This window comes from Cetorhinus maximus, chromosome 29 (assembly GCF_964194155.1).
Source record: "Cetorhinus maximus chromosome 29, sCetMax3.hap1.1, whole genome shotgun sequence".
NCBI lineage: Eukaryota > Metazoa > Chordata > Chondrichthyes > Lamniformes > Cetorhinidae > Cetorhinus > Cetorhinus maximus.
In genome coordinates this window covers 2,353,696-2,605,789 of record NC_135907.1, presented here as the reverse complement: position 1 = coordinate 2,605,789, position 252,094 = coordinate 2,353,696, and the positions used below count along the sequence as shown (strand labels likewise).

The following is a 252,094-nucleotide window of genomic DNA, read 5'->3' as shown; positions in this document are numbered from 1 at the left end:
CATGCTCATTACAGACAGTCAGACAGTGCAATGGTATTTAAGTTATCTACATAGATCATGTTGCACTCAGAGGTGCTTCAATACAATTGTGATACATGTAATATTCACTGCATACATTCAATGTGAGTCGTACAGCCCGAGGGGTCTATACAATTCCCAGCCCCTCGGTGCACTATGGCTGAAAGGTCTCAAACAGTGACCTTTCCCCATTGCGCATTTGTGGCGGCTGCCCCAAGCTTTAGTGCGTCCCTCACCCCTCGCTCTCGGGCAATGCATTCCAGATCTTAACCACTTGCTGCATAAAAAAGATTTTCCTCAAGTCGCCATTGGATTTCTTGCCATTCACCCTATAATCAATGTCCTCTGGTTCTCAATCTTCTGCCAATGGCAAGTGTCTGTCTACTCTGTCTAGATCTCTCATGATTTTGAACACCTCTATCAAATCTCTACTTTAACCTTCTCTTCTCTAAAGAGAACAGTCCAGCCTTTCCAATCTATTCTTGTATCTGAAGTCTCCCATCCCTAGAACCATTCCCATAAATCTTTTCTGTACTGTCTCTAATACCTTCACATCACTAGCTGCCTGACAGTTCACAATACATGCAAGTTTTAGGTCATCTGACAATTTTGAAATTGTGTCCTGCACACCCAAGTCAATATCATTAATATAAATCAGGAAAAGCTGTAAGCCTGGTGCAGACACCTGGGAAATCTGACTGCTTTTAAAAAAATTGTTCACAGGATGTGGGCTTCGCTGGCTAGTCCAGCATTTATTGCCCATCCCTAATTGCCCTTGAGAAAGTGGGGATGAGCTGCCTTCCTGAACCACTGCAGTCCACGTGATGTAGGTACACCCACAGTGCTGTTAGGGAGGGAGTTCCAGGATTTTGACCCAGCGACAGTGAAGGAACGGTGATATATTTCCAAGTCAGGATGGTGAGTGACTTGAAGGGGAACTTCCAGGTGATGGTGTTCGCATCTATCAGCTGCCCTTGTCCTTCTAGGTGGTAGTGGTTGTGGGTTTGGAAGATGCTGTTAAAGAGGCCTTGGTGAGTTTCTGCAGTGCATCTTGTAGACGGTACACACTGCTGCTACTGTGCTCGTGGTGGGTGTGAATGTTGAAGGTGGTGGATGGGGTGCCAATCAAACAAGCTGCTTTGTCCTGGATGGTGTCAAGCCTCTTGAGTGTTGTTGGGGCCGCACTCATTCAGGCAAGTGGACAGTATTCCATCACACTCCTGACTTGTGCCTTGCAGATGGTGGACAGGCTTTGGGGAGTCAGGAGGTGAGCTACTCACTGCAGAATTCCCAGCCTCTGACCTACTCTTGTAGCCACAGTATTTATATGGCTAGTCTAGTCCAGTTTCTGGTCAATGGTAACCCCCAGGATGTTGATAGCGGGGGATTCAGCAATGATAATGCCATTGAATGTCAAGGGGAGATGGTTAGATTCTCTCTTGTTGGAGATGGTCATTGCCTGTCACTTGTGTGGTGTGAATGTTACTTGCCACTTATCAGCCCAAGCCTGGATATTGTCCAAGTCTTGCTGCATTTGGACATGGACTGTTTCTGTTTGAGGAGTTGTGAATGGTGCTGAACATTGTGCAATCATCAGCGAATGTCCCCACTTCTGATCTTATGATGGAAGGAAGGTCATTCATGAAGCAGCTGAAGATGCTTGAGCCTAGAACACTATCCTGAGGAACTCCTGCAGTGAAAATTATTTGCCAATCTGATTTGTCCAATCCATATGAAGACTAAAATCACCCACAATTATTGCAGTGCCTTTGCGTTAAGCCCCCATTATTCTACCTGTGTACTTTGTCCTACAGTGTGGCCACTGTTAGGAAGCCTATAAACTACTCCCACAGATGACTTTTTACAAGTGCTATTTCTTATATCTACCCAGACTGATTCTACATCTGGATCTTCTAATGTCATCTATCTATTGAGCTAATGTTATCCTTAATTAACAGAGCTACCCCAACACCTTTACCTAGCTTCTTGTCCTTCCAAAATGTCAAATACCCTTGAATACTTATTTCCCGGTCTTAGTCACCTTGCAACTATGTCCCTGAAATGGCTAACAGGTCACACATATTTATTTCTATTTATGCAATGAATTCATCCATTTTGTTACGAATGCTACACATAGTCAGATACAGAGCCTTAAATTCTGTCTTTTTACCATTCTTGCAAACTCTGGCCTTACCTGCTGGTGCACTCCTAGGCCAGGGTTTTACAGACTCTCCCGCCTGGCAGGATATTGCAATCTCGCTGAACTGAATGGGGATTTAAATCGCTCACTGCATCTGCCAAGGGGAGAGACGCCGCGGTGGGTCTGTAAAATCCTGGCCCTACGTGTGCATGCTCTGTCCCTTCCTGCCACACTCTGGTTGTCATTACCCATATTGTTACCCCTGCTCTGTTTCCGTGTCCTTTTTTTTTCATTTACCACCCCCACCCCACAGACACACACGCTCTCACACCCCACCCCCCACAACACACACACACACATGCACACACAATGTTCGTTTGAGGTTCTACCCCATCCTCCTCACAGTTCACAGCATTTCCAAGTTTTGTATCACCCACAAATTTTGAAATTGTGCCCTGTACACCAAGGCCTAGGACATTCATATCCATCAGGAAAAGCAGGGGTCCTACCACTGACCCCTGGGGAACTCCACTACAAACATTCCTCCAGTCTGAAAAACAACCATTAACCACGACTCTCTGCTTCCTGTCACCCAGCCAATTTTGTATCCTTGTTGCTACTGCCCCTTTTATTCCAGGAGCTCCACCTTTGCAGAAAAGTCTGTTGTGTGGCACTTTACCAAATGCTCCCTGGAAGTCCACGCACCCCACATCAACAGCATTAACATCAACCCTCTCAAAAAACTCAAACAAGTTCGTTAAATATGATTTGCCCTTAACAAATCCATGCTGGCTTTCCTTAATTAACCCTCCATTTGTCCAAGTGACTGTTAACTTTCTCCCAAATTATCGTTTCTACACGTCTCCCCACCACCTTCTTAAGGGCAGTTAGGGATGTTCGCAAATGCTGGACTTTTAAGCGTTGCCCGGTTCACAGGAAGAAATTTTAAAAGCTCTCAGTTCCACGTGACATTGAGCAGAGGAATTGTAGGATTAAACATGTTAATGAATGGGGAATTGGTGTGGGAGGGAGGAATTCAGATTCCTGGGGTAACGGAACCTGTTCTGGGGCAGAAATGACCTGTTCAAGTTGGGCAGCCGGTGCCTCAATAGAGCTGGGACCAATAACCTCGCAGGAAGGTTCACTGGTGACGTGGGGAAGGTTTAAACTAATTTGACCGGGGGGGGGTTGGTCTCCAGGATGAAACTTTAGAGAGGAGAAGCTAACCACAGCGGATGCTGGAATTAACCTGAAATGGAAACAGAGAATGCTGGAAATACTCAGCAGTCTAGCAGCATCTGTGGAGGGAGAGAAACAGAGTTAATGGGCTGAATTTTATGTGTCTCCGACGGGTGCGTTTTCTGCAGGAGGGGGTCATATCCATCAATTTCCCTCCCACCCCCGAGCTCACCCCACAATACAAGGGTGGTGGGTGGGCGTCGAAATCCGCAGTCCGCCCACCATATTTAAACGAACAAATAAGGGTCAATTTGACTTGTTATTAAGCCCATTGACCCTGATGATATGTTGCCTGTTTGATGTGGGCAGCAGGGTGGGAGCGGGAAGGCCGATTTTTAAACTGGGCAGGGAGGCGGGTGTCGCACTTCAGGGCCTGACCTTTGCCGACCGCGGTAGACCCCATTAGACTGAACCCCCACCCCGCTTCCTTCCCTCCCTTACACCCACCACCTCTCCCACCACTGCCCCTCTCCCTAACCTTCCCAAACGCTCCCAGTCCAAGACCCCAGACTTACCTGCTCCGGGGAGGTCTTGTCTTCACCAGCAGTCTTGGCGGCTGCCGGGACTGATGGAGCTACTGGCCAATCGGATTGGCCGGCGGCTCCAGAGGGCGGGACCTCCTCCCCAACGAGAGGCCGAAGTCCCACTCGGCCCTTGTTCCTGATGCCTACAGTGCTTTATGGCTGCAGGTCGGACCGTGTTGAGCTGGTGGCCTCCACGTCCATGTAGTTTCTGGGGGCGTGATATTGCCCCCCCCACCCCCCATATCATTCTGCCCAATGTTTCAGGTCTGTGACCTTCCTGTACTGAAGGATAGTTCAGAAATAGGAGGGATCGAACTGGGTATAAATGCAGAGCAGTCAAAGTTGGGTTTGGAGCGTCTGTGTGTAAGTGCACGTCACATGGTAAATAAAGTTAATGAACAATAAGCACAAGTCACCACATGGGGCTATGATATTACAGCAATAACAGGAACCTGGCTCAAAGGAGAGGTGGATTGGTAACTTAATATTCCAAGCTACAGATATTCAGAACATAAGAAATAAGAAAAAGGAGCAGTACACCATTTGGCCCCTCGAGACTGCTCCATCATTCAATATGATCATGGCTGATCTTCTGCATTGACTCCACTTTCCCGCCTGCTCCCCATATCCTTGTTTCCCTAAGAGGTCAAGAATCATTCTATCCCAGCCTTGAATTCAATGACGGAGCCCCCAAAGCCCTCTGGGGTAGAGAATTCCAAAGATTCACATCCGTCTGGGGTGAAGACATTTCTCCTCATCTCAGTCCTAAATGGCTGATCCCTTATCCTGAGACTGAGGCCCCGTGTTCTCGTGTTCCCACCAAGAGGAAGCCAGCTCGGAGTGTCTAGCCTGTCAAACCTCTTCAGAATTTTGTATGTTTCAATGAGATCACCTCTCATCCTTTTGAATTCCAGAGAGTATAGGCCATTTTGCTCAGAGATAACATGTTTACAAAGTAACACATATTTTCATATTTATATGTTGACCTATAGTGCACAAACTTTAATGATTATATACTGAATGTTACTGCTTCATTGCTGTTTTGTCTCAGCAACTGGGGTCACATAAATTTTTGAGTGTTAAAACGGGGTCATGTTGGGAAGCACTGGTCTAAGTCATGAATCTCGATTATAAATAGTTGGGGCCCCAGCACTGACCTTGTGGCACTCGACTAGTTACATCCTGACAATATACAAACATACATACGTCCAACATATGAATTAGGAGCAGGAGTAGGCTATTCGGCCCCTCAAGCCTGCTCTGCCATTTGATAAAGTCATAGCTGATCTGATTGTGGCCTCACCTCTACGCTCCTGTCTACCCCCTACACCCTTTGACTCCCTTGTCAATCAAGAGTCTGTCCAAATCAGACTTAAAAATATTCAATGACCCAGTCTCCACTGCTCTTCTGAAATCTTGTTATTCTTTAATAAACAACTCCTCATTTAGTTTACCAATCATTATGTTCGTTAAGGGCCAATAACACAACATGGTGGCAGCGAAGCAGATGTGCATAATGTGTTCAACATAGTGGCAGTGATCTCAAGCATGGCATCATGGGAGAAGCCAAAAAAGCCTGGGACTGATAATGACTGGAAGAAAGAGTGGCAGCAAGATTCAGGACCCTATTCAAAAGTCACCCTCAGAGAGAGTGAGTAATTCAAAGGGGAATTTGATCAGAATGGTAGTCGACCAGAAAAACAGTGGTCAGTGGTGCAGGGGCTGAAAGCCGGTTCTGTAGCTATACAGAGCTCAAGGCGTGGCTGAGATCCAGTGCTGGTAGTGGCCTCTACTTTCCTGTCTACCCTCTATATTCTTTAATTCCCTTGTTGGTCAAGAACCTATCTAACCCAGCCTTTAAAATATTCAATGACTTTGCCTGCACTGCTTTCTAGGGAAGAGAAATCCATAGGCTAATGACTCTCAGAGATTTTCAGGTATCCGGGCCTTAGGTGTTATGACCATAGCCAGTGTTAATTGCTGCGCAAACCAAATCCCAGAGGGAAACTTAGCTTACAGACCATACCCCTTTTTTTTGTATTCTGAAAATGAGGAGGGGATATACTGACCTCAGCAGTAAGAAGTCCAGTAGCACTTTTGGGATTTTAAAAATTAGAAGTAAAAGTTTTATTATCAAGAATAAAAGAAAACTTAAGCACAAAAGATTACAATTACACAGTTAAACTTAGTCTTCCAAGTCTCTCTACTTGGTCAGACCCACGAGTAAACACCTTCCATTCAACACTCCCTCATAGATGTTTAACTATAAGAAATCCAGTAATATTACCCAAGGCAAACTGCTGTAGCTTCAATAAAGGCATACCACATGACCTGTAACTCTCTACCACTCTGCTGTGGAAAACCAAACTTCAGGATAAAACTGCTTTTTGCAGCCCAAGACTTTTCAGGCTTGACTGGATGGTTGACTCAAACTGCATCCTCTCTCAACCACAGCTCCAGCTATAGTTCTAGCTGCTGCATCTCACAGGAAGGTGGGGATGAGGTTACATTCAGATCAGCCATGGGTCTTATTAAATGGCGGAGCAAGCTCAAGGGGCCTAGTGGCCTACTCTTAGATAAAAGCAAAAAACTGCGGACGCTGGAAATCCAAAACAACAACAAAAATACCTGGAAAAACTCAGCAGGTCTGGCAGCATCGGTGGAGAGGAACACAGTTAACGTTTCGAGTCCGAATGACCCTTCAACAGAACTAAGTAAAAATAGAAAAGAGGTGAATATAAGCTGGTTTAAGGGGGGGGGGGAGGTAGGACAGGTAGAGCTTTTTTTTTATTTTTACTTAGTTCTGTTGAAGGGTCACGAGGACTCGAAACGTTAACTGTGTTCCTCTCTGCAGATGCTGCCAGACCTGCTGAGTTTTTCCAGGTATTTTTGTTCTTGTTTTGGCCTACTCTTGCTCCTTGTTCATTTGTTCACATGCTCGTATAAGGCCTCAGGGACACTGACATTCCACATGACACTGCCGAGTTCTCAGGAGGAGAGCAGCCTAGTCTACACGGCTGCCTTCTGGTCTCTATCCTCGAATGGAGGCAGGGGGTCGCATGGTGAGTGCTCCAGGATTTGAGCTCATATTTCTTACTGATTGGTTTGAATTTTGGCAGCGTTGCAAGATGAGGACATCTGTTGGAAGAAGGCAGTATTGCAGCTTATGGAAGGCCGATGGTCACCTCAGCTCTCCATCACTGGGGGCTTTGCTTACCTCATGTCTGGGTCTGTTGGAGACAAATTGATACGGGTTTGATGGCTTTGATTAGTCAACAATTCCATTAACATTGTATCATGCAACCTCCACAGAACGTGAACTGGATGGACCTTAAATCTTTTTTCCATTGTTGGGTTCCTATGACATGAAAAGAAAATTCAACACTGTATGATCAAACTTAACCCTTATTGATATTTCTTTAAAAATGGATTTCCTGGTCGACCAAAAGATGGCTGCTACAAATCACCTGACTACATGGTTGACCTTTTGAGAACCACCACCAGGAGTTTCAAGAACAAATAAATTATTTTCTCAGCTTCTGGAATCCCACACCTCATTGTACAGATCCCTTGTAATCACAGAAGACTAGGAGGCTTGCACATCCAACGTCGTTATGACTAGGGAGGTGCTAACAGACACATATCACACCTGGGACAGTCCAGACCCATTTCAAAGGGAACCAAAGGGCTGTGATTTGCATCTGATAATCTCACCTTGCTAATAGAGACAGTGGGTCTGCCTAAACAATGGCTTCCCAAACATCGGACCCTCAACATAGGTGGTAACTCACTCAACCACTAGTGAGGTTTACCTGGAGATTGATACCTGGAATGAGCAAGTTTTCTTATGAGGAAAGGTTGGATAGACTTGGCTTGTTTCCACTGTGTTTCTCACGTGTCGGTGCAGACTCGATGGGCCGAAGGGCCTCTTCTGCACTCTGTGATTCTGTGAGTTTAGAAGAGTGTGGGGTGATTTAATTGGACTGAATAGACTTGACAAGGTGGACGTGGAAAGGATGTTTCATTTTGCAGGTAAGTCCAGAACTAGGTGGCACTGGTTTAAAATTAGGGGTCGCCCTTTTAGGACAGAGATGAGGAGAAATTTGTTCTCTCAGAGGGTTGTGTGACTTTGGAACTCTCTGCTTCAGAGGGTGGTGGAAACGAGGACGTTGAATATTTTTAGGCAGAGATAGATTCTTATTAGGCCAAGGGAAGCAAAGGTTATTGGGGGTAGATGGGAATGTGGATTTGAAACGCAAACAGATCAGCCATGATCTTATTGAATGACGGAGCAGGCTCGAGGGGCCGAATGGTCTACTCTTGTTCCTATTTTGAATGTTTATATGATTGGGACATTATCAATCCTGAAATCAAAGCCAACGCCAGATGCTGGATAAACATCCCTTTGAAAGTAATTGTGGAGAAGGCCACACAGCCCAAGTGATCATTTCGAAATCCCTGTATGCCTTTGAGTACTGAGAACTTGTCGGTCCTGCTGTTTTAACATCCGACTAATGAGCCACCAAGAAGCAGGCCCCGTCAGGCAGAACAACTGCCTGCTCATCAAGCCTGACTCTGCTGGATGGTTTTGTACCATCGCCCTCAGAACTGACTCAGTCTCTGCGTACCTACTTCCTCTAGTGGTGTAAGCACCAACTGAAAAGCAAATACTACAACCCTGGTCTTCAGTCAACTGAACCCAAACGCCTACGTTAAAGAATTCCTCATTGGATTCTGATTTTGTACCCCGGAACTCACGTGAACTAATATTCATTTCGGTGGTTCTTGTACTGTTCTCTATCCTCCGCCGCTTTATTGACTGTGTGTGTGTGCGTGTATATGCGTGTGTATGTGTGTGCATGTATGTGTGTGTGTGTATGTGTGTGTGCATATGTCTGTGTGTATGTGTGTTTATGTGTGTATATGTATACGTGTGTGTATATATGTGTGTGTGTGTGTCTGTGTGTGTATATGTGTGTATGTATGTGTATATATGTGTGTGTCTGTATGTGCGTGTGTGTGTGTATATGTGTGTGCGTGCATGTCTGTGTATGTGTGTTTATGTCTGTGTGTGTGCATGTGTGTATGTATATATATATATATATGTGTGTGTGTCTGTGTATCTGTGTGTATGTATGTGTCTGTGTGTGTGTATGTATGTATATATGTGTGTGTGTCTGTGCGCGCGCGTGTGTATGTATGTGTGTGTATGTGCACGTGTGTGCATGTATGTATGTATGTGTGTGTATGTATGTGCACGTGTGTATGTATGTGTGTGTATGTATGTATGTGTGTGTATGTATGTGCGCGTGTATGTATGTATGTACGTGTGTGTATATGTATGTGCGCGTGTATGTATGTATGTACGTGTGTGTGTATGTATGTGTGTGTGTGTGTGTATGTGTGGAGTGGGACGTTGTGAATGCTCCTTTTCCAGGTTTTTTCTGAATGTAAAATTAACTAACCCTCTAAGTTAATCCTAACATGAGTTTGTTGCAGAATTTTAGTAAACTAGATCCCAAAAACCGAGGGACTGGCCTCCTGACGCCACCACATATTTTTAAAAATAATTCAAAACACCTTCTGCTTATGGACAGGTGGTAGGAGGAAGCCAGTGCAGTTTGCCTGTTTCTCTCCTGTCCGTAACACCATCCAGTAATTCCAATGTTCCTTTATCACCAGTGATTTGAAAGTTCACTGTGATTCCTTTTGGAAAAAAGCAAATATTTCATTTACTTTCAAAGTCTTTTATTGACCACCAATGGGAACAGACCTTGGCCTCTTGTTAACTTTAACTGGTAAGAGGTTGAATATTAAAGGTATTGAATGGTCCAATAGTTTGTCTAACAGGAACTCCAGAGTCAACCCCAAACAATATCCACCCGCCACCTTCTGTTGCTGGGCAGCGTGATGTAACCCCCCTTCACCCACTGTCCTTATCACTTTAACATGGCACGTCCTGTCCCAGTCGGACACCAGATCATGAATTGATTTGGAGAGTGTTCCCTGAGCCCTGTACACATGGGTCTGGTGTCAGGGAATTTTCAGGGAGCTTTGTTCCAAAGAAATGGTTAAAAAAAATCTCGGCGAAAGCGTGGAGCAGGCAACAGTGAATTGACTGCCCAATTCACACCTGCCCGTTTAACACCTACCCGGTTATGTTCTCCATTGACTTAAATGGCTGGGGTTTGATGTATTCAAACGGCAGAATATACCAATATGGCAAGGTGTGCCCATAGGACAGGGTGTGCCCATGAACAGGATGCACCCACGAACAGGGTGTGCCCATGGGGCAGGGTGTACCCACGAACAGGGTGTGCCCATGGGGCAGGGTGTACCCTTGGGGCAGGGTGTTCCCATGAACAGGGTGTACCCATGGGGCAGGGTGTACCCATGAACAGGGTGTACCCATGGGGCAGGGTGTAACCATGGGGCAGGGTGTACCTATGAACAGGGTGTTCCCATGAACAGGGTGTACCCATGGGGCAGGGTGTACCCATGCACAGGGTGTACACATGGGGCAGGGTGTACACATGGGGCAGGGTGTACCCATGAACAGGGTGTACCCATGAACAGGGTGTACACATGGGGCAGGGTGTACCCATGAACAGGGTGTACCCATGGGGCAGGGTGTACTCATGAAGCAGGGTGTACTCACAGGGCAGGGTGTACTCATGAAGCAGGGTGTACCCATGCACTGGGTGCACCCATGAACAGTATGTACACATGGGGCAGGGTGTATCCAAGGGGCAGGGTGTACCCAAGGGGCAGGATGTACTCATGAACTGGTTGTACCCATGGAGCAGTGTCTAAAATGAGAAGCTTATTCTCTTTTCCTATTTTGCCCTATTGCCCAACACCAGTTGCACTGCTCCCCACCCTGTCACTGCCCCTGGTAGCAACATCCACCAGCCCCAAGAGCGGGAATGGATGAGATAGGGATATGGATGGGTGGGTGGGTGGGTGCTCACAGACGTTTCTGCTCCGTTTTTGTGATTGTAGGTGTGTGACTCAGCATCTTCCTCCATGCCAATTGCTTCATTGTTATCCCAAAATTATCCCTAAAATGTAAAAAGCACATTATGTGACCATCCAAACTTGTCATTACACAAGGTGCAAAACCAAATGAGTTTCGCCCAATGCTGTACGTTATTACGTTTACTCATAGTTAATATTTACAATATACATTCCACGTCAAAATACAACCCAAGGGGTCCTACATAGTTTCCAGCCCCTCGGTGCACTATAGCTGAAAGGCCTTAGACAGCGACCTTCCCCCATTGTGCCTTTGCAGTGGCTGCCCCAAGCTTTAGTGCATCCCTCAGCACGTAGTCCTGGACCTTGGAATGTGCCAGTCTGCAACACTCGGTTGGGGACAACTCTTTGCATTGGAATAAAAACAGAAAATGCTGGGAAAACTCAGCAGGTCTGGCAGCATCTGTGGAGAGAGAAACAGAGTTAACGTTTCGAGTCCAATATGGCTCTTGTTTGTAACACTTCTTTGCACTGGAAGGCCAACAAGTTTCGGGTAGACCAAAGAGCGTCTTTCACCGAGTTGGTGATCCTCCAGCTGCAGTTGATGTTTGTCTCAGTGTGTGTCCCTGGGAACAGCCCGTAGAGCACAGAGTCCTGTGTCACAGAACTGCTTGGGATGAACCTCGACAGAAACCACTGCATCTCTCTCCAGACCTTCTTTGCAAAGGCACAATCCACCAGGGGGTGAACAACGGTCTCTTCCCCACCACAGCCACCTCGAGGGCAACGTGCAGAGGGGGTGAGACTCCTGGCGTGTAGGAAGGATCTGATGGGGAGGGACTTTCTCACCACCAGCCAAGCCATGTCTTGGTGCTTGTTGGAAAGTTCTGGCGACGGGGCATTCTGCCAAATGACTTTGACAGTCTGCTCGGGAAACCATCCCACAGGATCCACCCTCTCCTTTTCCCTCAGGGCCTCTAGGATGTTACATGCGGACCACTGCCTGATGGACTTGTGGTCAAAGGTGTTTCTCTGCATAAATTTTTCCACGAGGGACAGGTGGTCCAACTACTTGGAGCGTTCCGCGGCAGAGTGGCCAGACCCATCCTTCGCAACACCGGGGACAGGTAGAACCTCAGCACTTAGTGACACTTGGTGTTTGTGTACTGAGGGTCTACACACCGCTTGATACAGCCGCACACAAAGTTGGCCATCAGTATGAGGGCAATAATAGGTACATTTTCCTCCCTTTATTAAGAGCATTGTGTCCCTGTGAACACGGTCCATTTTTGACCTCCAGCTAAAGCAGAAGATGATGATCGTCACGGTGCAGGATTGGGGTCTGGGTCTAGGCAGCAGTGCCACAAGAAATCTAATGATCCATCGTGGGTGGTGAAGGTCAGCGAATGCATCTCCACATGGCACCCCACCCTCATCACTCACACAGCAGCACCCCCTGGAACTCAGGACTAACGGCCAGATTCTTCCTCAAACAGCTCCACCCACCTGTCCCTGTCTCCATGTAGCTTCAACTATTCAACCATGGCAGGCACATCGCCCAAACACAGTGCAACACAGTCACTGACCTTCTGCCCCCTCTCTTGCAGGACAGGGCAGAGCTGGTGAGAGACAAGGACCTCATCTCCTGAGTCCTACATAGGAGCTGGTTCCCTACATCATGGGGCCCTTCTTAACTCCCAGCTCCCCCTCACCCAGCTACCTGACACCATGAGTAAACAGCTGATGGTGTCACCATGGACCTCCTGCTTTACCCTCCCCTTCCCCCTCACCTTTCCCCTTTCTCATTTCCGGCTTTCTGACACGCCCATCAGTGGGAGGCTGCAGGAAATCGGCAGACACGCCCCCAGAACAATTCACCAATCACACGTCAGCAACGGGATTGAGTGGCACTAGGGACAACCAATCAGCAAGGTGAAAAGGCGGGGTTCATTGTGATTGCCATTTACTAAGCCAATCAGCGGCTTGATATCACGCCGAGACGTAATCGCTATCCAATTGGCTAACGGGTGCGGGTATGCAAATAAGGTAACAAATGACTGGGAAGTCTTAAACTGACGGGAGGAAAATATGCTCATTTATTTTGAGCACAGATTACAAATCACTTCAAGCGCTTAGCATCAGAAAACATTTCATATAAAAAGCTTGGGTCGAGGTACACGGCCAATGCGTAGTCACTATGATGTAAAAGAGGTTAGCCCTGGCAGACACAAGACGCAGGCAACCATTTTAACTTAATGCACTCACAGTCATTGGATCCGTAAGTGTCCAATGTAATTTTTGGAACGGGGAGGTGGAGGAGGCTCCCTCTTAGGTAGGGGGAGGGCTACCGACAATTGCCATCCTGTTCCATCTCCCTTTTCAAATATTACTTCAAATGTAAAATGCAGATTGAGACCAGTGTTTTAATTATTGCTTTTTTTTTTCCATAGTAGTGTTGACCTGCTGATTTATTGTGTCCCTGGGCAGACTGGGCTCAGGAAGGTGGCTGATGTCAAGTGGTAATTTTCCAAGTTGCGAATCTTCCAACTGTTTTCAGTGGATCTTGCTGCTGGATTCAGAGTGATGAGGACAGTGCCAAAGAAGACGAGGAAAGGCAACAGTTGTGCTCTGCTGCTTATTGGTGGATCTCCATGCTGGTCTAAACCAGCCACGCTGGATTGGACCTGACGCCGATACAGCAAAGACTCAGCTTTCCAGCTATGGCTGCTGCACACGCCCGAGCTCCAGGCCGGGGAGTTTGGGAATGCTGCCGGAGTGACGTTGAAGTCGTCGGACGAAGGCGTGTCCGTGGACAGGGCCTGTTTCATTAAGTAGGTCCTTTTCGATTGCTGTGGATTTGAAGACACAGATATCACTACGTGCTGAGGTTCTACCTTGCCCCGGTGTTGTGAAGGATGGGTCTGGCCATGTAGCCGTGGAATGCTCCAAGTAGTTGGACCATCTGTTGCTCCTGGAAAAAATTAATGCAAAGAAACACCTTTGACCACAAGTATCATTCTAGAGGCCCTGTGGGAAAGGGAGATGATGAGTCCTGTTGGATGGTTCCCTGGGCAGACAATCAAAGTCATTTGACAGAATGCCTCATCGCCAGAAATTTCCAACAAGCACCAATTGGTGGTGAGAAAGGCCCTCCCCATCAGATCCTTCCTACACACCAAGAGTCTCACCCCCTCCACACGTTGCCCTCGAGGTGGCTGTGGCGGGGAAGAGACAGTCGTTCACCTCCTTGTGGAATTTGCCTTTGCAAAGAAGGACTGGAGAGAGATGTAGTGGTTTCTGTTGAGGTTCATCCCGAGCAGTTCTGTGCCACGGGACTCTGTGCTCTACGGGCTGTTCCCAGGGACACACACCGAGACAAACATCAACTGCAGCTGGAGGATCATCAACTCGGTGAAAGATGCTCTTTGGCCTGCCCGAAACTTGTTGGTCTTCCAGTGAAAAAGAGCTGTCCCTGACCGGGTGCTGCAGACTTGGCACATTCCGAGGTCCAGGAGTACATGCTGAGGGACGCACTAAAGCTTGGGGCAGCCGCCACAAAAGCGCAATGGGGAAAGGTCGCTGTCTAAGACCTTTCTGCCATAGTACACCGAGGGTGGGAGCTGTATAGACCCACTCGGGTTATATGAGGGGGTATTCACATTGAATGTATGCAGTGAAAACTACGTGTATCACAATTGTATTGAAGCACCTCAGAGTGCAACATGATCTATGTAGAAAACGTGAAATATTATTGCACTGTGATGGCCAACTGGGAGCAGCAATGCAACCAATGCATCCCAACTCCAGAGAACTGGGAGCAACAATGCAGCCAATGCACCCCAACTCCGGGAAACTGGGAGCAACAATGCAGCCAATGCACCCCAACTCCAGGAAACTGGGAGCAACAATGCAGCCAATGCACCCCAACTCCAGGAAACTGGGAGCAACAATGCAGCCAATGCACCTCAACTCCGGGAAACTGGGAACAGCAATGCACCCCAACTCCGGGAAATGGAGCAGCAATGCACCAAAGCACCCCAACTCTGGGAAACTGGGAGCAGCAATGCAACCAATGCACCCCATTGCAGGTCGGGAAGAAAAATTGCCACTTCTTTGGTCTAGTTATTCTGCTGCGGGGAGGCAACTTCGCCATCACCCGAAGTTAAGGGCGTAGTGGGCGGTCGCCTCCTTGTAGCAGACGTAATGTACAAAAACACTCCCCGAGACAGATTAATGTGTATTCCCCGGCTCAAAACAGCGAGCGGCTGGTGGTCATTCAGCAGCTCCCACTGCTGCTGGCGACTTCCAGGCTGGTCATTCTGGGCGGTGACTTCAATTCATCATCGATGGAGCTGGACAATCCGGCAGGGCCAACAGCAGACACGTCCAGACTCCCGATGGAAACAGTAAAGGATGGCAAGCTGCACAACATCTTCAGCAACCCTGTAGATGGAGTGCAGCAGTGATACACCTGGCCGCAGCCAGACGGGTCCATTCGTTCCAGGATAGACTTCCTGCTTATGTCCCAAACATTCATGGTCAGATCCACCAACGTCAAGCTAGACAGTTCTCTGTCTACTGGCTGACTGTCACTTACAGGAAGACCAGAGGGTTGGCAGGGGGACATGGAAGTTGAACGTGCAGCTGTGGACCCCAGAGAACACTGGTCTTAGATGAGAGTACACGAGACAGTCTGGACCAACTGCTCCCTCTGGATGAACTAAGGCTCTTGAGTCCTTCAAGAAGAGTAAAACTCCCGGAAGCAACGGCTTGCCGGCTGAGTTGTATTCGGCTCTGTGGGACTGGATGGGCCCAGACCTGCTAGAAGTGTACGAGAGTATGCTTCTGGCCGGCAGCATGTCAGAATCCATGAGGAAAGGCATCATCACCCTCATCCACAAGCACAAGGGGGAAAGGGAGGAAATTAGAAATTGGCGACCCATTTCACTGTTGAATGTGGACTATAAGATTCTGTCCAAGGTCATTGCCAATCAGGTCAAATCTGCTCTGGAGTTGGTGATCCACCCTGACCAGACCTGCACTGTGCCGGGCAGGAAGATCTCTGACAGCCTCGCACTGCTCAGGGAGACGATTGCCGACGTACGGGACAGGGGTGTGGACACCTGCCGCATCAGCCTGGACCAGGAGAAGGCCTTTGACAGAATATCACACACCTACATGGTGGATGTGCTCTCCAAAATGGGGTTTGGGGAGTGAATTCACAATTGGATCCAACTGCCCTACACAAACATCAGTAGCGCAGTCTCAATCAATGGGTGGGAATCAGAAAGCTTTCCAATTAAATCTGGAGTCAGGCAGGGCTGCCCTCTCTCCCCTGTCCTTTCGGGTGTTACATAGAACCCTTTGCTGAGTCCATCAGGAAGGATCCAGGCATAAGAGGAGTGACAATCCCAGGCAGTGGAGGCACTCAGGTCAAAGCCTCCCTGTACATGGACGATGTCGCCATCTTCTGCTCGGATCCGCTGTCGGTGCGCCGACTGATCCACATCTGCGACCAGTTCGAACTGGCCTCTGGTGCTAAGATAAATTGTGGCAAGAGCGAGACCATGTTCTTTGGGAACTGGGCTGACCGATCCTTTGTCCCCTTCACCGTCAGGCCAGATGGCCTGAAGGTGCTGGGGATATGGTCCGGAGATGCGGCATGTGCCAAGAACTGGGAGGAGTGTACAACCAAGGCGAGACAGAAACTGGGCATCTGGGAGTGATGCTCCCTCTCCATTGCGGGTAAGAACCTAGTCACCAGGTGTGAAGCTTTCTCAGTGTTTCTGTACATGGCGCAGGTGTGGCCCATACCCCGATCCTGCACTACAGCGGTCCCTTGAGCCATCTTCTACTTCACCTGGAGGTCAAAGATGAATTGTGTCCACAGAGACACCATATACAAAGCTCTGGATAGAGGGAAAAACGTGCCCAAAATCACCCTCATCCTGATAGCCACCTTTGTGTGCGGCTGTATCAAGCTGTGCGTAGACCCTCGGTACGCAAACACCAAGTGTTACTAGATGCTGAGGTTCTACCTGTCCGCGGTGTTGTGAAGGATGGGTCTGGCCACGCTGCCGCGGAACGCTCCAAGTAGTTGGACCGTGCCGTACCACCTGTCCCTCGTGGAAAAATTTATGCAGAGAAACACCTTTGACCACAAGTCCATCAGGCAGTGGTCAGCACGTAATGTCTTAGAGGCCCTGAGGGAAAAGGAGAGGGTGGATCCTGTCAGCAGGTTCCCCGAGCAGACTTCAAACAAGCACAAAGGCCTAGCCTGGCTGGTGGTGAGGAGGGCACTCCCCATCAGATCCTTCATGCACACTCAAATTCTCTGCGCCACTGCACGCTGCCCTCCAATCAGCTGCAGTGAGGAGAGATAATCACACACCTTCTTCTAGAGTATGCCTTTATAAAGAAGGTCTGGAGAGAGATGCAGTGGTTTCTGTTGAGGTTCATCCCGAGCAGTTCTGTGACACAGGACTCTGTGCTCTATGGGCTGTTCCCAGGGACACACACCGAGACAAACATCAACTGCAGCTGGAGGATCATCAACTCGGTGAAAGACGCTCTTTGGTCTGCCCGAAATTTGCTGGTCTTCCAGCGCAAAGAGTTGTCCCCGACCGAGTGTTGCAGACTGGCACTTTCCAAGGTCCAGGACTATGTGCTGAGGGACGCACTAAAGCTTGGGGCAGCCGCTGCAGAGAAGCAATGGGGAAAGACCAGTGTCTAAAGCCTTTCAGGCATAGTGCACTGAGGGACTGTAACAGTGTCGGGCCCTTTGGGATGTAAACTTGTTCTTGAATGTATATAGTTAATACAACTGTTTTGAGGCACCTCAAAGTGCAACGCGCTCTGTGGAAAAAGTTGCTTGTATATTGCATTTCCTGTATGACAATTTGAAATATATTTTGTAATATTCTTTTAGATATTTATTTTTGAATAAAGCATATTTTTGCAAAAGAAAAAAAATTGGGAAGTGGGAGATTTTATTATATCCCTGTGTATTTGCCTTTTACAGATATCAAAACTCTTCTGAATGCTCTCTTTTCAACTTTCCTCCTGTGCACTTCAGACCCGAACCACTCACTGTGTGAAAAACAATTTCCTCATGTCACCATTGGCCCTCTTGTCAATTACCTAAAATCCATGCCCTCTGATGTGGCACCTTATCAAATGCCCTTCAGAAATCCAAGTACACCACATCTACAGCTTCCCATTGATCCACCTTGTTTGTTACGTCCTCAAAAAACTCTAATAAATTAGACAAACACGATTTCTCTTTCACAAAACCACGTTGACTCTGCCTGATAAAACTATGATTTTCTAGATGAACTATTACTCCTTAATATTAGATTCTAGCATTTTCCCTATGACAGATGTTAGACTAACTACCATGTGATAGCTGCAGCACAAGATCCTCCCCATGTTAAAATACTCCATGCAGGGTTTTTGCCACGTGCTGTACTCTTTGGCGAGCGTCCTCCTCCTCCAGAAGAAGTTAGGCTAACTGTCCCAGAGTTTCCTGCTTTCTCTCTCCCTCCTTTCTTGAGTGTCGTAGTTGCGATCTCCCAGTCTGCTGGGACCTTTGCAGAGTCTAGAGAATTTTGGAAAATCACAACTAATGCAGCTACTTTTTTAAGGCCCTAGGACACAGGCCATCAGGTCCAAGGGACTTATCAGACTTTAGTTCTGAAGCAGCTCTGGAGAAGAGACATACAGACTAGAAACGTTAACTCTGTTTCTCTCTCTACCAATGCTGCCAGACCTGAGTTTTTTCAGCATTTTCTGTTTTTATTTCCGCTGTTGGTTCCAATAATTTTCCCAGTACCTTTTCCCTAGTGATTGTTTTAAGTTCCTGCCTCTCTTTTACCTCTTGATTTTCAAGTACTCTTGGGATGTTTTTCGTGCCTTGTACAGTGAAGTCAGACACCAAATATCTGTTCAGTGCTTCTGCTATTTCCTTGTTTCCCATTATTAATACACCAGTCTCACCCTCTAATGGCCACTTTAGCTACACTTTTCATTTTTAAATACTTGTAGAAACTCTTACTACCTATTTTTATATTTCTAGCTATCTTTCTCTTAAACTCTAATTTCTAATTGCTGAGAATTCTGAAATATCTTCTTAAATGTCGGCCTCTGCTCTTCTACTGTCTTATATTTTAACCTATTTTCTCAGTTCACTTTAGCCAACTCTGTCTTCATAACCTTGTAATTGCCTTCATTGAAGTTTAAGACACTAGTCTTAGACCCATACTTTTTACCCTCGAACTCAATTTGAAATTCTATCATGTTATGATCACTGTTGCCTAAAGATTCCTTTAGTTTTTTAAATTCATTTATGGGATGTGGGCATCATTGGTTAAACTACTATTTATTGCCCATCCCTAATTGCCCTTGAGAAGGTGGTGGTGAGTTGCCATCCTGAACCGCTGCAGTACATGTGGTGTTGGTACATCCACAGTGTTGTTAGGGAGTGAGTTCCGGGATTTTGACCCTGAAGGAAATGGCGATATATTTCCAAGTCAGGACAGTAGGTGGCTTGGAGGAGAGCTTCCAGGTGTTTGCATATGTCTGCTGCCCTGACCCTTCTAGATGGTAGTGGCTGTGTTTGGAAGGTGCTGTCTAAGGAGCCTTGGTGAGTTTCTGCAGTGCATCTTGTATATGGTATATCCTGCTGCTATTGTGCGTTGATGGCGGAGGGAGTGAATGTTTGTAGGTGGGGTGCCAATCAAGCGGGCTGCTTTGTCCTGGATGGTGTCAAGCTTCTTGAGTGGTGTTGGAGCTGTACTCATCCAGGCAAGTGGACAGTATTCCATCGCACTCCTGACTTGTGCTTTGTAGATGGTGGACAGGCTTTGGGGAGTCAGGAGGTGAGTTATTCGCTGCAGGATTCCCAGCCTCTGGCCTGCTCTTGTAGCCACAGTATTTATATGGCTAGCCCAATTCAGTTTCTGGTCAATGGTAACCCCCAGGATGTTGATAATGGGGGATTCAGCCTCGGTAATGCCATTGAATATCAAGGGGGCGATCGTTAGAATCTCTCTTGTTGGAGATGGTCATTGCCTGACACTTGTCTGGTGCGAATGTTATTTCCCACTTGTCAGCCCAAGCCTGGATATTGTCCAGGTCTTGCTGCATTTGGACATGGACTGCTTCAGTATCTGAGGAGTTGTGAATGGTGCTGAACATTGCGCAATCATCGGTGAACATCCCCACTTCTGACCTTATGTTGGAAGGAAGATCATTGATGAAGCAGTTGAAGATGGTTGGGCCTAGGACACTACCCTGAGGAACTCCTGCAGTGATATCCTGCAGCTGAGATGACTGACCTGCAACAACCACAACCACCTTCTAGGTATGACTCCAACCAGCAGAGAGTTTTCCCCGATTCCCATTGACTTCAGTTTTACAAGGACTCCTTCATGCCACACTCAGTAAAATGCTGCCTGATGTTAAGGGCAGTCATTCTCACCTCGCCGCTTGAGTTCAGCTCTTTTGTCCATGTTTGAACCATGGCTGTAATGAGGTCAGAAGTTAAGTGACCCTGGCGGAACCCAAACTAAGTGTCAGTGAGCAGGTTATTGCTAAGCAAGTGCTGCTCAATAGCACTGTTGATGACACCTTCCATCACTTTACTGATGATTGAGTAGAATGATGAAGCAGGGTTGGGTTTATCCTGCTTTTTGTATACAGGATATGCCTGGGCAATTTTCCACATAGCCGGGTAGATGCCAGTGTTGTAGCTGTACTGGAACAGCTTGGCTAGGGGCGGAGCAAGTTCTGGAGCACAAGTCTTCAGTGCTATTGCCAGTGCATTGTCAGGGCCCATAGCCTTTGTGCTATCCAGTGCCTTCAGCCGTTTCTTGATATCACATGGACTGAATTGAATTGGCTGATGCTGGGGACCTCCGGAGGGGGCTGAGATGGATCATCCACTCGGCACTTCTGGCTGAAGATTGTTGCTAATGCTTCAGCCTTATCTTTAGCACTGCAGTGCTGGGCTCCCCCATCATTGAGGATGGGGATATTTGTGGAGCCTCCTCCTCCAGTGAGTTGTTTAATTGTCCACCACCATTCACGACTGGATGTGGCAGGACTGCAGAGCTTGGATCTGATCAGTTGTGGAATCATTTAGTTCTGTCTATTGCTTGCTGCTTATGCTGTTTGGCATGAAAGTAATCCTGTGTTGTAGTTTCACCAGGTTGACACCTCATTTTTAAGTATGGCTGGTGCTGCTCCTCCTGCACTCTTCATTGAACCAGAGTTGATCCCCTGGTTTGGTGGTAATGGTAGAGTGGGGGATATGCCGGGCCATGAGGTTAGAGTTTGTGGTTGAGTACAATTCTGCTGCTGCTGATGGCCCACAGCACCTCATGGATGCCAGTCTTGAGTTGCTGCATCTGTTTGAAATCTGTCCCATTTAGCACGGTGTAGTGACACACAACTTGATGCAGGGTGTCCTTAATGTGAAGAAGGGACTTTGTCCCCACACAGACTGCATGGTGGTCACTCCTACCGATACTGTCATGGACAGATGCATCTGCAGCAGGCAGGTTGGCGAGGATGAGGTCAAGTAGGTTTTTCCCTCTTGTTGGTTCCCTCACCACCTGCCGCAGACCCAGTCTAGCAGCTATGTCATTTAGGACTCGGCCAGCTCGGTCAGTGGTGACGCTACCAAGCCACTCTTGGCGATGGACATTGAAGCCCCCACCCAGAGTACATTCTATGCCTTTGCCACCCTCAGTGCTTCCTCCAAGTGGTGGTCAGCTGAGGCAGGGCAGTACGTGGTAGGAGGTTTCCTTGCCTATGTTTGACCTGGTGCCATGAGACTTCATGGGGTCCGGAGTCGATCTTGAGGATTCTCAGAGCAACTCCCCCCACCGACTGTATACACTGTACCACCATCTCTGCTGGATTTGTCCTGCCCCTGGGACAGGACATACCCAGGGTCGGTGATGATGGTGTCTGGGACATGATCTGTAAGATACGATTCTGTGAGGATGACTATGTCAGGCTGTTGCTTGACTAGTCTGTGAGACAGCTCTCCCAATTTTGGCACTAGCCCCCAGTTGTTAGTAAGCAGGACTTTGCAGGGTCGACAGGGCTGGGTTTGCCATTGTCATTTCCAGTGCCTAGGTCGATGCCAGGTGGTCGGTCCAGTTTCATTTCTTTTTATTGACTTTTTAGTGGTTTGATACAACTGAGTGGCTTGCTAGGGCATTTCAGAGGGCATTTAAGAGTCAACTACATGGTTGACTCTTAACTGTCCTCTGAAATGGCCCAGCAAGCCATTCAGTTTTCAAGGGCAATTAGGGATGGGCAATAAATGCTGGCCTAGCCAGTGACGTCCACATCCCGTGAACGAAAAAAAAAGTCAACATTATTGCAGATCTGGAGTCATGTGTAGGCCAGACCGGGTGAGGATAGAAAATTTCCTTCCCAAAGGACATTAGTGAACCAGATGGGTTTCTACAACAATGGTTTCACAGTCATCATTAGACTTTTAATTCCAGATTATTTATTGAATACAAATTCCACCATCTGCTGTGGTGGGGCTTGAACCAGGATCCCCAGCGCATTACTGGCTCTCTGAATTACCAGTCCAGTGACAATACCACTATGCCACCACCTTCCCTAAGCCATTAGTTAATCCTGTTTCATTACATATTACCAGGTCTAAAAAAGCCCACTCCCTGGCCAGCACTAGAACGCAGTGCACCAAGAAATTGTCCTGAATGGACTCTGTGAACTCATTTGCCTACCTGATTTGTCCAATCCATGTGAAGATTACTATGAAAGTCAATTTAACTCCTTGGCCGAGAGCAGAGGACAGGGACTTCAAGAATCGACAGACCTTGGAGTTTCCGCACAGGCGCAGGCAGGAGCAGGTTTCGCGTGTGCAGTTCAGCATTGTAAGTTCTTTGGGCTGAGGATGGGCACAGCGCACCTGCACATAAAGGAAAACGGTGTGAAAACTGGGTCATGTGTGGCGTGCCATTGCAGACAAACGTCCCAGGCAGGGGGCAGAGACAGGTCCAAGGTAAGTTAAGGAAAAAGTAAGAGAGGAGCAGAGAAACAAGCTCCAAGCAGGAAAAGCGCTGCAGTTAGCAGACCTTAAGTGGAGGGGACTCAGGAAAAGCCCTGAATATCCAAGAAGGCAGCAGTAGGTTGGCGACTCCGTGCTGTAGGCCACTGGGGAAAGGTACCCCTTTGGAGCAGTAATATTCTGCACAAAGCAGCCAAAGAGCTGAAGTTGTGCTTGTGAGTTTGTGCTTGAGTGCATACTCTGGAATCCAGGGGAACGGAATCTCAGGAGATGAGATTCAAACCGTGTAAGATGGGTCGTCACAGATGCCGTTTGAGTTGGAGTGCCTTTGGAGAGAATTCCCATGTTAGATCTTTTGAGGTAAAGACAGAGGTCCCTCATTAAGGAGAGAGAATTTCAGTGAGATTGGTTTACTTACTGTGTTTTCTAACGTTCAGATGCGTTGTTGAGAAATCCATGGACTCTGTCTTGGTCGCATCTGCCATTTATTGGTGTGGTGTGTGTTCAACCATGGCTTGCATGCTAATTCACACGTACCTCATATTAACCCTGAATGTTAGAGTATAATATAGGTACTGTAAATTGTTTTATCTTTTTTAACTTGTAAAGTAAAGTTTGTTTTTGTTTGTTCAAAAAAGTGGAATCTTGTGCTTTGTTCTATTAGCAAATGTCTTGAATCTCAAACTTTGTCTACTTTAAACAAAACATTGTTGGCCCCCCAACCAGATCTTACCAAAAACTTGGAAGTCTGTCCCAGGAGCATAAGAAGATTAAAATAACCCATGATTATTGCAGTACCTTTGCTGCAAACCCCCATTATTTTTGCCTGTGTACTCTGCCCTACAGTGTAGCTATATCAAGGGGCCTATAAACTACTCCCACAAGCAATCTTTTACAGGTGTAGAACTTCAAAAGAACATTGTGGGGATGGTAGAGTGGAAGGATCACATGAGATAAATGGCAGCTGCGACCAAGACAGAGTCCATGGATTTCTCAACAACCCACCCAGACACCAGAAAACACTGAGTAAACCAATCTCACTGAAATTCTCTCTTTCATGAGGGATTCCTGTCTTTACCTTCAAAGATCTGAAAATAAACATTAACCACGACTCTCTGCTTCCTGTCACTCAGCCAATTTTGTATCCATGTTGCTACTGCCCCTTTTATTCCAGGAGCTCCACCTTTGCAGAAAAGTCTGTTGTGCGGCATCTTATCAACTGCCTCCTGGAAGTCCATGCACCCCACATCAACAGCATTAACATCAACCATACAAAGATACGAACAAGGAGTAGGACTAGGCCATTCAGCCCTTCGAGCCTGCTCCGCCATTTAATAAGATCATGGCTCATCTGATAGTAAACTCAAATCTGCATACCACCTAGCCCCGATAACCTATCACCCCCTTGCTTACGAAGAATCTATCCACCTCTGCCTTAAAAATATTCAAAGACCCTGCTTCCACCACCTTTTCAGGAAGAGAGTTCCAAAGACTCACGACCCTCAGAGAGAAAAAAATTTCCCCTCATCTCTGTTTTAAATGGGCGACCTCTTATTTTTGAAGTGACCCCTAGTTTTAGATTCTGCCACAAGAGGAAACATCCTCTCCACATCCACCCTGTCAAGACTCCTCAGGATATTACATGTTTCAATCAAGTCGCCTCTTACTCTTCTAAATTCCAGCGGATACAAGCCTAGCCTGTCCAACCTTTCCCAATAAGGCAACCCACCCATTCCAGGTATTAGTCTGGTAACCCTTCTCTCAACTGCTTCCAATGCGTTTACATCCTTCCTTAAATAAGGAGACCCAATACTGTACACAGTACTCCAGATGTGGTCTCACCAATGCCCTGTACAACTGAAGCATAACCTCCCTACTTTTGTATTCAATTCCCCTCACAATAAATGATAACATTCTTTTAGCTTTCCTAATTACTTGCTGTACTGGCAGACTAGCCTTTTGTGATTCATGCACTAAGACACCCAGGTCCCATTGCATTTCAGAGCTCTGCAATCTCTCGCCATTTAGATAATATGCTTCTCTTTTTTTCTTCCTGCCAAAATGACATTTTCACATTTTCCCACAATATACTCCATTTGTGGGATCTTTGCTCACTCACTTAAACTATCTATATCTTTCTGTAGCCTCCTTTTGTCCTCTTCACAACTTACTTTCCTACCTACCTTTGTGTCATCAGCAAATTTGGCAACCATTCCATCCATCCCTTCATCCAAGTAATTTATATAAATTGTAAACAGCTGAGGTCCCAGCACTGATCCCTCTGGCACACCACTTGTTACATCTTGCCAACCAGAAAAAGACCCATTTATGCCTACTCTCTGCTTCCTGTCAGCCAGCCAATCTTCTACCCATGCCAATGAGCTTTCATTTTCCACAACAAACTCAAACAATTTAGTTAAATATGACTTGCCCTTAACAAATCCATGCTGGCTTTCCTCATTTGTCCAAGTGAGTATTAATTTTGTCCCAAATTATTGTTTCTATACGTTTCCCCACCACCTTCTTAAGGGCAGTTAGGGATGTTCTCAAATGCTGGACTTGCCAGCGATGCCCAGATCCCATGAGGAAATAAAAAAGACTCCCAGGTCCATGTGACATTGAGCATAGGAACTGTAGGATTAAACATGTAATGAACGGCGAATTGGTGTGGGAGGGATGAATTCAGATTCCTGGGGTAATGGATCCTGTACTGGGGCAGAAAGGACCTGTTCAGGTTGGGCAGGCGGTGCCTCAATAGAACTGGGACCAATAACCTCGCAGGAAGGTTCACTGGTAACACGAGGAAGGTTTAAATTAATTTGGTCGGCGGCTGGTCACCAGGATGAAACTTTGGAGAGGAGAAGCTAAACACTGTAGATGCTGGAATTAACCTGAAATATAAACAGAAAATACTGGAAATACTCAACAGGTCTGGCAGCATCTGTGGAGAGAGAAACAGAGTTCTGTTCTGAAGGATAGTTCAGAAATAGGAGGGATCAGCCTGGGTATAGATGCAGAGCAGTCTAAGATGGGTTTGGAGCACCTGTGTGTAAGTACACGTTACATGGTAAATAAAGTTAATGAACAATAAGCACAAGTCACCACATAGGACTATGATATTACGGCAATAACAGTTTGAGAAGCACTAAGTCATAAATCTAGATTATAAATAGTTGAGGCCCTAGCACCAATCTTTTGCCAATCGACTAGTTGCATCCTGACAACATACAAACATATGAATTAGGAGCAGGAGTAGACCATTTGGTCTGTCACGCCTGCTCCATGGTTGATCTCTATGCTCCTGTTTAACCCCTATACTCTTTGACTCCCCTGTCAATCAAGAATCTAAATAACTCAGACTTAAAAATATCCAGTGCTCCACTGCACTCCTGAATCTTGCTATTCTTTAGTAAAGAATTATTCATGTAGTTTATCAATTATCGTTACAATGTTTGGTACGCTTACATTCCTCTAAGACAAAAACCCAACAGGAAAGGTGAATCAACCGTGGCTCACAAAAGAAGTTAAAGATTGCATTAGATCAAAGGAAGAGGCTTATAAGGTTGCCAGAAAAAGTGGTAAGCCTGAGGATTGGGAGCAATTTAGAATCCAGCAAAGGAGGATCATGAAACTGATAAAGAAAGGGAAAAGAGAATATGAATGCAAACTAGCGAGAAACATAAAAGCTATAAAAGCTTCTTTGGGTATGTGGAAAGGACAAGATTTCTAGGACAAATGTGGGTCCATTACAGGTGGAGACAGGAAAGTTTATAATGGAGAATAGGGAAATTGTGGTAAAACTGAACAATTACTTTGTGTCTGTCTTCATGGAGGAATATACAGGAAATCTACCAGAAATACTAAGGAACCAAGGGGGCTTGTGAAAATAAGGAACTGAAAGAAATTAGTATTAATAAATAAATTAGTATTATTAAAGAGAATTAATAAATTAGTGTTAATAAATAATTAAGAAGAATTGAAGGTTGATAAATCCTCTGGACCTGATGAGCTCCATCCTAGAGTGTTGAAGGAGGTGGTTATAGAGATAGTAGTAGATGCATTGATGGCTATCTTTCAAAACTCTACAGATTCTGGAAAGGTTCCTGCAGAGTGGAAAGGAGCAAACATACCGCCACTATTTAAGAAGGGAGGAAGAGAGAAAACTGAGAACTATAAGGCCTGTTAGTTTCATTTCAGTAGTGGGGAAAATGTCAGAATCTATTATAAAGAATGTGATAACTGGACACTTAGAAAATAATAATTTGATTGGGCAGAGTCAACATGGCTTGATGAAAGGGACATCATGTATGACAAACCTGTTGGAGATTTTGAGGATTTTACCTGCAGCATAGATAAAGGAGAAGCAGTGGATGTGGTGTATTTGGATTTTCAGAAGGCTTTTAATAAGGTCCCACACTGGAGGTTAGTAAACAAAATTAGAGCACATGGGATTGGGGGTAATATACTGCTATGGATTGGGAATTGCTTAACAGGCAGAAAACAGAGAGTAGGAATAAACAGGTCATTCTCAGGATAGTAGGCAGTTACTAGTGGGGTACCACAGGGATCGGTGCTGGGGCCTGGGTATTCTTGTTCATGTCACTAAAAGCTAGCATGCAGCTGCAGCAAGCAATTAGAAAGGCAGATGGTATGTTGGCCTTCATCGCAAGGGATTTGAGTACAGGAGTAAAGATGTCTTGCTGCAATTGTATAGAGCCTTGGTGAGACTGTATCTACAGTATTGTGTACAGTTTTGGTCTCCTTATCTAAGGAAGGATATACTTGCCATGGAGGGAGTGCCGCAGAGGTTCACTAGACTAATCTTTGGGATTGCGGGATTGTTTTATGTGGAGAGATGGAGGAAACTGGACCTGTATTCTCTAGAGTTTAGAAGAATGAGAGGCGATCGAATTGAAACTTACAAAATTCTTACAGGGCATGATAGGGTAGATGGAGATAGAACGTTTCCCCTAGCTGGTGAATCTAGAACCCAGAGGCACACACTCAGAATAAGGGGCAGGCCATTTAGGACTGAGATGAGGAGGAATTTCTTCAGAGAGTGGTGAATCTTTGGAATTCTCTACAATAGAGGGCTGTGGAAGCTCATTCATTGAGTATGTTCAAGACAGAAATAGATAGGATTCTGGATATTAATGACATCAGGGGAGGTGGTAGCATAGTGGTGTTGTCACTGGACTAGTAATCCAGAGATCCAGGGCATTGCTCTGGGGTCCTGGGTTTGAATCCCACCATGATAAATTTGAAATTAAATCTGGAATTAAAAGTCTAATGATGACCATGAATCAATTGTCGTAAAAACCTTTTAGAGAAGGAAATCTGCCGTCCTCACCTGGTCTGGCCTACATGTGACTCCAGACTCACAAGTGGTTGACTATTAAATGCCCTCTGAAATGGCTTAGTAAGCCACTCAGATGTAACAAACTGCTAAAAAGTCAAAAAGGAATGAAACCAGGCGGACCATCCAGCATCGACCTAGGCACCGGAAACAAAACCGGGAAACTCAGCCCTGTCAACCCTGCAAAGTCCTCCTTACTAAAATCTGGTTGGGGTGCGGGGGGCAGTGCCTATGAAGTCCCATCCTCACATTGAGGAAACGCTCCATTGTGTTGCGTGGCACTACCACTGTGATTTCGAACAGATTTAGCAACTCAAGACCGGGCAACCAGGAGATGCTGTGGGTCATCTGCAGAATTGTACTCAACCACAATCTGTAACCTCATGGCCCAGCATATCCCCCACTCTACCATTACCGCCAAGCCAGGGGATCAATCCGGGTTCAATGAAGAGTGCAGGAGGGCATGCCAGGAGCAGCACCAGGCAAACCTAAAAATGAGGTGTCAACCTGATGAAGATACAACACAGGATGACTTAAGCGCCAAACATAAGCAGCAAGTGATAGACAGAACTAAGCGATTCCACAACCAATGGATCAAATTTAAGCTCTGCAGTCCTGCCACATCTGGTTATGAATGGTGGTGGGCAATTAAACAACTCACTGGCGGAGGAGGCTCCACAAATACCCCATCCTGAATGATGGGGGAGCCCAGCACATCAGTGTAAATGATAAGGCCGAAGCATTTGCAGCCATCTTCAGCCAGAAGTACTGAGTGGATGATCCATTTTGGCCTCCTCCAGAGGTCCCCAGCATCACAGATGCCAGTCTTCAGCTAATTTGATTCACTCCACATGATATCAAGAAACTGCTGAAGGCACTGGATACTGCAAAGTCAATGTACTGGCAATAGTACTGAAGACTTGTGCTCCTGAACTTGACGCACCCCTAGCTAAGCTGTTCCAGTACAGCGACAACACTGGCATCTACCCGGCAACGTGGAAAATTTCCCCAGGTATGCCCTGTGCACAAAAAGCAGGATAAATCCAACCCGACCAATTACTGCCCCATTAGTCTACCCTCGATCATCAGTAAAGGCTGGAAGGGGTCATCAACAGTGCTATCAAGCGGCACTTGCTTAGCAATAATCTACTCACCGACGCTCAGTTTGGCTTCCGCCAGGGTCACTCAGCTCCTGGCCTCATTCCAGCCTTGATTCAAACATGGACAAAAGAGCTGAACTCCAGAAGTGAGGTGAGAGTGACTGCCCTTGACATCAAGACAGCAGTTGGCCAAGTGTGGCATCAAGGAGCCTTAGCAAAACTGGAGTTAATGGGCATCAGGGGGAAATCTCTCCGCTGGTTGGAGTCATATCTAGCACAAAGGAAGATGGTTGTGGTTGTTGGAGGCCAATCATCTCAGTTCCAAGACATCACTGCAGGTTTTCCTCAGGGTAGTGTCCTCAGCCCAGCCATCTTCAGCTGCTTCATCAATGACCTTCATTCCATCATAAGGTCAGAAGTGCAATGTTCACTGATGATTGCACAATGTTCAGCACCATTTGCAACTCCTCAGATACTGAAGCAGTCCATGTCCAAATGCAGCAAGACCTGGACAATATCCAGGCTTGGGCTGACAAGTGGCAAGTAACATTCATGTCACACAGGTGCCAGGCAATGACCATCTCCAACAAGAGAGAATCTAACCATCACCCCATGACATTCAATGGCATTACCATCACTGAATCCCACACGATTAACATCCTGGGGGTTACCATTAACAAGAATCTGAACTGGACTAGCCATATAATTACTGTGGCTACAAGAGCAAGTCAGAGGCTGGGAATCCTGCGGCAAGTAATTCACCTCCTGACTCCCAAACCCTGTCCACCATCGACAAGGCAAAAGTCAGGAGTGTGATGGAATATTCTCCACTTGCCTGGATGGGTGTAGCTCCAAAAACCCTCAAGAAGCTTGACACCATCCAGGACAAAGCAGCCCACTTGATTGGCATCCCATCCACAAACATTCACTTCCTCCACCACCGACGCACAGTAGCAGCAGTGTGTACCATCTACAAGGAGCACTGCAGGAACTCACCAAAGGTTCCTTAGACAACACCTTCCAAACTCACAACCACTACCATCTAAAGGGCAAGGGCAGCAAACACATAGAAACATCTGGAGATTCTCCTCCAAGCCACTCACCATCCTGACTTGGAAATATATCGCCGTTCCTTTACTGTCACTGGTTCAAAATCCTGGAGCTCCCTTCCTAACAGCGCTGTGGGTATACCTACACCACATGGACTGCAGCGGTTCAAGAAGGCGGCTCACCACCACCTTCTCAAGCCCAATTAGGACCTAGCCAGCGACATCTACATCCCATGAATTAATATTAAAAAATGGGGATACTGCAGGAATATGGCGTTGAGGTAGATGATCAGCTATGAACTAATTGAATGACGGAGCAGGCTTGAAAGGCCAAATGGCCTACTCCTGTTCCTAGGTTTCTGTTAAGAGCCAGTAACACAATATGGTGGCAGGGAAGTAGATGTGCGTAATGTGTTAGTAACAGTGCTTGACATAGTGGCAGTGATCTCAAGTGTGGCATCATGGGAGAAGCCAAAAAAGCCTGGGGCTGAAAATGGCTGGAAGCAAGATTCAGGACCCTATTCAAAATTCACCCTCGGAGAGAGTGAGTAATTCAAAGGGGACTTTGATTGGAATGGTAGTCGATCAGAAAAACAGTGATCTGGTGGAATTGGGCTCTAGAAAGTTGATCTGAATCGGAGCTGTGAAGCAGCGATGTCATTAAGTGTTGTATCTTTTCCTGCTGTAAAGAGCTCCGTGGGCAGTGGTGCAGAGGCTGAAAGCCGGTTCTGCAGCTACAGAGCTCAGGGCGTGGCTGAGGTCCAGTGCTGATTGTGGCCATCTACTTTCCTGTCTACCCCCTACACTCTTTCATTCCCTTGTTAGTCAAGAATCTATCTAACTCAGCCTTTAAAATATTCAATGACCCTGCCTGCCCTGCTTTCTCATAGAGTCATAGAGGTCTACAGCACAGAAAAAGGCCCTTCAGCCCATCGGGTCTGTGCCAGTCAAACAAGTACCTAACTATTCTAATCCCATTTTCCAGCCCATAGTCTTGTATGCCATGGCATCGCAAGTGCACATCCAAATACTTCTTAAATGTTATGAGGTAATCTGCCTCTACCTTTCAAGCAGTGAGTTCCAGATTCCCACCACCCTCTGGGTGAAAAATTCTTCCTCACATCCCCTCTAAACCTCCTGCCCCTTACCTTAAATCTATGCCTCTGGTTATTGATCGCTCCACCAAGGGAAAAAGTTCCTTCCTGTCTACCCTATCTATGCCCCGCATAATTATGTGCACCTCAATCATGTACCCCCTCAGTCTCCTCTGCTCCAGAGAAAATAACCCCAGTCTATCCAATCTCTTCTCATAACTAAAACTCTCCAGCCCAGGCAACATCCTGGTAAATCTCCTCTGCACTCTTTCTAGTGCAATCATATCCCTCCTATAATGCAGATTCCAGAACTGCACGCAATACTCTAGCTGTGGCCTAACCAGCGTTTTATACAGTTACAGCATAACCTCCCTGCTCTTATATTCTTTGCCTCGGCTAATAAAGGCAAGTATCCCACACACCTTCTTAACCACCTTTCCCGCTACCTTAAGGGACTGGTGGACATGCACACCAAGATCCCTCTGATCCTCGGTACTTCCCAGGGTCCTACCATTCATCGTGTATTCCCGTGCCTTGTTTGTCCTGCCCAAGTGCATCACCTCACACTTATCCGGATTAAATTCCATTTGCCATTGATCAGCCCACCTGACCAGCCCGTCTATATCCTCCTGTAATCTAAGGCTATCCTCCTCACTATGTACCACTCTACCAATTTTCGTGTCATCCATGAACTTACTGATCAAACCTCCTACATTCAAGTCTAAATCGTTTATATATACAACAAACAGCAAGGGGCTCAACACCAATCCCTGTGGAACCCCATTGGACACAGGCATCCAGTCACAAAAACACCCCTCAACCATCACCCTCTGCTTCCTACCACTCAGCCAATTCTGGATCCAATTTGCCAAATTGCCTTGGATCCCATGGGCTCTTACCTTCATTATCAGTCTCCCATGCGGGATCTTATCAAAAGCCTTGCTGAAGTCCAAGTAGACTACATCAAATGTATTGCCCTCATCTGCACACCTGGTCACCTCTTCGAAAAATTCAATCAAATTGGTCAGACATGACCTTCCCTTAACAAAACCATGCTGACTGTCCTTGATTAATCCCTGCCTCTCCAAGTGTAGATTAATTCTTTCTCTCAGAATTGCTTCCGATAGTTTTCCCACCACTGAGGTTAGACTGACTGGCCTGTAGTTCCCTGGTTTATCCCTTCTTGAATAACGGTACCACATTGGCTGTCCTCCAGTCCTCTGGCACCTCTCTTGTGGCCAGAGAGGTATTGAAAATTATTGCCAGCGCCCCTGCTATCTCCTCCCTTGCCTCACTCAACAACCTGGGATACATTTCATCTGGGCCTGGAGATTTATCTACTTTTAAGCCTGCCAGACCACTTGAAACTTCTTCCCTTTCTATGCTAATTTCTTTAATTATATCACAGTCCTTCTGCCGATTTCCATACCCATGTCGTCCCTCTCGCTTGTGAACACAGACACAAAGTATTCATTTAAAACCCTACCTACATCTTCCGGCTCCACACACAAATTACCATTATTGTCCTTAATGGGCCCTACTCTTTCCCTCGTTATCCTATTACTCTTAATGTACTTGTAAATTAACTTTGGATTTTCCTTTATTTTACCTGCCAATGTTTTTCATGCCCCCTTTTTGCTCTCCTAATTTCCTTTTTAAGTTACCCCCTGCACATTCTATACTCCTCTAGGGCTTCTGCTGTTTTGAGCTCTCGGTATCCGCCATAAGCCTCCCTTCTTTTCTTTATCCAATTCCGTATATCCCTCGGCATCCAGGGTTCCCTGGATTTGTTGGTCCCACCCTATGACTTTACTGGAATATGTTGGCCCTTTACTCTCCCTATTTCCTCCTTGAATGAGTCCCACTGCTCTGATGCAGATTTACCTAAAAGTAGCTGCTCCCAGTCCACTCTGGCCAAATCATTTATGATCTTATTAAAATTGGCCTTCCCACGATTTAGAACTCTGACTTCTGGCCCATCCTTGTCCTTTTCCATAACAACCTTGAATCTAACGGAGTTATGATCACTATCTGCAAAATGCTCCCCCACTGGTACCTCTTGCCCGGCTTCATTCCCTAAAATTAAGTCCAGGACCATCCCCTCTCTTGTAGGACCTTCTACATACTGGCTTAAAAAGCTCTCCTGGATATATTTTAAGAATTCCGCTCCCTCTAAACTTATCACACTATGACTAACCCAGTTAATGTTGGGGAAGTTGAAATCCCCTACTATTACTACCCTGCTATTTTTACACTTCTCTGAAATTTGCCTACATATCTGCTCTTCTGTTTCTCTCTGACTGTTTGGTGGCCTATAGTACACTCCCAGCAATGTGATTGCTCCTTTTTTGTTTTTCAGTTCTACCCATATGGCTTCATTTGAGGAGCCTTCTAAGATGTCATCCCTCCTTACTGCTGTAATTGATTCCTTGAGCAATATTGCGATACCCCCTCCTCTTTACCTCCTTCTGTCTTGCCTGAAGACCCTATATCCTGGAATATTGAGCTGCCAACCCTGCCTCTCTTTCAACCATGTCTCTGTGACAGCAATGACATCACACTTCCATATGTTAATTTGAGCGCTCAACTCATCTGCCTTATTTGTCAGACTCCTTGCATTAAAATAAATACCATCCAACCTTGCCAAACTTCCTTGTGCCTTAACTGGCCTATAATTTCTATGCCTTCCAGACTCACTTGCTCTCTCTTCTAATTTTGGCTGTGCATCTCCCCCTGCTGAACCTCCTCTCAGGATCCCATCCCCTGGCCAAGTTAGTTTAAACCCTCCCGGATAGCACTAGCAAACCTTCCCGCAAGGATGTTGGTCCCATTTTGGTTCAGGTGCAACCTGTCCGCCTTGTACAGGTCCCACCGCCCCCAGAAATGGTCCCAATGTCCCAGAAATCTAGAGCCCCCTCTCCTGTACCATCTCTCCAGCCACGCATTCATCTGGACTAGCCTCCTATTTCTATACTCACTAGCGCATGGCACTGGAAGTAATCCAGTGATTATTACCTTTGAGGTCCTGTTTTTTAATCTGTTTCCTAGCTCCCTAAATTTTGCTTGCAGAACCTCATCCCTCTTTCTACCTATGTCGTTGGTACCAATATGTACCACGATCTCTTTCGAATGCCCTGCAGCCGTTCAGTGGCATCCTTGACCCTGGCACCAGGGAGGCAACATACCATCCTGGAGTCATGTCTACCGCCGCAGAAACACCTGTCTGTTCCCCTTACTATCGAGTCTTCTACCACTATTGCTCTTCTCCTCTTTTTCCTACCCCTCTGTGCAGCTGAGCCACTCACAGTGCCATAAGCGTGGCTGCACTCCCCAGAGGAACCGTCACTCTCACCGTTTTCCAACACAGAAAAACGTTTCTCGAGCGAGATGCACCCTGGGGATTTCCTGACTATCTGCCTGACACCTTTCTTGAATGATGGTCACCCATTGCCTCTCTGTCTGCACTTCCGTAAGCTGTGGGGTGACCATGTCTAAAAACGTGATATCCATGAAACACTCAGCCTCGCAAATGCACCTCAGTGCCTCCAGCTACCGCTCAAGCTCCGAAACTCAGAGCTCAAGTAGCTGTAGCTGCTGGCACTTCCTGCACACGTGGTTGGTCAGAATGCAAGGAGCGTCTAGGACTTCCCACATGTTGCAGGAGGCACATAACACTGGACTGAGCTGCCCTGCCATGCCTTTAGTTGAAATAAAAACCCTTACTTTAAGTTAAATACAGTAAAAAAAATTAAATTATTTATGTACTTTAAATAAAAACTAGAACCCTTACCTTTCCTTAGTTTAATCTATTTTAAACTGGAGAAAAACACTTATCCACTACTCACCAATCAGCTCTCACCTTTGTAATGACGTCACTTTTTGAAGCTTCCTCACACTTGCGCTGGTTCTGATCTCTCCACTGCTCTCTCGCGCTGTCTTGTGATGTCACTCTTGTTATTTTCAACAAGAACTGACTGCAGGACACTCTTCCCAGACTGCTTCACCGTGATGCTGACTGCAGGATACTCTTCCCAGACTGCTTCACCGCGATGCTGACTGCAGGACACTCTTCCCAGACTGTTTCACCGCGATGCTGACTGCAGGACACTCTTCCCAGACTGCTTCACCGCAATGCTGACTGTAGGACACTCTTCTCAGACTGCTTCACCGCGATGCTTACTGCAGGACACTCTTCCCGGACTCTAGGGAAGAGAATTCCATAGACTAATGACTCTCAGAGATTTTCAGGTATCCGGGCCCTCGGTGTTATGACCATAGCCGGTGTTAATTGCTGCGCAAACCAAATCCCAGAGGGAAACTTAACTTACGGGCCATACCCCTTTTTTTGTATTCTGAAAATGAGGAGGGGATATACTGACCTCAGCAGTAAGAAGTCCAGTAGCACTTTTGGGATTTTAAAAATTAGCAGTAAAAGTTTTGTTAACAAGAATAAAAGAAAACTTAAGCACAAAAGATTACAATTACATAGTTAAACCTAGTCTTTCAAAACATTCCCCCCAAAAGACTCTCTACTTGGCCAGACCCACAAGTAAACATCGTCCAGGCAACACTCCCTCATAGATGTTTAACTATAAAAAAATTCAATAATATTACCCAAGGCAAACTGTTGTAGCTTTAATAAAGGCATACCACATGATCTGTAACTCTTTTCACTTTGCTGTGGAAAACCAAACTTCAGAATGAAACTGCTTTTTGTAGTCCAAGACTTTTCAGGCTTGACTGGATGGTTGACTCAAACTACATCCTCTCTCAGCCACAGCTCCAGCTATAGTTCTAGCTGCTGCATCTCACAGCTCCAGCTTAACCGCCCCACAGCTCAAACAGCTCCATCTCCACAGGTACTGCTCAAAAGAGCTAGCCTAAGCTCTCCACAGTAGCTCTTAAAATACATTTTTTTCCGCTTCCATCTCAGGTTCTATTGTTTTCACACCTCTTTGAAACTCAAATCCTTCCAAATATAAGATCTTCCATATTTCCATCTTGTCTTTGGTTTTGGGTCAATAAAATATATTTGCCTTTCTATTTACCTATGGAACACCTGCAGGGTGCAAACAAGTTTCTGAGGCACCTCTGACTCCCCTTTGATATTCAAACAAACTCTCCACTTATCTAAAAATGCAAGTGTCAGCTTTAACCTATTCACTTGTACCTCAAACCTAACACCTCTATCCTTTTCATGTTTCAAAGCCCCCCCAGACAACCCGTCTTCTATTAATCTCTGCCCAGCTTAATTAAATCATGTACATACACACACGCACACACAGAATAACACAATATTCCCCAAAAATATAAAAAATAACATCCATTTCTCACATCTGGAATTCCCTCTCTATCTCTCTACCTCTCTCTCATCATGTGAGATCTTTAAGCTTTTGCTGCACAATGTACAGGTCCTTGGGGCAATGACCTTGTCTTTGTGGCCATCTGTTTCCATTGCCTCCTGAATACATCCCTCCTGAGGGTATAGGCGACCTCTCCTCTGTTCCACATCCTCAAACACAGGCTTCTGTGCAGCCTCTGACTGCACTGTCAGTGCTCAGTGAGGTCAGCACCTATTTCTATTCCAGTCACGTCCCCTTTAAGAGAAGCAGACTAGTTTTAAGTGGAGCTGGGCACTCACGACACTGGGTTCCCTGCTGTTGTCAGAAGCCAATGAACAAGTGGGGGAGCTCTGGCTGAACACAAAAATCATAATAATGAGCAGGAAGCAAAGTCTCCAGGAACTGAACATTAATTTCCAGAGCACTGCTGTGAGCATCCCTGGAGGAAGGGTACACGGGCATCAATAAAAAATATTTTCTTTTTATTTTCTTGAAGGTTTTTCAGTTATTAGTTATCAATATGGGGAATTGGGGGAAACAGAGACTGTTTGACAGACAGAGGCATCATTCGAATAATGAAGAGGCTGTTAATTTTCCAATTGGTGGGGAAAGCAGTGTGGCACAAGGATGGGGTTTTAGCCAATTAATGGGGGTGTGGGGGCAGAGGGTGTCAGAGGCTGAATGTCACCTGCTAAAACCTCTGCTCTACACAGGGCTTTGGGCCTTGCTGGGTGCAACCTTCAATGCTGTGGCTCTGAGGAGCTTTTTTAGTGTTGAAGCTGCTGTAGACCACGGTAGTGGATCCATGGGTCTGATGACAGCCCCTTGCTTGGCCTTGTTTTAAGTGTTTTGGAGTAGTGGTAACGCCCAGGGTGACTTTGGGTTGGTGAGGGATGGGCCGAGTATCCTGTCATTAAGATTCAGAAGGAATGTTCAGCGTTGTGGCTTTTTTTCCCCACCAGGCCTTTAGTTTGATGACAATCAAAAACAACACTGCCAGGTCCTCAGGAGGACCGTTCAAGTGGGGGGAGTAAACAAGAACATAGTAGTAGGAAGGGCAGTACAGTGAGGGGGATTGACACTGTTCTCTGCAGCCAAGAGTGAGAGTCCAGAAGGCTGTGCTGCCTGGATATTTGCTCAGGGCTGGAGAGGAACTTGCAGTGGCAGGAGGAGGGTCCAGTCATCATGGTCCATGTAGGTACCAATGACATAGTCAGGGCAAGGAAGGAGGTTCTGCATAGTCAGTTTGAGAAGCTAGGTACCAAATTAAGAAGCAGAACCTCAAAGGTAATAATCTCTGGCTTATTACCTGAGTCACGTGCAAATTGGCACAGGGCAAATAGGATTACAGAGATGAATGTGTGGCTCAAAGACTGGTGCGGGAGAAGTGGGTTCCGGTTTGTGGGGCACTGGCATCAGTGCTGGGGAAAGTGGGATCTGCACCTTTGGGATGGTCTACACCTCAACTGTGCTGGGACTTGTGTTCTTGCAAATCATGTTCCTAGGGAAGTACAAAGGGCTTTAAACTAAATAGGGGAGGACGAGGGTTCAAGCTTGGGTAGATGTGGCAAATCAAGGGGTAGATTCAAGGCAGGAGGTCATAATAGTAATATGGGAAATGAGGGTCATAGAATAACAGGAAGGGACAGAGAGATCAAACACAAGAATACACCAATAGTCAAGACTAGGTGTTACAAAGATAACAAAAAGACAAAACTAAAGGCTCTGTGTCTGAATGCGCGTAGCATTCATAAAAAAGTAAATGATAGTGCACATTGAAGTAAATAAATATGATCTGATAGGCATTACGGAGACGTGGCTGCAGGATGACAAGGTTTGGGCCCTGAATATGGAGGGCTATATGATATTCGAGAAGAATAGGAAGCTAGCTAAAGGTAGAGGGGTAGCACTGTTGATCAAGGATGGCATTGGTGCAATAGTTAGAGATGACCTTGGTTCAGGAGATCAGAATGTAGAATCGGTTTAGGCGGAGATGAAGAATACTAGGGGAAAGAAGTCACTAGTGGGAGTGGTGTACAGGCCCCCTAACAGCAACCACAATGTAGGACAAGTATACAAGAAGAAATATTGGATGCTTGTGATAAAGGGACAGTAATAATCATGGGTGATTTTAATCTACATATAAAATGGAAAAAATTAGATTGGCAGTAGTAGCCTAGATGAGGAGTTCATGGAATGCTTTTGAGATACTTTCTTAAAGCATCACGTTCTGGAACCAACCAGAGAGCTGGTTATATTAGATTTGGCATTCTGTAATGTGACAGGATTAATTAATGACCTCAGTGTAAAGGCACCCCTAGGTAGCAGGGACCACAATATGACTGAATTTTGCATCCAGTTTGAAAGGGAGAAGAGTGGGCCCAAGGCTAGTATTTTAATCTCAAATAAAGGCAACTATGTAGACATGAAAGCTGAGCTAGCTGAAGTGAACTGGGATACTAGGCTAGAGGATGGATCAATAGAGAGCAGCGGTAGACACTTAAGGGGATATTTCAGAATACTCAGAATAAGTATATTCCTACTATAAAGAAAAATTCTAAGGGGGCGACCCACCATCTGTGGTTAACTAAAGAAGTTAAGGAAAGCAGCAAATTTAAGGAAAAAGCATATAACTGCACAAAAATGAGTGGCAGGTCAGATGATTGGTCAGAATATTAAGATTAGCAGAGAATGACTAAAAGGTTAATTAGCAGAAATAAATTAGAGTATGAGAGGAAGCTAGCTAGAAATGTAAAAACAGCAGGAGTTTCTACAGGTATTTAAAAATGGCCACCTTTGTGTATGGAGCATCACAGCATCAAGCTGTGCGTAGACCCTCGGTACGCAAACACCAAGTGTCACTACGTGCTGAGGTTCTACCTGTCCCCGGTGTTACGAAGGATGGGCCTGGCCACACTGCCGCGGAACGCTCCAAGTAGTTGGACTGTGCCGTACTACCTGTCCCTCGTGGTAACATTTATGCAGAGAAACACCTTTGACCACAAGTCCATCAGGCAGTGGTCGGCATGTAATGTCCTAGAGGCCCTGAGGGAAGAGGGTGGATCCTGTGGGACGGTTCCCCGAGCAGACTGTCAAAGTCATTTGGCAGAATGCCTCATCGCCAGAACTTTCTAACAAGCACCAAGATGTAGCTTGGCTGGTGGTGAGAAAGGCCCTCCCCGTCAGATCCTTACAACACACCAGGAGTCTCACCCCCTCCACACGTTACCCTCGAGGTGGCTGTGATGGGGACGAGACCGTTGTTCACCTCCTTGTGGATTGTGCATTTGCAAAGAAGGTCTGGAGAGAGATGCAGTGGTTTCTGTCGAGGTTCATCCCAAGCAGTTCTGTGACACAGGACTCTGTGCTCTACGGGCTGTTCCCAGGGACACACACCGAGACAAATATCAATTTCAGCTGGAGGATCATCAACTTGGTGAAAGATGCTCTTTGGTCTGCCCAAAATTTGTTGGTCTTCCAGTGCAAAGAGTTGTCCCCAACCGAGTGTTGCAGACTGGCATATTCCAAGGTCCAGGACTACGTGCTGAGGGATGCATTGAAGCTTGGGGCAGCCACCGCAAAAGCACAATGGGGAAAGGTCGCTGTCTAAGACCTTTCTGCCACAGTGCACCGAGGGACTGGGAACTGTTGAGAGCCCCTCAGGCTGTACAGTTCACAATGAATGTCTGCATTGAATACTAATTGTATTATAATTGTATTGAAGCACCTCAGAGGGCAACATGATGTATGTTGATCACTCCTAAGCATAGCACTGTCTGACTGTCTGTAATGAACATATTGAAATATCTGTAATATTCATTGATTGTATTGAAGCACCTCATGATCCATGTGTAAAAGTTGAATCTGATTGTACTTTTTGTGATGGCCATTTAGAAATGTTTTGTAATGTTCTTCCAGATATTTTATGAATAAAGTATATTTTTCCAAAAAAGAGCTTGAATGCACCCAACAGGATGATCTCTGACAGCCTCACGGTACTCAGGGAGACGATTGCTAATGTAAGGGACAGGGGTGTGGACACCTGCCTCATCAACCTGGATCAGGAGAAGGCCTTTGACAGAATATCGCACACCTGCATGGTGGATGTGCTCTCCAAAATGGAGTTTGGGGAGGGAATCTGCAACTGGATCCAACTGCTCTACACAAACATCAGCAGTGCATTTTCAATTAATGGGTGGGAATCAGATAGCTTTCCAATTAAATCTGGAGTCAGTCAGGACTGCCCTCTCTCCCCTGTCCTGTTTGTGTGTCGCATAGAACCCTTTGCTGAGTCCATCAGGAAGGATCCGGGCATAAGAGGAGTGACGATCCCAGGCAGTGGAGGCACTCGGGTCAAAGCCTCCCTGTACATGGACGATGTCGCCGTCTTCTGCTCGGATCCGCTGTCGATGCGCAGACTGATCCACATCTGCGACCAGTTCGAACTGGCCTCAGGAGCCAAAGTAAATCGTGGGAAGAGCGAGGCCATGTTCTTTGGGAACTGGGCGGACCGATCCTTTGTCCCCTTCACCGTCAGGTCAGGCTGCCTGAAGGCGCTGGGGATATGGTTCGGAAGGACCAGGGCATGTGTTAGAAACTGGAAGGAGCGAGTGTTTATGTTGAAAAGTAAACTGGGCATGTGGGAGCGACGCTCCCTCTCCATTGCGGGTAAGAACCTGGTCATCAGGTGTGAGGCACTCTCGCTGTTGCTGTACGTGGCGCAGGTCTGGCCCATTCCACACTCCTGCGCGATGGCGATCATCCGAGCCATCTTCCGCTTTATCCGGAGGTCAAAAATGGATCCTGTTCGCAGGGACACGATGTACAAACCTCTAGATAAGGGGGGGAAAACGTGCCCAACATCGCCCTCATACTGATAGCCACCTGTGTGTGTGGCTGCATCAAGCTATGCGTAGACCCTCGGTACGCAAACACCAAGTGTCACTACGTGCTGAGGTTCTACCTGTCCCCGGTGTTGCGAAGGATGGGTCTGGCCATGCTGCCGCGGAACGTTCAGGTAGTTGGACTGTGCCGTACCACCTGTCCCTCGTGGAAAACTTTATGCAGAGAAACACCTTTGACCACAAGTCCATCAGGCAGTGGTCGGCATGTATCGTCTTAGAGGCCCTGAAGGAAAAGGAGAGGGTGGATCCTGTGGGATGGTTCCCCGAGCAGACTGTCAAAGTCATTTGGCAGAATGCCTCATCGCCAGAACTTTCCAACAAGCACCAAGACGTAGCTTGGCTGGTGGTGAGAAAGGCCCTCCTCGTCAGATCCTTCCTGGAGTCTCACCCTCTCCCCACGTTGCCCTCGAGGTGGCTGTGATGGGGAAGAGATCGTTGTTCACCTCCTTGTGGAATGTGCCTTTGCAAAGAAGGTCTGGAGAGAGATGCAGTGGTTTCTGTCGAGGTTCATCCCGAGCAGTTCTTTGACACAGGACTCTGTGCTCTATGGGCTGTTCCCAGGGGTACACACCAAGACCAATATCAACTGCAGCTGGAGAACCATCAACTCGGTGAAAGACGCGTTTTGGTCTGCCTGAAACTTGTTGGTCTTCCAGTGCAAAGAGTTGTCCCTGACCGAGTGTTGCAGACTGGCACATTCCAAGGCCCAGGACTATGTGCTGAGGGAGGTACTAAAGCTTGGGGCAGCCGCCTCAAAAGCACAATAGGGAAAGGTTGCTGACTGTGACCTTTCAGCTATAGTGCACTGAGGGGCTGTGAATTGTATAGACTCCTCGGGCTGTATGACTCACATTGAATACTACATGTATCACAATTGTATTGAAGCACCTGAGTGCAACATGATCTATGTAGATGACTTAAATACCATTGCACTATCTGACTGCCTGTAATGACCATGTTGAAGTGTCTGTAATGTTCATTGATTGTATTGAAGCACCTCATGGTCTATGTGGAAATCTTGAATATATTGGACTTTGTGATGTCCATTTTGAAATGTTTTGTAATGTTCTTTCAGATATTTATCAAAAAAGAATATTTTTCCAAAAAAAAGGTAGGAAATTCTGAAGTTGTTCACTTTGGCAGCAAGAATGAAAAAGCAGAGTGTTATTTAAATGGAGAATAACTGCAGAATTCCAAGATGCAGAGGGATCTAGATGTTCTAGGGCATGGGTCACAAAAAGTTAGTATGCAGGTACAACATGTAATTAAGAAGGCTAATCGAATGATATCTTTTATTACGAGAGGAGTTGAACATAAAAGTAAGGATATTATGCTTCAGTTATACAGGGCATCGGTGGGACCACATCTCGAATATTGTGTGCAGTTTTGGTCTCCTTATTTAAGGAAGGATGTAAATGTGTTAGAGGCAGTTCAGAAGAGCGGGTTGTCTCATGACGAAAGGTTAGACAGACTGGGCTTGTTTCTACTGGAGCTTAAAAGAGTGGGGGATTACCTTATTTAAGTATATAAGATCCTGAATGGTCTTGACATGGTGGACATGGAAAGGATGTTGCCTCTTGTGGGTGAGTCCAGAATTAGGGGACACTGTTTTAAAATTAGGGGTTTCCCTTTTAAGTTGGAGATGAGAATTTTTTTCCCTCAGGGACTTGTGCGATTTTGGAACACTGCCTCAGAAGGCGGTGGAGGAGGGGTCATTGAATATTTCTAAGGCAGAGGTAGATAGATTCTTGTTAGACAAGGGAATCAAAGGTTATTGGGGGCAGATGGGAATGTGGAATTCGAAACACAAACAGATCAGCCATGATCTTATTGGATGGTGGAGCAGGCTTGAGGGGCTAAATGGCCTACTTCTGTTCCTATTTCATATGCAGGAGAGCAGTCTAGTCTACACAGCTGCCTCCTGGTCTCTATCCTTGAGGCAGGATACTTGGATTCTCAATTCTGCTCAGCTTCTGACCTCTGGACAGAGGGCTATCAAGGGTCAATTGCCAAACCTCACACCCGAGCTATTTGAGCTCACCCTGCAATGCCTAGACAGTTTTAGGGAGAACAATGGTAGAGATGTTGAGGTGGGTGTAGGTAGAAGGAATGTGAGGAATCCTCCAGGGTTTGAAATCAGATTTCTTACTCATTGGTTTGAATTTTGGCAGCATTGCAAGGCGAGGACATCTGTTGGAAGAAGGCAGAATTGCAGCTTATCAGAGTGAGCTCTCCATCACTCAGGGCTTGGCTCACCTCATGTCTGGGTCTGTTGGAGACAAATTGATAAGAGATTGAGCGCTGTGAGTAGTCAGCAATTCCACTAACATTGCATTGTGCAACCACAGGTGAAATGATCTTATGGCCCAGAATTTCCAAGGAGTGGCAATCACGGTCCGATTGCTACACTGCTCCTTTTTCTGGGTGGGCAATGTGCAGCTCCTAGCAATCTGCTGGTTCCAGTCCGGTGAGAAACGTGCAGTGCAGCAGCTCTGGAGCCCTTCCAGTGCAGGGCAACAGTGTCAGGGGGAAGTGAAGCCATGGGTGGTTGGCTTGGGCGGGATGGGTTACCCAACAGTTACAAATGGTTTTAATTATTCTAACTTTTCCTGGGTAATTAATCTGGTAAGAGACTCAGACACATCTGAAGTTTGCGATTTAAATTGGAGTATCAGATAGTTCCCAGTGCAGGATAATTGCCCACCAGAAGATTGAACTTCCCAGGCAATTCCCATGCAGTCCTTGCGTGGGGAATTCCAGGAGGTCCCCCAGTGCATCTTCTGGGGTACCTCCAAAGTGCAACCCCACCCCCACCCCCGGTGATCAAAGTTAATTCTTTTTTCCATCCTGTAATTCCAATGTTCCTTTAACAGCAGTCATTTAAAAGTTCATTGTGATTCTTTTTGGTCAAAAGCAAACATTTCGTATACTTTTTTGTCTCGGAATGTCTGTGGGAATAGATTTTGGCCTCTTGGTAACTTTCACTAACGTGTAGTATGTTGGTTGTGACTGGCCATGAACAGTTGCTGAGATATAGGCATGTCAGAACTATAACTGGTTTGTTGGATAAACATAACTATATACAGATGCATTTGACTATGCACTACTCAGTCTAAACTATGAGCATTCTCTCAACTCCTGGTCATGTGTCGCTTACATTATCAGTTCTCCAGTCCCACATATTAACCCTTTCAACCCTGAACACCTTAAAACTACATCTCCCTCTAAGTCTTTGTCCAAATATTTTTTAAACTTATACTTACATATGGCCCCATCTCCCCCAAGTCTCTGACTTCATAGATTCAGTTAGTCTGGAGGTTTCACCACTCGCCCCGATCATGTTCTTGCCAGGCTTGGAAGATCTGTAATTTCCCTTTAAGCTTCTTTGCTTTGACTTGGTTGGTCTTCAGTATCTGTTACATTGTCAATTTGTGAATCAACATCTGGTTCTTCCAAATGTATCACGGGTTGTTTCTCTTTGAAGAATGAGGATAAGATTTCTCCTGTTCTTTCTTATTGTGCTTTTTGGGGTGTGTATTAAATAAGATCATTGTTGATTCATCATCTCTTTGGACAATGACGCCTTCTCTGCCTTGATCTCTTATCCATACTTTGCCTCCTCTCTTCAACCTTGGCAGGTTCTGATACGGTACCTCCAGTTATAATTGGAAGCCTGTGTCTTCTGTAGGACTGCTCTCAGTCCTGAACTCTGATCATTCCAGACTTCTAGTCCTAGGATTAATTTCTTGGGTAGGGTGGGAAGCTGTATTCAAAGCTTTCTGCCCATCAGGCTTTCAAGTGGCGTCAATCTACATTGCAGTGGAGTAGGCCTACATGTTAAAAGTGCCATTGGAAATTCCTCATTCTTCTTTAAGAGAGTTTTAATAGTGCAGACGCCCCTTTCTGCCTTGCCATTTGACTGGGGATACCTTGGGGAACTGGTGAGGTATAGGAATCCATAGTTCTTGGTGAATTGGTCGAAGTAGTCATTGGCAAATTGCAGGCCTTTATTGCGCACCACCTGGTCCAGAATGCCATGTGTTGCAAAGGTATCTTTCAACGTCCTAATAACAGACTCAGTGGCCTTAGTGTGTAAAGGTTTCACCTTGATCCACCTGGACAAGTAGATGATAAAGGAAGGATTTTCCATTGTACATACATAGATTCATTCCCAGACGTTCCCACGGTCTAGCAGGGAATTGATTGGGGCTAAGGGGCTCCCTCTGGTCTGGTCTGATCACTGTGCACGCCTGGTATTGAGAAATAATTTCCTCTATTGATCTCGATATTCCAGGCCACAACAGAGACTGGACTCATGCTCTGCATTTTGTGATGTCCATGTGGCCCTAGGAATTCTTTCCAGAATATCCAATTGGAATGAGACCAGAAACCTCAACCTCTCATCGTACACCAGATCATCAACTATGGTAAGGTGCTTCCTTCCAAAGTATATTTTCATTACTGTTCCACTGGGGTGCTGCTGTGGCCAACTTTGAATGCAGTATTGACAAATGTGAATGGAGTCCTCATCCTGCATCTGCTCCTGATGTATTGTAGCTTTTTTGAACTCGCTGGCAATTGTGCTGTCACGAACTCAGAATAGGACTCGATCCCATTGACTAAGTTGATATCCTGCGATGCAGGGTGGTTGATTGTGGCCCTGGATAATGCGTCCGCTGTCGTTTGTAGCTTGCCCTGGACAAACACTGTCTCATAAGCAAAGACTAGTAAATAGTTTTGGCAAGTCCTTTTTGAAGTCAGACCCAGATCTTTGCTGATTGATTTCCTCAATCTTTTGAATGAAATTGAGTTAGACACAGGCTTTCTGAGTCAGGCGACAGAATTCCTGATTGTGAATGACATATAATGTTTCCAGTATCTGTTTGTTCGTGTATTGGACCGTTGCTTGCAACATACATATGACTTGCAGTTTGATCCTTGCTGGACCATATAACTGGGTTTCAGTTGTCCTCAGCCATTGTGTTACTAGCCAGTCAGACAGGACTGTCACACCTTGTGCAGTATCCAATCTGAAATTAGTAATATGTCCATTGACACAAATATCTCCATTGCAAAATGTGTATCTGGGGTCTTTGATCTCACCCAGGAAACATTTTTGTTCCTCTTTGTGTTGCAATTCCTCAATTTCATTGATGGGCTTTCATTAGTGAGACAATTCTCTCATTATCCTCAGTTGTTTTAGTTCCGCACATCTTTCCAAAGTGTCCAAACCTTTTACAATGCTTGCAGGACACTGTTCACATCTGTGGGGCTTTTTGGTGCCACAGTGCTGACATTGATGGTGTCTTGAACTTCTGTTCCATAAGGTGCCTTCTTCCATGGAGTGTCTTTGACATTCTTTTATTTAATAAGTTGTACCGTCGTTGGGATTTCTGAGCCACAGTTTTTCTTCCGTGAGTGTGGCTCTATTTTGTTGTCACACCAATTGTATTGCCTTCTGCAAAGTTAAGACTTCTTTGTATTACTGTAGGTCAGAGGGTGTTACCAGTAACCCTGACTACAATGCAGTCTCCTATCAGCTCAGTCTTTTAAAAAATTCTTTAATGGGACGTGGGTGTTATTGGCTAGGCCGGCATTTTTATTGCCCATCCCTAATAGGCTTCAAGAAGGTGGTGGTAAACAGCTACAGTTCACGTGGCATAGATACACCCACAGTGCTGCTAGGGAGGGTGTTTCAGGATTTTGACCCAGTGACAGTGAAAAGACAGTGCGTGACTTGGAGAGGAATTTGCAGGTGGTGGTATTCCCATGCATCTGCTGCCCTTGTCCTTCTACATGGTGGAGGTCACGTGTTTGGAAAGAGCCTTGGTGAGTTACTGCAGTGCGTCTTGTAGATGGTACACACTGCTGCCACTGAGTTGGTGGTGGAGGGACAGTAGATGAGGTGCCAATCGAGTGGGCTGCTTTGTCCTGAATAGTGTTGAGTTTTTTGAGTGTTGCTGGAACTGCACTAGTTCCAGCATGGAGAGTTTTGCATCGCACTCCTGACTTGTGCCTTTTATATGGTGGACAGGCTGGGAGATCAGGTGGTGAGTTTCTCTCTGCAGAATTGCCAGCCTCTAACCTGTTCTTGTAGCCACAGTATTTATATGGTTGGTCCAGTTCAGTTTCCCAGGATATTGATTGTGCCTGAAAAAGAGTAATACGGGCTCGAAACGTTAACTCTGTTTCTCCCTCCACAGATGCGGCCAGACCTGCTGAGCTTTTCAGCATTGTCTGTTTTTTTTTTACAGATTTACAGCATCTACCATATTTTGCTTTTATATTATATTGACAGTGGAAGATCCAGTGATGGTAATGTCATTGAACATCAAAGGGAGATGGTTCGATTGCTGGAGTTGGCCATTGCCTGGCACTTGAGTGGCACGAATGTTACTTGCCACTTATCAGCCTAAGCCTGAATATTGATCTGGTCTCGCTGCATATGGACACGAATGCTTCAGTATCCGAGGAGTCGTGAATGGCGCTGAACGGTGTGCAATCATCCTCATTTCTGATCTTATGATTGGGGGGGGGGGGGGGGGGGCGGAAAAAGGTCATCAATGAAATAGCCGAAGGCGATTGAGCCTAGGGACTACCCTGAGGAACGCCTGCAGTCATATCTTTGTGTTAGGTATGACTCCAACGAGTGGTGTTTCCCCCCCAACCCCAATTGACTCCAGTTTTGCCAAGGCTCCTTGATGTCACACTGTCAAATTTTGCCTTGATGTCAAGAGCAGTCACGCTCACCTCGCCTCCCTTCAGGAGTTCAGCTCTTTTGTCCATGTTTGAACCAGGGCGGTAATGAAGTCTAGAACCCAAACTGAGTGTTAGCGAGCAGGTTATTGCTAAGTGCTGCTTGAAAGCACCCCTTCCATCACTTTACCGATGACTGAGGGTAGACTGATGGGGCAGTAATCGGCCAGATTATATTTGTCCCGCTTTTTGTTAGATCTGTTCAAAATCTATCCCATTCAGCACGGTGGTATTGCCACACAACCCGATGGAGGGTATCCTCAGTGTGAAGACAGGACTTCATCTCCACAAGGATTGTGCAGTAGTCATTCCTACCAATGTTGTCACAGGCAGATGCATCTGCAGCAGGTAGATTGGCAAGGAGGAGGTCAAGTAGTCTTCTTCCCTCTTGTTGGTTCCCTCACCACCTGCTGCAGACCCAGTCCAGCAGCTATGTCCTTTAGGACTCAGCCAGTCGTGGTGCTACCAAGCCACTCTGTGTTGGATACTGATGTCTCCCATACAGAGTATATCTTGTGCCCTAGTCACCCTCTGTGCTTACTTCAAGTGGTGTCCAACATGGCGGAGTACTGATTCATCATCTGGGGAGGGGCAGGGGGGGGAAGATGGCCAATGGTGATCAGGAGGTTTCCTTGCCCATGTTTGACCTGATGCCATGAGAGTTCACAAGGTCCAGAATTGATGTCGAGAAACCCCAGGACAACTACCTCCCAACTGCACATCACTGGTCCAGTGGTCTGTCCTGCGGGTGGGACAAGACATACCCAGGGATGGTGACGGTGGTGTCTGGAACATTATCTGTAAGGAATGATCCCATGAATATGACTATGTTAGGCTGTTGCTTGACTAGCCTATGAGACAGCTGTCCAATTTTGGCACAAGCCCCTAGATGTGAGTCAGGGGGGCTTAGCAGGGTCGACAGAGCTGGGTTTGCCGTTGTCATTTCTGGTGCCTAAGTTGATGCCTGGTGGTCTGCATGGTTTCATTCAATTTTATAGACTTTGTAGCGGTTTGATGCAACTGAGTGGCATTTAAGAGTCAACCACATTGCTGTGGATCTGGAGTCACATGTAGGCCAGACCAGGTAAGGATGGCAGATTTCCTTCCCTAAAGGGGATTTTTATGACAAGCGACAATTTCATTGTCACTCTTACCAATTCTCACCTTTTAATTCCAGATTTTATTGACTAAATGTAAATTCCACCAGCTGCCGTGCTGGGATTCAAACCCGTGTCCTCAGAGCATTAGCCTGGGCTTCTGGATTACTAGTCCAATGACATTACCACCACCTCCCCCTCTTTTAAAATCACCATAATCACAATCTTTAGCCAGTCGATTGTTTGTTGATAATGACATCTACTGGTTCACCTGGTTTCTGAACCAACATTCTGTTACTCTAAATTAAAATAATTATCAAAGGCTTTTAAGACTTCTTCAAATTTTCTTGATGTTTTATCTGCAATTGCTCTAGTAGTGTACAATAATGTTTTGACCTGTTCAGCCTCAGGATTATTGTCCAATATGGAGTCTTAAAAATCCCTTCCTCCATAGTGCCCTATTCTGTTTGATTTGGCCCTTCCATTTGCCCAATGTGAATTTGGAATCCATAGCTGCTTTAAGCTTTTAGGTTTGTCTTGATTTTTTTTTAAAGCTTCCGTTTCAGCCTTTCACTAATACTGATGCGGTCGCTGATCCTTTTTGGTAATCAACCCTAAGCTTTGCAGAGTTTTAAAGTTAATTTCTGAAAGTTACTAATAAGCTCCGTTCACTTTCTTCTCACTAGGAAATTCTTTTTGAGGTTTGTTATTTTTTTCTTTTGTTGCTGTCTCATGGTCACCATATGTAATGGCGTTGATCTTGGACCCAGGCTGCAGAGCATATCGAAACCCATGCTCGCTAAAAATGGAATTTGCCAGGTGCTGCCTGCTTACTGGCTGTTAAATCGAAAATTTTTGAACATTTTAAAGATTTGCTCATCCTTCCTAGGTTCTTTGACTCTGCTGCTGGATCGGAATTTTTCACGGACCACCACATGCTATAGTACAGCCCTTAGTAAGCTGAACAGTTGGCTTTTTCTCTGCATCTCTGCCTCCACGTTATCTATGGAGCTCTTTAGGAGGCTCTCAACTGTCTTACTGAGGCCTTCAGCTTTGGCACCTATTTTTCAGATTAGACTTGCAAACCTCCTAGAAGTTGATTTTTGGAGATTTCGGGGTCCTGCCACCATTTTGTAAGATCCCACCTATCTTAGACCATGCTGCATGTTGGCTGTGACTGGCTAAGGAGCAGTTGCTGAGACATTGGTATGTCTGAAATACAACTGGTTTACTGGATAAACATAACTATGTACTGATATACAAGACTAGGTGTTACTTACTCTAAGTCATGAGCATTCTCTCCCTCAACTCTTGGTCATGTGTCTCTTACATCATGTTTCTCCAGTCCCACATATTAATCCTTTCAACCCATAACACCCTAATACTACAATATGAGTTTGAATATTAAAGATAGATTGGTTTAATCAAGTTTCAGTTTAACAGGAATCCCAGGGTCAAATCTGAGCAATACCCACCCCCCACCTCCTGTTGCTGAGCAGCGTGATATAACTGCCATCCTCCCCCCGCCCTCATCACTTTGTCACATCCAGCCCTAGTTGGGCACCAGATTATAAATTGATTTAGAGAGGATTTTCCTAGCCATGTACACACGGGCCTGGTGTCAGAGACTCTGCAAGTTACAAAGCATCTTGGTTCCAAGGAATAACAGTTTAAAACGAATTAATCTTCAGCAAAAGTGTGGAGCAGGCAACGGTGAATTGATTATGTTCTCCATTGACTTAAATGGCTGGGGTTTGGTGTACCCATACAGCAGGATGTACCGATGTGGCAAAGTGTATCCAATGGCCAGTGTGTACTCATGGCGAGGGTGTACTCTTGGGGCAGTGCTGTGAATTAATGCTGCTATAAATATGAAAGCATAAGAGAATCCAGCTATAAATAAGGAGTTACAAGATTAAAAGAATGATTTCCTATAAAGTAGGGATTAAAAATTAAAAGCAGAATTCAAATTAAAAGCTGGACAAAGGAAGAGAGTTAAAAGCCTTGGCATAATTGTGTGCTCAAGGACAACAACATCCTGTGGCATATCCTCTAATACATGGCAGTTCTTACAAAATACAGGAAAACTAGACTTTACATCACCTGAACAAGGCATTGATAAACTGTAAGATATTAAATCGAGCAATGGATAACCCTAAATAATTTGTCAAACTGAATCCTGAAAACTGAGTGACCACTATTTGCACCTCTCAGTATCCTGTTTGCTTGAAGGATTTTGATGAAAAACAAAGAATGCTGTCCAGCATGAGTGTTCAACATGCTTCCTACTGGTTTAGCTCTTTCAGGGTATAAATAAACTACACAGTAGGATTTTTAGATTAGTTGGATTCGCTCCAGCATGTCTCAAGGTAATGGTAGCTGCTGCAGTGTATTGATGATAGTTCTCCCCTTAATTGGGACAGAGATATCTTGCTAGACTCGGTAGCTTTCTGCTTGGGGATTTATAGTAAATACTACTTTAAATATTGATGGATATCTTAAATACCTCTAACATTATCAAGATCTGGATTCTCTAATAGAAACAAGGTTATATTTACCTTTCCTAGAACCGTCAATGTTGCGACTGAAGTACCGTCAAAAGTGAATATGTTCGGTCCTTTAATAAACTCATAAGTTAAGAAGTGCATTGTTTCATATAGTCCTTCTGCATCCAAATTCAAAAACTCATCTCTGTAAACTCTTTGGTGGAAGTACATTGTTGAGGAGAGATACCCAGGTCCTTATAATATACCGGTTATTGTAATCTAGCCAACATTTGTTTCAAAGGCTATCTGAACAACGGTAATATTCTATGCTGGTTCCTTTCCTTCAGGATGATCTGGTTCAGTTCTTCAGACCCGTTAAAGCGCCTGTGAGGCCTGTCTTTCTCAATCTTAAGTCAGAGTGATCATCCAGAATAGTCCCAAAAAGGGGCTACGATTATAATGTACTTCAGCATGTACCTGTGCAGTGATGGGGCTTTAAATACCCATGGGGCAGGGTGTATCCATGGACGAGATTTAAAATTATTCTCTATTTTGTCCTACTGCCCGGCACCAGTTTCACTGCTCCCTACCCCGTCTCTGCCCCTGGCAGCAACACCCACCATCCCCAGAGGTGGGAATGTATGAGCCGGGGATACATCTGCCCTATTTTTGTGCATGGGAATCAAAATTCATGACCTACCCATTCCAATTCCATTGGAATTGGACAGCTCACATATGTGGTGCGCCCAGCTCACTAACAACATGCAGCTTGTTGCTTCATTTTTTCCCCAAAAATGCACTTCATTCCTAAAATTTGAAAAAGTACATTACGTGACCAAAGTTGACATTATATAAGGATGTGATAACTGGACACGGAGAAAACGATGATCTGATTGGGTAGAATCAACATGGACCTATGAAAGAGAACTCATGTTTGACAAAGCTGTTGGGAGTTTTTCTGAGGGTGTAACTCGCAGAATGGATAAGGGGGAATCAGCGGGTGCAGTATATTTGGATTTTCAGAAGGATTTCGATTAGGTCCCACACAGGAAGTTAGCAAACAAAATTAAAGCGCATGGCTTAGGGGCCAATATTCTGGCATGAATTGAGGATTGGTTAACGGACATAAAACAGAGGGTAGGGATAAACGGGTCGTTCTTAGGTTGGCAGGCTGTGACTAATGGGATACTACAAGGAACAGTACTTGGGCCCCAACTGTTCACAATCTGTATCAATGATTTAGATGTGGGGACCAAATGTAATATGCCCAAGTTTGCAGATGACACAAAACTAAGTGGAAATGAGTTGTGAGGAGGATGCAAAGAGGCATAAAGGGGATTTGGACACGTTTAGTGAATGGGCAAGAACGTGACAGATGGAATATAATTTGGATAAGTGTGAGGTTATACACTTTGGTTGGAGGAATGGAGATGTAGAGTGTTTCTTAAATGGTGAGAGATTGGGAAATGTTGAAGTTCAAAGGGACCTGGGTGTCCTTGATTATGAGACACTGAAAGCTAACATGCAGGTGCAGCAAGCAATTAGGAAGGCAAATTGCATGTTGCCCTTTATCATAAGAGGATTAAAGTACAGAAGTAAAGAATACTTGCTTCAATGGTATAGAACCACACTTGGGGTATTGCGTACAATTTTGGTCCCTTTACCTGCCATTGAGGGAGTGTAGCAGAGGTTCACCAGACAAATTCCAGGGATGGCAGGACTGGCCTACAAGGAGAGATTGAGGCCTGTATTCTCTGGAGTCTAGAAGAATGAGAGGTGGCCTAATTGAAGCTCTCAATTCTTAAAGGGCTAGGTGTTGTAGGTACAGAAAGAATGCCTCCCTTGGTTAGGAGTTCTAGAACCAGAAATCACAGGCTCACAATAAGGGGCAAGCTCCTTAAGGGCTGAGATGAGGAGGAATTTATTCACTCAGGGGGTAGTGAATCTTTGGAATTCTCTACCCCAGAAGGCTGTGGAAGGTCAATCAATGAGTATGTTCAAGACAGAGATTGATAGATTTCTAGATACTAATGACATCAACGGATATGGGAATAGTGCAGGAAAGTGGTGCTGAGGTAGATGATCAGCCAGGATCCAGTTCATGCTTGTCCAACCCATGGCCCATAGGCCACATCCAGCCCGCAAAGCCCCTCTATCAGGGCCCCCGGAGCCACAGTTCAATATGCCAGTAAGACGAGGAAGTGTAATGGAAGATTCTGTAAGGGGATGCTTCTCCAATCACAGGCTATTCCTCTCCCATATTTGCCACGGACAGGCTCGCTAGTCGCGAACAGTGGTGGACAATTAAAACAACTAACTGGAGGAGGTTGCTCCACAAATATCTCCATCCTCATTGATGGGGGAAGCCCAACACATCAGTGCAAAAGATAAGGCCGAAGCATTTGCAGCCACCTTCAGCCAGAAGTGTCAAGTGGATGATCCATCTTGGCCTCCTCCTGAGGTCCCCTGCATCACAGATGGCAGTCTTCAGCCAATTCGATTCACTCCACGTGATATCACAAAACAGCTGAAAGCACTGGATGTTGCAAGGCTATAGGACCTGACAACATGCCGATAATAGCATTGAAGAACTGTGCTCTAGAACTAGCCACGCTCCTAGCCAAGCTGTTCCAGTACAGTTACAACGCTGGCACTTGCCCAGCAATGTGGAAGATTGCCCAGGGATGTCCTGTATACAAAAAGGACAAATCCAACCGGGCCAATTACCCATCAGTCTACACCGGATCATCAGCAAAGTGATGGAAAGTGTCATCGACAGTGCTATCAAGTGGCACTTGCTCAGCAATAACCTGCTCACTGATGCTCAGTTTGGGTTCCGCCAGGGCCACTCAGCTCCTGACCTCATTACAGCCTTGGTTCAAACATGGAAAAACAAACTGAATTGAAAAGGTGAGGTGAGTGTGACTGCCCTTGACATCATTTGGTCAAATGCAGCATCAAGGAGCCCTAGCAAAACTGAAGTCAACAGGAATCAGAGGGGAAAACGTAGAAACATACGAATGAGGAGGAATGGACTATTTGGCTCTTTGAGCCTGCTCTGCCATTCAATAAGATCTGATTGATCTGGCTGATCTGATTGCAACCTCAACTCCACATTCCCACCTACCCCAATTACCTTTCACCCCCTTGTTGGTCACAAATCTAAACACTCCACTGCTTTTAAAGAAAAGAGCCGCAGACTGTTAAGTCATTCAGAAGTTATAATCTCAGCTCAATGTTTTTTACCCTTTCTCCAGTGCTTCTATATCCTTGATATAATATGCAGACATTTTGTAAAATCGCTGGATGAAATGTTTACACAGGAATATTACAACCAAGTATTTTACAGTGGACTGCCATTGGACTTTCTCTAACCTAGCAAATTATACAAAAAACTCAGCAGCTGGATCAGTATAATCAGAAAACGATGAAGAAATAATTGCATTAACTTAGCATCTTTATCACCATCAAAACATCTTAAAGTAGTTCACATACAAAATTTTTTGAAGCAGTGACATGGCAGCCATTCTATACCAGTTACATTCCTTAAAATGTCAGACAAATAGCCAGTTAATCTGCTTTTGATGGTATCAGTTAAGGGAATAATGTTGGTCAAAACACTAGGATAATTCCCTGTTCTTCTTCAATTAGAACCATGGGATCATTAACATTCGTCTAAATAGATTGGCAAGCCCTCAGCTTAATGCAACATGTGAATAACTGCACCTGATAACACAGCACTCCTTCAGTATTGCACGCAATAAGCGACCTAGATTATGAACTCAATTGGGGATCAACTCAATGCTCTACCCAGAGCAGCCATAAACTATGGTTTAGGAATAGCACTGGAGCTAGCGTGGGAGTTGGCTGCCCATCTTTGAAGCTGCAGATAGTGCATGACGCAAGCAGGCCACGGGGAAAAGGAAATGGAATAAAATACTCACACTAAATGCAAGCATCTCCCCCTCTACCAACCCCAAAACTATGCTTGTAGCAGACCTGAGTTTCTGCATTCTAAAATAAATCTAATAGGTAGAAGACTAAACAGGCCCACAAATGACCTGCTGCCCTCTGACAGCTCCACTGCAGTTCAACATTCTCATCTTTTAGTTCCATTCATACTGATAACATGCCTACATGCACACAGTGCAAACCATAATGCAAAGGAGATGAAAACCTTATCTATGCAGCTGACTGAGATGAACATGTGCGCCACATTACTGTTCAAGTCAAGTTAAAGTGGTGAGAGGTGTTAAGTGTCAATGAGAATGCTGCTCTCCTAATACAATACCCATATAAAAGCCCCTGATCTTCCCAAGCTGCTGTTATGACTCCTAATTGGAGTCTTTGGAAATTTCCAAACACCATCCAACTTTGCATCAATAAGGTCTACATTACAAAAGAGCTCAACTGCAATAGTTCTTCTGGAAACAATGGATATTTGGATCTCAATCTTTACTAGCATGTGTCTGTATGCAGGAAGAGAACACAAATTGGTAGCTTCATTACCCAGTAGTTTTACTATTTGCACAACCCAAATGTATCGCATGAAGCAGTATTCATACATTTCTTCGAAATCTGGGTAAGATTCAATCCCCATCTTCCTCTACGTTACTGGCAGTGAGCTTTATCATAGCTGCTCTCAAATCGTCTCTGATCACTAGGCATGATGACCTTCAGTTCATAAGTCTATTTTTTCCTTTGCATTTTGAAGGCTTAAAGCATATCCTCTTGCAAAAAATGTGCTAGAATATGTTAGACTAGAATAAGAAGCCTGTGGCTCTTGCTTTTCTCTTACCTTAATTGTATCTCTATTCTTCCCTGCTCTCCAGAAGGCAGCTATTCTTGGGAGAATATGGTTCCACAAGAGTCCACAGATTCTCATACCTCACCTAAGTGGGCATTCTTGGGTAAAGTTAGACAGCCAACGCTGTTATTCAATGACAGACAACATTATAAATGATCTTGATTCTGCTCTGATTGGATCTTCAAGTACATATTCCATCAGGATCCACAGGAGAAATCAAGAATGGGAAACCCAACTGATTTCCTTCATCCAATTCTGGTGTGCTGTGACGAAACGTAACAAGCTCTCCAAGTCCCACACTTATCTGTCTCCTCACATATGCAGGGGGGTGGGGGTGGGAATGATGATATTTTGATCTGTACTGCTCAGAGTGATGTGGGTGACCAACTAGCCCATTAGGGGGGACTATTGGTATTGAATTCTTCTCCCCATTTTTTTGTTTTGCGGGGAGGGGTTGGGGTGTTGGAAGAAAGCAAACAAACCAAGATGGAAATAGCAGTAACAACACAGGCCAAAGGCTGCATAATTCTCCACACAAGGAATCCTTTGTTGGGCAGCAAGGTGGAGAAGGATAGGTGACCCTGCAGTAGCCAACAAGCCCTTTCCAGTAGCCATCTGTTTGGGGTAGGAATAAGTAAATAAACTGTTTTGCACTATAAACTGTATTGGCATGAACAGCTATACAAATTTGGAAGAACTTTATAAACCCATTTACTTTGAGATCTGTACACAAGTTAGATGACACCATCAATATATTTCAGAAATTTGAGGTATCAGCCTGTAGATTTTCCAATATATTTGTCTCTCTCTCTTTCCAGATCAGTTGGCTCAGACACAGGGAAGATACATAATGTGAAAATGCCCACTTAATTTTAGAAAGCACTATGAGTCTGAATAAAAGGGCTGCAATTTAAGCTAAAGCACACGTCACTCAGTTGTTCACAGCCATGGAAATTTGGCTATTCTCCACTCTCTCCCTCCCACCACCAGAATAGGCTAAGACTACACAAGATGAGTCATCAACAGCCCGTAAATCCTTTTTTTTTTTAAAAATTGCAGTCATCAAAATCCAATTTTGCTTTCACTTGTAAGCAGTTGAGAAGAATCTGGAGGTACCTCTGGCCAGAGCTGACTGCAAACTGTCAAGAGGCCAGGAGTGTGAATTGACCTGAAGCAAAGGATCCAGTCTGTAGCATGAAGAAAGTGAAGCGTTCGGCACTGTGCAGCCCGAAAGGCAATTCTGCAGCGGCTTCTCATTAATGCATGGACAATCCCTACAGCCCCGTGTCCTTTTCTTGTTGCACCAGCTCCCACATCACAGGGATGGTATTAAAGATTGTTCATAGTCTCCAACAAAGTGAATTTGGCATTTTGGCAGGAGTCAAAAGCACGATTCTGCCTATGTTTTAAAAAAGATAAGTGAGATTAGAGCAAGATTGCAATAAAGAAGAAAAATAAGACTCAATCATATAGCGCAGGAGGTAATCCAACCTATTGCACCAATGCTGGTTATTTGGAAGAGCTGTCCAATTAATCCCACTCCCCTGCTATTGCCCAAAAGCCCTGAAAATTGGCCCCTTTAAAGTATTTAACCAATTCCCTTTGTAAGTTAATATTGAACCTTGTTCCTATGCTTTTTCAGGTGGTGCATTCCAGATCACAACTCATTGCATAATTTTGCTTCCCTCAGGCCACCTCAGATTCTATTGCCAATCCCTTAAATCTGCATCCTCGGCTTACTGATCCTTCTACCACTGGAAACAATTTCTCATTATTTATTCTATCAAAACCCTTCATTTTGAACATCTCTATCAAATTGTCCTGTGAATTTCTCTTCTCTTAGGACAACCATCCTAAGCTTATTTAGGTAATTGAAGCCTCTCATGCCTGGCACCCTTCTAACGAATTTCCTCCAGAACCTCTCCAGTCTTCACACCCTTCCTAAAGTGTGCTGCTCAGTATTGGCCACAATACTCTGGCTGAGGCCTAAGCAGTATTTAATAAACATTGTACCCTATATCTCTATTTATAAAGAAAGGATCCCGTACGTTGCTTTAACAGCCTTCTCAACTTGATCCTTCGACTTTCAAAGACTTCTGTATGTAGATTCTCAGGTGCCTCTGTTCCTGTATCCCATTTAAAATGTTACCATTTAGTGTGTTGCCTCTCCTTTTTCTTCCTACCAAGATGAATAATTTCACACTGGTCTTCATACAACTCTGCATTGAATTCCATCTGCCATGTATCTGTCCATTTCACAAGTCTGTTTCTGTCCTGAAGTTTAATATCTTCTTCACTGTTTCTAAACTTTGCATCATTTGCCAACTTTGAACCTATGCCCTGTATACCTAAGTCCAGATCATGAATATATACCAAAAAGAGCAGCGGTCCTAGTATTGACCATGGGAGACACCATTGTATACTTCTCTAGCCTAAAATGCAATTGTTCATTAATACTACCTGCTTTCTGTCACTTAACCAATTCTTTATCCATACATCTTATTCCCTTTAATACTTTTTAATTTGCAAATAAGCTATCATGTCAGATGCCTTTTGAAATCCATATACACATCAATTGCACCACCCTCATCAACTCTCTCTACTCAAAGAACTCAATTAAGCTAGTCAATCACGATTTGCCTTAACAAATGTGCTGGCTGTCATTTTTAAAACTTGCATTTTTCCACGTGCCAATTAATTGTTGTCCCAGATTGATGTCTGAAAGACCCCCCCACCACTGATGTTAAGCTGACTGGCCTGTAGTTGCATGATTCATCCCCCTCCCCATTTTTGAACAGGGGTGCAAATATTTGCAACATATAGCACAAAATAATAGAAATAATTAAAGATACAAAATTTGATTTGCTGGATATCTTGCATCTAATGCTAGTCTAATGCTGGGTACAGTTGCACAGCAGTTGTTAGTGACCCAGAGGCCTCCATTAATCTTTCAGAGCTACAAGTTCAAATCCCACTATGGCAGCTGAGGAATTTAAGTTCAATTAAGTAAATCTGGAATCAAAAGCTCCTCTTAGTACTGGTGGCTATGAAATTATCAGATTATCATAAAAACCCATCTGATTTTTTAATGCCTATCCTTATCCAATCTGGTTTATGAGACTTCAAACCCACGGCAACATAGTTGGCTCCAAATTGCAATAAATGGCAAAATTAAACCACTAGAAAAAAGTCAAAGAAAAATCCTACATTACATGGGCTGCAGCAGTTCAAGGTGGCAGCTCACCACCACCATCTGAAGGGTAATTAGGGATGGGCAATAAATACTGGCCATGCCATCAGTGCCTACATCCCATGAATAAATAAAAAATATTAGAGATCAGAGCAATCTCGCAAATCATTAAAATAAAAATTATTTGTTTTCCTGACCGTGGAGAGCAATCAAGGACTTAAACAGATGCTAAACAAGGAATATTACCATCTTATTGATCCATAGAGGCTTTATTTACTGCAAGCACCCTTGTGCCATTTTATTGGGAAAATGCATTGTGCATTTCATGGCATGATGCTCCTCAATTTGTAACAGTGCATCTTCCAGCTTAGAAGTAAAGGTCTCCCAATTTGCAAACTTGTGGAATTAACGGAAATCATGAAATATAGGACTATTTGCAAAACTAACCTTTAAAGTATTATCCTAAATATAATGGAATTACCAATAAAATGTATTGTTTTAAAACATCCGCATGGTCACTGTGATGCAAATACACTTTATCATACTTGCTGTTTTGTGATCAAGTGATAATTAAATCCAAGCATTGGCTTGTTGAATGTATATGTGCATACTTTGTACGACGCTCGGTACAAGCGGCAGGAGTTTGGCTAAAAACATTACCTGACATTGATTTAGGCATTAGTTAAAATAAACTGAAGACGACGGACAAATCAAAGAAAACAAAGCATATTTCAGCTCAGGAATATGTGAATCACATCCCAGTAAGCCTAAATGTGCATTTCTAAGCTTTGGGAGGTAATATATTAAAATATACTTTGTTGTCAATATTGTATGAGTACAGCCGTGAAATACAGTGTCCCCAAATTTTGCTGCATATACTGTGATAGGCACGTTAAAAAGTATTTAATTTCTCTGTGATTTAAATAGACCCCTAATCTTGACCAATATTATAAGATCAGCTGGTACGAAGTAAAAGCCATAGATTCTGGAAATTTACACCCCTGATGTACTGAGCCATGCAGACCTGTAGGATCCATTACCAGTGGTGATGGTTGTTGCTCTGTCAGGGGAGCAGTTGGAAGCACTATATTTGGCTACATTGCAATTGGACTAGCAAGAGGATAGGTAAGGGGAATAGGGAAATCAAGTCAGGGCTCCTTCTTCCCAGAGTGTGCATGTGGATGATGGGTACAGCCAGGATCAGCTAGGTGTAATACCCTCCATTGCATTTTGGTCTAGCACTCACTATCCAGGCTCTCTCGCTAAGACTGGCCACTTTTTGAAACACTGAGGGAGACCAAAGTTCTTGGAACCATATTCCTGCAATGACCACTTTCTGGCTGCGCTTCAGCAAACAAGACTGTTGATATTACGAGGAACTGACAAGTTCACTATACCGCAAATATCACTGAAAGTAAATAAATACTGATGAGGTGAAAAGGGACAGTCTTAGCTTACTTAGTAAGGAACGCATTGAGGATGGGAATCACAGAGCGTGGAAAGTAGCTCTTCTGAATCACTTGTTCGAGAACTTTCAATGGCCCAATTAGGTTACTGACCACTTTAATCTTCTCTTCACTCTGGAAAATACAAAACATAAAATGGTTACAAAAACATAGCATTTAAAGAGACAATATCATAATATGACACAGCACAGGAAGCCATTTGGCACATCCTGCTCCCTCCTACTTATGAGTATTCATATTAGATTTAAATAGATTTATTCTATCCAGTTTGCTCCTCACTTATTGCTATGTTAGCAATATCTTCTCACTGCAAAATCAATATGATATTTAGACCTCAGTAGTGCCTTCTGCCTCCATAAGATCTCCTTTTTTTGTCCTTAAATGGCCCCACCCTTCCTTTGACTATTGTTTTACTACTTATGTTTACAAAAGTCTTTTATGTTAGCCACAAATCTATTCTCATTTTGCCCGTTATTCCCTTTTTAGGTCATCTCTGTAGTCTCTGTATTTAGCTTGGTTCTCTACTGCATTATGAAGTGGGAGGAGATGCAGTCCAGAACAAATATATTTTCAGGAAGAAAAAGGTGGGGCTCCCAAATCTAGACCTAGACCCACCTAAGATGTCAAGCAACATGCAGATTATGATCAGGTGAAAAAAAAAGGGAAGCTTATGTCAGACATCAAGAGTTCAATACTGCAGAAATGCTAGTGGGGTATGGAAACTGCAGGTTTGAAATTAAAAAGGAAATTAGGTAAGTGAAGAAAGGGCATGAAAAATTATCGGCAAGCAAAATCAAGAAAAACCTAAAAAAAAAGCTTTTTATAAGTACATAAAGAGCAAGAGGAAAAAAAGGAAAGGGTAGGGCTGATTAGAGGCCAAAAATAAATGCTTTGTCTTATTCTTCCACGGGATGTGGACATCACTGGCAAGGCCAGCATTGGCTGCCCATCCCCAATTGCCCTTGAACTGAGTGGTTTGCTCAGCCTTTTCAGAGCGCAGTTAAGAGTCAACTACATTGCTGTGGGTCTGGAGTCACACGTAGGCCAGACCAGGTAAGGATAGCGGATTTCCCTCCCTAAAAGAAATTAGAGAACCAGATGTGGTTTTTACAACAACAGCTGATAGTTTCATGGTCACCATTACTGAGACTAGCTTTCAATTCTAGATTTAATTGAATTTAAATGCCACCAACTGCCTTTGTGGGATTTGAACCCCTGTCCCCAGAGCATTAGCCTGACCTCTGCATTACTAGTCCAGGGACATAACGTACTATGTCACCATCTCCCCTGTGGATGTGCAAGATGTGGGCCTGGTTCTTAATGAATAATTTGCACCTGTTTTCACAAAGGGGAGGGGGAAGAGATGCAGCAGATATTGTATTTAAGGAGGAGGAGTGTGAAATATTAGATGGAATAAACAATAAGAGGGGTAATATTAAGGGGCTAAACATCTTTGAAATTGGTACATCACCAGTCCTGGATGAAATGTATTCCAGGCTGCTAAAAAAGGCAAGGGAGGAAATAGTGAAGCTTCTGGCCATCATATGCCAAGCTTCCCTGGCCACATGCGTGGTGGCAGAAGACTCCTAACCTCATACTGTTGATTAAAAGTAGTGGAAAGGGTAATTACAGGCCAGTCAGTCTGACCTCAGTGGTGGGCAAATTATTGGAAAATGATCATTCATAATTTAGAAAGGCATGGAATAACCAAGGAAAGTCAGCATGGATTTGTTAAGGGGCGATCATGTCTGACTAACTTGATTCAATTTTTTTCAGGAGGTAACAAGGAGTGATGAGGGTAGCACATATGATGTGGTCTTCCTGGATTTTAGCAAGACTTTTGACAAAGTCCCACATGGCAGACTGGTCAGGAAAATAAAGGTACATGGGAGGTCCACAGGAAGGTGGCAAGTTAGATCTAAAACTGGCTCAGTGGCAGGAAGCAAGGGGTAATGGTCGATGAGTGCTTTTGTGACGAGAAGGCTTTTTCCAGTGGGGATCCACAGGGCTCTGTACCAGGTCCTGTGCTTCTCGTGGTAAATATCAAAGATTAAGACTCAAGCTGTAGGAGGCATAATTAAGAAGTTTGGTAGTGATACAAAGATTGATTGTGTGGTTTATAGAGGAAAATAGATGTAGGAAGCTATGTAGAAAATGAAATTTAATCCTGAGAAATGAGAGATAACGTACTAAGGGAGAACAAACAAGGCGAGGGAACACACAATGAATGGTAGGGTGCTGAGACGTGTAGAGGGAGAGGGGGACCTTGGGAGTGCATGTGTACACATTCCTGAAGATAGCAGGTAGATGAGTTAGTTAACAAGGCATACGAGATACTTATACTTATGAGATACTTCCCTTTGTTGGTTGAGGCATAGAAAAGCAGTTGGTTTTGCTAGAATTGGATAAAACATTAGTTAGGCCATAGCTAGAGGACTGTGTATAGTTCTAGTCATCGCATTACATGAAAGATGTGAACGCACAAGAGAGGCTTAGAAGATGAAGGTGTTATGAAGATGTTGAAGAATTTTAGCGATGAAGAAAGGTTGGATAGGCTGGGAATGTGTTCTTTGGAACAGAGCAGGTTGAGGGGAGATTCAATTGAGATGATTCTGCCTTCTCAGGTGGATGGAGTAAAACATCCCCTGACATTATTTTGAAAAGAGGGAGAGTTATCCTCAGTGCTCTGGTAATACTTATTCCTTAAATTAAAATCTCAAAACAGATTATCTGGTCATTTTCATTGCTGTTTGTGGGAGTTTGCTTGTGCAAATTGGCTGCTGGGTTTTCTACATTACAAGAGTGATTACGCTTCAATAATACTTCATTAGCTGCAAAGCACTCATGGTATTTGGTGGTCATGAAAAGTCCTATATAATTGCAAATCTTTATAGGGTTACGGACTAAGAGCTGCAAAGTGGGATTAGGCGAAATAATTCTTTCTGGTGTCACAGACACGATGGGCTGAATGGCCTCCTTCTGTGCCATAAATTTTCGGTTTCTATGTAGCCATACAACTATCATAAGCCTTCTTCCTCTGTTTAATTTTAAACTCTATTCTAGTCTTCCGGGAAGCTCTGACTTTGGATGCCCTCCCTTTCTTCTCCTTGGGAATGTATCTATTCTATACCTGTCCATCTCCTTCTTGAAGGCCTGCCCATTGTTCAGTTTATTTTAAAATGTATTCATTCACTCACATGATTGGTTGTTTAATTTGTCCCATTAGCAGTCATGGCTGGTAGGATTGCAGAGTTTTGACCTGATCTGTTGGTTTTGGGACAGAAAGCTGTCTATAACGTGATGCTGCCACTGCTATAGACACACGTGTATATAGTCACATGCTGTGGTTTCACCAAGTTGTCACCTTATGAAGCTACAACACAGGACTACGTGCACGCTAAAGGCAGATATAAACGATCCTGCAATCAATTACTGTGCTGCCGACCAATTTTGATTCCAATCCACCTTTGCAAGATCCCTTTTTAATTCGATGATTGAAGTCTCCCTTATCGCTACTCTATATTTCTTATATCTTTGTAATTTGCCTGCAAATTTGCTCCTCTATTTCTTTGCCACTATTTGATAGACTATAGTACACACCACGCCATACCTCCTCTATTGCTCCTTAATTCTAGCTAAATAAATGGTGTCTTTGACCCTTTAGCTACATCATTCCATTCCAGTGGTATAATAGTTTATTTGATCAACAGTACCATTCTCTTTCCTTCCACTACTCAAAACTGCCATCCTTCACTATCTTTCTTGAATATATTGCAGCCAGAAATATTAAGGGTCTATTTTTCTGCTCATTTAAATAAGGTTCTGGGCTTAAGTTCCACTCCAGGGCCTGAGCACAAAATCAAGGCTGACACTCCAGTGCGGTACTGAGAGTGTACTCCACTGCTGGAGGTGCCACCTTTTGGGATGTGACTTTAAACAGAGGCTCCATCTGTCTTCTCAGATCGCATGGCACTATTTTGAAGAACAGGGGAGTTATTCCCAGTGTCCTGACCAATATTTATTCCCCAATCAACATCACAAGACGATTATCTGCTCATCGTGCATGCATCTTGCATTTAGTCAACTCCCCCCTGTTCGTGGAGGCTCCACTCCCACGAGATCTCGCAAAGGGCAAAATCAAGAAAGGCGAACACCGTTTACAATGGGACTGAATTAAATATGTTCCAGCCATCCCCAGATTTGCAGTGCGCGCTTTCTTTGAGGAAAAGAGGACAAACAGTGTGTTATTTTGTGATTTCTGAAGAATTTTATTAAGTTATTTATTAACCTTTCAAGACCATGTGCAGAAACTTGAAATGTTCACTTCTGTAAGCGTTTAGTTTGTGTTACAGTATTTTAACGATTGGAGGGCAGGGGAGCAGCGACTCAGAGTTTTAAAGTTTCTAAGTGTGCAGTGACACCAGTGCTTTAGGACAGTTCGAAAATGTGGGATTTGCCACTCGTTACCCAGGTGTGTGCTGTTTAAATGTCATTGTGAACTTATGGGCTTTCTACTGGTTTGACAGGCTGCATGAGCTTGAAGCACAGAAGCAGCAAGTTTGTCAACAGCTTGAAGATCTGAAAAAATAGGTAAGTTTGCCTCTCTCAAGTGCCTGTAATAGTTGCATGTGTCTCTTTGTTTTTTGGTTTGACTTTTTAAACTGGCAGCACCTGGATTGTTACACTTTTAATTGCAGATGAGTGAAGTTTCGGGGGCGCGAGCTGCAATTGGATACACAAACGGATTCACTCAGGTAAACAAAATCGTGATAAAGGCGGGCACAAATGGCAGGAGTTGGCTATTTTTATTTATTTGTTCACGGGATGTGGGCGTCACTGGCAAGGCCAACATTTATCGCCCATCTCTAATTGCCCTCGAGGTGGTGGTGGGGGTGAGCTGCCTTCTTGAACCGCTGCAGTCCATGTGGTGTAGGTACACCCAGTGGTTAGGGAGTTAGGAACATACAAATTAGAAGCAGTAGGCCACTCGGCCCATCGCGCCTGCTCTGCCATTCAATAAGATCATGGCCGATCTGATTGTAACCTCAGCTCCACATTCCTGCCTACCCCCAATAACCTTTCGCCCCCTTGCTTATCAAGAATTTATCTACCTCTGCCTTAAAAATATTCAAAGGCTCTTCCTCAAAAGGCAGTAGAAGCAGAGCTCCAAAGACACACGACCCTCAGAGAAAAAAATTTCTCATCTGTCTTAAATGGGCAACCCCTTATTTTGAAACTGTGACCCTTAGTACTAGATTCTCCCATAAGAGGAAACATCTTCTCCAGATCCACCCTGTCAAGACCCCTCAGGATCTTATATGTTTCAATAAAGTCGTCTCTTACTCTTCTAAACTCCAGCAAATACAAGCCTAACCTGTCCAACCTTTCCTCATAAGACGTGCATTCCTGGTATTAGTCTAGTAAACCTTCTCTGAACTGCTTCCAATGCATTTACATCCTTCCTTAAATAAAGGAGACCAATACTTTACACAGTACTCCATATGTGGTCTCAACAATGCCCTGTATAACTGAAGCATAACCTCCCTAATTTTGTATTCAATCCACTCGCAATAAAGAGTAACATTCTATTAGCTTTCCTAATTACTTCCTGCACCTGCATACTAGCCTTTTGCAATCATGCACTAGGACACCCAGATTCCTCTGCATCCTCTCACCATTTAAATAATATGCTATTTTTTATTCTTCTTGCCAAAATGGACAATTTCACATTTTCCCACATTTATCAGATCCACTCATTAACCTATCTATATCCCTTTGTAGCCTCATGTCCTCTTAACAACTTACTTTCCTACCTATCTTTGTGTCATGAGCAAATTTAGCAACTATACATTCGGTCCTTTCATCCAAGTCCCTGTGGCAGACCATTCGTTACATCTTGCCAACCAAAAAATGACCAATTTTCACCTGCTCTGTTTCCTGTTAGCTAGCCAATCTTCTCTTCACACCAATATGTTACCACCTACACAATTAGCTTTTATTTTCCGCAATAACCTTTGATGTGGCACCTTATCAAATGCTTTCTGGAAATTTAAGTACAGTACATCCACTGGTTCCTCTTTATCCACAACATGTGACCCCTTCAAAGAACTTCAATACATTATTTAAACATGATTTCCTTTCACAAAACCATGTTGATTCTGCCTGATTACCTTGATTTTTTTCCCTAGTGTCCTGCTATAAAGTCTTTAACAATAGTTTCTAACATTTTCCCTATGACAGATGTTAAGCTAACTGACCTTCTGATCATCTTCCCTTTTTGAATAAAGGAGTTACATTTGCTATTTTCCAAACTAATGGAACCTTCCCCAAATCTAGGGAATTTTGGAAAATCAAAGCCAACACATCAACTATCTCCCTAGCCACTTCCTTTAAGGCCCTAGGATGAAGTCCATCAGGACCTAGCCACTTGTTAGCCCGCAGCTGCAGCAACAATTTGCTCAGTACCACTTTCCTGGTGATTGTAATTTTCTTGAGTTCCTCCCTCCCTTCCATTTCCTGGTTTACAGATATTTCTGGGATGTTACTTGTATCCTCTATAGTGAAGACCAATGCAAAATACCAGTTCAATTCATCTGCTATCCCCTTCTTTTCCATTATTAATTCCCCAGACTCACTTTCTACAGGACCAATGCTCACTTTGTTAACTCTCTTCCTTCTTATTCATTGAAACTCTATGTTTTTATATTCCTAGCTAGCTTTCTCTCGTAATCTAATGTTTTACTCATTAATCTTTTCGTCATTGTATTTTTTTAATATTCTGTGCAATCTTCTGACCCGCCACCCATCTGTGCGCAATTACACCTTTTCCACTTTTGCGCTTTTTCCTTAAGTTTGATACCATCTTTAACTTTTTTTACTTAACGATAGATGGTAGCTCCTCCCCTTGGAATTTTTCATTTTCATTGGAATGTATCTATCCTGTGTATTCTGAAATATCCCCTTAAATGTCTGCCACAGCATCTCTATTGACCTCTCAGTTCTAGGATTTTGAACCAGTGACATTGAAGGAACGGCAACATAGTTCTAAGTCAGGGTGATGTGTTTCTCGGAGGGGAACTTGCAGGTGGTGGTGGAGGCCTCATGCATCAGTTGTTCTTGTCCTTCTAGGTGGTAGAGATCGGGGGTTTGGAAGGTGCTGTCAAAGGAGCCTCGAGTTGCTGCAGTGCATCTTGTAGATAGTACAAACTGCTGGCACTGTGCGCCAGTGGTGGAGGAAGTGAATGTTAAAGGTAGCAGATGGGATACCATTTAAGCAGGTTGCTTTGTCCTAGACAGTGTCAAGCTTCTTGAGTGTTGTTGGAGCAAGTGGAGAGTATTCCATCACAGTCCTGACTTGTGGCTGGGAGATGGTGGACAGGCTTCAGGGAGTCAGGTGGTGAGTTACTCGCCACAGAATTCCCAGCCTCTGACCCACTCTTGCAACCACAGTATTTATATATGCTGTTTGTGGGAGTTTGTTGTATGCAAATTGGTTGGCGTTTCCTACATTACAACAATGGCTACACTTCAAAAAGCCACTTCATTAGCTGTAAAGCACTTGGGGATGTCCAGTGATCATGAAAAGCACTATATAAATGCAAGTCTTTTTTTTATTTGAGACTGCTCTCTGTTATTGTCATATCATTTACCTATGCTGTGATTTGTGCCTGAAAACTCACCAACCTTATTTACCGCTCAAAAGGCATTCAAAATTCATTTTAAACTGCCTCACATTTCACTACCCCCCTCCACCAACATCTGAACCCTGCAGATTTTGAAGTATTCTTTCCTCTTCTTCTGTTTGTCTCACTCTGACAGTGTTGTGTACTTTGTTTCTCCTTTCTGATGTTTCATTCTGGTGCCCATACCCTGCCAAATTAGTTTAAACCCTTCCCCATTGCACTAGTCAACCTTCACCCAGGACGTAGGTCACAGCTCTGTTGAGACCGCCATCTTGAGAGTACCACATTTTACACCAATTACTGCTTTAACAATCCTTCTGTACCAAGGGTGTCCAAGCTACTTTTCTGAGTGAAAAACATGGAAATTCAGGACCACATATAAAGTTTAAATTGGTGTTCCATTAATTTCTGTATACTTCAAATTGCTGATCGAAACACATGGATAGCGCTATTCCAATTTGTAATTTATCTACCATGAGGCAACTGCACGAAAGCCAACCTTTTCCATACCTCCAGACCCGCACAATTTAAACAGAGCAACCAAGTGAATAATAAGTGCAAATCGACTGACGTTTCTGGGCTACAAGAGCCTAACTGCCACTTGGCAGCTTCAAGACCACAAGTTGGACATTTCTGCTCCACACACCAGATCAGTTCCTACCTTCAGAAGTCCCATATAGACCAAGAGGGTAGTAATGAACACATCTAACTGAAATCCAGAAGTCTTGAATGCTTTCTGCAACAATTCATCTATAGTTGGAGCAAGGGTCAGGGAGGAGGGAAAATAAAAAAAAGATACTTGTATGTAAAGAAAAACTGTTTCAATATTCTTGATTTCTTTTTATATATGGTATTTTATTCAAGAAACTCATTCGCAGTCTGAAGGCTGAATGGCAATGTGGCTTGCATTAAAAAATTAATATGTCTGCATAGGATAAGAATTCAGGTTAAAAATGTGCAAACATGTAACAATCATGTGGTAACAAAAGTAGACAAACAAATGCTGCAGTTAACAGAGAAGTGGTGGATGGGATATTAAAGGAAGAGGAAACCAATACACTCATCCTACATTACAGCATTACAAGCACTGAAGTACGTATAAACTTCATCCTGCTTAGTCTGCTCTTAATACTCATTTTTCATCTTGGAGATGGACAGATGGATCAACAGACTTCACTAGTGCTCAGCTGATAACTCTGCACTAGCCTGTGTGCAACAAACCGTTTCATGTCTCCTCACTGGAAATGGGATCCGAATCAGAGATGCCAAACTCAACATCTTTTTATTTTTGCAGATATAGGATACGGCAAATCTTAATTAATTTAAGAAGTCATTGTTTGTTGTGTTGGCTCAGTTTCCTATATGCATGAAGGCAAAACATAAATACAACAGTGGAACCGCACATAGAGGAACCAAGACTACATCTGCGTTTCAGGCTGTGAACGGGTCAGGATTCAACTAAAATCAACTGTACACAGTGATCATGCTAAGCTTCATTGACTGGCATCAGTTGGATTAAGTTTCTCAGTGCCGGTGCTCTTATTCATCTCAAAACTCGCTGAAATCAAACTCCAAGCCCATTTGGGGCCCATATTTAATATGCCACAAGTCCAAAAGAATGGACACAAGTTCCAGCAGAACTAGGACAGAAGTAGGTTATTTTTCTGCAGGGCAGTTGTACGATGATCTATACACAATCCTAATTCAAATCACCCAATATGCTAAATCAATTCAGGTTAAACAAACAAGATAAAAACAAAAAGCTAAAAGCTACTGCGGATGCTGGAAATCCAAGAAAAAACAACAAACAAGATGTCTACATCACCTGCAGTCTCTATTACTGCTGCTTTAGTTTCCTGGTCTTCCTTGTAGACTGCAGCCACCTTCAGAAATGTCTGGACAACTTTTTCCGAGTTTGATAGATCGGTCTGTGGGGACAACGCCCAAAGGAAATTTATTTAGGACAGTCAATCTTATCCTCTCGGTATGTACTTTCCACCCTCTCCTGAAGAGACAGCTTCATGCTAGGGTCATTTAATTTAGCAGCCGTGCTGGTCATTCCTTTTGAAGGGGACTAGAAAGTGAGCATCAACAGGCTATGTCATCACACTTGACTCTAGTTAAGCCCTCATGGGGCGTCCAGGTGGGCTTTGCAGCTGTGATTAAAATAACAATTAAACTGGATCTTTTCCCTTTTTCTCCTGCAAGGATAACAAGTACAATTGTCCCACTCTTAACGCTAGCCTGGATAGAATCAGCTAACTCAGGACAGACAGGGGGTTGCAAATCAGTGAGAAAATTGCAAAGAAAATGCAAGCTATTCTCTCAGTACCTGCTGCTGAATCAGATGTGACCGTTTAGATCCTAGCTTAAGGAGTTTGTCTGGAGAAGGAGAAGACAAGAATGTGGCAGCTTCTGATGCCGGACCAGTTGGGATTGTTTTCTAGAAAAATAAAAAACAATTAATGAAAAGCATGGAACAGCACCAGAGGACAGACTGTGTTTCATGAAAAGCTGAGTTTCTTTTCCAGCAATGTTAAAAACAGATGGTTAAAACCAAATCACTACAGACCAATAAAGGAGCTCCTCCTGTCCAGTCTCCTAACTTCTATAAACTGTAAAATATCCATAATTCTCATCTCTCTATCCTGTTCAACACCAACTTCGATTGGAACTTCACTCATCATTCCAGTGCTCGCTGACCTCATGGGCTCCTGGTCCCCCACTGCCTCAACTTTAAAATTCTCATCCTTGCATTTATATCTTTTGGTGCCCCACTCTCCCTACAATTCAGTAGAGGGCCGCATTGCTCCTAGTCTGGTCTCACGCCCATTACTGCAGCATTGGGCGCTGTGCCTTCAGCCAAGAAAATTCCCCCTCTATACCTTTCTGCCTCTGTCTCCATCTTAAACATGCTCTTAAAAACTCAGCTCCTTGACCGAACTTTTGGTTAATCCCCATTTATTTTTGGCTCACTTGTACTTCTGCAGGATGCCTTGTAGATTAAAGGGGCTAACCGAGTGCAAGTTGTTGCTGTTGATGGAAGAGAATTTACTGAGACAGCAACCCAGGGTGGTGTTGGAGATACAAAGTGAGTGAATGAACAGAGATAATTACAAGTAAACCTCATTGTACCATTAGTTCCTTAACTGACTTAATAATTCAGGACTGTTGCATTGTGCCTTTCTGATTAGCTAGTGATGCAGAATAGACCATTTTTCATTTCTGACATGTCAGCATCAAGCATTTTCAGGCCAGATATTGATGCATACTAAGACTGAGTCCACTCTATAGCTTGTGCCAAAAGAACACTCGCTAATGTGGCAGCATTTCTGTTCCCCAAACCAGCCTCTCAAAGCAAGACTGCTAATTAGTGTTGAAATAGGAGGCAGCTCTTAGCTGTAGGTCCTAAAACTTGCTCAAAACAAGAATGAGTGAAATAAAAAGACATTTGATGGGCTCTGTCCATTGTTTTTATTATAGTTTTATGGCCTTTGGTCTTCACGTCTGTTCCTTGCCTTCAGGGTGACGCATAATTAAGTGGGTTAAAGACGGCCCAAGGCAGCAGCCACCACCCTGAGCAGAGGCCAGAAAAGGGGTTTTCTACAAAATGATAGAATCGAATGCCAGCTGGCAGAAGGTGTAGCGAGGAGCAGGTCACTGTATCAAACCATTATGCCATGTAATCATAAGAATGGTTTGTCACATAATTATCCACACCATTATTTCACTATCACAGCCAGCCTATTGAGGGGAGAGCCTGAACAGTTAGAGGCTCATGAGTGATTGGACGGGAAGAAAACACAAGACGAGTTAAAAATGACAGCATTGATCCACACAGGGGTCTACCCTCCTTCATTTTTGGATGCACACTGGCAAGTGGCCTGTAATGTCTGGGGCAACTCTGAAGAAACAGAACCCAAAAGTAGGAGGCATTACAAAAATTAATATATACAGATTTTTAAAAAAAGTTAGAATTTTTCAAACTTAACTAAACGAATGCCAATAATTTAACACAAAATCCACCATCTGCCTTTTGTTCATTAGTGTTCAACCTCTTGGGTCATTGTTCTTCTTGTGTCAGTGTATTATCTCCATAACCATGGTCAGCATTTCTCTACTCTTTATCTTAAAGGAACAAGATAGTAAAGATATTGCCCTAGACACAACTTTCTTGTCCCTGCAGCCTCACTGTTAAAATCAAGACTCATTATACAATGTTCTAATGCAATATATATTTTTTGGACTCCCTTTGGAAAACCCCATCCCTCCCAGTCTTCCTTCAGAATCCCCACTCCCCTCCCCACCCTCGGCCTCCCTTTGAAACAACCCTCTCCTGGCCTCCCTTCAGAAACATAGAAACTAGGAGCAGGAGTAGACCATTTGGCCCTTTGAGGCTGCTCCATCATTCAATACAATCATGACTGATCTTCTATCTCAACGCCATATTCCCACTTTCTCCCCATACCCCTTGATGCCCCTAATATCCAAAATATTATCAATTTCTTTCTTGAATATACTCAGTGACCCAGCCTCCACAGCCTGCTGTGGTAGATAATTCCAAAGGTTGACCACTCAATGAAGAAATCTTTCCTCATCTCAGTCCTAAATGGCCTGCCCCATATCCTGAGACTGTGGCCCCTGGTTCTAGAATCCCCAACCAGGGGAAACATCCTCCCTGCACCTAGTCTATCTATCCCTGTTAGAATTTTACATGTTTCAATCAGATCCCCTCTCATTCTTCTAAACTCTAGTGAATACAGGCCCAGTCGAACCAAACTCTCCTCATATGAGAGCCCTGCCATCCCTAGTGTCAGCCTAGTGAACCTTCGCTGTACTCCCTCTATGGCAAGTATATCCTCTCTTAGGTAGGGAGACCAAAACTGCATGCCAACTGGTCTCACCAAGGCCCTGTATAACTGCAGTAAGACATCCCTACTTCTGAACTCAAATCCTCTTGCAATGAAGGCCAATATACCATTTGCCTTCCTAATTGCTTGCTGCACCTGCCTGTTTATTTTCATTGACTGGTGCATCCACATTTCCCAATATATCACCATTTAAATCATACTCTGCCTTTCTGTTTTTCACACCGAAGCGTATAACTTCACATTATACAGCATCTGCCATGTGTTTGCCCACACACATAACTTGTCTAAATCACCCTGAAGTCTCCTTGCATCCTCCTTACAACCCTGCCCAGTTTTGTGTCGTCAGCAAACTTGGAAATATTGCAATTGGTTACCTCATCCAAGTCATTTATATATATCATGAACAGCTAGGGCCCAAGCACTGATCCCTGCGGTACACCACTAGACACTGCCTGCCACCTGGAAAAAGACCCATTTATTCCCACTCTGTTTCCAGCCTGTCAAACAATTCTCAATCCATGCCACTATATTACCCCCAAACCCATGTGCTTTAATTTTGCTCACTAGCCTCTTATGTGGCACCTTATCAAAAGTCTTCTTGAAATCCAAATACACCACATCCACTGGTTCTCCCTTATCCATTCTACTAGTTACATCCTCAAAAAACTCTAGTAGATTAGTTAAGCATGATTTCCCTTTCATAAACTCATGCTGACTTTGTCTAATCCTGTTAATGCTTTACAAGTGTTCTGTCACCACATCTTTTATAATAGACTCTAGCATTTTCCCCACTACTGATGTTAGGCTAACTGGTCTGTAATTCTCTGTTTTTTCGCTCCCTCCTTTTTAAATAGTGGGGTTACTTTTGCTACCCTCCAATCTGTAGGAACTACTCCAGGGTCTATAGAATTTTGGAAGATGACCACCAATGCATCCAATATTTCCATATAATCCCATTGGTACTCTGGGATGTAGATTATCAGGCCCTGGGGATTTTTAAGCCTTTAACCCCATTAATTTCTCCAGCACCATTTTTTTTTTTTAACTAGTACTGATTTTCTTCAATTCCTCCCACTCACTAGGCTCTTGGTTCCTTAACATTTCTGGGGAATTGTGTACTCTTTTATGAAGACAGAACCAAAATATGTGTTTAATTCTCCTGCCATTTCTTTGTTCCCCATTATAACTTCCCCCCTTTCTGATTGTACGGGACCTACATTTGTCTTTGCTAATCTTCTTCTCTTCACATAGTGAGAGAAGCTTTTACAGTCAGTTTTTATGTTCCTTGCAAGTTTACTCTCATACTCCATTTCCCCTTCTTGATCAATCTTTTTGTCCACTTTTGCTGAATTCTAAACTGCTCCCAATCCTCAGGCTTGCTGCTTTTTCTGGCAATTTTGTCTCTCCTCTCTTTGGATCTAATACTATCCCTAATTTCTTTTGTAATCCATGTTTGAGCCACCTTTCCTGTTTTTGCACCAGACAGGAATGAATAATTATAGTAATTCATGCATACATTCCTTAAATATTAGTCTCTGCCTATCCACCGTCAACCCTTTTAGTAAGGTTCCCCAATCCATCATTGCCAACTCGTGCCTCATACCCTCATAGTTCCCTTTATTTAGATTCAGGGCTCTAGTTTTGGATTCAGCTTCTTCACTCTCCATCTTAAATGAACAATCCTATCATTTTATGGTCCCTCTTCCCCAAGGCACCCCGTACAACAAGGCTGTTAATTAATTCTTTCTCATTGCACAATACCCAGTCTAGGATAGCCTGCTCTCTAGTTGGTTCCTCAACATATTGATCTAAAAAGTTATTCAGTACACACTCTAGGAAATTCTCCTCCACAGTATTATTGCTAGTTTGGTTTGTCCAATCTATATGTAGATTAAAGTCACCCATGATTACAGTTGTACCCTTATTTAATGCTTTAATTTCCTATTTAATGCCTTCCCTTACATCTCCGCTACTGTTTGGGAGCCTATAGGCAACGCCCACCAACATTTTCTGCCCCTTAGTGTTTCTTATCTCCACCCAAACAGGTTCCACATCATAATTTTGCAAGCCAATATCCTTCTTCACTATTGCATCGATTTCCTCCTTTACCAACGGTGCTACCGCACCTCCTTTCCCTCCTTGTCTGTCCTTCCTAAATATTGAATACCCATGGATGTTCATTTCCCATCCTTGGTCACCCTGCAGCCATTCTCTGTAATTGCAACTATATCATAACCATTCAAATCTGTTTGCGCTGTTAATTCATCTACCTTATTGCGACTGCTACGCGCATTAAGATACAATGCCTTTAGACTTGTCTTTTTAACCTTGTTAGTCATCTTAGCTTTATTTTGCACTATGACACCATTTGTTTCTCGCCCTTGTTTTTTCTGCCTTCCACTTTTGCTTCTTTCTTTCGTTTCTATCCTTGTTTCCCCTTCCTCTGTCTCCTTGCTCCCGTTCCCATCCCCCTGCCATTCTAGTTTAAACCCTCCCCGACAGCACTAGTAAACATCACCCCCCCCACCCCCACCTCCCAAGGACATTGGTCCCAGTCCTGCCCATATGCAACCCGTCCTGTTTGTACTGGTCCCACCTTCCCCAGAACCAGTCCCAATGTCCCAGGAATCTGAATCCCTCCCCTCTACAACATTTCTTCAGCCATGTATTCACTCGATATATCCTGTTATTTCTACTCTCGCTAGCACATAGCCCTGGTAGTAATCCTGAGATTACTGCCTTTGAGGTCCTACTTTTTAATTTACGTCCTAACTCCCTATATTCAGCTTGTAGGACCTCATTCCTTTTTTCAACTATGTCGTAGGTACCAATATGTACCATGACCACTGGCTGTTCGCCCTCCCCCTTCAGAATGCCTTGAAGCCTCTCTCAGACATCCTTGACCTTTGCACCAGGGAGGCAAGATACAATCCTGGAGTCTCTTTTGTGGCCACAGAAATGCTTGTCTATTCCCCTTACTATTGAATCCCCTATAACTATATCCCTGCCACTTTTCTTCCTCCCCTCTTGTGCAACAGAGCCACACCTGGTGCCATGGACCTGGCTCCTGCTGCTTTCCCCTGAGAAGTCATCTCCCCCAACAGTATCCAAAACGGTATATCTGTTAAAGAGGGGGATGGCCACAGGGGGCTCCTGCACAACCTGCCTTCCTCTACTCCGCCTGATGGTCACCCATCCCCTTTCTGCCTGTTCAGTCTACCCGCAGTATGATCACCTCGTTGAAAGTGCTGTCCATGACAATCTCAGCAAACCACCCAACCTCCACCACCACCACACCCCCAGCCTCCTACATCTTCACAATTTTTAAAACCCAAACTTGACATCACTTAGTAATTCCTTCTAATTTACCAACATCTCATGAAGCTTGTTGGGATGGATTATGGGGTAGCGTGTCTACATCTTGGTTTCCTCAAGACTTACTATAGACGGTTCAACTATCAATTGATCATCTGGTAATGCTTTCTCTTGCTCCCGCTCTTCTTCTCCTCCTCCTCCTTTTCCTCCTTCTGCTTCTTCATCTTCATCTTCCTCTTCATCCTCTAGGTCCTCATCATCATCATCATCATCCTCCTCATCATCTTCATCATCATCCCCATCACTTTCATCATCACTTAATATCAAAGAAAATTATATTAACGTTGCTCAGCATAAACATGTTCTGCCTGAATAACACAAGGGAAAAAAGTCAAACATCCAGAAGTCTATTCTGGGGAATAGCGGCATAGTGGTTATGTTACTGGACTAGTAACTCAGAGGCCTGAATTAACAATCTGGAGACATGAATTCGAATCCTACCATGGCAACTGGGGAATTTAAAGTCAGCTAAATAATTAAATCCAAAATAAAAAGCTAATATCAGTAATATTGACCATGTAAATACCAGGTTGTTGTAAGAACCAATTTGGTTAACTAATGATCTTTAGAGAAGGAAATCTGCCTTCTTTATCTGGTCTGGCCTACATGTGATTCCAGACCCACAGCAGTGTAGTTGATTCCTGACTGACGATCAAGCTACTCAGCTGTATTGATGAAGGTAGCTCACAACCACCTTGAAAGTAATGAGGGATAGGCAATAAATGCTGACCTTGACAGTGACACATCCCATGACTGAATTTTTAAAAAATTTGACTAAGGTGAAATTATTTTAAAATACCTATTCCAGTATCCAAATTGTCCTGCTCCCCCACCAACCCCCTCCCCATCCCACCCTCAGCCAATGTTTTTGATTCTTCTACCCCATTGGGTAGAAGGAACAACGAATATCAAATTAGAAAACTATGAAAAATAAAGGTCAACATTCCAAAACACTGGAGTCAGGACTGAACTGTACATGTGAATGCAAAAGTTATTCTAGACAAAACTGAGGGATTAAAAGTGGAGGGGGTTGATTCATTAGAATGAAGACGTGAGCTTAGGTTAGGACAGGACTTGTGGTTTTACCTGGGGTATTTGATGTAAACACCGGGTGCATGAAATGGGTAAAGTTCAATTTGCTAATACCAATAATCTTCATCTTGTATTTAACAAAAATCAGGAATTTCGGAGATAAGCGAGCATTTAAAGAATATTTTGGCATCCGCCCACTGCTTTATGGATTATGTCCACTGTGGTGTGGTCCTTGCTGAATTAGTATAGTTTAGCCAGTAATCAGGATGCTATAATTGGCCAAAGCCCCGAGCCAGATTAGGAAAAAGGGATGAGCCAGACAAAAAAAGTCACGATTCCTGTTTTTGATCACAACGCAGTGGTTCATTTTGTACCTTTCTAGAGGGCTTTCTGAGGGCTGGGAAAGAATGAGGTGTAGTTGCAATACCCTCCAGTCAAACAATTTGACCACATTCACAGTCAAGGTTTATGCATGGCCACATGTGGAGTAGAAATTACTACGACCAGTAAAAACCTGTGCCTCAGCATAATTAAGTGACTTTAAGATGGAAGGGAAAAATTGGGAGTTAAGACTCTTTGGCAGGGCTGTAAGAACTTGTATGAGATATTGCCACATGCCCATTTAAGATTTATACTCGGCAGGCAGGCTGCTCTAACCGTTAGTCCAATAGCCTGCATTACATTCTTCCTAGGGCACGATTTGGGATTGAATAGGTATTTATCTCACCTTACTTATGATCTCAAATACGCTGTTGACAACATAACTTGCACAACCTGATGTCTTAACAAGCTACAAAAAACTGAAGGGTTCACATTTGACCAATGGTTTAACTTGAGTCGGCTTTCTGCCTGCCAACAGCTGGAGTGTTACAATTTTTTTTCTTTCTCCTTCTGGTCTGTTAATTATTAACTGTCAATAAATTATTATTTAATTAAATAAAATTTAATGATTTTGACATTGAACGAGTACATGCAAAACAAAATATTATGGGCTCCTTTCTCAAATGGAAGGTTAGCAGGTCTACAAGATTAGAGGGGCTGCTATATCTGGTGTGAGTAATGAAATAGATCAGGTAGATAAACTGATTGCGGGTGAGCACTTGCAAATTGCGACCACAATATGATAAAAATGCAATGGAAAGGAAAAATGCCAATACAAAAACTAGAACACTAAGACTGGGTCAGGGTAGAAAAGCTGAGGTGAGGTGGAAGCAGAAACCGACATAGGACTGGCGAGGAACAGTGGAATGTTTTGAAAAAGAGATTGCCAAGGTGAAGTATTAAATACATTCTGTTAAGAAAGAAAACTAATTGAGAGAAGTTAGGAACCAGCTAAAAATCGAGGAGGAGATCCTATAAGCATAGGATTAGTGAAAAGAGAGAGAATGTGAGAAAGCAAAAAGCTAGGAAAAAGGGCAAGGAAAGCCAAGAGATGCCTGACAATAAAAAACTTCTTTCAAGTACACATCAGGTGTTTTATAAAGTCCTTGGCAAAATTTAAACTGTAATAACTTTGGATATGCACATGATAGAAGCAAAACGTAAATGGCATATGAAAGCATAATTCATGAATTTTTTTTAAAGAAACAAAATAGGTCAAATTTCTAGGTTCTAACCACCACCTCCTCTGATGTATTGTTTTACTCGCTATCCAAATCATTGAAAACATGCTTCAGAGTTGCTGCACAGTGATTTCATTAATTGCATTTGTGATCCTGGCCCCAAGTTCATCCAAAGAATGTGTTTTTGATGAATAAACAACAGCTTTATCATGGCCCCATGAAAACTAGCCCACTGGGACAGGTCAGACAAACGAGCTTCACAAGGACATTAAAATTGCCCTATATCTCAGCATAAAGGACATTGTTAAATGCAGTGTGTGATCTTGAGGGGAGGGGATTGGTGATTTGTAGATGATCTGCGGATAATGGCACAGCTATTAAGTACTTTGCATCGATGTTTACTGAAGTGAAGGAAATGGAAGAGGCAGCGAATCTGAATTGGCAAAGGTTGAGATGCGTGATTATTATGGCTAAAGGAAGATAAAGGATCAAGACTCTGACAGGATACATTTAAAATCTTGAGGGACATGGGGGAGAAAATTGTCAAGGCTCTCAAAATTATATTATCAGGCGTGCCAGAAGACAAGAATGGCCAAAGTAGTGCCCATTTTTAAAATGGATGATGGAGCTAATGTGCGTAATTACAGGCCAGTTAGTTTAACATCCGTAGTAAGGAAAAATTTCACAAGGAAATTATTTCATATCTAATGAAAGAAAATCACCATTAGTAGCAAGTATGGATTTTAAAAGAGACACCCATGTTTGATAAACCTCTTAAAAAAAAATCTTTGAAGTGGTAGCAGACATGTGAAGCTGGGGGAAATTCAATGGACAGACATCAGGAAAGCCTTTTGACAAGTGACACAGGAGATTACTGGAGCAATTTAAGGGATATCTGTTGGGCAGTGGGTTGGGGGGGTGGTGGGGAAGGATAGTAAACTGGATTAAATATTATTCGAAGGGGAAAAACAGAACCAACTTTTTGCTTTTAAAGCGGGTGTTCCATGGTTTAGTTCTGGAGCTGCTTCTGCTCATTGCGTACATCAATGGTTTGGACATAGGCTTAGAAAACGCTATGTTCAGATGTGGTGATAATACCAAAAATAGGAGTTGTTTTGTTTATTCTTTGGATGCGCAAAGGAAGCTACAAATGGGGTTGATAAGATATGGAACAAGCTACAAAGTAGCAGAGGCAATTCAATGTCACAAAGTGAGAGGTGAAACATTTTCGCTAAAAACAGTAACAGTAGTGATTCTTTCAGAATAGAAGATGACTCGATGTTTGGAAGAGTACAGGGGCTTGGTACAAGTTCATAGGAGAAGTTATCACAAGGCATAGAATTTAAAAAGATAAGTAATGATGAGCCTATATAATACACTGATAAGACTTCAATAAAGTATTGTGTGCTGTAATGGACTTCAAAGGATATTGGAAAGGATTTTGAAGTTTTAAAGAGGGTACAACGAGAATTCACCAGATTGCTGCCTGGTCTGGGGAAACACAAAGCTGAGGATTTCCATTAGAAAAATTCAGGTTTGGGGAAAAATACTCAAAATTTAATAATTATGGAATGATTGGACAGCGTAAATAGCAGTGATTGTGGGTCTAAAATGAGGGGTTATAGATAAAAATTTAAATAATGGAGACTTAGAACCATGGAACTCGTTGACAGTTGTGAAAACGTGGAATTCATTTTCAGGGTTGGTGGTTGAGGCAGAAACTATGAATGTTGAAGAGTAGAATGGATAGGTGAATGTAGGAAAAGGGAATGGAGGGATATGGAACAGGCTGGGTAAATTAGGACTATTTCTCATGGGGAGGGCAAATGCCAACATGGACTAGTTAGGCTGAATAGCTTGTTTGTGTTGTACATAAGGACATAAGTAGGCCATTCAGGCTCTCGAGTCTATTGTCATTCAGATCATGGCTGATCGGTATCTCAACTTCAAATCCCTTGATATCCTTACCTAACAGGATATTAACTTCAGTCTCGAAAACAAAAATTGACCCAGCATCCAGAGACTTCTCGGCAAAGGACTCTAGATTGCTACCTTGTGAAAACATGCTTCCCTCCTAAGTGACCTAGCTCTAGTTTTATGATTATGTCCTGTGCTTTCGATACTCCCAGAGGAAATCATTTCTCTGCATCTACTCTACCAAAACCTTTTGATATTTCATACACATTGATCAGGTCATCTCTCTCAATCTTCTAAACTCAAAAGAATAGAAGTCAGGTTTATACCACCCAATCCTTGTAGTTTAATGTTCTCAACCCCAGTACCATTCTGGTGAAACTGTGCTGGGCTCTCTCTAAACTCAATACAGGTAACGGACCCCTTATCCAGCTCCCAAAATCCAGAAGGATCTGAAAACTGGGTCCTGCCCTGGAAACTACAATCCCCATCGGGCACTGCCTCCGTCATATCTGGATCGTGGCAATCTGATCCCCTGCTCTTTGGGTCCAGGGTTAAGAAGCTGGCCTGGTCTGCCCCTCATCCCTTGCTTTCCCGTCCCAGCTGCAATCAGCTTGGCAGAGAAATCACCTCTGGGATTGACAAAGCTTCGATAGCATGTCTATTTTTCAGCAACACTCAAGCTCTGTACTGCTAAACTATTTAGAAAATACTCAAATCTAACTTATAGGTCCAAGTACATGAATTCACACTTGCCCACACATTAGTCCATCTGCCATCGCTTCACACAATCCATTTCCTCTCGCAACTTCCTGCTCCCCTCTGAGTACTATCTGTCCCTTGTAATTTGATGTCACCCGCAAATTTGGATATACAACTTTCCATTCCTTCATCCAGGTTATTAAAAACATAAATATAAATAAAAGTTGGGGAACCAGAGCAGATCCCTGGGGAGCACTATTTTCCACATTCTGCCAATTTGAGTTCATACCCTTTAGCCCTACTTTGTCTCCTACCTCCTAACTAATTTGTAACCCAAATCATAAGGCTACCTGTTTCGGTGCAGACTCGATGGGCCGAAGGGCCTGTTCTGTACTGTGAGATTCTGTCATACCTCCTGTTCCATGCATTCATATTTTTGCAATATTCATTTGGGTGGAATCTTATGGAATGCTTTCTGAATATAGATAACATCCATAGACACTTGCTTACTTACATCCATAGTTACTTCTTCAAATAATTCAACTGGATGAGTGAAACATGACTTATCCTTAAAGTCATGCTGGCTCTATCTGGTTTCATATTCGCTGAAGTGGCAGTCACTAACCATAACAACATATTCTAGTAGCCTTGCCACAACTGAAACAAAACTGAAAGGTCTATAGTTAACAAGTTTTTCTCTCCCATCCAACTTAAAAAAGGATATTAGCAATTTTCCAGATTAATGGCACAATTCTTGAATAAAGGGTGCTTTGAAAATTTGTAACTAGCGCTTCTGCAATTTCCTCATCTATCAGGTTCTGGAGGGTTTTTTTTCCTCATCGCCTTTTTTTTAAACTATCACTGAATACAAGTTTCCCCCCCTTAATTTCTTTTTAGTTTTCCTTCTGCTTTTCTATGGAACTCCCATCTGCTATATAGTACTCATTTAAGAGCATCATGTACATCAATACGAGACAAGAATAGGATCAGGCTTTGGTGTGACAGACCTCATGGCAGCACTTGTCAAGTAGGCTCATGCATAAAAAAAAACGTTGTACTGGCATCAGTATCTTGACAGGGGAAAGATATGTTGCTGCTGTACGTGTTACTAGTAGAGGGTCCCTGGATAGGGCTCACTTAGTAAGGAAATAAGAGGTACAGAAGAAAAGCTCTTCAATGGACAGAGCTTGGTCCCCAACCTACCTGAGAGAGCCCAGCACATCCTGTTTGTTGAAGCTCTCCACAACCTCCTTCAATTGTTCACAGCCTTCCTCTCCGAGATAGTTCCCTAGACAGACAAAATATTTTCTTTTAACAGGTTTAAATATTAAATACCTGTACAAGCTTCAATATAGTCAGCTCCAGGTTAGCACACAGCCTCTAACAGTGAAGCTCTATTATTCCCTCTCTGTCCTGAAGGTAGTCTTTTTGGGGGAAACAGTTCCACAGCCACCCTCCTGTACCTTAAAAACAAAATACTGTGCATGTTGGAAACCGGAAATAAAAACAAAGTGTTGGAAATACTCAGCAGGCATCCATGGGAGAGAAACAGAACTGAAAAAAGTCAAATTCAACTCAAAATGTTAACTCTGTATCTCTCTCCACAGATGCTGGCATACCTGTGGAGTATTTCCAACACTTGGTTTCTATGCAGTCCTATACCTTGTTCATTTGGCCACTCTTATTGTATGAGCCTATGCAGTGAGCACTGACGGGTGATTCACAGAATTGTACAACACAGAAGGAAGTCCACGGTACTTCCCATTCCACAGGATATCTAAAAGAGGTAAGTGAGGAAATTGCAGAAGCACTAGTTAAACTTTCAAAGCACCCTTTAGTCAAGAATTGTACCATTAGCCTGAGAAATTGCTAATATTCTCACTTCCACATATCTTTTTTAAAAATGCCTCCTTTTTCAAGTATTTCTCCCCTTTTATTTTAAACACCATTATGGATTTCGGTCCCACATTTTTTGCTGGTAAGGCATTGGATGCTTCAACAATCTTCTACAATAAAAAAAAATTCTCCTAATCTTTACCTTCATTCTTTTGAAATTCTTAAATTCGTACGCCCTAATTACCGACTCTCGAGCCCCCATAAAACCTGCCAAAGTCCCTGTTTCCCTTAGAAAAACCTTTCAAATTTTGAGTGCCTCTGTCAGACAGCCTCTTATTTTCACGTTGTAATGGAAGTCATGGACCTGAAATAACCCCATGTTTGCCCTTCATGGATTTTGCCTGACCCGCTGAATGTTTTCAGCATTTTGTTTTTATTTCAGATTCCCTGCATTTACAGAATTTTGCCTTTTCTCAATCTTGACTGCTCTAATGTGAAGAGCCCCAGTTTCTCTAGTCTCCCGCACAGCCAAAGCACCTCATTGCTGGTATCATCTTACTGAATCTCTTCTGCGCCTTTCCATTGCCTTCATACAAAGTTTGTACAATATTCTAACTGCAGGCACAACAGCCGAGCCTGATACAATGCTCAACTGATACACATACAAACACACGCGGGGAGTCTTTCCAGGTGGGGTCTGGGGTAATGATCAAGTGTTTTCTCTTTAGCTCGGTTAAATCAAGGTCAGTTGCAACCCTCAAACAGGACCCTATGCAAGATCAGCTCACAGCCAGACTCTCTAACCTTGTGCAAGCCATCTAAAATTTCTTAAAACATTCACAAAATTCACTCTCAATAAACATACAATCTTCAGAACTTTAGTGTTGTACTACATCAACCTTTCACACAGTGAGCCAAAAATCATCATTCTACCAGTTGTCCAAGAAAACTGGGTGAATAGTCAATAACAACACAATACTGTCACCTCTGTACACAAACCCAGCCATGATAGATGACATTAAAGTCTCATCCAAGAGGTGGAATATGGCTGGGAGTGGGCATGCTACTTCAATGAGCTTGAGCAATGAACAGCTGAATTTGGTCAAGTTAAGGTTTACTGAAGGTACAACTATTATTTTAAAATTTAATGATTCATTTTCTTTCCTATCCCCTCTGCTATTTGCTTAACTGGAAGCACTCTCTTTCCTACCATTTTCAGGAATTGCTTTGTGTACAAGAGACACATTATCATTCACAGGCCTCAACCCAGGCTTATGTGCTTTTTACTAGGTTCTAGGTTCCAAGGATTGACAGCCACAAACATGAAACAATACAAATGCTGGAAGAACATAGATCAATCAGCAGCTCCTTAAGGAAGTTTAATACTGCAGACAAGATCCTTCATCTGATTTGAAGGGGTGTAGATACAAAGTTAATCTATTTTGCTCCTTCACATGCTGACCAACCAAAGGTGTTCCGCAAAGCGGTCACTCAATCTGCGTTTGGGTTCCCCAGTGTAGAGGTGACCGCATTGTGAGCAGCACATACAGTAGGCTAAATTGAAAGAAGTAAATCACTGCTTCACCTGAAAGTGAGGAGAGTGTAGAGAAGGGGGCAGGTGCTACAATTCCTGCAATTACATGGAAAGGTGTAACACCTTCTGAAGAGGAGTCATCTTGGACATGAAACATTAATTGTTTTTCTCTTCACAAACGCTGCCAGATCTGCTAAGTTTTTCCACATTTTGTATTCATTTCAGATCTATAGCATCCACAGTATTTTGCTTTTACTGAAAACTGTCAACTAGTTTTTGGATTCATCCTCAAATTGTGGTTCTCATAAAGTGGAAAAGAACCTTATGTGAATTTGAGGAACACAGAACCACAAACCAGACAAGTAGAATCACACACACACTCGTACCGTTTAGATCCAGTTTCTCCAGCATGGATTTATCTTCCACGGCTTCAGCCACTGTGATTGCAGCATCCTTCCGGATCTCTCCAAACGAAAGGTTTAGTTCCTATGAACACAGACAGTTAAACAGTGACAATGAGGAGGAAAAGTACTAGAAGGATATTTTTATGGGGTGAAATGAAGTAAGTTGAGGCGAGGTTCGTGTGAATCATAAACAACCACCCAGACCTGTTGGGCCAATGGTCTATTTCTGAGCTTTAAATTGTATGTAACTGAGCTCTCCAAAGCAGAGGAAAAAGCTAATTCAAAAGCATTGCCCTCAATATTGCAATAATGCCTTTAAAAATACTGTTGGGATTCTCCTGATGTAAATAATTCCACTGGGGTTTTGTGTGATTTGGTGCTAAGTCATATAGATCCGGAAGGACCCAAGTCGGTTTCTGGTCTGTAAGGTGTTAGCCAACAAACCACTAATTGGCATCAGTGCCCCTAAACTTTGGGAAGAGGCATGGAACATTGCTGGAAACATATTTGGGTGGGCAGGATGAAACTGGACTATAGAAGCTCAGTCTGAACTTACAGATTGGCAACTTGAGTGAGTTATAAATAGGCTGCAGACTGAAGAATCACAATACAAGCATGCGATAACATTAAAATTTGGCCATGCCCCATTCCTAGACAAATAGGGCAGATGGACAAGTTGGCCTGAAGAATTTTCCCCAGATTACTCTTGATCCAGTTATCACAAAGAAAACAGAAATTTCTCTGAATGTCTTGTTCTAATTTCTACATCTGTGCCAATAGCGTCACATATGAGCCACCGAAGTAGGCAACAGGAGCCCCAGTTTAAAGTTTCACCTAGCATACATGCCTCATAAGAATGTAAGAAATAGGGGCAGGAGTCGGCCATTTGGTCAAGCCTGCTCCGCCATTCAATAAGATCACGGCTAATCTGACTGTGTCCTTAACTCCACCCCCCCGGCTCCCTTGTCAGTCAAAAATCTGAGTAACTCAGCCTTGAATATATTCAATGACCCAACCTCCACTACTCTCTGGGGAAGAGAATTACAAAGACTGACAACTCTCAGAGAAGAAACAACCCTTTGAGACAATGTAACACTCTTTCAATATTGCACTGGAGTCTGTCTAGATGACACACTCCTGTTGAAATGTGAACACACAACCTTCTAACTCAGGGGCATGAGTGCTAGCACGCAGGTAGCAGCTTATGAGGGAATGAAACAAGCATTTGGTCTCCTCTTCCCTTCAATATATTTGGAGTGGTTTGATAAAGTATTTTTATTTTTTCACCCACTCTTTTCTGTTCATGCTTGCATTATTTCCCAGCTGAGGGATGCAACTCCTGGTTTGGCAAATGCTTTTCAAAGAATGATTAACAATGCTGGTGGTGATGAGAAGGGGTGGAGGTCGGGGTGCTATTTTCATTCATTCTGGCAAGGGCCTGCCTTGCTACTAAGTGCCTGCACCAGCATGCTGACTCTAGATTGGCAAATCACTATGTTGAAGATCGTTGAGACAACCCAGTCCTATCACAGTTAATGGCGTAAATCCCATTAACCGGTTTTATTCACTTAACTCAGGGTAACTAGTTCTGCATAAGATAGTGATCTCAGCCTCATGAGCACACTATGTGCTAGAATCAGAAGACATTTCAATGTGAACAAGCTTCACTCAGTCTGTACAACAAGCACAACATTAATTTTTATTCTACAGTTTTCACTTGTAGCAGTTCATAATTTCCCACCAGCAATATGTGCCAAATTCTCTACAACTACCATCTAAATTTATGTACCACAATTAATGTAGTAAACCGTTCCAAGATACATTTCAGGAGTATTGTCAGACAAATGTTGACATTGAGACAAAGGAGACATTAGGACAGAGGACCAAACATTTAATCATAGAGGTAAGCAGCACTTGAGGAGAATGGCGAGAGGTGAAGAGGTACAGGTAAGGAATTTCAGCAATGAGCCACTAAAGCAATTGGCATTGATACATGTACCTGGGGATTGGGGGGAGTGAGTAGTAGGATAGTCAGTAAAAGAACCCAAAAAGTTTTAACAAACCTTGAGATTCTGCAACCCAGATTTTACTGCTTTAGCAATAGCTCGAGCTCCTTCTGATCGTACCAGACAATCTCCAAAATTTATGATTTCAATTTCATGAAGCGTCTTGAGCGTCTAAAAACACAAAGAAAAATACCAGATAATACCAAACGCTGAAGTATGCAGAATGGCTGTCAGTGTTGAGAGGCTCATGCTTCAGCATCGGTCAAAAAGGAAAAATGCAAAACATTGCAGGAAGAAAAAAAACAGCACCTGTCTCAGCCTCTTACCTCAGCCATAGCAATGGCTCCTTTCTCAGTGAAGGTGTTATCATTAAGGTTTATTACCCTCAGGTGCGGGTTTTCTGTGAATGCCCTCGCCAAAGCTGTAATGCCTGGATGGTTTATTCCATTCTGTGTCATATGTACCTCCTCCAGGGTTCCTATGGACTGAACAAAATGTTTTATTTGAATTTTTGACTTCCGTCAATTTACTTCTTCCCCGTTCTTGCCCACAAACTTTCGGGAACGTGAAATCTGATTAATCTTATATTTTGTCACATAAAAAGCAAACAGAAACCTCGCCCTTCAAAACAAAACAAGCTATTTGCAGATGCACGGGAACAATACAACTTGCATAAGAATGAAAAACTGAAAAGGTGTTCTAGATTATTGAGCTTTCTTCTCCCAGAGTGTTCAGTCTGCCCTAGCATGGACTTGACCTGACCTTTAGCCTCAAACGAAGCTTCTGCATAAGCATTCCATGATCTGCAACAGAAATGAAACCATTGCCTTTTTGTGGCTGAAAGGTTAGGTCATCCATGTAGCCTAAACACAAAGGTAAGAGTTTACAAGATTTGAATCTAAAGGTTGACCAAAGGAAGGAAATCTATAGATCCGTGGTTTAATTCCTGGTTTGTGTTGAATAAGCCTATCTCAGTCAGTGCAGCAAAGGGGATATCACAAATAGTCTCCAGCTTGGGAAGTTCCTCCTAGAAAAAGCATGAATTAATGAATTGGAGAAAGAAAGGAGCAAGGGAAAGGAAATAAAATGGGGCAACTTGGTTATAATCCCCAACAGTTGAAAAGACTGAAGGTCACACTAGGGGCTCATACATCACAAAGCAATCATTTGTGGAAACTACTGGGCAGCAGTAGTGTGAAAGTGTATCCTAGTATTACTCAATGTCTCTACTTGAAAAGATGATAAGACTGCCAGAGGAAAAGAAAACATTCTGGTCAACTTTAGGAAAAACTGTATTGAGGCATTGAAAACATTTGGCAGCACTCATGAGGAAAAGTTTAGGTTGCTGAGGGAAGTAAGGGAGGATTCAGCCACAATCTTTCAATCCTCCTTGGATATGCAAGTGGTTCCTGAGGACTGAAGGATTGAAAATGCTACACTTCCGTTAAAAACAGTGAGCAAGGTGAACCAGATAACCAAGGTTAGTCAGCCTAACATTGGTGGGTTGGGAAACTTCTAGAGGGGAAAATCCGAGTTAAAGTTAATTTTGAAGAATGTGTGTTAATAAATGAAAGCCAGCATAGACTTGTTAAAGGCAAATCAGGTCTGACAAACTTTATTCTATGAGCTTTTCAAAAAAATAATGTTGATGAAGGTAGTGCAGTTGATGTATATGCCAAAATTGTGAAGGTGTTTGTTCAAGTGCCACCTAAACAGCTTTGCGAGCAAAGTTGAAGCCCGATGAACTAAATGGTGCAATGGCTATATGGATACAAAACTGGGTAAGTGACAGGAAGCAGAGAGCAGTGCTAAATGGTTTTCAGACTGCAGGGAAGTATACAATGGTATTCCACAGGACTTTGTATTAGGACCAGGAATTGGATTTCGCTTTCAGAGAGCAAGCAGTGATAATAGGCTGAATGGTCTCCTTTTGTACTGCTTATGTTCATCAGTGCTATGGCCCTTTCATTCTCTAGATAACACCTTACAAGAAGGATCAATTGTTTTCCAAGGGCACTTGATTAACTGTAGTACTCATTGATCATCACAGCAAGGCGGCCAGTTGTAATCTATGGAAAGGCCAGTTGTAATCTATGTTGTTCCCCCTCCTCCCCTCAACCCCCACCCAAACCTCCTTGTGGTGAGTTGCCTTGACAGCAGTTGGTGAATTCCTACAACATGAATGAGAAATCAGTGGCTTGAACCCAATGTTGCGAGACAGTCTCAATACACCAACATCCTGTCCCATTTTCACTTACCTCAAGGCAGTAGCAGGAAACCCACAAACACACCTCAATTCCACTCTTATGCAATCCTGTACCTTAAAAGCATCAGCCAGTGCAATGGCACCTTCATTCTCCAGACGATTCCTTCCAGCAATGAAAACTTTCAGTGCCATTGGCTTTCCCAGCACACTTGATACTCTGTGGCATTCACTAAGCGCTGCAGCAAGAATCTGCAACAGAACCAGAAAACACAGCAAACAGATGAGCCAACTTTCAAAAAAAAAATATCAGCACACATTTAATTAATTGAAACAAAAATTGAAAGGGTCTGCTCTTACAGTCTAGTGTGACAAAGGGACCATTCATGAGCAGGACAGGTACAAGGCACTAATAGCAAACTGCTTCATACAGTCTTGCTTTGCCTGGTTTACTCAACTGTCTGTTGTAATTGGGTCACTTAGTACTTAAATTCCCAACTGCCAAGCATCATTGAGGAAGTTAATTTATAGAGGGACGCAGCTATTGATATGGGCAACCTTTGCAAATGGAATTGTGAATGTCAATGGCCTGGTGTTATATTCTACCAATTATGGAGCAGGCACAAGAAAACATTTTATGTCCCCCATTATTCCTTGAGAGACTTTGTCTCAACTGATCCGCATTTCATATCAGTTTGTATTTCAGTTTGAGTTAGTGCTTTTAAAAATAAAACTAGCCACACTCGAATGCTGAGGAAGCGTTACCCTAGAAGCTGTGTCACCACATTAACAACCCTAGTTAAACAAAAGTATGAAAAAAAGCCTTATGCATAATATTCTATGTCACATAAATGAGAAACACCTAAACTCAAAGTCTGGCTATGCTGATTACAACTGCAGTATCAGCATGGGCCATACAATTGTTATTAACACCTCTATACTAGGGATCAGGGATTAAAAAAACAACATAATTACTGTTTATTGCTGTTGATTATTATCCACTGACTCCTGTTACAAAGTTGGAATTTGGTTATGACGGCACTCAGTTTACAACAATCATTGTCTCGGTTCACAAATAAATAGGCACGAGTGAAATCTTGGAGAACTGCTGGGCAAACAGGGAGTGAGATTACAGGGCATTTAAAACAAATAAATACCTGGCCACCACCGATTCCCATGCCACAGTTATTCAGTCGCAGCTCCTGCAATGTGTAACACACTTCACTCTTCAATAAGGTTTCAATGCTCCGAACTCCATCTGGTCCAAATGCATTGTCGCTTAGATCCAAATGTGTCAGCTGAGCTCCTGCACTCATCAGTGCATCACCCAAAGATATCTTGTTAGAATTAAAAGAAATAAAAAGGATAATTTTTAGGTTAGAAACTTCCAAGCACAGACATCATGATAAGCTCAGAAGAATGCTGCAACTGAAGTTTCAGGAGGGTAGGGGGAGGTGGGAGCAGCAAGGGTGTCTTTCTCGCTAGGGTGGCACAGCCAGCAACAGAAGATCAAAGCTGACATTACCCCCACCCCCCACCCCCTTGGCAGAATCGGCAATGTGATATTTGAATTGGGCAGCTCCACAGTACTCCTGGGCATGGTTGACGATTGACCAGTCGGCCCAGTTGATTAATGGGACCTGTTGGAGTAGACCCATTGCGGAGGGGAAGGGGTGCAGGAATCCTCGTCAGTCTGCAGCAGATATCTCTGCAAACCAATGATCCAATCAGTAGGGTTGGCATGTCTGAACAGGAAGATTCCCACTGCTCTCTGCCAGAAAATGACACAGATTCAACATTCAGCAGTTCCACCAGTCTTGGTGGCTCCCTAACTTTGGATCTTGCCAATCTTTTTTTTTAAAAAGGGATGTGGCCCTATAGGACTGGTGCAATCACTATATTGGACAAGAAAGAACGCTACCTGTGTGTATTAATTAGCTTGCACTGGGCAATCATGCACATGGTCATATGGGACACTTGCCTTTATCAATCGAGGCATAGATTATAAAAGTAGGGAGGTCATGTTGGAGTTGTATAGAACCTTGGTGAGGCCACACGGGAGTACTGTGTGCAGTTCTGGTCACCACATTATAGGAAGGATGTGATTGCGCTGGAGGGGGTGCAGAGGAGATTCACCAGGATGTTGCCTGGGATGAAACATTTAAATTATGAAGAGATGTTGGACAGACTTTGGGTTGTTCTCGTTGGAGCAGAGAAGACTGAGGGGCGACCTGATCGAGGTGTACAAGATTATGAGGGGCATGGACAGGGTGGATAGGGAGCAGCTGTTCCCCTTAGTTGAAGGGTCAATCACAAGGGGGCATAAGTTCAAGGTGAGGGGCAGGAGGTTTAGGGGGGGATGTGAGGAAAAACTTTTTTACCCAGAGGGTGGAGATGGACTGGAATGCACTGCCTGGGAGGGTGGTGGAGGCGGGTTGCCTCATATCCTTTAAAAGACACCTTTTGATGAGCACTTGGCACGTCATAACATTCAAGGCTATGGGCCAAGTGCAGGTAAATGGGATTAGGTAGGTAGGTCAGGTGTTTCTCACGTGTCGGTGCAGACCCGATGGGCCAAAGGGCCTCTTCTGCACTGTGAGATTCTGTGAACCCTGCTGAAAGTATGCATTGTTTGCGCTGGGTGAGCATACTATTCACTGTACAAAAATATGAAGAGGGTGAAATTGGGAGTGTGAGAGAAAACTAGCAAGGAATATAAAAACAGGCAGTAAAAGTTTCTACAAGTATGTGAAAAGGGAACAAGTAGCTAGTGAGTATTGATCCCTTAGGCACCAAGACTGAAAATTTAATAAATGGGAAACAAGGAAATGGCAGAGGCTTTTAACAAGTATTTTGTATCTGTCTTCACAATAGGAGATACAAAAAGCATCCATAAATAGTAGAAAATCAGGAGGCAAAAAGGAGGAACTTAAAACAATCGCAATCACTAGAGGAAAAGCACTAGAAAACTAACGGGACTGAAGGCTGACAAGTCTCCTGGACCTGATGGCCTGCATCCTTGGGTTTGAAAGGGATGCATCTGCAGAGATAGTTCCGCATCAGTTATAATCTTCTGAAGTTTTTGGATTCTGGAAATATCTCAGTGGATTCAAAAACCACAAATGCAACACTTCTATTCAAGGAAGGAGGGAGACAGAAAGCAGAAAACTATAGGCAGGCCAGTTAGCCTAACATCTGTGATCGGGAAAACACCAGAATCCATTATTAAGGAGGCAGTAGCAGGACGTTTAGAAAATCATAATAAAGTCAAGCAGAGTCAACATGGTTTTGTTAAAGGGAAAGAGTGTTTGATCTGCCAGTCGTTGGGACATATCAAACAGCACGTCCCTTCTGCTATTTGCAACAGGGAAAATACTGACCGTACCAAACCAGCCCTTGCTTGCAAACTCAAAACTTAGTGCCCAACATTAGGTGCGATTCCGCAATTGGGCAACATTTGCTAGACAGTCCTGTGTGCACTGATAATTACACTGACAACTAATTTATCATCAGACGGGCTCACAGTGTGGCTCACTTATGTGTGCTAGAGCTACATTTATTCACACACAGGGCCCTGTCCTTTGCAGACAGAAGGAACATGCAGGCACATTGTGCTTTTTTCAACTAAACAAAATAGGGCACAGCCATTCCCTGATACAATCCCCAGCTTAATGCATTGACCAATCAGAATCAACCTGCCTGGCTTAAATTTAAACAAAGCTTGGCAGTTAACTGTTAGTTATCAGTTAACTGGTGCAGTCGCCATGGCAACACCTCTACCAGAGTCCACAGGTCAACCAATCAGCACTCTCTTCCCATGCAGTATAAATTGTTGTTCCTTTTAGATTTGGTATTCTTGTGGATTGTCCTAATGTGTGCAAGGCGAAAAGCATGTCTCTTTTTTCAGTAATATTCGAGTCGTCTTATCAAGAAAGGTTGAACAGGTCAGGCTGTCATCCCATCAGAACTCATTCATTGGGTAAGGAGAGCAGATCTTCTTTACTAAAGGATATTATTGAACCAGGTTGGGGGAGGGGAGAATAAAGACCTGAGTCACCCACCCTAAGCTACTTTCACTCAGTTGTACAATGGTACTGAAAGATGCCTTGCATCATTTCTTGTTGGGCAAGAACAATAGGGTTTTAAAAAGGCAACAAGGAGGTACGAGGCTTGTTCCTGGACTGCACCAAGTTAGGTGATCTCAGAATAACATCGGAGAAAGTAAAATAGGCCTGTGTTAGGAAGGAGAAACAAAAAGAAAATGTCAGGGTGCCTACTGCTGATCACAATAGTGACTCCCTACTGAAACTGGTGTGGACGTGAAGCTAAACTGCAATGACCTCTATAGTTGTATAGCCAACCAGCATTCATTATCAAGGTTACTCATGAACAATGCAAATTTGAGTATGTTAATAGAGAGCAATTGTGAGCAAGAGAACCATACCTCATAAAGAAACCAGCAAATTCAGGGAAGGTGTGTAGAAAAAATTGCTCCCAAAGCTCTGGGCCTTTCTCCTGCATTAAATTGTCACTCCTAGTTTCTTTATTCATTCATGGGATGTGGGCATCGCTGGCAAGGCATATATTGCCCATCCCTAATTTCCCTTGAGATGGCAGTGGTGAGCTGTCTGCTGCAGCCCATGTGGGGAAGGTTGTGCTGTTAGGGAGGGAGTTCCAGGATTATGCCCCAGCGATAACGAAGGAAGAGCAACATATTTCCAAGTAATGATGGTGTGTATGACTTGGAGGTGATGGTGTTCCTAGGCCCTTGTCCTTCTAGGTGGTGGATGTCACAGGTTTCAGAGGTGCTGGCAAGGGAGCCTTGACAAGTTACTGCACCGTATCTTGTAGATGATACACACTGCAGCCATGGTGCAGAATACTGAATAGTTTAAACTTATATATATGCAAGCTTTTTCCACGGTTATGACAGCAATGGAAAGTTTGGCCTATTTTACACCCCAATGTCTCAAACACAACACTCTCACCATCTGTCCCCATAATTTATCACTGATTTTAATAACATGGAGTGATAGTTGTTCTTACCAGAGCAAGAGGAATCTCTGACCGCAATCGGCCAGTGAACATGTCGCTCCAGTAGCATTTCTGTGAGGGAAATGGAGAGGGAGGAAAAAGACAATTTAATAAATGGTCAATTTATAAAAATTACATTTACTAAAGGCAAAATTCAATCTGCTTTACGTAAGGCAATTAGTGTCTGAACAATAGCCAGCATTTTTACTAGCTCTATATTTTTTTAAAGCAAAATTTCAGGCTACATGCCAAGGACAGAAACTCATGGGATTTGTTGTACCACCACCTGATCCAATCATGGAGAATACTACAAATGTTCACAGCCCAAGAATTCTCTCAGCACATTACTTCCGTGCTGGCTTTTATAAAATTATTCAAGACTAAGCACTCTGCCCCACTCTCCCTATACCTTCCTTGGTTCTAAATATCTATCTAGCTTTCCCTTAAAAGGTACCTCAAATACTGCCTGTGGAAAAGCGCTCCAAGGCCTGACAAATGCCTCCGATTCTCTCTTCTCACTCTTGGCGACCATTTTAAATTGATGATTCCTCATCACTGACTCCCTAATCAAAGGAAGTATCTTTCCTTTTTCACAACATCAAAGCCTCCCCAAAAAATAAGAAATCAAAAGGAAGAGTTATCCAGAAATGTTTAACAACATGAGAAATAGGAGCAAGAATAAGCCATATAGGCCCTCGTGTCTGCTCCGCTATTCCATAAGATGATTGAACATGTATATCAACTCTACTTTTCCGTCCTATCTCTATATCCCTCAATTCCCTTTTCTTGACCAATGTCTACAATTGGCCTCAACACCCCAGTACTGAGGTGATGTTGCTGGTGGAGAGAGGAGAATTTGGCTATGGACCAAACTCTAAGCTGAAGCTTACTGAAAAGTGCAGATGCACAGGTGCCAGATTACACTAAGATCAAGTTCAGTCCTAATGTTCTCATTAAAAACGTAGACTGAAAGGTTATTAGTTCAGAGGAGCTGCACTGCATTGTGGTAGGGGAAACAAGGCAAAAGAAATGAGGAGAATAGCCCATCAAGGGTAAAAAAAGTTAGGCGCTATGCTTAAAAGTTTATTTTGGCTACTTGTGTGTGTGCATATCTGCCCTAATGTTTCAAATCGATGATCTTTCATGAAACTTTAACTGTTTCTCTGTTTTTCATTATTGCTGAAATTAGACTTCAATGTACTATTAATGGATCATAACCTCAATAAAAATACAGCACATTTTGGACAGTTTAAAAATGAAATGGAAAACAATTGCGAGATTATGCTTTAAAACAAGCAGATAATTGGCAATCTCACTTGGAGAAAGAACTCGGGTCAGAAGAGGACTTCATCACATCCTCAGGAGATTCCAAAGTGCTTCACAACCACTTTTGATGCACAGTTATTCTTGCAGGTGAAAATAAGCAGTTTTTAAGGAACAGCTCCACAAATGAGATGGTGAACCGGATAATCTTTTGCTGCTAGTTGAAGGAAGGCTATGACACTACAAGAACTCCTGGTTTTCCTTTGAATCGTGACAAGTCCGCTGATATCTATTAGAGTTGGTTTAACATATCATCCAAAAGGATCTCTGAATTAATACTCCCTCAGAAAATCTAACCCTACTTTATCTAACCCTGGGGGCTTGTGTGAACCATAAACATCAGCGTGGACCTGTTGGGCTGAATGGTTTGTTTCTGTGCTCTAAATACCATATACACTACGTAAAATCAAAAGTTCTGTAATCCAGCTAAATCTGACAAAACTAATTTTCTGCCACTGTTTAATTTTTACTTGCAATAAACTGAATGTGTAGCCCAAGTCGCACTTGTCTCAGAATGTTTACCTTTGGTATCCAAAAGTTAGAGCACAGGACGTCTGTCAATTTGTGCAAGCTAATTTGGTTCATAAAAAGCAATGGCTTATTTGCTGGAGTGATCATTGCTGCTGAGAAGATCCCCTGAAACCTAAAAATCTCAAGTCCATACCTGCAAATCCTTTTTATTAGACAAACTCCTGGCGATGGCTTTAGCTGCTTCCACACCGATTGTGTTGCCTTCCAGGCGTAGTGCCTGCAGGTGTTCAAAGCCCTCAATCTCTTCAATAATCTCAGCAGCTGGACAGAGAGAATAAATGACATGAAAAAAACCCAACACCAAAAGAAATGACAGTGAATTTCAGAAAGGAAAAAATATTAGACTAAACAATATTTGATTCCCTGTAGATTAATGATCCTAATACACTTGTCATGAACGTTGAACATTACAAGACAGTTGTTTTAAAAAGTCCCCTTTAACTTAAGGTGAAACAGAACGTTACGAAAAGGGGGAACGGGTGAAGTCATGATAAATACCTCAGCTCAGAGACATGTCCACATGATCTTATTGCTATGGAAAGAGAAGTTCAAACAGAAACCCATTGAGAATGGGGTGCCAGTTTTAACATCTTTTCGCAGTCTCTCTCAGAAATTTGACAGCTACTGTTTGAGACATATAGGAAGATACTGCTATGGGGAAGCAGGTGAGCTGTTTTCTGTTAACAAACAAGCAGAATATTTGAGAGAGCTTGGTTTCTGTTTAAAAGGAGGGGAACAGGCAGGACTCTTGTAGATTTAAGGAACGGGGAGTTGATGAGGTGTGCCTTGTTGGTGATAATCGGATCTGGAAAACTTGAACAGGGAGCTGAATGATTGTCAAAGGACATGAAGTTTTTACCTGGTGTGGCAGGGAGAAGTGAACCTACTGGGGAGCTGTAAGTGACTGTGAGATGGTTCTTGTAATGCTACAGAATCATGGTGCACAGTGAAAGGGTTTTGTACAATATATTTTGGTTGCATTAGTTAATGCGTAAGCCCCTTTTTAGTTTGGTGTATTAGTTGTCGGTTAAGTAATGTTTGATCTATGTTGATTTTTTTTTTGTTTGTTTATTACAATAAAAGTCTGAAAAGTGAATTCCTGTCCTTCAGTTCTTCCCGTCAATGGCTGGGAAATTCATCTATTTTTAAAGTTCCCCTTCAAGCCACACACCATCCTGACTTGGAACCATAGTCAACACTTCAATGTGGCAGGGTCAAAATCTTGGAACACTTTTCCTAACGGCAATGTGGGTGCACCTACACAAGGTGAACTGCAGCAGTTCAAGAAGGCAGCTCACCATCACCTTCTCAAGGTGAGGGATGGACAATGAATGCTGGCCTAGCTAGCAATGCCCACATCTGTGAAAGAATGAGTAAAAAAGTTATTGGCCTCTACAGGAATCGCAACACACTAAGTATAGGTTTTCTGTCAGCATCTTCTGTAGATTCGAGAGAGTTGGTAGATTGGAGTTATTATATAATATAACAGAATACGTCCCCAATTGTGATTTGATCAAGTCACTGCAGATGAAATGATTGTATGGGGAAAACATATCAAATAAAGTTAGTTTTTGCTTTGATGGATTAAAAGTGTAAAATTATCAGTTTTTGAAACTAATTTCCCATTAATGCATTGGAAACAGGTCAACTGCACATTAGTTTGTGCACCAAATGGTCTGGGTTAACTTCTCCCTTCCCTCAACAATTTCCCCCTCTCAGTAGCCAAGATGAATGCTGAGGTACAGTTCCAAGAGTGCTGCTAACCCACACAGAATGTCCTCCAATGAGTGACTTATACGAGTCAAATGCTGTAGCACTATAATGGAGCCAATTCTTCCTCGCACATCCTCCCCCAAAATGCCTGGATGATCCAGCAAAGGTGACTGGATGGTAATGAAGAGTGGACACCCTGTCACAGAACAGGAAATTAAATGTGGGGCCTTCTTGGTCTATATGGCTCCATACTACACCACATGATGAATTTATAGCTAAACTACCAGGGAAATGCTTTTACTTTTTAACCATAAAGCATAGCGTTCTTCAGAAAGGAACTGGAAGTTTCCTCTGCTTACCCATTGTAAGCACTCCACTGCCATGAAGTTCATAAGAAATAGCAGCCCTGAGCCAGCTCTGCCATCCAATAAGATCATGGCTGATCTGAATGTGGCCTTAACTCCACTTTCCTTGCCTGCCCTCCATAACCCTCAACTCCCTTGTAGATCAGCCTTGAATATATTCATTGACCCAGCCTCCACTGCTCTGTGGAAGAGAATTTCAAAGAGTAACGGCCCTCAGAGAAAAAAACCTTCCTCATCTCCGCCTTAAAATGGGAGACCCCTTATTTTGAAACTGCGCTCCCAAGTTTTAGATAACACGATGAGGGGAAACATCCTCTCAGCATCTAACCTGTCAAGCCCTTTCAGGAGCTTACATGTTTCAATAAGATCATCTCTCATTCTTCTAAACTCCAATGCGTATAGGCCCAACCTGCTCAACCTTTCCTCATAAAGCAACCCATTCGTCCCAGGAATCAGCCTAGTGAACCTTCTCTGAACTGCTTCCAATGCAAAGTCACTTCTGGCAAAACTTACCTTTCTGAACAATGGGAGATTTCAGTCTCTAAGCGTCTACCAATTAACTTGCTTTCTTTACCTTCTCAAAATGCAACTGACAGTCAACACACTTCAGCCTGTAATATTTCTAAATCTCACCACAGTTCCGTGACAGGTTGTCAGTCACCCTTTCCAGTAGACCACACTCAACTTGGAATAAAACGGCCACACTCCAGTTAACCTCATGAAAAAGTGAAAAAACTAACACCGAGAGGAAGAGTAACTTGTATTCAAATGTAATCAAGTCAAAAAATTAAATATCTTTATAATAATGTATTCAAAACCTTACATCTGCATTCACTTCCTGGTGTCATGTTTGTTACACTTCAATTTTTTCTCAATTACAAATTATGCCTACATCTCTAATGGAAATTGAGTATTGCAAACTTGTCAGGCATTAATACACCCTCCGCGGTGGTGTGTAGCATGTCAGTTGTGCAACTTTCAGCACTAACTTCTACACTACGAAGAAACTATGCTTGAAACCAACTCCTTTGCTTGACACCCTGTCAATGTAACATTTACGTCTTTCAAATGCTGACTGACCTGCAATATTTACAAAGGAACATAAGTAGAACATTTAAGCTCAAGTCTGTTCTGCTATTCAATAAGATCATGGCGGGTCTGCGACCAAAATTCCATATAATTACATTTTCCCCATATTACTTAATAGCTTTCGTTAACAAAATCTATCAACCCCTGATTCAAAATTAATAATTGATCCAATATTAATTGGTGTTTGCGGAACAGAGTTCTAAACTTCCACCATCAGCCTGTGTATATAGAAGTGTTTCCTGGCTCAAATCATTGGACAATGCCTCCAAGTCCTAGCTGCCCTAACTATTGGAAATAGTTTCTTTCTATCCACCCACTGTTCTCCCTAATATTCTAAATTCAAAGGAATATAAACTAAACTTGCTTAATTTCTATTCATAGCTTGATCCCTTGAGTCTGGGTATCATTCTGGTAAATCTATACTGCATGTCCTCCGAGGTCAATATACCTACCTAAGGTCTCATGCCCAGAGCTGCTCACAGTTCCCCAGCATTCCATTTGGCTTGCCTATTATTCTCTGTACCTGTTCTTGACATTTTAACGATCTACGTATCTGGACCCCCAACATCTGTTGATTTTATTTCAAATTTCCAGTATTTTCCTTCTTTCTTTCCTTTAGCGCATCCAAAAACGCCTCCTGAAATTAAGCCTATCCAGTCCACTTCACATTCTTACTCACGTACCAGCCTCAGCGGTGTCGAGCTTCAGGGCGCGGCCTTTGAAACTTAGCTCTTCCCCACCCACTTGAGTCTTTGAAAGGGCATCCACCAGCTGAGAGATATCCTCAGAAGCCATCTCCTGACACCTGGTGAGAAACAGAATTTATGTTGAACAGACCATCATAGATTTCAAAGAACTAAATAAATCACATGATGAAAACCTATCAGTTGAATCAGTTTAAGTGGAGGGGTGCACGATTTGCAGGAAACATTCCCAGCTACACTACAAAATAAAGAAGGACGGTTGGAGGTTAGTGTTGCAAAGGAGAGATTTTCTCTGCTCTCCCACAGCTGGATTGAACCATCCATAATTATGAAGTGCTCTACCTGGGAAACAGAAATCAGTTTTGAATGATGAAAACCTCAGTTCAACACTTCCACAAGGAGTTCCTCAACTAAATCCAAGGACAAGAAGTTTTAGTTTGCAGTAGTCCTCAACCCATTTGTGCTGAACAACAGTAAGTGATTTTCTTTTAAATAGAGTAAGCAATACACATTTCAAAAGTGGAGTGATGAGCTTTCAGGAAGATTACAAATTAAACAAAAGCATGGGGAACAATAGCTCCCTGGTGCATTCACCATGGCAACGCCTCAACCAATCATAGCTGACTTGCCAACCAACCAACAGCCTTTTTTATGCAGTATAAATTGTTGCTCCCTTTGAAATTTGGTATTCTTGCATCTGCCCTGAAGAGTACAAGACAAAAAGCTTCAACAGCTCTTTTTTCCAGCAATACTCAAGTTCTGTATTACCTAGTAACTGTTGTTCCAAGTGTTTCATCCAGGAATCATGGTTTAGAATGACAAATAGACTGGGACTCAAACCTACACCCATCAGGTCATGAGGCATATACTCGGCTGCATTCCTCTCAATGAATTGCTCTGGGGTTTTATTGGTTTTGGCTTCTCTTCCTGTGCTCAAAACATTACTCCCAGAGTCCAAGAGATCTACCTTTGGCCACTGCCTCTTCTGCCACATGCATGCTGATGACATTCAGCTTTACCTCTCTACCACCTCTCAATCCCTCCACTACATTTCTACTGTCAGACTCAATGTCCGACATTCAATGGAGAAGACAGGAGCCATTCACCTAGTCATCCCTGGGTTACGCTTCCAACTGTATACCTTCCATCACAGAGACTCCCTACTTTCAATGATATATTACCCATCTCCTCACACTGCATCATGCCTGTCTGCTGCTAAATGCCATATCCATGCTTTGTGACCTTCAGATTCAACAACCTTCTGTCTGGCCTCCTATCATCCACACTACTCAGCTCATCCAAAAATCTTATGCCTACAATCTATCCCACACTAAGTTTCTGTTCATCAGCCCAGTCTTTGTTGACCAAGCTTGATTTACAGCTCCCTAACATCTCCAAACTAGAATGCTCATCGCCATTTTTAAATACCTTCATAACCTCAACGCTCTGATCTCTCCCATCCGTACATCTCATTCCAAACTCTACACCACTTGACTACAGCCCCTTGTGTACTCACTTCTCCCTCTGTCCTCCATTGAGTCATGCCTTCCATTGTACAAGCCCAATGCTCTGAAATTCCCTTTACCTCCCTCTTCTACATTAATGCCGCCCTTAAAAGCCACCCTTTGACCAGACTAAATCTCATTCTTTGGCTCTGCAATAATTTGTTCTTTTGATTATGCCTCTATGAAATGCTTGGGATCATGTTTCCACACTAAAGGTGCTACAGCATTACATGTACAGTACTTATTTGGAGACAGGTTAATTCAATTATTTCACTAGTGGAGTGACTCTATCCACTGAAAACACTTCAATTTCTTTGTAATTCTGCACTTAAGTGACCCAGAATTAAGACAGGGAACAGAAACAAGAAACCAACACTTCCCCCACCCCCCTTTACTATGCTGTCTGTCTGTACACTGACCTGATCTTCCTTCCAAATATAATAGGGTCTTTTAGACATTTGCGTTTTAATTATGGAGATCAGAACATGCTTTACCTTGCAATAGTGCTTCCTCTTCCTCTAATTCCATTCTATAACTGGCAAGAAATTAGGTTGAACAGTATAAAGCAGCTCTCAATTTTCAATACAAAAAAAATTCATCTAAATAGTCATTTCAGGAATATGGTGCAGGTTCTGGTATCTAACCCAAGTGACCCAATGGCCTTCACAAGGACAGATAGTAAGAACTAATTAGCTAATTGAACATGTAGGATACCACGTCCAATCCCAATCTTACCCTCCAACTAATGTCCACGCAGGCTTTTTCCTGCAGGAATTACTGGGGAATAATCAGGAGTAAACACCGACTTCCTTTCTGTTCCATAGCCCAGTGGAACAGGAACAATTGTTGCACACCCACACCCCCCCACCATTTCCCCCAATGAGATAACTACACACAAGCTGGGAAGCTGGGAGATGGAATTTGAACCTTCATCATCGGTATGGAGCACTACAATATCACGTGGTACACTTAGCCACTGAGCTGTCATGGGAGTGATTTAAAAAGGATTCCGGTCAGTTCAACCATTGGTTGCCTCTGCCAAATAAAGGTGAGAAATTTATAAGGTAATGCAGGACTTAGGTCACAGATCAGCCACGATCTCATTGAATGACAAAACAGACTGGAGGAGCTAAACGGCCTACCCTTGATTCAAGAGGGAAAAAAATTACAGGTCTCAAAATTACTGCTGCACTGTTAAAAAGACAATCAGATTTAATGATTGCATAACAGTGAGTGTGTGATCACTCCGTACACCACACCAAGGATTCCACTGATGGCACTCATGCGAGAAGCCTATCTTGTCATTACTTTAGAAATTGGAAACAAAAGAACACGAGTGTGTACGAGGCTCCGATAAACATCAATCGCACACTTTTGCAGTTATAACTTTTGTAACAATCCCGCAAGTTGTACCTGTTTGAGTTTTCTTTCAAAGAACAAAGTTGCATCTTAATTTAACTTGAGCTTCTGAAGTAGTGTCACGGTTAATGCAATGAGATGTGCTTTCAATTTACACAAAACCAGCTACGTTTTTTTTTAAGACTAGTGCATGCTGGGGAGAAATATTAGCCAGGACACCAGGAGAACTGAGCTCTTCCTTGAATAGTGCCCCGGGAATTTCTATCCAGCAGACTAAGCAGATAGGTCCTCGGTGTGGCACTCAGCTGAAAGTGAGTGCATAAAACAATTCAAAGCACTTACTGGAGTGCAAGGAAGGTGGAAAGATTTACCGAGAGAATCACCAGAGCATAGGGCCTAGACAGTCAAGAGTATAAATAGGCACAGGATTTTTTTTTTGTATGAACTGAAGCTTAGAGAAGATGCAGCTTAGGAGGCTGACCAAGAGAATATACAATTACAAGTACAGTGTGTCAAAGCTGATCTTGCCGGATTTCGGGTCAAGCTGGGGTCAATGGTCACTCGGAGTGTAGGACTAGACCAGCGTGAAAGGGGCAAAGGGGATAACTAGTCAGGCACCACACCGCGCCAATGCAGCGCCTAGCTGAATTATCCAGTCTTTGTTCTATATTACTCAACTAAACTTGATGCATGACATATTCTAAAAATGTCAACTTTTCAAACAACTCCAGTTTTTGCACAGCTGAGTTTGAGACACTACTGTAGTCCAGTCTGAAGGTGACAAAGGCACAGATAATGGTTTCAGCATCATGTAGATGGACAAATTTACAATAATAAAATGTTCACAATCCCATACCAACCATGACATGGCTACTGTGTGCACACACAAAATAGTGTGAAATATGTGAATCACATATCAATTCACCATTAGTATAATATTCATTGTATCCAACTGCTCCCACCAGTACTACCAGACCCTCAATCACCTATACTTTACCCTAATTTTATAGTTTCTACCATGGTAAAAATAACCCTCAAAATGGAAAGGGGCAGCTGCAGAATAGGAGGCCATTTAGCTCCTCAAACCTGTTCCACTATTCAGTGAGATCAGATTAGTTTGCGACCTAACCCCCTGCACCTTCCTTTATCCCATATCCCTTAATACCTTGGTAACAAAATCTACCAACCTCAGATTTTAAACTAACAATATATTTAGCATCAACTGCCATTTGCAGGAAAGTTCCAAACTTCTAACATTCTTTACATAGAGAAGTGTTTCCTCATTTCACTCCTGTAGGTTCTGGCTCTAATTTTTAGACAATGCCTCCTAGTTCTAGACTCCCAAGCCAGTGGAGATGGTTTCTATCTTCCTATCTGTTGCTCTTAAGATCTTAAACTTTAAACAAACATCCCTTAATCTTCTAAATTCCAGGAAATACAGCCCTGGTTTGTGTAATGTCTCCTGGTAATTTAATCCTTGGGGTTCAGGTATCATTCTATTAAAACACCTCCAAGGCCAATATTATCCTTCCTAAGGTATGATGCCCAGAGCTGAAGTGTTCCAGGTGTGGTAGAACTAAGGCTTTATATAGCTGTAGCACCACTTTTAGGACTGAAACCATTGTTACTGGCCCCCACCACAAGCTTCACTCCCTCGCCACCAACTCCAACTCTCTGAAGCTATTCACAATTTTGATGTTATATCTGACGCTGAGATGAGCTTTTAACCAACGTCTCCATGCCATCACTAAGACCGCCCATTGGCACCTCCATAACATCACCCAACTCTGCTTGTCTCAGCTCTTCTACTGCTGAAAGGCTCATACGTATCTTTGTTACCTCAACAATTGACTATTCTAATGCACTACTGGCCAGTCTCCCATATTCTACCCTCCACAAACTTGAAGTGATCCTAAATTCGGCAGTCCATGCCCTTACTCTCAGCAGATCCTGTTCATCTATCAATCCTGTGCTCATGATCAACACTAGCTCACAGTTAAACAACACCTCAATTTTAAAATGGTCATTCTTGCTTTCAAACCTCCCCACGGCTTTGCCCCTCCTTATATTTGTAATCTCCTCCAGCCCTACAACTCTCCGAGATATCTGTGGGCCTTACCTTCTGCTGCATAGACCTTAAGCTCTGGAATTCCCTTCCTAAACCCCTCAGTCTCTCTTGTTTTTAACCTTTAAGGCACTCCTTAAAAACCTACTCTTTGACCAAGCTTTTGGTCATTTGGCCTAATATCCCATGTAGCTCAGTGTCAGACTTTGTTTTATAATGGTTCTATGAAGTGCCTTAGGATATTTTATCACAGTAAATGTGCTACATGAACACAAGCTGATGTAAACACAAGCCTTTTGTATTCTAGTCCTTTAGATATAAAGGCCAGCATTCTTTTGGATTATTTGCTGTACCTGTTCATGATGTTTTAATGATCTATGTACCTGTACCCTCAAGTCTCTTTGGACCTCCACTGATTCTAGCTTTTTAACCTGTTATACCCTTTTTGGAGCCATAGTGGATAACCTCACAGCTGCCTACATTGAATTAAATTTGTCACCCATTCACTAAAACCATCAATGTCTTTGTAACTTTACTTTTCCATCTACACTGCTCACAATGCTGCCCATTTTTGTGTCATCGGCAACCTTGGATATGTGGCCCTCCATCCCATCATCTAAGTCATTAATAAACATGGTGAGTAGTTGAGGATGCAACACGAGATCACTGTGGGACACCATCCTGCCAACCCAAACACCTGCCCATTGTCCCGACTCTCTCTCTTGCTACTCAGCCAACTTCCCAACCAAGCCAATGAACTGCCCTCAATTCTATGAGCTTCAACTTCCAATAGATCATAAGAAGTAGGAGCAGAAGTAGGCCATTTGGCCCAGTGAGCCTGCTCCGCCATTCAATGAGATCATGGCTGATCTGATAATTCTCAACTCCTGCCTTCTCCCCATAGCCCTTGATTCCCTTATTGATTAAAAATTTGTCTATCTCCACCTTGAACATACTTAACAACCCAGCTTCTACAGCCCTCTGCGGTAAAGAATTCCACAGATTAACTACCCTCTTGAAAGAAGAAATTCCTCCTCATCTCTGTCTTAAACGGGCGACCCCTTACTCTGAGATTATGCCCTCTGGTCCGAGACTCTCCCACAAGGGGAAACAACCTCTCAGCATCTACCCTGTCAAGCCCCCTAAGAATCTTATATGGTTCAATAATTCAATAATCATTCTTCTAAACTCCAATGAGTACAGGCCCAACCTACTCAACCTCTCCTCATAAGAAAATCCCTCCATACCTGGGATCAATCTAGTGAACCTTCTTTGGACTGCCTCCAATGCCAGAATATCGTTCCTTAGATAAGGGGACCACAACTATTCATAGTATTCTAGGTATGGTCTAACTGGTGCCTTGTATAGTTTCAGCAAGGCTTCTCTATTTTTATACTCCATTCCCTTTGAAATAAAGGCCAACATTACATTTGCCTTCCTTATTACCTGTTGAGCTTTTTATGCTAGCTTTTTATGATTCATGCACAAGGACTCCCAAATCCCTCTGTGCTGCAGCCTTCTGCAGTCTTTCTCCATTTAAATAATATTCAGCTCCTCTATTCTTCCTGCCAAAGTGCATAACCTCACATTTTCCCAATTCTATTCCATCTGCCAATTTTTTGCCCACTCACTTTACCTGTCTCTGTCCCCCGACTCTTTGTGTCATTCTCGCCACTTGCCTTCCCATCTATTTTTGTATCATCCGCAAATTTGGTGATAGTACATTAACTTCCCTCATCTAAGTCATTTATACATTGTAAATAATTGAGGCCCCAGCACTGATCCTTGTGGCACTCCACTAGTTACAGATTGCCATCCTGAACATGTCTCCCTTATCCCAACTCTCTGTCTTCTATTAGTTAGCCAATCCGCTATCCATGCTAATACACTACCCCCAAGGCCATGGGCTCTTATTAAGTAGCCTTACGTGCAGTACCTTATCGAATGCCTTTTGGAAATCCAAATATATTACATCTATTGGCTCCCCTTTATCTATCCTGCTTCTTACCTCCTCAAAGAATTCTAATAAATTTGTCAGGCATGATTTCCCCTTCATGAAGCCATGCTGACTCTGCATGATTAAATTATGTATTTCTAAAAGCTCTGCTATAACGTCCTTTATAATAGACTCTAATATTTTCCCAATGACAGATGTTAAGCTAACTAGCCTATAGTTACCTGCTTTTTTGTCTCCGTCCCTTTTTGAATAAGGGTGTTACATTGGCAGTTTTCCAATCCTCTGGGACTTTACCAGAATCTAAGAATTCTTGGAAGATTACTACCAGTGCATCCACTATCTCTGCAGCTACTTCCTTTAATATCCTAGGATGCAGCCCATTAAGTCCAGGGGACTTATCAGTCTTTAGCCCCATTAGTTTCCCTAGTACTTTCTTTAGTGATAGTTATTGTATTTATTTCCTCCCCCTCTTTTGCCCCTTGATTATTTAGTATTGGAATGCTATTAGTGTCTTCTACCGTGAAGACTGAAGCAAAGTATCTATTCAACTCTTCTGCCATTTCCTGGTTCCCCATTATTATTTCCCCAGCCTCGTTCTGTAAAGGGCCTATGTTCGCTTTGGTCTCTCTCTTCCTTTTCATATATTTAAAGAAGCTCTTACTGTCTGTTTTTATATTACTTGCTAGTTTACCCTCAAAGTTTATTTTCTCCCTCTTTTTTGGTTATCTTTTGTTGGGTTTTAAAAACTTTTCCAATCCTCTGGCTTACCACTAATCTTTGCCACATTGTATGTTTTTTCTTTTAATTTGATACTATCCTTAATTTCTTTGGTTAACCATGGTTGGTTTATCCCTTCACTTGAATTCTTCTTCCTCACTGAGGTATATCTTTGGGATATATATAATAGAACCTTACTGGGAACTTTCTGGAAATCCATGTAAATAACATCTATAGGCATTTCCTGGGCTTCTGGCCATCTCCTGACTACTTTAGTTACTTCTGCAAAAAAAAACCCAATCTTGTCCTACTCTCATCCCTGCTGCTCTCTCTCTGACTAGCCGAAAATTTTCAAGGTGTTCAGTCACCATATCCTTAATTCTAGATTTGTATAAATTTCTGACAAATGTTAGGCTAACTGATTTTTTAATTCCCTGGTTTCCCTCTCTCGTCTTTCTTAAATAGTAGAGTGACATGTGCAATTTCCAATCTACAGGAACAGCTTCTGAGTAATAGGTCACCTGCAATGTTCTCACATACTTCTTTTAAAACTATGGGCTGGAAAGCATCTCGTCTCGGGGAGGTCACTCCTTAGTGCCATTATTTTCTTCATTACTTTTAATTTACTTATGTTAATTACGGGGAGGCCCCAATCCCCAATTCAAAGTTAGTTTCCTAGGAATGTCTAGCATGCTATCTTTTCCCTCGGCTGTAAACACTTATGTTTAAGTAAATATTTTAGACATCCGCCATATTTTCATTGAAAACTGGTAACAGTGATATTGTTGAAGCTCCTTAGTAGCTCTCTTTTCCTAAAAGAATTTTAAAAACTTGGTTTTGACTTTGATATTTCTTGCAAGTTGTTTTTATACACCCTTTTCATAGCTCTGTTTTGTCACCCTTCACTGTTCCTCATACCCTCCCATTCACTAGGATCTGTGCTATTTTTCCATTTTTGTATGACTTACCTTTTAGCTTTCGGCTATGCCTTACCACTTTGGTCAAGCATATTATTTTGGGTTCTTGCTCTCTAGGGTCCTGTATCACACCAAATTATTTTTTGGGCACCTTCCACTGACTTGTCATTTTACCCATGAACATATTTGCCCTGAGCCAGCAGCTCTAGGTTCAAGTCCCACCCCAGGACTTGATGGCTATGGAAGGCACGTTCATAACGCAGCCAAACAGGTTGCGCATCAATTAAAGCCTTCACACACATGCCAAAAGCAGGCGGTAAGAGCAGGAGAGATTCCTGGTCAGCTGTATGATGGAAAGAATGTTGGAGCCTCTACCATCACTATCCATACTCCAGGCCACAACATGCATGTATAAAGTGTGTGTTGCCACAGCAACCCAGACTCCTTGGTGCGGGCCGGTTGGCTCAGTTGGCTGGACGGCCGATGTGGATCAGACTGGTGCCAACAGCACAGGGTGCAATCCCTGGGATGGATTCGGGGCCTGTCTCCATGCCCTACCTGGGGTGGAGGTCATGGCATGGTGGGTCGGACCTGCCTTCAGGCAGAGAACTGTGAACAATTGAAGTCGGCCTTACCTAAATCTTACCCAAATCATTTTGGCTTTCTCCCTATCTAACATAACGCTGACTCAATCATATTCCTTTTACTATCAGATATTACCATTACTCGTTATTAAATCTATTATGGTCTGCATCCTTGTTCATTCTAGGGCATATTGTTAGAAAGCAAGATCATAAGAAATAGGAGGAGTAGGCCATTTGTCCCCTCAAGCCTGCTCTACCATTCAATAAGATCACGTTGATCTGATTGTGGCCTTAACTTCATTTTCCTGCCTATCCATCATAACCCTCGATTCCCTTGTCAATCCAAAATCCATCTAACTCAGCCTTGAATATATTCAATGATCCACCCTCCACTGATCCCTGGAGTACAGAATTCCAAAGTCTAGTGATCCTCATAAAAAATTCCTCCTCATCGCGGTCTTAAATTTTGAAACTGCACCCCCCCCTCGTTCTTCCCCACTGCCCACCGGAGGGGAAACATCCTCTCAGCGTTTAGCCCGTCAAGTCCGCTCACAATCACGTACGTTTCAATAAGATCACCTCTCATTTTTCTAAACTCCCATATAACAAAAAACCTGAAGACATTTGCTACCTTTCCGACATCTTGCTTACCGCAATCAGCAATAAGAAACAACATCGCCCAGTGAAACCACTTTTTTCCCCCCCACACATGCTCATCTAATCTAACCGGGGAACCTGGCAGATGAACAGCTTCCAGGGTTCAGCCAGCACCAGCTCCTTACCAGCTACCCAGGGAGAGGGAAGGGACACAATAACATGGGCATCCAACTAACAATGACCCAGTGAGACAGAGGACTCACCCTGTGGGCAATACAAAGGTGCAGGATCCACCCCACTCTGACTCAGAGACTCACAACATGTGGCCCAGACAGTGTTGGTGGAGGAAGAAGAAAAAAAAAGTGCTGTAAATATAAATAAATTATTATAATCAGATTTATTATTCTGATAACATTAAAAGAGAGGGAACATGCTTGAACCTGGATCCCTTCTAAAATTAGGGACCAAAACCTCCCCCAGCAACTCAGAATTACCACTACCCAAAAAAATTAGTACTGGTTAATTACCACTGACTAAACCTGTTACTACGATTATTAGTTAACCGGTTTGTTGCCGCCAAAAAAATTTAGCTAACAGGCATTGATTCGCCTAATTTTTCGCTCAAATGAAAAAAGTCAGAAATTAGACGTAAAATAAAATTAAAGATTACCAGAAGTAGGTCGAATTTAAGTAAGCCGGCTCCACACGCCTATTCTTTTTTGCGCTAATGGCGGTCAAACGCTTTTCAAACCGGCCTCTAGTAAGTTCCGCCGTTTTCTACTTGGGCGTTATGGGAGTTGTAGTTTTCCCTGGTCATTGTCTCTATCGGCTTTGACGGAACTGACGTATTAAAAGAACTACATTTCCTGGCGGACTTTGCGCGTGTAGGCTCCCCGCCCTTTCCATTGCAGACTAACGAGAGGAGCGTCTGAGAAGGCAAGAGCGGCCTACACGGCATATTGCCCCCACAGCACCCTCTACAGGCCCAATGACATATAGCAGGCAGCTTCCTGTGGACGCCTTCATATTTGGGCTTTGATGAAACTCACTGAAACTGAGCTAACTGAATTGAACAGCACCTCATTTCCGACTAGGCACTTTACAGCCTTCCGGACTGAATATTGAGTTCAACAACTTCAGATCATGAACTCTCTCCTCCATCCCCACTCCCTTTCTCCAATAATTTGTATAGATTTTCCTTTTCCCACCTATTTCCATTATTTTTAAATGTATTTCCATCCATTGTTTTATCTTTGCCTTTTAGCCTATTTCGATCCCTTCCCCCCACCCCACCAGGGCTATCTGTACCTTGCTCGTCCTGCTTTCTACCCTTAATGTCACCATTAGCACATTCCTTAGATAATATCACCACCATCAACACCTCTTTGTCCTTTTGTCTATGACATCTTTTGGTTATCTCCACCTATCACTGGCCCTCTATCCAGCTCTACTTGTCCCACCCCCCCTTAAACCAGCTTATATTTCACCTCTTTTCTATTTTTCCTTAGTTCTGTTGAAGGGTCATACGGACTGGAAACGTTAACTGTCTTCCTCTCCACAGATGCTGCCAGACATGCTGAGTTTTTCCAGGTATTTTTGTTTTTGCTTTGAATTGTGGCAGCAGTTGTTTTTTTGTTATCTTTCCATCTGCAAGAGAAGATGGGAATGCGTCGATGCAAACATGGTTAGAAGACTTGAACTCAAGAGACTGACTGTCCCTGTCATTCAGGCAGTGTGTGACTGAGTGTGGCTTCAAGGAGCCATAACACAACTGAAGTCAGTGGGAATCAGGGGACAATATCTTCACTGGCTGGAGTCATAACTAACACAAAGGAAGATGATTGTGGTTTTTTGGAGGTCAATCATCTCAGTCCTAGGACATCACTGCAAGAGTTCCTCAGGCCCAACCATCTTCAGCTGCTTCATCAATGATCTTCCCTCCTCCATAAGGTCAGACGTGGGGATGTTCGCTGATGATTGCACAATGTTCAGCACCTTTCGCGACTCCTCAGATACTGAAGCAGTCCATGTCCAAATGCAGCAAGACCTGGACAACATCCAGCCATGGGCTGACAAGTGTCAGGCGCCATTCTCACCACACAAGTGTCAGACAATGACCATCTCCAACAAGGTCAGCCAAGATCAGTAGTAGGTAAAATGCTAGATTCTATAATAAGGGATGTGATAACAGGACACTTAAGAAAATAATGGTAGGTTTGGGCAGAGTCAACATGGATTTATGAAAGGGGAATCATGTTTAACAAACCTATTAGTGTTTTTTGAGAATGTAACTAGCAGAATAGATAAGGGGGAAATCGGTGGATATTTAGGTTTTCAAAAATTTTTGATAAAGTCCCACACAACAGGGACCTAAACAAAATTAGAGCATATGAGATTGGGGTAATATATTGGCATGGATTGAGAACTGGTTAACAGACAGAAAACAGAGAGTAGGAATAAATGGAGTCATTTTCAGGTTGGCAGGCTGTGACTGGCGGGGTAACACAAAGATCAGTGCTTGGGCCCCAGCTATTCACAACCTCTATCAATGATTTGGGTGTGGGGATTAAATGTAATATTTCCAAGTTTGCAGATGACGCAGGAGTAGGTGGATGTGTGAGTAGGATGCAAAGACACTTCAAGGGGATTTGGAGAGGCTAAGCAAGTGAGCAAAAATTTGGCAGGTGGAATACAATGTGGAGAAATGTGAGGTATCCACTTTGGTAGGAAACTTAGAAATAGAGGGTATTTCGTAAACTGATTTCTTATCACTGATAAGTGTTGAACTTCTAAGGGATTTGGGTGCCCTTGTTCATGAGTCATTGAAAGCTAACATACAAACAATTAAGAAAGTATGTTAAGAAATTATGGAACAATATGTTGGCCTTTATTACAAGAGGATTTGAGTATAGGAATAAAGATGTCTTACTGCAATTATACAGAGCCTTGGTGAGACCGCACCTGGTGTATTGTGTGCAGTTTTGGTCTCCTTACTTAAGGAAAGATAGACTTGCTATTGAGGGAGATGCAACGAAGGTTCACCAGATTAATCCCTGGGTTGGTGGGATTGTTTTACGAACATATGAACAAGGAGCCTGCTCCGCCATTTAATAAGATCATGACTGATCTGACAGTAACCTGAAATCTGCATTCAACCTTCCGCCAATAACTTGTCACCCCCTTGCTTACCAAGAGTCTATCCACCTCTACCTTAAAAATATGAGGAGACAGGGCTGATGAAGAGTCATACGGACTCGAAACGTTAACTGTGTTCCTCTCCGCAGATGCTGTCAGACCTGCTGAGTTTTTCCAGCTATTTTTGTTCTTGTTTCAGATTTCCAGCATCCGCAGTATTTTGCTTTTATATTATTGAGGAGACAGGGTCTCTATTCCCTAGAGCTTCGAAGAATGAGGGGTGACCTCATAGAAACGTACAAAATTCTTACAGGGTGTGACAGGCTGGATGTAGATAAGATGTTTCCCTTGGCTGGTGATTCTAAAACCAGGGGACAGAATCTCAGGATAAGGGGCAGGCCATTCACTCAGAGGGTGGTGAATCTTTGGAATTCTCTACCCCAGGGGGCTATGGAAGCTCAATTATTGAGTGTGTTCAAGACAGAATTCAATAGATTTATGGAGACCAATGGCACCAAGGGACATGGAGATAGTGTGGGAAAGTGGCATTGAGGTAGATGATCAGCCATAATCTAATTGAATGGAGAAGCAGGCTCGATGGGCCAGATGGCTTACTCCTGTTTCTATGGAGGGATTGTCCTATGATAAAAGATTAAATAAACTGGGCCTTTATTCTCTGGAGTTTTAGGTGATTTCATTCAAACATTCAAAATTCTTACAGAGCTCGACAAGGTAGATGCAGGAAGGATATTTCCCTGGGCTGGTGAGTCTAGAACCAGGGGACACAGTCTCAGAATAGGGGGCAGGTCATTTAAGACTGAGGTAAGAAGGAATTTCTTCACTTATTGGGTGGCGAATCTTTGGAATTCTCTCCCCCAGAGGGCTGTGGAGGCTTAGTCATTGAGTATGTTTAAGACTGAGATCGATAGATTTCTATATATTAAAGACATCAAAGGATATGGGGACAGTACAGGAATACAGTTGAAGGAGAAGATCAGTCATGATCTCATTGAATGGCAGAGTGGGCTTGAAGGGCTGAATATCCTACTCCTGATCCTATTTATTATGTTCATTTAAGAGAGAGTCTAACCATTGCCCCTTGACATTCAATAGCATTACCTTCACTGAATTCGTCCACTCTCAACATCCTGGGGGTTACCATTGACCAGAAACTGAACTGGATCAGCCAAATAATTACTGTGGCTACAAGAGCAGGTCAGAGGCTGGGAATTCTGCAGTGAGTAACTCATCTTCTGACTCCCCACAGCCTGTCCACCATCTACAAGGCAGACGTCAGGAATGTGATGGCATACTCTCCGCTTGTGTAGATGAATTCAACTCCAACAACATCAGGAAGTTAGGGAAGGAAACCTGCCGTCCTTACCTGGTCTGGCCTACATGTGATTCCAGGCTCACAGCAATGTGGTTGACTCTTAACTAACCTTTAAAGTGGCCTAGCAAGCCACTCAGTTGTACCAAGCTGTTATGGCCGATGCAGTTGGTAAAGTGGAGTTATTTAAAAATCCCAGAGGGAAACTTTAAACAACTGTCATAACCAATAATTTAAAGTGTTATGTTTGAGATGCGACTCTAAACTCAGGAATCAGACACTAGTTCTCAAGGTTTTACACTAAACTAAATGAAACATTTTATTAATTTACACAGTTTAAAATATAGGCACACATGGCTACAAATGACTACTATCATAACTTTCAACAAATTTCCAAACTAATCTCCATGAAGGCAATAACAACCCATAGACTTAACCAAACACCAGGCAAAGCATTTTCACCTTACGAATTCAAAATTAGATTCTTTCCACTGTGGAACCAGTTGGAGGCTTGCAGCTGCCTTTTGACTTTACATTGCCTCTGCCTGCACACCCAAAAACTACTGAAGTTATACCTACCAGCCTCATTGAATGTTAATTCTCAATGTATCTCCAGTCTCTTTGAACTTTACCTTCTAACAATTCATTCTACCAATTTTATTAGTAATATAAACATATTGCTTGGTAGCTGTCAGAAAGGTGTCAAGTTTTCACCCCACTTCTTGAATGCTCTATTCGAAAAATGCAAATACACTCTACCTCTCTGTTTACATCTCAAACTACCACATATCAAAGCACCCAGACTAGCTGGTTTTAATCCAATTAAGACATCCCCGCAGACCAAACCTCTATTTTAAAAGAAAAATATTTTCCAAAATATTATATACGTTAATAGCTTCATGATACAGGCCACTATAGAAAAATCGTACCAGATGGACTACAACAGTTCAAGAAGGTGGGGCAATTAGGGATGGGCAACTAACACTGGCCATATCCCATGAAAGAATTTTAGGGAAAGCTGACTCTTACTTCTCTGTAAAAGGAAGAACACAAAGTGAAATTGCAATGACGTTCCCAGTTTAGGGAGGTCTTATGAAGCCAAAGCTGGGCACAACCTGCAGCCAAATTGCTGGGATTTGTAGTTGCTCACTCCCTAGATTTGGCTTAGCACTAATTCTGTTTGATACAAAGTTTATCAGTATATTAAAGAGTGAGATATGAGCTGTTAGTGTCAGCTGTGACACGATGGGGTGCACTCTAGCACCTGAGATAGAAGGTTGTGTCTCCAAGTCCCCACTCCAGGACTTGAGCACAATCTGGACTGACAATCCAGCGCAGTACTGAGGGAATGCTACAGTGTTGGAGCTGCTGTCTGCCCTCTCAGTTGGATGCAAAAGATCTGGAGAAGAACTCAAAACATTAACTCTGTTTTTCTCCCCACGGATGCTGTTAGACCTGCTGAGTCTTTCCAGCATTTTTCTGTTTTTGTATCCCATTTTGAAGAAAAGCAGCTAGGCGAGCTCTTCTTGGTGCCAGTGTTTGTCTCTCGATCGACATCACAAAACTGGGTGCGCTGGCCATCATGCCATTGCTGTTTTGTAGGAGCTTGCTGTCCGCCAATGAACCGACTTGCCCGATTTTCCTTGCCTTGGGGGAACATCCTGAAGTGGGTTACGCGAATGCAACGGTCTTCCCTGTTGAAAATCTGGAGATACAAAAGGGCTGGAAATAAGCAAGCCTTTCTGAAGTAGCTGAAAATATTCAGATATTAAGATGAGCTGGAAAGAAGTGGATGAGCACAGAAGCCAAGCCAGCAAGTGAAAGTCAAGAGCTTAGAGAGAGGCTTAGAGGACCTCAGGAGGCATTGCTCCCTCCTGACTCAGTAGGGGAAGGAAGCAGGTTGGTGATGCTGGTGGAGGCAATGAATAAGCTATATAGAAAAAAAGAATTATGACAGTGGAAATATCATGAATTGACCCCACGCTTGCGGTTTTAATTCAGAAAAACTCTGGAGGAGGAATTCATTTTAAAAAGGGGGTGAGTTGAAAGGAGAAGGCGTTGAAAAGAAGATTGTGAGTGGGGAGGGTCATTTTGAGTTGAGCTGCCGCGGGGAAGGCTCGCGAGGATCTCTCAGCTTTTACCTGCCCGGCCGAGCTCGAGAGCCGCCGGTTGATGCCCTCGCGCCCTCCCTCCCCCCCCCCCCCCACCAACCGCCGCGCGCCTCGGGTTTTTCTCCCGCTCTTCGTTCGGCATCACGTGGGTCCCCGAGGCTCGCCTGGAGCGCAGCCGCAGGGAGGCGTCGGAAGAGCGGCGAGGGGTAGGGGGAGCCATCTACGCGACGCCGAGGCTCCGACGTGCGCAGCAGGCCTCGGCTGGAGAGTTTGCGTGTGGGCGAAAGCTGATCTCCACCCCCCCCCAAACAACTCCGACATCCCAAAGCTCCAGGTAAAAAATGAAGCTCGGCGTGAAATCCTGTTAGCGCCTGAGACAAAAGTTGCTTGGCTTTAAACGGATCCACTTAAATATTCTTCCCAAGTCTCATTCGCCTGTTTTATTTTTTTTGTTGCGGTTGAAAAGAGGCGTGAGTTGTTCTGTTGCGTTGACTCTTCAATTCCATGTGTTCCTATGGCTTTTTGTGAGCTGGATTTCTCCTCGTGAGCTTCTCACTCCAAACATTTTTGACCGTTCATTTCGAGCTTGAGGAAAGGTAAGAGGTCCCTGCATTTGTATAGCGCCTTTCATGCCTCCAGGCCGCCACATAACCTCGGGGTGGGGTGGGGGGGTAAGGCAAGAATGTGAAGCTGGGGTTACACTCAGATCAGCCATGATCTTATTGGAATAGCAGAGCAGGATCGAGGGGCAGAGTGGCCTATACTCCTGCTCCCAGTTTGTATGTTCACACGTATGTGTCATTAAAAAAAAAACATGCTCATTGCGGGAGCACATACGATGTGCTCATGATCACACCGCTGTTTGCGGGAGCTTGCTGTGCCCCACTTTTCCCACGTGACAACAGTTTGGATTTCCAGCATCCGCACTGGTTTTTTGTTTTTATCGCCACATAACCTCTACAGCCAATGGGGTACTTTTGAAGTGTAGTCACTGTTGTCATGTGGGAAAAGTGGCGCACAGCAAGCTCCCACAAACAGCGGTGCGATCATGAGCACATTGTATGTGCTCCCGCAATGAGCATGTGTTTTTTATGATGCATATGCGTGAACATACGAATTGGGAGCAGGAGTATAGGCCACTCTGCCCCTTGATCCTGCTTTGCTATTCCAATAAGATCATGGCTGATCTGATTGTAACCCCAGCTTCACATTCCCACCTACCCCCCGATAACCTTTAACTCCCTTGCTTATCAAGAATCTTATCTAGCTCTGCCTCAAAAATATTCAAAGATCCTGCTTCCACCGCCTTTTGAGGAAGAGAGTTCCAAAGATTCACGACCCCTGAGATAAAACATTTCTCCTCATCTCTCTTCAATGAGCAACCACTTATTTTTAAACAGTGGCCCCTCGTTCTAGATTTTATTTTTAAACAGTGGCCCCACGTTCTAGATTCTCCCACAAGAGGAAACGTCCTCTCTACATCCACCCTGTCCAGACCCCTCAGGATCCTATATGTTTCAATCAAGTCGCCTCTTAATCTTCTAAACTCCAGTGGATAGAAGCATAGCCTGTGATGTTGATTGAGGGATAAATATTTGACCAGGACATTGGGGATAACTCCCCTGCTCACCTTCAAAATAGTGCCATGGGATCTTTTATGGGCACCTAAAAGGGCAGACGTGACCTCATTTAATGTCTCATCTGAAAAGCGGCATCTCTAACAAATACAGCTGTTATATTATTCATAAAGAGCTAGGAGCTATTTGTTATGTGAATATATATCCTAGGGTGCCACAATAACTGTCGCACTGCAGTTAAGAGCCGAGTAATAATGTATCAGTCCACGAGCCAGTGGAGAGCTGAAAGGAATACACTTGATGAAACTCCAGCATTTTGAGTCTAAAGTGTGATTATTTCTAACTTATGGCAACTAGAAGATGTAACAACAGCACTTCCTTGGAACTGCACCAGGAGTTTCAGTCTGGATTATGCATTTAAGTTTCTGGAGTTGGACTTGAACCCACAACGTTCAGGCTCAGAGGCAAGAGTACTACCCCTGACTGTGGATTGGATCTGAATGTACAGTTCTACCCTTTGTTTTATACTTCTTTTGAAAATACCTATGTTCATCTGTATAAAGGAAAATTCCTATGTAAACATGTCATACTGCAATTACTTAATCCCGCCAAGTGAGGCACTGTGGTGCTTATATGGGATGGGGGGTAACGGTATAATTATAACCTTGATGAGTTTCACAGAGGCAGCATCCATTATAAATATGGACATTCGAATTTATAATGGAAAAAGTTGAGTGAAAGTATGTGCAAACATAACTTTAAATGTATTAGTAGATAGTATGTCTTGAACTTATCCTGTTAGACACTTTTAATAGTGTTTGTAAATCAAGGGCATTTAAAGGTAGTTTTTATCAGCAATTTAAAAATTTAGGAAATTTTGAATACTATTTTTAGTCTCAAAAGGGGGAAAATAAGTGGAGAATACATCAAATTAGCTAGGTGAATTTAAAAGAGTTTTTGAATATTGCTGAAAAGAGAGACATGTTGCCGAAGCTTTTCGTCTTGCACTCACCAAACAGCACCCTTTTCTTCTGTAGTATAAATTGTTGTGATTGTTTGAAATTTGGCATTCTTGCATTTGCCCAGACAAAAGCAAGATGAAAACTTCAGTAACATGTCCGCAGTGAAGAGTTTTTATTTTGAACATTGTTGCAACTCAAGAAAACAACTTTAAAATGGTCAGTAAAAGACCAGAATTATTTTCATGGTTCATAGATATCACTATAGGGTTCACCATCGGACTCTTCCTCCTCCACCCCCGGGTTACATGCCCTAAGAGGGAGTTGACCCTGGACTTCCATTGGCTGGTCCATGATTATGCTTGATAAAGTACTGCAGTGGTTTGCTGTTGCCTTGTGCAGCATGGCTGACCAGGAAACTCTCCTGCTCTTACCACCTGCCATCAGGCGTGTTGGAAGGATTTACAGGCTGATAATCAGTCTGTTTTGCCACGTTATGAACGCACCTTCTGTGGCCATCCAGTCCTGAAGGGGCACTTGAACCCAGAGTTTTGGCCCAGAAGCAGTAATGCAACCCACTGCACCACAAGAACTCCTATCACAGTCCTTCATCACCCTTAAGATTGAAGAACCCAAGTTTATTGTGGCACCAACATACATGCATGCCTCAACAATGCTGGGATGGTAAAAATTGTTGGAGATTATGTATAGGGTAATCTTTTAGTTAACCAGTGCCATAGTGGATGACGAGTCAGCGTTTGATTGCAACATCTTTCAGATTATTTTTTCAAGGAAGCAATAAATCGAGGCTCCATCTGTCTGCTTGGGTGGATACAAAAGATCTTTATGCACTTTTCGAAGAAGAGCTAGTGCCCTGGTCTCTGTTTTTACCTTCAACTAATGCCACCAGATATGGGTCAACTGGTCCTTCACTGATGTTTGTGGGAATACTGTGTGCAAATCAGTTGCTGCATTTGTCTATATTACGACAGTAACCATCCTCGGAAAAGTAGCCCATTGGTTATAAGGCACTTTGAGGTGCCCCAAGCATGTGAAAGACACTGTATCGATCCAAGTTCCTTTTCCATGGCCACAGTTTGCAGGGCAATATCAATGTGCTCTTCTCGAGGGCAATTAAAGGTGAGCGACAAACACTGGCTTGCCGGCAATGTTTCCATCTCACGAAAGAATAAAAAGAAACAATGCCAGTGCAGCACCGATCGACACCGTACCAGAACTGAATGACTGCAGCTTGCCAGTGTACAAAGGATATGTTCCTCCCAGCAGTGCAGAAAGATTTTGTTAAAATAGTCCAGTTTGCACATCCTTCCTCACTTCATGGAAGAAATCAGGTTTGGAGACACAGGCTGCTCAATTCAGTGACCTCAACAGCAGCTTGTGTTGATAAACCTTCAGCAGCGTGAAATGACCTAAAGGTGCTTCACTGAAGTGATTATCAAACAGAATTTGACACAGAGTCATGTGAAGAGATATTAGGGCAGAAGAGGTAGGTTTTCAAGAGCAACTAAAAGGAGGATGGAGCAGTTTAGGGAGGGAATTCCCGAATTTGGGCCCTAGGCAGTTGAAGGCATGGCCATCAATGGTGGAACAATTGAAAGAACTTCCCTTTACACAATGTCCCAAAGTGCTTTCCAACCACTGAGACAGCTTTTTTTTTTGTGTACTCACCATATCAGCCAATTTCATGCACAGCAAGCTCCCACAAACAGCAATGTGGTAATGACCAGGTAATCTGTTTTCATGATCTTGGTTGAGGGATAAATATTGACCAGGACACCGGAGAGAACTCCCCTTGCTCCTCTTCGAAATAGTGCCATGGGATTTTTTTTTTAACCATCATTTAAAGAGGACAAGACAGCGGCCTCGGTTTAACGTCACATCAGCAAGTCGGCAACTCGGGCAGTGCAACGCTCCCACAGCACTGCCGGGAGTATCCGCCTGGAGTTTTGTGCTCAAGTCTCTGGAGTGAGACATGAACCCACGACCTTCTGACTCGGAGACAATGAAAGATGGGGGTTGCGCAAGAAGCCGGAGTTGGAGGAATGCAGAGATCTGGGAGGGTGGTAGGGCTTGAGGCGGTTACAGAGTGATCTCAGTATGGCACACACAGCCCACGATGTGCTTGTTATCATGGGTGGCATTGGTATACATTTCCCAGGTCCTGATTCTTTTCAGGAAACTAAGACAACGGGATATATCTGGGATGCTTTTTTCTCATGACCGAGAAGCAATGTGTTTTCTTTTTGTTGGTTCACTGTCCAAAAATACTCGGGGGAGTTTTCTCAGTGGTGAGCATTAAAATCCGAGTTAAGTGGTCCCGTTTATCATTATAGTATAGGCTTGATCTTTCTGTGGCAGCCTTCTGCCTCATAAGACGCTGGTTTGCACCCTGGTGCTCAGCCCTTATGTTGAGCCCGTCTCCCGTGTTGTGTTGACGGGCTGCAGTGAAACTGAAGTGTCCTCTCCGGGGAAAGATTTATGGAGACTCCAGGGCTGCCCAAATGTCAGGGCCTTCCTCTCGACCTCCCCACATGAGTCCGGGGGTACTCAAAGCACTAGGTTTGGCACTGGCTTGTTTGCAGTAGTTGCTGGAAAGTTCACATATTGAGACAGCAGGCCGCCATTGGGCTCCACTCCAGATTTTTCTGTCAGGGTTTAACCCCCTTGGCTTTCACAAGGCAGTGGAACTATTAGCCCATAGCTGGGAGTTTGGTTCATGACCACCAGGGCTTGCCCACATACTGGTGGGCCTGCACACTGCATGTCTGGGTGCCAAAGCCCCTCCGGGTTCCTCCGAAGCTTTAGCTTGGGGGCGGGGAGCAAGGGTCCCAATTTCCATGTGTCACTGAGAGGAGGCACAATTGGGGACTTGCCGGCAGAGAGGTTGTGTACTGACAGAGAGAGAGACATTTAGCTCTTTTTTTTGTATTGCTGCTAGCCAGCAGTGTAGGCTGAAAATGAGAAGCAAACTCCCGCACAAAAGCAGAAAGCGTGTTAACTCACTTCACCCACACACTAGACACAACACATTGACCTGATGGACACATTGGACTTTTTCGGGAGTTTCATCTGAAATTGTTTTATTGATGAGGTCAAGCGTCTCCATCTAGTGGTTGTGTGCAAAGCAGTTTCATTTTCCCGTGCTTCTGATGACTTGCAATTTGTAGGAAAACGAAACCACTTTGACCCTGCCTTCTCTGTCTCTGTCCAATTTGGAAATCTCTCCCCTCTTTTGTTGTCAGGAACCAGAAAATGCTTTCACGGCGCTACATAGAACTTACAACACAGAAACCATTTGGCACAACTGGGCCACACAAGCCTCTTCCTGTCCTACTTCATTTCACTTTGTCAGCAGAGCCTTTGAATAAAGAAATTTCTCCTGAATTCCTTACTGGATTTATTTGTAGCAAGTTATTTATTATGACCCTTTTTTTTTGGAGTGAGAATATCTCCTCTCTGTCTACCCTATCGAACCCCTTCACAATTTTAAAGACCTCTATCAGGTACCCCTCAGCCTTCCCTTTTCTCGAGGAAAGAGCCCCAGCTTGTATTTTTTATAATGTTTTTCTTTAACCCTTCCATTCCTTTACCTGATTTCCTCACTACCTCAGATACCTTCCAGTCTGTCACCCAAACATGTGAGTGCTGAGGAGATTTACTAAAATGGTCTAGCGATAAGCACCCACCCCCCACCCCCTCTTAAACCAGCTTATATTTTACCTTTCTTCTATTTTTACTTAGTTCCGTTGAAGGGTCATTCGGACTCGAAACGTTAACGGTGTTCCTCTCCGCAGATGCTGCCAGACTTGCTGAGTTTTTCCAGGTATTTTTGTTTTTGCTAGCGATAAGCACCTTCAGTTACGCGGAGAGATTGGAGAAACTGGGGCTGTTTTAAGTGCATCGACGGGCAGAGGGATCTGGGTGTACAGGTCCACAGGTCACTGAAAGTGGCAACGCAGGTGGAGAAGGTAGTCAGGAAGGCATATGGCATGCTTGCCTTCATTGGCAGGGGTATTGAGTATAAAAGCTAGGAAGTCATGCCGCAGCTGTATAGAACCTTGGTTAGGCCACACTTGGAATATTGCATGCAATTCTGGTCGCCACATTACCAGAAGGATATGGAGGCGTTGGAGAGGGTGCAGAGGAGGTTTACCAGGATGCTGGCTGGTCTGGAGGTTATTAGCTATGAGGAGAGGTTGGAGACACGCGGATTGTTCTCACTAGAGCGACGGAGATTGAGGGGCGACTTGATAGAAGTTTACAAAATTATGCGTGGCATTGACAGAGTAGATAGTCAGAAGCTTTTTCCCAGGGTGGAAGAGTCAATTACTAGGGGACATAGATTTAAGGTGAGAGGAGAAAACAATAGAGGAGATGTGCGGGGCAAGTTTTTTATGCAGAGGGTAGTAAGTGTCTGGAATTCGCTGCCAGAGGAGGTGGTGGAAGCAGGTACGATAGTGGTGTTTAAGAGGCAGCTTGACAAATACATGAATAGGATGGGAATAGAGGGATACGGACCCCGGAAGTACAAAATGTTTTAGTTGACGGGCAATATGATCGGCGCAGGCTTGGAGGGCCGAAGGGCCTGTTCCTGTGCTGTACTTTTCTTTGTTCTTTGTTTTCTTTGGAGCAAAGGAGATTTGATAGAGGTTTTCAAAATTTTGAGGGATTTTGATTGAGTACCTAAGGAGAAACTATTTCCACCGGCAGGAGGACATGGATTTTAGGTAATTGATAAGAGAGTATTTTTCACGTAATGAGTTGTTATCTGGAATGCACTGCCTGAAAGAATGGTGGAAACAGTCGTGAAATTTGAGAAGGAGCCTGCAGGGCTATGGGGAAAATGCAGTTAGCTCTTGCAAAGAACATAATGAGTCGAATGCCTCCTTCATTGTATGGTTCTAATTCAGTAACTCCCCTTATGAGAAATGAGATCAAATGCAATGTTCCTGTTAATAAGCTAAATATTTTCTGCTCAGTAATTTTCCTGTACTGTCAGGAAGTCACATCCCTTTCTGTCTGTTTGCCTCAAAAGTTCTCCTACAGAAAAACCTGCTATAGACTATGTCACTAATTCAATCATATTTAGCATTCTCCTTCAGATGGTTTTTATCGCGAAGCCAGGGTGTACGAACCTGCTAAACAATCCTCGTGGCAACTTCACTTGAATGGAACTGCGAAAGAACAGTATTGTCGTGTACAGTTAACTTGATTGGTACATTGACAAAACAATCTATAAGGCCATGGGTTCAAGTCCCGCTCCATCGTAACGGTGATCTGCACACCACTGCAGTCTTGTGCTTTCCTTTTTAGTTGCTCATGAGAGCTTCCCATTTTTGATGAACAATATGACTAGGGAAAAGAATATGTATCCTGTTGTCTTCCTCATGTGTGCTTAAAGGAAACACAAGCCCTCTTCCTGAAAGATCCTTCACCTGTGAGCAGCCGTTGTGTCTTGAGGATCTAGCTCTTCTGCCATCACCACCGAGAAGTCACTGGTCCTGCCTTTGGTCACTCCAGAGACATGAGCACAAAAGTATAGGCTGACACTCCCAGTGTTGTACTAAGGGAGTGCTGCATTGTTGGAGATGAGTTGTTTCGGTTGAGACGTTAAACTGAAGCCCTGTCTGCCTTCTCGTGTGAACGTCAAAGATCCCATGACACTGTTTTGAAGAAAAGCAGGGTGAAATAGTGTGACATAGAATAGTTTCTTCCTTCTGTGCTGTAACCATTCATCCAAGGACCCTTTGCCAGCTCACTGTAAGAGCAATTTCACCACTCTCCCCACTGTTTCCCTGCAGCCCTGCAAGTATTTTTTCTTCAGCCGATTATCTAATTCCCTTTTGAAGGCCACCACTGAAGTTCTCCCTGGTGCCCTGGCCAACATTTATCCCCCTCCCAGCATCACCAAAACAGATCTGGTTATTATTGCAGAGAGCTTACTGTACGCAAATTGGCTGCTTCGTTTCCCACATAACAGCTGTGATTACAGTTCAAAAAGTATTTCGTTGGCTGTAAAGTGCTTTGGGATGTCTTCAGTGACAATATTAGAAATGCAGGCTCCTTTAAGAGTAAACCAGGACAAGCTTCAGAGTGAATTGAGAGCAGGTGATTCTCAGTGAAGCCTTGCTTAAGAGCTGGGCTTTTCTCCAGTCGGGGGCTGCTTCTGGAGAAGGAGAGGATCCAGGAAGGGAAGAGTGGAAACTGGTAATTGTACTGAACTATAGTTTAACAAAATAGTTGTGAATCACAGAACATCTTCTGCTGCCTGATTTGGTTAATGGATGCCCACCTATTAAACACAGGTCATGAAAGCTGCTTTAGAAATGCAAGTGTTTCATTCATTTTCATTGTCTTTTTTTAGTTTTACTCAATTTTAGCTGAGTCCGTGGTAGCAGTGTGCAACCTCCTCATGGTGAAAACTCACTGTGATCAAGAGAAATGATGTGAAAATAAGTTAGCGCACTGATATTATCACACTGCTTTGGAAGGTACAATAATTATATGAATAGGTTAATATTGATGACAGAGAGTGCTAGGAGGTAATTCAAATTCTGTCTTTTTTTATTGGAACAACTTTCATACAACAATTTGAATTTGTACAGCACAGCCTATGCAAAGGGACATCTCAGCACATTAGAAGGGAAAAGGGCACAGAGCAGGAGATGGGAGCCTATAGTTCCCGTTGCTTCCTCCATGGCAACACCTTGGCCAATCAGAGTCGACTTGCCAACCAATCAGCATTGTGTCTCCTGCAGTATGAATTGTTGTGAGCATTTGAAATTTGGTATTCCTGTGTTTGTCCTGATGAGTGCAAGATGAAAAGCTTTGGCAACATACCTCTCTTTTCAGCAATATTCAAGCAGGAGATGGGTTGGAGGAGCCCATCTTGGGGCACTGAGCTTAAGGAGGTTTCACTGAGGCCTTTGAAACAAAGGTGGAGAGGTAAAAAAGGAAGACTTGCATTTATATCGTGCCTTTCATGATCTTGAACCTCGAGAAACACGGCAGCCAACTTGTGCACAGCAATCTCCCAAAAACAGCAATGTGCTAATGACCAGATAATGTGTTTTCAGTGATGTTGGTCGAGGGATAAATATTGGCTGGGGCACTGAGGAGAGATAGCACCATGTGGTCTTTTACATCTGCCTGAGAGAGCCTCAGCTTTGCATCTTATCAGAAAAGCAGTAGGAAAGTGAAAGTTTTTGGGAGTGTGTGTCCAAGTGCTGGGACTGAAGGAATGATTGTGGAACGTACATGGAGGATGACACAAGCACATTTTAACCTAATCACTTAGTTTATAAGTTACGCTGCAATTTGGCCTTCAGGCTGGTTCTTGAATGAAATACTATTATTTATTAACTCAGCTTCAAAGGCACAATGGCAGCCTTCCATCTCGTAAGATGATGCTTTGCAGTGTAGTGGTCAACTCCGTCATCACCTGGTTGGGCTCAGGAACCCAACGCTGGCATGGTGTTTACATCCTGCACAATGCCACCTGCCTCCAGCCTGGTAAAATCAGCCTGTCAACTGGCATGTTCCCCTTTCTTTGTTCCTCCAAGTTAGCTTTCCTTCCTCCTTCCCAAGCTCTAGATTCCTAAACAAACCTGTAAATCCAGTTCTGAGGAGGAGTCATGTTGAACTCGAAACGTTAATTGTTTCTCTCTTCACAGACGCTGCCAGATCTGCTGAGTTTTTCCAGCACTTTCTGCTTTTATTCCTGTAAATTCTTGTTCGCTGATTTATCATGTGATGCTTTAGCGTCACTTCTTGTAACTCTTGATCAGAGGCAAATTCATTTTGCCCACATAATTAACTCTTTCGCCCTCATTCCTCACGCCCTCAATTTCCTTTCTTCAAAGAGCAGAAGTTCAAACTCCAAGCTCATAATAAAAGTAGCAAATTTAAGCTCCACTCACCACATCCTGTTAATCAGACAAAGACTGATATATGCTTACTCTGTTTTCTGCCAACCAGCCAATCTTCTATCCATGCTATGTCACCCCCTATACCATGAGCTTTTATTCTGCAATAACCTTTGATGTGGCACCTTATCAGATGCCTCTGGAAATCCAAGTACAGTACGTCTACAGGCTCCCCTTTATCCACAGCACATGCTAGTCCTTCAAAGAACTCTAATAAATTGGTTAAACATGATTTCCCTTTCACAAAATCATGCTGATTCTTCCCGATTACCTTTGTGTTTTTCTAAGTGCCCAGCTATAACCTCTTTAATGATTGATTCTAACATCTTCCCCATGACAGACATCAAGCTAACTGGCCTATAGTTTCCTGTTTTCTGCCTCCCTCCCTTGAGTAGAAGGGATATATTTGCTACTTTCCAGTCATACAGGATGTAAAGTTCAGTCATATTGTGGTTGCTGCTATTTACCTTCACTCAGGCCATTAATTAATCCTGTCACATTACACAAAACCAAGCCTAACATAACCAGCTCTCTGGTTGGTTCCAGGATGTGCTGTTCTAAGGAACTATCTGAAAAGCATTCTATGAACTCCTCATCCAGGCTACTATTGCCAATCTGATTTTTCCAGTTTATATTTAGATTAAAGTTACCTATGATTATTGCCATTCCTTTATCAACTTCTATACTTTGTCCTACATTGTGGTTACTGTTAGGGGGCCTGTAGTCCACTCCCACTAGTGACTTCATCTCCACCCAAACCAATTCTACATCCTGATCTCCTGAACCAATGTCATTTCTAACTATTGCACAAATTCCATCCTTGATTAACAGTGCTATCCCTCCACCTTTACCTACCTACTATTTGTCTTGAATGTCACATACCCTTCAATATTCAGGACCCAATCTTTTTCACCAATTCATTTACTTCGTTATGAATGCTATGCACATTCAGACATAGAGCCATTAGTTTTGTCTTTTTGTTATCTTTGTGACCTCTAGTCTTGATTGTTGGTGCACTGTTAGGTTTTTTCCTCTCCATCCCTTCCTGCCATTTCCCATATTACTATTTTCCTCTCTTGCCTCTACTCTTCGATATACCACATCTTCCCACATTTGATCCCTTGCCCCCGCTATTGGTTTAAAATCCTCTCTACTTCCCTCGTTATGCGGTTCACAAGAACACTGGTTCCAGCATGGTTCAGGTGTACACTGTCCCAACGGCACAGTCCCCACTTTCCCCAGTACTGGTGCCAGTGCCCCACGAACTGGAACCCACTCCTCCCACATCAGTCTTTGAGTCATGTATTCATCTCTCTAATTTTATGTACCCTACGGCAATTCGCATGTGGCTCAGATAATCCAGAAATTATAACCTTTGAGGTTCTGCTTTTAATTATACCTAGCTCCTCATCTTCTCTATGCAGAACCTCTTCCCTGGTCCTCCTTGACTTCCCTCTAATCTTTCCGACAATTACTTTAAATCTATTCCCCCTGTTTCTTGCACTCTCTGGTAAAGGAAATAGATCCTTCCTATCTGCTCTATCAGGTGGTGATGGTGTGTTAAAGTTCACTCAGAGTCCGAGTTGCTGTGGCAACATGCGCTTTTACATGTATCTTGTAGTCTGGAGCTATGGATAGTGATGGTAGAGGCTCCAATGTTCTTTCCATCACATGGCTGACCAGGAATCTCTCCTACTTTTACCACCTGCCATTGGCATGTGTTGGAAGGATTTGCAGGTTGACCCTCGACTTGTTTGGCCGCATTATGAATGCACCTTCCTTGGCCATCAAGTCCTGGGGTGGGACTCGAACTCGGAGCTTCTGGCTCAGAGGCAGGGACACTACCCAATGTACCACAAAGCCTCCATCCACTCTATTTAGGCCCCTCATAATTTTATACATGCCAGTTAAATCTTCACTCGGCCTCCTCTGTTCCAATGAAAACAACTCCAGCCTGTCCAATCCTTCCTCATACTTAAAATTCTCCATGCACAGGAACATCTTTGTAAATCTCCTCTGCTCCCATTCTTCCTGTGATGTGGTTTCCAGGATTTTAAAGATTATTTTAAAAAGAAGTAAAAGCGGTATAAAATTAAAACTATTTTATAATTGTAAGGATTGTTTAAACTTTGCTACATTTAACATTAGCTTTTTTTTTGTCTGTCAACAAATTAGTAACTGACTTGTCAGCTAAACATAGCCAGAGTTCTGATCAGCAACGTGACCCACAGTTAACACCGGTACTAATTTCATTTCAGCATTAAAAGACAAACACCTAAATTCTGTTTAACATGAGCTAACATTTCTATCTTCACCATCACATGGTGACCGAAGCCTTCAAATTTAGATCTAGGTCATTCAGGGGTGATGCCAGGGAGCACTTCTTCCCACAAAAGGGAGTGGAAATCTGGAACTCTCTTCCCCCAAAAAGCTGTTGAGGCTGAGAGTTAATTGACTGAGGAACCATTCCAGAATCTATAGAATTTTGGAAGACGATCACCGATTCATCCACTATCTCCATAACTACCTCTTTCAACAATCTGGGATGTAGAATATCAGGTCCCAGGGACTTATCAACCTTCAATCCCATTAATTTCCCCAGTACAACCTTCTTACTAATACTAATTTCCTTCAGTTCCTCATTCTCCCTAGTCCCTTGGGGTCTCTAACTCTGGGAGATTTCCTGTACCTTCCTCAGTGAAGACAGACCAAGGTAATCATTTAGCTTCTCTGCCATTTCTCTATTCACCATTATAAATTCTCCTGACTCTAATGTACCCACATTTGTCTTAGCCAAATGCAGCAGGCCAAGGACGGACATGTGGGCATGAGAGCAGGGTGGAGTGTTGAAATGGCAAGCGACAGGGAGGTCTGGGCCCACCCTGTCGTTTGCCATTTCAACACTCCACCCTGCTCTCATGCCCACATGTCCGTCCTTGGCCTGCTGCAATGTTCCAGTGAAGCTCAACGCAAACTGGAGGAACAGCACCTCCTCTTCCGACTAGGCACTTTACAGCCTTCCGGACAGAATATTGAGTTCAACAACTTTAGATCATGAACTCTCTCCTCCATCCCCAACCCCTTTCCGATCCCCCTTTTTTCCCAAATATTTATGTAGATTTTTCTTTTCCCACCTATTTCCATTATTTTTTAAATGTATTTCCATCCATTGTTTTATCTCTGCCTTTTAGCCTATTTCGATCCCTTCCCCCCACCCCACCCCAACTCGGGCTATCTGTACCCTTATTATCACATTCCTTAGATAATATCACCAGCTTCAACACCTCTTTATCCTTTTGTCTATGACATCTTTTGGTTATCTCCACCTATCACTGGCCCTCTATCCAGCTCTACCTGTCCCACCCCCCCCTTAAACCAGCTTATACTTCACCTCTTTTCTATTTTTCCTTAGTTCTGTTGAAGAGTCATACGGACTCGAAACGTTAACTATGTTCCTCTCCGCAGATGCTATCAGACCTGCTGAGTTTTTCCAAGTATTTTTGTTTTTGTTTTGGATTTCCAGCATCCGCAGTTTTTTGCTTTTATCTTAGTGCTAAAACCTATCGTTTGTTGGTTTGGCTCAGCTAATCAGATTGAGGTTTCTTGGTTCAATCCCATATTAAGGGTTTGAGCTCACACTGTAAGTTGCCATTCCAATGTAACAGAAGGAATTTACTAGTCAGAGATGCTGTCCTTATTGGTGTGATGTTCAACTGCAGACCGTCTGGCTATGGTGTTATTACAAAGAAGAATAATATTCTACCCTGTAAACAATGACATTGTGGGTTAAAAACATGGAGCTGTCACCCTGACAGCACTGTGGGTGTACCTTCACCACATGATCTGTAGTGGTTCAAGAAGGTAGCTCACCACCACCACCTTCTTATGGGCAATTAGGGATGGGCAATAAACGCTGGCCTTGCCAATGATGCCCACACCCTGTGAATGAATAAACAAGAAATACCTCCTCGTAGAACTTGTGCTCAAAATGACTGTGTTATGCTCCCATATAATAATCACTACATGCGAAGCACTTCAAAAAATGTGACAGGGTTCTAGATACAAATGCAGACCTTTTATTTTTGTCACGGTACTTGCATAACAGTGTTTCCTTTCTCTACAGGCAGTGACTGATACCACTATCTGCAGCTGTTAACATGTCTAGTACCTCTCCGGGCAGGCAAAAACGCAAGGAGGAAATTCAGAAGGGTCTGCATTTCATCCAGTAAGTAAGCCAACTCTCTCCTCTTGAAAGTAAAACACTTTTCTAGGATTACCTTGGAGTTCTTGCAATCACATCGATGATAAAGACACCATACAACTGGTCAGTCCATAGTAGAAGGTGCCAGATTAGATTCTTGTTCTACATTGAGTTAACTAATTTCATTTGGGGCAATAGCAGGGGTCCTCTATTGGTCTCAGTAGTACCACTAGCTAGTGAAGGGGGGAGTAAAATCAGCCAAGGTGATCACTTTCTAATGAACCCCTGCTGGAGAGTGAGTGTGGCGAGATCAGTTGAGGATGGGATTTGAGTTTATCGTGATGCCTCAGTGGGTGAATACCCTGTTGACAATCAGTGTTCCAGTCATTAGTGGCAGCAGGGGGAAGATTCTCCTCGTCTTCAAATTGCCCCCACTCTATGTGAAGACATTGACCTTTGCTGAAATATGTTTCCCAGGGAGACAAACATCCCTAAACCAAGTGGCTGTTCTTCTGTTGCGAGGTAGGCAGACTATCTACAGCAGTTGTCAAATGGGCCCTAGTCAGATGGTGAAGTATGAAACAGATCCTTTTCTAGATAGTAGGTTTATTCACAAATGTAGCATTACAAATCTCTGCTTTCTATCTACTAATCAACCCAGTGTCCAGCAGTCTCTTTTTATAGTCTCTGTTGAATAGAACAAATGACCAATCAAATCAAACTAATGAAAAGCTGGGTGGGGGGGGAGGGTAAACCAGAATGGCAGGGGGATGGGAACCTGAGCAGGGAGATAGAGGAAGGGGAAACAAGGATAGAAACGAAAGACTGAAAAGTAAGAAGCAAAAGTGGAAGGCAGAAAAAAACAAGGACGAAAAACAAATGGGTCATATTGCAAAGTAAAGCTAAGATGACTAACAAGGTTAAATTGACAAGTTTAAAAGCATTGTGTCTTAATGCGCGGAGCATTCGCAATAAGGTAGATGAATTAACAGCGCAGATAGACATAAACAGTTATGATATAGTTGCAATTACAGAGACATGGCTGCAGGGCGACCAAGGATGGGAAATGAACATCCAGGGGTATTCAATATTTAGGAAGGACAGACAAGTAAGGAAAAGAGGTGAGGTAGCACTGTTAGTAAAGGAGGAAATCAATGCAATAGTGAAGAAGAATATTGGCTTGGAAAATCATGATGTGGAATCTGCTTGGGTGGAGATAAGAAACACCAAGGGGCAGAAAACGTTGGTGGGGGTTGTCTATAGGCTCCCAAATAGTAATGGAGATGTAAGGGAAGACATTATGCAGGAAATTAGAGACACATGCAATAAGGGTATAACTGTAATCGTGGGTGACTTTAATCTACACGTAGATTGGACAAACCAAATTGGCAATAATACCACGGAGGAGGATTTCCTGGAGTGTGTATATGATGGTTTTTTAGACCAAAACGTTGAGGAACCAACTAGAGAGCAGACTATCCTAGACTGGGTATCGTGCAATGAAAAAGGATTAATTAACAGTCTTGTTGTGCAGGGTCTCTTGGGGAAGAGGGACCATAAAATGATAGAATTGTTCATTAGGATGGAGAGTGAAGAAGTTGAATCCAAAACTAGGATCCTGAATCTAAATAAAGGGAACTATGAGGGTATGAGGCACAAGTTGGCAATGATGGATTAGGGAACCTTACTGAAAGGGTTGACAGTGGATAGGCAACATATGCATGAATTACAACAATTATTCATTCCTAAACAAAAACAGAATTACCTGGAAAAACTCAGCAGGTCTGGCAGCATCGGCGGAGAAGAAATCAGTTAACGTTTCGAGCCTTCATGGCCCTTCGGCAGAACTGAAGCATAGTTAGGAGAAGGGAGAAATATAAACTGGTTTAAGGTGGGGGGGGTGGGGGAGAGAGACGTTGAGGGTGTGGTGATTGTGGAGATGAGCAGATAATCAAAAGATTTCACAGACAAAAGGGTCAAAGAGGTGTTGAAGGTGGTGATATTTGTCTAAGAAAAGTGCTAATTAAGAATGGAAGACAGGATATTCAAAGTACAGCTCTAGTGGGGGTGGGGTGGAAAGACTAACAAGGTTTTAGTTTAAGATTTAAAAATAATGGGAAAGAAAGGTGGGGAAAGAAGAATCTATATAAATTATTGAAAAAAAAGGGTGGGGGGGGAGGAGAAACGGGGTGGGGATGGGGGGAGGGGGAGTTTAAGATCTAAAGTTGTTGAATTCAATATTCAGCCCGGAAGGCTGTAAAGTGCCTAGTCGGAAGATGAGGTGCTGTTCCTCCAGTTTGAGTTGGGCTTCACTGGAACACTGCAGCAAGCCAAGGACAGACATGTGGGCAAGAGAACAGGGTGGAGTGTTAAAATGGCAAGCAACAGGGAGGTTTGGGTCTTTCTTGCGGACAGACCGCAGGTGTTCCGCAAAACGGTCGCCCAGTTTGCGTTTGGTCTCTCCAATGTAGAGGAGACCGCATTGGGAGCAACGAATGCAGTAGACTAAGTTAGGGGAAATGCAAGTGAAATGCTGCTTCACTTGAAAGGAGTGTTTGGGCCCTTGGACGGTGAGGAGAGAGGAAGTGAAGGGGCAGGTGTTGCATCTTCTGCGTGGGCATGGGGAGGTGCCATAAGTGGGGGTTGAGGAGTAGGGGGTGATGGAGGAGTGGACCAGGGTGTCCCGGAGGGAACGATCCCTAAGGAATGCCGTCAGGGGGGGTGAGGGAAGATGTGTTTGGTGGTGGCATCATGCTGGAGTTGGCGGAAATGGCGGAGGATGATCCTTTGAATGCGGAGGCTGGTGGGGTGATAAGTGAGGACAAGGGGGACCCTATCATGTTTCTGGGCAGGAGGAGAAGGCGTGAGGGAGGATGCGCAGGATATGGGCTGGACACGGTTGAGGGCCCTGTCAACGACCGTGGATGGAAAACCTCGGTTAAGGAAGAAGGAGGACATGTCAGAGGAGCTGTTTTTGAAGGTAGCGTCATCAGAACAGATGTGACGGAGGCGAAGGAACTGAGAGAATGGGATGGAGTCTTTACAAGAAGTAAATTAAAAGAAGTAAAATGGAGTCATTCCTGTCTGGCGCAAAAATAAAACAGGTAAGGTGGCTCAACTATGGATTGCAAAAGAAATTAGGGATAGTATTAGATCCAAAGAGGAGACACACAAAATTGCCAGAAAAAGCAGCAAACCTGAGGATTGGGAGCAGTTTGGAAGTCAGCAAAAGTGGACAAAAAGATTGATCAAGAAGGGGAAATGGAGTATGAGAGTAAACTTGCAAGGAACGTAAAAATTGACTGTAAAAGCTTCTATTAATATGTGAAGAGAAAAAGATTAACGAAGACAAATGTAGGTTACTTACAGTCAGAAACGGGGGAAATTATAATGGGGAACAAAGAAATGGCAGGAGAATTGAACACATATTTTGGTTCTGTCTTCACAAAAGAGGACACACATAATTTCCCAGTAATGTTAGGGGACCAAGGGTCTAGTGAAAGGGAGGAATTGGAAGAAAACCAGTATTAGTAAAAAAAAAATGGTGCTAGAGAAATTAATGGGGTTAAAGGCTGAAAAATCCCCAGGGCCTGATAATCTACATCCCAGAGCACTAAAGGAAGTGGTCCTGGAAATATTGGATGCATTAGTGGTCGTCTTCAAAGTTCTATAAACTCTGGAGTAGTTCCTACAGATTGGAGGGTGGCAAAAGTAACCCCACTATTTAAAAAAGGAGGGAGAGAAAAAACAGAGAATTACAGACCAGTTAGCCTAACATCAGTGGTGGGGAAAATGCAAGAGTCTATTAATAAAGACGTGGTAACAGAACACTTAAAGCATTAATGGGATTAGACAAAGTCAGTATGGGTTTATGAAAGGGAAATCATGCTTAACTAATCTACTAGAGTTTTTTGAGGATGTAACAAGTAGAATAAGTAAGGGAGAACCCGTGGATGTGGTGTACTTGGATTTCAAGAAGGCTTTTGATAAGGTCCCACATAAGAGGCTAATGGGCAAAATTAAAGCACATGGGTTTGGGGGTAATATACTGGCATGGATTGAGAATCGGTTGACAGACTGGAAACAGAGTGGGAATAAATGGGTCTTTTTCCAGGTGGCAGGCAGTGACTAGTGGTGTACCGCAGGGATCAATGTTTGGGCCCCAGCTATTCATGATATATATAAATGACTTGGAAATATTGCATTTGGTTTCCTTATCTAAGTTTGCTGATGACACAAAACTGGGCGGGGTTGTGAGGAGGATGCAAGGAGGCTTCAGGGCGATTTAGCAAGTTATGTGTGTGGGCAAACACATGGCAGATGCTGTATAACGTGGATAAATGTGAAGTTATATGCTCCGGTGTGAAAAACAGAAAGGCAGAGTGATTTAAATGGTGATATATTGGGAAATGTGGATGTACAAAGGGATCTAGGTGTCCTTGTACACCAGTCAATGAAAGTAAATAGGCAGGTGCAGCAAGCAATTAGGAAAGCAAATGGTATATTGGCCTTCATTGCAAGAGGATTTGAATTCAGAAGTAGGGATGTCTTACTGCAGTTTTTCAGGGCCTTGGTGAGACCACACCTGGAGTATTGCATGCAGTTTTGGTCTCCCTACCTAAGAGAGGATATACTTGCCATAGAGGAAGTGCAGCGAAGGTTCACTAGGCTGATGCCAGGGATGGCAGGGCTGTTGTATGAGGAGAGTTTGGTTCGACTGGGCTTGTATTCACTAGAGTTTAGAAGAATGAGAGGGGATCTGATTGAAACATATAAAGCTCTAACAGGGCTAGACAGATTGGATGCAGGGAGGATGTTTCCCCTGGCTGGGGAGTCTAGAACCAGGGGCCACGGTCTCAGAGTGTGGGGCAGGCCATGTAGGATTGAGATGAGGAAAAATTTCTTCACTCAGAGAGTGGTCAACCTGTGGAATTCTCTACCACAGCAGGCTGTGGAGGCCGAGTCACTGAGTATATTCAAGAAAGAAATTGATAAATATTTGGATATTAGGGGCATGAAGAGGGAAAGTGGGAATATGGCGTTGAGCCATATGTATGTTTCTATGTAAGACAGCCCCTGATGCGGCACTGTGACAAAAATCAAAATAGGAAACTTACAAAATCAAATCAAAATATTGTTCCCGGAGGTGATGATGCACCCTAGCCCCCGCGGTGCCCACCGATTGTGGAAGGCCTCTGGTGTAGCTTTGGATGCCGCGTGCTCCCTAAACTAAAAATCAGAAGTGGTGACAGCCCCTGGAGGGGGAGTGACTTTTCACTTTTTTGATGAAATCAATTAAACTGAATTAACATCATGAGGGACAAATTAAAAAGCAGCCCCTTAAAGGGATACTGCAAAAAGGAAAAAAAAAAAATCTTAAAGGAAACTTACAACGTTAAAGTAAAACATGATTCAAGGGGTCAGTCAATAAAGCACTCCAGACCCCGCGATGCCCACCGGGCATGGAAGGCCTCAATCGTGCCAGCAGACACCACGTGCTCCCTCTCCACGGCTGCCCAGCCGCGAACATAGCCGCGGTAGAGGGATGGACAGTTGCGTTGGACGACCCCTCGACCACCCGCTGCCCGGACCTATTGAGTCACTTTTTATAGACTCTTTTTAGAAATAAATCAATTAAGCTAAAAATTGAAAGGGGTGACAGGCCCTGGAGGGGGAGTCTCTTTTTATATGTGCTCAAAGACAATAAATTAATCGATACCCACCACCTGTTTAGCAGTCACCTCAACTATACAACTGACACAATATTAACAGCCACTGGGGAGGAGGAGATGTCACAGGTGAACCTGAGCCTCCCCTGACACCCACAACTAGGTCACTTCCGTCGTGTGTCACTGGATTGAGATTTTTTTCTCCACTCTCCTAACTCTGGTGCTGAAGCCGATTGCAGCTCTCCTGGCAATGGTTAGCTAACTCGCCACAGGCTGGGGACTAAACCTGAGATCTTGCCATCTGCAAGTAGCAGTATCACACCACACAGTTCACATAGCCCTTGAACTCATCCATTTCAATCTCTTCATATCCAATCAGACAACTGCATCGTTGGAGCTAACCATTAGATTTGTTCCTTCACTTACTTTTATGAGGTATAAAGTTCAGTGTTTTACATCCCCTACTCCTTTACCCTCCCAGGATGATGTTGCTTTTTTACCCCCTCCTTCAACATTGCCTCTGGGGCTGAGAGGACAGCTGGTCAACACTCCCAAGCTAATAGCTGCTGATCTTACTAATTAGAGAATCTTATAGCAAAGGAGACCGTTTGTCTCATCATGTCTCTTTGACTCACTGCCCTGCTTCTCCCCATTGTACTGAAAATCTTTCCTTTTTAAGAGCACATCCATAAGATTATAAGAAATTGGAGCAGGAGTAGGCCATTCGGCCCCTCAAACCTGCTCCACCATTCAATAAGTTCATGGCTGATCTGATTGCGGCCTTAACTCCACTTTCGTGCCTGACCCTATAACCCTTAACTCCGTTGTCAAAGATTCTGCCTAACTCAGCTTTGAATATCCAATTTTCTTTTGAAAATCACTATTGAATCTGCTTCCAACACTCTTTCAGCAGTGCATTTCAGATCATCATAACTTGCAGAGTAATAGAATTTCTCCTCATTCCCCGTCCCTCCTCCCCACAGCTTATTTGGCAGTTCCTCTGGTTATCGATCCTCCTGCCAATGGGAAGAGTTTCCCATTATCGATTCTATCAAAATCCCTGATAATTTTGTGCAATTAGCCATAGTCTGCCAGAGATCATCGAGATAGAGAGAGACAAGTGGTTATGTAGCTTGAGGAGCACCACTCTGCATCTAGCATGGGTAAGGAAAGGAGGTAGCCCCCTAGGAATGACACAAGTAAAGTGGTGGACAATTAAACAATTCACTAGAGGTGGAGACTCCACAAATATCCCCTTCCTCAATGATGGAGGAGCCCATCAGTGCAAAAGATAAGGCTAAAGCACTCACAACAATCTTCAGCCAAAAGTGCTGAGCAGTGGATGACCCATCTCGGCCTCCTCCAGGTCCCCAGCATCACAGATGCCTGTCTTCAGCCAGTTCGTTTCACTCCACGTGATATCAAGAAATGGCTGAAGGCACTGGCTACTGCAAAGTCTTTGGGCCCTGACAATGTTCTGGCAATTGTACTGAAGACTTGTGCTCCAGAACTTGCCACGCCCCTAGTCAAGCTGTTCCAGTACAGCTACAACACTGGCATCTACCCGGCAATGTGGATAATTGCCCAGGTATGTCCTGTCCACAAAAACCAGGACAAATCCAACCCGGCCAATTACTGCACCATCAGTCTACTCTCCATCGTCAGTAAAGTGATGGAAGGAGTCATCAACAGTGCTATCAAGCGGCACTTGCTTAGCAATAACCTGCTCGCTGACACTCCGTTTAGGTTCCGTCAGGGTCACTCAGCTTCTGACCTCACTATAGCCTTGGTTCAGACACAGACTAAAGAGCTGAACTCCCGAGACGAGGTGAGAGTCAAGGCATTATTAACATCAAGGTAGTATTTGACCAAGTGTGGCATCAAGGAGCCCTAGCAAAACTGGAGTCAATGTGAATCAGGGGGAAAAAGCTTTGCTGGTTGGAGTCATACCTAGCACAAAGGAAGATGGTTGTGGTGTTGGAGGTCAATCATCTCATATCCAGGACATCACTGCAGGAGTTCCTCAGGATAGTGTCCTCGGCCCAACTATCTTCAGCTACTTCATCAATGACCTTTCTTCCATCATAAGGTTAGAAGTGGGGATGTTCACTGATGATTGCACAATGTTCAGCACCATTTGCAACTCCTCAGATACTGAAGCAGTCCATGTCTAAATGCAGCAAGACCTGGACAATATCCAGGCTTGGGCTGACAAGTTGCAAGTAACATTCGCGCCACACAAGTGCCAGACAATGACCATCTCCAACAAGAGAGAATCTAACCATCGCCCTTTGACATTCAATGGCATTGCCATCGCTGAATCTCCCACTATCAACATCCTGGGTTACTATTAACTGGAAACTGAACTGGACTAGCCATATAAATCAAAAACAGAAAATGCTGGAAAAACTCAGCAGGTCTAACAGCATCTGTGGAGAGAAAAACAGAGTTAACGTTCTTCATATGGACTCGAAACGTTAACTCTGCTTTTCTCACCACAGATGCTGTTAGACCTGCTGAGTTTTTCCAGCATTTTCTGTTTTTGTTTCAGATTTCCAGCATCCGCAGTATTTTGCTTTTAGCCATATAAATATTGTGGCTACAAGAGTAGGTCAGAGGCTAGGAATCCTGCGGTGAGTGACTCACCTGCTGACTCCCCAAAGCCTGTCCACGATCTACAAGGCACAAGCCAGGAGGTGATGCAATACTTCCCACTTGCCTGGATGAGTGCAGCTCCAACAACACTCGAGATGCTTAACACCATCTAGGACAAAGCAGCCCACTTGATTGGCAGCCCTTCCACAAACATTTACTCCCTCCACCACCAGCAAACAATGGTAGCAGTGTGTACCATCTAAACGATGCACTGCAGAAACTCACCAAGGCTCCTTCGATAGCACCTTCCAAACCCACGACCACTACCATCTAGAAGGAAAAGGGCACAGCAGACACATGGGAACACCACCACCTGGAAGTTCCCCTCCAAGTCACTCACCATCCTGACTTGGAAATATATCGCCGTTCCTTCACTGTTGCTGGGTCAAAATCTTGGAACTCTCTCCCTAACAGCGCTGTGGGTGTACCTACACCACATGGACTGCAGGGATTCAAAAGGCAGCTCATCACCACCTTCTCAAGGGCAACTAGGGATGGGAAATAAGTGCTGGCCTAGAAAGCGACATCTACATCCCATGAAAGAATAAGGAAAATACTGTTGAATACTGAAAATACAGAATACAGAAAATACTGTTCTGTTGAAGGGTCATGAGGACTCGAAACTCAACTCTTTTCTTCTCTGCCGATGCTGCCAGACCTGCTGAGTTTTTCCAGGTAATTCTGTTTTTGTTAAGGAAAATACAAGTCTGTTTTGAAGATTACTATTGAATCTGCTTCGAGTGATTTATGAAAGTTTGCATAACGTTTTGCTTTTATACTGCATGCCTCTATAAAACTAGTCGGTTATTTATATTGTATTTTTATGTATATTGTATTATATTTTTTTATATTTAAACAAAATGTTCTGGGAGAGCAACCTCCATGTCCTCTTTTTGCCATTTGGTGTCAGCAGCCTGTCTGTGGGTGTGCTGCAATTTGATGTAGAACTACTTGCTCGTAAGTGCAAAGAGGCAGAACCAGCTCTTCATGTCACATTGCTGTAGTAGGAAGCCTTCAATCCGGCAGATTTAGAGTCACAGTTTGTTGCGCCCACAATGCTGTTGATCTACCCTGTCTGACTGGTGATACTTTAGACTGGAGCTGTAGGTAGGAAGAGCATGCACCCGGTCCTGATTGCGTTTGTCTAATATAAAAGCACTTTAGGGTTTGAAGGACAAGAGCTGGGCCAACTCTCTCATTTTTATCTACCCTTTCCTGTAGCAGCAGTTCTGACAACTCGGCTGCTTTTGGGAAATTAGAACTGAGTCCTGCCCTTTAATTGTTCCCTTACCTTTTGAATTGCGTAGAATGTATAGCACAGAAACCGGCTATTTGGCCCAACTGGCCCCGTGTCAGTGTTTATGCTTCATGCGAGTCTTCTCTCACCCTACTCCCTCTCATCTTCACTGACAATCAAGCTTCTTTCTTCATGCTTGCTGATGCCAGTCATTTTCTTTTTGTCCTTCACGTGCTTATCTGGATTCTCCTTAAATGCATCCACGCTATTCACCTGAACTACTACATGTAATAACACCACTCTATGGGTAAGATAGTTTCTCCTGGATTCCCTTTGGATTTATTTGTGACCAACTCGCAATTTTGACCCCTAGCTTTGGTCTCTCTCTTCCCCCCCCCACCTTACAAGTGGAAACATCTTCCCTACATTCACCCTATCAAGCCTCTCCATGTTTTTAAAGTCCTTTGCTATTTTACCCCTCAACCTTCTCTTTTCTAGAGAAAAAAGCCTCAGCCTGTAATTATTATCTCTCAGTTCTGTCATCAATCTTGCAAATATCTTTTGCATCTTCCCAGTATCCCTTCAGTAATATGAAGAACAGAGCTGTGGAGTGTACTCTAAAATATGGTTCAGCCAAGATTCCATATATGTTTATGATAATTTCCTGCTATTTAATTCTGTTTCTCTGGGAATGATCCCTAGTGCTTTAAGAACATAAGAAATAAGAGCAGGAGTAAGCCATACAGCCCCTCGAACCTGCGCTGCTATTCAGTAAGATCATGGCTAATCTAATCCTTTCCTCAACTCTACTTACCCCAGAACCCTTGACTCCCTTACAGTTCAAGAATCTATCTAACTTAACCTTGAATATATTCAATGACCTAGCCTCCACTGCTCTCTGGGGTAGAGAATTCAAATATTCACAACCCAATGAGAGAAGAAATTCTTCCTCATCTTGGTCTTAATGGGAGACCCCTTTTTTTTTAAACTGAGGCCTGTTGTTCTAGATTTCACACGAGAGGAAGCATTCTCTAAGCATCTGCCCTGTCAAGCCCCCTCAAAATCTTATATGTTTCAATAAAATCACCTCTCATCCTTCTGAACTCCAACCTGCTCAACTTTTCCTCATAAAACAACTCCTCAATCCCAGGATTAACTGTATGCAGTACCCTAGGTGCGGTCTCACCAATGCCCTGTGCAATTGTAGCAAGGCTTCCCTACCTTTATGCTCCAACCCCCTTGCAATGAAGGCCAACATTCCATTTGCTTTCCAAATTATTTCCTACCTGCGTGCTGACCTTTTGTGATTCATGTACAAGGACACCCAGATCCCTCTGTACTGCGGCATTCTGTAGTCTTTCTTGATTTAAATAATACTCTGCTTTTCTATTCTTCCTGCCAAAGTGAACAGTCTCACATTTTCCCACATTCTACTCCTTTTCGCCCACCCACTTAATCTAACTAAACCCTTTGCAGACTATTTGTGTTCTCAAAACTTGCTTTTCCACCTATCTTTGTATCATCTGCAAATTTGACTACAATATACTTGTCTGTTGATTCAAGATTAATATAGATCAGGATAGTTGGGGGCCCCAGCAATGATCCCTCTGGCACTCCACTAGTTACAGTGTGCCAACCTGAAAATGACCCATTTATCCAGACTCTCTGTTTTCTGTTAGTTAACAGGTCCCCTATCCATGATTTACTTAGTTAACTTCCATTGCAACTTTTGATTTGCGAATATGTACCCCAAGATCCCTTTGTTCCTGTACCCCATTTATACTCTAATTTTTCAAAAAGTATGTGGTCTTATTTCCTATACCAAAATACACACCTCATATTTGCCTCTGTTGAAATTCATTTGCTGTCCACTTCATTTGACCTGCAATTTGTTTAACATCAGATCACATGACGTAGCCAGTAGCTGTGATACAGGAACTCGATAACTCGAGTAAAATTATTTTGGTTTTCCTCTCAAGGATTCATTCTAAATCTGCATTTCATGCATTATAACTGCCATTTTCTCTTCCAGGCAATTGTTTGAGGCTCCTCCAATTTTGGCCTCTTGCGCATTGCTAATTTTTATCAGTCCACCCTTGGTGCCTGTACCCTCAACTGCCCTGGCCCTAAGCACTGGAATTCTCTCCATGAACCTCTCCACCTCTCGACTTCTCTTTGCTCCTTTAAGACCCTCCTTAAAACCTGCCACTTTGACCAAGCTTTTTGTCATCTGCCTTGATATCTCTCAATGTGACTTGGTGTCATATTTTGTTGGGTAACATCTTGGGACGTTTTACTATGTTAGAGGTGTCAATGTCTTATCAATTACATTGTTATGGTTAAGAGAAACATGCGATGGGTATTAATTGTCTTTGAGCATATATAATTGGGGATAGGTGGGACACTGGGTTGAGTGGGAGGAGAGCTATGAGACTGAACAAGTCAATAAACTTTCCACAAAGAAAAGCTCTGCGTCTTGGTTTCGGTTTCACCAACCAGTGTGGATCCTGTTAATAAGGGGTGCTATATAATGCAACTTGTTGTTATATTAGTCACAGTTGCTAAGAAATCTCACTGATAGTCTTTCATTTTCTCTGCTTCTTCACCAGATCGCCCTTGGCTTATCCAGGAAGCCAAGATGAATATGAGGTACGAGCAATTCTTGCTGTTCTTGGTCTATTTTTTTAAAATTTAATTTATTTTTTGTTTAACAACTAAGCTAGTGCAAGCCACAGCGTCCCACCCCGCCCACCTCAGTGGGAAAAGCAGAGTAACTACCAATGTCTGCCACTGTCACTGTCTCTTAAATGAGTTAGAAGGTGTCTTTCATAAGAAGACAAAAAATAGGGACAAGAATAGGCCATTTTGCCCCTCAAGCCTGCTCTAATTTCAATAAAATCATGGCTGATTGTAGCCTTAACTCCACTTTCCTTCTTACCCTGTCCATATCCCTTTGCAGACTCTTTGTATCCTTCTCACAACTTGCTTTCCCACCTACTAACATCAGCAAATTTGGCTACTATACACTTGAGTGTTGAAAGGCTGTTTAACCATGGATTGGGGAATGGGAAAGAAAGTGCTCTGCTGGCCTGATAATCCACGTGTATGCATTCCCAATTACGGGCAATTGGATAGTGATCAAAGAGTGGGAACACTTGCCCCCCTCCCCACCCCACCCCCCTTCTACTTTCATAGCTGTTTGGTCAAAATGAATTATAGAACTCCATTTCAGACCAGCTAGCTCTAATCAAAGGTGATTGAATCATAAATGTCCCTAGTCTGGCTCGGTTTCATGCTGATTGACACTCTTATAAACTGAGCCAGCAGGGAAATCAGGGGAATGATACTGTGGTAACTGGGCAACCAAAAGTGAACATTCTGAATGAGATTACGGTGGGATTACAGTACAATGTTACAGCAATATGACAGTGGCTTGTATAGTTCCACCAAGATCTAATGAGGGTTCAGTTTTAATTTACAATTTTTTTAATCCATGTGTCAAGGCTTTTCTGCACCAACTGATTAAAAACTTGCTGGAAGAAGGGAATGGGCTATACAGAGAAAAAGATTATAAAATGGCCTTGGTCCAGTATATAGAGGCTTTGAACGTAGCAAAATATGCAAAATCGGAAGAGGTGGTAATCTCGCAACGCTTGCTTGAGAAGCTGTACGTTAATCGAGCCGCCTGCTACTTCAGTATGGTGAGTGTTAACAAGATTTTAAAACATTTATTGGTAGCTTTAGGGCAATAATGTACACCTGTTGCAAGTATGATGACCTAGCCAATATTTATCTCTCAACCAACAACGCTAAAAACAGATTATCTAATGGCCTATCTTATTGCTGTTTGTGGGAGTTTGCTGTGCACAAATTGGCTGCTGCATTCCCTAGATTACAACAATGACTATAATCCAAAAGTGCTTCGTTGGCTGTAAAGCGCTCCTGCGTTTGTGAAAGGCACTATATAAATCCAAGTCTTTCTTTCTGTCTTGACTGTATTGTGATGGATTTGTTGTAAAATCATTCTGATGTTGAACTCACTGTAGTGATGGGTTATTATCTATGGCGAGATGCGCTGATGCCTTTAATTGCTGTACCCCACCATTGCTGAATTGTCCCTATTTGTATGCCAAGTGGGTTTCGTAACAGGAGAACCACTGAACATGCACCAGTGATTATTCTGGCTGGGACCTGTGCTGATGGTGGAGGCTGGTAAGGGGATGGGGATGTTTTTTATGAACCAACGTTGGCTAAAACCAACTTCTGGCCTTTATGGGCAATTGCAGAGGCATTCATTGGTTGAGGCATTTCTGGGCTGGTACTAGTATCTGTAGAACCCCACCCCAGAAAGATTCGGCACCTTCAGAAAGTTGGGAAGACCGTGCAAAAGAAAAGTGACGCTTCCCCTTCCTGAGTGTGGAGAGACAAGAATCTGTGCCGTGGAGGTGCTGACTTTGACTGTTATTGCAGGGTGTGTATGAGAAAGCTCTGGAAGACTGTGAAAGCACGCTAAAGCTCAATGAAAATAACTACCGGGCACTTTATCGGAAAACACAAGCACTGAACGAGCTGGGAAAGCATAAAGAAGCTTATGAATGCATTGCCAAGTGCTCTTTGGCTGTTCCCCAGGTGAGTTGGTCTGTTTGTGCTTCCGCCTGGACATGAAATTATATGAACCTATGAATGAGGAGCAGGAGTAGGCCACGCAGCTCCTCGAGTCTGCTCTGCCCTTCAATAAAATCAAGATTGATCTGATTGTAACCTCAACTCCACATTCCCGCCTACCCCTAAGTGTCTGTTACTGAAATCAAACGAGTGGGCCTGCAGCAATGCAGCTCTATTTTATCATCCTTTCTAGAAATTGGAACCATGTTTGCACCCTTCCAGTCCGACTGAACAGTCCCCGACTCTAATGAGCTGTTAAAGATTTGGGAAAGTGGCACAATATCACATCTGTCCCGTTTTTTGTAAGGATCCTTGGGTAGATGTTAGCCAAAGGTTTTAGGCCTGAGTTTTCTTTGTCGTCCCATAACAAAATTTGCCCCCTCTCCTTGTCTCTTGAAGACACTGACACCCTAAGGAACAATTCTACTCGTGCAGATCCCCCCCTCCAGTGTTTTTATGATTTCTGAACTAAGAACATAGGGGGAGACCAGTCAGGTCCTCAAGCCTGCTCTGCCTTTGCATGAGATCATATATAAGATTAGATATATATAAAGCAAGTGTTTTTTGCCTTTCTTATGGCTGATGACTTGGCTCCATGTTCGTTAATGGCCTTGCCCAGCAAGATCAGCTCATTTAGCACAAGCCAGGGATTGACCCTGGGACCATGCAGGCCTGTAAAACTCAGCAATTCACCACGTAACTTGCTGAGCATTCTGACAGAGTAAACTTGGCGGCTTCCAAAGTGTCAGTAATCGTAAAAGATTCCTTGAAAGCAAAATGATTAAAGGTGGAACAAAGCATTATCCTGTTATCTATTTAGGATGAAAATGTAGTGAAATTGACACAAGAACTGGCACAGAAGTTGGGGCTAAGGATCCGTAAAGCATATATCAGAGCTCAGGTGAGTGTTATCAGTTTGCATGTTTTATTTCCTTTTCCTAGCCTGTTTATTTCCCCTTGGGGGAGGGGGTAACGGATCTTATCATAATACTTCAGGAGCTGACAGATTAGATGCTAAGAGGATGTTTTCCTTGGCTAGGGAGACTAGAACTAGGCAGATGTCACAAGAAATGGGAAATTCTTTTGCAAACCATCTAGGCGATCGGACTTTATCCAGGAGGTCACACTGAGCCTGATAATTCTGTGTGGTACCTACCATTTGTACAAGATGCGCTCTGGCCCAGCCAGAAACAGGTCCAGCTCTCGCATGAAGGAATTCAGCAAATTGGTGTCCTGATCCCACTATTCTTTGCAGAAAGAACCATCTCTTGATAACTAACCTAAACTTGGCCTAATACAAATGAAGATTGCCCCGGTCCCCTGTAACCTAAATTTAATTTGTTCATTTTAAGCTAGGAGGAAGGATTGGGTAGGCTGGAGTTATTTTTGGAACTGAGGAGGCTGAGGGGAGATTTAATTGATGTGTATAAAATTATGACAGCCACAGATAGGGTGATAGGAAGGACCTGTTTCCCTTAGACAGGGAGGTCAGTAAACAAGAGGCATACATTTAACGTAATTGGTAGAGGGGGTTTGAGGAGAAATTGTTTTCACCCAGAGATTATGGACCAAGAACAGGAAAGTGGGATTAAGTTGGATAACTGTTCTTAGGAGCAAACACCACAGGTCAAATGGCTGAAAGCTAAATACTGTGGATGCTGGAAATCTGAAATAAAAACAAAACATTCTGGAAAAACTCAGCAAGTCTGGCAGCATTTGTGGAGAGAGAAACAGAGTTAATGTTTTGAGTCCATATGACTTCTTCAGAGCTAAAGAGAAGTAGGAATGTGATGGATTTTATACTCTTTAAGAGGGGGTGGAACAAGGTAGAAGGTCAGGGATAGGTGGGAGTTAAGGAGAGATTGACAAAGATGTCATTGACGCAGGACAAAGTTGTAATAATGGTAGTGTTGAAGACTGAAGAAGGTGCTGATAGTGGTATAAAGGTAAGATAGCAGACTGTGTTAGTAGCTGAACAAAGGTCAGTGGTCTGTGAAAGCACAACATAGGAACAAGTGACAGATGGCCCTGTGGTTGGCGGGGGCAGTGTTGGGGGTAAAAGGACTTTAAAACATGGGTAAATAAATAAATAATTATTTTTAAAAGTTGGATTAAAGAAGGGTAAAGATGGAGAAGAGATTTCATGGTCTGAAGTTGTTGGACTCAATGTTAAGTCCGGGAGGCTGTAAAGTGCCTGGTTGGAAAATTAGGTGCTGTTCCTCCAGTTTGCGTTGGGCTTCACTGGAATATTGCAGAAGGCCCAGGACGGACAGGTGGGCATGAGAGCAAGATGGGGTATTGAAATGGCAAGCGACAGGAAGGTCTGGGTCATGCTTGCAGACTAAGTGAAGGTGTTCTGCGAAGTGGTCACCCAGTCTGCGTTCAGTCTCCCCAATGTAGAGGAGACCACATTGGGAGCAGTGAATACAGTAGACCAAATTGAAGGAGGTGCAAGTGAAGCGCTGCTTCACCTGAAAGGAATGTTTGGGGCCTTGGACGGTGAGGAGGGAGGAGGTAAAGGGGCAGGTGTTGCACCTTCTGCAATTGCATGCAAAGGTGCTGTGGGAAGGGGATGAGGTGATGGGGGAGTAGACAGGGTGTCACGTAGGGAACGGTTCCTATGGAATGCTGACTGGGTGGGGGAACGTGGTTGAGGGGAAGATGTGTTGGTGGTGGCATCATGCTGGAGTTGGGGGAAATGGCAAAGGATGATCCTTTGAATGCGGAGGTTGGTTGAGTGAAAAGTGAGGAAAAGGGAGACTCTTATCATGGTTTTGGGAGGGAGGGGAAGGGGTGAGGGCAGAGGTGAGGGGGATGGGTCAAACACAGTTGAGGGTCTTGTCAACCACAGTGGGATGGATCCCTTGGTTAAGAAGAAAGGAAGACATGTCAGATGCGCCATTTTGGAAGGTAGCATCATCGGAACAGACGCGATGGAGGCAGAGGAACTGGGAGAATGGGATGGAGTCCTTACAGGAAGCAGGGTGTGAGGAGCTGTAGTCAAGGTAACTGTGGGAGCTGGTGGGCTTGTAATGAATATTGGTAGACAGTCTATCACCAAAAATGGAGACAGAAAGGAAGGGAAGTGTCAGAGATGGACCATGTGAGAGAGCGGTGGAAATTAGAAGTAAAATCGATAAATTTTTCCAAGCCCTGACGAGAGCGTGAAGTGGCACCAATACAGTCACCCATGTACCGAGAAAAGAGTTGTGGGAAGGGGCCTGAGTAGGACTGAAACAAGAGATGTTCCACATACCCCACAAAAAGACAGGCATAACTGGGGCCCATGCGTGTACCCATAGCCACCCCTTTTATTTGGAGGAAGTGAGACAAGTTAAAGGAGAAATTGTTCAGTGAGAGAACAAGTTCAGCCAGGTGGAGGAGAGTGGTGGTTGATGGGGATTGTTTGGGCCTCTGTTCAAGGAAGAAGTGGAGAGCCCTCATATGGTGGGAGATGGAAATCTAGAGGTATTGGACATCCAAGGTGAAGAGGTAGGAGTTAGGGCCAGGAAACTGGAAATTGTTCATATGATGTAGGGCATCAGAGGAATCGCGGGTGTAGGTGGGAAGAGACTGGACAAGGGGAGAGAGAATGGAGTCAAGATAGGAAGAAGTGAGTTCCGTGGGGCAGGAACAGGCTAGCATGATGAGTCTACCGGGTCGGTCCTGTTTGTGGATTTTGGGACGGAGGTAGAAACGGGCTGTCTGGGGTTGGGGGACTATGAGGTTGAAAACTGTGGCGGGAAGATCTCCAGAGGAGATGAGGTCAGTGACAACCCTGGACACAATGGCTTGATGTTCGGTGGTGGGGTCATGGTCCAGGGTGAGGTAGGAGGAAGTGTCTGCGAGTTGGCGCTCAGCCTCTGCAAAGTAGAGGTCAGTATGCCAGACAACAACAGCACCACCCTTGACGGCAAGTTGGTAACAAAATCAGGGTTGGACCTGAGAGAACGGAGTGCAGCAATTTCAGAAGCAAAATACTGCAGATGCTGGAAATCTGAAACAAAAACAAAAATACCTGGAAAAACTCAGCAGGTCTGACAGCATCTGCGGAGAGGAACACAGTTGACGTTTTGAGTACGTATGACTCTTCATCAGAACTAAGGAAATAGAGAAATGAGGTGAAATATAAGCTGGTAAAGGGGGTGGGACAGGTAGAGCTAGATAGGAGGCCAGTGATAGGTGGAGGCCAAGAAGAGATTGCCAAAGATGTCATAAACAAAAGGACAAAGGGGTGTTGACGGTGGTGATATTATCTGAGGAATGTGCTAATGGAGACATTAAGGGTAGCAAGCAGGACAAGCAGATGGACATGTGGGGGTGGGGTGGGGAGGAAGGGATTGAAATGGGTTAAAAGGTGGAGATAAAACAATAGATCGAAATAAATTTAAAAATAGGTGGGAAAAGAAAAATATATTTTGTTAAAAATTATAAATTATTGGAAAAAGGGGTAGGGGATGGAGGAGAGAGTTCATGATCTGAAATTGTTGAACTCAATATTAAGTCCGGAAGGCTATAAAGTGCCTAGTTGGAAGATGAGGTGCTGTTCCTCCAGTTTGCGTTGAGCTTCACTGGAACATTGCAGCAGGCCAAGGACGGACATGTGGGCATGAGAGCAGGGTGGTGTGTTGAAATGGCAAGCGACAGGAAGGTCTGGGTCATGCTTGCGGACAGACCGAAGGTGTTCCACAAAGCTGTCACCCAGTCTGTGTTTGGTCTCTCCAATGTAGAGGAGACGTATTGGGAGCAGCAAATGCTGTAGACTAAATTAAGGGAAGTGCAAGTGAAATGCTGCTTCACTTGAAAGGAGTGTTTTCAGAAGGAGACAGGTTGGAGTGGGTGAGAGGAGCAGAGAAATTAAGACGGCCGATGTCACACCGACAGTTTTCAATGAAAAGATCAAGAGCAGGTAAGAGGCCAGAGGGAGCGGCCCAGGTAGAGAGGGAATACTGGAGGCGGGCGAAAGGATCCGTTGAACGGGTGGAGGACTCCTGCCCAAAGAAGTGAGCACGAAGACAAAGGTGACAGAAGAAGAAGTTCAACATCATGCCCAGCCCGAAATTCATTGAGGTGCGGGCGTAAGGGGATGAAACTGAGTCCTTTGCTGAATACAGAACATTCAGCATCAGAGAGGGGAAGGTCAGGGGGTATGGTGAATACACGGTAAGGGCTGGGATTAGAAGAAGGGATGGGGTCAGAGGGACAGGAAGGGGTGGAGGGTCCCAGATGGGTGTTGGTATCTATAAGTTTTTGGAGCTTGTGTTCCTTAACACCTGAAAGGAAGAAAAGAAGTTTCTTGTTAAGGTGTCAAATGAGAGGAAGAATAAAATGAAACTGGGGACAAGGACAGCTTTGAGATAGGGTGAGTCTGCTGGAGAGAGAGGTCGCTGAATCATAGGTGAAATATGGCCACTATCAGCACCTTTTTTAGTCTTTACCACTCCCTTTGTTCTGTGTCCATGACATCTTAGTCAATCTCTCCTTGGCTCCCACCTTTCTCTGACTATCTTGCTCCACCCCCTCGTAAACAGTATAAAATCCATCACATTTCTACTTCTCTTCATTATGAAGAAGAGTCATATGAACTCGAGACGATAACTCTGTTTCGCTCTCCACAGATGCTGGCAGACCTGCCAAGATTTCCAGCATTTTTTGTTTTTATTTTGGGTCAAATGGCTTCCTTCGTTGTTGTAAACTTCTCTGAATGTTTAATCTTTTTAATTGGAGCAAGCGGTCAACTCGAACATAACCATTCACCATCTTATAAACCATGCTCGGATAACCCCTAAGTCTACACTCTTCTAAAGTGTAAAGTCCCAGCTCTGTTAGGTTCTCTTAATGACTATAATGTGTTATTCATCAAATACAGGAATTCTGGCTGCTTTCCCCACACACTGCTCTCACCTCAGGATCTTGGGGCCCCATTGTAGTACACCCTGGCTGAAAAGCAAATGCTTTACAATGGTTTGCATTCATGGGTTATTAACTTGACAAATAGCTTATCACCTTATGAGAGGAATCTGAAGACCATAAGCAACTTGGATTTGTAGAGCTGCTTTGTGGAAGAGAAAGTCCCAAATTGCTTGACAAACAGAGAGGGACTGAACCGGGGCCTTTGTGCTTAAGTTAACGGATGTGTTTTCAGGAGACTATTTCAGTAAGGAGGGAAAGGACATGAAGAAAAGTAGGGCCAAAGTGGCTGAAAGCTTCACCATTGATTTTGGAATGAATGTTGGGCGGAATATAGAGGAAGCCAGATTCAGAAGGTTGGATTTTTTTTATTCATTCATGGAATGTGAGCGTCGCTGGCTGGGCCGGCATTTATTGCCTATCCCTAATTGCCCTTGAGAAGGTGGTAGTGAGCTATCTTCTTGAACTATTGTAGTCTCTGTGGTGTTGGTACACCCACAGTTCTGCTAGGGAGGGAGTTCCAGGATTTTGACCCAGCAACAGGGTAGGAATGGTGTTATTCTATGTTACGAAGGTTACGAAGGTATTTCCAAGCCAGGATGGTGAGTGACTTGGAGGGGAACTTCCAGGTGGTGGTGTTCCCATGTGTCTGCTGCCCTTGTCCTTCTAGATGGTAGTGGTCATGGGTTTGGAAGGTGCTGCCTAAGGAGGCTTGGTGAGTTCCTGCAGTGCATCTTGTAGATGGTACACACTGCTGCCACGATGCATTGTTGGTGGAGGGAGTGAATGTTTGTGGATGGGTTGCCAATCAAACGGGCTGCTTTGCCCTGGATGCTGTCAAGCTTCTTGAGTGCTGCTGTAGCTGCACTCATCCAGGCAAGTGGAGAGTATTCCATCACACTCCTGACTTGTGCTTTGTAGATGATGGACAGGCTTTGGGGGGTCAGGAGGTGAGTTACTCACCACAGGATTTCGAGTCTCTGACCTGCTTTTGTAGCCACAGTATTTATATGGCTAGTCCAGCTCAGTTTATGGTCAATGGTAACCCCCAGGATGTTGATAGTGGGGGATTCAGCGATGGTAATGCCATTGAATGTCAAGGAGTGATGGATAGATTCTCTCTTGTTGGAGATGGTCATTGCCTGGCACTTGTGTGATGCGAACTTTATTGTCCAGGTCTTGCTGCATTTGGACATGGACTGCTTCAGTATCTGAGGAGTCGCGAATGCTGCTGAACATTGTACAATCATCAGTGATTGGATACAAAAAACATTCCAGTAATAGTTGCAAATCAGTGGATGAATGGGAGAGAGGAACTTGGTGAAATTGAAATCACTAGGGGAACAGTACTGAGCAAATTGATGGAGCTGCAGGCTGGAAAGTCTCCGGGTCCCGATGAACTACATCCTAGGGTCTTAAAAGAGGTGGCTAATGAGGTAGTTGATGCGCTTGTGTTAATTTTCCAAAATTTGCTAGATTCTGGAAAGGTTCCATTAAATTGGAAAGTAACAAATATAACCCCTATATTCAAGAAGGGAGGGAGGCAGAAAACAGGAAACTATAGGCCAGTTAGCTTGATGTCTGTTGTGGGGAAGCTACTAGAATCGAACATTATGGAGCTTATAGCTGGGCACTTAGACCTCAAGGCAATTGGGAAGAGACATCATGGTTTTGTGAAAGGAAAATCATGTTTAACCAATGTATTGGAGTTTTTTGAAGGAGTAACATGCGCAGTGGGTAAAGGGGAGCCTGTAGACGTACTATACTTGGATTTCCAGAAGGCATTTAATAAGGTGCCACATCAAAAATTATTATGGAAAATAAAAGCACATGGTGTAGTGGGTTACATATTAGCATGGACAGAAGATTGGCTGGCTGGCAGAAAGCAGAGAATATGCATAAATGAGTCTTTTTGTAATGGGCATGATGTGATGAGTGGCATCCCACAGGGGTCTGTACTGGGGCCTCAACTTTTTACCATTTACATCAATGACTTAGATGAGGGGAGTTAAGACATGGTGGCTTAATTTGCAGATGACACAAAGATAGGTAGGAAAGTATGTTGTGAATAGGACATGAGAAGGTTGCCGATGGATATAGATAGGTTTAAGTGAGTGGGCAAAGATCTGGCAAATGGAGTTTAATGTGGGAAAATGTGAAGTTGTTCACTTTGGCAGGAAGAACAAAAAAGCAGAGTACTACTTAAATGGAGAATGGCTGCATAATACTGAGGTTCAGAGGGATCTAGGTGTTCTAGTACATGAGTCACAAAAAGTTAGAATGCAGGTGCAGGAAGTAATTAAGAAAGTTAATGGAATGCTATCCTTTATTACAGGAGGGATTGAATATAAAAGCAAGGATGTTATGCTTCTGTTATACAAGGCATTGGTTAGACTGCACCTCGCATACTGTATTTGATCTCCTTATTTAAGAAAGGATGGAGGCGGGTCAAAGGTGGTTTACTGGATTGATACCTGGAATGAGTGGGTTGTCTTACAGGAAAGGTTGGACAGACTGGGCTTGTTTCCACTGGAGTTTATAAGAGTGAAGGGTGATTTGATTGGAGTATACAAGATCCTGAAAGGCCTTGACAAGGTGGACGTGGAAAGGATGTTTCCTCTTGTGGGTGAGTCCAGAACTAGGGGTCACTGTTTTAAAATTAGGGGTCTCCCTCTTAGGACAGAGATGAGGAGAAATTTTTTGTGAGACTTTGGAGTTCTCTGCCTCAGAAGGTGGTGGAGGCGGGGTCAATGAATATTTTTAAGGCAGAGGGAGATAGATTCTTGTTAGGCAAGGGAATCAAAGGTTATCGGGGTTAGATGGGAACGTGGAAATCGAAACGCAAGAAGATCAGCCATGATCTTATTGAATCACGGAGGAGGCACGAGGGGCCGAATGGCCTACTCCTGTTCCTATTTCTTATGTCCTTATGAACATCCCCACTTCTGACCTTATGGTGCAAGGAAGGCCATTGATGAAGCAGCTGAAGATGGTTGGTTCTAGGACACTACCCTAAGGAACTCCTGCAGTGATGTCCTGGAACTGAGATGATTGACCTGTAACAACCACAACCATCTTCCTTTGTGCTAGGTATGACTCCAACCAGTGGAGAGTTTTCCCCCTGATTCCCAATGATTTTGGAATGAATGTTGGGCAGGATACAGAGGAGGCCAGATTCAGAAGGTTGGATTTTTAAAAAATTTATTCATGGGACGTGGGCGTCACTGGCTAGGTCAGCATTTATTGCCCATCCCTACATGCCCTTGAGGCGGTGGCGGTGAGCTATCTTCTTGAACCACTGCAGTCCCTGTGGTGTTGGCAGACCCAGAGTGCTGTTAGTGAGAGAGTTCCAGGAATTTGACCCAGCGACAGTGAAGGAATGGCGATATGTTTCCAAGTCAGGATGGTGAGTGGCTTGACTCCAGTTTTGCTAGGGCTCCTTGATGCCACACTCGGTCAAATGCTGCCTTGATGTCAAGGGCAGTCACTCTCACCTCACCTTTTGAGTTCAGCCATTTCGTCCAAGTTTGAACCAAGGCTATAATGAGGTCAGAAGCTGAGTGACCCTGGTGGAACCCAAACTGAGTGTCAGTGAGCAAGTTATTGCTAAGCAAGTGTGACATGATGGCACTGTTGATGACTCCTTCCATCACTTTACTGATGATTGAAAGTAGACTGATGGAGTGGTAATTAATTGGCCACGTTGGATTTGTCCTGCTTTTTGTGTACAGGACATACCTGGGCAATTTTCCACATTGCCGGGTAGATGCCAGTGTTGTAGCTGTACTGGAACAGCTTGGCTAGGGAAGCAGCAAGTTCTGGAGCACAAATCTTCAGTACTATTGCTGGAATGTTTTCAGGGCCCGTACCCTTTGCAGTACCCAGTGCCTTCAGCCATTTCTTGATATCATGTGGAGTGAATGGAATTGGCTGAAGGCTGGCATATCTGATGCTGGGGACCTCCTGAGGAGGTTGAGATGGAACATCCGCTCGACACTTCTGGCTGGAGATTGTTGCAAATGCTTCAGCCTTATCATTTGCGCTGATGTGCTGGACTCCCCCACCATTGAGGATGGGGATATGTGGAGCCTCCTCCTGCAGTTAGTTGTTTAATTGTCCACCACCATTCACGACTGGATGTGGCAGGACTGCAGATCCGTTGGTTGTGGAATCGCTTAGCTCTGTCTGTTGCGTGCTGCTTATGCTTGGCACTTAAGTAGTCCTGTGTTGTAGCTGCACAAGGTTTACGCCTTATTTTTAGGTATGCCTGGTACTGCTCCTGGCATGCCCTCCTCTGCTCTTGATTGAACCAGTGTTGATCCCCTGGCTTGGTGATAATGGTAGAGTTGAGGATATGCTGGGCCATGAGGTTGCAGATTGTGATGGAATACAATTCTGCTGCTGCTGATGGCCCACAGTGCCTCATGGATGCCCAGTCTTGAGTTGCTAGATCTGTTCGAAATCTGTCCTACTTAGCATGGTGGTGGTAGTGCCACACAACACAATGGTGGGTATCCTCAATGTGAAGGCCAAACTTCATCTCCATAAGGACTGTGGTGGTCACTCCTACTAATTGTGTCATGGGCAGGTGCATCTGCAGCAGGCAGGTTGGTGAGGATGAGGTCAAGTATGTTTTTCATTCATGTTGTTCCCTCGCCACCTGCCACAGACCCAATTTGGCAGCTATGCCCTTTAGGACTCGGCCAGCTCGGTCAGTAGTGGCGCTGCTGAGCCACTCTTGGTGATGGACATTGAAGTCCCCCACCCAGAGTACATTCTGCGCCCTTGCCACCCTCAGTGCTTCCTCCAAGTGGCGTTCAACATGGAGGAGTACTGATTCTTCAGCTGAGGGGAGCGGGGGGAGCAGTACATGGTAATTAGCAGGAGATTTCCTTGCCCATATTTGACCTGATGCCATGAGACCTCATGGACTCGATGCTGTGGACTCCCTGGGCAATTCCCTCCTGACTATGCCACTGTGCAGCCACCTCTGATGGATCTGTCCTTTCAGTGAGACAAGACATACCCAGGGGTGGTAATGGTGGTGACTGGGACATTTTCTGTGAGGTATGATTCCATGAGTATGACTATATCAGGCTGAGGTTGACTAGTCTGTAGACAGCTGTCTCAATTTTGGCACAAGCCCCCAGATGTTAGTAAGGATGACTTTGCAGGGCTGGGTTTGCCATTGTCGTTTCTGGTGCTTAGCTCGATGCCAGGTGGTCTGTCCAGTTTCATTCCTTTTAGACTTTGTGGTGGTTTGTTACAACCTAGTGGCCTGCCAGGCCATTTCAGAGATAAGTTAAGAGTCAATCACATTGCGGATGGCACAAGAGGGGACGTTACGATGGAGAAGATTATCCCAAACCTTTTATAAATCACTGGTTAAGCCTCAGCTAAAGTATTGTATTCAATTCTAGGCCATTTAAGAAGATTGTCATTAGGAAATGTACTAGAATGGTTCCAGGGACTTGTTATGTGGAGAGACTGGAGAAGCTAGGATTGTTCTTGGAGCAGAGAAGGTTAAGGAGACAGTTAATCAAGGTGTTCAAAATCATGAAGATCCGTTGTAGGTACAATGGGCCGAATGGCTCCTGTGCTGTATCGTTGTGGGTTCTATAAATCACCTTGTAATCTTTTCCTGTTGTAACAAAAGCAGCCGTTGCCTTCAATAAAGGAGCAGTGGGCTAGCAAAATGCATAGGGGATGGCTATGTGATGTGTATCATTAATGAATCGCCAAGTTGTATGACTGGTGTGTCCCTTTTCTATGGTTATTTTACCCTTCTTGGCTATTCCGAAGCATACTCTACACTAACACAGAGGACAGAGGTTTGCATCAGTTAGGTGTTTTGCTTTTCAATGACAGTGGAGAAGCCAGGCCTCTGATATGGCAGTACCTCCATTAAGCCACACTAAGTCCCACAAATGTTTTCTTTTTCAGCATGACATAGATACTGTGGGCCTGACCGAGATTGGCAATTCAATGAACAGTAGTAAGGTAAGTTCATCCCTTTTTATGTTTTTAGGCTGGTGAGGAGTTTTTCTGTAGGTGTTTCTGTTAGAACATCTGTAATTTGGATGATATAGAATCATACAACAGCTCTTTCCCCCTATCCCTACAATTTGTTTCTCCTTCAAGTATTTATTCAATTCCATTTTGAAGGGCACTATTCAATCTGCATCCACTATCCTATCAGGCAGTGCATTCCAAACATAACACTCAAGCTTAATAAATCACTAAGGTTCAGTGTTTTTGTAAGATGCAAAACAGGCTGGCTGACTTCAATTCTGCATTGAACTAAAAGACAACTAATCAAAATCGTTTAAACACGTAAGCACATATTGTTGCTCTCATGAAATTTCCCATTGTACAAAAAAAGATCTGATCCCACCCCTGAAAAAATATTTATCAAAGTCCTTTCAGCAAGCGTACTGGCTCTTCCACTCCAGGAGCTTGAACTCAAATATTTAGAATGATGCTCCAGTGCAATACTGAGGAGGTGCAGCATTGTTGGAAGTGTCATGTTTCAAATGAAATGCCTGTCCTCTTAAGTGAATATAAAAGAACCCAGAATGTTATTTGAAGAAGAGCAGGGGAGTTCTCACCTGCTTCCCAGGAATTTTTTATTCCTCAATGAACCTCACTAAAATAACAGATTTCTGATCTTGAGTATTGTGAAAAAAGACACATGCTGTTGAAGTTTTTCGTCTTGCACTCATCAGGATAATTCGCAAGAATACCCAATTGTAAAGGGAAGAACAATTTACACTCCCTTTGGCTGTTCACAACAGGGAAAGTACTGACTGGAGCCAATCAGCCCATGTTTGCAAAATTCAAAACAGTGTCCAACATTAGATGTAATTAGATGTCAATTGGACAACACTTGATGAACAATCCTGATTATACTAAGAATTACACTGACAACCAATCTAAGATTATCAGTGGGGCTCGCAGTGTAGCTAACTTATGTGTGCTGGAAGCTACATATGTTCACACAGAGGGCCCTGTCCTGTGTAGACAGAAGAAACATGTACACACATTGTGCCTTTTTCAACTAAACAAAACAGGCAATGGCCATTCCCTGGCTCATTCCCCAGGGCAATGCCTTGACCAATCAGAGTCAACTTGCCTGGTTTGAATTTAAATGAAGGTTGGCAGTTAACTGTCAGTTATCAGTTAACTGGTGCATCCTCCATAGCAACACCTGTACCAATCAGAGTCCACTTGCCAATCAATCAGCACTCTCTCTTCTCATGCAGTATAAATTGTTATTCACTTTACAATTTGGTATTCTTGCAAATTGTCCTGATGAGTGCTTTGATAACATGTCTTTTTTCAGCAATACTCAAGTTCTGTACTACCAAAAGATTATCTGATCATTATCACGGTGCTGTTTGTGGGACATTGCAGTGTACAAGTTGGCTGCCATGTTTCCTACATTACAACAGTGACGACTTCTATTTAAAAAGTACCCTGATCCTGTTGGGCTAAAAGTGGATGACCTCAAACCGTGTCTATATTGAAATCCATTTGCCACAGTTTTGCCCATTGACTTAATCTATTAATATCTATTACTATCAGTTAATGATTTATTAATATCTGTTTGTAATTTTATGCTTCCATCTACAATGCTTGCAGTGCTGCCTCCCTTTGTGTTGTCGGCAAGCTTGGATATGTGGCTTTCTATCCCACCATCTAAATTGCGAATAAATGCAGTGTATATTTGAGGCACAAGTTCTAATCCCTGTGGGGAAACCACTAGTCACCTCCTGCTACATACAGCACCTGGCCATTATCTCTGCTCTCTGTTTCTCACTGTTTAGCCAATTTGCTAACCAGGTTAATAATTTGCCTTCAGTTTCACAAGCTTTGACTTTAGCTAAAAGTCTCTTATGAGGGACTATCAAAAGCCTTCTGGAAGTCCCTATAAATAACACCCGTAGATATTTCCCTATCCACTACTTTAGGCACCTCATCGAAAATTTCAGTCAGATTCATCAGACATCATCTATTCTTTATAGATCCATGCTGGCTCTCTTTGATCAACTGAAAAATTTCAGTTTTCGAGATGTTCAGTCATTCTTTCCTTAATTATGGATTCTGCTAATTTCCCAATTGATGTTAGACTAACTGGTCTATAACTCCCTAGTTTCCCCCTCAAGCCTTTCTCAAATAGTTGAAAATTTCCAACCTGACGATTGTAACCTCTCAGTCCTGGTATCATCAGTTTACATTGGGCTACATCGTAAGCCAGTTTCAATTCTTTGTATTCTCCCACAGGTCTCCATAAATGGCACAAGTAGAATAGATGATATAGAATCAGGTGAGTTTCTTCTACGCTCCTTACTGCAGAAGTGTGATTCTGCACTACAGTACAGCGGATACCAGCTGGTTTTGTACAGCTGTGCGGCTTTTGAGTGAAAATGGGTTTGGGTAGTGTAACGATTCCTGTGAGAGACATAACTTTGAAAAAAAAAATGAATTTCCTCGCGACCAACAAAAATATCCAAATGACAAGATGTCATGTTTTAAGACTTTTACTGTAACAAACAAACTAAAATCAACATCAATCTAACGTTACATAACAGGCAACTAATACATTGAACTAAAGAAAAAGTGCTTTCGTATTAACTATCTAACACATTTGAAATACACCTTACAACCCCTTTTATTGCGCACAGCACTTCTGGCAGATGTGTAGCATTACAGGAACTCCCCGGCAGGCTTACTTGTTCCTGCCGCATTGGGTCAAAACTTCCATTGGCCTTCAAAAATTGTTCCAATGAACCTGAGTATTCCAGATCCAATTTTCACCAGCAAGGCCCATTTCGGCGTTTCCTTGTTCCTTAACCGATGGAGATTTCTGTCCCCTTCCTTTCAAACAGAAAACCAACTCTCGCAAGCATCCTGCTTGTTTGTCAATACAGAACAGTCCTCCTCAGCTCTCCGCAGCAGCAGTTGTTTTGCTTCTCCACATAGCAGCATCAGTTTTGTCACTCTCTCTGCCTCAAAAAGCAGATGTCCCAGATGTGAAAACTGTCACTTGATTTTTCAATAGGTTTCTGAGTTTCTCCCCCTTGGCAACCAGATGATGTAGGCACATCTCTGAGCTGGGGTGCTGCTGGAAATCCCAATTTTGCCTTGAGCTAAAGAAAACATTTTAAAACATAACCATTTTGTAATGTTTAATGTGTGTAACACTAGTCTCAGTTCACTCCCATCTGGGAACAGGCCCACAGCAGAAAAATGTTGCACAGTTTAACACAGTAAACACTGAATTGTCCATCTCAGTCAGAGGAAGAAAGGTTGGAGCGTGAAATTGAACCTTCACTGGCTAGGCAGTGGATAAGTCTCATGAGGTTGTATCTTCTATACCCAAGGGACGTCTATGCAACCTGTCCTCATAATTTTGCCCATTTCATCGTGGTATCATTCTGGTGTATCTAGGCAGCAGGATAAGCAGTTACTTAAATCTGAGGTTTCAGCAGTCACTTGGGAGTAGGGGAAGTGACAATGAATCTTGAGTTCAGTGTTACGTACAATCTGTATAACAGTTATAGTAAATCCTATCTTGGCACACACCTCAACTTTGTCCACATTTTAATTTTATATTTCCACGTGTATAATAGAAACTAACTGTAAATCGACATAAACGTGTCAAGCCATCATTACTCCCTCCTGTCAGTGGTGCCATTGGGAGATGTGTAATTAGCAGCATGACAAGTTTTACATGGGTGGCCTCCATTTAATAATATGGAGATAGGGATTTATGATGGAAATACAAAAACAGGGACAGAATGTCTGACTTTAAAATGGGAAGTGCGTTACCCCGATCTAGTTGGTCCACCCCACTTCTGAAAACTATGTTTGAATTTGACTCGAGCCCTACCCTGGAGACATAACCTGCACTGTCGGAGGTGCCATCTTTCAGATGTTAAACTGATATCCCACCTGTCCCCTCGGGCCGACTCAAAAGACCATGGCATTATTTAAAGAAGGGCAAGTGTCTGGCCAAAATTTATCTCTCCCTCTAAAACAGATGATCTAATATTGGAGGGAGGCAGTGGTTTATTGATAATGTAACTGGACTAGTAATCCAGAGGCCCAGACTAATATTCTGGAGAGATGGGTTCAAATTTTTTTTTAATTCATTCATGGGATGTGGGCTTCGCTGGCTGGGCCAGCATTTATTGCTCATCCCTAATTGCCCTTGAGAAGTTGGTGGCGAGCTGCCTTCTTGAACCGCTGCAGTCCATGTGGTGTAGGTACATCCACAGTGCTGTTAGGGCTGAGTTTGTCGTTGACGTTTCTGGTACAGGGTGGCCTGTCCAGTTTCATTCATTTTAGCGGTTTGATACAACTGAGTGGCTTGTTAGGCCATTTCTGAGGGCATTTAAGAGTCAACCACATTACTGTAGACACCGGAAACGACAACGGCAAACCCTGCCCTGTTGACCCTGCAAAGTCCTACTTGGGGGCTTGTCAAGCAACATCCTGACATAACACCCTGACATAGTTATATTCACCAAATCATACCTTGCAGACAATGCCCCAGATACCACCATCACCATCTCTGTCCTGGCAGCATGGTGGTTTACAGCCGGAAAGGACAGACAGACAGACGACCCACTGTCCAACAGGAGTAGGCCACTTGGCCCCTCGCGCCTGCTCCACCATTCAATAAGATCATGGCTGACCTGTTTGTAACCTCAACTTCACATTCCCACCCACCCCCCTGATAATCTTTCACCCCTTTCTTATCAAGAATCTATCTAGCTCTGCCTTAAAAATATTCATTGACCCTGCTTCCACTGCCTTTTGAGGAAGACAATTCCAAAGACTCACGACCTTCTGAGAGGAAAAATTTCTCCTCATCTCGGTCTTAAATGGGCGACCCCTTATTTTTAAACAGTGACCCCTAGTTCTAGATTCTCCCACAAGAGGAAACATCCTTTCCACATCCACCTTGTCAAGATTCCTCAGGATCTTATATGTTTCAATCAAGTTGCCTCTTACTCTTCTAAACTCCAGCACACACAAGCCTAGCCTGACCAACCTTTCCTCATAAGACAATCCACCCATTCCAGGTATTAGTCTAGTATACCTTCTCTGAACTACTTCCAATGCACTTACATCTTTCCTTAAATAACAAGACCAATACTGTGCACAGTACTCCAGGTAGTGCCCTGGGAGTCCTTAACATTGACTCCCAACATTGAAGTCTCATGGTATCAGATCCAACATGGACAAGGAGCCCTCCTGCTGATTACCATCTACCACTCCCCCTCAGCTGATGAATCAGTACTCCTTCAAGTTGAACACCAAGGGCGCATAATGTACTCTAGGTGGGGGACTTCAATTCCATCAAAAGAGTGGCTCGGTAACACCACTACAGACCAAATTGGCCAGGTACTAAATTACATTGCTGCTAGACTGGGTCTGCTGCAGATGATGAGGGAACCAACAACAGGGAAAAACCTACTTAACTTCATCCTCACCAATCTACCTATTGCAGATGCATCTGTCTATGACAGTATTGGTAGGAGTGACTACAGCACAATCCTTGTGGAGAAGGAGTCCCACCATCACATTGAGGATACCGTCCATCATGTTGTGTGGCACTACCACCGTGCTAGATGGGATAGATTTCAAACAGATTTCTAGCAACTCAAACTGGGCATCCATGAGGCACTGTGGGCCATCAGTGGCAGCAGAATTGTACTTGACCGCAATCTGTAACCTCATGGCCCGGCAAAACCCCCACCCTACCATTACCATCAAGCCAAGGGATCAATCCTGGTTCAATGAAGAGTGCAGGAGGGCATGCCAGGAGCAGCTCCAGGCAAACCTAAAAATGAGGTGTCAACCTGGTGAAGCTACAACACAGGACTACTTGCATGCCAAACAGCATAAGCAGCAAGTGATAGACAGGGCTAATCGATCCCACAATCAACAAATCAGATCCAAGCCCTGCAGTCCTGCCACATCCAGCTATGAATAGTGTTGGACAATTAAACAACTCACTGGAGGAGGAGGCTCCACAAATATCACCTTCCTCAGTGATGGGGGTGCCCAGCACATCAGTGCAAAAGGTAAAGTTGAAGCATTTGCAACTGTCTTCAGCCAGAAGTGCCGAGTGGATGATCTATCTCTACCTCCTCCTGAGGTTCCCAGCATCGCAGATGCCAGCCTTCAGCCAATATGATTCACTCCACATGATATCAAGAAACGGATGAAGGCGCTGAATATTGCAAAGGCTATGGACCCTGACAACATTCTGGCAATAGTACTGAGGGCTTGTGCTCCAGAACTTGCCGCGCCCCTAGCCGAGCTGTTCCAGTACAGCTACAACACTGGCATCTACCCGGTAATGTAGAAAATTGCCCAGGCTTGCCCTGTATATAAAAAGCAGGACAAATCCAACATGGCCGATTACCGCCCCATCATTCTGACTTGGAACTATATCACCATTCCTTGACTGTCTCTGGGTCAAAATCCTGGAACTCCCTGTGGGTGTTCCTACACCACATGGACAGCAGTTGTTCAAGAAGGCGGCTCACCACCACCTTCTCGAGGGCAATTAGGGCTGGGCAGTAAATGCTGATCTAGCCAGCGATGCCCTTGTGGGACCTTGCAGAGTGCAATGTGCCTGCAACCTTTCCCAACATTACAACAGTAACTACATTTCAGAAGCACTCCATTGGCTAGAAACTATTTTGGAATATCCTCAATGCGTTATATAAATGCAAGTTCTTTCTTTTCGTATAACTATATTTATTCTGCATTCATTCAGTTTGATATCACTTTTTTCCTCAAACTCTTACAAAACGTAAAAATACTTCTCATTTATGCTTTTATCCTGATTCTTAATCATTTATATTCAATTTATCATTTTTATTTGGCTATAACATTACAGTTTTCCCATTATATTCTATGACCTATAATTTTTCCCATTATATCCTGTATATCAATGTATTCTCAACTTCCCCCTATGAGCAATTCTATGGGAGATTGACTAGTATGTTATTAGAAATCTTGTGTAGGGTTCAAACTACTGTCCACAAACCTTATTTCATGTTGGCACACTTTTTGGTTGTACATGGATTTCATTGAAGATGGCCACAGCTGCAACTACAACTGCTTACGCGCAATAATATGAGCCGCCTCGGGGACATGCCCTCTGTGCCATTTGGCACGGTGCGGAGGGGTTTTCTGTACGGACTGCTGCTGCACACCTTCCATTTTCTCGCCCTGGTCCGCCGCCCGGACACGCCCTGGCGTGCCTTGTTGCCGTCCGGCGGTGGAGGCCCCCGATGGGAGGCCCTCTACGGAGGAGTTCTTCCTCTTTCTATCGGGGACCTGGGTTGGAGGGTGTTGCATGCAGCAGTCCCCTACAATAGGAGAATGTTCAGGTTCACGGACTCCCAGGACACTTGCCCTTTTTGCGGTCTTGTGGAGTCCGTGGACCATGCATATATAGGGTGTCTTAGGCTGCACTCCCTTTTTAGTTATTTAAAAAACCTTTTGTTGTTGTTTTGTTTGCACTTCAGTCCCACGCTCCTGATCTACGGACACCCGGTGCGGAAGGGGGTCGGGAAGGAGGAGGACCTCCTCGTGAACCTGCTCCTGGGCCTGGCCAAGTTGGCCATCAACAGGTCCAGGCAGCGGGCGATCGACGGGGGAGTCCCGCCCGATTGTTTGTCCCTCTTCCGCGGCTACGTTCATGGCCGGATGTCCCTGGAAAGGGAGCACGCGGTGTCTGCCGGCACCATCGAGGCCTTCCGTGCACGGTGGGCACCGCGGGGACTGGGGTGTTTTGTTGACCCCTTTAATCACATCTTAGTTTGATGTTTGTAAGGTTCCTTTAAACTTTGTCCTTGATTTTACAGCTGACCTGACTTAGGGGCTGTGCTTAATTTCTCCCTTGTTATTGTTAATTTAGTTTATTGTTTTGACTCTATAAGAGTTACAACTGCTTACGGCCAGTATTTTGTTATGTCAACATGTCCCATTCAGTTTTGCTATGTCAACTGTCATGTTGTAGTTACAGACTCTGACCACTAGATGGCTCTGTGGAGTGAATATCAGGCATCTTTGTCCTTACCTTTTATATTTTAAAAATAACCTTATTTTTATCAACTGACAACGCCACAGGAAATTTACTAGTTACATTTGTGATGTCCCTTTGTGTCATTGTCATGTTATTGTTTCCACATTGCAGATTCACCTTTGGACCTTCCACATATCCCTGTTCCAGCCACTATTCCTGCACCTGCCAGTGAAGTTTCAGTCCCCATCACCTCAGTTTCTGTTAGTATCCAGCAATCACAGACAGATACTGCTCTGCTGAAACCCCCTCTTGGTGATGGGGTCTCTCTCTCAGTGCCTGAAACTGCAGAGGAGTTTCCAGATGAGGAGATTATTGGAGAAGAACTAGACACATTATTGGATTCTATAGGAGAGACAAATGACTTTCCAATGGTAAGGGGCATATAAAAATGATTTTTCCAGTGGCTGGCCTTATCTCCTAAATATTCGAGGGGCACAATAATCATCTTTGGTGCCCCAGGGTTACATCGGGGAAATAAGCCACCCCTGATACTTGACACTTGCTGGGCAGTGTGTAAGTGGAAACGCCAAGAAAGGACAAGGTTAGGCTCTGCTTTGTTGGCCACCCGTACATGGTCCAAAAGCCAGCATCTCGTGCCATTATTCTCACATGATGGCCGGTTAGGATTTCATAGCGATCCTGTAATTGCAGCATAGATTCCCTGGGTTCAGAAAGTGAAGGGAGACAATTAATTGGAGGTGGGGGGGGGGTATAATCAATGCAAATTTGAAAGATTTAGGTACCAGTTAGTGACCGCAGTGTTCTAAGTAAATGTAGTTCCATGTATTACCCACTAACTAAATGTGGCTAATTGCATTTCAAATTAATAACAAGAAAAATTAATAGTAGACCAACATTGTGCATATAATATCAGTATTCATTTACACACTGTATGGGAGGAAACGTCATTCTTTTGTGCAATTGTTGGTAAAATCTAAAGCAGATTTTTTGATTGTAAATGTGCTTTACCTCCTTCGTTGCTTAATAATAGTAGATAATTATTGAGTAAATAGTCAAAATCCATCTGACTGGGTGTAGCTAAAGTCTCTGGCATCCCTCTCAGGCCTGAAGTTAAAAACAGAATGTTAGAAGTATGCAGGATGTCCAAGAGAAGAAACTAAATTTAATATTTCAGGTGGGATTCTTCATGAGGGCTGTCACTGTTAGGTGGCGAAAGCCACTTTTGTAGGATTGGTGTAAACTAAAGGGTTGTGTTTTTACCTGTGAGCAGGTATTGTTAGTCTCGTCACCTGGAATAAATGGCAGCAAACTTTAGAGAGGGAGAAATTAAGATACAGCAGAGAGATCTCTATAAAGGCATCATAGCATCATACCCGAAAGCTCAACAGTGCCCATGCAACTAGTGACTGGAAACAGAAGAAAGTCAAACTTTATTTTTTTAATTCAAGTGATTTTAAAAGTTGTTTGAAGGTTTTCTTGGTGAGAGCAGTAACATTGAAGAAGACAAATTTATGGTTACACCATGTAAAATTTTGCTCTGCAAAGAGCAATTCTTACCTTAGAAGAGTTCCTTGGAAGAACTGATAGCCCCCAGTGTTTCGGGCAGTATACTCTGCCCATCGTCTGGAGGAAAGTGTGTTTGTACCCCACCATTATTAACCTCGAGGTTAGGTTTGTGATAGAGCCTTAAAAGCTCAAAGGAAAGACTTGCATTTATATGATTAATAGTTGATTTTAGGACTTGCGATATAAAGAATGGTGTCAGCTTGTGATCAGTGTTTGGACCATTGCTCTTGTCCTAAGTAATTGACACTGGGGAATGGAGGTACAACAACAAAATTTGACTTCAGGGAGGCATGGCAACAGCCGATTGCATTTGTATGGCGCCCTTTAATACTGGAACGATGATTCTCAGAAGCGAAGATATTAAGCGGGAGCGGGGTGACCAGAAGCTTGGTCAAAGAAGTAGGTTTGAAGACGTCAAGAGATAGGGATGGAGGGGTTTATGAAGAACATTCCAGAGCATTGGACTGGGTAGCTGGAGGTACAGCTGCCAAAGTTGCCACAGAGCAATGGGGGACATGGTCAGAGGAATGTAGAGCTTGGGGGGGTGGGGGGCACTGGGGGGATTGAAAGACAAGAATTAGAATAGTAGATATGGGGTTAGAGGTGAGTGCACATCAGGCTGGACTCGAGCAGAGTAGAGAGGGCAGGGGGAGCTGGGATCAGGGTTCCCGTGGGTCACAGAAAACCTGGAAAAGTAATTGAATTTGTAAATGACTTTTAAGACCCAAAGTCATTGAAAAGTCATGGAATTTTATAAAGACAGGGATGAGATTTTTCTTACTTCGGGTGGAATTCCAACCTTTTCCAATACTTTTCTGACATCGACTTCCCCCTCTCTGTAATTATAAAAACAAAAAGCTAAAAGCTACTGCGGATGCTGGAAATCCAAAACAAAAACAGAATTACCTGGAAAAACTCAGCAGGTCTGGCAGCATCGGCGGAGAAGAAATCAGTTAACGTTTCGAGCCTTCATGGCCCTTCGGCAGAACTGAAGCATAGTTAGAAGAAGGGAGAAATATAAATTGGTTTAAGGTGGGTGGGGGGGGGAGGGGAGAGACATTGAGGGTGTGGTGATTGTGGAGATGAGCAGATAATCAAAAGATGTCACAGACAAAAGGGTCAAAGAGGTGTTTTGTCTGAGAAAAGTGCTAATTAAGAATGGAAGACAGGATATTCAAAGTACAGCTCTAGTGGGGGTGGGGTGGAAAGGCTAACAAGGTTTTAGTTTTAGATTTAAAAATAATGGAAATAGGTGGGGAAAGAAGAATCTATATAAATTATTGAAAAAAAAGCGGGGGGGCGGGAGGGGGAGGGGGAGTTTAAGATCTAAAGTTGTTGAATTCAATATTCAGCCCGGAAGGCTGTAAAGTGCCTAGTCGGAAGATGAGGTGCTGTTCCTCCAGTTTGCGTTGGGCTTCACTGGAACAATGCAGCAAGCTAAGGACAGACATGTGGGCAAGAGAACAGGGTGGAGTGTTAAAATGGCAAGCAACAGGGAGGTTTGGGTCTTTCTTGCGGACAGACCGCAGGTGTTCCGCAAAACGGTCGCCCAGTTTGCGTTTGGTCTCTCCAATGTAGAGGAGACCGCATTGGGAGCAACGAATGCAGTAGACTAAGTTAGGGGAAATGCAAGTGAAATGCTGCTTCACTTGAAAGGAGTGTTTGGGCCCTTGGACGGTGAGGAGAGAGGAAGTGAAGGGGCAGGTGTTGCATCTTCTGCGTGGGCATGGGGAGGTGCCATAAGTGGGGGTTGAGGAGTAGGGGGTGATGGAGGAGTGGACCAGGGTGTCCCTCTCTGTAATTGTTTGCTTCGGATGTCCGGAATTCAGTACAGGTAGATAGACTGGTGATCCCATAAGTACTTTTCGTGAACACAAAAATTCTACAAAAAAAGATAGTCTTGTGAGAAATTGAGGTTCTTGGATAACTGGTGCACAATGCAACGTTCCAATGCTTATGTAAAGCTGCAAATACCAGAGTTCGTAATGTATTTGAAAGAAAGAAATGTCATGGAATATTTCAATTTGGTTATGGAAAAGTCATGGAATTTTATTTTAGTAAAGGTGCAGGAACCCAATCGGATGTATATCTGGAGGAGTTTGCAGAGGTTGGGTGGGGTTTGTAAACTGGGACAAGGACTATGAACTTGAGGGTGAGGATCCGGTGGAGATAGGTGAGGAGGGGGTGGGATTTGTTCGAATAAGCTATTGGCTGTGGCTTCACAGAAAACGAATTCCTTTGAAATGCAGTGACTTGTTATCAAGGGTAAAACTCTCCCGCAGATTGTGGTTAACTTTAGCTTTTAGCGCCAGGCAAGAAACAGCTTGTCTGTTTCACACCTGGCCTGACTTTATTTCCCACTGAGTTAGCGACAGTTAAAATCTTGTGCTGTATATGACAGGTGCCTTCTGCTTTATTTCCAGACGTCGGCAGGAACAGTTCCGACAAACCTGCCCAACGACGTGTCAAGGCTGCTTGCCGTCTTTCCCACTGGTGCCCCGGTCCTCCCATCTGCTGTGAAGGGTAACGTTGGCACAAAGGTTTCACTGCCATCAGCCTATCCCATGCTTCCTGTCCAGAAGATGGACACCCTGGACAGCATCGGTCCGAACACAATTGTAAATAGTTTAGATTCCTTGGACCTGCTCCCTGGAACGGAATCTCAACCTGGTAAGGGATAACTGATGAAGGATTCATTCTTAACCCATTTGCATCTGCACAATCGACTTGCCTGCGTGTTTTGGGGAAGAAAAGCTTCTACCTATCAAGTGACTTTTGAAATATACTGTCTACAGTTTTGAGCATCCCACCTGAGAAAGGGTGTATTGACTGTAGATGGAATGTAGCGCAGATTCACCAGAATATTATCAGGGCTCTAAGAGTTAAATTATGAGGAGAAATTGCATAGACTAGGCTGGTATTCCCTAGAATATAGAAGGCGAAGGGATTTGAGTGAAGTTTTTAGAATTTTGAAAGTTGTTAGCGTAGGGATAGAGAGAGAGAAAAATTTCACTGGTGGTGGGGAAGTCTAGCAGACAGCCTTATCTGAGCCAGGCCATTCAGGAGGGAAGTTAAGATACACTTCTCCACACGTATGGAACTCGCATTAGATGCTGATTCAATTAATTGTTTTAAATCAAAGATCAACAGATTTTTGCTAGACAACTCTAAAGAGCCAAGGCATATGGATGGAGTTGAATCCAAATGAGCCATGATCTAATTGATCATAACGTCATGAGAAATAGGAGCGAAAGTGGGCCATTGGGCCTTTTGAACCTGCTCTTCTATTCCACGTGATCATGGTTTATCTGATTGTGGCATTAACTCCATTTTCTTGCTTCTCTCCCATAACCCTTGGCTCCTTTGCTAATCAAAAATCTGTCTAATTCAGCCTTGAATATTCAATGACCCAGCGTCCACTGCTCTCTGTGGAAGAGAATTTCACAGACTAACAACCCTCAGAGAAGAAATTTTTCCTCATATCCAATTTAAATAGGAGCCCCCTTATTTTGAAACTGTGCGCCCTTCTTCTAGATTCTCCCATGAGGGGAAACATCCTCTCAGCATCTACCCTGTCAAGCCCCTGCAGAATATTATATGTTTCAATGAGATCACTGCTCATTCTTCTAAACTCCAATGAGTATAGGCCCAACCCGCTCAACCTTTCCTCATAAAATAATCCCTTCATCCCATAATCCCTTCATCCCATAATCCCTTCATCCCAGGTATCAACCCAGTGAACCTTCTCTGAACTGTTTCCAATGCATGTATATCCTTCCTTAAGTAAGGAGTCCAAAACTGTGCACAGTACTCCAGGTGCAGTCTCACCAATGTCATTTGAGTGGCAAAGCAGACTCAACAGGCTGACCAGCTCCTGTTCCTGTCCTAAGTTTCTAACTAGAATTACCAGGCTGCATATTCAAGCTGTTTTTCAGTCTTCATTTCTGTCTGGGGTGAGAATAAGCTGGGAACCTCAAGCTAGGTTTTAGTCAGTGTTCTAACTTTTGGAATTGCATTGAGCAGCCTGTATGTGGTGAGTGCTGTGGTTTCAGCCATGCTGTGGTTGCTTCTTTCATTGGCAAGGTCGAGATCACAAAATCAGCAGGTGAGGAATTCAGGCCCAAAGCTGACCCGCCAACACTCAGCCGGTACAGCTTGACAAACATCCATGATGTGGGAGAAGCCAGACACACAGCTACTCAGCCGTAACTTCGGTGGGCAATCAATGTCTTCAGCACTGCTTCCACGCAGAACCGTCAGACTATCGGGAAGGACTGAACAGGCTGCGGCCCTTGTGTCCAGTAAAGAGGGGCGACCTGATGGAGTGGTCTTTACCCAGGGATTGGTGAGAATGTGAACGTCACTCCCACAATGAGTAGTTGAGATGAATATCATCCATGCATTTAATGCAGAGTTAGATAAAACACATGAGGATGAAAGGAATAAAAGGATAGGCACATAGAGGGTTGGGAGGGGACTTGTATGGGACGTGACTGGGATGGATCTGTTAGCTGAGTATCCTGTTCATGCTGTAATATATATGTAATTGTTTTTGGCTGGAGGAAAAGGGAATGAGTCTCTATCACTTAGTTTTAAAAAGGCACCATTAATAACAAAGAGTAATAAAGATGATTTTTATTATGCTTCTCTAGCTTCGAGACCTATGACACCAAACAGCAATCAAAGCACATCAAGCAGTTTTACATTGGTAAGTCTAAAGCCTTCGCCTACACGCTTCTTATTGCAATTAGATTAAGATTTGGCACTTTGATCCTGTAGACCTCATACTCTTTATCGAATTATTCTCCGCATGCTTTGCATGTCATTCTGCACCAGTCACCTCCTCTCCTGTTCCTGAAGCGCTGTGACCTTGGCTCAAGTGTTCATGTGCCGTGCCTGGTCTTTGATGGAGAGGGCCAGTATTTACAGCCGTGCTGTACCACATCTCATCCATTCAGTCTGCTTTCCAGCAAAAGGCTGTAGTATGTGGAATAGCAATCCAGAGTCCTGAATTAATAATTCTGAAACATGAGTTACATTGAATTATAATGAAGAATCATTGACCTGAAACTTTAATTCTCCACAGATGCTGCCAGATATACTGAGTACTTCCAGCATTTTCTGTTTTTATTTCAGTTTTCCAAAATCTGCTGTACTTTGCTTTTGCACTGTATATTTTTTTTGGGATGTCTGATTGACCTGACGCAGAATGAACAAAAATGAGATGTTGTCAAATCATTTAGAGTGACCATGTCTGATTGACCACTGGGAAAGAAATCTTTAAATTAGTTGTAAGTTTATCAATATTTATGAAGCAACTGTGTGCAGAATCAGGGCATCCCAACAGGATATAAAGGCCTCCTAAGAACATAAAAGTAGGAGCAGGAGAAAACCGTACAGCCTGTCGAGCCTGATTGGCTATTCAGTATCATCATGGCTAATCTTGGGCTTCACCTCCATTTTCTCACCTGCTCCCCATGGCTGAGATTTTCTGGCCCCATTGCGGGTGGGACCCGCCGTGGGTGAGGCGGCTCCCCAGCCAGAAGTCCATTGACTTGCAGCGGGACCAAAAATCTGTCTACCCCACTCTTTAATATATTCAACGACCGAGCGCCCACAACCATCAGGGGTAGAAAATTCCTAAGATTCACAACCCTTTCAGTGAAGGAATTTCTCCTCATCTCAGTCCAAAATTATCGGTCTCTTATCTTGAAACTGTGCCTCCTTGTTCCAGATTCCCCAGCCAGGGGAAACAACGTCTCGGTATCTACCCTGTCAAGCCCCTTCATAACCTTGAACATTTCAATGCGATTATAATATTCATGGTTTTGTTGTGCTAACACAGAATATTTACACAGTCTGTTGAGGTAAGGAAAATACTAACTTTATTAAGAAACATCTTCCTGTGGCTCCACCTGGCCATGAGGGCTACAAGAGAAAGCAAGATTATGATACATAACACCACTTCCTATGATGATCTATACTATGTCTCATTAGCATATCACACAGTTAGAATTAACTCCTTATACTACAGAGATCACCTCTCCTTCTTCTAAACTCCAGAGAATATACACTCAAATTACTCAGCCTCTCATCGTATGACAACCCTCTATCCAAGGGGCCACTCTAGTGAACCTTTGCTGTACTGCCGCCAATGCAGTATGGAGATATGGAGACCAAAGCTGCGCACGGTATTCTAGGTGTGATCTCACCAAAGCCCTGTACAATTGTAGCAAGACTTCTTTATACTTGTGCTCCAATCCCCTTGTAATAAAGGCCAACATGCTATTTGTTTTCCCAATTGCCTGCTGTACTTGCATTCTAAATTTCTGTGTTCCTCATACGAGTACACCCAAGTCTCTGAACGTCAACATTTACCAAGTTTCAGGCCTTTTTAAAAAAATATTCTTGTTATGGACAAGAGAGAGGGGCAAAACTGAACTCCTTTATTTCTCTCACCGTCTGTCTGTAAGCAGAAGTGTTCTTTGTTTTAAAAATAGGCTGTCACACTTATTCCAAAAGCCCTTTCTTTTAAAGTGACTCACAGTAAACTCTCTTAGGATTAAATTGGAAGTTTAATTTATTCACGTATTCAAACCTGGGGGGGATGATCGCAACTTCACACACACACACGCACATACACACGCACACACACGTAAACACACGCATATACAATAAGAGGATAGGAAAGAGGGGCTGTACAACTTTGAATAACTTAACAGTAAAAAGAGCCACAGAAATGGATATCAGTTTACATGATTGCCAGAGTCTAGAAAGTCCAAATCCAGAGGGGTTTCCTTATGGAGAAGTTCCAGTTCAGGTAGGTTCCTGGCTGAAGGCAAAAGTGCAGAATTCCTTTAAAGGTGATGGCAACGCAGTGAGATGAGGTTGATATTCAGAGACTTTGTTGTTTGGCAGGCGGTGTCCAGTGGCTTCCAGAAGAACAGGCTTTAAGGGGTCTTGATGCAGGCTGTTGTTGGATGTTTGCAGGTTGAACATAAATCAGCAGACAGCCCCTGCTGAGTTCTCAACTATATGTAGAGATTTCAAAATGGTCACTCAAGTCATGTGACCTCCTTCCTCCACAATGATTTCATAAAGGGATGTTTCTTTGGTGTCTGGTTCTGGCTTTTGTTTGTTGATTAATAACGTCCCAACCATTAGCCTTGGAAAGTGTCATTATCCATACAGATGCCCCTGTTCTGGGTAGCTCTTGCCTTGGTAGACCTGTGGACTCCACTACAGGGGTAAGCTTATAAAGATGCAAATGACGTCAATTTCCTTTCAATAGCTCCATTTTGAAATGGACCTTGACAATCCCAGGTGTAAGATTCCATGGGCAACATGTCAGGGCATGTCTCCAGTACAATCCATATAATACCTTGGTGGTCACCTTCCCATTCCAGACATCAGGTGACTTCTGGCAGCCATCCTTTGGTTGAGCAAATTTCTTTTTTAAAGAAGCAAAAATGAATAATGTTGGATTTTCAGAATTTATGATTTCTTTCATGTCTTAGGGACATGTCAATTCTGCTGTCCTATTGTTATGACCAAAGTGAATAACCTCACACTTCCCCAAATTATACTTAATCTGCCACCGTGTCACCCACTCCCTTAATTTTTGCAGCATCTTTATGTCCTCCTCACACCTTGCATTCCCACCTAGCTTTGTATCATCATCTAATTTAGATACATTACACTCTGTCTCTTTGTCTAAGTCATTAATATAGATTGTAAATAGCTGAGGCCCCAGCGTTGAGCTTTGCAGCCCTCCGCTAGTCACAGCCTGCCAACTTGAAAATTCCCCATTTATCCCTACTCTCTGCTCTCCATCCATTAACCAGCCTATCCATGCTAATATATCACTCCCAACTCTGTGCGTCTTATGCCTTTTTGTGTTATATCTTATGGAATGCCTTTTGAAAATCCAAGTATACTACATCCCTTTATCTACCCTACTAGTTAATTCCTTGAAAATCTTTAATAAGTTTGTTAAACAGGATTTCCCTTTTAATAAAACCACGTTGACTTGTTCCAATCATACTATGCTTTTCTAAGTGCATTGTTAAGATTTGCTGAATAATAGATTCCAGCACTTTCCTGATGACTGATGTCAGCCTAACTGGCTTGTAGTTCCCTGTTTTCTGTCTCTTGAATACTGGTGTTACATTTGCTAGCTTTCAATCTGCTGGAACCGTTCCAGAATCTCTGGAATTTTGGAAAATCACAGTCAGTGCATCCACTATCTCTGCAGCTATCTTTTTTTTAAGAATCCCAGGATGTAGGCCATTTGCTGAATTTTAATCCCTCCAGTTTCTCCAGTACTTTTACTCTGCTGATATTAATTACCTTAATTTCCTCTTTTTTTTAGTTCCTAGGTTACCCTCTATTCCTGGTATGTAACTTGCGTCTTCTACTGCAAACACAGTCACAAAATATTTGTTCAATGTCTCTACCATTTCCTCATTCCCCATGATAAATTGTCCTGTCTCTGCTTATATGGGACCAATGTTTACTTTAGCTACTTTCTTCCTTTTTATGTATTTGTAAAAGCTCTTACAGTCTGTTTTTATATTCCTGGCTAGTTTGCTCTCATATTCTATTTATTTTTCCTCTTTGAACAAACTTTTTGATGGCCCGTTGCTGGTTTCTAAAACACTGCCAATCCCCAGACTTGTTACTATTCTTTGCAGCATTATAAGCATCTTATTTTAATCTAATACGATCCTCAACCTCTTTAGTAAGCCACGGATGGATCTTTCTCATTGAGTGTTTGTTTTTTAATCAAATGTATTTTTGCTGAACATTTCGAATTGTTTCTTTAAATGTTTCCCACTGTTATACCTTTTAGTCTATTTATTCATCAACCTTAGCCAGCTCTCCTCTCATACCTATGTAATTGGCTTTGTTTATGTTTTTTTTGTGATTGGAGTATCTTGTTTTCAAACTTAATGTGGCATTCAATTATATTATGGTCACTATTTCCCAGTGGATCTGTTACTGTGACATTACTAATTAACCTGCCTTATTGAGCAATACTAGATCTAAAATAACTTTATCCCTAGTTGGTTCCAAAACATTTTGCTCCAGGCAGGAAACTGTCACAAAATCATTCCACAAACTCGTCTTCCGGACCACCTTTGTCAATTTGATTGTTCCAGTCTGTATGAAGATTAAAGTCCCCCACAACTATTACACTGATTTTGTTACGAGCTCCAATCTTTTGTTGTTTAATGCTCTGTCCAATGGTCTAACTACTGTTAGGGGTTAAGGCAGTGGTTGAGTTGGTGAAATTGTTATTGCAACTGACTTCAGCTAACCCAGCACAGATTGGGAATCTAACTGCATCTTCTGGTCTGGTGGGCATTGTAAGACACTGCCTTAACCTCTAACAGTAATTGGACATAGCATTAAACAAGAAATCATTGGAGCTTGTAACAAAGGCAGTGTAATAGTTGGAGGTGCTGTATCTGGCCTGTGCTATAGCAGTACAAATAAGCCAAGAGTTCCACCCTGATCTCAATCCAGCAATTCCCTGGTAGAATTAATTCTTACATGATGTCAGGTTCAGAAATACCTGCGATGCTTCCCACAGTTAAATAGTCTGCTGACCTCATTGTCAAAGCTCACTTACAAGTGTGTGAACTATTGGAGGACAGCAAGCATCCACAGAAATGTAGCCACGATGGAGACAGCACCCGGAGGATAGGATGGTAGATAGCTGACGATGGGATTTTCAATATATTTATCCGTCAAGTAAGACGATCCAGTTCTTTCCTTGACCGCCATCCCCTCTTCCTTTTTACGGCAGGGTAAGCAATCCAACAGCCTGTCCTGTTTGAGCAATTCCTCAACATTTCTTGGAATGGTGCGAGGAGATGGTGGATCATTCCTGTCGCTGTCAACACTGACGAAGAACCCACTCAGCGACACGCATGACCTGCGCCAGGCTTGCCTCAACTGCTTCATTAAAACAGGTAAAGGGACCACTGCACCTAGCAATCCAGATAGCTGCCACTCCTCATAGCTTCTGCACCCAAAGGCTGTGAGCTTCCCTCCAGGGATTGTATAATGTGAGCAGGGTTCGCCATTTCAGCTAAGCAGCTGTCATTTCTCTGGTAGATTTGAGTGTCCGTCACTCCTCAGAATGGAAGTAAAGCCTCAGTCACGACGCTGAGGTTTAAGAGGTCAATGTGAATGTGTGTTTGGTAGGACTGTCAAGCCTTTGATAGCATTACATCTTTTGCTGGGAAGATGACCTTTTTCTTGGTAGGACAATGAGAGGAGATGTTATAGTGCAAGAGGACGAAACTTCAGCTTGCTATGCCACGGAGTGATGAGGCGTTAGTTTCATTGAACCTTTCTATTTGACACTGGTTCTACCATTACAGAAGGTGAAGGTTAGGCAGGTTCCTCAGGCTGAAGGAGGGAGGGTTGGTATTGCCTTCGATGATTCTCGTGCATTCTATTGTGATTATTAGAGAGCAGTATTAACTGAGAAATGTCCCAAACCCCATCTGGGAATGGCGGTGACTGGAGGGAGGTGGCCTGGTTTAAGTCAGCTGATCTCAGCCAGGTAAGGCATTATTGGCCTGGTGGGCTAGAGGAATCTACCGCCCAAGGAGAGGACAAAGTCAACAGAACGAAAGCAGCAAGGGTATTAAAATTGAACGAATCAATCAACTAGAAAGTGGAGCATGGGGGAAGCCAGGAGCCAATCCGCTTAAAACCGTTTGCGTATTCCAGTTTCTCTGCCTTAACCCATCAACCTAATTTGCCTCTTAAGTTTTTCTCCCCTTGTGTTTTGTTGTTTCAGGAATTAAAGCATTAGATTATAATTATAACCCTGACCTGGATCATAAATGTAAAAAAGATCTATTGATTGGAAGACTGAAGAGTTCAACAGACACACGGTGGAAGAAAATCAGGCCTCGGCCTACCAGGAATAATTACGGGGGACCTTACTACATATGTAAAGGTAAGGAGGTGTATGGTGCATGTAACTTAATACCACTTGTGTTGGAGACTAAAATAAGGGGTCATAAATATGTGATAGTTCAGGAGAAATTTTTTTATCCAGAGAATGTTTAGCATGTGGAACTCACTACTACAAGGAGTGGTTGTGGCAAATAGTATAGATGCATTTAAGGGAAAGCTAAACAAACACGAGGCTGAAAGTTCCCCTGAGGGATATGCACGTACAGAGATTCCCGAAGACTTCCAGCTGTTAAACTAGCATTACAGGTTGGCTGTCCATTACAGGAACTCCCCAATTTCTATTATTCTATTGAGGGCACTGGCCCATAAACATTTTCAGTCTTGCTGCTAGTTGGAAATCTCCTGCTGCATAGAGAAACTCCGATTGGGGCTCGGCTGATCAGGACTCTGGTGTGTAAGTTGGCTGTTAGGGCAAAGTTTCAGCTGTGGCTCAGTGGGTAGAACTCTCGTCCGTGAATCAGAAGGTTATAAGTTCAAGTCCCACAAAATCTAGGTTGTGGGGCGATGGTGGCACAGTGGTATTTTCACTGGACTAGTAATCCAGAGGCCTAGGCTAATGCTCTGGTGGCAAGGGTTCAAATCCCACCATGACAACTGGCGGAATTTAAATTCAATGAATAAATCTGGAATTGAAAGCTAGTCTCAGTACTGGTGGCCATGAAACTATCATCAATTGTCGTAAAACCCCAACTGGTTCACTCATGTACTTTAGGTCTGACCTAATGTGACTCCAGACCCACAGCAATGTCTTAAATGCCAGCAATGTCCACATCCCTTGAAAGACTTTTTTTTTAAAAAGTCTCCCATCGCTGGTTTGTTGAAGGTGCTGTCTTTCAGATCAAAGGCCCCGTTTGCCTGCTTGAGAGGACACAAAAGAACCACAGCGCAATTTTGAAGAAGAGCATGGCCAGTATCCCTCAACCAACACCCAGAAACAGATGATCAGATCTTTTATTTCTTTGTTGTTTGTGGGACCTTGACGTGCACAATTTGGCTGCTGCATTTCCTGTGTCGCAGTCAACATGACTGCACTTCAAAAACATTTAATTGACTGTAAAGTGCTTTGGGGGCGTCCCTGAAAGGAACTATATAAATACAAGTGTTTCTTTTTACAGGGTGAGTGATGATATTTGGGGAACCCTAGCCCAGACAGGAGTAAATACTTACATGAGATTTGTGCTAAAGATTGGCAGAGAGGGGGGATGAAGCGAAATTGTTCTGCTTTCTGTGGTGGAGTATCTTACCAGTGCTTACAGTCTATGCTCACACATGAAATATAGACACTGGACAACACACCGGAAAATTGTTTGTTTGTGCTTCCAGCAGAATTAGAGCCTTCTGCTAAAAAGAAATGAGGAAATTGAGGGACTGCAGGGGGAGAGGAACAGGTTTACAACGTGCATCGCAATCTAATCATAATGGTGATATTCCTCAATTTGCTTGTTCACACAGATATTGCTAGTAAGGAAGATTGCAAGTATGGGGATCAATGTACATTTGCTTACTGTCAGGAGGAGATAGATGTTTGGACGTTGGAACGTAAAGGAGCCATAAACCGCGAGCTACTCTTCGATCCACTGGGGGGTGACACACGACGCAGCCTCACAGTAACAAAACTGCTGAAGGAACATCTTGGCCAGTTCATGTTCCTTTGTGAGGTGAGATGGTGTAACACATCTGCAGGTCTTTTAACAGCAGCGCCTCCCCAGACCAGACAACAGCCATCGCCACTTCATTTACGCAGTTTAATTAAAGCCTCAACTTTAAAATCCTCAGGTAGGATTTTCTGGCCCCAACACCGGCGGGCATCATCGCGGGTGGGGCAGGAAAATTTGGAGAGCTGCTAAAAGTCAACGGCTCTCCAAATTTTCCGGTCCTGCCCACGACGATGCCCCACCGGCGTCGGAGCCAAAAAACCCTGCTGCTCTTCCTTGCTTTCAGATCCCTCCAGAGCCTCGCCCCTCCTAATCTCTCTAACCTCCTCCAGCCCTAAATCCTTCGAGACCTCTGCACTCCTCCAATTCTGGTGCATCCTTGATTTCAATCGCCACATAGGTGGCCATGCTTTCAGCTATCAGCTAAGTCCTGGAATCCCTCCTGAGACCTCTCCATCTCCCCACGTCTCCTTTTAAATTCTACCTCTTTAACCAATCCTTTTGATCACCTGTCCTGATATCTTCCTCATATCCCCATATTGAGCTATGACATGGAATATACAGCCCTGAAACAGGCCAGTCAACCCAACTGATCCATGCCAATGTTTATGCTCCACACGTGCCTCCTCCCACTCATCTTCACTTTGTCCCATCAGCATATCCTTCCATTCCTTTCTTTCTCCCTCATGTACTTATCTAGATTCCCCTTAAATACTAGTCACCTTAATATAAATGACACAAAATTATTTCTGTGCCCAAATACCAAAAATAGGTAAATGTACCCTGTGGTCCAGTGTGTATTCTGTTAATCAGCCTTTGGAGTGTCTTCAGAATGTGCCCAAAGGTAATACTCAGAATTACAGTCTCGGGCTCTTTGCCATGCTAAAAACAGCTCCTCCCTTGTCCAGTTTTTACATCCAGTTAAATATTTGACCATGCCTTGTGCACTCTTGCTCACATCTGCCTGACTAAGCTATCTCAACCCATGATCGACAAATCTCTACAACAACACAAATCTTCCGATGCCATTGTCTTTGACATTTTTATATAATTGTCAATGTTTTAGCACAAAATCTTTCTCAGTGGCCGTTCCATTTCCTCCAACTTGCATACACTTCCTTAAAAAGCAAATTCGTGGGAAAGGGCACATAGGAACATTCAGCCCCTCAAGTTTGTTCTACCGTTCAGTGCCCCTCAATACGTTCGCTAAGCAAAAATCTTATCAATCTCAGGTTTAAAATTAATTATTGGTCAAGCATCAATTGCTCTTTATGGAGGAGAGTTCCAAACCTCTACCACCCTTTGTGTATAGAAGTGTTTCCTAATTTGGCCCTAATTGTTAGACTATGTCCCCTAGTCCTAGACTCCCCAACCCATGGAAATGGTGTCTCTGTATCTCCCCTATCTTAATATGTTGAAAACTTCAATCAAATCACCCCTTCATCTTCTAAATACCAGGGAATTCAATCCTAGTTTATTTAATAAAGGAAAATACTATGAATGCTGGAATCTGAAATAAAAACAGAAAGTGCTGAAAGTACTTAGCAGGCCGGGCAGCATATGTGGACAGGCAAACCGAAGTTAATGTTTTGAGTTGAATATGATTCTTCTTCAGAATAGTTTACTTATTTAGCTTATTTAATCTCTCCTTGTAATTTAATCCTTGGCGTTCAGGTATCATTATGGTAATTCTATGCTGCATGCCCTCCAACTCCAGTATATCCTTTCTAAGATGTGTGGCCCAGAACTGCTGTCAGTACTGCAGGTGTGGTGTAACCAGAACTTCTGTGTATCCGTGGATCATCTTGATGTAAAGACCAATATTTTGCAAGTGTGACCTGTCGTTGGCGTCCTTCCATCCCCGAGAGATGGTGGACACAGACACACACACACACGCACACACACATACACACACACACACACACACACACACACATCTGGGCTCTTCATGTGGTTGGCTTCTGCTGCCAAGGGATCTGTGGGTAGTTGTGTTTGGGCCGGGTGCCAAGCATCTGTAGCCACCGGCCATTGTGATGGTGCACGCCAGCCCACAGGAGGTGTTCCAAGTTCCCTCTTTCGCCAGCTAGTGACACTCAGGTGCAATAATCGATGTTTCACATCAGCTTGCAAGCATCCCTGCAGCAGAGCCTTGGGTGCCCCACTGGCTCCGGCTACCTCACCATATAGAGGATCGTTGGGTATGTGACTACCTTCCATCCTGCAGACATGCCCTGTCCTCCAAAGCAGCCTCCATCTGATTAGTGCCAACACATTTTGGAGCTGTGCCGTGAGAGGACTGCTGCTTTCAGTATTTTGCCCTGCCAGGATGTACCCATAAAATGCTGCGGACAACGAAGATGGAAATTATTGAGCTTCATTTCCTTTACAAATCCATGCTGGCTTCCTCTGATCAGCTGAAATCTTTCAAGGTTTTCAGTAACCTTATCCTTAATTATAAACGCCAGTAATTTACCAGCAATAGATGTTAGTCTAACTGGTCTATAATTCCCTGATTGCCCTCTGCTATCTTTCTTAAATAATGGAGTGACATGTGCAGTTTTCCAGTCTAAAGCAATGGTTCCCAAATCAAGAGAGCTTTGAAAGATTAATTGGGGCATCTACAGTGGTTCCACTTCTTTCCTTTAAAACCTGAGCGGAGATTGGCTACTCTCTTATGAACATTACAAAATTGACAGGCAGGGGGAAAAAATCAGCTAATTGATTGAACCTTTCCCACACCTCAAGATGGCTAAAGCTTCATACCAGACACTTCCTCTTTCCTCTCCCTGCTCCCACAGCTATGTAATCTCCTGGGAAAGGGAAAAAAAACCAGAGCCAAAAAGGGAAAATATAGGTGGACAATCCCTCTCTGACCTCCTCCAGGTGATAAAAACCAGCCCAAGAGATTGCATGGACCAAGTTTCATCTGCAAAGACCCTTGTCTTCGATATGACTTGATATCTACCTCAGTCAAAAAGTAGCCCAGCTCCGCTTTGAAGGCAGAGAAACAGCACCCACCACCTCAGCATATTTCAGAAGCTCAGGGCTTTCTGAGAAATGAAGAACTACCCAACATCCAGTCTATTCCTGCTGTTGTCCAGGGAAGGTCATTGGAAAGGAAAGGGAATTAATAACTTGCCAGAAAGTACAATAATTGCATGTGCTAATTGAATAGCAAAGCAGTTACTACAGTGTGCGCATGGAATCCTGCCATCCTATGAGGAAGTATTAGAGAATGTTAACCTCGTGCACTCCGGAGGGAACCTTCAGGGGAGACTTCATCAAAGTGTGTAACATCAAAACGTGGTATGGATAGGTTGAATCAGAATATAGCTTCAAGACCGGTCAGGTCAGTAGGGTAATAGAAGAAAACATTTAACAGAGTGCAAAGTAAACTATAAAATATTTGGAATAACTAACCTGGTGGAATAGTGGAGTTAAAGGCATTAAGAAAATTTGGAGTACAGTTTAATAGCAGGTTGAGAGTAAGAGTGGTGGTAGATAAGCTGTGGAGGCTAGATAAATGCAAGAGGGAGAAAGCAATGGAAAACGACGGTGATAGGGTGAAAAGAAGAGGGGGTGGGAGGAGGCTCATTTGGAGCATAAACCATTGACCAGGTGAGCAGAGTACCTGTTACTGTACCTTCTATATAATACCAACTCGAGATATTGGCCATTCTGAAGCAATTCTGATGGCTCAGAGGTGAAAGCTCCAGCCATACAGTCTGTGAAAATCCCACGTTCAATCACAGATCTGAGCTCTACAACTAGGGAGTTGATAATTGGTAAAAGTTGATGCTGTTTACGCACAGAGATCACACTGTATATTCAATCTAAATTGCCTCTTCTGATTCTTGACCTTTTCCTCGCGTCCTTAAATCAGTAGCTGCCAAGTTTAAAGGGCACAATATCCTGTATCTCTTTCACCTTGAGTGGGTAGTTAAAACCGGAACCAAACCTCCAACCCTGTGTCCAGTTCGTAGTGTATCAGCCTCTCATGCTCTGCCTGTTCTTTCTGTTGCAGGAATGTTTTGACAGCAAGCCCAGGTTAATAAGCAAGAAGGCTAAGGACAACGCATCAGTCTGCTCTAATCTAGAAACTAAGCACAACTTTGAAGAGAATAAGTGAGTACACAAGAAACCTTCAAGGAGCTCCCTAACGTTCTAGTGGGTAAAGAAAGCCCATTGTTAAGCTATACAGCCTGGAAGGCCCCAAGTCCAAATCCTGGTTTCTGTTGAGTTATATGATGACAGTCAGGGCAGCAGCTGTAGTGCTGCCTGCTTCATCAGTGTCCCTGAGCTAGAAAGTGAAAATAAATCAGCCCGGCTTCCCTGCTGCTTAGTACTTTGCAGTGACTCTTCCTGGGTCATGTGCATGTGGTCACATCGGGGGCGAGGAAAGGATTGGACTGTAGTTGAAAAGTTTGTTGTCACTCACCATCCCAAGTTAACACATGTAGATTCATAGAATGGTACAGCACAGAGGGAGGCCATTCAGTCCACCATGCCTATGCCCTTTGAAGGAGCTCTCCAATTAGTTTCACTCCCCTGACCTTTCCCCACAGCACTGCAAATCTTTTCCCTTCAAGGATTTATCCAATTCTCATTTGAATGTTACCTCTGAATTTGCATCCACCATGCTATCAGCAGTGCATTCCAGATCACCAGAACTTGGCATGTTTTAAAAGAAAATGTTTCAGCATTTCAACTCTGGTTCTTTTGCAGATCACCTTAATTCTGTCTCCTCTGGTGATTGACCCTTCTGCCAGTAGAAACACTTTCTCCCTGTTTTCATGGGAGCACAGTCTCAGGACAAGGGGCCAATTATTTAGGTCTGAGATGAGGAGAAATTACTTCACTCCATGGGTTGTGAATCTTTGGAATTCCCTACCCTAGACGGTTGCAGATGCTCCACCATTGAATACGTTTAAGGCTGGAATAGACAGATTTTTGGTCTCTCAGAGAATCGAGGGATATGGAGAGCGGGCAAGAAAATGGAATTGAAGCCCAAGATCAGTCATGATGGTATTGAATGGCAGAGCAGGCTCAACAGGCCATATGGTCGACTGCCTCTATTTCTTATGTTTGTGCGTTCTTGTGCTCAATTAAAATCCTTCAGAATTTTGAAGCCTTCTATTAAATCCTCCTCTTAACCTTCTCTGCTCTAAGGAGAACAATCCCAGTTTCTCCAATATCTCCACCGAACTGAAGTCCACCATTCTGGTAAATCCCTTCTGCGCCCTCTCTCCTAAAGTGTGGCACCCAAAATTGGACACAATACTCCAGCTGAGCGGGAGGTTTAGGATAACTTCCTCACTACTCTATTCCTCTATAATAGCTACTTGAGCAGGGTACTGGAGGGTGACTTTAACCTGTGGAAATGGAGCCCAGTCAGCCTTCAATAGCATGGAGGAAAAAATTGGCAGATAACTTTTTGTTGAAAATATTGATAGGTAAAGATTAAGGAACCAAGGCAGGTGGATAGAGGTAAGATTAAGAGCAGTCATGATCTTACTGAATACTGGAACAGACTTGAGGGGCTGAATGGCTTATTCCTGTTCCTGTGTTCCTAAATGGGGATAAAATAGCTTATAAGTATCACTGAAACTTTTTTTTACTAGGTAAGGCAAGGGTTATGAGGGCTACAGAATGAAGGTGTATGAAGTTAAGCTACAGATCAGAGTCGAGGGGCAGAATGGAATGAAATTAATTCTAAATGGTTCTGAAACTTCACTTTTAAGAGGTATATATTTATTCCCTTTGTGGTTCTAATCCAGGTGCCTAGTCCACATGTTGTGTGCCACAACAGTTAAGTATTCCAAGATCCGCCAATTCCAGGACCACTGCCTGTTTGATGTGTGCCGTCATGAGGTGCGTTACGGGTGCCTACGGGAGGACAGCTGTAACTTCGCCCACAGTCTCATCGAGCTCAAAGTCTGGGTGATGCAACAAAGTTCAGGTACACCCAAGGAAAACAGAAGCATAAAAGCAAAATACTGCGGATTCTGGAAATCTGAAACAAAAACAGAAAAACTCAGCATCTGTGGAGAGAGAAACAGAGTTAACGTTTCGAGTCTGTATGGCCCTTGTCCAGACTGCATGACCCTTCTTCAGGCTCTGAAGAAGTGTCATACGGACTCAAAACGTTAACTCTGTTTCTCTCTCCACAGATGCTGCCAGACCTGCTGAGTTTTTCCAGCATTTTCTGTTTTTTGAAAACAGAAGCATGTTGTTTTCTGCCAGCCTTTTTGTACAAAAAGTTTGAGTGGGTCCACTAGAAAGCGTCAAAACTAATTTTTAAAAAAAGGCCAGTTCATTTTGTGACTTTTTAATTTTCCCTGACTTGGCATTGGAAATTTACAAGCGCCCGCCAAGCTACAAATTTCCTTTGCCAATGGCAATTAAACTCTGATTGTCCTCTGTTTATTTATTCTGTGGCCTTTAAACATTGCTCAACCTTAGCAGCAGAAACTACGCCATGCTATAAATGTAAACAAGGACCTGTGGTCTTCATGAGAACAACTTTTCCTACACACACTCTGCACCTTGATTGGGAAGAATTGCAAGATCTAGGCTGAAACCTGACCACTTTTTTTTGTTCCTGTGAGTCTGGAGTCTGTTAGGATCTATATGGATGAGGCCGATATTACCAGTCCTTCTCTCCCCAGGCAGCATAATGAGCAAAGAATTGACCAAACATCAACTCATTGGGTTGAATGGCCAGCAGGCCTGAGATGGCCCCAAATGCATGGTGGAACAGCCAGTAGGATGCACTGGAGTGTGTTGCAAGCCAGCATCATACCAATGAGTTCCTGCCCCATGACCCATTATCCATCCACTATTCATTGCCCCTGCTAGGTTGTCTGATACCAAGTAAATTTTTTTATTCTTTCATGTGCTGTGGACGTCACTGGCTAGGCCAGCATTTGTGGCCCACCCCTAATTGCCTCTGAACTGAATGGCCATTTTTTTAGAGATAAAAGCAAAATACTGCAGATGCTGGAAACCTGAAACAAAAACAGAAAATGCTGGAAAAACTCAGCAGGTCTAACAGCATCCGTGGAGAGAAAAAAAAGAGTTAACGTTTTGAGCCCGTATGACTCTTCTTCAGAGCCATTTTTAGAGGGCAGTTGGGAGTCAGTTACAACACTGTAGGCCACATGTAGGCCAAATGGTAGATTTCCTTCCCTAAAGGGCATCATGTCACCATCACTGAGGCTAGCTTTATATCTAAATTTAAATTCCAGCAACTGCCATGGTGGGATTTGAACCCTTGTCCCCAGCGCAGTAGCCTAGGCCATTACTAGACCAATGACATTACCGCTACACCGCTGTCTCCGCTAAGGATGGGATGAAGCTTTGCTGTGAAGTCTTCCATGGTGAAACAGGTTACCAAGGTTCATACAAAGGCAAAATACTGCAGGTGCTGTAAATCTGGAATAAAAACTGAACATGCTAAAAATGCTCAGCAGGTTTGGCAGCCTCTGTGGAGAGTGAAACGGAGCTAACGTTTCAGGATTGTGACCTTCCATCAGACGTTCTGAGTATTTCCAGCATTTTCTGTTTTTATACCAGTGCTCCTGGATGGGTCATGCGCATTAAGACAGGCCACTCAGCATCACAGAATTGTTACAGTGCAGAAAGAGGCCATTCGGCCCATTGTGTCTGCGCCAGCTCTCCAAATGAGCAAATCATTTTGTGCCATTCTTCTGCCTTCTCCCCGTAACCCTGCACATGCTCCCTTTTCAGATAACAGTCTAATTTCCCTTTGGATGCTTCAGTTGAACCTGCCTCCATCACACTCTCAGGCAGCGCATTCCAGACCTTAACCACTCGCTGTGTGAGAAAGCTTTTTCTCATATGCTTTTGCTTCTTTTGCCAATTACTTTAAATCTGTGGCCTCTTGTTCTTGATCCTTCCACCAATGGGAACAGTTTCTCCCTATCGACTCTGGCCAACCCATAATGATTTTGAATCCCTCTATCAAATCTCCTCTCAGCCTTCTTTTCTCCAAGGAAATCAGTCCTAACTTCTCCAATCTAACTGAAGTTGCTCATCCCTGGAACCATTCTGGTGAATCTTTTCTGCACTCTCTCCAATGCCTTCACATCCTTCCTAAAGCCCAGAACTGGATGCAATACTCCAGCTGAGGCCCATATAAATTCAGTATAACCTCCTTGCTCTTGTACTCTACACCCTATTAATAAAGCCTACTGTATGCTTTATTAACTATGTTCTCAAACTGTCCTGTCACCTTCAGTGACTTACGCACATATATATACTCAGGTCCCTCTGCTCCTGCACACCCTTTAGAGTAGTCCCCTTTATTTTATATTGTGACTCCGTGTTCTCCCTACCAAAATGAATCACCTCACACTCCCCTGCATTTAACTTCATCTGCCATTTGTCCGCCCATTCCACCAACTTGTTGATGTCCTTTTGAAGTTCTACACTATCCTCCCCTCAGTTCACAGTGCTTCCAAGTTTCGTATCATTCTCATTTTGAAATTGCACCCTGTACACCAAAGCGTAGGTCATTAAAGTCATGCAAGGTGCCAGAGGACTGTCACATCCATGCAGCCACCTTCCAGCAAATGTAGCTTCGGATATTCCATGCAGAATTGCAGTGAAATAGAAACAGAAAACGCTGGGAATACTCAGCAGGTCAGGCAGCATCTGTAGAGTGAAACAGAGTTTACGTTTCAGGCCGGTGACCATTTTCTGCTTTTATTTCAGATTCCTCGCATCTGCAGAATTTTGCTTTGGCATTGTAATGACCCATCGTCCTCTTTTTATCTTGCAGGGATCACACATGAAGAGATTGTGCAGGAGTCTATGAAGCACTGCCTGAGCATGGAAGCAATTGCGAGCAGAACACAGGTACATTGCAGCCAAAGACTAGGATGAGAGGCCAGGGCCATTTCATGGCCTGTTTATCCATGACAACGGCAACTTGTGTTGGTACAATGTCCCAGGGCGGCCACAGACGCATTATTAAATAAAATGTGACATTGAGGGGATGGTAGGACGTGCTAGTCACAGAAGTAGGTTTAAGGAGCACCTTAAAGGAGGAGAGAGAGGTGGAGAGGCACAGGGATGGAATTCCAGAACTTAGGGCCAAGGCAGCTGAAAGCACAGTCGTCAGTGGTGTACCAATGAAAATTGGAGGTGTGCAAGAGCATGCATTGGAGACTTGTAAACCTCATAAGATCCTAATATGCGATATTAAGTAAAATTTCAAAATTCCGCAATAGTCACTTGGTAGTAAAGAAGTTGAGTATTGCTGGAGTATGCTTATGCTATGCTTGCTCGAAGCTACGTATATGTCCTTTTCAGGCAGGAGGAACATGTCCAGGCATTGTGCCTTTTTTAATTAAACATTCACGTGGGGGACAATAGTTCCCCGGTGCAATCTCCATCTCCATGGCAACACCTTGACCAGTCAATTTGTCAACCCTTTTCTCAGATTATAAATTGTTGATCCCTTTGAAATTTGCATTCTTGGGACTGTCCTGATGAGTGCAAGATGAAAAGATTTAACAGCATGTCTCCTCTTTCAGCAATAAGTCAAGACATTTAGCCCATTCACAGATTACTGATCCCAGGGATAAAACATTTCCCAGCTCCTTGCACCTGACTGTCTTCCATACGAGGGAATTGAGCAATACCTTTGAGACCAGATTCAAATGTTACCAACATTTCTCCAGCACCTATCCGGACTATAGGAAATAAATGAATGTACAGCGGAGCACCTTAAAATCAATTCAGATTCCGTGAAATTTGACCTGGATTAGGTTTTATTGTAATAATTAATTTTGCTGCTATCTTCTGTCACAACTGCACTCTGCTTTTAGTGCAGGGTGATTTATTTGCCTTTTAAGGAAATGAAGTACATCTGCTCCCTTTCCTTGTCTCCCCCACCCTCCTTTTTCTTTCATATTCTCTTCACACAAGCCTCCCAGTCCCCCCAGGTGACCTGTGCCCATTTTGGCTGTTACTCCTTCCAGGTCTCCACCAATACTGCCCTTCAGCCAGGCAGAAACTATATTTTTGGAACACAATCACTGTTAAGAAAAGGATGGATTGTAAAACACTCATACAGCTCCTTTCACAACTTCAGAATGCCCCAAGATCAGTTTTACAGTCAGTTCAATACTTTTGACATGCAGTAGTCTGATGTAGTGTAGGAAATGTGTCAGTCATTGAAATCTATTTCATAGAGAATTACTTCGAGTGTACACACACAAAAAGGCAATTCGACCCAACTTTTTAAAATTTTCATTTATGGGATGTGGGCGTCACTGGCTAAGCCAGCATTTATTGCCCATCCCTAATTGCCCTTGAACTGACTCATGCTGATGTTTATGCTCCAAACGAGTCTCCTGTTTACTTCACCCCACCATGTCAGCGTATCCTTCTATTCCTTTCTTCCTCTTGTGTTTATCTAGCTCCCCCTAAGCTATTTATCTCAAACGCTCCCTGTGGTAGCGAGTTCTGTAATCTAACTACTCTCTGAGTAAAGTTTCTCCTGAATTCCTTATTGGATTTATTAGTGACTCTTATTTATGACCCCAGTTCTGGTCTCTCCTGCAAGTGGATATGGTCTCTACGCCTACCATATCTTAAAGACCTCTACCAGGTCATCCTTCAGTCTTCTGTTTTCTAGAGAAAAGAGTTACAGCCTGTTCAGTCTTTCCTGATAGGTATGACATCACCATTCCGGTATCATCTTTGTAAATCTTATTTGCACCTTCTATAGTACCTCTATATTTTTATAATATGGAGACCAGAACTGTTCACAGTATATTTAAGTGTGATCAAACAAAGATTTACATAGATTCTCTGGGTTTCAATTCTGTCCCTCTAGAAATGTACCCAAGTGCTCTGTTTGATTTCTTTTATGGCCTTATGAACCTGTGTTCATTACTTTTAGTGGTTTTTATATTTGTATCTCTAGATGATTTGGCTACTCTACCTCATTTACACCAACACTCCGCTTGGCAGCAGGGTGGGGGGTGGAGTAAAATTGGGTTCATGGTGGTGACGTCATGCCCATCACCTACCTGCCTCTGCTAGTATTTAACAGCAGCAGGGGGTGCACGGGCCATGTGACCTGGCAGCTTTTTTGCAGACTGAGTGGGGGTCCCTCTTGTTTGGCACCCTTTGCCCAATGGAGCCCTCACCTCGATGGTATTTTCGCCCCCCCCCCGCCCCCCCCCAACTTTTCAGCTGGAGTGCAAGTCCACCATCTCCATGCAGAATCCAGACCCTGTTTTCCAAGGATTATGTGGCTTCTTTACTCTGCCTACCAAAGTACACCATCAATAATGAGGTTTCATTGCCAATCACACACCTACTCTGCTAGTTTATTAATTGCTACTAGTATTTTGTCACAGTCCTTTTCACTATTAGCTACACCACCTAATTTGAGGTCATCCACAAATTTTGATGTTGTCCTTCCGATTCCCAAATCCAAATTATTGATGTAAATGATGGGCAACAGTAATCCCAGCACCAATCCCTGTGGAACTCCACTTCCAACTTTGTAACTACCCTTAACTCTTAATCGCTGTTCTCTGTTTTGTAGCCGGCTTGCTATCTGTCCTGCCATTTGTCCCCTGACTCCACATGTTCTGACCTTGTCATGAGTCTACTATGTGCTACTTTATCAAAGACCTCTTGAAAATCCAAATATTTTTCAAGAATTCAGTAAGTTTGGTCAAGCATGACATTTTGTTTTGAAATCCATGTTGACTATCCTTTATTATATTTCCCCTTTCTTTAATTTCTTCTGTTACACCTTTGTGTATATGTGTGTATTATATATATATATATATATATTCACACACATCTCACACGTCCCTCATGCATCTCATACATATGTGCACACATCTCACGCACACACAAACTTCACATATTTCACACACACACACCCCATTGTGCATATTGCTTTTTAAAGTTCCTGCTTTGCACAGGAGACCACAAGAGTCAGAGTATAGCAGAGCCGGCTGTTTTAGTTGCCGTGTTGTCCCACCCAGGCCACTGCAAAGGTACTAAGGCCAGTTGTTGGTAGGACCCTTTATTACATAAGAAATAGGAACAGGAATAGACCATTCGGCCCCTCAAGCCTGCTCTACCATTCAACAAGATCATGCCTGATCTTCTTGTGTTTTGATTTCCACATTCCCATCTACCGCCAATAACCTTTGATTCCCTTGCCTAACAAGAATCTATCTACCCCTGTCTTAAAAATATTCAATGACCCCCACCTCCACCGCCTTCTGAGGCAGAGAGTTGCACAACCCTCTGAGAGAAAAAAATTCTCCTCATCTGTGCCCTAAAAGGGTGACCTCTAATTTTAAAACAGTGCCCCCTAGTTCTGGACTCACCCACAAGACGAAACATCTTTTTGCCATCCACCTTGTCAAGGCCGTTCAGGATCTTGCATACTTCAATCAGATCACCCCTCACTCTTCTAAACTCCAATGGAAGCAAGCCCAGTCTGTCCAACCATTCATCATAAGACAACCCACTCATTCCAGGTATCAATCTAATAAATCTCTTCTGAACCACCTCCAATGTATTTGCATGCCTTTTAAATAAGGAGACCAAAACTGCACAATGTATGCGAGGTGCGGTTTCGCCAATGCCCTGTATAACTGAAGCATAACATCCTTACTTTTATGTTCAATCCCTCCTGTAATAAAGGATAGCATTCCATTAGCCTTCGTAATTACTTGCTGTACCTGCATACTAACTTTTTGTGACTCATATACTAGAACACCTAGATCCCTCTGCACCTCAGAATTATGCAGCCGTTCTCCATTTAAGTAATACTCTGCTTTTTGTTCTTTCTGCCAAAGAGAACAACTTCACATTTTCCCACATTAAACTCCATTTGCCGGATCTTTGCCCACTCACTCAACCTACATATATCCATCTGCAACCTCCTCATGTCCTCTTCACAACATACTTTCCTACCTATCTTTATGTCATCTGAAATTTAGCTACCATGTCTTCACTCCCTTCATCTAAGTTATTGATGTAAATCATAAAAAGTTGAGGCCCCAGCCCCTGTGGGACTCCACTTGTCTCATCCTGCCAAACCGGAAAAGACCCATTTATGCATACTCTCTGCTTTCTGCCAGCCAGCCAATCTTCTGTCCATGCTAATATGTAACCCCCTACACTAAGTGCTTTTGTTTTCCATAATAACCTTTGATATGGCACCTTATCAAATGCCTTTTGGAAATCTAAGTACAGTACAGTCTCCCCTTTATCCATAGTGCATGTTACTCCTTCAAAAAACTCCAATAAATTGGTTAAACGTGATTTTCCTTTCACAAAACCATGCTGACTTTTCCCGATTGCCTTGAGCTCTTCTAGGTGCCCAGCTATAACCCCCTTAATGATCGATTCTAACAACTTCCCCACAACAGACATCAAGCTAACTGGCCTATAGTTTCCTGTTTTCTGCTTCCCTCCCTTCTTGAATAGAGGGGTTATATTTGTTACTTTCCAGTCAAATGGAACCTTTCCAGAATCTAGTGAGTTTTGGAAGATTAACACCAGCACATTGACTACCTCATTAGCCACCTCTTTTAAGACCTTAGGAAGTAGTCCACCAGGACCCGGAGACTTTCCCACCCACAGCTCCATCAGTTTACTCAGTACTGTTCCCCTAGTGATTTCAATTTCACCAAGTTCCTCTCTCCCTTTCACCTCCTGATTTGCAGCAATTACTGGAATGTTTTTGCATCTTCTATAGTGAACACAGAAGCAAAATATTTGTTCATTTCTTCTGCCATTTCTTTATCTGCTATTAACCCCTCCCACTGTTACTTTCTAGAAGACCAACACTCACTTTACTTACTCTTTTCTTTTTTGAATACCTGTAGAAACTCTTGCTATCTATTTTTACCTTTCTAGTTATCTTTCTCTCATACTCCAATTTCTTTCTCCTGGTTAACCTTTTAGACGATCTTTGCCGTTCTTTATATTCTGACCAATCAGCTGTCCTGCACTCATCTTTACAGAGTTGAATGCTTTTTCCTTAAGTTTGATGCTTTCCTTAACTTTAGTTAACCACGGATGGTGGATCCTCCCCTTAGAATTTTTCTTTATAATAGGAATGTACTTATTCTGAATACGCTGAAATATCCCCTTATATGTCTGCAGCTGCTTCTCTATTGATCTATCCTCTAGCCTTGTTTCCCAGTTCACTTCAGCTAGCTCAGCTTTCATCCCCACATAGCTGCCCTTATTTAAGTTTAAGATACTAATCTGAGACCCACTCTCCTCCCTTTCAAACTAGATGGAAAATTCAGTCATATTGTGGTCACTGCTACCGAGGGGTGCCTTTACTCTGAGGCCATTGATTAATCCTGTTTCATTTTCATGAGATGTGGGCCTCATTGACTAGGCCACCATGTATTGCCCACCCCTAATTGCTCTTGAGAAGGTGGCGGTGATCTGCTTTCTTGAACCGCTGCTGTCCATGTGGTATAGGTACACTCACAGTGCTGTTAGGGAGGGAGTTCCAGGATTTTGATGCAGTGCCAGTGAAGGAACAGTGATATAGTTCCAGGTCAGGATGGTTTGTGGTTTGGAGGGGAACTTGCAAGTGATGGTATCTCCATGCATCTGCTGCCCTGGTCCTTCTATCCGGTAGAGGTTGCAGGTTTGGAAGCTGCTGTCAAATGAGCCTTGATGAATTACTGCATGTTGTATATAGTACACACTGCTGCCACTGTGCGTCGGTGGTGGAAGGAGTGAATGTTCAAGTTGGTGGATGGGGTGCCAATTAAGCCGGCTGCCTTGTCCTGGTTGGTGTTGAGCTTCTTGAGTGTTGTTGGGGCCACACTCACCCAGGCGTGGAGAGTATTTCATCACACTCCTGACTTGTGCCCTGTAGATGCTGGACAGGCTCTGGGTTGTCAGGGGTTGAGCTACGCACCTCAGAATTCCCAGCCTCTGACTTGCTTTTGTAGCCACAGTGTTTATATGGCAGTCCAGTTCAGTTCCTGGTCAATGGTAATCCCTCAGGTTGTTGGTCATGGGGGGTTTCAGCAATGGTAATGCCATTGAATGTCATGGGGAGTTAGTCAGATTCTCTCTTGTCAGCCCAAGCCTGAATATTGTTCAGGTCTTGCTGCATTTGGACATGGACTGCTTCAGTATCTGAGGAGTTGCTAATCGTACTGCATGTTGTGCAATCATCAGCGAACATCCCCAATTCTGACCTTATGTTGGAAGGAAGGTCATTGATGTATGACCTTCCTGAATGTGGTTAGGCCTGAGAAATACCAACCTGAGGAACTCCTGCAGCGATGTCCTGGGAATGAGATGATCCAACAATCACAACTATCTTCCTTTGTGCAAGGTGTGCCTCCTACTAATGGAGAGTTTTCCCTCGATTCCCACTGACTTCAATTTTGCCAGGGCTCCCCGATGCCACGCTTGGTCACTTGCGGCCTTGATGTCAAGGGCACTCACTCTCACCTCATCTCTTGAGTTCAGCTCTTTTGTCCATCTTTGGACCAAGGCTGTAATGAGATCAGGATCAAGTGGCCCTGGCAGAACACAAACTGAGCAGCAGTGAGCAGATTATTGCTGTGTAAGTGCCTCTCGATAGCACTCTCGGTGACACCATCCATCACATTGCTGATGATCAAGAGGAAGTTGATGGGTTGGTATTGCTGTTGGATTTGTCCTGCTTTTTGTGGACAGGACATACCTGGGCAATTTTCCATGTTGCCCCATCAGGAGCTCAGAAAGGAAAGCTTGACCCTTCCTGCTCTGAAGATGGGGAATTGCTGGCTGTGTTTCACTTGGCGGATCTGTCCTGATAGTCTGTGTTCTGATTGGTTGAGGTGCTATCCGGAGCTGGCAAGGTATCCTCGCTGGGCATGAAGATGAAGTTTGTTTGTAGCCAGTGCTGGAGGAACGGGCAGGTCGTTGAACCAGACAAGAGCCTCAAGTACTGCAGTGCCAAAATACGACACGGGTCAGTCCACTTTCTTTCACTTTGACTTTTCATGGAATGGGTGGAGGGCAGTGGGAGGGGTAGTTCCCGATGGGGGTGCTTGGTATGTAGTATAAACATGCCTGGGAATGCTTTGAATTATGCACATAATCAGGGGAGTCACAGGATAGCCCGTGTGGAAATGTTGGTGCCGCTGGGGCAGTGGAATTTCTGGGGTTGGGGTTAAGACAATATCTATTTGGAATGTGTTAATAACCCTGTGGCCTCTCTCCCTTTTTCCAATTTCTTCTCCCTCTCAACCCGCTCCCTGAGCACCTTGGTATCTTCCATGTGTACTCTCTCTTTCCCCCACCCAACTCACCCTCTTTCTCCCCTCTCTCTTGCCTTCTCTCTCTCTCACATCCTCCCCCTCTCTCTCGCCCTACCCCCTCCATTTCTCTCCCCCACTCTTGGCCTCTCCCTCTCTCACCCTCTTTCTCGCCCTCCCCTCCCGCACTCGCCCTCCCCTCCCGCTCTCCCCCTCCCCTCCCACTCTCCCCCTCCCCTCCCGCTCTCCCCCTCCCCTCCCGCTCTCCCCCTCCTGCCCTCCCCTCCCCTCCCGCCCTCTCCCCCTCCCGCTCTCGCCCTCTCCCCCTCCCGCCCTCTCCCCCTCCCGCCCTCTCCCCCTCCCGCCCTCTCCCCCTCCCGCTCTCGCCCCCTCCCGCTCTCGCCCTCTTCCCCTCCCGCCCTCGCCCCCTCCCGCCCTCGCCCTCTCCCGCTCTTGCCCTCTCCCCACCTGCTCTCACCCTCTCCCCTCCCGCTCTCGCCCTCTCCCCCTCCCGCTCTCGCCCTCTCCCCCTCCCACCGTCTCCCTCTCGCCCTCTCCCCCTCCCGCTCTCGCCCTCTCCCCCTCCCGCTCTCCCCCTCTCGCCCTCTCCCCCTCCCGCTCTCGCCCTCTCCCTCTCCCGTCCTCTCCCCCTCCCGCTCTCGCCCTCTCCCCCTCCCGCTCTCGCCCTCTCCCCCTCCCGCTCTCCCCCTCCCACCCTTGCCCTCTCCCCCTCCCGCTCTCGCCCCTCTGCCCCTCCCACTCTCGCCCTCTGCCCCTCCCGCTCTCGCCCTCTCCCCATCCCGCTCTCCCCCTCCCACCCTCGCCCTCTCTCGCCCTCCCGCTCTCGCCCCTCTGCCCCTCCCACTCTCGCCCTCTGCCCCTCCCACTCTCACCCTCTCCCCCTCCCGCTCTCGCCCTCTCCCCCTCCCGCCCTCATCCTTGCCCTCTGCCCCTCCCGCTCTCGCCCTCTGCCCCTCCCGCTCTCGCCCTCTCCCCCTCCCGCTCTCGCCCTCTGCCCCTCCCACTCTCGCCCTCTGCCCCTCCCACTCTCACCCTCTGCCCTCTCCCGCTCTCTCCCCCTCCCTCCCTCTCCCGCCCTCTCCCTCTCCCCCTCCCCCTCTTGCCCTGACCCTCTCCCTCTCTCGCCCTCACCCTCTCCCTCTCTCGCCCTCACCCTCTCCCTCTCTCGCCCTCACCCTCTCCCTCTCTCGCCCTCGCCCTCTCCCTCTCTCGCCCTCGCTCTCTCGCCCTCACCCTCTCCCTCTCTTGCGCTCTCCCTCTCCCTCTCCCACTCCCTCTCTCGCCCTCGCCCTCTCCCTCTCTCGCCCTCACCCTCTCCCTCTCTTGCCCTCGCCCTCTCCCACTCCCTCTCTCGCCCTCGCCCTCTCCCCCTCCCGCCCTCTCCCCCTCCCGCCCTCACCCCCTCCTGCCGTCGCCCCTCTCTCAGACCTCACCCTCTCTTACTTGTTTGGGATATGCTCACACTGTGAGGGCTGATTAGCTTTGTTCCAGGCTCACCTTTGCACTCTCTCCACCTTCTCACCTTTTCAGTCGGAGCCACTTATGTGTTGGGATCCTGGTACTGACCACCCAGCTGTCCCACAGCCAAGCCACTATGCAGTTCACACGTGAGCCAGAGAATGCGAGTGTTCACAGGCTATTCAACTGGGGACTGCAGTACATCCAGTCACTAACTATCTGTGGTTGCTATAGGGTGATTATAAGCAGCACACTGGCTGATCCCTAACCAATGATTGCTGAGTGCAGAGAATGGTGGGTTGAAACTGATAAACCCCTGGTCCATGTAGCTCACTGGACGGCGAAGCCTTCACTGATCAACTGGTGCACTCAATGGCAAAGGATATAGATGCAAGTTGAGGTTTATGAAATCATGGAACAGTGCATTTTGCCCGTCATGTCTGCACCTGCTCCTTATGGGGGAACCCAAATAGTCCCACCAACACCCCAAACTCTTTTCCCATATTCCTGCAATTTTTTTCTCATAAGACATAGGAGCAGAAATTAGGCCATTCGGCCCATCGAGTCTTCTCCGCCATTCAATCATGGCTGATAAGTTTCTCAACATTTCGCCCCGTAACCTTTGATCCCCTTACCAATCAAGAACCTATCTATTTCAGTCTTAAATACACTCAATAACCTGGCCTCCACAGCCTTCTGTGGCAATGAATTCCATAGATTCACCACTCTCTGGCTAAAGAAGTTTCTCCTCATCTCTGTTCTAAAAGGTCTTCCCTTTACTCTGAGGCTGTGCCCTCGGGTCCTCGTCTCTCCTACTAATGGAAATATCTTCCCCATGTCCACTCTATCCAGGCCTTTCAGTATTCTGTAAGTTTCAATCAAATCCCAACTCATCCTTCTAAACTCCATCGAGTATAGACCCAGAGTCCTCAAACATTCCTCATATGTTAAGCCTTTCATTCCTGGGATCATTCTCGTGAACCTCCTCTGGACCCTCTCCAGGGCCAGAACATTCTTCCTGAGGTAAGGGGCCCAAAATTGCTCACAGTATTCTAAATGTGGTCCGACCAGAGCCTTATAAAGCCTCAGCAGCACATCCCTGCTTTTATATTCTCGAAATAAATGCCAACATTGCATTTGCCTTCTTAACTACTGACTCAACCTGCAAGTTAACCTTAAGAGAATCCTGGACTAGGACTCCCAAGTCCCTTTGCGTTCCAGATTTCTGAATTCTCTCCCCATTTAGAAAATAGTCTATGCCTCTATTCTTCCTACCAAAGTGCATGACCTCACATTTCCCCACGTTGTATTCCATCTGCCATTTCTTTGCCAATTTTCCTAACCTGTCCAAATCCTTCTGCAGCCTCCCCGCCTCTTCAATACTACCTGTCCCTCCACCTATCTTTGTATCATCTGCAAACTTAGCCAGAATGCCCTCAGTTCCTTCATCTAGATCATTAATGTATAAAGTCAAAAGTTGTGGTCCCAGCACTGACCCCTGCGGAACTCCACTAGTCATCGGCCGCCATCCTGAGAAGGACCCCCTTATCCCCACTCTCTGCCTCCTGCCAGACAGCCAATCTTCTATCCATGCTAGTACCTTGCCTCTAACACCATGGGCTCTTATCTTACTGAGCAGCCTCCTGTGCGGCACCTTGTCAAAGGCCTTCTGGAAGTCCAAGTAGATAACGTCCATTGGCTCTCCTTTGTCTAACCTACTCGTTACCTCCTCAAAGAATTCTAACAGATTTGTCAGGCATGACCTCCCCTTGATGAAACCATGCTGACTTTGCCCTATTTTACCATGCACTTCCAAGTATTCTGAAATCTCATCCTTAATAATGGACTCTAAAATCTTACCAACGACCGAGGTCAGGCTAATGGGCCTGTAATTTCCCGTCTTTTGCCTCACTCCCTTCTTAAACAGGGGGGTTACATTAGCGATTTTCCAGTCCTCTGGGACCCTCCCTGACTCCAGTGATTCCTGAAAGATCACCACTAATGCCTCCACTATCTCTTCAGCTATCTCCTTCAGAACTCTGGGGTGTAATCCAGGTGATTTATCCACCTTCAGACCTTTCAATTTTCCTAGCACCTTCTCCTTGGTAATGGCCGCCATACTCACCTCTGCCCCCCGACTCTCTTGAACTTTGGGGATGTCACTCGTGTCTTCCACTGTGAAGACTGATGCAAAGTACCTATTCAGTTTCTCCGCCATTTCTTTGTTCCCCACTACTTCTCCAGCGTCATTTTCCAGCAGCCCAATGTTCACTTTTGCCTCCCTCTTACCCTTTATATATCTAAAAAAACTCTTGCAATCTTCTTTTATATTACCGGCTAGTTTACCCTCATATTTAATCTTCTCCCTCATTTCTTTTTAAGTTGTCCTCTGTTGGTCTTTGTAGGCTTCCCAATCCCCTGGTTTCCCACTGCCCTTCGCCGCATTGTATGCTTTCTCTTCAGCTTTTATGCTGTCCCTGACTTCCCTTGTCAGCCATGGTTGCCTCGTCCTCCCTTTAGTATGCTTCTTCTTCCTAGGGATGAATTTTTGCTGTGTCTCCCAAATTACTCCCAGAAACTCCTGCCATTGCTGTTCCACTGTCTTTCCTGCTAGGCTCATCTCCCAGTCAATTCTGGCCAGCTCCTCCCTCATGCCTCTGTAGTTGCCTTTATTCAACTGTAATACCGTTACATCTGATTCCAGCTTTTTCCTCTCAAATTGCAGGGTGACTTCTATCATATTATGGTCACTTCCTCCTAAGGGTTCCTTCACCTTAAGCTCCCTTATCAAATCTGCCTCATTACACATCACTAAATCTAGAATTGCCTGTTCCCTAGTGGGCTCCAACACAAGCTGCTCCAAAAAGCCATCTCGTAGACATTCTACAAATTCCTTTTCTTGGGATCCACTACCAACCTGATTTTCCAAGTCTACCTGCATATTGAAATCCCCCATGATCACTGTAACCTTGCCTTTCTTACACGCCTTTTCCATCTCCTGGTGTATCTTGTGCCCCACATCCTGACTACTGTTTGGAGGCCTGTACATAACTCCCAGTATGGTTTTTTTTACCTTTGCGATTCCTCAACTCTACCCACACAGATTCTACATCATCTGACCCTACATCATTTCTTGCTATCGATTTAATTTCATTTCTTACTAACAAAGCAACCCCACCCCCTCTGCCAACCTGCCTAATTTTTTGATAGGATGTATATCCTTGGATATTTAGCTCCCAGTCCTGATCCCCTTGCAGCCATATCTCCGTGATGCCCACCACATCATACCTGCCAATTTCAATCCTTCAAGTATTTATCCGATTCCCATTTGAAGGGCACTATTCAATCTGCGTCCAACACCCTATGAGGCAGTGCATCCCAAATCCTAACCATTTGTTGAATAAAATGTTTTCCCTCATGTCGCCTCTGGTTCTTTTGCAATCTCCTTAAACCTGTACCTTCTGCTTTCAACCCTTCAGCAGTTATAAATCATTGACCTTTATTTACCCTGTGTAAAACCCTTTGTTATTTTAACCATCTCTATCTCTTCATAGCCTTGTGTGCTCAATGGAGAGCAACTCCAGTTTCTCCAGCCAATCCACAGGAACCTAGGGACAGGAGGAGGACATTCAACCCCTCGAGCCTGTTCCACCATTTGATGAGATCATGGCTGACCTGCGACCTAACTCCATATCCCACGTCCCTTAATACCATTGGCCAACAAAAATATACCAATCTCAGGTTCAAAATTAAGAATTGATCAAGTATCAATCGCCATTTGTGGAAGAGAGTTTCAAACCTCTACCACCCTTTGTGTGAGGAAGTGTTTTTAATATCATTCCTTGATCTAATATTTTGACTGTCTACCTAGTTTTAGCCTGACCAGTGGAAATAGTTTCCCCCTTTCTACCCCATCTGTTCCCTTTAATCTTAATTTAAATTAATTTAATTTAATAGAATCACCCCTTAATCTTCTAAATACCAGGGAATGCAATCCATATCACTGTAATCCCTCATCCTGTTGAAGTTTTTAAGAATGAGGGGTGATCTTATTGAAACATATAAGATTCTAAGGGTACTTGACAGGGTGGAAGCTGAGACTGGAGGAGACTGGAACTAGGGAACACGGTTTAAAAATAAGGGCTCTCCCAGTTAAGACTGAGATGAGGAGAATTTTTTTCTCTGAGGGCTGTTAGACTGTGAAATTCTCTTCCCCAAAGAGCAGTTGAGGCTGGGTCATTGAATATATTCAAGGCTGAGTTTAGTAGATTTTTAATTGACAAGGGAGTCAAGGGTTATGGGGGGTGCAGGCAGGAAAGTGGAGTTAAGGCCACAATCAGATCAGCCATGATCTTGTCGAATGGCTCAAGGAGCTGAATGGACTACTCTTGCTCCTAATCCTTGTGTGCTTCTGCATCCCTGGAACCCTTCTACTACATCTCTTCTGAACCCTCTCCAAAGATGTCATGTCCTTCCCAAAGTGTGGTGCCCAGAATGGTGAACGTTCCTGTTCTTTCTGTGCAGGTGGACCAAGGAGCGGCGGGTAATGTTGGTGATGTCAAATGAACGTAAGAAGTGGGTTGCCATCCGGCCTTTGCCCTCTTGCAGAAACATCCCGCAGCAGTACGATGTAAGTAAAGGAAAACACAAAGAACTTGCCCTCCTAGTGACTTTTTTTATGACCTTAGGGTGTCACAAGCAGTTTACAGCTGTTAAGTCGTTTTGGAAGTGTAGTCACTGTCATAACATAGGAAAAGCAACACATTTGCATGCAGCAAGCTCCCACAAACAGGAGTATGATAATGACCGGACAATCGGATTTTCTGATGTTGGCTAAGATATAAATATTGGGCTGGAGACTGGAAAGAACTCCCCTGCTAGTCTTCGAATAGTGCCATGGGATCTGCAGAGAAGACAGTGTGATGGACAGAATTTGTGTGTTTTCTCACTACCCGTGATCAGTGTGTTTGTACGTAAAAGGTTTGTGTTTTCTTACCCTCAGAGTGCTTGTTCCAATTTAAATAATCCCAGCAGCAAGTTTTGCGAGTTTTTTTTATAAAAAAGATTATTGATTGTTAAACACTTGCCCTGAAAATTCAACGTCTCACTCACTCAGTTCACACACAAAAAGGTTAGATACAGATGACAATTATAATTTATGATTGTCTCAGTCTCTTTCATGGCAGGCCTGTGGTTTCTTAGATGAGTTGATGCTTTAGTTGAAGTGACGGTCTTGTAAAGCAGCTTCTTGTGGTCGAATTTCCAGGAGGTTGGTTCTCAGGTGAACTCAAAGTTGGAACAGGGGGTGTAGGGGGCAGGAGTCTTTCTCCCACTTTTAAGGTATTGCTGTTTATTATCTTGGTTGTTTGGTTGACTTGCTGGTTTGATGGCTTTAAGATGGAGCTCTGTCTGTAAAACAGCTTCTTACTGTTATTAAAAGCAGCGAACAAAATGGCTTCTTCACCATGTGACTTGTACAACTTCAGTCTTTTTTCCAAAAATTGGTAGTATGTTGATTACACATTCTATATTGTTGTTCGACACCTTGAGATTCACCCAGCCTAATTTGGATGAGGGGGCCATCATAATACAATGGAAGGTCAATTGGACCCATTCACATTCATCTAACACACGTGGAGTTTCAATGTATTTTTGTCCATGGCGACGCAGGAAAATGAGCCAGCTGGAATGCTATAGTTCTTTTGTTGATGGTCCACCCTGAAGTAAAGGGATGTGTGAATTCCTTGAATGGCTGTGAATGTCCATATTTAATTTGGTATTGGCTTGAGACTCAGGGCAGTCTGGAGCTCAGAATGCCAAGGGTTACAAGATTTGCAGCAGGCATTTTAATAGTCTTGTTTGTGTTCAAAATGTTAAGTATTAACTGAAAGCTCATATTATACTGGAACATGACCACATGTCTCACCTGAAGGATGGTACTTCTGACCGTGTGGTATTGGCACAGTAGTACACTGGCGTGTCAGCCTGGATTATGTGTTCAGGTTTCTGGGGTGGGACTTGAACACATGATCTTCTCCAAGGTGAGAGTGCTACCCACTGAGACAAAGCTTACACCCAGAGTCATCTGGGAGTGTGAGTGATCACACTGTTCTAATGGCAAAATAGATTTTTTTTTTTAATCATTCACGAGATGTGGGCTTCGCTGGCTGGGCCACCATCCTGACTTGGAAATATATCGCCGTTCCTTCACTGTCGCTGGATCAAAATCCTGGAACTCCCTCCCTAACAGCACTGTGGGTGTACCTACACCACATGGACTGCAGCGGTTCAAGAAGGCAGCTCACCACCACCTTCTCGAGGGCTACTAGGGATGGGTAATAAATGCTGGCCCAGCCAGCGAAGCCCACATCCTGTAAATGAGTAAAAGAAAATTTCCCTTTATTGCTCTGGAGAGATGCTAAAAGTATTAAATATTTGGAAGAATTTGTCTAGCAGGTTAGTTGAGACAGAAACATCAGGGACAATAAGAATGTAGCTGGACCTTACAATGGACGTGAGATAGCAGCTTCAACATGTCGAGCGGACTGTTCTGGTCAGTCTCTTTTTTTGAGGCTGTGTTCTGGGCCATGCTGTGTGCATTGATGGACAGGCAATGCAGGGGAGGGGAGTTGTGATCAGTGCACAACTCGCCCAGCATTCTGCCAGTCAGTGGCAAGCAGACCGTGTGGTCCTCAGCTATATGCTTAGATTCCTGAGTCACAAAGATCGAGTTCACCTGAGCATCAACCTCCTGGAAATTTTACCACAAGAAGCTACTTGAAGTCATCTGGGTCCAGGCAAACCAGAAGTTCCCACAGTATCACTGATCACTCCAGTTTCTCTTAGGTTCAGCTGCCTTTAACTGGCCATGCTAATAGCGATGCAGGAGGCCAGGTTCTGGAGTCTGTCTCTTATCCAATGCTTAGCATTCACTGTGCAATTAAATACTCAAAAAATAAAACAATCTTCTTTATTTTCCAGTTGTGTACACATGTTGCAAAGGGGAAAAAGTGCCAGTATGTTGGAAACTGCTCATTCGCCCACAGTTTTGAGGAGCTTGACACCTGGACGTACATGAAGGAAACCAAAAGTAAGTGGATTTGCTTTGTTTTAACTGCGTTGTAATTCTTTTTTTTTACCCCCTTAATTTTCTCCCTTTCTCTCCTGAAGGCATTAACTGCCCTATGAGCAGTAGTAGCCCCTGCTCTATTGTCAAAGTATCCTAGTGATGCTGCCCCAAAACGCTTCACAGCCAATGAATTATTTCTGAAGTGCAGTCACTGTTGTAGCGTAGGAAACGTGGCAGCCAATTTGTGGACAGCCAGCTCCCACAGACAGCAATTTGAAAAATGACCAGATAATCCATTTTAGTGATGTTGGCTGAGGGGTAAATATTGGTCAGGACACCAGCTCTTCTTTGAAATAGTGCCATGGGATCTTTTGCACCCACCTGAGAGGATGTCGGTTTAAAATCCCATCCAAAAGACTGCACCTCCAATAGTACTGCACTCTCTTGGTACTGCACTGGATTGTGAGCCGAGAGTGGGACTTGAACTTGCCACCTGCTGACTCAGAGGTGGGAAGTGCTCCCACTGAGCCACAGCTGACAAGAAAAATATTCTTTGGGTAAGCACCACAGTAGAAACCCTCTCCCATTACTGATGCTTTGAGCACAGCACTTTGAAGCTGAAATTCAGTACACTGCTCTAGGTATACCGACATTTGACTTGTCTTCCGTGCAGTGTATGACATGCAGCAGGTGTATGAGATGTGGCTGAAGAACCAGAAGCCAATGATGACTGGGGAGCCCACGGAACTCACCACCAAGCAGAGCGAGAAGCAGATCCACATGCCCACTGACTATGCTGATGCTGGGGTACGTATGAGAACTAAGGTTCTTGGAGCAATTTCATTAAAAGAAGGGAAATAAATTGGATCCCAACCTTTAGAGGTTCTAATATTGATAAGACTCTTTGTGTTGAAGATGGCGGCAGGTTGATTATGAAAGACCTGAGGTGCATTATGTTCTGTAACTAATGATACAGAGGGATCTGGGTGTCCTCGTACATAAATCACAAAAAAGTCAGCATGCAGGTACAGCAAATAATTAGGAAAGCAAATGAAACGTTGGCCTTCATTGCAAGGGGGATTGAATATAAAAGTAGGGAAGTCTTGCTACAACTATACAGGGCATTGGTGAGATCACACCTAGAGTATTGTGTACAGTTTTGGTCTCCTTATTTAAGAAGGGATATACTTGTATTGGAGGTGGTTTAGAGAAGGTTTGCTAGGCTGATTCCTGTCATAAAGGGGTTTTTTTTTTTGAAGAAAGGTTGAGCAGGTTGGCGGGATACTCTTTAGAGTTTAGAAGAATAAGAGATGACCTTATTGAAACATAAGCGATCCTGAGGGGGTTTGACAGGGTAGATGCTAAGAGGATGTTTCCCCTCATGGGGAAATCTAGAACTAGGGGGCACAGTTTAAAAATAAGGGGTCTCCCATTTAAGACAGATTAGGAGGAATTTCTTCTCTTGATTTTCATTAGTCTTTGGAAGTCTCTACCCCAGAGACCAGTGGAGGTTTGGTCATTGAGTTTATTCAAGGTTGAGTTGGACAGATTTTTGAATTACAGAGGAGTCGGGGATTGTGGGGAACAGGCAGGAAAGTGAAGGCCAAGATCAAATCAACAGTTGAATGGCAGAGCAGGCGCGAGGGACCAAATGGTCTACTCCTGCTCCTATTTCTTCTCAATGTCAGTGACATTGGGAATACAAATGCTGCACTGGGCTTTAGTACCTACAGAACATAGGGGTAACATCTGGAACTCCCAGGGCAGAGCACTGCACTGCACATGGGGAGTGCATCATTGGGAATCACAGGCACACAGCCTGCGTTCTTCCATCCATTCCACCGAGCAACCTCTGCCAAAAAGTGGACATTGGCTACGATGTCTCTGCAGTGGGATGACTTATGAACTATCATTGTCTTAGTCTCGAATGTAAGTAATGGGCGTTCGGATTTGTGCCTGAAGGACGCCATGAGCGGAATTTTACACCGGCGGGATTTTATGGTCCCGCTGCGACAGGGCCGTAAAAGTCCACCCCACGTGTGTGAAATCCTACTGCAGCAAAGGGGGGAAATTGGTTGAGGGGAAAACACTTGCTCAAAAAAAAAAGATTTTCATTTTAATGGCGCCGTTCACAACCTCAGGTCATTCTAAAGCGCTTCACGGCTAGTAAAATACGTTCGAAGTGTAAACGTTGTAATGTAGGAAACACAGCAGCCAATCTGCATAGCAAGCTCCCGCAAACAGCCCTGTGATAATAACCGTATTTATTAGTTTTAGTGATGTCGATTGTGGCTAGACCACCCCCTCCCATCTCCCGCTGTTCTTTGAAATAAGTGAAAAAGTGCTTTAGAATCTCAGTTTAATGTCTGTTACAACGGGTCCCCAGGCGAGGCCCCACCCACCCCCAATCTTTTAACTTCCGGATGGGACCCCAGTTTTGTTATGCTCCCGGGTGAAGAGGAATGAGCTGGCTCCCCTTTATTTAACCCCTTCAGTTGGTCGCAATAAGGTTAATTTAAAAGGGATCCCTTCCCCCATGGATACCTTTTCCCAGTCCAAATGTATTTTTTTTTAGAAGGAGCCAATTTAACCAGGCTTTCTTCAACCAAAGAAAGAGTAAGTTTATTAGTTACTGAAAACCCGAGAAAAATAATATAAACACAACACATACACACAGATCAGAAGTGAGAAGTTAAGAGTCCAAATAAATATTTTAAAGATATACGAATCAGTCTTTGGCCTGTCCGTGAGCCGTAGCTGGCAAAATGCTGCGTCCATTAAGTTGCGTGATTCCGGTAGAGCTGACTTTGGCAGTTGGTTTGGAGACACTTGGTTCTGCAGGGTATCTGAAGAATCTGAAGATTGTGACTTTGCTGATCCTTTCCTCCAGCAACAGAGAAAGAGAGAGAGAGACTTTGCCTGCAACTGCAGGAGTGACTAGGTGGTCTTCTTGTTCTGTCAGTCTCGCAGCACACCAGCACACACTGCACTGCTCTGCAGCTTGCTTTTTAACCCCTTTTCCCTATGTGTTCCTGTAAGGGAAAGAAACCATGTCTTGTGGCCAGAGTCTTCTTTGATCACTGACCATTTTACACATTTTGAGATATGAATCAACAGGAGATGGGTTTTAGATGACTGCTGGGACGTGGTAATCAGTCGTTTGTCTCTTCAACCACAGGAGATTAAAGTTCAGTCTTTTGTATCTTTCCTATCTCCCTTTTAAGTGTGTCTGCTTGAAGAAGGCCATGGGACCTTTTCAGGTGCGACATTCCATGTTCTCTCAGGACAGGTCAGTCAGTATAATCCACATAGGAATTTCCAGAAAGTGGTCACTTTACATGATCAGCCATCTTTTGCTTAGTGTCCTTGCTTGTCTTTCTTTAAAAACATACAAGTCTTCTGTAAAAAGTTCAATATGCCTGTAAGTAATTCATGGCTGTAATCACATCTTCATGACACGTCTCATCCAAAAGACAAGTGCAGCACTCCCTCGGTACTGCTCGAGTGTCAGCCTGGGTTCTGCACTCAAAATCTTGTGTTCGTAAAGCACCTTTACATAGAAAAACATCCCAAGGAGCACAAGAGGTGTAATCATACCAAAATTGGTAATCAAAAGCCTGGTCAAAGAGCTGAGTTTTAAAGTGTGTCTTAAAGGAGGAGATGGGGATCAGTTGTGTAAGTTTAGAGAGGGAGCCCCAGAGCTTGGAACCTAGACAACTGAAGGCATGGTGCCAATGGTTGGACAAAGAGAAGGTGGGTGCACAAGATCTGGAATTGGCTACCCAATAAGCTATGTGCTGACACAAGTGCAAAGCACTTTAGACTGCGTCTTCATGCACTTGAGATGCATCGTTCATCTTAAGGTTTGGAGTTCTTAAAAAGCCTTTCCTCCCAATGCATTGTAACCCACCTCTGGCCAAACTTCAAACAAGACAACTGCATCCATTTCATTCCTTCCCTTTTCAATTTTCTTGCCAGGTCTCTCGAAGGCACTGACTGTTCTTTAGTTAATGTTCTCCAGGGTTGTACTTCACGTGTGTGCCTGGTCAGTGAGGGTCAGTAGGTTATCTGAAAACTGAGCACAACACAGCTAAGCTCAATCTGAACTCGTCCAGTATCAACCCATGTGCAAGTACCACCAGATATTGACCAGTCTTATCTCCTCTCCTTTCTTTATCTAGTCCTGGGTGGCCACGGCTAATTGTGTTGCTCTCTGTTGTTATCCTGGCTAAGAGCAGCTACACCAGCATAGACTGGGGATTGACCCATGAACTCAGGGATGTATGGTTCAAGTATCCTGTCCACTTGGAAAATGTGCTATTAGTGGGAGTGTTGCTTGGTCAATTCCATTCTGTTATTTTCCCTGATAGAATCTTGCCTTTCAGCCTTGTGCCTTCACCAATGACACCATTGTTACCTGCACATTTGTAGCACCTTTAGCAAGGTCAAATACCCCATTGTACTTCACAAACAAAAAGGACAGTGGGCAATAAACACCAACAGTAGAAGCTCAGGGGACGAAGGGCATGATGAGAGAGGTGATCTTTCTGGAGGTCTTAGAAGGTGATGAAAGAAGGCAAAGGGATTTGGGATGAGAATTTCAGATTGACAGAACTAGGCTGGCTCAGGCGCTGTCACTGAGAGTGGCTTAGAGGGCAAGAGGTTGTGCAGCAGGCCAGATTCAGAAGAAGAGAGGGCAGGCTACGATGTAGCACTGAAGGAGGTTGCAGAAATTGGCTAGGGGCAAAACCACAAAGTCCTAAGACTAAAACAGTCTTGGTTCAAGGATATATGTTGGCTTGGTTATATCCTTCCCCTCTCTAACCTGCCGTGTCATCACATTTCAATAGATCGGCTACCACTGCTGGCTTTGTGGGAAAAACAGCAACAGTGAGAAGCAGTGGGCAAAACACATCACGTCAGAGAAGCACAAAGACAAGGTGTTCAACTCCGAGGATGATCAGAACTGTTGGCAACATCGTTTCCCTATGGGAGAGTTCAGGCTGTGCGAGAGGTGAGGCATGGGGCAGATGGAAGGAAAGCAAGAACCAACTGTGCATAGGACAGGAGCCAAAACAAACATAGTCAGCAGTCATCATTTACGAATGGTTATTGTTTTAATGGGGATGTAGCACATTCTGAAAGGACTAGCCAGCAGTAAAAGGTGAAATAATTACAAAGATTCATTTCAGGTGATTGGGAAAAGGATTTTTGGTCGCTGTGCACAACAATACTGTAATTATTTTTATTCATTCACGGGATGTGGATGTCACAGACAAATGTAGCATCTATTGCCCATACCTAATTGCCCTTGAGAAGGTGGTAGCATATAATTGGCGAATGAATCTCAACACAGATAAATGTGAGGCATTACATTTGGCAAGAAATATGAGGGTGCATATTATTTAGAAAACAATCTAAAAGGGGTAGAGGAACAAAGGGATTTGGGAGTACAAATACCTAAATCACTAGAAGTTGTGGTACAAGTTAAGGGAATTTTTTTTAAAAATAGCAAACCAAGCTTATTTCCAGAGGGGTAGAATTTAAAAATAGGGAATTTCTGTTAATTCTGTAATAAACTTTGATTAGAATTCACCTGGAGTACTATGTGCAGTTCTGGATGCTATATTACAAAAAAGATACAGAGACACTGGCAAAGGTGTCAAAAGATGGATTATGCCAAGAATGGCAGAGGTATAACTATCAGGAGAGGATGGACAGGCTGGGTCTCTTTTCACTTGAAAAGAGAAGGCTGAGGGGTGACCCATAGAGGTCTTAAAAATTATAAAAGGCTTGAAAGAGTAGGCACAGAGAACATGTTTCCACTGTGGGAATGAACAAAACTAGAGGCCATCAGTGTAAGATAGTCACCAAAGAATCCAATTGGGAATTCAGAAGAAACTTTACTCAGACAGTGGTGAGAGTGTGGAATTTGTTACCACAGGGAGCGGCTGAAGTGAATAGTACAGCTGAAATTAAGGAGAGGCTAGCTAAGCATATGAGGGAAAAGGAAATGGAGGGTAATACTGATAGAGTTAGATGAGGGACAAGGCAGAAGGAGGCTCAAGTGGAGCATTACTGCCAGTGTGGACGGGTTGGGCAGAATGATCCTGTTTCTCTATTAGATATTCTGTGTAATCCTATGACTACTAGCTTGCTAGGTCATTTCAGAGGGCATTTAAGAGCCACCCAAGTTGTTGTGGGTCTGGAGTCGCATGTAGGCCAGACTGGGTAAGGATGGCAGATTTCCTTCCCTAAAGGGCTTTAGGGAACCCGATGGCTTTGAATGACAATCTGGTAGTTTCATGGCCACTATTCCTGACACGAGATTTTTTTTTTCCGGGTTTAGGTAATGAATTGATTTTAAATTCCCCAGGCGTTGTAGGACTTGAACTCATGTCTTCAGATTATTAGTTTTGGCCTCAGGATTACTGAATCCAGTAATATAACTGCTATGATGCCGTACTCTTTTCAATGCATTTAGGAATTCCGCTGCTCAGTATTTTCATTTACAATTTCATCACTATTTCCATTTATGACCTCACTGGCAATATTGCAAGGAGGTCTTCATAAGTGTGCTTTCTGCCATGATTTGACATAGAACAAGCTACCTCTTCCTCCTAGTTAGTTTTATTGAAAAATAATAGCAACGACCCATAGCTCAAGACACTACTAAGGGTCAAAGAATGGGCAGATGACAAGGAAGGAAGGAAACCACAGTAAGATGATACCAAGTTTAAGTTTTTTTAAAAAGCCTGAAGTTCATAGGGAAGAAAGGAAGACTGAACAGGGTAAGGACGTCCAGGGTTTTGAGGTCCTAAGAAAGAATGAGTTAAAGTAGGAGATAGTACAGGAGTCAACACAGGAGAGTTCAAGCAGAGAGCTGTCTGAAGTAGAATATTTTCCACCGCTTACACCATTTCCCCCCCACCACCCCCCTGTATCCCTGACAACTGCCTGTATAGCACTGACTATTTGTCATTACCATAGGCTTCACTTGCAAAAGCGCCTCTTAAACTTTATTAAACATTATTTTCGGTAGTTCAAGCATTTGTTGGCACCTCTCTTTAGTCCCATTCACAGCATCCTGTAACGGGACACTTTCCAACTCCAGTTTATAAAGTTAAGGCATTCCAAACCTTGCAGTTAACCCCGAACAAAGATGAATGAGCAGACTTGCCCCTTCGAACCAGAACAAGGCACCTTCCCTCCTCCACTCCCCTCCCTCAAAAAAACTGCTGAGGTTGGGGACCAATGAGAATGCGAAAACTGGAATTAATAGATGGGCTGGGTATGACAGGATACGGAACCCAGACAGGTAGATGTTAAAATATCGATCAACCACAGGGAATGGAAGAAAAAGTTAGGTAAACACATGAGAGAGAAAGGAATAGTTTGTTTTGTTGATAGGGTGAGGTGAAACAAGTTGGGAGGAGGTTCCTATGGAGCATGAGCAGTGGTGTGGACCAGTTGGGCCGAATGACCTGCTTTCTGTACTGTACATTCTGTATAATTCCAGAATATAGTTGAACAAGCCTGAGGGGCTGAATGGCCTCCTCCTGTTCCCATGTTCCTGTATCTGTATTTTAACTCTTTCCTTTCCCCCAGACAAAGGAAGAAATGCTGTCCTGATGGCGATAAATGCCGATTTGCCCACAGCCAGTCAGAGCTGGAAGAGTGGATGGAACGCAAAGACTTAATGAAAATGAAACTTGCCAAAGCCAGGAAGGACATGCTGATCGCGCCAGACGACAATGATTTCGGCAAATACAGTTTTTTGATGAAGGACTTAAATTAATGGATAAAACCGGTTCAGTTTAATTATCACTGCAACCTTTTTAAATTTAAAGAAAAAATTGCGTTTGGTAAAATGATGGGTACAGTCATAAATCGTGACCTTACTACACCGAGGTGACCCCTGTTGCCTCACATGCTGCGTTTTTCTCTTGTCTTTAATTGCAATTGTAACAAGGCAGGAGCAGCTTTAAAACAAAAAACAAGTCCTTAAAGCTCTTACAGATGGGTTGGATGCTGCTGGGGGTGGGCAGGGGAGGAGGCGAGGTCAGTAAGTTTGGCGTCTGTGTTACAGTGACAGATTGGTTTACGAGCGCACGTTACGTTATAGCCATAGGGATGGCTCAGTGAATTAACCCTAAGAAGAGCTGAGCCATATTGACCAGAAAGACACTGGGATCAACGCACTGAGTTAGCTGATCGCAGAAGGTGTGACAGATGTACAGGAAAGGACCCGATTTGACTTCGAGGACAGAAAGAAAATAGAGAGCAGGGTTTCCACATCTGATAGTTATCAGTCTGTGCACATGTATGTGTGTGTGTGTGTGTGTGGATGACTGTCTTGCAGTGAGTACAAGTACACCAACCATTTCTAAACAATTGACACTTGGGCATGTTATCAGTGGGTACAGTATCCCTGCAAGGGGGAAGTGCTTTGGAGAGAGAAAGGGAAGAAAATTTGCAATAGCCTAAGATGGAGAATCACAACAAGAAAGATTAGGAGCTAATTTTATCAGAGTGAGATAGGACAAAATAGTTTATATTTTTAAATTTGTGTATTTATCTCACTTTAGCATTGCTGTTTAAAAGGTGCACTGAGACCCTTAATCTGTCAGCAGAGCTGCTGATGTACAGAGTAGTCAGTCAGATAGTAACACTGAATTTAACAGTGTGCTGCTGTCGAGGGCATCTCCTGAGCTGGTTTCGAAGGAGAAATGGAGCAGTTCTTTAAAGGCTTCAGCCAGTGCGCCTGTCCTGTCTTTTCCCCTCCCGTTTTCATCCCTGAAGTCACTGACTCCTGCAGATATCCGGTGCAATTGGTCATTCTTAATGCCTGAAGCTAGCAGAGCGCCTGGTGGCTGCACTCGCCAGTTCTATGTGCATGTTTCCCAGATGAATGATCAGGAGCTGAAACCCTGCCTGACTTTGTTTTCATTCCCCCATTGCCTAGTCCAGTGGCATTGAGGCTAGCAGTAGTACTGTCAGCACAAGATCAGCTAACTCATGGCATAACCTTCCTGCTGCCTGTCTCAGTAGCATTCTGATTATACCAACTGGGGCCACTGGGAAAGTTTATTGAACAGAAAGGCCATGATCTAGAACCCCTTTTTAAATGCTGGAAATGGAAGGCAGTAGGATTGAGATTCTAAAAGGATGAATCAAATGAGCCAAAAGGACTTCATCATTAAAATGTATCTTTTGGTGAGAAAGAAAATAGGAGGAGAGAGACATTCTTCATCAGAAATACTTCTCTCCCACCTCCCTGCCACCCATCAAAACCACTTTTTCTTTTAAGTTTGATCAGCTCCTCCTAGTTAACTATTAGAGCTGGGAGTTTGTACACAAGAACAGGATCTTAGACCATTTATTTCAATTGACCGGTGTCAAAATTTGAAGATATAACTGCCCCTCTCATAACCTTTAATTTGTGTTCTCTGCCAAATACCTACTCAACTCCCTCTGTCTCCCCAGACAATCCACTCCATATATTCATTGCCTTCTGTGTAAAGCAGTTGAATGTTCCACGCAAGTCTCCTCAGCATGTCCCACCACTCCTTTCTCTGTCATGTACATTTTGTATTCTATTCACCTTCAACTACTCTGTGATGGGGAGTTCTACATTCTCACCTTTCTCTGGATAAAAGAAGTTTCTCCCAAAGTTCTTTATTCCATTTCTTATATTTATGACTTCAAGTTTAGGACTCCACACAAGTGGCAAGATGTTCGTTTATGGTCTACCCTATCAGATTCTTTGTTATTTTAAAGACCTCTATCAGGCTACCTCTCAACTAGAGAAAGGGTCCATCAGTGTGACTGTAGACACAAGTTGGTGCATTACTGCACAAGCCTTCACTGGCTTCACGACAACAACTATTGCACAGCGTGATGCTGAATAGAGTCAGTTGGTACTGTGAGTGCCCCATTCCTTGCCCAATTTAATTTGCACAGCTCCATGTCCCAACAATTCACGTTGGGATGTTATAACTTTCTGTAATGTCGTTTCTTGCATATTTGTAACCGTTTGGTACATTGAGTTTCACACATTCATACTTTGAGCAATATACCCCAAGGCTGTCTTAATTCAAACCAAACTAATGCTTGGAACAATATGAAATGCTGTACTTATAGATTAGAAACATCATGTTCCAGTGAAAACTATGCATCCAAAAGCAGCATTACAGAAGTATCTAACATTTCATGGAGTAGTGCGAGCAGCATGGTGTGAGGATTAAGAAACTCATTCAGTGTTCAACCTCACCTTCAACCAGAAATGACCCATTGTCAGGCAACACATGGACTCATACAGGGCTCTGCAGGGAGCGACAGAACTGAGGAGAATCAAAGAGAGAGACATTGAGAAGCTAGGCAAAGAGGGAGTTAGTAAGGTGAAGTGACCTTTAGAAGAAAGCAAGCGTGAACTTTGGATCAGCTTATGGCCTTAACCCTGAGCTAACTTGCTTCAGAACAGGAGGAGACCATTCAGCCCCTCAAGCCTATTCAGCCTGCCATTGAATTAGGTCATGGCTGATCTGTATCTTAACTTCATCTACTCACCTTGGTTCTGTAACCCTTAACATCCTTCAAACCCTGTAAGATGTCCAGTTGATGTTTGCGGTTGATGGTTTTAGACTACCTGTTGCTTTTCTCCTGCCAGTAGCAGGATACACAAATCATGTAACTCGAGTTGAAGAGGAACTGCAGCGTGAGCTTTGATTGCAGTGAAGTTTTATTTTGCAGGACACTGCTACCAGCAAACTCAGGAGAAAAATCATAGGCACATAAAAAAAAAATCATGGCTCCATTTCTCACCTTCAGTCTTCATAACATTCTGCTCAATGTCATTAATTGGCGTTGTAGTGATCGGTGTGCTTGCACGTGTGTGTGTGTGCGTGCGTGCACTAGCTTTTCACAAGTGGCCTTGGTGCAAAGTTTGGTTGTTTTCGAACATGTTGGCTCATTGTTCGTCTCCTTTGCCTGTTATGCTGTGCAATAAGAATTTGTTCAATTTTATTTTTGTCATAGCCATCCCAGAGTGCTTCTGTTTTTTAGTAAACTTCTGTTTACTAGTTTTAAAAATATATATATTAGATATGGCTGTTTGACTGACAATCAGGCATTGAGACCTTTCCCTGTTGGTGTGGGGAGGTGCTGCGCTTTGGAGTTGGACATGTTGCCTGACCAATGGCGGGAGTGTATGTGAGGTTGGTGGCAGGAGTTCGTATGATGATGCCTCCAGGAATGTGGACACGTAGAGTTGGCAACCCGAGCCTTGTCTGAAGCAGAAGGAATTGGAGGAAGCAAGGCTTCTTCCTGCACAAATGCTGCCCGGCTTACAGTATAAAAAAATCTCCCAGCAGCATAGTCCAAAACTGGACAAGTGACAGAACCCTACTTGCAGAGAGAGGTTTGGGGAATGGTGTGGTTCATCATGGCAAAGTGCCCAGTCTCTCATTCTGCCTTCCTTGAGATAGCGAGGTGGCAAATTAGTGATGTAGCAATGGTACACCTACCTGTTTTTATGTACGTTAATAAAACTTAAGTATATTGCTCGCTAATATTCGATAAGTTAGTTAATAGATAAACCTGGTTCAGTTAAGTGTTTATCTGCAACCATTTCTTACTTTAAAATCTTTCTAAGCAAATTGCAAACTTTGAATATTATGTAATAAGTAATAATTGCTTCAGATGTGCATTCTTTCAAATAATGTTATGAATATTATACTTTGATAAGATTAGGTGGATGGCAAGAAACTTTTTAAATTGTAATGTGATATATCATGAAGAAAAGCGAGATAAGACTAATCACTGGTTTTAGTGTTTGGCTGGTAATGAGAATTCAAGGCTTGAGTGAAATTAATGGGAGGCCTGAATGCGTTTGGGAGAAAGAAAATAAAGTAAAAATAAGGATTTGTCTTGGGATGTTACATCTGGCCTTTGACCTAGGATTCCTGGTCACTTCCGGTGAGCCCCTGCTGCAAGGTGGAGGTGATTTGGCCTTGAGGTGCTGCCCTCTGCTGTCAAATAGCCTGCTGGATCAGATGTGTGAATGACATCTTGGGTCAGGTAGCCAGAAGGCCAGCAGAGCCCTGTGGTAATACACCCACTTCACCTTCAGGAGGAACCCGTGACTGGTGAGAGGAATGTACCGGGCCCAGCCAGGGTTGATGTATCACAGATACAGCCCGGGATTGCACAGCAGTCCTGAGTGCGCCTTTGTCATCTCATCACCCCGGGCGGTCTTTGGGAGGCAGAGCGAGCTGGGCAGAAACCTGGTGCAGGCCGGCAGACTGCACACTTTGCTCAGGAATGACATATGGTTCACTAGGTGACCTCAAAGAGAAAGAAGTTAGAGGGACAAATTTAAATGACTTCTATTTTATTACCAGTGTAAACAAAAATCGAATTAATTTATCCTACAGTTAACAAAAACTGATGCGACTGTTTGGGTTTGTTTAGTTCAGAGTGCAGCATGGGTGATTTGATTTACATTTGGTGAGTGGAATTAATTATAAGGAGTGGTTAGAGAAACTTGAATTATTCAAGCAAAGAAAGTTAAAAGGAGATTGATCACTCTATTCAAGATTGAGATTTGATCAAGTAAATCGTGGAGAAACAGTTGGTGAATTGGTAATTAAAGATCGTAAATTTAAGGTCATTACTGAAAGAGTGAACAGAGAGATTAGGAGAATATTTTTAGAATAATATTTTAATTGAGATACGAATTGCCCTTCCACAACTGCTTTTAAAGTTGAAGTGGATAAATATTTTAAATGTTTTATTTAGAAGGGCATAGGACGAGGACAGGAGAATGTGATAAAACATCCCCTAGAAAGTTAGCAATGGACCAGTGGGCCCCTGAAATTCTCCAGTGTCTTCTCTCTGTGCTGTAAGTGAAATGAGGCAGGACTTGTGTTTCTTCCCGATTCTAACTCTAACTCACAAATCCCAGAGTCAGCTGGTTTAGGCTGTGTTGTTGGCACCAATAGGCTAGATATTTGGAGCGATGGGTCAGCGCATTGGCACAACATGCCACATTTCAAAGGCAGAATGCACTTAAAAGAGACAAGATCACCAGGGAGTGGCAGAAAAAATCAGATAATTTCACTGAAAGGGAGTTGGAGCATCAATCATCGGAATTCACTTCAACTCTCACTTCAACTGCAGTCACCAGACATCCACAAACGAGCCATAATCCAGTGGGGATTGCAGGATTGTAAATCCAGACAGGGGCGCTCAACAGGGTAACCCCTCCCACACCCCAAACTAATAAGCACTGAGGCCAAGTGCAGCAACCCCAACTCCAGGCATGAGGTCCATTCACCCACCGTTTTGAGGTTGAACAAAGCTGGCCGAAACCTGGTGAGAGCAGGGAAAGAAGGGGATTTCTGTGTTTTTTTAAAAAATGGTTCCATTCCTAAACTGATGGACTTAACCTGCTGTCTGAAGCTTTGTCTCATCTGAACATTGAGTCCGAGGACATGGCAGCACAAAACCCCAGCCAGACTGTTGAATTGGAGCAGGGGGTGGGAGGTTGAGAAAGGAACAAGATCAGTATGGGGAACCCCTTCTTCACCTTCATTGATGTTCAGAACCTCTGGACTCTCATTTCAGCCATTGTTTGCGTACAATTAAGATCATGTCGGTCATGTTTTAATACTCATAAAGTATCTTACTGTGATAATGTGTTGGGGCCATCTGTGATTGTACACAGGATGTTGACACTCTTTGTACACTTTGTCTTAAAATGTCGTCTCCTAAGAGAGCATGTGACCACTGGGTGGCCCCTCATAGAATGGAGAGAGTAAATAATAATGATTCACTGCAGGCCTGTGCTAATGCAGAGACTGCTTTTGATGAATAGGTAAATGTAAAATCCATAAAATCGTTGTGGATCAGCATTTCAAATAGTTTGAATAGAATTATGGAAACTAGTGTGAGCAGTGAACTATAATCTTACTGCATGCAATGCGTAAAGATAAAGTTATTCATGTGCCCATACCTACAGAGAAATCTGCTTCAATGGTCACTTGGAGCCTGAACCACTGTCCACCCCATTCAACCATTATAAGTTGTTAGCCAAATGCAGTGCTATCAGAGAATCATGTAGCACAGGAGGAGGTCATTCAGCCCATTGTGAGCCTGCCAGCTCTTTGGAATGGGCTATCCAATCAGTCCCACTCCTATTTAACCCGACGCCAGGCAATTTTTAAATTCTCTTTCAAGTATTTATCTAATTCCCTTTTGAAAGTTTATATGAATCCATTTTCAGATTTTAATAACTCGTTCCTTTTTTTTTTAAAAACTGCTCTCCCCTCTGCTGCTTATGTTAGTTATCCCTGCAATGCTTGTTGGTTGGTATAGTCTCTTCCCTGCCAGACTTGGAACTTTGTACACCTGGTAGTCGGAAATGAAAGGTATTTTGGAAAATTGGAAGAAGAAATCTATGGGGACTGGATGAATGGCCATTTGCATGAGGTCCTCTCACTGGTGGCTCAGCAGTTTGGCATCCTCCCATCTCTCTGAGAGAGATGACAGGAGTGCAGCCTCAGAACTTTGGAGGGGTCAGATGAGATTGTCTGCTACACTTCTTCTGATGGCTGAACAAGCCAATTCTGGAAAGGCAACATCTGCCACAAGTACCTCACATGAAGCTGTCCCTTGCCAGTGACGCGGGATAATCTCTGCTAACGCTTTGTGTGCAGGGCTGGCACCTGCTTTTTCATGACGACCCAACTCCTGCCCACAGCTGGTGTCACCATTTCCATTGGTCATCAGTCAGAGTGCATCTTGTGATTTGTCACTCGTCTCCCTCTGGCCACTAAGGACAGCACTGGGTGGGAGTGTAAATTGGGGGAGAGCATTGTCCTGCCTATTCCCTTGCCCCCATCCCATTTTCCCTGCTCCTCACTTCCAAAGTTGGCACAAACCATCTCAGCTCTGGATCAGCATTCCAGTGTAATGGATTACTCCAATTACAAAGGTCTCAGATAACTTCAGCCTCACAAGTGTCCATTTGATGCAGACTTGACTGTAAGTTCCTTGATGCTACCTGTATTAATGGGATAATTTTTCCAAATGAGCGTATTTTGTTGAGATAAGGGTTTAATCCCCAAACATTGAAGGTTTGATTCTGTAAGGACATTCCTATTCAGAAGATTCTCTTTCAGTTTAATAAATATGACGTTTTCTCTTCACATGACTTCAGATCTACTTGACTGATCTCACATCATCATTTAAATCACTCACATTTCAGATGGTTGGTATCTGGGATGAGCAACTATATTTTTCATGTTTGAATTTTCACTCTATATAAATATACCCAAGACCAAGGTCCTGGTTTACCAGGCGGTAGTGATCCCTGTCCTATATGCTTCAGAGACTTAGACAACCTACAGCAGGTACCTCAAAGCATTAGTGAAGTGGGACCTTTGCAAGATCCTCCAAATCCAAATCCAGTGGCAAGAAAGGCAGTCCAACAGCAGCGTCCTCTCCCAAGCCAACTTGCCCAGCATCGAGACCCTAATCACGCAAAACCAGCTCTGTTGGGCAGGGCACGTCATTCATACGCCTGACACCAGACTCCCAAAGGAACTGCTCTACTCTGAATCGGTCTCAAGGAGACTCCCATGAGGACAATGGAAACACATTAGGGCTGTCCCCAAAAGCAGCCCTGAAGAGGTCAAACATTGCCGCCAACTCATGGGAGTCCTCGGCTTGTGAACGACTACAAGAAGGAAAAGGCTCATCTGGGAAGGCACCAAAAACACCAAGAGACTACATTGGGAACGTGCAGAGGCACAAACCTCCAAACAACCCAACCCTTCAAGCACCAACCTGTCCCACATGTGGCAGAGCCTGCAAATCGCACATTGAACTTATCAGCCATCTCGGAACCCATAGACCCGGAGTGGAAGCAAGTCATCCTCGATCCGGAGGGACTGGCTAAGAAAAAGAAGATAGATAAAGAATCAGATCTCAACCAGGCAGAAAAATGCTCACCATATTTTCCTCCTGATCATTAGTTGCTGATGAACAACTTGTCTTTATATAGAGCCTTTAATTTTTTTTTATATTCATGGGATGTGGGTGTCACTGGCTGGGCCAGCATTTATTGCCCATCCCTAGCTGCCCGTGAGAAGGTGATGGTGAGCTGCCTTCTTGAACCGCTGCAGGTACACCCACAGTGCTGTTAGGGAGGGAGTTCCAGTATTTTGACCCAGCGACAGTGAAGGAACGGCGATATATTTCCAAGTCAGGATGGTGAGTGAGTTGGAGGGAAACTTCCAGGTGGTGGTGTTCCCATCTATCTGCCGCTCTTGTCCTTCTAAATGGTGAACATGGATTTGCAAGGTGCTGTCTAAGGTTGAATTCCTGCAGTGCATCTTGTAGAAGGTACGCACTGCTGCTACTGTGCATCTGTGGTGGAGGGAGTGAATGTTTGTGGATGTGGTACCAATCAAATAGGCTGCTTTGTCCTGGATGGTGTCAAGCTTCTTGAGTATTGTCGGAGCTACACTCATCCAGGCAAGTGGGGAGTATTCCATCACACTCCTGACTTGTGCCTTGCAGATGGTGGACAGGCTTTGGGGAGTCAGGAGGTGAGTTGCTCGCTGCAGGATTCCCAGCCTCTGACCTGCTTTTGTAGCCACAGTATTTATGTGGCTGGTCCAGTTCAGTTTCTGGTCAATGGTAACCCCAAGGATGTTGATAGTGGGGGATTCAGTGATGGTGATGCCATTGAACATCAAGGGATCTCTCTTGTTGGAGATGGTCATTGCCTGGCATTTGTGTGGCACGGATGTTACTTGCCACTTGTCAGCCCAAGTCTGGATATTGTCCAGGTCTAGCTGCATTTAGACAGGGACTGCTTCAGTATCTGAGGAGTTGCGAATGGTGCTGAACATTGTGCAATCATCAGCGAACATCTCCACTTCTGACCTTATGATGGAAGGAAGATCATTGAAGCAGCTGAAGCTTGTTGGGCTGAGGACACTACCCTGAGGAACTCCTGCAGTGATGTCCTGGAGCTGAGATGACTGACCTCCAACAACCACAACCATCTTCCTTTGTGCTAGGTATGACTCCAACCAGTGGAGAGTTTTCCCCCTGATTCCCATTGACTCCAGTTTTGCTAGGGTTCCTTGATGCCACACTCGGTCAAACGTGGCGTTGAAGTCAAGGGTAGTCACTCTCACCTCACCTCGGGAGTTCAGCTCTTTTGTCCATGTTTGAACCAAGGTTGTAATGAGGTCAGGAGCTGAGTGGCCCTGGTGGAACCCAAACTGGGCAGGTTATTGCTAAGTAAGTGCCGCTCGATCGCACTGTTGTTGACCCCTTCCGTTACTTTACCGATGATGGAGAGTAGACTGATGGAACGGTAATTGGCCAGGTTGGAAAACACCCCAAGGTACTTCACAAAGGCTTAAAAGGGAAAATTGGGCAGCCAGCCAAGAGAGATATTATGATGGGTGACCAAAAGCTTGGTCAGAAAGTTGGATTTTAAGGAGGGAGTGGGAGGGAATTCCAAAACATGGAGCCCAGGTGACTGAGAGCACAGCGGTGATGGTGGAGTACAGGGGACAGGGTGGGATGCACTAGAGGCCCCAGTCAGAGTAATACAATTCAAACTGCGGCTTGTAATACTGGAGAAGGTTTTGGTGGAGCAAAGCCAATTAATCCAAAGAGAAGAAAATTAAATTTGAGAATCTAGGAGCCAGTGTGGCTTTGCAACTCTGTGGTGATGAATGAGTGGGACTGGATGTGCCATAGGATAAGGGGAGCCGAACTTGGATGAGCTGAAGTTTACAGAGGTTGGTTAATGGGAGGTCAGCCAGGAGGGCAGTGGAAATGTCAAGTCTGAAGGTGACAATGGCATCAATGAGAATTCAGCAGCTAGGGTGGAGACAGGTAAAGAGTTGCATGGGTGAAAGTGAGCGGTATTTGTGAGGGAATATTGTTTCAGGTCTGAGTGTCTCACTGCAGGACAGATATCAGGCTTAGGAGAGGGTGTAGAGGAGATTTACTAGAATGGTAGCAGGGATGAGGGACAGCAGTTATCTCGAGATCCCGATTTCTCTTTAGAGCAGAGAAGGTTATGGAGAGATCGAGATGTTCAAAATTAGGAAGGGTATTGATCCAGTGGATAGAGAGAAACTGTTTTCACTGGCGGCAAGAGTAATACTCACGGATACAGAGTTGAGGGTCATGACAGAAATGAGTATATTTTTATGTAGTGTTGTTATAATCTGGAATGCACTTTTTGAAAGGGTGGGGGAAGCAGATTCAATAAGAACTTTCAAAAGGAAACTGGACATATTGAATGGGAAAATATGCAGGGCTATGAGGAAAGAATGGGGTGGGGAAGTGGGACTAACTGAATAGTCCTTTCTTCCTGGCAGATGCACAATGGGCTGAATTGCCTATATTCTGTGAGAGGCTAGGAGGTCAGAAGCTCAGCTGGAAATGACACTGAGGTTATGAACAGTCTGGTTCCGCCTAAGACAGTGGAATGAAAGGAAAGTGGAGTTTGTGACAAAGTTACGCACATGAAATTGACCACCTCACCACAGGCTAACGCTCTAGTTCCATACCGCGGGTGTGCTGCACTGTCGAAGGTACCTCCCTTCAGATAATACGTTAAACTGAGGTCCTGTCTGCCCCCTCAGGTGAGCTTACAAAATCCTACCATCATTTTTGAAGAGGAGCACGGGAGTAATATTCATCCCTCAACCAAACACTTAAAGAAAGAAACTACCCCTGGTTCTTATTTCACGACTGTAGAATTTTTGCATGCAAATTAGTTGCCGCATTTCCAACATCCCAACAGCAATTCCAAAAGTACTTTGCGGGCTGTAAAAGGTTATCCTGAGGCCATGATGGGTGCTGTATATATGCAGGTGGTTCTTAATATAAGATTTAGGAACAGGAGTAGGCCATTCGGCCCCTCGAACCTGCTCCACCATTCAATAAGATCATGGCTGATCTGATTGTGGCCTTAACTCCACTTTCCTGCCTGTTTCCCCTTAACCCTCAACTCCCTCGTCGATCAAAAATCTGTCTAACTCGGCCTTGACTATATTCAATGACTCAGCCTCTCACTACTCTCTGGGGAAACAGATCTCCAAAGATTCAAGATCCTTTGAGAGAAGGAATTCCTCCTCATCTCCATCTTAAATGGGAGACCCCTTATTTTGAAACTGAGCCCCCCGGTTCTAGATTCCCCCCCACAAGAGGAAATATCCTCTCAGCATCCACCCTGTCAAGCCCCCTCAGAATCTTATATGTTTCAAAAAGATCAGCATTCACTCTTCTAAACTCCAATGAGTTTAGGCCCAACTTGCTCAACCTTTTCCTCATAAGAAAACCACCAGAAGACAAGAAATAGGAACAGGAGTAGACCATATGGTCGCCAAGCCTGCTCCATCATTCATTACAATCAAGGCTGATCCTGGATATCAACTCCACTTTCCTGCCTGCTCCCCTTCTACCCAGGAATCAACCTAGTGAACCTTCTCTAAACTTCCTCCAATGCAAAATACATCTCTTCCTGAATAAGGAGACCTGGATAAGGAGTGCAATACTCCAGGTGTGGTCTCACTGATGCTCGGTATAGCTGTAGCAAGAGTTCCCCCTGCCCCCCCAGTTTTAAAATAATAAGCACAAAAAAATGCTGGAAAAAAGTCAGCAGATCAGGCAGCCTATATTGAGAGAAACAGAGTTAACGTTTCAGCTCAGTGGCCTTTCCAGAATTCAATTTCCCTATTTTTGTCTTCCATCCTCTTTGCTTTTGATCAATCCTTGCTGTCTAAAGCCCAAGTAGAAAATGTGTGCCCATCTTAAGATCAAAGTATGGTTCTATATAATATATTGAGGTAAGAACAGTGACTGATAAAATACTGGCTACACCAGCCACCCAGCAGAATGAAAATTCAGGCCCTCCAAATTCGAGGCTAAATAAAGCATATGCAATATCTGGATTGGCCCACCAGGTGGTGCCTTGGTCCACAGAGCTGAAAACAAGAGCTCAGTGTTCACATGATGCCTGTCAGCATTTCAGAGTTATATAAAGCAGAGGGTAGAATCTATAAATATTTTAGTTTTACTCCTTTCTCCTGTCTTCTCTGACTCTCGTTGGGTAAATTGTTTCATGACCACCAGCAGATCTTTGCCTGACTCCTAATGGTACCAGAGCCAAGAGAGTGGCTTGTCAAGCTACTTGACCACGGTAGGCATCACAATCAAGCCCTAAGCCCAACACCTCCCCAATCCCCCACATGTGTTGATTTCCATGTTGATTACTTTGCTGATATTCCCCTTCCTGGCACAAGTTGGGGGGTGGGGTGGGGGGGGTGGGCTGCAATTGATCCGTTGATGGTAGAGGCTTCGTCACTGACACAGTTAAAACTGGGAAATGCAGTCAGAGTTTGTGCCAGTCAGTGCACAAGCTCCCTGAGCTGACAGCAGGCATGTTTGCACTTATATCTATTCTTCCCTTTGATCCCCTGAAATCCTGACGCCTGTGCGTGTGTGTACAGAATGCAGCTGCCCTTGGGATGTTGCCATACAAAGTTGTTGCTGATAACATATAATCCGATTTACAACTGGCTATGTCAGTGTGAGCTTGATGTGTCAGTCCCGCCTCTGCTCCCTCCGCTCAGCTCCTCGGGCAACTGGATTTAATGAGCTACTCACACGCACACTTTGAGACTAACACCTTTGTTGTTGAGCTGGGAGCAGGCAAGAGAGAGGCTGCAATACTGCCACCACCAGCACCCACCCCGCCATGCTCACTTAGCAACAGCTGGGTGAAGTATGATTGCACATGGAGTTGTCAAGGTCAAATCTGATACCATTGCCAGAGCAACAGGTATGGGCGGTGAAGCCGAGGGTCAGGCAACCAGAGTCCCAGTGTCATTATTTGGGACTAGGCGTTAGAAGGTATTATAGTCCCTAACCCTTTCAGCTGCAGCAATTTGCCCTCAATACCCTGTGTCGACAAATTTTGAAACACAAACAGGTCAGAAGAATGAAAAAAGAAGTGGGGCTCAGTGTTTGATCTTAACTCACACATTAAATTGTAACAAGTAAGACTAAACCGTAGAACATGCCCATACGTATTGACATTGTAATACTGCACTGGTCTGAAACCTCCCTTCTCCTTGGGCAGTCTCTGGGGGTCGAGGATGACACTGGGTTTGACGGGTTCTGCAATGGCTGATCAGTCCAGTTTACGTTTTGCAGACTTTGTCACACGTGGGGCAAGTGCTGCTTGAAGAGTTGGGTCCACGAGGTATTTGGAGGTTTGTACACTTTCTGTGACGCTTCAACTTTGCCTCTGCACATTCCCGATGAAACCTCTCAGTGCGTGCGGTGCCTTCTCCATCCTGAGGCTTCTCCATTTTGGTCGGTCACAAGCCAGAATCTCCCCAAGAGCCGGCACGGATGTTTGACCTCTTCATGGGCACAGCCAAGCTCGGAGTAGAGCAGTTGCTTCAGGACTCTGGTGTCAGGGAAACGGACGAACATGTCCCTCCCAGCCGAGCTGGTTTTGAGTGATGAGCACCTCGATGCTGGGCATGTTGACCTGGGAGAGGACGCTGCCGTTGGATCACCACCGGATTGGGAGGATCTTGCGAAGGCACAGCTGCTGGTACCTCTCCAGTGCTTTGAGGAGCTTGCCGTAGACTGTCCCAGTCACCAAAGCATATAAGGAGCGTGGAGATCACTGCTACCCCAGTAAACCATGACCCTAATCTCTGGTTCGAGATCCTGGTCCTCAGATACTCTTCCCAGTCCTGCTAAAGGCTGAGCTGGTACTTTGGAGGCCTGACTCGCATGTCAGAAGCAATGGCGCAAGACTTTGTGCATTTGGAGAGGAATTGCTTGGTGGATGGAGACCCAGGTTCACCTAATCCAGCTTCTTGTACCCTGGTAGTCACATGGTACAGTGATAAAGGAGTCGTTGACTAGTCACAGCAACCGATCTCCCGCAATTTGTCTCAAACAGATCCGAACGTGAGGTGTGGAAAACCCACAGTGGCTTCCACGTCAGTCATACATTGTACCCTAAGGCGGTATTTTCTGAAAGAAACCCGCCCAACTTATATTTAAATGAATCTACATGAATTACTTCCCACCATCTCCCTCAGGAGCCTGTTCCACAGATCGATTCATCGAAATAAGTCTCGGGCCCGATTTTAATGTTGCGTAAAGAGTTTGGTTTTAAGTTAAGATCTCGTCCTGCTTTCTGCAGATCATTTCGGAGCAGAATTCGCGGCCGCCAATGGCTGAACTAAGAAAATCCGGGATGGGTTAAATGTCAAAACCGGAGGGGCGCAGATGCCTCGGAGGGTTGTAGGACGGGAGGAGTTTGCAAGGGGTAGGCCATGGGAGGATGAGAATGCAAGGATGAGATTAAGGTGACGGTACCAAAGAGCTAGGGGTAGAAAGATTGAGAGTATTCCAAGTTTGATAGCCAGTTTTTTTAAAAAAGCCTCCCTACTGATCGCTGTATCTCGATGTTTTAGGCTGTGAACCGCTGAATTTTATTTGACTGGTTTTGCTGAGTAATGCTGAATCCTGCTCTTAAAGGGAGACCGGGGTCAGAGAAGCAAATTGGGGGGTGTCTAGGCTGCAGGTTGCACATTAGCAGTCACTGTGGGAGGGGGCGTGAGGAGGCCACTTCACCCTGGCCCACATCTGAAGTTAATACATTCTCTGTTGTTTTTATGCTGCTGCCCTCGGAGTTTCCGCCTACCTCAAAACTGGGAGGCAGGTCCACGGGTCCAGACCCAACTCGGAGGGGGTCTCACCCCTGCCGGCTGTGGAAGCCGAGGGCGGGTGGGGGGTGGGGGAGAGGGGAAGGGTTGACATAAGCCACATCAGGGACGGACCCAGGGACCAGCAAGGGTCACTGGATAACCATCAGGACTGTAGGAACTTAAAACCAGCGTGATAATCAGGTCGGAAGGTGTGAAATGGCTCCTTTCTTCTCCCACTCCTCATTTGATCGTAACAGGGCATCTTTGAAAGGATGTTACCCGCCGATTCTGTAAGTCAGGGTTCCCCAAAGACAGGGTTCTGGGGCTGCAGTAGCAATAGCTGCCCTAGAGAACCAACTGAATGTTAACAGCGACCAGACCCCTTTAAATCATCACTTTTTTTTTAAATGGTTAGTCTGGCATAAATAGCCGATGCCTGAGGCCTGATTCCTACTCCCACTGGAAAGGTAAGTCTTTAAAAACATGTAAAAATTAAAAACTCTTCCCCCCCACCTCCCCCAACACCCACCCCCGCCCACTGCCGACTCACAGGCCTCTTCCACATCTCCCGTCTCCTCCGTCCCCACCCACAGCTCCCACTAACCTGTCATTTCGAAGTCCATTTCAAAGTCTCGAAATGGGGTGACAATGGGAAAAAGTTTCCGCCAGGAGTGTTTAACTGTTTATGCGCCATGATCATGCAAGAACCAATCGGACAGGTTTTCTTGAGTTTTACAAAGAAAGAGGTTGTGGGACACATTCGGTCTGTCCGCAAGCATGACCCAGACCTCCCTGTCGTTTGCCATCTCAACACTCCACCCTGCTCTCACGCCCACATGTCTGTCCTTGGCCTGCTGCATTGTTCCAGTGAAGCTCGACGCAAACTGGAGGAACAGCACCTCATCTTCCGACTAGGCATTTTACAGCCTTCCGGACTGAATATTGAGTTCAACAATTTTAGATCTTGAACTCTTTCCTCCATCCCCAACCCCTTTCCGATCCCCCTTTTTCCAATAATTTATAATTTTTTTAATAGATTTTTCTTTTCCCACCTATTTCCATTATTTTTAAATGTATTTCCATCCATTGTTATATCTCTACCATTTAGCCTATTTCGATCCCTTCCCCCCACCCCACCCCCATTAGGGCTATCTGTACCTTGCTCGTCCTGCTTTCTACCCTTAATGTCACCATTAGCACATTCCTTAGATAATATCACCACCTTCAACACCCCTTTGTCCTTTTGTCTACGACATTTTTTGGTTATCTCCACCTATCACTGGCCCTCTATCCAGCTCTACCTGTCCCACCCCCCCACCCCCTTAAACCAGGTTATATTTCACCTCTTTTCTCTATTTCGTCAGTTCTGTTGAAGAGTCATATGGACTCGAAACGTTAACTGTGCTCCTCTCCGCAGATGCTGTCAGACCTGCTGAGTTTTTCCAGCTATTTTTATTTTTGTTTTGGATTTCCAGCATCCGCAGTTTTTTGTTTTTACCTCTGTGGACTCTGTTGTTTCGATTTTAAAGTTGTGGCCGGTTAATTTGGTTGTTCCTCTGGAGACAGCGGTGGTGAGCAGAATTTCTGTTTTAAAAGGTCTCTGTTTGCAGTGGGCGTGCCCTGTGGTTGGTCTCGAGCAGCAAACAGGGCTCGATGCTTATCAAGAAGGGTAGAGAGAGAAAGCCAGGCGCAACAGCATCTGCTGCTTACCCTCAGTTCATCAGCAGCAACTCTCAGCAAAAAAAAATGTCTTTTTTTTAAACACGCCAAAGGGATTTGCTGGTCATGTCACCTGCTCCCTCCGTTGTTGGGAGGGTGGGGGGGAGGGAATCCAAATAAGGCTGTTGTTTGTGTATTTAAAAAGGTAGCTTGATTAGCTCATCTCTGCAAAGTTACCTTAGCCATTGTCTCACGGGTCAAAGGTCAAAATCCTGGAACTGCCCCCCTGCCCTAACAGCACTGTGGGTGTACCTACACCACACAGACTGCAGCGGTTCCAGAAGGCAGCTCACTTCATTAGGGGATGGACAATAAATGATGGCCTGTCCAGCGAAACCCACATCCCGAAAATGAATTTTTAAAAAGCTGAATATCAGGTGCTTGTCTTAGTGACTTGTTAATGCACAGGAGGTCAGACCCTTCACCCTCCTCAGGGGCTTCTTGTCTCTGGTGGGGTCTTTGCAGACTTGGCATCTCCATCCCAATGACATGGATTGTGATGCAAATTGGGGCAGCCATCTTGTGGGCCTTGATTTCCAGTCACCCTTTTTTCACCTGTTGTTTTTTTTAAAAGTCTGTTCTTAAAAGTTGAAGTGCAAGTTTAAAAATCGCTATTTGATGTAAGCACGTCTTCATCATACTAATTTCTCCTTCCTCCTAACCCAGGGGGCGCAGGGCGCTTGAGAACAGCTAGCTCTGTTTACAGTCATCGTGGCTGGGTCCAAATCCTGGAACTCCCCACCGAAAGGCACTGCAGGAGTGACGACTCACAGGCCTCTTCCACATCACCCGTCTCCTCCGTCTCCACCACAGCTCCCACTAACATGACGACACACACATGGACTGCAGTGGTTCAAGGAGGCAGCTCACCACCTCACTCTCTCAGGGCCACAATGTGGAGAGGCATCAAATACCAGCTTTGCTACTGACACCCCAAGTCCTGAGAATGAATTAAAAAGCACTTTAGAAAGGATGTCAGAGCCTTGGAGAGGGTGCAGAAGGGATTTACCAGAATGGTACCAGGGATGAGATCAACTAGAGACTGGAGAAGCTGGGATTGTTCCCCTTAAAGCACAGAAGGTGATGGGGAAATTTAATAGAGGTGTTTAAAATAATAAATAGCTTTGATGGAGTGAACAAGGACAGATTAGTTCCAGGGGCAGAAGGGTCAGTAACCAGAAGACACAAACTTAAAGATAATTGGCTAAAGAACTGGATCATTTCTTGTTAACGCAGTGAGACGTTATGATCTGGAAGGTGCTGCCTGGTGGAGTATTGAAATCAGCTTCAGTCGTAACTTTCAACCGGGAATTGGATTAATAATAGGAACAAATTGAAGGGCTATGGAGGAAGAGCTGGGGTGGGGTGTGGCTGATTGGATTGTGAGAAATAGGAGCAGAAGTAGGCCTTTCGGCCCCTTGAGATCACGGCCGACCTGATGGCCTTAAATCCACTTTCCTGCCTGCCCCACCATACAGGGCCCAGGAAAGGGGGTTGCATATGGTGCTTCTATAGAAACCCAGTCCTAAGACTTAAATACTTCTGGAAATGATTTCTCTCAGAATTCAGCTGTCACACTCCTTTTTTGCAGTTGGAGTTTCTTAATTATTAATTACATTTTCCACTTAATTTGCCTGTTTCTCTTATGCCTCAAGCAACATATAGAATTTTGAAAAAACACTATTTGCACATTTATTTAGTACAAACGTAATGAAGCATCATATGGAACCCACGGATAGGCTGTTAATTCTCAGTGTACAATTATACAACAGTGGGTTGGTGCCTAGAGAAGTCGGAATGGTAGGATTGTATCAGCTACAGAGCCGAACTATTTTGTAAATGTTGTGACTTCTTTGTAGCCGCTTTCCTAACATCAGTTGGTTGCTCTGTGATTACTTGATTCTCAGAGAATCAGCATTGGCCCCAATTTCACCATTGCTACAGTCAGTCTGCCTACTGCACGCAGGTGTAGTGAAAGAAAGACAAAATCTATGTTTATACAGCACCTTTCACAAATCGCTTTACAACCAATTCAGTACTGTATTTTTGAGTTGTGGTCACTGGTATAATGTAGGCAATTTGATCAAATGGCAGAGCAGGCTCAAGGGGCCAAATGGCTTACTCCTGCTCATAATACATATGTTCGTAAGTCATTCTGGATGGTTGAGATGAGCTGGGCTCGATGGCCTTTGTCATCCACAATTATCTTGTGAACAGGGGGTGGAACCATGGCTGGAGTTCTGTTTAATTTGTTGCTAATGAAAGTTTACTGAGAGCAGGCTTTGTGGGCAGAGATTGCCAGGGCAGGAATGCGTAATGGGTTCATAGTGAATCAGTCACCTGTTTTACACTGCACATGATTCTCAAGAGTCTTTTCTATTGACTTCAATCTTGTCCTTTTGTCTACTTATCTATTATCCCATTTGATCTTCGTGCTTTTTAAAAGTTTTTTGAGGTATTGAAATATTGTGCTGCATGGTAGATATTGAAAATATATTGTAGTGAGAAGCAGCAATCAGCAAAGTCTTCAGACTTGCTGATCACGAAAACACAGATACAATTGTGAACCAGTCTGTCTTTGTCCTCTGGTCTCTTAAAAATTGTGTCGCACAGAGACACCTGAAAGTTCCAACACTTCTCACTGACAATGAAGACCTATGTTGTTCAATCATTCCACTTTCTTGCTCAGGAGTCATTTGATCTTTCTACCCTGTGAGATTACTGATAATATAGAATCCAATTACACCCTTTCAGTGAAATAATTATATTGAATAATATCATGCATCCAGGCAGGAGAAAGTCTTCTTCAACTTCTACAGAATGGAAAATATCTTGTACAGTGTATCGGCATTGCAAGTATTGAATCTTTCCCCAAAGATGAATTTACTGTTACCATGTCCATATTGTGCAATGTGCAGAACATGTTAATAGGAGCTGAGACAGTCACCGAAATCAACGTTATTGTCTGCACAGTGTTGTAAAGAACCAATGGGATATTTTCCTGTCAAATTAACAATATTACACGATACTGTTAAAGCAACATTTGTACTCTCTGGTTTGTCCAATAGTTGTGGTGGGATCAACCTATAGGGCACACACTGCATTACATCGTTGCTGCTTTTAATATTAATGACCCATGCTTCATATATATTGGACAATATTTGTGACCAGATGTCAACAATGGGCATTATTATTTTACCACGACCTTTCCGTGGTTGTTTAGTGAATTGATTGGTGAATCTCGAAAGGGGAAAAAGTATCATGCATGATGTGGGGTGAGGGTTAAAGTGGGGAGGGGGACGAGGGGACTCAGAAACAGGAGAAGCACCAGGACCCTTGATTTCTCTCCCTACCCTGCCCCCATAACCCTTGACTCCCTTCTAGATCAAAAGTCTGTCTAACGCAGCCTTGAATATATTCAATGACCCAGCCTCCACTGCTCTCTGGGGAAGAGAATTCCAAAGATGATCAACCCTTTGACAGAAGAAATTTCTCCTGATCTCCATCTTAAATGGGAGACCCCTTATTTTTGATCTGTGCTGGCACTGACCCAATGGGTCAGTGCCTTGGCCCTAGCCAAGCTGTTCCAGTACAGCTACAACACTGGCATCTACCCAATGGGTCAGATGGCTTCCTTCTGCATGGTGAGATTCTGTTCTGAGAATACTGGGGAGATCACAGTTGGGACCTTGCCAATTCCAAACAGCTCAAGTTACTGATTAGACTTTAAGGCTTTCCCATGTCTAGTGACAAGTGAGGCAGACAAAGCACATGCTTATGCCTGTTTCCATGGCTAGTTTTTCCTTGAACAGATCACTAGCCTGTCGCCAGAGGCTATAACTTGAGGGGTGCCACTCCACATCAAGCTTGGCTGACCAGGAGACTCTCCCACTCTTACCACCTACCATAGCGGAAGGACTTGCAGGTTGACACTCACCATAAAACTTCTTACAACTGAACAAAGGAGGGACTAAAACAGGAATCCAGGGACTAAAACAGGGTAATAGAGAATGGGAAGAGGCAAGCTTTTATAAGTCATTACTGAACTTTAAGATGCTCCTCAGCACCCCTTATTTGGCAAAGCTTTTGGTTTTCTTTCTGAATGTGGTTCAGTGTCAAATTTTATTTGCTAACAATCCTGTGGGGCACCTCAAGACACTTTATTACATCAAATATGCTATATAAATACAAGTTGTTGTTATATTTACTACAAAGAGGTTTCTTCAGCTCTCGAGGAGCAGAGTCGGAGGAGACAGGGTTTTCAAATACATCAAATTTAAAATTTGCAACCTTTTTTTAACAAAGCCCACCATTGCTTCACCCCTCCCTATCTCTGTAATCTCCTCCAGCATCACAACCATCCCCGATCTCTGCACTCCTCTAATTCTGGTCTCTCAATCATCCCTGATTTTCATCTCTCCATCATTGGTGGCCATGCCTTCAGCTGCCCAGGCCCTAAGCTCAGGAATTCCCTTTCTAACCCTCTCTGACTCTCTACCTTAAGTGTTCCTGCTACAGAACTCTCCTACGTTTATTACCAAGCTTTTGGTCATCTGTCTTGGGCATGTTCGTATGTAGCTCAGTGTCAAAATTTTTCTGATGACGCTCCAGTCTCTCTTCACAGCTGAAACGCTCCAGCCCAGGCAACATCCTGGTGAATCTCCTCTGCACCCTCTCCAGTGCAATCACATCCTTCCTATAGGGTGGCAACCAGAACTGCACACAGTACTCCCAGCTGTGGCCTAACTAGCATTTTATAAAGCTCCAATATAACCTCCCTGCTCTTATATTCTATGCCTCGGCTAATAAAGGCAAGTATCCCACATGCCTTCTTAACCACTTTACCTACCTGTCCTGCTGCCTTCAGGGATCTATGGACATGTACACCAAGGTCTCTCTGATCTGCCTTTGAGATGTTTTGCTTTGTGAAAGATGCAATGTTGTTACTGTTGTTAGAAAATCAGACTTGCCAAGTCTTTACTCATTGTGCCAGTTCCACAGCCTCTGAGGTACACCATTTCCTGAAGTGGATGTCTGTTTGCTTTGGCTGTCTGAGCAGTACCACAGACAGGAAATAAATGGAAGCATTGGGCTGCAGGAGATAGAGAGAGCCCAAGAGAAGGAAATCTCACTGTTTTAAAGCAGCAGAATCATTTTTAGCCGTGACTGACCAACTGGCTGGAAACATTGGGCTGGATTATATGGTGAGGACAGGTTTCCCCGCACCCCAGTGTGAATGTCGGGGGTGAGACCACCTCCGCTTATCCATCTCGCCATGCTTTAATTTTTTTGGGCCATGGCTCTTTAATTAGTATGAGGCAGGACTTCTGTCTGTCTCCAGGAGGAGGTCCAGCCTCCTAGAGCTGCACCAGCCAATTGGAGGCCAGCAGCTCTGCACAGCAGAAATGCCACTAGGAGCAGTGGCCACTGTCGATGAGGGTAGTGTAGTTGATGTAGTCTACATGGACTTCAGTAAAGTTCTTGACAAGGTCCAGCATGGGAGAATGGTCAAGAGGGTAAAGGCCCATGGGATCCAGGGCAACTTGGCAAATTGGATCCAAAATTGGCTTCATGGCAAGAGGCAGAGGGTGATGGTTGAAGGTTGTTTTTGCAATTGGAAGCCTGTGAAGAGTGGTGTACCACAGGGATCGGTGCTGGGACCCTTGCTGCTTGTAGTGGACATTAATGAGTTAGACATGAATGTAGGAGGTATGATCAGTAAGTTCACAGATGACACAAAAATTGGTGGTGTGGTAAATAGTGAGGAGGAAAGCCTTAGATTACAGGGCGATACAGATGGGCTGGTGAGATGGGCAGAGCAGTGGCAAATGGAATTTAATCCTCAGAAGTGTGAGGTGATGCATTTTGGGAGGACTAACACAGCAAGGGAATACACAATGAATGGTAGGACCCTAGGAAGTACAGAGGATCAGAGAGACCTTGGTGTACATGTCTATAGATCCCTGAAGGCAGCAGCACAGGTAGGTAAGGTGGTTAAGAAGGCATATGGGATACTTGCCTTTATTTGCCAAGGCATTGAATATAAGAGCTGTATAAAACGCTAGCTAGGCCACAGCTGGAGTACGGTGTGCAGTTCTGCTTGCCACACTGTAGGAAGGATGTGATTGCACTGGAGAGGGTGCAGGGGAGATTCACCAGGATGGTTGCCTGGGCTGGAGCGTTTCAGCTATGAAGAGAGACTGGATAGGCTAGGGTTGTTTTCCTTAGAGAAGGCTAAGGGAGGACCTGATAGAGGTACATAAAACTATGAGGGGCATAGATAGGGTAGATAGGAAGAAACTTTTCCCCTTAGTGGAGGTGTCAATAACCAGGGGGCATAGATTTAAGGTAAGGGGCAGGAGGTTTAGAGGGGATTTGAGGATTTTTTTTTCACTCAGAGGGTTTTTGGAATCTGGAACACACTGACTGAGGGGGTGGTAGAGGCAGAAACCCTCACAACATTTAAGAAGTATTTAGATGAGCACTTGAAATGCCATAGCATACAGGGTTATGGGCCAAGTGTTGCAAAATGGGATTAGAATAGATAGGTGCTTGATAGCTGGCACCAACAAGATGGGCCGAAGGGCTTTTTCTGTGCTGTATAACTCTGTGACTCTATGCAGCTAGGCCAAGGATGGACCTGGACCATTCAGGTAAGTTTGAGATGTCACTGGGGCCTCGCTGGCATGTCCCAGCAAAAGGGGTGGGGGTAGGGGCCATGTTGGACAGGCCAGGAAGCAGGCGGCTGGACGAGGGGAGAGGGAGATGTGGGGTGGGCCCTCAGGCACCGGGGGCCGGGCAATAAGCACCCCACTGCACTGACCAGCAGCCTGCAGGGTTAAAGCTGCCGGGCTGCACATGGAGCATAGGCCTCACCCACCACCCCATTAAATCAAAGCGGTGGCAGCAGAACGAAGCCCGTCACCGGGCATTAGTCACCCAGTCAAAGGCTTCAATTGGGCCACAAGCTGGTGAGCCACCTGACCCCTGCTCCGCTGCTCGGTAAACCGCGTTGGAGGCGGGTGAGATGGTGGTGGGCACGTCGACGATGGCACAGCGCCCTAATTTACAGCAGGTCCACCCGCCTGCCTGCCGGCCTGGGTGTAGCCCATGAAAATTCAGAGATAAAAACAAAAAGCTAAAAGCTACTGCGGATGCTGGAAATCCAAAACAAAACAAAAACAGAATTACCTGGAAAAACTCAGCAAGTCTGGCAGCATCGGCGGAGAAGAAATCAGTCAACGTTTCGAGCCTCCATGGCCCTTCGGCAGAACTGCAGCATAGTTTCAACAAGGGAGAAATATAAATTGGTTTAAGGTGGGTGGGGGGCGGGGGGGAAGAGACACATTGAGGGTGTGGTGTGAGCAGATAATCAAAAGATGTCAGAGACAAAAGGGTCAAAGAGGTGTTGAAGGTGGTGGTCTTTGTCTGAGAAAAGTGCTAATTAAGAATGGAATACAGGATATTCTGCCGAAGGGCCACGGAGGCTCGAAACGTTGACTGATTTCTTCTCCGCCGATGCTGCCAGACCTGCTGAGTTTTTCCAGGTAATTCCATGAAAATTCAGCCCAGTGTGACTTCTACCCGCCAGTCACGTGTGCCCGCTGACTGTGCCAGGATCAGCAAGGTCAGCTCAGATAGCGGGCATGGCTCCTGAATGAGAGGGGGAGTAAATTGTTAGAAGCGGGAGGGGATTTGTTGCTGTAGAATCCCAAAGGAGGCCTCAGGACCAAGAGGCAAGTTAGTGACCCTAAGTTAATGGTGGGGTTGGCAACCCATAAACTGAAGATTAATCTCTGGGACTTGGCTGTAAACAATAACCCTGGAGAAAAATCATGGAAAATACCCTGCTAAATGGAGTTAAAATACAGATCAGTGGTGATCTAACTGAATGGCTGAACAGGCTCGAGGGCCCTAACCTGTCCCTGTGTTGCTATCCCTGCCTCTGTTACCTCCACACTTGACTGTTCCGATACTCTACTGCACAGCCTCTCATCTTCCACTCTCCATAAACATAAACCCATCCAAAACTCTGCTGCCATATCACATCACCCCTTGTGCTCGCACTTTATATGAGTCTATGACCTTCAGATCTGACTGCATTATCACCTTCCCCTGAGCTTTGCACATCAAATATTCCACCTCCCACCATATGTTGAAGGCGAGGCTGTGGAATATGTTGAGCACTTCCCAATACCTTGGCAGCCACCTCTCCCCATGGACGAGGATGTGCAACGCCAGCTCAGCCTTCTACAAACTGCGGCAGCAAGTGTTTGACAATAAAGACCTCCGCACGGCCACGGAAGTCCTAGGGCAGGGTCTTCTAACCCACCGGAAGTCAATGGACTTTTGCCTAGGCTCCCACGGCGAGTCCCACCGTGACAAGCCAGAAATTCCCGGCCCTAGTGTACAGAGCAGTTATCGTTGCCACACTCCTGTACTACAGTGAGACCTGGACTGTGTATCAGCGACATGTGAGAGCGCTAGAGAAATTCCATCAGCAATGCTTCCGCCACATCCTCTGGATTCAATGGGAGGTTCATCACACAAACACTAGTCTCCTTACTTAAGTCAGCTCCAGCAAAACTCCTGTAAGATCAACGACGATGGACTGGACACTGTCCAGATGGCAGAAAACCATCTCCCTCCACCAGGTCCTGTTTTCCCAACTCTCATATGGCCAACGTCCCAGACAAAGAAAATGCTTAAAGACACTCTGAAGCTCTCCCTGAAGTGCGGCATCACTGACGTTAATGACTGGGAGGAGTTTGTTCCCAATTGTTCAAAATGGCGACAACTTGTCCATCCAGCTGCATCACATTAAGTCCTGATGCCTTAATGATGAGGCAGAGCGGCAGCAGAGAAGGAAAGAAAAGGAAGCGGATCCCGCACTCCGGATCCCACTACCTCGCAGGACATCCTGCCCCCATGTGCCCATAGATCTGTGGGTCGAGAATCGGCCTGTTCAGACACATGAAGAGCCATGGCAGAAACTCACAACCCTGAGTAGATGTCACCCTCGAATCGAGGGGAAGCCGATGACAATGCTGCACACCCATCCTTAGCTCTTTGCCTTACAGCAAGGGGAGGAGCAGGAAAATTCTGAGGGCCAGTTCCGTGGAACAGATTTGTTTTTGGCAAACTTTGTCAATGATCTCGATGTTAAAGTCAATCCTGTCCCATCTAACTCTGGGATTCCTAACCCACCCCTCCTCCTTACCAGCTTCTGTCCTCTCTATTGAATGGTGCCACAATGTCTGCTACTCACTGTACACAGTGAATGAGCCATGTCTAGTGCAGCAGATACCCATGGAGTTTCCATCTTCCAGAGAGAGAGGGACAGCAGGATCACTGTTCTGTTCATAAACTAACATACCAAGAGAATGTGATTCATATCACAGGAGTGTGATTGGGGAGATGGTGATGTAGTGGTAATGTCACTGGACTAGTAATCCTGAGGCCCAGGCTAATGTCCTGGGTACAGGGGTTCAAATCCCACCATGGCCAATGGCGCAATTTAAATTCAATTACTTAAAAAAATCTGGAATATAAAGCTAGTCTCAGTAACGGTGCCATGGTGACCATGAAACCCTTGTAAAAACCCATCTGGTTCACTAATGTCCTTTAGGGAAGGGAATCTGCCGACCTTACCTGGTCTGGCCTACATGTGACTCCAATGAGGTTGCCTCTTGCCTGCCCTTCGAAACACTTCAAGAACAGGTCAGAGGCTGGGAATCCTGTGGCGAGTAACTCACCTCCTGACTCCCCAAAGCCTGTCCACCATCTACAAGGCACAAGTCAGGAGTGTGATGGAATACTCTCCACTTGTCTGGGTGAGTGCAGCTCCCACAACACTCAAGAAGGTCAACACCATCCAGGACAAAGCAGCCCACTTGATTGGCACCCCTTCCACAAACATTCACTCCCTCCACCGCCAACACACAGTGGCAGCAGTGTGTGTATCATCTACAAGATGCACTGCAGAAACTCACCAAAGCTCCTTAGACAGCAACTTCCAAACCCACAACCACTACCATCTAGAAGGACAAGGGCAGCAGATGCACAGGAACACCACCACCTAGAAATTCCCCTCCAAGCCCCTCACCATCCTGACTTGGAAATATATCGCCCCTCCTTCACTGTCGCTGGGTCAAAATCCTGGAACTGCCTTCCTAACAGCACTGTGGGTGTACCTACACCACATGGACTGCAGCGGTTCCAGAAGGCAGCTCACCACCACCTTCTCAAGGGCAATTAGGGATGGGCAACAAATGCTGGCCTTGCCAACGACACCCACATCTCAGGAAAGAATAAAACTAATGCATATAAGACTGAATTAGTATTCAAATGACACTCATTAGTATGCAAATTGTTGCAATTAGCCCACAGGTCTTATTATATTTGCAGTCTGTGCACAGGCAGAATGAGCCAAGGGACAGAGATAGCACAAATCCCAAGGTCATGGCCAATACCCCCTTCACTCAAAACATGTGATATTTACAATTTAATGACATTTGTTACCTGAAGTGAACCTGTATCCATCCCCACCCTCACACCTGGATTTCTCTGGCCCAGCTTGTGTCTGGGAGGTTGGTTTCTCCGATTAACCTGTGCAGTGATGATAACCACTGTGATGAGTTCCTGGAGGGCTGGAGCTGTCCTTGGAGAATACTCTTCAGTAGAGAAGGCGAGAATCCTGGATTAAAATGGTCAGCGGTTTCATGGTTTTTTTTGTCTTTATTCTGTCACGGGGTGTGGGAGTCATTGGCAGGGTCAGCATTTGTTGCCCATCCCCATTTGCCCTTGAACTGAGTGGCTTGCTCAGCCATTTCAGAGGGTAGTTGGGAGTCAACCACATCACTGTGGGTCTGGAGTCACATGTAGGCCAGACCAGGTAAGGACGGCAGATTTCCTTCCCTAAAGGGAGTGAACCAGATGGGTTTTTACCATAACTGATAGTACTGGGACTAGTTTTCAATTCCAGGTTTATTAACTGGATTTAAACTCCCCCAGCTGCCGTGGTGGGATTTGAACCTGTGCCCCTAGAGCATTAGCCTGGGGGCCTCTGGATTACTAGCCCAGTAACATTTACAGCAGCTGCTCTAAGGGTCAGCTGTAGCTCTGTGGACAGCACGATTACCTCTGAGTCAGAAGGTTTGGGTTCCTGCCACACTGCAGGATCTTAAGTGCAAAATCTAGACTGACATTCCAACCCGAGGGAGTGCGACGCTGGGGGAGATACCATCCCAGAAATCGGCAAAGTCTGACATCGGGTAGGGAAAGCGGCGTGTGACCTGCCAACGGCAATGGCGGCTTTTTCCACCACATCATGCGGCACTTTGTCGAAAAAATGCAGAGGCACGGGTTTCACTGTCAGATTCACCCACCCCGCCATCACCTCAGGCCTTCAGTAATCCGGGCGCCATATTTAAAGGGTGCCCCTGCACAGAGCTCTCTCTCTCTCTCTCTCTAAGGGATCGGAAGCTGCTGCAAAGTCATGGCTGTCAAAGGGAGGAAACATGCTGCCCCCAAATTTAGTGACACCTCCCCCGGGCACCTACTGGACACACTGGAGGCCGGCCATGAAGCCCTCTACCCTGCTCTGGGCAAAGACCAGCGAGGTGACCAATCCGGCACAGGAGGCAGTGGCAGCAGTGGTCAGTGCCAATGTCCTGCAAGAGAGGACAGCCACCCAGTGCGGAACGAGGAAGAATGATCTCCATTTCGCCAGGGTAAGTCACTCTTCTCATCACTCTCAACTCACACTCTCAACATCACACATCCACAGGGATCTCACTCACTGCCAACTCAAGGGACATCACCATTCACTCTCTCACACACATCATCATCTGCCCTGTGGATCGTATCCTCATCCCGTCCATTCAGAGACTTTGAACATACAGCCACCCAGCTGGCCGGCGAGGATCTGGACCAAAAGTGTCTTCTTGTCTATGGTTCCTTGTTACGTTGAGTAGTGTTTGTGTCAATCAGATGTGAAACCTTGGTTCCTGCACAAAATGAAGGCAGGTGTTGCAGTCCAGGGCCTCTCCCCTGTGCAGAGTGTAACCTTCTGAGCACAGCAATCGTCCAGCTTCAAAGTCACTGTCCAGATTAGTGATGCGTGCACCCCATGTGGGTTGTGTTTGCTACAAGAATCTTGTACCCCAGCGTCACTGGGTTCTGTGATGTTCTCTGTGTGCTCTCAGCACCATTGAGACCGAGCTGCCCCATATCAACACCATTCCTGACAGGTGAAGGTGTGGTGCTGAAGGGAACAGGTGATGAAACCTGCCAAAGGATCAAGTTAACTTAAAGTCCAGGTGCCCACTGTATCTCAGCAGCATCTCCATGATATGACTCTCTTCACAGAGTGTATGTGAGCTGCCCTCAGCCAGACAGGTGTCAGATGTTCCCAGGTCCAATGTGAAGATCTCAGGAGTGTCCTCGCTGCATCTGGTCATCATCCTCCTGGAATCTTGTGGCAATGAGGGCCTCAAGAGCCCGCCTGCCTCGTCTGGCCAGTGCAATGGCCTCATCGCCTGCACCCTCCCCTTCCAGAACCTCATCACCCTCATCCCCTGTGACTTCCTCCTCTCCGGAGGAGATGTGCAGCTCTTACACCTCCCCATCATCCAGGTCCTCCCCACTCTGCATCACCAGCTTGTGTAGTGTGCAGCAAGCCATGGTGATGCTTCACACCCTCAGGGGAGTGTACTGGAGTGCTCCGCCTGATCTGTCGAGGCACCAGAACCTCATTTTCAGGATGCTAATGGCATGCACAACCAAACTGCGATGTAACTTCTCTCACTAGGAGTCTGAAGCTGCCGCACAGGCGTCATCAGCCACATCCTTTGTGAGTAACCCTTGCTTTCTGAGGAGTCAACCTTGCAGCCAGTGTTGTCCCTGGAAGATGTCAGGGATCTGAGACCTGCTGAGGATGTAGGAGTAGTGGATGGTCCATGGGTATCTTGCACAAATCTGCACCATCCGTTTGTTATGGTCACAGACCAGCTGAACATAGAGAGATGGAAGCCTTTGCGATTCACTTACTGGTCTGCTTGTTTCCAGGGAGATTTAAGAGCCACATGAGTGCAGTCGATATAACACCCTGCACCTGTGGGAATCCCGAAATCTCAGAAAATCCCGGCGCCCTTGCTTCCTGGCTCACCTGATCCCTGTTGAAATTGACAAAGTTGTGTGTCTTGGTGAAAGTGGCGTCCATTACCTCCTGGATACATTTGTAGGTGGAGCTTGTGAGATCCCGCAAAGGTTCCCAGTGGAGCACTGGAAGGAGACACTGCCGTAGAAATTGAGTGGGGTGGTCACCTTAACTGGCAGTGGATGCCCTCCGAGTCCCCGTGGTGCCAAATCCTGCAGAAGGCGGCATATGTACATGACCAGTTCCCTTGACATGCACAGGCGTTGGCAACACCAGTTCTCGCTCATCTGCAGGCAGCACATACGCCATCTGTAGACCCTGGTTTCAGTGATGTGCCTATGAACGACGGCTCTGTGGGTTCACCCTCTGCATGCAGTGGAGGCCGTGCCACCTCTTGATCTTCAGGGCTCTGCTCCTCCCTTTGGCAAACCAGACACCTCTGTCGCATTCTTCTTCTCTTATGCCTATAACCAATCGGGCAGACAGCAAGATCACCAGATTCCATGTTCCTGATGGACTCCTCACTGTAGTATCAAAAGGAAAGATGCAAGGGTCAGCAATTGTCTCCTAATGACCACTCTTGGTCAAGTCATCGCCTGCAGCTGCTTCCCAAGGCCCCTTAACTCATGCCAGAGAGTTCAGGCCACATTTGGAAGCCCAGTGTTTAATGTGCATGATGGCTCACCATGCCCACATCCAGCACAGCCCCATACCACATGACCAAGTGGCGCCAGATGAACTCTCATCTCAGGCGCAGGCATTTTCCTCACCTGGACTCCAAGACTTCACGGTTTGCTTGTATCATGAGGGTGACTTCTCAATGTCAACTGAAACATAATACAAGGGATGAGGAGCACACCCCTCCTTCAGTGTTCGATGACCACCTTTCCCAAGGCTTCCCCAGTCACGCAATGGTCCTGAATGAATAGCATTCATTCGAGTTTGTAGTATGCGCGTGAGGGGTTAGCAGTAGAGCAGCTCAAAAGCCTGGTGATACAATGAGAATTTGCATTCAAAGGGAAGGCTAGGTATATATGTGTGTGCAAGTTAGAGGCAGGTGAGATCTAAGCCACCTGTAAACCTACAACTGGGTCTGCAAAGGAAACAAATTGAAAGGAACCTCATTTTGAATTTGTAAGATTAAATGTGCTTTGCCTGGTTTAAAGTCTATGGGTTGTTGTTGCCTTGGTGAAGGTTTTAGGAGTGATTAAATTGGGGATTTGTTTAATAGTTATTATGGTAGTAATTTGTAGACGTGTGTATGTGTTTTTAATACTTTGTAAAATTAATAAGTGTTTAATTTAAGTTATATAAAAAACTGGAAACTTGGTGGTTTCATTTCTGAATTCAGAGTTGCATCTCAAACATACCAACCGAAAATATAGGTTATGACAGTTGTTTAAAGTTTCTATCTGGGATTTTAAATGATTCAGCCTTTACCAACTGCTGTGTCATAGCACACGACTGAACCTGACTCCTTGTATTCAGGTGATGGTCGCTGTCGGGAGCCCTAAAGGGGCCATGGTCAGGTGAGGCCTCTGCATTAGAGGGAGAGCAACTGGATTGATATTTCAAACAAAGAACCAAACTTCAAATATAAACCCAAAAAGCTGGAAAAGCTCAGCAGGCCTGGCCACATCTCCGGGGAGAGAAGAACACTTTGACAAGCCAACATTAACTCTGTTTCTCTCTCTCCACAGATGCTGCCAGACCTGCTGAGCTTTTCTCCAGTTTTTTCTGTTCTCATTTCAGATTCCCAGCATCCGCATAAGATGCTAGCTGAAATGCAGAAGTTAAATAGTGGGCTGGTCTTTACGCTTCCCCCTGGGTGGGTTTGAAGGTTGGGGTGGGGGGTGGAGGGGCTCGGTAAGATCCTGTGCATTGACCTGCCCGCCTCCTACCTTCCCAGCTCTGAGCTGTCTGAAATTTCACCTGCGGTGCCACCCTTGGGCTATTGAGACCCCCTGACCCTGCTATTTTACCCACAGCCGTGGGAGGCCCAAGCCAGGCAAGTAGCCTGGCAGCTTTAGCTGATCGGCTGGTGTCAGGCAAGGGGGGGAGGGGACCCCCCCCCCCACCTCCTTTGCGGGTTCCCTGTGCCCACTAGAGGCACCCCCGCTCGGGTCAAACTCCACCCTTCACCCTCCACACTGGCCTCTCAAACCCAGCCGCCCACCCTCTCACCGGTACTTCCAGACTGACCCTGGTGAAATCACCCCCCGCCCCCACCCCCACCCCCTCCACACCCCCACCCCTTCTACACTCCCTCACTCCCTCTACACCCCCTCACTCCCTCTACACCCCCTCCCTTACCTCGGTGTCTAGCCTCAGTGACAATCCCCACTGGGGACTGGAAGCTGTGGTCGCTGCTCCCACCAGGTGCTTCTGGGCTTAGAGAGCTACCAGCCATCTGATTGGCTGGCAGCTCTCTCCCGCAGGACCTCTTCCTGAGATAGGGGCAGAGGTTTCACCTTGAAGAAATTAACACTGCTCCCAGCGTTAAGTTGCTGAGAGGCATCAGTCAGTATGGTGGGCAGACTCGCAACTGACTATTTAGGTGTGGGGGCACGGAGGCCCCTGTAAAATCCAGCCCAGTGTGCACAAGTAGAATAGTAGTTACATTCGTGAATCACCTCATGGTTCAATAGTCTAATAAGAAATGTTGGACTGGCTAATCATTATGAACAGCTTATTAGCAGGCCTTATGACAGCTCTAAGTATAAACAACTGATAACAGGCAAAAATGAACAATCAAGTCTCTGAAAGTTAGTTTGAAGGCCCACAACAATATCGGATGGGGCTGAACAGAATCTCCTCTTTATAAGTATCTTTTATCCGTATTTGCATTTAATCTTTGTATGTATTCAGTTAATAACTTTATCCTTTTTACTTAAGTAACTTTCAGCAATAGTTTTGTGATAAACTAACCTTTATCTTGTTTAAGGGTAAAGCTTGGCTGTTGAGTTATTTTTAAATTACACCACTCACAAATTAAAAATGGGGTACATATACACACACACAAATCCTCAGACCACTTTCAGGAAATGTCTTTAATGTGGTCGCGACAGAAGGTTTCATTCATTGGGAATAGAATTCATAATGTTCTATAATCCATTCCCAATCTAAAGATGCTTAATTCAAACCAGATGATAACTCCATTCTTTAAAACGTTAGATTCCCATTTCATTATTGTACATCGATTTACCCAAATTATCATTTGTTCCAAGTTTTCTTAGTGCTGAAATGTAGTTTAAATTATTTGGAGCAGTTGTTGTTACTGTTCACACATATTATTCCAGGCCTCTTTATGTAATGACCACATTACGTAGAAGATAACAAAACAGAAAAGGCCATTTGGCCCAAACAGCCCCATGCTGTTCAATTGTTCATTCAAACTGTGTTTGATTATGTAAGTCTGGTAATTGATCTATACTCACTGTGCTTGATTGGTTAAGCCTGGATGTTGATTCAGAGCAAAGTAAACAGGCGCCACAGAAATTACTAGATGCTGAGCTGTAAGTACAAGTGCAGATATTTTGTGATTCCCCCCTTCCCCTTATTTCCCCACTTCTTCTCCACCCCACATCCCCCTCCTTCCCCTGGCACCTCCTAGTTTTGGTCTCCCCCACAAGTGGAAACATCCTTCATGACAATTATGACCTCTTAATTCTGGCTTAATTCCTGTAAATCTTTTCTTTTTTTCACATTTTCTCTAAGTCCTTCATATCCTTTTTATTATATGCAGGTCAGAAATGTGCACAGTACTCTGAGTGTGGTTTTAAAAATCAGGGAGTGAGATGTGAATCAGAGTTAAGTTGCAGGTTACTTAATCTAAGCCCATAAGCATGGTTAAGAAGTGGTGACAACCAGGCGATATTAGTCCAGTGGTATTTTGACCTCCTTTACAATGGGACATCATCATCCATTAAGGAGCTGGCTGCATTGTCTGTGTGTAATCAGCCTCCTCATTTGAGGTCTGCTTTGATTTTCCTGTTTATGCAGATAAAGGACCCGCCTGAGCTGAACAGGTCAATCTGTAGGAGCCCTACAGGGAAGTATGTTGCTGTACAGAAAGGTGTCCTGTTTGGGTTATGTTTTCCAACATGAGTTGGGTGTATTGACCAGCACTTTCGTTCCCATTGTACACTACATGAAGCGGCCACTGTGTTTATAATGGCTGGACCTCGATGTGTAGATCAAGAGTTATGCTTCACCCAAAGTGTGACATAGAAACGTGGGACGCAATCTTGTGCCCTCCCCTGGGGTGACTTTGGTGGCTGGAGGGGTATTTAATCAGGTGGGAGGGCAGCTGGTGGGAACGTCATCACCTTCCTGTCTGCAGGTCCGTGCTGCAAAACCCATGGATGGCTTTCCTACCAATTGAGGCCCTTAAATGGGCAGTTAATGCCCACTTAAGGGCCTCATCCCTGATATGAAGCCAGCAGCAGCTAGGGGACTCACTATGTGGAGAACACGAGAAGCAAACCCTGGCATGTTCATCTGTGGGCTCCTGGGGGTGGGGCTCCCTCGTTGTCAGGCACTCAGTGCCTGATTGAGGAACCTGGCATCAGGAACGGGAGGCAGGCTGAAAGCCAGCCCCATGCTCTTGCTGTCAGCCCCCCTGCCAAGTCCCTGACCTCGCCACCCCCCCCTCACCACCTGCTATCACTCAGCTGTGGCCTGGAATCTATTTACAATCCAAGGCCTCAGGTAGGTCTCATTCCAGCAGCAGCCACCAGCGACGCTGCCGTTCATCAGCAAGTGGGACTTCTGCCTTCGGGGTCCTTGATCCCAGGGGAAGGCCCGCCGCTGCCCTGTCAAGCGCTGGAGTGGCACATGATGTGGTGGGCGCTCCCTGAACAAGGGGATCTCACTCCATCTCCAGCCAGCGGGCAAGAACTCCATCACCCCCATTAAATTAGGAGAATTCACAAAGGCAGGAGTTTGGAGGGAGGGGGGAAGGTGAATAATCACCTAAAATATCGACAAACAGCAAAAGAAATGCTCCATTTATTTCCTGAAGACCTACAACTGTGGCACAGAATCATAACCTCAACCACTCCACATAGCAGCGAGTTCCACATTCTAACCACTCTCTGGATCAAGACATTTCTGTTGAGGTCCCAACTGGATTATTGGTGACCATTTTGCATACATTGGCTGTAGCTTTGGCCCCCAGTAACCCTGTTTGTAGGGCTGTAGAGACAATGAAATGGTAGAAAATGATTTTTCAAACCATGAGGACCAAATTAGACTTATGTTGGAGTTTATGTATTTAGTGATAATGTAATTAGTTAGATCCCTGTGGCATGGAATCAGGTGTTCAGATGGTAGAGTCATCCTACTGGCTGGTTCATGAGCCCGAAATGAAACGCTTGAGGGTTTGAATCTATTTTAAACACTGGGTGTAATTAGAAACAAAATCACTTTGCCATGAGCAGCAACGTTCCCTCGAAGTTGTGCAGATGTGTGACAGGGCAGCAGTTGGGAACAAGCAGGCTATACACAAGCAAGGTTCCCTTTAAGACACATGAATGATCAGCAATCTTAAAGGGCCCCCTTAAAGCAACAAGCTGGCTGTGCACAGCAAAGAGAGGTTGGAGGGAACACTGGTGAGCAGTTTCTGCTTTCTCAGGTATTAAGACTCCCTCGATTTCCTTTCACCAATTTTCCCCCCTCTTTTCCTGAAGGCAAGCTGTCCCACTGTCCCCGGGCGTGTCCAAGAGGACGATCTTGTTTTTCTACAAGCCTTGCCAGTCATGTTGTGGGCAGCAAAGATGAACCATTGCTCTGTGTCAAAACTCTGCTGCCCCTATCCTGGCTCATACTAAATCCTTCACTCATCATCCCTCTGATCGCCAATCTGCATTGGCTCCCAGTCCAGCACACCTCCATTTTAAAACCATCACCCTCAACTTCAAATACTTCCATGACCTGAGCCCTCCCTATCTCCCACAGCCTATCACCCTCCGAGTTTTCTGTATTCCTCCAATTCCGGCCTCTTGAGCATCTCTGACTTTTATTGCTCCATTGTTGGCAACTGTGCCCCTAGCTGCCAAGGTCCAAAGTTCAAATACCTCCTTATAAAGTTCAGTGTCAAATATTGTCTGATTGAAGCAGCTTGGGATATTTAAACTACATTAAAAGCGCAATATAAATGCAATCCTATATGCTTCGGACTATTCGGATCATCTACTCGGTGAAAGACGCTCTTTGGTCTGCCCGAAACTTGTTGGTCTTCCAGTGCAATGAGTTGTCGCCAGCAGAGTGTTGCAGACTGGCTGGCACATTCCAAGGCCGAGGACTACGTGCTGATGGACGCACTAAAGCTTGGGGCAGCCGCCACAAGTGCGCAGTGGGGAACGGTCGCTGTCTAAGACCTTTCAGCCATAGTGCACCGAGGGACTGGGAAAGGTATAGACCCCTCGGCCTGAAAGACTCACATTGAATGTATGCAGTGAATATTACATTTATCACAATTGTATTGAAGCACCTCAGAGTGCAACATGATCTATGTAGATAACTTGAATACCATTGCACTGTCTGACTGCCTGTAATGAGCATGTTGAAATGTCTGTAATGTTCATTGATTGTATTGAAGCGTCGCAGGGTGCGACATGATCTATTTGAAAAACTTGAATATGATTGCACTTTTTGCGATGGCCATTTTGAAATGTTTTGTAATGTTCTTTCAGATATTTTATGGATAAGGTATATTTTTCCACAAAAAAACGACAACAGTTATAAAGAAAACCAACAGCAGCAACAACAGCTCTTCTCCACAGTCTGAATTAGAATTTCAGAGTCAGAAAACAGAGCAAAAAAACACGCAGCGTCCTGAAATGACAAACCTGAAATGAAAGTGTACTTAATGTATCAAGCCTTTAAATTGCATTGCTGAAAACTCCTTCCTGCCTACTAGTGCAACAAGATGCTGCAAAGTATATTACACAGCGAATCAGGCCTTCAGTCGTCTTGACTTGTGCAGCTCCAGTGACTTCAGGCCTCCAAAAGCAGGCCAGACAAAATAGAATATAAAGCAATGTAAAGTAAATTAATAACAAATTGAGAAAGTAAATATGGAACACAAAATATTTTAAAACTAGGGCACAGGTTAAAAACATGATCCTAATTTCTGTTGAACTGAATGAGGCGAGTCATTACAGTGCGTGACCGATTTGTTTAAGTGTGCGGGCCCATTAAACTTTTTGCACAGCCGCGCAAATTTAAAGGGGCTTATGTGGCGGTGTGTCTGTGAGGAAACGTTGACTGTGACCTCTCCTCATATCTTGTATCCCACTGTGAAACCATCTTCAGCTCCCAAATTGCACTCAGACAATGTGCTACATTTGCATATTGTGCAGGAGTCGGGGGAGGGGTCATGGGGCTGCCCCTTGTCTCTGTACTTGAAATGGCAGCCAGGCAGCAACTGTAGTGCTTCCTCAAATCCAACCTGAAGAAAAGGCAAGACATGTTGGGTGCTGAGAGGGAGAAGCATTGCCACTTTAGGTTCTACTTGGATTTTACTGAGGTAAAAGGTAATTGAAAAAGTCAAGCGTTTCTCCCCTAGCAGTTACCACTGAGGACAAATAATAGCGAGCGCTGATCTATCACTGAGCACTGAGGCCGGCCAAGGGGAGGCATCTGAAAGCTGCAGAGAAAGCAAGAAGCCAGGATGGACGACTGAGAATACAGAAAAATACTGGCTGAGATAGACAGCAAAAACTGTGACACAAGCTCAGGTAAGCGTGGTGTTTTGCAGTTCAAGTTCATCACTTTGTGACAGTATAGATATTTTTCACTTTCCTAGGATAAGGCTGTTCCCTTTCTAGAAGTTAGAAACAGCCGTGCAGATGTATTTTCTGCGCTCCTTTGCTTGCCTGCTGAATAGGACTGATTGGAGGTGAAAAGGTGATTAAAAGAGAGCCGACATCATTGCAGGCTGGCAGATGGTGTGCTGTGCTGTGCACGCAGGTGGTTTTGTTGTTTGGCTTGTGTGTGACTTCTGGTTGAAGCTGAAAGATTTCTAAAATTTTGAAGGAAATAATCTTCGAGAAGGGGAGAAACATTTTCAACATTTTAACAGGATCTAAGGCTGTTCACTGTGTCGTACCTGTACTTATCCTTGCTGCCACCTGCCTTCTCACTGCTGATCATCATCTTGTGTTATTATAATGATATAATGCATTGGACTTATTTACTGTGACTTCATAACATGACACATTTCCCTTCTGGTGATGTCATGCTGTCATCCCGTAAAGGAAATAGACCAACAGTCAGCCCAAAAGAAGGCCCAATGCCAAGCAAAGGAAGCCCATAAACGAGGATGCTAGACAGCTCGTACAAAAGAAAGCAGGGCATCAGGAAACAACTCAACAGCAGCTGACGTAGTACTCTCCAGGTTCAGTGCAGGAGAAGCACTGGAATCAGTAAAAAGTAATGCCCCTACATGTATGAACATACAACTTAGGAGCAGGAGTAGGCCACTGGGCCCCAAGAGCCTGCTCCACTATTCAGAAGATCATGGCTGATCTGATTGTAACCTCAACCCCACATTCCTGCCTACCAGCGATAACCTTCCAACCCCGCCTTGTTAATCTATCCAGCTCTGTCTTGAAAATATTCAAAGACTCTGTTTCCACCACCTTTCGAGGAAGAGAGTTCCAAGGACTCTCTACACTCTGGGAGAAACGCTCCTGACTTTGCCTTCCCTGTAGATGTGGAAGGACTTTAGCTG

The 252,094-nt window shown here is 44.3% G+C and overlaps 2 protein-coding genes and 1 long non-coding RNA gene across 3 annotated transcripts; 1 reads left to right on the top strand and 2 right to left on the bottom strand.

The window, feature by feature from the left end:
• Positions 1–6,406: 6,406 nt before the first annotated feature.
• On the bottom strand, positions 6,407–12,834 carry LOC144669485 (uncharacterized). Its single transcript, XR_013573676.1, has 4 exons — positions 12,687–12,834; positions 9,502–9,627; positions 6,831–7,151; positions 6,407–6,492 (listed from the first exon to the last, which is right to left on the bottom strand). It is a non-coding gene; the product is annotated as an uncharacterized LOC144669485 (long non-coding RNA).
• Positions 12,835–57,622: 44,788 nt separating this feature from the next.
• LOC144669547 (ran GTPase-activating protein 1-like) lies at positions 57,623–111,947 on the bottom strand. Its single transcript, XM_078532027.1, has 16 exons — positions 111,847–111,947; positions 101,455–101,576; positions 97,738–97,865; positions 95,763–95,822; positions 91,874–92,053; positions 90,834–90,968; positions 88,840–88,998; positions 88,571–88,684; positions 86,490–86,589; positions 83,937–84,021; positions 77,590–77,779; positions 71,610–71,720; positions 71,103–71,205; positions 69,939–70,027; positions 61,588–61,709; positions 57,623–58,338 (listed from the first exon to the last, which is right to left on the bottom strand). Exons 2-16 carry the CDS (start codon positions 101,564–101,566, stop codon positions 58,269–58,271), a joined length of 1,758 nt encoding a protein of 585 aa, XP_078388153.1. The 5' UTR covers positions 101,567–101,576; positions 111,847–111,947; the 3' UTR covers positions 57,623–58,268.
• Positions 111,948–127,235: 15,288 nt separating this feature from the next.
• On the top strand, positions 127,236–213,575 carry LOC144669552 (zinc finger CCCH domain-containing protein 7B-like). Its single transcript, XM_078532034.1, has 23 exons — positions 127,236–127,254; positions 132,358–132,459; positions 144,606–144,645; positions 145,500–145,697; positions 146,467–146,625; positions 147,482–147,562; positions 158,515–158,571; positions 160,855–160,897; positions 166,796–167,055; positions 170,635–170,881; positions 172,864–172,919; positions 178,023–178,188; positions 179,028–179,189; positions 180,662–180,867; positions 184,889–184,989; positions 186,642–186,823; positions 189,668–189,744; positions 196,737–196,870; positions 203,160–203,265; positions 205,617–205,725; positions 206,378–206,511; positions 210,555–210,718; positions 213,313–213,575. Exons 2-23 carry the CDS (start codon positions 132,392–132,394, stop codon positions 213,500–213,502), a joined length of 2,940 nt encoding a protein of 979 aa, XP_078388160.1. The 5' UTR covers positions 127,236–127,254; positions 132,358–132,391; the 3' UTR covers positions 213,503–213,575.
• Positions 213,576–252,094: the final 38,519 nt, after the last annotated feature.

Coding starts and splice junctions, on each gene's coding strand:
- LOC144669552 (XM_078532034.1), top strand. CDS start 132,392: ATGTCTAGTACCTCTCCGGGCAGGCAAAAACGCAAGGAGGAAATTCAG. Junction 167,056..170,634: donor AGACAAATGACTTTCCAATG/GTAAGGGGCATA, acceptor CTTTATTTCCAG/ACGTCGGCAGGAACAGTTCC. Junction 206,512..210,554: donor CTGACTATGCTGATGCTGGG/GTACGTATGAGA, acceptor ACATTTCAATAG/ATCGGCTACCACTGCTGGCT.
- LOC144669547 (XM_078532027.1), bottom strand. CDS start 101,566: ATGGCTTCTGAGGATATCTCTCAGCTGGTGGATGCCCTTTCAAAGACT. Junction 71,721..77,589: donor TGATAGTTGAACCGTCTATA/GTAAGTCTTGAG, acceptor TTATTTTTCTAG/AAAACAATCCCAACTGGTCC. Junction 71,206..71,609: donor CACATCTGATTCAGCAGCAG/GTACTGAGAGAA, acceptor TTGTCCCCACAG/ACCGATCTATCAAACTCGGA.